The 288,358-nt window shown below is 40.6% G+C and overlaps 1 protein-coding gene across 4 annotated transcripts; it reads right to left on the bottom strand.

Annotated features, from left to right (window-relative positions):
- Positions 1 to 74,001: 74,001 nt before the first annotated feature.
- On the bottom strand, positions 74,002 to 204,270 carry LOC124795352. Of its 4 annotated transcripts, none has more exons than XM_047259342.1 (6): positions 204,151 to 204,244; positions 200,070 to 200,279; positions 190,685 to 190,874; positions 169,419 to 169,574; positions 123,144 to 123,310; positions 74,002 to 74,940 (listed from the first exon to the last, which is right to left on the bottom strand). In XM_047259342.1, exons 2-6 carry the CDS (start codon positions 200,078 to 200,080, stop codon positions 74,427 to 74,429), a joined length of 1,038 nt encoding a protein of 345 aa, XP_047115298.1. In that variant the 5' UTR covers positions 200,081 to 200,279; positions 204,151 to 204,244; the 3' UTR covers positions 74,002 to 74,426. The 4 variants fall into 4 exon arrangements, with proteins under 4 accessions (XP_047115298.1, XP_047115299.1, XP_047115296.1 ...); XM_047259343.1 differs by lacking the exon at positions 204,151 to 204,244 and adding an exon at positions 203,681 to 203,697; XM_047259340.1 differs by lacking the exons at positions 200,070 to 200,279; positions 204,151 to 204,244 and adding an exon at positions 203,681 to 203,786.
- Positions 204,271 to 288,358: the final 84,088 nt, after the last annotated feature.

Below are 288,358 nucleotides of genomic sequence, written 5' to 3'. Positions count from 1 at the left end.
AGTTCTGGGCTGCATTGAAAGTGAGCTACGTTGAAAGTTTCAAGGATCTAGCTTAACAAGAAGTTAGTTTAAAATCAATTACAAAAAATTTACCGAACAAAGAGATGAAAAACCGATCTAATAAAAAACATGTTAAAAAGTGATGTTTCATTTAAACATACATATATTTACTGTGCAGTACAGATATTAAATTTTAAGAACCAACCAAATGTTGATATTTAATGCCACAAGTTTGAAAATTCGTATTTAAGTAAGTGAATACACACATTTTGAAAATACTTCACTTTTAGAAGTATATTTTTTATTTACATCTCCTTGAAATAAAGTATTAGTCTCTTAAAAAAGGGTGTCAACCCTAGTCATGGTTCTTGTGTAACAGAAAATGCTGAAAAAGCCTGTAAATAAAATCATTCAAACCCGAGGCCAGAGTGGAAACATTCAAATAACGGCCGCAGTCGACAGTGACTTGGGTCAGTCGCTATGACTGAGAGAGACGCACTGGGAGAGACCACGTAAACCGGCTGAGTGAGTGAAAACATTCATACAGCTGACACGGCCGCACAGATTAGCTGCATTCGGTTGTTTCATTCGACTGAAAAAACCGGTTCAGCAAAAGAACAATGGACTAACCAATCGGATGTTCAAAACAGTCAGTTGTCCCATCTACATCTACACAGACACGTACTACGAAGGCCACTGTATGGTGCGTGGCGGAGGGTGTCCTGCACCATTTCCTTTCTCGTTCCACTCGCAAATACGGCGAGGGAAAACAACTTTCTAAATGTCCTCGTATGACTCCTAAATTCTTATATCTTATCTTCGTAGTCCTTAAGCGCAATGTACAGGGTGATCAAAAAGTCAGTATAAATTTTAAAACTGAATAAATCACGGAATAATGTAGATAGAGAGGTACAAATTGACACACATGCTTGGAATGACATGGGGTTTTATTAGAACCAAAAAAATACAAACGTTCAAAAAATGTCCGACAGATGGCGCTTCATCTGATCAGAATAGCAATAATTAGCATAACGAAGTATGACATAGCAAAGATGATGTTCTTCACAGGAAATGCTCAATATGTCCACCATCATTCCTCAACAATAGCTGTAGTCGAGGAATAATGTGATGTAGGTCGACCACTATACACTTGCGACTTCAGGTAACCCCAAAGCCAATAATCTCACGGACTGAGGTCTGGGGACCTGGGAGGCCAAGCATGACGAAAGTGGCGGCTGAGCACACGATCATCACCAAACGACGAGCGCAAGAGATCTTTCAGGCGTCAAGCGATATGGGGTGGAGCGCCATCCTGCATAAACATCGTACGTTCGAGCAGGTGTTTATTAGCCAGGCTGGGGATGATGCGATCCTGTAACATATCGGCGTACCCCTCACCCATCACGGTAGCAGTTTTGCTGTCCAGCTCCATCTGTCGGACATTTTGTGAACTTTGTTTTTTTTTTGTTCTAATAAAAACCCATGTCATTCCAAGCATGCGCGTCAATTTTTACCTCTCTATCTACATTACTCCGTGGTTTATTAAGTTTTCAAATTTATACTGACTTTTTGATCACCCTGTATGTTGGTGGTAGTAGAGTCGTTCGGCAGTCAGCTTCAAATGACGATACTCTAAATTTTCTGAATAGCGTTTCTCGAAAAGAATGTCACCTTCCCTCCAGGGATTTGCATTTGAGTTCCCAAAGCACCTCTGTAACACCTATATGTTGGTCGAACCTACCGGTAACGAATCTAGCAGCGTGCGTCTGAATTGCTTCAACGTCTTCCTTCAATCCGACCTGGTACGGATCCGAAACGTTGGTGCGATATTCAAGAATAGATCGCACCAGCGTCCCACATGGGGTCTCCTTTATAGGTGAACCACTCTTTCCAAAATTCTCCCAATAAACCGAAGTCGACCATTCGCCTTCCCTATCAAAGTTCTCGCATGCTTGTTCCACCTCATACCGCTTTCCAACAGATATTTAAACGACTTAACAGTGTCAAGCTGGACACTAGTAAACTGTATCCGAATATTACAGGTTTGATCTTCCTACTCATCCGCATTAACTTATAAGTTTCCACATTTAGAGCTAGCTGCCGACTAGAAATTTTCTCTAAGTCGTCTTGTATCTTCCTGCAGTCACTCAACTTCGACACCTTACCGTACACTACTTCATCATCAGCAAACAAATGTAGATTGCTGCCCACCCTACCAGCCAAATCATTTATGTATATAGAGAACAACAGTGGTCATATGACAATTCCTGGGGCGCTCCTAACGATACCCTTGTCTCTGATGAACACTCGCTGTCAAGGACAACATTCTGGGTTCTATATTTAAGAAGTCTTCAACCAACTCACATATCTGTGAACTTATTCCACATGCTCGTGCCTTCGTTAACAGCCTGCAGTGGGGCACCGCGTCAAATACTTTCCGGAAATCTAGAAATACGGAATCCGCCTGTTGTTCGTCATCCATAGTTGCCAGTATAACATGTGAGAAAAGGAAAAGCTGAGTTTTGCATGAGCGATGATTTCTAAAACCATGCTGATTCGTGGTCATAAGATTCTCAGTCTCGAGAAAGTTTATTAGATTCGAACTGAGAATATGTTCAAAAATTCTGCAGCAAACATAAGTTGTAATTTTGCGGGTCCGTTCTTTTGCCCTTCTTATACACTGGAGTCACCTGGGCCTTTTCCAGTCGCTAGGGACTTCGTGCTGGGCGACAGATTCACGATAATGTACGCTGGGTAAGGGCCTAATGCTGTATAGTATTCTTCGTAAAATCGAACTGGTCCGAGTCGCCAAATACAGCAGGCGGATTACATGATGTGTTGGGCAAATGTGTATTTTTACCTGGGCGCTACAGCAGTTGTTTGAAAATAACGAAGAGAACTCAATAGTTGCGACTAATCTGAGGAGGAATTGAAGGAAATGTTTGATGACAATCAACGCCAAGTTAGTTTAGCGTAGCAGTTGAAGTACATGGCCCAATGTCATCTGAAAATGACAATGGTACATTCAGAATGTTTTGGTCCTTCGTAACACTGTACGCCGGAATATGACAGAAGTCGACAAACCTGTTTTGGTTGGCAGGAGAGCCAACGCCGTGTTACTAGAGGAGGCCGAAAGGCACGCGTTTCAGCTCACGCAGGCTGGCGTGAGGTCTGGAACAGGACAAGGAAATTAGAATTTAGAAAAACGGACGTATCTGGTGGAATACTTTACTTTAATCCGTTAATGGTGAACGTCGGTCTTGACGGTACATGATTCAATTTCAATAGTAACTGATAATGGTGCCTTGCTAGGTCGTAGCAAATGACGTAGCTGAAGGCTATGCTAAACTATCGTCTCGACAAATGAGAGCGTATTTTGTCAGTGACCCATCGCTAACAAAGTCGGTTGTACAACTAGGACGAGTGCTAGGAACTCTCTCTAGACCTGCCGTGTGGCGGCGCTCGGTCTGCAATCACTGATGGTGGCGACACGCGGGTCCAACGTATACTAACGGACCGCGGCCGATTTAAAGGCTACCACCTAGCAAGTGTGGTGTCTGGCGGTGACACCACAAAACCCTCACGTAAGATTAATGCAGTCGTCGCATGTGGTCCCCATGTCAGGTTTGGATGACCATTACCTTACTTCTCTCGTACACCCAATGTTAAGAGAAGAGATACAGCAGTGTGTGGTAGCCAGAAACGTCGAACCAAGTGCACAAAAGATAGCAGCCATGAACGTCGACCCCCACACGTCAGTACACAGCACAGTATGTTGAAGAAGAGGTGTATATCGATCTCTTGTACTAGTTTCAATCACCAGTCGAGACCCCCATGAAGAATGAACTCGGTCTTACCACGCCGCCGTCAGACGACAATCAAACAGCTGACGAATGCAGGCACAACCAAGTCCTCCACCAATACAACACCTCGTAGCAGGACAGACACCTGGAAGAAAGAGGACAGCACACTGGTCTGTTTTCAATATGGACGCCTGGAGCATGTTGTGTGCTACTGCAGACAGAGAAGACGAGTGTTAACAACTATTACACCGCAAGACGTCAACCATCACAACAGTCCTATTCGCACCACTCAACTGCGACGATTATAGTCGACCTGTCAGAGGAAGCTCATCGCAATATCCTGGACGAGGGCCCTCCCAAACACTCCGTAACCGTTTCCCATCGACATACAGAGGTACCAGCCACTTGCCACGCCGACGAAATCAGGAAAACTAAGTGAGGCGAGCACTTGTGAAGATGAAGATGCCGTAGGTGAAAATCGTCTGCGGACGACAGACCAAGGTGACAGGAAATGTCATCGACGTCATCGTCCATGGCCAACCAATATGGGCGCTAGTCGACTCAGAGGATTCTTTTTCTATAGTCTCTGATGCTTATCGTCGCCAGCTAAAGAAGAATATGTTCCATGAAACGAAAGCGATTGTGCTGAAGATCGTAAATGGGAAATACATCCAGCCAACAGGAGCAAGCATTGCAGGAATAACTATAGATGGCAGAACACAGTCTTTCAAATTTTTCGTTTTTACAAAATGTTGTCACGATTTTATTATCAGATGGGACTTCTTGAAGACATGACAAGCAATCACACTGTGATTGACGGCGTTAATCCAACAAACACACATAACACAGATTTGTTCTGGACAGTTGTTTGCCGTTGAAGAAGTTTTTATTCGACCGTCACCAATTAGACGAGTTCTAGTCATTACTCGAGCATCAGAGTGAAACTGTGAAGCTTTTGTCGACAGCAAAAAGCAACTACAGCTCACAAAAGAAATCTACATGCCATTGATCGTTATAAACATTGTAGGTGGTCAAAGATAACTTTGCATCAATACCTGTCGTGAGTAGCCACAATTCGTCCCTAAAGGTATGTGCATGTAGTTATTGTTAGCAATACCTCGCAAGAATACAAAATGACTTTGCTCATGAAATCAAAATTAGATGAAAATACACCAAACTAATTATCTTTCAAGGTTAGTAACACAGATTTACGATAAACTAGGCATCATAGTTCCAATTACACTTCAAAATTTGCGTGAAAAAACCAGCACTCGTAGTGAATGGATCATAATGCAACACATGTACTGGGGAAAATCGTCGTCCCAAAAGACTGCAGAGGGGTGGTAGTTGAATGTGCATTCTTCTCGACAGGCGCTCCCATGCTGCCGAAAATCGAGGCCCTCTTATCCCCCCCATTCCTCCCCTCCGCCTCCATCCATCCATTCACCAACAGGGAGAACACAGGCTTTTTCAAATGTCCACCTGCTATGCCTGAGCGCCTCACAACCACTGCCCGCACCAGGCCTTCCCCCATAAACTTGTGGACACTGCCCACCTTGACGTCCTGGTCCTTCGCCAACACACTATCAGGTATAGCTAACTAAACGATAAAAGATAAAGGGACATCCGTCCCAAGTACAGCATCTTCATCTTAAGTATAGCGACACAGCCCCACCCACACATGCCGTACCTAATGGTCAGGGGGCGCGCCCGCGGTGGCGACCTGACACAGAATAGGCTAGCCTCGAATGCCTCCAAAAGGCCTGTCATAATGTGATGGAAAACACTTTTATTTACCATCAACACAACTCTTTTTTGCAATCTGTTATACATATTTCTCAGAAAGACTGGACCCCTCTGGAACAATAACAGAAATCTGGAGAACAGTCCAGATGGTCCACAGTGTCTTCAGTACAATGCGTCACCCGAGCAAGTGGCTTGGCTCTCAGTGTTATCGATGCCGATGGAAACTTCTCATAGAATAATGCACAACGAATGCATCTCTCAAAACAAAACCGTTATAAATAAGGGCTATCCTGACCACGGATTGTTTGTCTAAGGGGACAGCCGTGACCTCTTACAGAACTTGGCCACCAAGCCAATCTGACCACTGGACTGTAATATTTGTATTTAACATCAACGCACCTCCTATAATCAAACATGCATTAAAAATAAAAGAAACACAATTGCGACGATAATAAACGTCCTCTTTCCAGCAGAATAGGCGCAATTCATTTGCTTTTAGTTTTATGACCAAATCGGTGTAATTTTTACGTTCAACTGCAGGATACAATTCGCATCTCATTATTTTGCGACATCCAGCGAAGTGCACCGCCGCCGATTGCAGATGATCAGTTCACCCTGCGTAAAATCAGGAAAAAAACTTCACTATTTTGATGCAAAAACTACCAATCACCGCAGAGTGTCCTCGTTATTTCAAAACTGTCACTGGAGCAAAGAAAAGGTGACAATTTAAACTCCGAAGAAAAAACACCTATGTGAAGCAATTTCTTTCAGTTGGATTGACAAATTACACTACTGGCCATTAAAATTGCTACACCACGAAGATGATGTGCTACAGACGCGAAATTTAACCGATAGGAAGAAGATGCTGTGATACGCAAATGATTAGCTTTTCAGAGCATTCACACAAGGCTGGCGCCGGTGGAGACACCTACAACATGCTGACACGAGGAAAGTTTCCAACAGATTTCTCATACACAAGCAGCAGTTGACCGGCGTTGCCTGGTGAAACGTTGTTGTGGTGCTTCGTGTAAGGAGGAGAAATGCGTAACATCACGTTTCAGACTTCGATAAAGGTTTGATTGTAGCCTATCGCGATTGCGGTTTATCGCATCGCGACATTGCTGCTCGCGTTGGTCAAGATCAAATGACTGTTAGCAGAATATGGAATCGGTGGGTTCAGGAGGGTAATGCAGAACGCCGTGCTGGATCCCAATGGCCTCATATCACTAGCAGTCGAGATGACAGGTATCTTATCCGCATGGCTGTAACGTACCGTGCAGCCACGTCTCGATCCCTGAGTTAACAGTTGGGGACGTTTGCTAGACAACAACCATCTGCACGAACAGTTCGACGACGTTTGCAGCAGCATGGACTATCAGCTCGGAGACCATGGCTGCGGTTACCCTTGACGCTGCATCACAGACAGGAGCGCCTGTCATGGTGTACTCAACGACGAACCTGGGTGCACGAATGGCAAATCGTCATTTTTCCGGATGAATCCAGGTTCTGTTTACAGCATCATGATGATCGCATCCGTGTTTGGCGACATCGCGGTGAACGCACATTGGAAGCCTGTATTCGTCGTCGCCATACTGGTGTATCACCCGGCGTGTCAGTTGTCCCATCTACATCTACACAGACACGTACTACGAAGGGGTGCCATTGGTTACATGTCTCGGTCATCTCCTGTTCGCATTGACGGCACTTTGAACAGTGGACGTTACATTTCAGATGTGTTACGACCCGTGGCTCTACCCTTCATTCGATCCCTGCGAAACCCTACATTTCAGCAGGATAATGCACGACCGCATGTTGCAGGTAGTGTACGGGCCTTTCTGGATACAGAAAATGTTGGACTGCTGCTCTAGCCAGCACATTCTCCAGATCTCTCACCAATTGATAATGTCTGGTCAATGGAGGCCGAACAACTGGCTCGTCACAATACGCCAGTCACTACTCTTGATGAACTGTGGTATCGTGTTGAAGCTGCGTGGGCAGCTGTACCTGTACATGCTATCCAAGCTCTGTTTAACTCAGTGCCCAGGCGTATCAAGGCCGTTATTACGGCCAGAGGTGGTTGTTCTGTGTACTGATTTCTCAGGATCTATGCACCCAAATTGCGTGAAAATATAATCACATGTCAGTTCTAGTAAAATATATTTGTCCAGTGAATACCCGTTTATCATCTACATTTCTTCTTGGTGTAGCAATTTTAATGGCCATTCGTGTACATGACCTGGCAGCGTCTCTCGCGTTCAAGTCAGTGTCTGTAAATATACTGTCATGCACACGGATATTACAAATATTTCAGGCACTTGAAATAACATCAGAGAACAGGACCTTTCACGCCATTGGATCACATGTCGGAAAAAACACAATCATTTTACGTTCGACAATAACATGCTATAATTCAAGAGGATGTAGCAGCTTTGTAGACTATGGCAGGTCTCGTTTTACCAATGTGATGCTATCTCATACTGTCGTTTACGAAACAAATCGTGAGAGTCTCTCTTGTAACAGATGCTCCTATAAACTATTATACCACGCATCTCTCTCCTCCGTTACATCGAAACCAATTACCATCTGCGTGTTTACATTTGACATCTTTGATGCATAACTCACCTCTTCCGACGCGTCTGCAACGTTTCCGTCATACAGCAGCAGATTCTCGCGTTCTAGTTTTGTAAGCAATTTGATCATCAAAATGTGTTTCAAGCAATCTAATCACATGTGAGGAAAAAGAACACCATAATTTCAAGATTCCACAACGAGCTATAATTCAAGTGGTGTCTACTTTATAATTAGAGGTTATGAAGTATGAAATAAGGCAGGACGTGCAGTAGCACCTGTTTTTTAAGCACGCAATTGTGACGATAATAAGAAAAAAGGCATGATTTCATGAGAAGAGATACAGACGATTCCTATTAGTTTTATGAGCAAAATCGGAGTAGTTTTTAGAGAATTGTCTGCCTCCAAACTTCAATCTGTTATAGCACTCCTTGTAACAGATTTTACCACGTCTCTCTCTTCTGATGTATCGAAAAACAATTACCATCTGCATGTTGTCATTGAGCATATTACATATACACGTATCACTCCGTTAGAGGTGGAGGCCAGTGCTCGAAGTCGTTTGCCCAGATCTGCACAAAGTTTCGTCTGTACTGGAGGAAGACCATATCCAGCAGACTATCAATCACATGAGACGGCTCCTGTATTGTTCCTTCATTAGAACTGTATAAATCTTTTAAAGGGGATACGGAATCGGATTTTGGGTTAAAAAATCGAATTTTTTTTTATTGGCGTATTATATTCTGCCATCTTTCCTCTTTAAAATGACGTATCATACATAGCTCTACTACAATTATAACTATTTTATTTTTATATATTTGTGAGATCGGGTATTGCGCTTTAGTTATACACGTCTCTCGTGGCTGACCATGAACTTTTTGGCAGTACCTTTAAAGTGACATGAATTCAAATATCCCGGTTTCCAGCGACTATTTATACACTAGTTGCCCGAAAATGTTTCTCTCTGGTTTCCTCAAGTTACTCTTTGACTTTGTGGCGGGACTGTTTTGTAAACAGTGTGATATAAGAAAGTAGTTGTTGTTGAGTTATTTCGTATTTAGTGCTTCATTTTTCGCAGTGAAAATGCCTAGAGCTAAAGCAAAAGTATTTAAAAAGCGTGTGAACTGGCAAAAGAAAAGAAATCATGATTCATTAGCAAAGCAAAGCAGTTCATCATCATCACTGTTGGAAAATGTGAATCCACTTATTACTGATTTGCCGAACGAACTTACACCAAATGAAAACAGTGCTTCTCATAAAAAACTAAGAGATTTGGAAGAGAAATATAATTTACTTGATAGAGGGAATGAAGTTTTTGAACTCATTCATACGAATATATTGTGTGAAGCTCTTGAAAACAGTTTGTGCTGCAAAAAATGTCATGGAAACGTTTCTCTGAAAGTAGAATCCCATGTTGGCCTGGCTGCCCAGTTTAATTTAATATGCAGTGTTTGTAAATACAGCTGTAAGTTTCCAAGTTCGGTTTCAGTAACTGTAAATAATGGATACAAGAAAACTGAACTTTATAGTGTAAATATTAGGTTAGTTTATGGATTGCGAGCAATTGGTAAGGGCAAAGCAGCTGGTGATATGCTATGTGGTGTTCTAAATCTTCCAAGTGCACCTTCAAAGTTTGAAGCTTACAATTATGTACTAGGATCTGCAGTTGAAGATGTAGCACAGAAGTCAATGCAGGTTGCTGTGGAAGCAGCAGTGGAAGAAAATGACGGCAGTCGTGACCTCACAGTGGCGTTTGATGGCACGTGGCAGAAAAGGGGCCACACCTCCAACAATGGTGTTGTAACAGCAACTAGTGTTGATACTGGCAAGGTTATTGATGTTGCAATAATGTCTAAATACTGTAGGTGCACAGGCAGGCTGAAAAATGAACACAGTGATGACTGTATTGCTAATTATTATGGTAGTAGTGGTGGCATGGAGGTTGCTTGGGTGAAGAAAATTTTTCATCGCTCTTCACAGTGGTATAATGTTCGCTATGTCAAATATCTGGGAGATGGTGACTCTAAAGCATTCAAAGAAGTTTTGGAAAGCAAACCATATGGGAACAGTGTAAATATAAGCAAACTTGAATGTATAGGACATGTGCAGAAGAGAATGGGTGCCAGGTTGAGAAGGTTAAAATCAGTTATGAAAGGGAAAAAACTAGATGATGGGAAAACCTTGGATGGCAGAGGAAGATTGACTGATTCCATAATAGACCACATTCAGAACTGCTATGGCCTTGCAATCAGGCAAAATACAGGCAATCTTGAAGAAATGAGGAGAGCTATATGGGCTTTATATTTCCACACCACATCCACGGATGAGCATCCACAACATGGTTTGTGCCCCAAAGGTGAAAACAGCTGGTGTAAATACAATAGGGGACTAACAACAGGAGAGAAATACATTCACCACCACAGTCTACCATCAGCCATCATGGCAGAAATAAAGCCCATTTTCAGAGATCTGGCTGACAGAAGTCTTCTGATGAAATGTCTTCACGGAAAAACGCAGAACCCCAACGAGTGCTTGAATAGTGTGATATGGCATCGTCTCCCAAAAACAGTGTTTGTCGGAATTAATACACTACATTTTGGTGTGTATGATGCTGTGGCAACCTTCAATCTTGGAAATATAACTAAATGCCAGGTCCTTCAAAAGTTGGGTATGTGTGTTGGTTCCCGTACGGTACGTGCTATGTTCTTTTTAGATCAGCACAGACTAAGGCATGCTGATAATATAATCAAGACATTAGTGAAAAAAGCAAGACAGGTGCAGAGGGGTGCCAAAAGAAGACTTGAAGATGATTATGAAGACTGTGAAGGGGGTATTAGCTACGGATCAGGAATGTTTTAATCTTCTTTCTCCGTTTCCCGTAAGTTTACTTTTTACTTCATCTAGGAACATTATCTCAGGTACTGGTCAACCTAGAAGTCTGAAATTTTTATGACGTAGTGACATAGGTCCCTATTACATACTGAAACAACGATTTTTTAATTACTTGATTTACAAAAGACTTAGGGGTGATAGTCTAGTAAAAAGCGATGGAAAAAATTTACTTAAAAATAAATGTACAATATCTCTGTAAGAAAATACTTTGACAATAAACTGTTGTTTCAGTATTGTTGTAACATATGAATGCACATACAGTAAAATTTTTACCTCTCTGTCTCCAGTAGTTTGTGAGAAAATGTTCCCTATAGTAGGCATATATTAACATTGCGGGGATAGGTGATTCCGTATCCCCTTAAAAAAAGTCTTTCATTCCTCTTACGGCTGTCGCAGTTTTCCATGTCAAATCCATACCCTAAGCTTACTACAGGACATAGGCATTTTCTTTGCACATGTCGGAACACACACACGCACACACTTTATAAGACTGCTGCTCAAGGTGAATCTATCACGCATCCCCTACTACTATGTATAATACTTCTCCAATAACTGAATGCTGGCAATACAAAACAATACTGAGCGAAAATCAGCGATGGGTGGACATGTCTCGTAAGTTTTTTCCCTTGCGAGTGGTACCACTGTGTCATAGAAAGAGAGGGGTAATCGTCCTACAAGCCAGCAGGTGTTAAAAACACGATCGGAATGGCCTTGTTATTGTCACAAGTGGTCGTGGTTCTACAGGTGTTCACAAGTATCAGTAACTATATCCCTGTTAAAAACTATACTAGCCTTATAAATGGAATGAGGTGGTTTTTCCACACAAATTCCGCAACACTGAATATAGAGTGTGTATTAACAGACCAACAGTGCGGTTACACGTCCCCGATGGTGTAAGCTCGTTATAAAATCACCGAATTTAGAAAGTGATTTGGCTAAGGAATGTGGTATGAAGCCGATATTTGCAACTCCCTCATGCCATCGCTAGATATTTCTCCAGTATTTGTAACGCATTCTGTCTCAGTGCCACGTCAGAGATTCTCCAATATATCTACTGGTTTATAGGTGATAGTTGATTGTGAATCATCACATACAGTAGATGGTGTGCTGATTGAGGTTGCAAGAATTGTTCACTGGCTTTTCAGATCTCTAGTGTTACGCTTACCGGTAGAAATGCTGTCTGTGATTCGGAACCAAGTCTTTCAATTCAGCCAGATACTGGTGTTGGGTCCTAAGAAGTCTTTCAATGATTGCAGCCACTAGCGAATCATATTCGTGGCACTCTCATATCTCGAAATGAGCCACCTTTTTCTAACATATCTGTTGCAGTAAAATTCCAACGTGGTTCTAGGTAGTCCCTATGCATCTTGTAACTGCTCCTCAGACTCTGCCCCGCCATCCCTGCAGCTTTGCGCATGTGGTCATTCCAATTTAAGTCGGGACTGAGCAGAAGTCGGAGAAAGCTATAGCTACCACATTCTGCAACCTCTGTAGAAGCAGAGCGAGCTGGGCTAATGCGACAGGGCCAAGTTTTGACTACTCGGTGGAAATAGGAACATGTTGTCGAAGCTCTGCCAAGTGTGTACAATGTGTAAGGTCAGCGCCAAACAAAGCCTGCTCCTGCAATACGACGTAGTATAAAAGAAACTATGAACAGTTACAGTGGTGTTTCTTATCAGGGACATTGGGACGACTCAACATCATACAGGTATTGCAGTCTGAAGCAGATCTGTCACGCAAACATTTCATCATTACTATTCTCTATCATCCAACAGAGAAAAATTACGAACTGTAAAAGCTCTGCTAACTTCATCTGGTAGAGAACTCGATACGATTATTAACGCATCTCTCTCTCTTCAGATATATCAAAAACAAATACCATCTGGTTGCCGGCATCGAGTATATGCGACGATCCTATTAAATGTACAGGTATTGATCCACTGGAGCAGGCAGCCAGTGATCGGAAGTCGCTTGCACAGACCCATGTAAAGCTGCATTGCCTGTATTGCATGAGGACCATATCCCACAGGCTGCCAGTGGCAAGAGAGGGTCCCTGTTTTGTTGTTTGACACACTGCTTTTTCTGTTGTAACACACTCTGTACACTGCCATACACGTTGTTTTTTCCTCCCAAGACTTCGAGGTCTGTGTCTGGTTCTAAACTGACGTAGACACGTTTTGATCCATTGTCTCTCACAGAAAACTAGACATCGCACGGTGTAAATCATGTTGTTGCTGCTGCTCCCACAACAGACACACTGGGTGCTTAAAATAAAAGACAGTCATGACTTAACGAAACTGGAAGAGTTTTGAGGCACTGTGGAGCATTTCCAAACTGCTGTCCAATGTTGACTGATGACCTCTACATTTAAACTCATCATTCACAGTAATGGGATAGCTAATGGAGCTGTGTTCCATTTTGACTGATTCCTCATATAGCATACATGACGTATGCGATCACTGTTTTGGCGTTAGCCTTCCCCGGAAGGTGTTGCCCCTCCACCAAGACTCTTTCTCAGTCTCAAACAAGCGATGTCAGTCGATCATTGTTTGGTAATCAACAGCGTACCATCGGACGGATGGGATGGAAAAGACACCGTCGATGTACTGTAATAATAAGCATCACAATTGATAGTGCAATCAATTTTAGCAATTTTACTGTAATTTCTACACCGACCAAGGACGCGGCAGCATGCTTCCCGACTTCTGTATCGCCGCTAAACAGCCCCTCACTATTTTGCGAGTACCATTGCAAATGTAGATAGATGACTGTGCAGTACGTTCATTCATTGTTAATTCTCAAACACAAACACCAAAGTATACCAGACAGCGATCTACATATCTCTAGGACTTCTATCATAGCGCATAATTTACGATCTTTCTCTGTGTGGCTGGGAGTCACAGGGCATTCTTAGAATAAAATCAGAGACTGAAAGATCTCTTCGCATTGTCTTTGACCATCCCACCCTGCAGAACTGGCTCCGATTTAATCTGCAGCTGACCAGAAGTAGACCACTGCGGCCGGCCGCGATGGGCGAGCGGTTCTAGGCGCTTTAGTCCGGAACTGCGCGACTGCTACGGTTGCAGGTTCGAATCCTGCCTCGGGCATGGATGTGTATGATGTCCTTAGGTTAGCTAGGTTTAAGTAGTTCTAAGTTCTAGGGGACTGATGACCTCAGATGTTAAGTCCCATAGTGCTCAGAGCCATATGAACCACTGCATTCCACCTTTCGTAAATGAACAGTGTGAACCTAGTCCGTAACTGCTGTCCCGTGCACATCCAAGAGCACAAAATTTCTCCAGATGAGCGAATTTCGAGGAGGTGAGCATCCCTTATCCGTGTATACTAGATATGAAACCGTTATGATGATATAGCAGACAGTTAAGAACAAGAAACGGGTGGTTTTTATGCATGATGGAGCTTCAGGTGGACAGAGTTTGAAGCATTTCACGTAAATCAACTGCACTATCAGTTCTAAGGTATTGTTCTAGTGTCAGGGGTCAGTATCAATAGGGTATTGGTAAGAGAGATAATAAACACATGCACTCCTAGGGCTACACGGGTTCTGTACTTAAAACACGCTATAATGTTGCCGACCTATTAGTCGTGTGGAATGCAATGGTGTTATTAACCCAATGTAAGAAACAGATCTTCAGCGCATGACATACATTCTCCTACAAACTATGGTGACCAACTGTAAAATGAAAAACTACTTCCTTAAAACATCGATTCCTAGTGATACATGTACAATAAAGCTTTCCAGAGGTGTATAGCGCCCACTGATCACATCTGATCACGGCTCAGAAATTATACTACGCTCGCATAGTCCTATATAAAATGATCGATAGTAACGGAGAATGCCCCATAAAAAGAAAGAGACAAATGCATAGCAGCGGTGTTTGACATGTGAAATTACACGTCATTCCACCATTAATGCTGTAAACAGGACATCTGTGAAACAGATGTATACACAGGGGTTGCAGAACCTCACAAACAACTGTCCCTAACTTAGAATAACCATAATTATGAAACGGAAGACTCGATTTTAGGCCCAAGATGCGTCAGGGCAATGGAGTACGTCGCACAAATCTTCGTACATCTAGAGGAATGTGTCGAAACAGGATGGTCATGTTTCATCACACATGAGATGGAAGTCCTCTGATGACTGAGAGGTTTGCTGTTAACTATCGTTAAGGAGACAGTGCTCGGAGTCACACACAGAACACGCAGCCGCGTGGGATTAGCCGAGCGGTCTAGGGCGCTGCAGCCATGGACTGTACGGCTGGTCCCGGCGGAGGTTCGAGTCCCCCCTCGGGCATGGGTGTGTGTGTTTGTCCTTAGGATAATTTAGGTTAAGTAGTGTGTAAGCTTAGGGACTGATGACCTTAGCAGTTAAGTCCCATAAGATTTCACACACATCTGAACATTTTTGAACAGAACACGCAATTGTATCCGAGTCGAAAGCAGGTTATGTCACACAACTGATGCATCCCGACAGAACAACAGCAAAAATGGTCAAATGACCCTGCAGCGACATGTCCTTCTCTCTGTAGAATGCATCGTCAGTCTACCATTAAACCCTACCTCGTTACAACTTCATCTCAACCGATCACTCGATCCACTCTCTGTCATTCTTTAACGCATATGGAAGGAAGCTTAGAGGCATATGGTTCTCTTTTATCCAGGAAAGCATCAAAGACAGCAGTCAACTCGCGTGTATCACTATTACCTCAATGCACATACGGTGAATGTTGCCTCAATGAACAAATTTTAAAAAAAAAAGACTGTTTCCACGGTTCACGGTGTTTCCATGTCAATGTTTTCTCGTATTCCTCTTGCTGTCGTATACGCATTCCCATGTACAAGAATTGTTCTGCACCAGCCATAAGACATGCAAGTACTCCCTCAATTTCCCCACATTTCGGCGTATTTTCCTTCAGTTTATACGTATTTTCCGCCATTTTCCGTAACTTTATCGATTTTATGTCACTTCAACACATGCGATCATGACATCACTTCTCGTTCTGTATTCTAAAATTGCTTTTAAACATAGTACACTGCCAACACGTAGCGCAAATGCACTATTTTTCTGGTAGGGCGGCATAGTACAGTACTGTGCTCGAATGCATCCAGTCACCTCCAGCCACATATTCAATAGTTGCAGCACGTTTGCTCTGTTTTCTGTATGTCTGTCTCTTGCATGTGTGGCGAATGGGAACCATCAGCGCATATTAAGACTATTGTAGCCCATTTTTTGTCACTGCAGTACCACTTTCGGCATAACTGTATAGGCGTGAAGTGCTCGCTGTACAGAGACGACGCGTTGGTGAAATAATGCTGACTAAAAACATAGTTTGCGATGACCCTAGAAGCCTTACCCTGTGTGCACTGCATCCGTTAAAACTAAACTGGCACCTCTGACCGGATATTACGTGCATATTTTACTTGCATAAATACGGTAACTTTGAACCATTGGATCTCTGTAATGGATAATGATATCAGGGAAAGTTTTGACGTTCCCTGAAATTATCACCTTAAGAACATCTGGTAAAAATTTTGACATCCCACTTTGAACAGAAATTATACAAGTTTCCATCCCCACAACTGATATTTTTCGTATACAAAAACCGAGGTTTTTCGGGGTTTTCTCAAGAACCGCCCATGAACAAACGGTGCTTTTGTAAGTTGCCTAAGGCCCACCGTAGACCGCACCTAACGCAAAAGAACCACTCAGTTTGCTTAATCTGTCTGGGCTGGAGAAAATGTGTAACGTTTAAAATTTTACCCTGTACTGCAGAACAGCTACAGTACTCGCGTTCTTCCGATATGTATACAAACGGTCGCTAGGCCAAGGACTATACAAAACACTTGACACCTGTCTCTGTGATCAACAGAACCCGAGATATGAACTGAAAAATCTCGTTTCTGCACGCAGCTTCTCGGAAAGTATTGGTACAGTGCACGACCGACTATCCCATGGAGGGGAGATGGCACTATGGCCGTCTGCTGTACGTCAGTTTGAAGGCGGTGAGCCGGCCGCGGTGGTCTAGCGGTTCTAGGCGCGCAGTCCGGAACCGCGCGACTGCTACGGTCGCAGGTTCGAGTCCTGCCTCGGGCATGGATGTGTGTGATGTCCTCAGGTTTAAGTAGTTCTAAGTTCTAGGGGACTGATGACAACAGATGTTAAGTCCCATAGTGCTCAGAGCCATTTGAACCATTTGAAGACGGTGGGCGTGGTCGGCCCCCGTGTTTGATTGGTCAAAACAGTGACAGGGCTCTTGATAGAATTGTGTGTTCTTCATATTTAACGTTATGTCTGCGAAATAATTTCAGATGATGTTGAGTGTTACAATGTTTACATGCATAACACGACGTCAGAATAGCTTTTTCAGGGGTTTTCGTTATGTTTTTAAAGCGTTTTTGCCCCAGCAATACAACTGATTTGGTCTCGTTAACTTAAGTGTTTCTTTTGGATACGAACTTCGAATGATGAAAAATAATAGTGTACAAAGCTCTTTTCAAACTCAAATCACCTTTTACTGTATTTGTGTCGATGTAAACTGAAAGCAGAACCCGAAAGCTATGCTTGTTTACATACCGGATGATATTTCTTACTCGTTTACACACTTATACAAAATTTCATTTGTAGATACAAACATCGTTTGTGATTTGTCAAGAAAAATAAGCTTATGATAGTGCTTTTGTGAATTTCAACACAGCAAACTTGTACAAGTACACACAATGGGATTTTCAGTACCATTGTAGTTTAAACATCTGAACACTATGAAATCACAACTGTTGCTCTGTGTGTGATTATTAATAGCACAATAGGCCTACATGTCAGATGATAATTAGGAAACCTTCCTTTAGTGTACAAGTCAATACATGTCATTAAATAGCGGTTTTGATACTAATCATGAACTGTTAAACAAATCTCAATTACACAAATTTGTGTAAAGGACAACACTGCTATTAAAATCACCAATAGTTAAATTAGGATGCCCTGCAAACATGCATGCTCAAATTTCAACCTGCAAGTCAAGCTAAACACTTGCTGATGATAGGTACTTATGTGCAATGGTCTGAAATTTCACTGCAATGTATAAAACATAATGGAAAAGAGCGAGGCACCTTGACTGTTTTAACCTACCTCTTTCTGTCATTTGCTTCAATGTTGGATAAAGCAATATATTTTAAACCCATGCTACACTTGGAACCATTTCTTGCACATAGCATTTAAACTAGCATTACGTTTACACAATTTTGTTTTATCACTCACCTTTTACAATTACTGTAACATACTGATAAAGTTGCAAAAGTAAAGGATAAAATAGGAGAGAAACAATAAATGGCATACTATGAAGTTTTGTACATTTCAACTCACTAAGACACATTTTAAAGTACAAATTATCAAGCTGTGTTCTTGCATTATCAAATCATCAGTGTTTCAATCTCATTATAGCTTATCCACTAACATTCCGTATAATCTTATATGTGAAGTGTGGGACTAACAAAATTTTTGGGAAAGTTATAAATAATGTAGTTTTGAGAAACATTTTAATCTTTTGCGATACAGTACAATATTAATACTGACATTTGGGTTACAACAAAGCACTTACATATGTTCAATGTCCTCAGGTTACACAATATGTTTTGTGACAATAACATGCCAACAAGACAATTATATCTGGACAGTGTTATAACAAATGTAAAAATAAGTAAGTATGAAATGGGCTTTTTAATATTATGTATCTATCAGAACGTGAAGTAGTATGGCTAGAATTGGTGATGAATAATCCCACAGAACAATGTGAAAAAAAAAACACTTTCAGATCACAGCTGTGTATCATAGGAGTGGTCCAATTTCCTGGATCAATTTACAAATGAGCCCTCGAAAGCCATAGTGGTGTAAGTCAAGAAAAACAATTTTCCTTCTGAAACCACTAAACTCTCATTATAATGAACTCCGTTACTAAATGCAGTACTCTTTAAACTACATGGAGCTACAAATTAAGGTAATCATTTCATCATCACAATACACGTCACAAATAAAAATTGACCAGCCCTTTACAAAATTTACAATGGCTATATATACCCTGGAGAAGAAACTGTTTAATTCACTGCCACCAGAAGCACACACTACCTCAATAAAATACTTCAAAAATGTTCTCCAAAAGGGGGTAAAGCTTTCATACGAACCCTCAAACACAGCTTTAAAAGAGTAAATAACATAGAGGAAAGAAGTGTGGAAAGCAAAGTTCACAAATTCATTGACCTTTAAAAAGAACTAATTTGGTGTATGCTATTCTCAACTTTTTTTTCATGGTGTGAATCTGTTACACATTTTGCAGCATGTTTCTGACATGTTAGCAGGTACCTTTTCGCAATAGCTTTGATCAGCAGTACCAAGTGATTATCTAATGGGTGCTGATCCTTCATGTCCTCTCCCAATTCCTCAAACACAGGCTCGAACAGAAAAGTGCCAAGTACCTCTGACACACATTTAGTATTAAGATGTTTCACAGGAACCCTCCTATTTCCAGCACTGTATTTTCTAAATACTTTTTCAGAACACATACAAATGTCCACAACATCATCAGATGGTGAAATCAAACCACCTCTACTCTTTCTGTGTATAAGAGAATAGGCAGTATGGCTCCCTTCCTCTCGCAACACTGACAAGCATGTTTCACACTGTAAACTTCTCTCTAAGTCGCGAACCACAATTCGTGAAATATAAACAACAATATAGGTTGCCACTTCAGAGAGAATCATTTCAGCTTTAACATAATCATGATCATGCCTCACCAAATGGGTTTCCATATCTAATAATTGCCTACATTCAGTGGTGAAATTGATTTGTTTTACTATAGTCTGACCACTGTATGTCAAAATAGGGATCTCTTTCAGGCCTATACAGTTGCCTATGTCTGATTCACGAATTTCATTGTGAATCAGGAGTCTCTTATAGGCGGATATGAACTGTCGAGCTGTTGGATTGTTATTCCACCCACCACGATTACGGATTGCATTAAAAAACATCTCTAAATGATCTTGGGAGCACTTATAAATGGGGAGGAACTTCAACAAAGGTGCAGAGGATTGTGGTCCAAGCTCTGCATAGAAGTGCAAGACACTAGAAATACACACTAGGAAGCCAATGAAACCTGTTTTCCTGTTACTGTCCACAACTCTTTGTCCCTGACACACAGTAAGAGTTTTGATGTATGTCTGAGCTTCCATTAAAAATTCTGTAACAACCTTGAAATTATGAACATTCAAAGGCTGCTTCCACTTATTCTGCAGAAGGCTTCTGGAATTTAATATATCAAACAGGCAGTTGAATATCCTTATAAATTTTATTGTAGCCGAAGCATCTTCAAACCCTGGTATCTTCATATCGCAGCAGTACTGCACAGCGTCTGCCACGGAAGTGCAGAGCAGCTTGGCTGCTAACCTAACTTTCATTTTGTTATTCACAAAATTGATGTGGCTACTCGTAATGCTGTTGCCTAAGTGGAGACCTTCTTTCACCTGTAACTTATGCAGTAGTTCAAATAGGTACAATGAAATTACATTACCTTGCCCATCCCAAAAATGTTTTCTCTCCCCTAATGCATTAGTTACAAGTTTTAGCATATGGGGTGGATCTAACAGAAATGCAACTTCAAAATTGTTACCCTGAACAAAAAAGGTGGTCTTTAATCCATCAGCGTCAGTATTGCACCCCAAGCATTTGGCCATGGACATATTGGAGGCACAACCGTCACACGAGAGAGACACTACTTGAATGCCACTGGCACTGGCAAGGCTAATGCATTGTTTAATCAAATGAGCTTTCTGCTCCCCAGTCAATCCACATGTCAAAAAATACCCTAATGGTAGCTTCCATGACCCATTAATTGCAACTAACATTAATACAAAGGCCTCTTTAGCTACAGGTAAACTATCCGTAGCAACAGACGACCCCATATCTCTGTGTACATAATACTGTGTTCCATCAAATTCTGTGTGTTGCCTGATTGCAATTTCATCCATTAACAAACTGCATAGAATTTTATTAGTCTGGCCCTGATAAGAAGCGTTTGCTTTAATAATGGCAAATGCCTCCATGGTAAAGCCAGGAACACCATCCACACCCTGGTACCACCTTGCTAATGTTCTTGGATGTGGTAAACACGTGTCGTAGCAGCGTCTAACATATTTATACGCTTGTGGGGAATAAAAGTTTAATGTAAGAGAAAACGAACGTAGCTCAGGGCTGTGAGTTTTAGGTACACTCTTACAGTTTACCTTTGATGCCTGTCGTTGCAACAGCTGCTTGTGCATTCCAGGTATGCTTGCAATAACGCTTAGACTGTCTTCATCCACAAAATGTTTTTTTCTCAGTTCTTCCATCACTGTACTCAAACATGCCACTTTTTCTATTAAACGGCACTTGGATTGCTGGAGAACTTTGACTTTCTTCCTATAATTTTCATTTTTTGTCAGCAGAACAGACACAGCCCTCTTAAGGTTCCTCACTATTGGTGTTTCTTCAGGATTTACATTCAATGGTGTGGTGGGATTAGCAGGATGAGAAGCTTCCGCCTGAAAGCCACTCATAATGGCTTCTTCTTGAGTTCTGCATGTAGCAGTTAAATTAACTGTACATTTTGATATCTGCTGCCTTTGTGTAGGTGGTCGTCTCTTCTTCTGTTCCTATACAAAACAAAGATTGAAAACAAATAAAAACTGTTCAATTACACCTTACAGCCTACTTATAATTATTTGCATTCCATAACGCATTTACAATATTTATAGATTCTGATTGGACTTGTTCCTATTTATTTGCACTACAATGACAGTACAGGGGGTAAGAAACCTGCCTTTATGAAAAGCTGCATTTGGGGGGGGGGGGGGGAGTTCGATGTACTCTCAGTGCAGTAAGAAATTGCCAATTTGGTGGTTTTGGATCTACTGCATGTTTTGAAATAGTAGCAATATACACTTGAACATATGATACATTAGACAAACTATCTTACACAATTAAGCACTTTTTTTCCAATATGATAATTTGTCACTGCCAATAACAAGAATAAATGCAATGCTGTTACTGGGGCATTTAACTAGTGTTCTTTCACAACAGACACCAATGCTTACGGATGTGAAACTATTATCAAAGAATACTGATTCAACTTGTTGAATTTTCCAAATTGGATGATTAAGTAATTAACGACCGAAAGAAGTAAAATTAAACATGACAAAGAGGAAGAGCAGATTATGACAGTTATAACTTGACTTACACAGAAATAAAATTACACAAAACACACAAACTCTCATGAAACAATAGAAATTTACGCCCAAAAATGTGATGAAATTATGAAAATATTGTTACATGGATTAACTCCACTGTAATCCGCACATGTTATTGGTTATAGATAAAAACACAACTGAAATTAGAGGACTAATTGAAACATTCATACTTTCTGGCATTGTACGTTTATTTCCTAGTTTTACAGGAATTCAGAATCAATATGCTGATTTCACGTAGACTACCTTTTGTAAGTGAGGTGGAAAGGCAGGAAAAATTGATGGTACAGCATTTTTCCTGATCCGAACACTCGAAACTGAAGTTCGGTCAATATATTCTTCTCTAAAATGCTGAGAGCATATTTTGCTCCATTTGTTAGGTATCCAGTCTTTCCTTCTTACCATATGAACCCACAGAGCTCTACGAGCTTCATTGATCGGAAATCTGAAATAAAATAAGAAGAAAACAGTTTCATGAAACGTAAACAAGGCCGCACATCTCACGAATATAAACGACAGTATTTTACGAACGGGGCCACTTATGCATGGAACGTGATTCCTTTCAACTTGGTAGCACTATTCCAACGGTTAGTACACCCGTAAACAACGCAAACCAGCATTATAAAATGAAAAAATCTTCCGCAGCTCTACACAGTAGCACAATCGGAAACGAGTCTTCTGACCAAACTGCAATGGCGGAGCTCGGTTTCTGTCGGCTTCAAGTTTGTGACGTCATGGCATCTCCCCTCCTTAGACCTCCATGGACTATCTCGACACCCAGACTCATTTCTAGGTGACCTTTCTAATAGCTTACAGGGGCAACAAAAAGTTGATTTGCAATATTTCGCCTAATTATCGTCCCAATTCAAAATTCTGTAATAACCTATTCATTAGAAAGTATAATCTTATGTACAAGTTTAACACATTAATACAAACATGACAGCGTGAAACAGTGTGTTTGTCTAGAGGTAACATCCCGACTTTATTCAACCAGTATTTGAGAATGAGAGCACTTAGTGACTTCCAACAGACACATAATTACGGAACTTTTTGTTGCTGATATCCCCCACAAAATGATGAATGGGAAAAAGTTTAACCGTTACTACATTTCTGCTGTTCATGCAGTAAAACAACGGCATCAGGCATGACGTTTTAATTTTTCCCTTGTTTACTACTAACTCTCCTCGCAACACAGTTTGGAAACAGGACTCACACATAGGACTGGACATATCTGCAAAATTATATCACTGTACGACACATTGTTTAGGAGACCTCTTAAACATCGGCAACGGCCTTGCCGCAGTGGATACACCGGTTCCCGTGAGATCACCGAAGTTAAGCGCTGTCGTGCGTGGCCGGCACTTGGATGGGTGACCATCCAGCTGCCATGCGCTGTTGCAATTTTTCGGGGTGCACTCAGTCTCGTGATGCCAGTTGAGGAACTACTCGACCGAATAGTAGCAGCTCCGGTCAAAGAAAACCATCATAACGACCGGGAGAGTGGTGCGCTGACCACACACCCCTCCTATCTGCATCCTCAACTGAAGATGACACGGCGGTCGGATGGTCCCGATGGGCCACTTGTGGCCTGAAGATGGAGTGCTTAAACATTGAGAGGCATGATAAACTATCTTTTGGTTAAAATGCAGCGCAGATTACCCAGTTTATGGTCATCCACTGTTTCAATCAGAGTACTTAGGGACTTCTAAAAAATATTAAGAAAAATTTCTGAACTGTCCTGAATTTTTTGTCGCTTACATGGATAAGCAAATATTTAACCAATTAACTCATTTGCAGTCAGATTGTTTTATACACCAGGTCCCGATTCTTTAAGCAATCAGCGTCTTACTTGTACTTGGATACAGACAGATCAGTTTAATTCAGCTGTGCTGCCAACAAGACATTACTAGCTGTCAAAAACTGGTAAACAAAAAGTTCTGTTCATGCCTTAGTAAGTGTCCATCTACTCGATTACCGAGTTCTTGACAGTACTATTACCCCCATATATGGGTAGATCGGACTCCAACATCAAAAATTCCGCACATTTTATTAGAAAAAGTAAATGGAATAGTGGTCCTGCCAGAGGATATATTAGTTGGTTTTCATGTTTTTTTACCATTGTTCGGATTAATGAGGTGTTCGAACAGCTGAACTGGATTTTTCCTGCCAACATTGCAGAACTGCCTCACACCTACATACTTCAAATAGGATGATGAGCTCCACGAACAGATGGGTGGCATGGCTATGGGGTGCCCCTTAAGTCTGGTGATCGCAATTTTTTTCTGTGGGAAAAGAACACACATTAGAAACTGTCAACAAAAAATCGAATATTTGGTTCTATTACATTAGATGATAGGTTTGTGATGCGGAGACACATCAGAGAGGAACTAGGTCGTTTCATTGCGCTCCTCGATGACACTAATCCGAACATTCTTCTCACTATGGAAGACAGGGCAGACGGGAGACTGCATTTTATGGATGTGCTAGTCTTCACGAAAGAAGATGGCAGCTTGGGCCTCGTGGCATAGGGAAAGCCGTGCACACAGACTGTAACCTACACTGGGATTCGATTGATTGATTGATTTGGGGGCGAGGACCCAACAACAAAGTCATCATTCCCATCGGATTAGGGAAGGATGGGGCAGAAAGTTGGACGTGCCCTTTCAAAGGAACCATCCTGGCATTTGCCTGCAGCGATTTATGGAAATTACAGGAAACCTAAATCAGGATGGCTGGACACAGGTTTAAACCATCGTCCTCCCAAATGCGAGTCCAGTGTGCTAATCACTGCGCCATCTCGCTCGGTTCACTGGGATTCGAATCACCGCCCACGAAAAAAGCAAGGTGTTATAAATATTTAGCCAGTACAGCGAGGAACATCTGAGAATTGATGCTCATATATGCAGAACTGAAATATGTCACCTTTGGTCAAGAACGGATATTCGTCTGCTCAAATAAAATGGGCGTTAAGACAGCAACAAAAAGATCATAGCGATGCACAGGGGTTTGTGATATTGAAAGCTTTCCTGCCATTCGGTAAAGATTTCACTGACCGCATAGGAAAACCTTATGAAAACCGAATATATTGCTGTTACATTACATTTATAGTTTTCCATGGATCCCTTGGAGAGGAGTTTCTGGGAAGTGAGGAAGAGTCAAAAGTTTCTTTTAGATAGTTTTTTTTACTCAGATACATGGTTATTGTACAATTATAATGCAGACAGAGTTATGAGCTATAATACTTGTGAAGATATTCATCGATGGAGTAGAAGGAGTTGGCCAACAGGAAGTTCTTTAATTCACTCTGAAACCGATCTTTATCACTTAACAAGATCTTTGATATGCTCTGGTACGTTATAGAATGTATGAGTACCCATGTATTTGACTCCTTTTTGTACTAATGTTAAGCTTTTATAGTCCTTATACAGACTGTTTTTGGTTCTGGTAATATAATTATGTTTTTCACAATTTTGTGTAAAAAGAAACATGTTGGGAAAGACAATGACTGTCGATGAGTGTATGTGCTGAGAAGTAGTAGTTAGAATACCAAGTTTCTTAAAGAGGTCTCTGCATGGTGATCTAGGACTGACACCAGATATGATTCTAATGACTCGTTTCTGAATTTTGAAAATGTTCTCTTTGTGAGAGGAGTTTCCCCAAAAGATAATTCCATATCTCATTAGTGAATGAAAGCAAGCTGAACAAACTAACTTCAACATTTTTAAATCACCTATTTATGCTAACATGCGTACTACAAATGTAACTGAACTAAGGCGTTTCATTAAGTGTAGAGTGTGAGTTTTCCAATTTAGGTTGTAGTCAATTTGTAGTCCTAAGAATTTGACATTGTATACATCTTTGATTTCACTGTTTGAATACATTATACTTATGGAGTTAGGTATTCTTTGTGAGGTACTAAACTGCATGTACTGAGTTTTTCAGAATTCAGTGAAAATCCATTTGCTGTGAACCACCCATTGATAATATTTCATTAGCTGATTGCTCAGTGAGATCACGGGTACCGTTTTTTGTACCAGTACTTGTATCATCTGCAGATAAGACAAAATTTTGTATTTTGTGACACTGCATATGGAAAGTCATTAATAAACAGGGTAAAGCGAAATTCGAGCACTCGGGCTTCAGAGTGCGACTCCTCACACACCAGCGACAAAAGAAAGTCTGTCACAAAATTTCGTCTGGTGAGTACATCCGACAGAAAATGGACGTTAAAGAGCGGCAGTCTGGCAACACTGTAACCACATGTATGGTAACTGCCTCTGTCAATACATATTAGTCGTTCTATACAGTTGGTGCAGTGCATAGAGTTTTGGGTAGCATGCAGGAGGTCATTGGTTCGATCCTGGGTTGAGACATATGTTTTATTTCGTAAATGTAGTCCAGAAGGTACGGCACCAGGCATCTTAATCGTCTAGAGCGATTGCAGTGGGCCCTGTAGAAAATATTTGCACTTACATACTACAATCGTAGAAATGGAAGATTGGTCAGCTTTGAAAGAAGTCCTTTCCATATCATGGGTGTGAATTTATTTGCACCACTTCATCTATTGTCTTGATGGCGGTGAAAAAAGGTTCACGAAAATCGAGTTCCGCGAAAAACGTAAAAAAGAATGAGTCTTTATGTATTCAGTGCAAAAAAAGTATCGTTGTTCGACCTGGAAAATGTTACTGCTGTGAAGTTAAAGCAAAAAACGCAAACGAAATCATTACAAGATCAAAATCTAGTGAAAAAACCGTAGCAAATGCAAATTCAGTGACATCGACATGTAAACATTGCGATGATTTTCGTCTCGTTTTAACTGCAAAAAACAGTGAAATCAGTGAACTTAAAAGGACTGTAGCCTTATTGGAGAAACAGCTGCAACATCTTGGCTGTAAAACTCAACAAACAGAGCATGGTCTGAACCTGGAAGAAATATCAGCTACGAGTGATGTAATCAAAGGAAGAACTACTGTGGAAACCAGTACAAAACTTGGAAATAATAAAGTAAGTGCATCAAATAGTTATAATGACAAACGTGATTCCACAAACAATGTCAATCAGGAACATATGAGTCCAGATAATAATTACAAACAACAACAGCCGTCCACTGTAAATTTTTCGCGCATGTCGCATCCTAAACAAAGAAATATGATTAAAAAATCAGTCGACTGGCCTCAAGTGTGCAAAAAAGAACAAAAAGTGTTGATTTTTGCCGATGATCATGGACGTCAGATAGCAGAAAAGGTAGCAGATACACAAACTAACACAAGTGTCCAAGCCTTTGTCATACCAGGAGCAGGCATTGCAGAAGTGACAAAAACAGTGGTAAAATCGTGTGAAAACCTTAACCCAAAAGACTGTGTCGTAATTTTTGCAGGTGCGAATGATGTTGCCAGAGATAAAGGTAGTGAACTCATGACTGTTCTTGAATGTGTGCTACCCAAATTAGGCAACACAAATGTAGCTGTTGTAAATCAACCACACAGATACGACCTTCCTCCTTGGTCATGTGTAAATAAGTTAATAGAAAGAGTAAACAAAGAGATAGATACTGTATGCAAAAAGTTTCTGTACGTGAACTTAATAAATGTAAGCACGTTAGACAGGTCCATGCACACCAGCCATGGCCTTCATTTAAATCACATTGGGAAACAATTTTTGGTTGAAGAAATCTGTCATCTAGCAAATTGGAATCACAATAGGCCTAATATAGAAGCAGTCCAAAGTACTTTGGACAAATGGGTCATAAAGAAAGATGCAATGTCTTATAAAAAGGGTGAAAGGCATTTTTTAGGGAAGTAGACTGTATCACAAATAAATGTGATGCAGAATTAAATTGCAAATATAGACTGAAGATTGTACACCAGAATGTACAGTCATTAACAAACAAAGTTGATGAAATAAATATACTCCTCAATAGTGAATGGAAAGATGTTTCAGTGTTATGTTTTTGCGAGCATTGGTTACAAAATGAGTATTTTCAGTACTTAAAAATATTACATTTTAACCTTGCAAACTGCTTTTGTAGAATGGAATCAAAACATGGGGGAACTTGTATATATGTAAAAGAAAATGTAGATTATAAGAGTATAACATCTGTTTGCAAACTTGGTTGTGAAAGAGACTTTGAAATCTCAGCTGTAGAGTTAATGTCTGAAAACACTATTATTTTATGTGTGTATAGATCTCCTGTTAGCAACATAAGTGTTTTTTTCAAAAAATTGGACCTTGCTTTAGGCAAACTTAAGACAACTGGGAAAACAGTGGTACTATGTGGTGATTTTAATATTGACTTTCTGAGCCATAGCCCTCACAGGGAAACGCTTTTAAATATTATAAAAGCCTACAATCTTTGTCTTACTGTTAGCTCTCCAACACATGTAACTAAAACTAGTGTCACTCTCCTTGATCAGGTATGTGTAAACATGGACAAGTGTACATCAGAAAACTTTGATACCGGCTATAGTGACCACCTTTCACAATTACTGACCATACCTGTAAATCACACTTCGACCAGTATAGAAAATGTTATCCATAAAAGGATTTATAGTGGGAAAAATATTGAATGCTTCCAGTACCTAATCAGTGAACAATCTTGGAGAGAAGTATATGATACCTCTAATACTAACGAAAAGATGGAACATTTTTTGAACATATTCAAGCATAACTTTGACATAGCTTTTCCACAAAGGAAAGTTATTTCCAAGAGCACAGATAGATTCAGAAACTGGATTACATCAGGCATCAGAGTATCTTGTAAAAGGAAGCGGGAACTTTTTCTGCAGTCAAAAACTAACAGCAGTCCAGAATTTATTAATTATTTCAAAAAATACAAGCTAGTTTTGAAACGCATCATAAAGGAGGCAAAAATTAAGGAAAACGACAAATATATTATGAAGTCATCCAATAAAACTAAGTCCATGTGGAAAGCTGTGCAGGATCTTACTGGGAAGAAGACAACTCACAAAAATATTGTGATATCACATGATGGCAATAATGTCACTGACCCTAGGGAAGTTGCAAATAGTTTCAATTCTTACTATGCAACTGTTGCTGGGAAATTAGTGAAGGAAAAATTTGGAAATCCACCTAATACAACATGGAAAGAACTTTCATCTATTGAAATAAATAATTATCCATGTTCCTCAGTCCAGTAAGCCCAACAGAGCTCCTAAATACCATTAATTCACTGAAGAGTAAGTACTCAACTGGTATTGATGATATTCCAGATTATATTATAAAAATAACAGCAAGACAAATACTTTCACCTTTATTGGACATATGCAATTCATCCTTATCATGTGGTGTCTTCCCTCAGCAACTGAAAATGTCAAAAGTAATACCCCTATATAAAAAAGGTGATCATCAATGTATGGGTAACTATAGGCCTGTGTCTCTATTGTCAGGGTTTTCGAAAATTATTGAAAAAGTGTTCCTTTCAAAACTTATTACATTCTTCGACAAGAATAATATTATTTCTGGGTGTCAACATGGCTTCAGACCACAGAGATCAATTGAAACTGCCACTTTCAATCTGATAAACCATGTCGTAAATGCAGTGGACAACCACAGAAATATCTCAGGTTTATTCTTGGACCTAACAAAAGCTTTTGATGTGATTGATCATTCTATACTCCTGAGGAAGCTCGAATGGTATGGTGTAAGAGGTGTGCCAAATCAGTGGATCAAATCATATTTGGAATATCGTTCTCAGGTAACTGAAATTAAGTACACAGAAGGAAATGAACTCCAGGTACACGTTTCAGAACCATGTGGACTAACTCATGGTGTTCCACAGGGCTCCATTTTAGGTCCCTTTCTTTTTTTGGTCTACATTAATGATTTCCCATCACACGTTAGGGATTCTGAACCAGTACTGTTTGCAGATGACACCAGTCTATTGATTGAAGGGAATAATGAAGAAAATCTTACTGCATCTGCAAAAGATATTACAAAAGGAGTGTCTGAATGGTTTACCAGAAACAGGCTAATAGTTAATCCCCAAAAAACTGTACTAATGAATTTCCACACTGATCAAAATAAAAATCCGGCACAACCTGTAATATGTATGGATAACCAAAACATTAGTTCTGTCAATGAAACTAAATTTCTCGGGATTCATATCCAGGAAAATCTTAAATGGAACACTCATATCACAGCCCTAAATTCAAAACTAGCAAAAATGAGCTATGTGGTAAGAATTCTCTGCAACAGTACTAGTGCAGAAACAGTTAGGACTGTATACTTTGCTCGTGTACATTCAATACTGAAGTACGGTATCATTTTCTGGGGAAATGTACATCAGGCCATAACAGTTTTCAGGAAACAAAAGGCAATTATAAGAATAATGAAACAAGTGAGCAGCAGAAAATCATGCAAACCTTTCTTTAAAGATCTAAAGATCCTACCCCTTCCCTGCATTTATATACTGGAAATAGTCACGCATGTCAAAAAAAGCATACTGAGAAAAGAAAACCTTTTTCCTCCAAACAAAAGTGTCCATGATTACAGTACCAGGTCAGACAGTGACATACACGTCAATCATTGTAACACCACATTATGCCAAAAAGGTGTATATCATGCAGGAACAAAACTTTACAACAGATTACCAAGACATATAAAATCTCTTACTGAACTACAAAGCTTTAAAAAGTCTGTGACATCCTACCTTCTGAAAAACTGCTACTATTCAGTCTCACAGTATCTTATGCAAGAAAAAATGTAATTTGTATCTTTAATTGTAGAAATAAGTTATAAATATACAGTATTTAAAAAAATTGTAATTATTAACTGTATAGATCCAATTTGTCATAAAAATTTATAAAATTTATGTTTGATATTTGAAAATCCAATAGCCAAAAAATGTTTTCTGTCCAATATCCTGTGTACAATATATATACTTAAAAAGAGATTTATATGGACAAATAAATAAATAAATAAATAAATAAATAAATAAATACTAGATGCGAGACCTGTTTTTTTTACCCTCCTCCAATGGGCCCATAGATTAGTACCAACCAATATTCTTGCCTCGTTCAGGTACATTACATTTCGTTAGGGCCTTACATTAATACTAGGACTAGCAAAGTACTTTGCAAATAATGTCCAAACTCGGTTACTATTCGTATGTGTTATGACCATGGTCTCACTAATTATGCCTTTCAACACTGAGTCTGGTAATTATTATTATTATTATTATTATTATTATTATTATTATTATTATTCTTTCTTTCTTTTCTCAGACGTTATGTCTGGTCAAAAATGGAAAGTGACGCGGACCTTGTTCAAGCGTGACTTCCTTTTAACTGTATGATATATGTTATATTGCATTTAGGAACTTTCCGGCAATTGAACATGTATCAATAATCACGGATTTCTGTAGTTTTATATTTAAGTTTGGATGTAGCTGTATTGCATTGATGTACTGGCGGATATTGTGTGGTATGACTCCTGTAGTTGATAGTATAATTGGTATAATGTCAACTTTTTCTTGATGCCACATGTCCTTGACTTCCTCAGCCAGTTGGATGTATTTTTCAATTTTTTCTCCTGTTTTCTTTTGTATATTTGTTGTATTGGGTATGGATATTTCAATTAGTTGTGTTAATTTCTTCTTTTTATTGGTAAGTATGATGTCAGGTTTGTTATGTGGTGTTGTTTTATCTGTTATAATGGTTCTGTTCCAGTATAATTTGTATTCATCATTCTCCAGTACATTTTGTGGTGCATATTTGTATATGGGAACGTATTGTTTTATAAGTTTATGCTGGAAGGCAAGCTGTTGATGTATTATTTTTGCTACATTGTCATGTCTTCTGGGGTATTCTGTATTTGCTAGTATTGTACACCCGCTTGTGATGTGATCTACTGTTTCTATTTGTTGTTTGCAAAGTCGGCATTTATCTGTTGTGGTATTGGGATCTTTAATAATATGCTTGCTGTAATATCTGGCGTTTATTGTTTGATCCTGTATTGCAATCATGAATCCTTCTGTCTCACTGTATATATTGCCTTTTCTTAGCCATGTGTTGGATGCGTCTTGATTGATGTGTGGCTGTGTTAGATGATACGGGTGCTTGCCACGTAGTGTTTCCTTTTTGCAATTTACTTTCTTCGTATCTGTTGATGTTATGTGATCTAAAGGGTTGTAGAAGTGGTTATGAAATTGCAGTGGTGTAGCCGATGTATTTATATGAGTGATTGCCTTGTGTATTTTGCTAGTTTCTGCTCGTTCTAGAAAGAATTTTCTTAAATTGTCTACCTGTCCATAATGTAGGTTTTTTATGTCGATAAATTCCCTTCCTCCTTCCTTTCTGCTTAATGTGAATCTTTCAGTTGCAGAATGTATGTGATGTATTCTATATTTGTGGCATTGTGATCGTGTAAGTGTATTGAGTGCTTCTAGGTCTGTGTTACTCCATTTCACTACTCCAAATGAGTAGGTCAATATTGGTATAGCATAAGTATTTATAGCTTTTGTCTTGTTTCTTGCTGTCAATTCTGTTTTCAGTAGTTTTGTTAGTCTTTGTCTATATTTTTCTTTTAGTTCTTCTTTAATATTTGTATTATCTATTCCTATTTTTTGTCTGTATCCTAGATATTTATAGGCATCTGTTTTTTCCATCGCTTCTATGCAGTCGCTGTGGTTATCCAATATGTAATCTTCCTGTTTAGTGTGTTTTCCGTTGACTATGCTATTTTTCTTACATTTGTCTGTTCCAAAAGCCATATTTATATCATTGCTGAATACTTCTGTTATCTTTGCTAATTGGTTGAGTTGCTGATTTGTTGCTGCCAGTAGGTTTAGATCATCCATGTATAGCAAATGTGTGATTTTGTGTGGGTATGTTCCAGTAATATTGTATCCATAATTTGTATTATTTATCATGTTGGATAGTGGGTTCAGAGCAAGGCAGAACCAGAAAGGACTTAATGAATCTCCTTGGTATATTCCACGCTTAATCGGTATTGGCTGTGATGTGATATTATTTGTATTTGTTTGGATATTAAGTGTGGTTTTCCAATTTTTCATTACTATGCTTAGGAACTGTATCAATTTAGGATCTACTTTGTATATTTCCAATATTTGTAGTAACCATGAGTGGTGTACACTATCAAAAGCTTTTTGGTAATCAATGTATGCGTAGTGTAGTGACCTTTGGTTAAATTTAGCTTGATATGTCACCTCTGCATCTATTATCAGTTGCTCTTTACATCCCCGTGCTCCTTTGCAACAGCCTTTTTGTTCTTCATTTATAATTTTGTTCTGTGTTGTATGTGTCATTAATTTCTGTGTAATGACTGAAGTTAATAATTTGTATATTGTTGGTATGCATGTTATGGGGCGATATTTAGCTAGGTTTGCTGTGTCTGCTTGATCTTTAGGTTTCAGATAAGTTATTACATGTGTAAGTGTATCAGGGAATGTGTATGGGTCTGCAGTGTAACTGTTAAATAATTTAGTTAGCTGTGAATGTGTTGAGGTGAACTTCTTTAGCCAGAAATTTGCTATTTTATCTTTTCCAGGGGCTTTCCAATTGTGAGTAGAAATAATAATTGCTTGGGCGACTTCATGTTGCAAAATCATCACTTCAGGCATTTGTGGTATCATCTTGTATGTGTCTGTTTCTGCTTGTATCCACCGTGCATGCCTGATATGTTGTACCGGGTTTGACCATATGTTGCTCCAGAAGTGTTCCATGTCTGTTATGTTTGGTGGACTGTCTATTTTAATGTGTGTGTTATTTATTGTCTGGTAAAATTTCTTTTGCTTTGTGTTGAATGTTTGGTTTTGTTTCCTTCTATTTTCACTTTTTTTGTATCTTCTAAGTCGTTTGGCCAATGCTTGTAATTTCTGCTTCTTTTCATCTAATTGCTCTATCGCTTCTTGTGAGATTTTACCTAACCTTTCTCGTTTTTTTTTTTTTTTTGACATTTCATTTCTTATAAATTGCGTTAGCTGTCTGATGTCTTTTCTCAGTTTTTCTATTCTGATCTGTAGCCTGTGTTGCCATGCTGGTTTTGTGGGTTTCTTCTGTGTGTTGGTTGGTTCTGATCTCTGCCTAGTGTGTATATTTAGTGTAGTGAGTGCTCCTATATAAATCAGTAGTTGTAACTCTTCCATAGTTGTGTTTTCATTTATTTTTTTGCAATGATTGTGTTGGTCTAATGTCTGTATTTGTGTCTTTGTATTCTATATATGTCAGCAGAAATTTTTCTTCTATATCTAACATGTGTGATACTTCGAGTTCTATTTGTGCTTGTTCTGGTGGCTGTCTTAAGATTTCGATTTCCTCTGATTGTTTAATCGATGCGTGTTGTTCTTTGTTTGTTTGCTCTGGGATGTTTGAATCCATTACTGTATTTTCTTCTTCTTCTGATTGCACATTATTTTGTTCCAGTATTTGTTGTACTTATTGCTTGATGTTTTCTAATTCTGCCTGGGGTATCCTGTTATTTTTTATTATTACACAGATCTGATCAGCTAGTCGTTGTTCTGTTAAAAATTTTAATTCTGGGTATCTGGTAATAAATGTTGTGTATACTTGTGATCTGTATCCAATTCTGTTGGTACCTAGGTTTGTTGCTTGGTAATAACAGAACATGAGGTGTTGATTAACTTCATCTGACCATCTCATCCTCTGTCTTTGTTTTCCTTCTAGGGTGGTTGCAGGAAGCATATCCTGCAAAACACCTCTATTTGGATTTAAATCATTTTCCAGTTGGCTAGCAGTGTCGTTACCATTGTGGGCGGGCATAGGGTTCAAACGTCATCCCCAACCATGACGGCGCTTGTCCGAGGCTTCTTTAGATCCGTCCTGAACCAACTAATCACACTAAAAGGGGGGTTAGCCCTATTAGTGGTTTGTTCTTTTCGTCGCCTTTTACGACTGGCAGAACATACCGGAGGCCTATTCTTTTCCCGGGCCTCCACAGGGTTTATTATTATTATTATTATTATTATTCTCTCGATGGGATTGTGGAAACATCACGTCTATTGCCGTGTAATTCGAAATCGAACATTCACAATTAGCGGTGTTGGGATGAATCATACAGAACAACATCTGTCAGAGGGATAATGAGCATTAGGTGGAACAGTGAGCTGGACTGACGCCATGTGTATACTGTATGTGCTGTCCACCAGACAGGGACTAGTTGCGGGCGGAGTGATGCACCCGTGACAGGCTCCAACGTACATGCTTATACGTATCAAATTTTCTCATTGTAAACCTCCAAATCAATGTGGCAGACATATGGCATACACAAATGATGAACATGTGGATATGCTTCTGGTCCTTGGTGAATCTGATAATCGGGCTGGTGGTGCTGCTCATGAATGTGCTGTTAGATATCCTCATCGATGCCATCCAGGTAAAAATGTGTTTCGTCGGCTGAAGCTGCGCCTTTGGGAGTCAGGTTCTCTCCTTCCACCATCGCAAGACAGAGGTCGTTCATGAACTTGCCATACTCCAGCTACTGACGAAGCTATCCTGGAGGTCATACACCAAGAACTTCAGCGAAGTACACATAGCGTAGCAAGGCAGCTGTGTGTCTCACAACGCACAGTTGTGCTGCCGAGCATGGGCTGCACCCCAATCATAATGTTTTCACGCAACACCTGCAGCCTGCAGATCGCCATCAGTGGATGCAATTCTGTGAATGGTTCCAACAACAACAGGAGGCCAATGATGACTTCGTGAACACCGTAATGTGGTCAAATGAAGCAGCATTCACTCATGAGGGTGTCTTCAATATGCACGACACCCACCATTGATGTGAGGTTAACCCAGACGTCATGTGTGACTGTGGCTATCAAGTTCGTTTTGGTATCAAAGTCTGGGCTGGAATATTGGGCAACAGGTGTTTGGGCCTTATATGTTGCCTGACCACCTAACTGCATGAAGATATCATGCATTCCTCTCAAACTATCTGCCTGATGTGCTGGAAGATGTTCCACTTATGTTCGGCAAAGCATATGGTTCCAACATGATGGTGCACCTCTACACTCTAGAATTAATGTGTGACAGTATTTGCACAGAACACTTCCAGGGAAATGGCTTGGATGTGGAGGTCCATTTGTATGGCCACCACATTCACATGATCTAAATCCCCTGGATTTCTTCCTGTGGGACACTTGAAGGAGCACATGTATTCTACTCCGCCAACGAATGTGGAAGAACTGGTAGTGCGTGTCCATGCTGCTCTTGTTACTGTGGATACAGCTTTGCTGCGAAGGATCCAGAGCTGCATGATCCAGCAGGTTGTGCAATGTTTGGACGTGCAGGGAGGTCGCTTTGAGCCTCTGTTGTTCTGAGGACAACATGTTCTGTTGTGAAAGTCATGCAGTCATTAATATGGACATTATTATTGTCACTGGTTGCTAATGTGCGACATCTGAGCGCTCAGATTACATGTAGTATAAATGACAAGTAATTGTGTTATTGTACTGTGTTATCATCTTTAGCATTTCGAAATTGATATTGTTTTTGTAGTTATTCTGTCCTATGACAGGTCATTTGTTTCAGCTGTCTATTTCTTATTTGTCATTCAGCGTTACAAAATGTTGTAATTTTAGGATACATGTCACCTAAGAAACGGTGTATATTACAGTATGAAATGTCAGAATGAAATTAGCGAATAAAAAAAAATGCACTCCAATCCAGGATTGAACCTTCCACCTCCTGCATGCTAACCCAAAATTCTGTCCTACTGCACTAACTGTACAGCACAACAAATACGTGCTGACGAAGGTAGTTACCATACATGTGGTTACAGTGTTGCCAGGTTGCCACTCTTTAATGTCCTTTATCTGCCAGATTAACTCGGCAGACGAAATTTTGAGAGAGACTTTATTTTATCGCTGGCATGTGAGAAGTCGCACTGTGAAACCCGAGTGAGCAATTTTCGTTTCATCCTGTATAATAGGAACAACAAGGGACCTAAAATAGAGCCGTGGGGCACCCAATGTCTGATGGTTTCATATTTTAAATGACTACTGTTATGTGGTAAGCCTGATACAGACACACACTGTTTTCTATTTTTTTAAAAATAGGATGAGAACCATGAGCCTGCTACTCCTGTTACCCCATAATATTTTAACTTTTGTATAAGAATATCATGCTTAACACAATCAAAAGTTTTAGACAGATCACAGAATATTCCAAGTGGTAATAACTTTTGATTTATTGATTCTAATATATCATCTGTAAAAGTGAATATCACTTGATCAGTTGACAATCCTTTCCAAAATCCAAACTGACTGTGAATGAGAATATTTTTCTGTACTAAGTGTTTATGAAGTCTAGTGTACATAACACTTTTGAAAATATCGCCAATAATTAAATGGGATGGAAGTTTTCCACTGATGATTTGTCTCCTTTTTTGTGTAATGGTTTGACAATAGCATATTTAAGACTATCTGGGAAAGTACCACTGTGGAGGGATTCATCCCATAAGTAACTCAATATGCCACAAAGTTCTGTGGAGCATCATTTAATTATGGTAGTGCTTATTTCATCATAACCACTGGAACATTTGTTTTAAAGAGAGCTAATAGAATTAAAAAGCTATTTTGGTGAGGTAATTTTGTCAAACTTCTGTGGAAATGCATTTTTTAAAATATTTTAGGCTGTCTTCTGAGGAACTAAGCAAACCTAAGTTGTCTGCTACTGAAAGGAAAAAGTTGTTGAAAGTGTCTGCAATTTTGGAGGAATCTCTAATCAACTCATTATTTACATTTAACATAATTTCCTAATTTGCCTGATTGGTTTTTTCCTGTTTCACTTTCTACTATGTTCAATATAGTTTTTATCTTGTTATTAGAGGCATTTATTTTTTCTTGAAAATATATTTTGAGGTTCTGATTACTTTGCTTAGAATTTTACAATATAATTTGTAATGTGATTTAGCTCTGTAGTCATAATTTTCCCTTGACATCAAGTACAGTGTTTTTGTTTTTTGTTTTGCAAGATACTTTCATTCCATTTGTAATCCAAGTTTTTGAAACATTTAATTTATTTGCTTTGATTACTTTCTTATGGCAGCAGTTTTCAGTGTGACCATATTAGACAAAAAGTTATATTTTTGATTTATCCCAGGTGAATTATATACATCTTTCCAGTCTGTATTCCTCAAACAGTTTTTTATACCTTCAATTCCTGTTTCATTTATTATTCATAGTTTCCCACTTCCTGTTATTAGTTGAATCAGACCCCAATATATTAAATGTAAGCAACTGGGTATCATGATCTGAAAAGCCACTAAATACTGGATTTATACTAAGATTTGCTAGTGTGGTAGTATCTATGAAAATGGTATCAATAGCAGTGCTGCTGGTACCCATAACCCTGGTTGGAAACTGTACAAAGGGAATGAGATTATAAGAAGTGGTTAGTGACTCTAGTATGGATCTTGAGAGACTACCCACAAGAATATTTAAATTAAAATCTCCATTTAGTATGAGTTCATTATTTTTAGAAGTTAAGAAATTTAATACTGCATCAAGCTGTGTAGTGAATAGCTGGAAATTACCAGTTGGAGCCCTGTATATTGTGACTATATTATTTTTCTTTTGTGTGTTTCTACTTGTGTGGCACATGCTTCAAAATGCTCATCATTGCAGTATTCAACAACATCAATGTTTTTATGATTGTGACCCTTTGTAATGTAAGTGGTCACTCCTCCTTTCTCCATCTCTTTTCTACAATACCTTGAAGCTAAGGTACACCCTTCCATATTAAGCATTTCAGTTTCACTACCTAAATGATGTTAAAAAAAAAACTCCTCCCAAACAGGCCATGAAGGCCCAACAGTATTGACCGGCCGCTGTGTCATCCTTGGCCCATAGGTGTCGCTGGATGTGGATTGGGGGGGGGGGGGGACATGGGGTCAGCACACTGCTCTCCCGGCCGTATGTCAGTTTCCGAGACCGGAGCCACCACTTCTCAATCAAATAGCTTCTCAGTTTCCCTCACAAGGTCTGAGTGCACCCCGCTCGCCAACAGCGCCCGGCAGACCGGATGGTCACCCATCCAAGTGCTAGCTCAGCCCAACAGCACGTAGCTTTGGTGATCTGATGGGAACCAGTGTTACCACTGTGGCAAGGCTGTTGGCCTAAATGATGTTCAGAAATACAAATAAAATCAACAGGATTTATAGACTGTAGCTCATCTAAACAGATCTGAAATTCATTAATTGTGTTTTTTAAACCTCTGATATTTTGATGCAGAATTTTTTTTTTGTCTTCACAAGTACGAGGGTCAGTCAAAAAGTAATGCCTCCTATTTTTTTTTCTACGTTTAATTGTCAGGAAATTTAAATGCAATTACATAGGTTGAAAACCACAACATTGAGGATCATTTTGTCATTTTTCAATGTAATCTCCGCCCATCTCTACAGTTTTGGTCCGTCTTTGAACAAGGGCATGTATCCCAGCACGGTAAAAATCACAGCTCTGCTTCCTAAGCCATTGACGCACGGATGTTTTGACGGCCTCCTCATCTTCAAAATGAATCCCACGATGAGCTTCTTTTAGTGGCCCGAACAGATGGAAGTCTGATGGTGCCAGGTCAGGGCTGTATGGGGGATGAGGCAAAACTTCCCATCCAATTTTGACAATCTCGTCAGAGGTGTGACGACTGGTGTGTGGTCTTGCATTGTCATGCAAAAGAAGAACATCTGCCATTGATTTTGTTGGGCGAACTCGCTGAAGACGTGCATTAAGTTTGTTGAGGGTTGTGACGTATTGAACAGAATTTATTGTGCATCCCTGCTCCAAAAAATCAACCAGAATCACACCCTCTGTATCCCAGAAAACTGTTGCCATAACTTTCCCTGCCGATTGCACAGTTTTGAATTTTTTCTTCCTCGGCGAGCTTGTGTGACGCCACTCCATTGACTGCCTCTTTGATTCGGGCTCAAAAAAATGCACCCATGTTTCGTCCCCGGTCACAATTTTTTTCAGAAACTCATCTCCCTCCAAACGGAAGCGCTGCAAGTGTTGGGAGGCTATTGTTTTCCTTGCCTCTTTATTCTGATCGGTTAACATTCTTGGAACCCACCGTGCACAAACTTTTGAGTACCCCAATTGTTTAATAATCGTGATCACACTGCCTTTACTAAGAGAAATAATGCGACACACTTCATCTGCAGTCACCCGACGGTCACCACGAATGATGTCATCAACTTGCTGAATGTTGTGTGGAGTCACTGCACTCACCGGCCTGCCGCTCCGCTTTTCGTCAGTCAACGGTGTTTGCCCTTCAGCTTCCTTACAACGACGAACCCATCGTCTAACAGTGCTGACATCCACTGTCACAACACCATACACCTTCTTCAGTCTTTCATGAATGCGTATGGGCGTTTCACCTTCTGCATTCAAGAATTCAATCACACAACGCTGTCTCAAACGAACATCGATGTCGGCCATCTTACAAACTTCTGCTGTGCTGCCACCTGTTGACACAGAAAGTTACTACTGCAGTGGATTGCAGAAGAAGGTTTGAGGAATGGCGCCAAATTCAAATTTTTCACTTAACTTAATTTCTTTAAGTAGAAAAAAAATGGGAGGCATTACTTTTTGACCGACCCTCGTATTATGCTTAACATTTACAGGTACATCTTGCTTCGATGTTTAATGTGTAGATCATGAGCTTAACCTAAAAAAGTTCTACCATGAGTTGCAGTGTCCCCCCTTAAAGAATTTGTTATCAACCAAGCCAGTATATCCTATTCTATTGAGATGCAGGCCATGATAAGTAAAGCCCCACCTACCAATAGGAGCAACAGCAACCAAACCAAGCCCTGACCCAGCACCAACCCGAAGCAGTCGATCCAACTCCATATTGACCCTCTTAACAGAGCTGTTTAACAAGGGTCGGTCTTGAAAACAGACACAAACTCAACATTAGTGTGGTTCATTGCTGTTGCTATTTTTACCAGGTCACTCTCAATACTGTAGCCTGGTCCCTATCGATACTGTTCCATGATCCACCCACTATTGCAACATGATCCTCCTTGGTGAAACTTTTACACAAAGATCCTATGCAGTCTATCACTTAGCTTGAAAATGTTTGTGACCTGGTAGCTGTCACCTAACTTTCCCTACAGAAGTTGGCCCACACCTCTTCCATGACTGCTACCTAACAGCAGGATTTTCTTCCCACTTTTTTTGAAGCAACAGGCTTCCTAATTTAATTCTGCTGTGCATCAGCTACACCTACATCTACATGAGGCTCTTCATTACTTAACTGTGGCAGCAGGGCAAATCTATTTTTTGTGCCAAGAATGAAGCTGTCACATACTGTCCTCTTACTGTGGCCCCTGTTCCCTGCTACCACTTCCCACTTCTCTTCATCCTTCTCACCCCTTAACCTAATTAGTTCCTCCCTAGCTTTATCTAATTCAGCCTGAAGGGCTCTAATCTTCCCCTCTTGTTTTGCTATTTTCATATCCTGTGAACACACTCCACAGTACCTAGCAAGAGGCTCATTTTGTTTCCCAATTTCCATCCCGCTACATTCCCCCAGTGAGACGATCTGTCACAACAGCCGCATAGCAACCCAGAACTAACTTTCCTATGGCAGCTAAAACACTTCACACTCATGATTGTTTACAATAGAGGCCTACTTTTTAAGCTATCGCTAAAGAAAGATAATTTCCTATTTACTTTTCTCTATAGTACTCTAATATAAATATAATATGTATGTACTTACTTAATTACACTTAGAATCACTTAACTTTCGCGCACAAAATTTAGGCCTAAAAACGGCTGCTAAGCGGTAACGGTTTTACGGTATTTTCTTAAAAATGCGGCACAGAACTTAATATCTTCACTTCCCTGAACAGATATTATAATGCTGAAAAAAATGAAACCTGACAAAATCTAGAGAGTGCGCTTAATACTTACTAAAACTTCAAAAGTAAGCACACACGGAGTAGGCCTAAAAACGGTTACTAAGCTGTAACAGTTATACGCTATTGTCTTTAAAATGCGGCACAGAACTTAAAATGTTCACTTCCCCAAACAGTTATTACACTACTGAACGCAATAAATCCTAATAAAATCTAGACACTGCACTTAATACTAACTAAAAATTCAAAAATAAGCGCATACGAAATATCAACATAACCGTTCGATCCAAAGAGCTTAAGGCTGTAAGATACAAACGCTCCTGGAACATACAGAGAGACCTAAAGGTTGCTCGAAAATAGCTGGAAAGAGCAGGAGTTTACAGAATTCCGTATAATTGAGGGGATGTTGTGAGGCATCGGCCTTGTCTTGTCTTTTCATTAGATTTTTTTAATCAGCATACAACCGCATCACGTGTAAGAACTTCAACCTTGCATTCCGGTTTTAATGAGGACATGAAACATAAGTGGTTGGGAGATCTGAAGGACACTGCAGTTATTTTTTATCTTGATTACTTTCTTTCTGTCTAACTTTTCTGCATTTGGGAATAGTTTTTGGAGCTACATCTGGGGGCCTCTGAACTTGCACATCCCACGGGTTCTGGCACAGGTGGACCTCAATTACACCTGTTCAACAGGTGATCTCCGGGCTAGAAACGAGGACTAGCGCTAACAAGACCACGACTAAGCCGCTTACAGCGAAAACAAAAGTTTCGCCAAAACATGATTCGCACAATAGTGTGCCCAAGCAGGAAGGCAGGATGAGACGGGCCATCCCAGTTAGCCATAGCGAAAGTGGAATGGGTGACACTTGACCACAAGGACAAAAAAACATTCTGGTGGGAGGCAGTGGGTCACCACTCACTAGTCAAAGTAATATCGTCTCGGTAATACTCAGTGGAGCACAGACTCAGAGTCTTCTGGTGGAACGTAGCCCCTTAAAATTTTCCGTTAACAAGTCCTACAAGCAGGGTGAACGACCGCCACACCGCGGGAATCACGCCAGCTACACTCTGGTTCGTACAGCACGCGATGATTGGTTGATTCACAGTTAACACTTGGGTGGAAGACAAAAGCTGATGATGACTGCAACAATCAGAAGGGCGTTTCAGGGCTGCCCTCCCATTGGTTGCGAGGCAGAGACGTCTTTGCTGCTCCAAATTTAGATAGTTAGCCAGGATGGCAAGTGTCTTGGCCTTCAGTGTTTTGAGTCTTGAGATTGTTATTTTGGAACGGAATCTGCTAGGACTGTTGATATTTTTAAAAATACCAGGTATCCGATATATCAATAGTTAAAAATATAACTACAGGAACTCGATATGTCGATCAAAGTAGCGATATATCAATGCATCGACAGAAAAAGTCAACATATTGCGCTAGAAAAATATCGGTTCCACATTGTAAATGTACTGCCTGTTTTAGAGCTGTATATTTAAGTAATTGATTAATTATTAGATATTCTGTACATCAACGAGCTACCAGCCTGCTTATTCCCCTTAGAGCAAAAACTGAAAGGACAATGATGCACATTCATGCTTGGTGATACCCACTTTGCTAACAATGGTAGCTGCATGCAAGTACCACAATAAAGGTGTCCAATGGGTCTGTCGTTCGATTTCGTCACATATCGGATTTGTCCAGAACGCTTCATACCAACTTATCTGTTTTAACATTTCTACAAACGCCAGCGACCTAGCAGTTGTAGTGTCAAAACTGTGTGGTGCAGTTAAACCAGGGCTTCCCAACCTTTTCAGCTGGCGGACCCCTTCTTCAGTCGAAAATCCATGGCGGACCCCTAGTCAGTCAACAGCACAGTAACTTTAAATTTCAGAGCGAAACCCATGGGAACTGAAAGCTTCTTAATGAAAGTTCCATGTTCCCAATGACCCCCCCCCCCCCTCCCCAAACCATCAATAGTCTTTGGTTTAGAGATGAATGAAAACAATGGATGAAATTAACGATCCAATTTGAATTCCCACTGTATACAGACACTTACTAGTGGATTTACTCCCTTTGTTCAACACACTATAGCCTTATTAAAATTACTTGGTAATTGACATTTCACACGTTGGAGCTGCCTTCCTCCAAGAGCAATCAATGTCACGTCCAAACTGTTCGCTGTTGACAAGTTGCTGCTTGTGGTCTTCACTTCCACTGTTTGGCTACTGTTGTGTAAGGAGCATGCATATTTCTTAACAGTCGTGTGTGTGTGTGTGGTTTTTCGTGAAATCCGAAGAAAAATGTTCAAATGTATGTAAAGTCTATGGGACTTAACTGCTGAAGTCATCAGTCCCCAGTCTTACACACTATTAACCTAAGTTTAACTTCCGCTAAGGACAAGACACACACACACACACACACACACACACACACACTCACGCACACACACATGCCCGAGGGAGGACTCGAACCTCCGGCGGGACCGGCTGCGCAATCCACGACAAGGCGCCTGAGACTGCTCGGCCATTCCGCGCCGCTGTGTAGAAAAGGGGCAGACCCATGATTCGGGATACAAACACATCACGAAAGAAAAGAGGCCAAGGAAGTGCCTTTAAAGGACTATTGTGACATCTGTTGTGCAATGTGTGGGAATACGTTCCCCCAGTTTATATGCTTTTCCAAAACCGGATTTCGTAAGCCGATGTCCCATCCCAGTTCCGCTTTTGGTTGGTCAGGTAAACGCTTCAAAATCGATTCTGGAAATCTGCTTTTATAAAGCCGTTTTCCAGTTCCAAAATCGATTTTCGTGCCCATGTAAACAGCTTTCGGAAAGTCTATTTATTTTTACGTCTTTGCGTATCTACTGAACGGCAGCTGTCAGTCCATAGCCGGCAGCTAGCAGGCGGTGCTGTAACAGTGTACTGTCAGTTGGTAGCTGGCAACTGGCAGGCGGCGTGGCAACAGTTTAGCCACAGCTGACAACTTCAACTACTACTTGGACACTATATCGTGGCAGTCAACCTCAACTGTAAACAAATAAGGAAAACAAACAAACAGACTCTCATATTTCTATATAAGAAGACAAAGCATTTCACAGAACGTAAGACTTTTTTTCTCAAAGGAAACAATTCTGGCTGAGGAGGTTTACCTTTTACAAGGTAGCACGTGAAAAGTCCTCATTTGTTTACGCTCGCAGCCAGTTGCCACAATATAGTGTCAGAGTAATAGCAAGTAATCGTAATTGAAGTACAGGCAGGCCATATTTTAACTGAGAGGAGGGAATATATTATAAAGAAAAGAAATTAGTTTTAGAGATCATTTTAATTTTCGTAACAAAAATATCAATGGCAACAGAATTCAATTAATAATTATTTTGTAATTGATACAAACAAAATTCCTACAGAGTTATAGTTCAGGTACGTTCACTGAGCATCTACGAAGAAAAATGCTTTCTTCTTTACTATAGTTGAGTCTGTAGGAACAATAATGGAATCCTAATGTGATGGTTGAGGGCGCTTCTGCTGACAATTTTGAAAAGTTGGGTTCAATTCTTGACAACTGGAGACGGATGTCTGGTTCTGCATCTAGACAGCTTCGGTACTTAGTTTTGTGGGCAGCACAGATCGAGAATCCAGATTCACACATATATTTTGTGGCAAACGGAAGAAGTACACGTTTTGCCTTTTCAATAAGGAGGTAGTATTTCTTGTTATCCAAGCGGATCCAAAAGTGTGAGTAACCGTCAATGTCAAAACTTGATTTCAAGGTAAGGCCTGTGGCAATTTCTATCAACAACTCATATTCATTTTATGATAGAATGTTTTTGGGTACAGTGAATGGATTGACCACCCATTCATATTTCTGCAGCTTCTCATCTTCAGCTGTTGGGAAATAATGCTCCAACAATGACATCAAGCTTCGGAGATGTTCCAGGATTTGATTAAACAAATTCTTCCCAAGTGCCAATGTTCTGTTTTTTAAAACTCGTTGAGAAGAGGAAAATACTCGACCTCCCCCTCCTCGACACTCTCTGTCCAAAAATTGATTTTCCTCTTGAAAGCTCGAACTTTGTTGATAGCAGTGACCTTTGTTTCACTTTGCCCATGGAGTGAAATATTCATTTCATTCATTTTGGAGAAAATAACTGACAAACAGGCAAGTATACACTGCCAATTTTCGTCATGAATAAGGTCTGCTAATTTGGTGTTATGCTCCAAAAGGAGAGATAAGACTTCCAGTCTTAATTCGTACAACCGAGAGAGTGCATCCCCACGTGAGAGCCACCTCACTTCTGTATGGAGAAGCAGTGAACGATGAAGGCTTCTCATATCTTCACACAGTATTGTGAAAAGTCTTGATTTTATGTAGTTAATGATTTGCATGGATTAGTCTAAAACTTTCTTGAACGAAACAGGCATTTGTTTCGTAGCTGAAGTGTATCTGTGGACAACACAATGACTACTGCTGCAACTCTTGGCGTTTTCTTTTACTTTCGTTATTGCTCCGACTGTAGGGCCCGTCATAGCCTTTGCACCATCTGTGGACACATCTATGCAATTAGACCATGAAACGTCGTTAGTCATTAAAAAATCATCCAACAGACGGAATATTTCAGCACCTGTTGTGTTGGCAGGTAATGGTCTGCACAATAAGAGGTCCTCCTCAAAACATCCAGAATATTCATAACGGACAAAAGCCAATAAAATCGCTAATCCTGCAACACCAGTGGATTCATCTATCTGCAGAGAGAATAAATTGCGTTGGATGCGAGAAACAAGTGTCTTTCACATCATTTGACATGTCAACAATGCGTCTCTTGACAGTATTGTCTGATAATGGGACCGAAGATACAAGCTTTACTGCCTTTTCGTCTAGCATGCAAGAAACAATATCATTAACACACGTTTTTATGAGATTTTCTGCAATGGTATGAGTTTTTCGTGTTTTTGCCACTTGATACCTAACCAAGAAAGAAGCTTTTAATGACTTTTCATTAATTGTTTTTGCATGAGTTTTCATGCACTGCTGAGAAGCAGCTAGTTCAGCACTCTTCCATTTGAAAAAATCGATGTCATTAGCCTGGAAATCCGGGTGAGTACCTTCAAAATGACGGCGCAATTTAACTGGAACGATTGAACTGTTCGGAAGGACTCGCACACAAATTACACACTGAACTTTACCCTCCTTTGTCTCCATAAAGCCCATTTCTAAATAGCTTTCGTTGTACTTGCGCTTCTTGATTATTCCACTTCCACAGGAAGCGTTTTCACATAATAAATCCGGCTGTGGAGCTTCTTGTGATTGTTCTTCCTTTGATCACACTCCCTCCTCATTCATTTCAACTGGAAGCATCCCTTGTTGTGAAGGCGACGGAGAAACTGCACCCCTCTTCATTTATCCTGATTTGAGCCACCGATCCATGTTAGAAGTAATAAACTGGTCAAAAATCCACTTATGAAATAGGTAGTGCACTTACAAAGCAAGTTTAACATTTAATGATGCCTGGTACCGCAAACGTGCCAGCGAGCGCTGTGATTGCTCGACAAAGCTCGCTCCGAGCATGCGTAAAAAGTTTCAGCGCATCTAGCGCCGTGAGCCGGCGCACAAACGACCCCCGTATCGTTGCGAAACAGTCGATTAGAGAAGCCGCATTCTCCGGCACTAACTGTGTATGCGTTCTCACTTAGGAACCGCAAAGGCTGCTTGGGAATACGACCTGAAGTAATAGTACACATTTTTTTCACACGAAAAAAATAGTGATGAATTTGATTTCCACATTTTTATTCAATAATTTTACTCATTTTACACGATTTGGTGAAAGGTGGCCGCGGACCCCCTAGAAAGAGCCGGCGGACCCCTAAGGGGTCCGAGGACCACACGTTGGGAAGCCCTACCATGCTGTTTCTGTTGGTAGCGCTGAACGCCGATTACGTCAGCATTTCCTCTCACACGCCACCGACCACCGCAAAGACCCATCTCGTCATTCAAATGTTTGTTTTCATCATTTTCAGCAACAGTAGTTGAAGAATGCCGACGATAAGAAACAGCGCACTCCTTGCGTGCTGTTTTTAACGCAACTGGTGTGCTATTTCTTCACATCGGAAATCTTGTTGTTCCATACACATCGGCACTCTCCAGTACAGTCAGACTTGTCTATTGTATCATCTGTACTGCTTCATGCAGTGAAAGAGAAAGACTGGACGTGATGTAAGGTCAAGAACTAGTAAGACTCCTTCACACAGTGAAAGTAAAATTATGTTCTAGTACAATTTCGAAAGAACAGGTTCAGATATTTACCGAAAATTGGGAAAAAATATAATATAAAATAAAAATATCGGCCCTCGATATTGGCATTTCGGTATCGACATATCGGGGACAAGTAGGTGGCCGATATATATCGGCACTATCTTTAAAAGCCGGCCGGGGTAGCCGAGCGGTTCTAGGCGCTCCAGTCTGAAACCGCGCGACTGCTACGGTCGCAGGTTCGAATCCTGCCTCGGGCACGGATGTGTGTGATGTCCTTAGGTTAGTTAGGTTTAAGTAGTTCTAAGTTCTAGGGGACTGATGACCTCAGATGTTAAGTCCCATAGTGCTCAGAGCCATTTGAACCATACCAGACGTTTCCTACATGTGGACCATTGATTCACCAAGATGACTGCTAGTTTCATGTGGGGTCCCTGCAGTGCTTGATATGGTGTGCCATGGATAAGAACAAATTACCTTGCCAGCCAAGGAAGCACTCACAGAACCTATGGTTACTTCGGAAAACAACAGCTTCATGCAATGTGTGCATGGGACTGCAATAAGAACGGTCAAAAAACGACTACAAGAAGACAAAGCCAACTGCAGAAGGGAAGAAAGAGACATATGGGCTGATGCAAAACGTGCTTTGCAATCAAGAGGCCACCGGCTTCAGTTTGATAAAACTCGTGTACCGGCAGCCACAAGCAGATATCATGAAAGGCTATTTTGAGAGGCCACAGAAACTGCTAATCACACAAATAATTTTAATCAGAAGGAGGGGGGGTGTAAAAGTCAACGATATCTGGATTCCGTTGCTGAAGGAGATGTGTACCAGTCATCCATCATTGGGTGATGACAACCAACGAAGGCTAACTGCATATTCCCAATTCAAAACAAGTGATGCCATGCCTCTGCCTGGGAGCACGTGATAATGGAATTTCAGTGTAGTCAGTGACGAGCCAGGGTGTATAAAGGGCCGTCAAAAAAGCTACCACTATCTGTGAAGATGTCGTCTGCAAGAACTGGCGAAGCGCACGAAGCTTATTAAGAGAAGGCATATACGAAAAAATACCTTCACTTAGAAAAGAAGTTCAGAATAACTGACTTTGCCAACAGGTGTGATGAGCTTTGTGGTCTCCATCAGCCCTCAGGCACTGAATGGTTAGTGAGTACGCTATCCCCTCCGTTATCACGGGGTCGCTGTCCAGTTAACGTCCCTGTGAGTCAAAGTAATGTCTAGAATCTAGGACAAGTTTCTAGAGACAGGATCAGTTGCCAGTTGTCACAGTAAAGGCTGTGGAAGAATAACAACAGTGGTGGAGGACTAATGTCTGCATATTACAGCAAGTAGACACACTCAACAAATGCGACACGTCTATAGTGGCACCTCCAAACAATTACAAGAGGTTTTTTTTTTTTTTTTTTTGTTTTGCTTCAGGGCGCAAAAACCAACTGGGGTCATACGCGCCCAAGTCAAAACTAGAGAACATGAAGACAGAGAGGAGTTAAAAAAAAAACGACTATACATCAGTCCCAATGGACATAATAGGCGACAACTAAAAACAGGCACGTGGGAAAAGGGCTAAAAAAGACATCATACAGCAACGGAAGTCCAAAACTAAATATTATGTGGCCTTCACTATATTGCTTTGGCGGATAAAAAGTAAAACGCACTCGACAGCCCACACGTCATTTGCTAAAACGGCCGATAACTCAGATGGCAAACCCAAGCGGGAACGTAAATGGTTAAAAAATGGGCATTCCATCAGGAAGTGGCAGAGAATTAAAACCTGGGCGCAATGTGTACAAAGTGGTGGGGTAACGCCACTTATCAAATGATGATAGCTAAAAAGGCAGTGCCCAAATGACCTCCTCCCGGCAGGATGGCTGGGAGGTGGTCGTCCAAGCCACTGGAAGAGGCTTAATAAGCCGGAGCTTATTCCCGTAAAGCGACGACCATTGGCGATGCCAAAGGGACATCACCTCCAGACAGACTGCAACACAGAGATCATCAGAGGGAATATAGGTACTCGCGAGCTGAGGTATGACGACTGCAGCCTTGGCAGCAGAGTCAGCAGGGTCGTTCCCTGGCAGACCGACATGACCAGGAACACAGAAACACCACACTGACTCCACCACGAGATAGCAAGTGACAGTTTTCCTGGACTCGCTGCACAGAGGGATGGGCGGCGTACAGCGCACAAAGACTTTGATGGGCGCTGAGTGAGTCTGAGCAGACGACACAATCGAAAAGGCTGTGTCGCCGGATGTTCTATATGGCCTGACACAGGGCAAAAAGCTCGACTGGAAATGCTGAGCAGTGTGCTGGAAGCCGATATCGAAAGACATGGGTGCCCATGACGAAGGCACACCAGACCCCACAGTCAGTCTGAGACACAGGTACTATCGCGAAGTTCAATGTGAAGGTCGTGAAACTGAAGGCAATAGACTGAGGCTGGAGTAGTGTCCTTAGGAAATGAATGAAGGCCAAAGTGGTGAAGGGTTCATATCAACTGAGAAAGATGCAGGTAGTGTGAAGTTAAGAGGCCCTAGCAAGTGCCAAAAGCGGAATCCAGGAGGTAACAGAGAAGAGGGACGTGCCCCATACTGGCGATCAAAGCAATCATCAAAGGACACATAAGATGGCTGGCCACGCATGGCAGACAAATGGCTTGCATACCTGCTGAGAAGAAAGTCATGGTGGTAGGACAGTGGTAGCTCAGCAGCTTCAGCATACAGACTCTCAACTGGGATATTATATAAGGCACCCATGGGCAAATGGATGCCATGATGGTGGATACTGTAGATACAGCATAAGATGGATGGACGTGCAGATGCATAAACAAAGCACCCATAGTCGACTTTCGCACGGACAAGGGACCGGTACAAACAGAGGAGGGTGGTTAGATCAGCACCCCAGGAAGTACCACTGAGGACGTGTAGGACATTGAGGAACCGTGTACAGTGGGCTGCCAGGTAAGACCAATGGGAGGACCAAGAGTGTTTCCTATTGAGCATGAGCACCAGGAATTTCTTAGTTTCAATGAATAGAAGAGCAACAGGGAGAAATTCATATAGACGGTTTTGTCAGTGGAAAAGTATAATAGTCCAGTCAAATAGCAGATATACCTTGCAAAAGGTGGGGTAGAAGAGTTTATTTTTCAACTCGTTCATATGGTTGGAAAGATTAGAAAACCGAGTTTTGCCAACAAAATTTCACTTGGGAAAACTTTCTGCAGTCAAAAAACTTGGAAAATTTCGGCCTTTTTTTCAGCTTTTCAAAATATCTCAGTTTTTTTGTTCCTATCGCTTTAACGTCTATTTTCTTTTTTAAAGAGCACAAAATTCTCTACAAATTTGATTCTTGCCATTTTTTTCTACTCCCAATATCTAAGGCGCTACAGCGCCTCAAAAAATACCAATTTTTCAAATTTTGAGTATAGTGGCAAGATACCTTATTTTTGAACACTGTTTTTTCAGTTTCTGTTTGTGTAGTATAAATACATTATACATCATGTTATATGTTGGAATTTACCACCTCACTTTCAGGTGTTCAATTTCTCTGTATGAAACATGAGGATTGCTGGGCGTCCAACTATTGTGATTCTTACATCACTACCTGAAGTTCACTATGGGCCACCTCAGCCCTGGTATTTGTAAAACTATAAATATAAAAATACATCATTAAGACACACACACACACACACACACACACACACACACACATAAAATAAATTGTCTCAGGAAACTGAACTATTATTAGCTGCAATAGGCACCCTAATTAGGTAGGTAATTATTCTTGTGTGTTAAAGCCACACCAGTTGACATTAAAAATAAGTAGCTTTAGTACAATTAAAATGCATTGTCGGTTACTAAAAAATGTTGACAGTTCTGGGTGTGTAATACTTGTAATATCGCACTTCAGCGCACTTGAGACAGATATGAGCATCACTTCCAACGTTTTGATGGGCCAAGTTCCTCAGTGTCACCAGAAATACCTTGAGTTACGGATTCAGGGTCTGTACATAGAGTTGATCCCAGATTGACCTCTTCTTGAAACAGCGAGTCAGCCTCAGCAAGTTCGTTGATTTCGTCAGCGGTTTCCTCAACATCCTCCATAACATCTTCTTCACTGCCTTCATATAAAAATTTTGGCACGTTTTCGCAGTTGACCCCAATACATTTCTTGCAAATTGAAGAACATTTCAAACCCGCTTTTCTGCAGGAGCACGCTCCGCCACAATTCAGCTTGCATGAGCATGAAACAATGTGAAGAAGTGCTTCAGGTGCTGGATCTTGGCTCGTTATAACGGGTATTGGACTGTGGTCACTGTGATTCCAGCCCCGTTTCTCAGGAGGTTTCCAGTTTCCCATCCAACTTTGGACTTGTTGGTAAGTCCGCAACGAATGATGTTGTGCAGCATCTTGTGGCAACCGTGCAAGATTCAGTCTGCTTTTTGTGGCAGACTTGGCGAATAGCTGGTACCGCAAATGGTCTAGTGTGTGGGAACTGCTGACACCTCCACTATACAATGCGATAGTAACCTGTTCTCCTGCTGTTACTATTTCTTCACGGGTAGAATGTGGTTTATTGAACGTGCAAAGCGCAGAGGTTAGGTGTTCATTTTTCGCAACAATATTGCAGCACTTAATTTTTCCTTGACCAAAAAAGGCGGATGTTGCATCACATCCGCTAAAGGCGTGAGTGAACAGAATATATTCACTGTCAAACTTATAAGATGCAGTGGAAAACCACTTGTCTTCTGCATTTCCTCTTCCTGGCTTAAAGAAAAATAAGTTTTCAATGCCTTGCCCAAACCGGTCATGAGCACAAGCAGGTCAACATCTTCTCCTACAATGACAACACTTCCCAAATCTTTGGTTCTTGAAATGGCAGATGTTACAATCATAACGTCAGCATCTTTTTCTGCCTGGTGCACTTCAATGCTACATTCCAGAAACTCCTTTTTAAGAAGTGTGATCAAACGCATCTTGTTTCGTGCTTTGTACAAGAACTTGTCCTGAGGGACTTGGTTCACCATATCTGATTCAACCACAACGTCAACCGAAGAATGTTTTTTGGGCCTACGAATCATATCAGCACTCTTTGTGCTGCATTTGTCTCCCTCACATGGATACCCATCAAATACAATAGCAAACTGAGATCCAAAATGACGTTGCAGGTAAGAAACATAGCTTTGGGCTACTGACTTGAAGCAAACATTTCGAGTCCAAGTCACTTTGTGGATAAGGTACCCTCCATCAATGACAAAAAATTTACTCGGTCCACCTGACTTCACATCTGCCACTGGAACGAAGGCATTGTAGAATGAAGATTTTGTTCCTTTTCGCATGCCTTTTTCTGAGAATAGGGACATTGGGTAAGGAGCAAGTTCATATTTCAGAAAGGCTTTTAACTCTTCTTCACTTTGTTTCATTAAACAAATCCTTTGGAAAAGAGTTAAAGGATCAACAGGAGTAATTTTAGTGCTCCCAGCTTTTACAGAATTGAACGCAGAAAGGAGAGTCACAACTTTATCTTTTCTACGGAACTTTACATCGTGGAAATTGTCACCAACTATTCTTTTCATGCCTTTTTTCCCCCCTCTTCGGACACATATAACAATTAACATCCTCCGTTCCGACACCACCACTGATGATAAACATTATAAAATCACTTTCAGGGAAGGGAGGGTGCACTGAAAACCAATCACGCAGCTTACGCAAGTCTATGCCATCTCGTTCGATGCGACAACTTCTTGCATCCATATGCTGTTCTGATGTTACTGCGCTCACTTCGCAATACGACTCAATTTCTTCACAAATGTTCTGCATGTGAATCATACCCAATGTCCATCTGGTTAATACACTATCCGTAATTCCTAGGCCAGAAGTAAATCCTCCAGAACGCTTCATGGTTCTCATCAATGTTTGTTCTATAGTCATGTCAGAAGGAACCCCTGACCAATACTTCTCTGATCGCCGGGTTGTAAAATGTCCTTTCGTTGTGAACTTCTCATAGTCTGATAAATCTATTTTTTCCTCGAGTCTCAACATATCCTGTAAGTAGAGGTGGCCACTTTTAGCGTACATAAAATGTCCAGCTGAATGGAAGTAGGGAAGCATTTTTCGCACGCTTTCAAGATGATGTTTCCAATTGCCTGATCAATCCGCTTCAATAAATTGTTTCATGAGAGTGACCATCTTGTAGTACTGAACCCATAATTTTGCTGTGGGTCCCTTACTTTCAATCGTTTTCAGGGCAGTTACAAATTTTTTTAATGACTTGTTCCCTGAGAACACTGGTATCCTAGCCAACTGACAGTTCAGACTCACCACAAGGGGAAGACAAGTCATTCAATGTCCCACATTCATCTTCTGTTAGTTCAATGTGATCCCACACTGGACAGGCCAAAGCAAGGTGACACAATAAATGCACAGCCCTGGAATATGCATGTCCTGACAAGATCTTTTCAACGCTGTTTTCAGCGAATATTACACCAAATAAGTCCTTTAATCCACTTCCACCCATGATCATACCGATACATCCCATGAACGCCATAAGGAAATAATGAAATGGAAACTGCCAAGTCGGACCCCCACATTATGAAATTCAGGAAGATCTATCTCTACAATATCCATTGCCTTCCAATACAGAGGCTGATCAAATGTGACAAAGCATGTAGTCTGATTATGTATTTTACATGCATCTCTAGCTATCATCAGAGCAGTATATATGGTGTCATAATGGGTTGGTGATGAATTAAGAAATGGAAGACACTTTATTTCAGAACGTTCATATTCTTTGCCTGCCGTCAAGCGTTCCATGTAACCATTCCATCCTGAAACAACTGCATTCTGAGACCATTTACAACATAACCACGTAATTTCCGCTGTTGAGATGACGATCTCACCTTTTGCAGGAGCAATTATGTCCAAATCTTCAATTTTTATAGCCTTCAGCCCTCCAACTTGTGTTCTGTCGAATGTGTGTATGTCATTTTTTTCGGCTTCACTAACAAGTTGAGCTGAGGGACGATGATTCAACTTTTTAATATTTTTCTGAGGAAGCAATACATCATGAGGAGTAACACACATTATACCTCCCATTGTATGAAAAGTACCAGTTTCATCTAGGATGTTTACATTGAAATCTGCATTATCAAACACAATTTGGCAAAATGCGTCACTTCGTTGTCTTTCGTTGTCAAGCTGAAGGACTGAAGACACTTCCAATAGGGCAGCTTCCGTATAAGATGCTGCAAAGCCATGGGAAGACAAAACCTGGATGAGATGTTTTGAGCCAAACTTCCGGTACAAGTATGCACTAATTGCAGTCAAAAGTGATGAAATAAATGAACGTGGCCTCGCAGCACTTACGAGTGCATGAGCAAGAGAAACACATACTTTCCCCCATTTTCTGGGAGACCGCTTGTGTTTCAAAATTATAGTTTCAAAGAGCAATCTTACAGATTCTGGTATGACAGACTGTAGATCACATAAAACATTATCAGACGGAGGGTACTGTTTTACATCGTACATTACTGATCTTATATCGTCTAATATGATATTTGCAGCTGCTCTGACGATTCGTAGTCTTTCTTGCTGAGGATCTGAATTTCTTTTGGTGTACCAATTTTCACTGAGTAGTTGGTGCCCAACATTCTTGAAACATACGACTGCTGGCTTTGAAGCTGTTTCAGCTATCACCACATCGTCACCATATATCTGGAAAAGGCGGGCCTTGACAGTTCGAATATCAGGACGAGGTGATGTGGGTATTTGCTCTAACAGATCGTCCATAGAAAAGTGACATTCTTCCGTATTGGTTTCCAGGTAGGCAAATATAGCCTCAATGCCTTCACCTACTTGTGTTGCAGGTCGGTAACCTCGTTTCTGTCCATTAGCTGAAACATGGTGAAAGAACTTTCTGTAGCAAAATCTGTGGTACCACCCATCTTCAGCAACCAAATCATTTACATTTTGAATCCGCTCTATCACTTGTTGACCAAATTCATCACCACGTCGTTTAGCCTGTTCTAATACTGTCGATTGCACTTCGAATTTCATTACTTTGTAAACAAAATTTCGTTTGGCATATGGGAATCTTAACTGCTTGGTTAAAAAGTCATCAGAATTCCCTTTTGCATATAAGAAGCATTTCTCTTTGAAATTTAACTGACCTTTTTCCTGCGACCGACGTAGCACACCTGTTGGTTCCTGAGGATGTCGAAGGCTAGCTGCTATCATTCTCTTATTAATGTAACTCTTGTAGCATGCTTCATGCACCATCACTTCACTGAGCGTTTTCAAAACACGGGTGTGAGCAGACTCCCTGCGTTTAGCACTACAATCGATAAGTGTGCTCAGTTCTTTCTTTTTCACATTTCGTCCGCCACTCACCACAGTTTTTTCGCAAAATAAACACAAATTCATGTCAGACATACTCATTTTCAGCACCACAACATATACTGAATGGAAGCGACTCCAAACTGTAGAACCCCTATTGTTGAGTGCTAATAGCTGTCAGCGCGCTGTGAACAATCACCAGAGATAATCGTGTTCCGCCCGCCAAAGAATAAATATGCTTTTGTCTGCTAAAGAACAATTCCTACATACTTTTTCTTATAACTAATCACTAACATCAATCAACTGTAGAAAATGTACGGCACCTGCATGCAGTCGTATTACCTATTGTAACACAAATAAACTTTACGCAATCCGACGTGAATGTGTTTGTAGTTATTGAATATGATGCTGTTTGTCCTGGCCCTGCAGCAGAGTGAGATGGTAAATTCCAATTAATAACATGATGAGTAATATGTTTATACTACACAAATAGAAACTGAAATAACAGTGTTCAAAAATTAGGTAATTTGCCACTTTGCTCGAAACTTGAAAAATTGGTATTTTTTGACACGCTGTAGCGCCTTAGATACTGGGAGTAGAAAAAAATGGTAAGCATCAAATTTGTAGAGAATTTTGTGCTCTTTAAAAAAGAAAATAGACGTCAAAGTGATAGGAGCAAATGAAAGTGAGATATTTTAAAAAACTGAAAAAAGTCCGAAATTTTCGAAGTTTTTTGACTGCAGAAAGCTTTCCCAAGAGAAATTTTGTTGGCAAAACTTGGTTTTCTAACCTTTCCAACTATATGAACGAGTTAAAAAAAATAAAATCTTCTATCCCACCTTTTGCAAGGTACAGGCTTTTTTTCTGACGGTTTCACTGGATTATAAGCAATTGTCAATGCTCCAGGAGTAAAGATGCTCAAGACATCACTGAAGACGCCGCTCAGTGAGACAGGTCTGTGAATAGTTGCAATAGAAGGCAAAATCGCCGGAGATTCCTGGCGGGAGACAGGCCATTATAGAGTTAATGGCAATAGCAAAGAGGACGAGGCTCAGGACAGAACCCTGAGGCACGCCGTTCTCCTGGATAAAGGTGTCCAACAAGTCAGGCAGCAGTAGCCGACCGAGACAGACGCAGCAACAGGGAAGTAACGGCTTTTGTGACATTTACGAGTTCCTAACCAAGAGCGAATTTTATTATATCATCTGTGTGCTTTAATAGTTTAGTTTCTTGAGTTTCTGCGTATAAATTTAATATCTAATAGCCACAGTTCTCGCGTTTTCGTTTGTGTCGGAAACTAAACCGATTTTGTGACATATTACAAGTTTCTAATCAGGGGCGAATTATTTAGTATCGCGCGAGTGCTTCGGTAGTTAGGTTTTTGAATATCTGCACATTACTAGATAGAGTTCGTGCGTTTTCGTCACAGTCTACAGTAGAGTTGCGCAGCACGTGCTGACAGTCCGTTTATCTGCGTAGTTTAGTTTTCCACGGTCTTTACCATCAACAGGGACTCCGATTGTTGTGCGCAGATGCGAGCCGAGTTGGTGACACTTCACTCGCAGCTTCAGGCTGTGATGGCTTCAGTTACACAGCTTGAGGCTGCAGTGGATGGGCACCAGCCGTGGGGACCCAACGGACGTCCAGCACGTCAGAGTCCTCCAATTGGTCCATACCGGTGGCCAACCCAGTTACTGCTCGCACTGAGTCTGACCCCTCAGCTGTGGTCACGTAGAAGGTCGCCCTGGTGCGAAGCAGGCGGCGAAAGACTTCGCAGGTGGCCGCAAGTAAGGTCTCCCCAGTTTGTCTGACAAACAAGTTCCAGGTACTGTCTGTGGCTGACACTGTCGCTGAGCCAGATGCTGTCACCTGTCCTGTTTCAGAGGAAACCACTCAGCCTGCTAGATCCGGCCAATTGCAGAGGGTGGGATTATTGGTAGTTGGGAGCTCCAATGTTAGGCGCGTTATGGGGCCTCTTAGGGACTTGGCTGACAAGGAGGGTAAAAAAACCAATGTGCACTCCGTGTGCGTACCGGGTGGAGTCATTCCAGATGTGGAAAGGCTCCTCCCAGATGTCATGAAGAGCAAACGGTGTACCCAACTGCATGTGGTTGCTCACATCGATACCAATGATGTGTGTCACTTTGGATCAGAAGACATTCTCTCTGGTTTCGAGCAGCTAACAAAAATGGTAAAGGCTGCCAGTCTTGCTTGCAAGATGAAAGCAGAGCTGACCATGTGCAGCATAGTCAACATGACTGATTGCAGATCTCTGGTACAGAGCCGAGTGGACAGTCTGAATCAGAAGCTCAGATGGTTCTGCGACTGTGTAGACTGCAGATTCCTCGACTTGTGCCAAAGGGTGGTTGGGTTTCGGGTTCCGCTGAATAGGTCAGGGGTCCCAGGGGTCCACTATACGCAAGAGGCAGTTACACGGCTAGCAGGGGCTGTGTGACGTGGACTGGGAGGTCTTTTAGCTTAGACGGTCTCGGGAAAACACAAGAAGCTTCAGTCAAAAAGAGTGCAGGCTGAACACAGGAAGAAAGTAGATACAGGAACGATTGGTATAACAGTTGTACATTGTCGTAGCTGTGATGGGTAAGTACCTGAGCCGGCCGTTGTGGCCGTACAGTTCTAGGCGCTTCAGTCTGGAACCGCGCGAATGCTACGGTCGCAGGTTCGAATCCTGCCTCGGGCATGGATGTGTGTGTGTTTTTTTATTTCAGTTTTTGTTTAAGTACCAGAGCTCCAAGCGCTAATAGCAAGCACAGATGCTCAGATCGTTATAGGCACTGAAAGCTGGCTAAAGCCAGATATAAGCTCAGCCGAAATTTTTGCGAAGAACCTAACGGTGTTCCGAAAGGATAGGCTACATGCGGTTGGCGGTGGCATGTTTGTTGCTGCCAGAAGTAGTTTTTTGTCGCGAAATTGAAGTAGATACTTCCTGTGAGTTAGTAGGGGCAGAGGTCATTGTTGGCAACCGGAATACGAGGTGCATTCAAGTTCTAAGGCCTCCGATTTTTTTCCTCCGGACTGGAAAGAGATAGAAACATGCACATTGTTTTAAAATGAGGCAGCGTTCATTGTCAATACGTCCCAGAGATGGCAGCACCATACGGCAGATGGAATTTTACCACTAGCGGCGAGAATGAGAACTGTTTTGAATACTTAAAATGGCGACGTTTTCCTTACTTGAGCAGCGTGCAATCATTCGTTTTCTGAATTTGAGTGGTGTGAAACCAATTGAAATTCATCGACAGTTGAAGGAAACATGTGGTGATGGAGTTACGGATGTGTCGAAAGTGAGTGCGTGGGTGCAATAGTTTAATGTAGGCAGAACATCGTGTGACAACAAACCCAAACAACCTCGGGCTCGCACAAGCTGGTCTGATGACATGATCGAGAAAGTGGAGAGAATTGTTTTGGGGGATCGCAGAATGACTGTTGAACAGATCGCCTCCAAAGTTGGCATTTCTGTGGGTTCTGTGCACACAATCCTGCATGACGACCTGAAAATGCGAAAAGTGTCATCTAGGTGGGTGCCACGAATGCCGACGGACGACCACATGGCTGCTCGTGTGGCATGTTGCCAAACAATGTTGATGCGCAATGACAGCATGAATGGAACTTTCTTTTCATCAGTTGTGACAATGGATGAGACGTGGACGCCATTTTTGAATCCAGAAACAAAGCGCCAGTCAGCTCAATGGAAGCACACAGATTCACCGCCACCAAAAAAATTTCGGGTAACCGCTAGTGCTGAAAAAATGATGGTGTCCATGTTCTGGAACAGCGAGGGCGTAATCCTTACCCACTGCGTTCCAAAGGGCACTAGGGTAACAGGTGCATCCTACGAAAATGTTTTGAAGAACAAATTCCTTCCTGCACTGCAACAAAAACGTCCGGGAAGCTCTGCGCGTGTGCTGCTTCACCAAGACAACGCACCCACACATCACGTTAACGTTACGCAACAGTTACTTCGTGATAACAACTTTGAAGTGATTCCTCATGCTCCCTACTCACCTGACCTGGCTCCTAGTGACTTTTGGCTTTTTCCAACAATGAAATACACTCTCCGTCGCCGCATATTCACCAGCCGTGCTGCTATTGCCTCACCGATTTTCCAGTGGTCAAAACAGACTCCTAAAGAAGCCTTCGCCGCTGCCTTGAAATCATGGCGTCAGCGTTGTGAAAAATGTGTACGTCTGCAGGGCGATTACGTCGAGAAGTAACGCCAGTTTCATCGATTTCGGGTGAGTAGTTAATTAGAAAAAAAAATCGGAGGCCTTAGAACTTGAATGCACCTCGTAAAATAATAATTGGATCTATTTCCGACCTCCCAATTCAAATGATACATTTGCTGAAAGGTTCAAAGAAAACTTGAGTTTAATTTCAAACACGTACCCGACTCATACAATAATAGTTGGTGGTGACTCTAATTTGCCCTCGATATGTTGGCGAAAATACATGTTTAATTCCAGAGGTACGCATAAAATATCATCCGAAATTGTGCTAAACGCATTCTCTGAAAATTATTTCGAGCAGTTAGTTAATGAATCCACGCGAATAGTAAACGGTTGTGAACACACTTGACCTCTTAGCAACATATAATCCTGAGTTAATAATGCGCATCAAAACCGATTCAGGAATTAGTGAACATAGGATTGTCATAGCGAGATTGAATATTGTAATCCCCAAATCCACGAAAAATAAGCGAAAAATATACCTATTCAAAAAAGCACTTAAAAATTCACTTGACTCCTTCCTGAGAGGCAATCTCCACTCATTCCAAATTAATAATTTAAGTGTAGACCAGATGTGGCTTAAATCCAACGAAATAGTACCGGGAGCAATTGAGAGATTTATACCAAATAAATTAACAAACGACGGAGCTGATCCTCCTTGGTACACAAAACGGGTTAGAACACTGTTGCAGAAACAACGAAACAAACATGCCAAATTTAAACAGAAGCAAAATCCCCAAGATTGGTTACCTTTTACAGAAGCTCGAAATTTAGTTCGGACTTCAATGCGAGACGCCAATAACAGTTTCCACAACGAAACTTTGTCTCGAAACCTGGCAGAAAATCCAGAGAGATTCTGGTCGTATGTGAAGTATGGTAGCGGCAAGAAATGCCTTCGGCGCGATAGCAATGGAGGTACTATCGAAGACAGTGCTGCTACAGCAGAGTTACTAAACACAGACTTCCGAAATGCCTTCACAAAAGAAGAAGAAGTAGATATTCTAGAATATGAATCGAGAAGAGCTGCCAACATGAGTGCCGTAGAAGTAAATATCCTCAGAGTAGTGAAGCAACTTGAATCACTTAATAAAAGCAAGACTTCTGGTCCAGACTGTATACCAATTAGGTTCCTTTCGAAGTGTGCTGATGCATCAGCTCCATACTTAACAATCATATACAACCGTTGGTTCGACGAAAGATCCGTACCGGTACCCAAAGACTGGACAGTTGCACAGGTCACACCAATATTCAAGTGAGGTAGTAGGAGTAATCCACTAAATTATAGGCCCATATCGTTAACGTCGATATGCAGCAGGATTTAAGAACATATATTGTGTTCGAACATTATGAATTACTCTAAGAAAACGGAATATTGACACACAGTCAACATGGGTTTAGAAAACATCGTTCCTGTGAAACACAACTCGCTCTTTATTCACATGAAGTGTTGAGCGCTACTGACAACGGATTTCAGATCGATTCCGTATTTCTGGATTTCCGGAAGGTTTTTGACACTGTACCACACAAGCAGCTTGTATTGAAAATGCGTGCTTATGGAATATCGTCTCAGTTATGTGACGATTTGTGATTTCCTGTCAGAGAGGTCACAGTTCGCAGTAATTGACGGAAAGTCATCGAGTAAAACAGATGTGAGGAGGAGGAGATTAGTGTTTAACGTCCCGTCGACAACGAGGTCATTAGCTCGGGTGAGGGAAGGATGGGGAAGGAAATCGGCTGTGCCCTTTCAAATGAACCATCCCGGCATTTGTCTGAAGCGATTTAGGGAAATCACGGAAAACCTAAATCAGGATGGCCGGAGATAGGATTGAACCCTCGTCCTCCCGAATGCGAGTCCAGTGTGCTAACCACTGCGCCACCTCGCTCGGTTAACAGAAGTGATTTCTGGCGTTCCCCAAAGTAGTGTTATAGGCCCTTTGCTGTTCCTTATCTATATAAACGATTTGGGAGACAATCTGAGCAGTCGTCTTCGGTTGTTTGCAGATGACGCTGTCGTTTATTGACTAACAAAGTCATCAGAAGATCAAAACAAACTGCAAAACGATTTAGAAAAAATATCTGAATAGTGCGAAAAGTGGCACTTGGTCCTAAATAACGAAAAGTGTGAGGTCATCCGCGTGAGTTCTGAAAGGAACTCGTTAAACTTCGGTTACACGATAAATTAGTCTAATCTACAAGCCATAAATTCAACTAAATACCTAGGTATTACAATTACGAACAACTTGAATTGGAAGGAACACATAAAAAATATTGTGGGGAAGGCTAAACAAAGACTGCGTTGTATTGGCAGGACACTTAGAAAATGTAACAGACCTACTAAGGAGACTGCTTACACAACGCTTGTTCATCCTCTTTTAGAATACTGCTGCGCGGTGTGGGATCCTTACCAGATAAGACTGACGGAGCACATCGAAAAAGTTCAAAGAAAGGCAGCACGTTTTGTATTATCGCGAAATATGGGAGAGAGAGTCACAGAAATGATACAGGATTTGGGCTGGAAATCATTAAAAGAAAGGCGTTTTTCGTTGAGACGAAATTCCAATCACTAACTTTCTCCTCCGAACGCGAAAATATTTTGTTGACACCTACCTACGTAGGGAGGAACGATCACCACGATAAAATAAGGGAAATCAGAGCTCGTACGGAAAGATATAGGTGTTCATTCTTTCCGCGGGCTATACGAGATTGTAATAATAGAGAATTGTGAAGGTGGTTCGATGAACCGTCCGCCAGGCACTTAAATGTGATTTGCAGGGTAGCTATGTAGATGTAGATGACAAGGCAAAACCCAGACGCACCTTAAAAAGTCGGTCTTTTAAAAATGCTTGAAGGAAACAGGGCAGAGACCCACGTGTAAAGAGTATGGAGGATATCAGTTCTCCAGTAGGTGTACGCCTTCTCCAAATCGAGAAACATGGGCACAATCTGGGATTTCCGCAGAAACCCATTCATGACATGTGTGGACAAAGTATCGAGATGGTCAACTGCAGAATGCCGCGTTCGAAATCCACACTGTGCATTCGTCAGTAAATTGCGAGAGTCGAGCCACCATACCAGCCGGGCATGAATCATACTTTCCATCACCTTGCAAACGCAGCTGGTAAGAGAGATATGGCGGTAGCTAGAGGGAAGGTTTTTGTCCTTATGGGGCTTAGGTATGGGTATGACGATGGCTTCACGCTAGCGTCCAGGAAATGTGCTCTCTGCTCAGATGAGGTTGCACGTGTTAAGCAGAAAGTGCTTGCCCGCAAGAGAAAGTGGCTACAACATCTGAAAGTGGATGGCGTCTGGCCCTGGGAAGGAGTATCGTGATGAACTGAGAGCACGATCTAGCTCCTTTATGGTAAAGGTGGCATTGTAGCACTCACACTTCAGGAAGAGAATGGTATCGCCCGAGCCTCCTCTGCTCGTTTCAGATGGAGGAGGGCAGTGTGATAGTGGGAAGAGCTCAAAACTTCCGAAACATGGCGGCACAAGGTGTTGGAGATAGCAACAGGGTCGACGATGACATCATCAGCTACTGTCGGGCCGGAAATTGGGGAATGGATCTTGGTCCAGAGAGCTGTCAGAGGTTGGCCCACACGACAGAGGAAGGGGTGGAACTTAAAATAACTAGTGAATGAAATCGAGCTAGCTCTTTTGCTACCGGTATCTCAAAAACGCTTCGACCCTTTGCACACATCTGTTTATAATGAATCCAGTTTGCCATCATAGGATGGCGATTAAAAACGTGGAAAGCACGTCTCCATGCGTGAATTGCATTGCAGCATGCCTCAGTCCACCAAGGGAATGGGACACGATGTGGTAAAGAGGAAGTGCAGGAAATGGAACGTTCTGCAGCAGTAAGGATAACACTTGTGAGATAGTCCACCTGGTCATCACAACTGGGGAAGTCTTGTTCTTTGAAGGCCGCCAGGGAGGAGTAAAGCTGCCAGTCAGCCTTAGGAAGCTGGCATTTGGGCGTGCACAGAAATGGGGCAGCAGTCAGCAAGTAGATAGCACACAGGAAATGGTTGCTCGAGTAGGTGTCAGAACGGACCACTCAAGGCGAGGGGCAAGCTGGGCAGTGCACAAGGATAGGTCCAAATGGGAATAGGTGTGTGAGGAGTCGGAAAGGAAAGTGGGTGCTCCGGTGTTAAGGCTGAAGAGGTTAAGTTGGTTAAGAAGGTCAGCCAAGAGGGCACCTCTCTGACAGGTCCTGGGACAACCTCAAAGGGAATGATGCACATTAAAGTCACCGAGTAGCAAAAATGGGGCAGGTAGCTGCCCAATAACCTGAAGGAAGTCTGCCCTGGTGACAGTGAATGATGGAGGGGCATAAATGGTACAGATGGAAAAAGTCAGGTGGGGAAGAAAAAGGCGAAATGCAACAGCTCGAAGACTAGTAGTCAAGGAGATGGGTTGACTATGAATGTCATTCAGTATGAGCAGCATGATGCCCCCATGAGATGGAATGCCAACCTCAGACGGAAGGTCAAAACAAATCAGTAAGAAACGTGAAAGCTCAAAGCAGTCATGAGGGCGCAGATTCGTTTCCTGAAGGCAGAGTACAAGGGGTCACTGTGATGCTAAAAGCAGCCGTAAATCCTCTTTGTGGGACTGAAGGCTGCAAACATTCCATTGGAGGAGAGTCATGATGAAGAGAAGTAGGGGTATCACCTCAGCGGCTGCCGAGTGACAGCCGGGAAAGAGCTGCTGCTACAGGGCACAGAAGCAGAAGGATCCTGCTCCATGGGGTGCACAGGAGCATCAGCTTGCTTGTGCGGTCGGTCTGTGGAGTCCAACACTGAAAAACGGTTGTTGGTGTGAACCGGCGATACAGAGGCTGGCCAGGCTGAGGCTTCATGTGGTGACACCATTGAAGAGGATCTTTGAGTTGGTGAAGGAGAAGACCATTTGCCTCTGGTGGACTCCTTCGAGCCTTTCTGCTTAAAGGAAGAGTCGGGTGTGATTTGGCTGGAGGGACAGAGGAAGTCTTCGCGGGAGTACTCCTTCCGTCCTTTTTGGCCTACCTGTTACGTAGATGGTGCCTTTGCCCCTTGAGGCGAGAGGTTGATGGCTTGTTGCATAGCTGGATGGGGGAATGGTGATGCTACCTTAACACTGGGTGATTTCACAACTTGAGAGATGAATTGGAGGTTGCATGTCTGCGTGGTCATGTCCTTCATGGAGCGAGAGGTGATAAGAACAGAACTATAAGTACCAGACGGGAGAACACAGGGTTTGCAACTAGCTAGTAACTTGCAAGCGACTGGGTAAGGCACTTTTTCCTTTATCTGGATCCCTTGAACAGCCTGCTCATCAAGATACATGGGGCAATCACGAGAGGAGGTGACATGGCCACCATTGCAGCTGATACAGTGGGGAGAAGGAGATGGCAACCGTCTTTGTGAGCATCCCTACCACAGGTGACATGTGGCTGGGTGTCAACAAGACATTCTAGAGTGGTTGAAATGATGACACTAGTAGCAGTGCATCGGGTTCAGAATGCATGGCCAGACTGCGATGATTTCATGGCCCGTTTTGATCTTGGATGGAAGCACCACTCTATCAAAAGAGAGAGAGTGCGGGTGGGCACTAAGGAGAAATCTACCTTTTCAATAACACTATGGATGGCAACGACACCCTGATCAGAGAGGTAAGACTGGATTTTGGCCTTGGTTAGATCGTCAAGCAGCCTGGTGTAAATTACACCATGCGAAGGATTCAAAGTTCTATGGGCCTCGACATGAACAGGGTAACCGTGGAGAAGCGAGGCAGCAAGCAGTTGTTGTGCTTGAGAATCAGAAGGGGTCTCCAAAAGCAAAGTGCCATTCCATAAACGAGAGCAGGATTTCACAGGGCTGGCAATTACATCAACACCTTTCTGGATAATAAACAGATTTAGTGTGGTGAAGGACTGACTGTCTTCAATACATGAGATGACAAGGAACTGTGGTGCAGTGGGAAGGGTCATTGAATCATTAGCCCCGTTATGTTTACATTTTGTAGACACTGAGTGGGAAGATGATTGACTCATCATGAGCAAATCCCCCATGATTTCCAGCATCTCCGATGGCGTGCTCCTTCCCACTGGGGCCCCTTCACAAGGGTGTGCACCCATCTTAGGTGACTGATCACACCTCAGGTCACACCTCCCGGACATCTGACAGAGGGATCAATCAGCAATTTGGGAAGGTTGCAGCTAAGGCAATCACCCCTCCCTGAGCCTGGCTTGTACCAGGGGGTACGTACGAACCCTACCTGTCGACCCGGGGCTGGGAATTACGCATTACACAGTCACCTGTAATGCATCAAACATGTGGGCCGGCATTCAGCAGCACACAGGGAGGAAGAAGAAAAAGAGGAAACTTAAACACTGAAGCAGAGGAACAAGAGGAAAAGGGAAACAAAGAAAAGAAAAGAAAAGGAAATGATAAACAAAGGTGGACTGTTCTGACATCAGTGACAGAATGCAGAACATTCCCAATAACACCCCAGACATGTTCCTCAAGGAAGGGGAAAAAGAATAGCAAGAGGGTAGACATGCATCACTGAATGAAAAGAATGCTGCAAAGGGTGGGGCCCCATGGTAGCCAAGCACGAACCCGTCAAAGAGTGGCAAGCTGCCTGGGGGGGAGTGACAAGATGCAAGTGTCAACAAAGATTATATAAAATGGGCTCCACAAGCAGGAATTAAGTGCCAGAAGACCACTCAAGGCTCCTCCTTTAAACTGGGTTCGGAGAGGAGCTCATGTCACATGGGCAAAAAACTAGTCTTTGTGGCTATGCAGTACCAGGTCACAATGCTCTTTTGTGATGAGACCTGTGTCATTCTCCACTCTGACAATACTGATATTCATGTGTTGAAGAAATGAGGATAACATTTACATCCCAGCTGCATTGTAGACCACCACTTTTATCATTGTACTTAACTTTTTTTGGGGGTGGAGCATACAAAAAGTTGGAAGGAATGGCCCCATATTCTCCAGATCTCAACTGCACTGAAAATGCATCATTCATGCTAACATGAGAGGTTAGGCATTGTCCTGTCCCATCAGAGACCACATGGAGGCTGCTGTTGAGGAAGGGAGCAATATCCCACAGGCTTATCTGGACAACCAACTGCAATCAAAAGTGACTCCTGTTACAAGGAGGGCCAACTGATTCATACACAATGCATTACGCAAGATGACAGCGAAAAGATACAGCAGTGTTGCAGTGCAATCTTTTGTAAGGCTTCATTTTTTGTGCTTATCAAGTGGAAATTTGTTTATCTTCCTTATTTTCATTTTCTTATGACTGTACCTGACAGAATAAAACCAGTTCTGTTTCCTATTACGTCCAGTACTGACAATAAATCAATATGCAACATTTATTGTGACCACACTAGGTAATGGCTACTTCACTGAGGTGGGGCCTACATTGTATTATTACTATTATTATTATCATTATTAATGGTAGTGATCATATGCAAAGCATTTGCCACCTGTAGTCTTCCAATTTCTGCCAGTTCGAAGTAATGAATCCAGCAACCAAGTGATTTTTCAAACAGTACGTATAGTGCACACATTTTAATTTGGTTGATTTCAAATAGCGTTGCAGGGAGTGAAAAAAGTCTCTAGAGAGAGGACTGCTGTAGAAGAACTATGTTTTATAACAAGTTTCTACATTCAATGTGCTTTCTTTTCTGCGGAGGAGTTGTAGGTAACACTTGTGTTGTTTAATCCATACACATTACAAAAATGAATTTATGTATGTTCCACATCTCCTTCTAAACTACTGGAGCGATTTCAAACAAACATGGCACACATATTTCTTACTGTCAGACAACAATCACTGTTAAGGTAAGAAACACCTACCTAACACCATTCAGAAGTTATGACACCATAAACAGTGAGATGCATGAAGAACTGCACCATCAAGCATGAAGTTATAATACATTTATTCTTTACTTCAAAGACACTCCTACAATTGAGTCAACTTAAGGGTACCTCTGATACCTGGTAGCATTTTTAACAGCTTTTAACTGTGAAGAGCAAACTGCTGTAGACAAAGACAATAACCATATATAGAGCTACAAACAGGCATTGCCAGAGGGATGTTTGCAAAATCGCACTGTAGACAGGTAAAGCAGTTTTGTTCAATGTACAGAAACTGTCCAGGATCATCCGACACCGAGTCTACCAAGCGAGTACATATAAGGTTTTGTTTCTAATGGAAAATTGACAAAATGACTACCTGGGCAGTGTCGAGATTGTCAGCTAGTCGGTCTGTAAAAGAAAAGATTGTTAGAAATAAGCAGTATCAATTGTCTCATTGACTTATTAGTCTGTTGTTTAATAAATGCCTACCGCCACTATGTCCTTGCCTTCATTTGTTTACTACGTTAAACAAGCCGTTTGATTGTGTCATATGGGACAAGTTGTGGCATGTGAACAATGAGTTTGAGATTCCAAAACACATAGTGGTTTGCAGGATGGTGGAATTTCAATTCATGACTGAAAAATCAACAACCTATGCTGTGCAGATGACACTATTCTTAGTGCAAGAAGTGATAAAACCTTAGTGATCTAGTCTCCAGAGTAAAGACTGCAATTTTAAGTTTCTGTCAAGAGATAAACATGAACAAAAACACAACTAATGATTATTAATTGCCAAGGTTTATTTGAAATTCAACTTGCAGGATACTTAAAGGATCTGGAGACAGTATATGATGGTGTTTGTCCAGGGTATCTGGTCAATGACACAGAAAAGTATGATAAAGAAAAACCACGACAAATCATCCTGGGTAGAGCCATGATGGTTAAACTCACTATGGCCTGGCAGAAGCATGCAGCATCCAAAATGTCAAACACTTCATGGAATCACTGGTGTTCTTGTATGGCTGCAAGATCTGGACTGTAAAACCCAGTGAGAAGAGCCGAATTGATGCCTTCGAGATGTGGTGTTGGTGGAAGATGTTATGCATGCTGTGGTCAGAAAGAAGAACCAATGCTTTCATTATCGATGATTTTAGCATCACAAGAAGTTTATCTTTGTGTGTCAGCAAAAGATATACTTCGAGACCCTTGGGCACATTTTGAGAAGAGAAAGGAATCATTTAGAAAAGACCATCTTGCAAGGTGAAATCAAAGGCAGAAGCCCATGAGGAAGAGCAGTACATAGATGGTTAGATCAAATGAAGAAGATTACTGGTCTGCATCTTCAAATTATATTAAGAAAGCTGAAGATCACTGTGAATGGAAATCCCCAGCTGAAGATTTAATTACGTAAGAAATGAATGAAGATACAAGGTTATGACACTCAGCAATCAGTAACCTGAATTTTGATGATGAAATCAAGAGCAGAAGAGCACCTATAACGCTTTCTTGGATAACCCCAGACATAACTTCAGTTTCACGATTTCCTATCCATTAGGAATGCAGTCGCACAGCTGAGACAGTACTTCGCATGCACATAATTGTGTCAGAAATCACTTGTGAAGAACAGTGTCAAATTCCTTCAGTAAATCTAGAAATATGGACTCTACCTGAGGTCCCCTGTCAATAGCATTTCTTTCTTCATGTGCATAGAGAGCCAGTTGTGTTTCACAAACACATATTTTCTGAATGCCTGCTGATTATGTGATAATAGATTTTCTTTCCAAGTGTTACATGATGCTGCAACACAGTACACATTCTAAAACCTTGCTGCAAGTCAATGTCAATAATATGAATCTATTAAGTCAGTACATTACTTCTATTTCCTTCCTTGTATATTGTTGTGACCTGTGCAACTTTCCAGTCTTTAGTTACAGACATTTTGTCAAGTGAACAGTTGTATATGACTGCTAAAAATGGAGCTATTTCATCGGAATACTCTGAAAGGAACCTAATTTATATGCAATCTGAATAGTAAGACTTGTTTTCCTTGAGTGACTTCATAAGTAGCTCCTGTTGGTAACTGTTCTTGATTAGGATTCTGGAATATTTATTCTTTGTTGAAGGAATTTTGGAAAACTGTCTTTAGTAACTCTGCTTTAGTGGAGTGCAGTGAAAGCATTGATTGTCTTTAGCTGCACATATACTTTACATACAACCAGAATCTCTTTGGAGTTCTGCCAGATTTTGAGACATAGTTTGTGGAAACTGTTACAAGTGTCTTGCATTACAGTTTGCTCTAAGTTTTGAGCTTCTGTAAAGCATTGACAGTCATGGAGATTTTGCTTTGTTTTTAGAACTGTGGAGATTTTGCGTCTTTTAAAACTGGCTTGTTTTTCACTGTTTCCACAACAGCATCCTATCAGTTTCCGTCAAATGTATTTCTTTGAATAGATGTCACATCTGGTCTACATTTACAAAATGGATTTAGAAGTAATGGAGGCTGTCTCTTAGGAAAGCATCCAGTAATTCTTATTTGCCTTTTTAAATAAATTTTTTATTTAGTTTATTAGTTTTGGTGGGTTTTGGTGTTATGGTATTTGGTCTCTCATGGTCACTAATCCCTGTATCATCAGAATGTTCTCTATTTGCTTAGGATTGATTGTCACTAAGAGGTCTAGTACAATGTCACAAGCATTTACACTTCATGTTAGCTCCTGAACTCTGCTCAAAATACCAAAAGGAATCATTTATTAATTTATTTCAAATGTTGAGTATAACTTCAACCCGTGCTTCAATTTCACTACAAGATAAACTACTTCTTACAGCAACAAACATGCCACTTACAACGGAATTTAGCCTATCTTTTCTGAACATATTAGGTCCTCACTAAAAACTTCGATGAAACTTGTCTCTATCTTTAGTCAGCTTTCAATATTTATACAATTTTTGCTTCAGCTGTCAATGGGCACTTGAAGTTGTGGTTATATCCCAACACAGCTACGAGAATTTGTAACTATAAGACTGATGTTTTCTACTTCTAGCCTCAATCTGTGTCTGACCTCCATCCCTGGAGACTGAATCCCCAGTTATACTTATCTGAGACCCTGTAACCTAAAAGAACCATTCCACACAGCCCCTGCTACCAATGCACCTGTCTCCTTTGTGTAACAGCCCCCTATCTATATTACACTGATCCTAACATCTTTCCACCCCATGGTGCAACTCAGGGAATATGCAGTCTACAAAGTGAAAATATTGTCTGCACCTCTGATTCAGACCTTCCAGTTGTGCCTGTAACACAGGTCCACAATCGGTACTGTCAATGGTGGAATGAATGGTGAGCTCCTCCTCCACTTTGCGGGCAAAACAGACTGTCTTTATTTCTTCAGACAGCCATCAGCAACCAAAGAGACACCCTTGTGATCCCAAGCAACATCAGCCACCATCTGCAGCTGACTATACCCTGTGCTCTTCATGGCACCCAGAAGGACCTGTTCATCATGCAAGATGACTACTCCTGATATGTGAAGAAAGTACATACTGGATTTCTTGCCCTTCTTGGCAGCTGTTTCCTTAGTGGGCTCCATCATGTGCTTAATGTTGGAGCCCCCAGCTACCAATACTCTCATGCTCTGTAAATGCTTGGACCTCGCAAGGTGAGAGGCATTTCCCAGTGCAGGGCTAACAACTGGAGATGGTTCAGGGTCATTATCACTATCAGCCACAGATGGCACTAGAAACCTATTAGATGTCTGACAACTCTTTAAATCACATTATACTACAAACCAATGTTGCCCAGGCAAACAAGTAATATACATTCACTTGATAGTAAAAAAACTTTTGAATAACAATTTATAATATTTACAAGTTTAATTCTGATTTTATACCAACATTTCAGATAACAGCAACATCCAGAAACAATAATCCCATTGAACCAAGACCACAGAATGTGTAGAACATGAATGAAGAAATAAATGAATTAAACTGCAAAGAGCTTGTGTACACACAAGCCCAGTAGCACCCTCTCTTGTCACACGAGAAAAGTCACTGTTATGTCACACTTAAGCCACGAAGAAACATGAAAGCAACTGCCAATATGCCTCAGTGATATCACAGACCAAGTAAGTCAGTTGAAAAAGGACAGGAAGGTCACTGTGTGAAGCTGGTTTGTCGTAGTGTGATATTTCAGCCTGTACAGGCAATGTTGCTACAACTGTGATTCATGTATGAAACAACTGGGTTGTACACAAAGATGTGTAGGTACTGGACCACAGCTCAGGATGTCTATCTTCATGGCCATAATAGACTGTACTGCTCTGTCCATGCAATGGTTACATAGAACAGTATGTGACAACTGTTTGGTGTTTGTGATTGCCATGGCCATATGAACACTCCTTTGAGATGCAAAATGTAGTTTCAGATGAGCCCTACTACAGCTTGTTGTAGGCCAATGGCCCTATAAATGTTAATTCCTGCCATTGTGATGACAGTGAACAAATGCCAAGACTGGTGTTTGAATACAGTATGCAATCCCATCTCCTTCATGCAGCTTCACATAGTTTGTGTGAGAGTCTACAAAGCATCAGTGGCTGCTAGATGACTTTGGCTAAAAAGTTACTGATTAATTGTTTCCAGTTCTATTCAGTTTCAGCAAGACAAGATCTGGACACATTTGGTGAAGAATCTCCATATGTTTGGATAATATGCTGCCCATGAAAGTGTCTGACATATAACTGGTTGATTGTTTGCTAATCACCACCATCAAGAAACCATTATTGATTGTTTGTGGTGGACCCCTACCCTCTTTGGTTCTGTGTCATGACATTATTGGGGTCTGAGCCAATTTGTGAAGGTTTCCCGCTGAACTGAACATTACCACATACCTTGTCTGTGACATTAAATTTAATGTCAGTATTGTGTGCAATTCTTCATTTTGCAATTTTTAGTTCATATGACTGCAATTGAATATGAAAATATAATGCTTTAAAAGCATTGTTATTTTACAAACTTCAATTCTCCCCATGAGAGAGTGAGCACTTAAGCATCAAGAAACTTAGGTAACTAGTCAAACTGTAACTTTCTGCTTATGGTCATAAGCTCACATGGACTAGGCATACAGCCTGAGGAAAAACTGTGACTGTCTTATGAAATGTTTTATTACATATTTCGGTTGAGAACATTCAAGTGATATCATTGCCAGTTTCAACTTATAAACATGTTATCATTAGGTGATTTCAACACAGTGCATGTATACAGTTATTAAAACTTAACTATTAAATGTCTTCCTCTCTTAAACACTCAATTATGTTACTACAGATTCAGAAATTAATCTATAAAGTTGTCAGACAGGTATGATTTAATTTTGTGTTTGAAAATTTTACAATCTGTTGAATTCTTTACAAACATCTTCATTGCTGCATAGCTCGCTCTTTTCTGTTCCACCCTAAGTCTGAGCAATGGATGGTGTAAATCATTTCTCCTGTGGTGGTGATGCGTTGTCTCTCTTGGGGGAGCATAACATTTAACTTCAGCCACTAAAATGTACAAAATGAACAGTCTTCATTGATATGAATTACTCTTCAGCAGTAATCATGGTCAAGAAGTGCTGTGGCAGCACTTTCATGAGACTTCATATGTTTCATAAAGTGCTGTGCTGTATGGAGGAAAGATCGATCACACACCATACAGTGAAATACTTGCACATATGAGTCTTCTGGCAGACCATCACTGTACCACTTTCGTGAGCTCATCTGGGATGAACGATGGCACATTTGAAAATGAACATCTAGATTTCTCCAAACAGAAAACTTTTCATTGCAGTGACCACAGACAAACTCAGAGCCTTCATTCACCTTTTTACTGTCCCACATATTATCTGCTGACAACGGAGATGAATTCTCATTTTCAGAGTCACTTGTGCAGTCTGGAGGTTCTTGTTTAACCTCTTCAGCTCGAGGGAGAGCAAATTTACTGACTGGCCTGTCTACGTGTGGATGAATGTATGTTGTCCTCGTGGAGTATGTGCCTTCTTCTTCATTTAACTTCAAGAAATGTGAATTGTCCACTACCAGTGGTGAAGTTCCAGAGATCATCCTGGAAAATGCAGTAATACTTATGTGTTGCTAAACTTTGTGAGACAGACAAATGAGTGCAACAATGTAATGCTCTCAGCAACATTACTTTGATGGCCTCAGCTATGTATCTAAACATGACAGAAGCAAGAATATAAGTCTTTCAAATTCCTTTACTTCAGTGCTTTATATTGTTACTGTGTTAAGTAAATAAATTAAACCCACAGTTAACTGTTTAGTACCTTACAATAATGGGTTTACTAAAAAATTTATGTTAACTATTCATAGAAAAAATTCGTAGCTGTTAGTTATGATCAATGATGAAACATTTTCCCTCTTGCAAGGAAACGGCTTTCCTTTAGGTAAATAAGAAAGGCTTTATTTAAAAATTCAAGTATAACATTTCAGCTATTTTTTATTACAACACATGACTAATAGAATTAAAAGGTTACTGACCCAACGCACCAAATTGATATATACACAGCCATTAACCTCTGAGTGTCCAATTATATTCATTACCTGCATCAGCTTCAATATGGTTAGTGTTGTACAATGATTCAATCAGATCTATATCTTCCTTTTGGGTGCTTGAGGATATTCTCTTACAATGCAAATGAAATTACACCAAATAAAACATATCTCTATAGCTTTCTTTCATTTATAGTTTCATATTGAATACATGCTACAGCATCATTAAAGCTGTTTTGTACAATATGTTGCACAGCTATGAACTTTTGGAACCAGATGTGTTGTTGATGTTATTCTTGCTGTTGATGTTGTTACTGCTGGTTTTCAGTGTGAAGATCGGTTTGCTGCAGCTTCAAATGTTTGTCCATCCATCCTCCATAACTACTGCAGTTTAAATCCATTTGAACTTGCTTACTGTACTGAAGCCTTGATCTCCCTCTACAAGTTTTACCCTTCACCACCCCTTCTTCTATCCATTACCAAATTGATTATTCCTTGATATCTCAGAAACTTAGGTCACTAAATCCGGACTAACGTACTAATCCTGTGAAGACACAGGACAAGGCTAGGAGAAAGGAGTCGTATTTTGCAAGCTTTTGGAATTGGATTCAATCATTCTTCTTGATGTCTGAGGGCAATTGTCTGTTTAATATATCTTGTATAACATGTGGAATAATTTTTATGTGTGGCTCTCCCAAAAATCTCAATAATTCAGGGGGAATGTCATCTACTCTGGGGGCCTTGTTTTGACTTGTGTGTTTCGGTGCTCTCTGAAATCCTTCTAAAAATATCATCTTCATCTACTTACTCTTCCATTTCTGCAACATTATCTTCAAGATAATTTCCCTTGTATAGCCCCTTTAAACGTATTCCCTCCACCTTTCAGTTTACACTTCTGACTTAATACTACACGTCTTCACTGTGGGAATATTTGTGGTTTTCCCTGTTACATCTGCATACAGAGTTCAGGCAGAATAGCTTCATAAATGCTGATTGTGTGTGTGTGTGTGATTTAATTAGTCTAATTTTGTCTTTACTGGCCCTGTGAGAGTGACTCACTAGGAGGATAGTATATTCCTAGATTTCTCACAAGTACCCTTTTGCGGGATAGTCTGCAAATGTGCGACATTTTTGTCATGCTCATCTGTGAGTCAAATACTTGTGCTGTCCTTCTCTGTGTGCACTCAGTATGTTCCAAATCAGTTGTATTTGTTCTTGTTCTTCTTCTGCACTATAAGACTTAGGCACTTACGCCTATTCCATCTTCACTTTTCACTGCCAGCTCATTTTGGGTCTTCCTATGCCCCTTCTTCCTCTTGGCTGGTACAGCATGGGCAAATGTGGGATTATCTATGTGCTCATTCTTTGTAGGTAATATTTCCATAATGTTTTACTTTCTTCACTCTTTCCATTAATGTTATAAATAATTAGTTCATTCCTAATATCTTCATTTCTTATATAACCTTCCCTGGTAACACCTCTCACAGTCATAAGAAATCTCATTTCTGCTACTTGCAGTTTACTTTTATTGCTTTTTTTTTTTTTTTGCTTTTTTGATCCATGACTCACTATCATATAACAAAACAGGTATATCCCTTATTTATTTCATAAAATTTTAATTTTGTTTCCTTTTGTACTTTGTTCTGGAATATTTTGTTTATCATTCCACATACTGACTGATATTTGCTAATTTATTTTCTATGCCCTTGCCCATTGTATAGCTTATGCTACATCCTCAAAAACTGAAGTTGGAGGCCTGCTATTCTGTTTTACCTAACTGACATAATTAATTCACTGCTTTTTTGCATACATTTCTATTAATTTGTATACCTGGATTTACTTCCTTTCTGCAGTGTTGTGTTTGTTATGGATCCCAAATATATGAGCTATATTCTAGGATGGGACACACAAGCAATTTGTAAGCAATCACAAAGATGGTGTCACCCTGACACATGCACTTCATTAGAAACAAACTCACAGATTTATTTTATATGCAAATAGTCCCGGATGAAGAATGTCCTCAGAACTTTGGTCCCCACAGAGCACATAAAATTGCTGATGAGAACAGACTGCAGGATGAACTTCTATACTTAACATTAGTTTTCGAAATAAATTGGTGTTCTCCACAACAAGCACATAAGGTACTACAAATAAAACCTGAGGTGGACATAACAAACAAGAAAAAAGATGTACAGAGATTTAAATCCATGGCTTTCCTGCCATAAAAATGGAGCAGCATGGCGCAGTGGTTAGCACACTGGACTAGCATTTGGGAGAAAGATGGTTAAAACCTGTCTTTGGTCATCCTGATTTAGGTTTTCACAGATTTTGCTAAATTGCATCAGGCAAATGCCAGGATGATTCCTTTGAATGGGCACAGCCGATTCCTTCCTCATCATTCCCTAATCTGAGTTTGTACTCCATCTCTAATGACCTAGTTGTCAATGGAATGTTAGACACTAATCTCTTCCTTCTTGTGCCATATATGGGAAAATAGGCCAGATCCTCAGCAAACACAAATTGATTTTTCACCTTCCACTGAAGACAACAGCACTTCTGGATTCTGTTAAAAATAACTTGATGCTCTGTAAGGTTGGGGTTTACAAGATTTCCTGTCCATGTGGCCTTTTGCACGTCACACAGATGACTCAGAGTTCATGAAAGACACACAGAATATTGTAGATACACCCACAGTCCATGTTAGATGGACAGAATATTGTAGGTACACCTGTACCTCATAGCCCAATAAATTGACTGTGGGAGAGCAGTGCATTTATATGGTCACCTTATGAAGTATTAAAATGTCAAAGTCGTAGTGTTGGATTAATTTTTTTGGGACTCAGTGGTGAAAACAGCAGCTGAAACTTGTTTAGCAAAGAATTTAAATAAGAGGTATAGCAGTTACAGCCTGCACAAATCATGAAATCCAGCACTTCCTTTAATACACTTCCAAATACATCACTACAGTACAGCTCACTGATATCTCATCATGGGCTGACCATGTCACTATAGGCTCAACTGATCTTTGCTGCCAATCAATGTCTCTCTATCTGTGGTTGCTGCACAGTGGCATGGTCTGTGGGTTTAAAAGGATGGAGCAAGTGCTGTAGCTTCAATACAGGGTGGACTAGAACTCCACGAAGAAACTTTAAAGAGGTGATAGTATGGACCAAAACAAGAAAAAACGGTTCAGTAAGCATGTGCTCTACAGTGCATACCTTAAGAACTATGAGCACTTGTTCATCTTTGCTACTGTGAAACACATCTGTTCCACAAGTGCTCATAGCTCCGTAAGCATGCATTACAGAGCCCATATTTACTGGAATTTTTTCCTATTTTTGTCCATACTACCTCCTCCAAAAACATAGAAAGCAAAGGACTCACAGCACAAGAGATGTGTTTCATAAGTTCAAAGCTAAACAAGTGCTCATACCTCTTAAGATATGCATTTTGGACCTCATGATTACTAGACATTCTTTCCTCATTTTGAACCATTTGAAACATTGTTGGTGGAGTTCTGATTCACCCTGTGGAAGGAGAAATAGGGTTTATGCTGCTGCACTCCTGAAATTTAATGGACGAGACACAAAAATTTGAAGATGAACATTCATTTTTATAACCCCACAAATAATTACACCCAAATATTGGTATAGGTTGGTTTGTTTCAACAGTGACTAAGTGATATTTTAGTTACAGAATATGGACCATGCTTTTTTGTTTTATGAAGTAAACAATTTCACATTTATGAACATTCACTGCAAGTTGCCAGTCTTTGCACCACAATGAAATTTTATCAAGACATGAATGGTAGTTTATGCTGCTTTGTCACATAGCACTTTTTTTTATAGGAAACTGCGTCATAAACAAAATGTCCAACGTTACTGAATTGATAGTGTCTGCCAGGTCATCAATATAAAACATGAACAGCAAGGGTTCCAACACACTTCCCTGGGTCATACTTGAATATACTTCTATCTCTCTATAACTGACTCTCCATCCAAAATTAGACAGGGTAGTCCACTGATCATGACCTGGCCAAATATCTCAAGAAATAAGCATCAAATGAAAAAAACTACAAAGAACGAAACTAGTCTAGCTTGAAGGGGGAAACCAGATGGCACTATGGTTGGCCCGCTAGATAGCGCTGTCATAGGTCAAACGGATATCAACTGCGTTTTTTTAAAAATAGGTTTTTTAAATTAAAATACAGAACATAGGTTCGTTTGAACATATTATTTTGGTAGTTCCAATGTGATACAAGTACCTCTGTGAACTTATCATATCTGAGAATGCATGCTGTTACAGCGTGATTACCTATAAATACCACATTAATGCAATAAATGCTCAAAATTATGTCCGTCAACCTCAATGCATTTGGCAATACGTGTAATGACATTCCTCTCAACAGCGAGTAGTTCACCTTCCGTAATGTTCGCACATGCACTGAAAATGCACTGATGCATGTTGTCAGGCATTGTCAGTGGATCATGATAGCAGATATCCTTCAACTTTCCCCACTGAAAGAAATCCGGGGATGTCAGATCCGGTGAACGTGTGGGCCATGGTACGGTGCTTCGACGACCAATCCACCTGTCATGAAATGTGCTATTCAATACCGCTTCAACCGCACGCGAGCTATGTGCTGGACATCCATCATGTTGGAAGTACAACGCCATTCTGTCATGCAGTGAAATATCATGCAGTAACATCAGTAGAACATTACGTAGGAAATCAGCACACATTGCACCATTTAGATTGCCATCGATAAAATGGGGGCCAATTATCCTTCCTCCCATAATGCCGCACCATACATTAACCCGCCAAGGTCGCTGATGTTCCACTTGTCACAGCCATCGTGGGTTTTCTGTTGCTCAATAGTGCATATTATGCCAGTTTACGTTACTGCTGTTGGTGAATGATGCTTCATCGCTAAATAGAACACGTGCAAAAAATCTGTCATTGTCCTGTAATTTCTCTTGTGCCCAGTGGAAAAACTGTACACGACGTTCAAAGTCGTTCCCATGCAATTCCTGGTGCACAGAAATATGGTACGGGTGCAATCGATGTTGATGTAGCATTCTCAACACTGACATTTTTGAGATTCCCGATTCTCGCGCAATTTGTCTGCTACTGATGTGCGGATTAGCCACGACAGCAGCTAAAACACCTACTTGGGCATCATCATTTGTTGCAGGTCATGGTTGACATTTCACATCTGGGTGAACACGTCCTGTTTCCTTAAATAATGTAACTATTCAGCAAACAGTCCGGACACTTGGATGATGTTGTCCAGGATACTGAGCAGCATACATAGCACATGCCCATTGGGCATTTTGATCACAATAGCCATACATCAACATGATATCGACCTTTTCTGCAATTGGTAAATGGTCCATTTTAACACGGGTAATGTATCACGAAGCAAATACCGTCTGCACTGGTGGAATGTTATGTGATACCAGGTACTTATACGTTTGTGACTATTACAGCACAATTTATCACAAAGCGAAAAAAGTGGTCCAACTAAAACATTCATATTTCTTTACATACTACACAAATATTTAATAAAAAATGGGGGTTCCTATTTAAAAAAAAAAAACACAGTTGATATCTGTTTGACCTATGGCAGCGCCGTCTAGCGGGCCAACCATAGCGCCATCTGGTTTCCCCCTTCAAGCTAGACGAGTTTTGTTCTTTGTAGTTTTTTCGTTTGATGCTTATTTCATGAGATATTTGGCCCAGTCACTATCAATGGACCACCCTGTATACAGGGTCCTCTCTATCAAATAATCCTCAAGTTAGTCACAAATTTTTTATGGTACTCATTTAATCATACTTTCATTACTATCCTTTGGTGTGACACTAAGTCCAGTACTTTTTGGAAGTGAAGAAATACTGCATCCACCAGGTTGTTTTTAACTGTGGCTTCCAGGTTGTCAGTTGAGTAATGTGACAGTTGGTTTTCAAATGACCAGTGTTGTTGGAGTTTTTTTGTGGTTGGCATGGAGGTGGTCATTCTGTTTGAGGTAATCCATAAAAAAAATGTCTGAGCTGAGAATATGTTCTAAGATTTTACAACAAATAGGTGTGAATGATACTGGATGATAGTTTCATAGAACACCTCTGCTACCCTTCAAATAGATGGGTGTGACCTTTGCTATCTTCCAACTACCGATGTTGAACTGTCTGCCTGTACAACAAACCATAGACCATGACAAACTTCACCACTGTGTAACACATAAAGGGTGACAATTATTGAACTACATGAAATAAAATCATCATAACTTCTGAACGGTTTGCATTAGGATGTTCAAACTGCACACTTGGCTATGGGCCATGAAGGGAATTCTGGCTCTGGGGTACCCAGGGGCCACTGGTAGAGGCCTTGATTGGCCACCATATTCTCTGGATCTGAACATATACAACTCCTTTTAGTGGGGCTATATTAAAGATGAGATGTACAGCAATAACCCCAAAACCATTTCTGAGCTGAAAACAGCCATTCATGAGGTCATCGACAGGTTCGATGTTCTGACACTTTAATGGATCATGCAGAATTTTGATATTCATCTGTGCCACATCATCACCAATGATGGCAGGCATATCGAACACGTCATAACCTAAATCCGAATATCTGCAGAGATGTTTATATGCTGAATAAAGTGTGTGCATGCTGTAGTTTGCAACTAATTTACATTTTTTTTCATATAGTTCAATCCTTGTAAAAGGGCATCAATATTAACAAATGGTTCACAACCCACTCCCCAATTGTTTTCCATCTTGAACATACTTCTTTAATTACAAAATTTGGTCCTACAACCTTCCACACAATCCATGGTCTACTTCCACTGTTCTACTGCCACACTGCCTCCCTCCTTCTGCTGTATGAAGCCTCCTTTCGCAACTAGGTTCATAATTATCCCTGCCCATTACCTGAATTGTGTTTTATTGACAGTATACAGCCCTGACCATAATGAAGACTACTCCACATTACTTTACCTTGCCCCTCCCACCCTGGTGTGTTAAACCTTGATTGTGTCACTTGTCAGACATGTCTCTAATTATATATTCCAACTTCCTATGCCCTTTCCACTCCATAACTGTCTCTTCTTCAGTGTTTACAATATACACCCTCATCCATGCAACGATGCAGCCATTACAACATATATCTCATGCATTTGTTGTGCCTTGAGCAGAATAGTTACCTTTTTTAATTATCAGGTCTCTTTGGACTACTTTTACTCAGGTTTCCAAATATATAAGCATATTTTTGCCCTTGTGTCCATTCTTTTAACGTCCAAGGTTGTCAGTTGACACACTCGACTTCTTTTCCATGTGCCCTCCAATCATTCGTTGTCAGTTTAAATGTGCTGACTTTCTCAGTTTTAAATCTTCAATCAAAACTTGCCATTCGGCTCCCAAATTTGAATCAATATCAGTTCTATCAGCATGCTGTCATTTTCACTGTCATTGTCACTTTCTCTCTTCAACATTTATCTCATAAGATTATTAATCTATGTTGATACAGAACCTCTGGTCTCACTACGCTCTGTGTTTGTCATATTTAGATCCTCATCATAGTCTTTTATTACTGCAGATCATGAGAGTTTTCAAGTGGGGTGAACATAAATTTCAGGTCAGTGGCCTTCAACCGCATATTGTTTTTCAACATTCCTGTTGTACTGCTTTTCACTATCCTGAAATGTTAACAATTTTGCTGAATTCAAAAGTAAATGCTAAAAATGTTGTAGTATGCTTTTCTGTTTCCTGTGCGAGCACAGAATTAGAAATCATTTTCTATCTTGTCACATTCCTCTCTTTCATCCACTCATACATACACTCCATACCTACAGGTATCACGAAGAGAAGCCCTCAGGGATGTGGAATGAGTTGAATTGTACATTAATTTGTGGAAGCAGCCACTGCAGGCCACTTCTGTACAGCATATTAACAACCAGTTACAAATAGAGTAAATCTACTCTCATTGACAATTGTGAGCATTACTTTTACATCTTATTGCTGTATGTCCTGGTAGAAAAGAAGCTACTTCTCTTGCTGTTGCAGTGTTTGGCTGCTGCATTTATCTAATGCTTCAAATTAAGCTTACAACTAACTTTCTCACAGCACACTATCAGCTGTCTATGTACTGAAAATTTGCAAATCTGTATAATATGAGCATTAGTGTGTGAACCAGAATGAGTTCATGGGTCACAATATTCTATAAATGATACAAGAAGTGGCTAATAAGGTGTTCTTTTACCTGAGTTAGAAAATTTGGGATTTATATTTTCTGCCTGAAGTCACCCATCAATATTGTCATGTCAAAACCACAGTTGAGTCCAAATCTGAAGGCAGGGTCATCATCAATGAAATACAACACTTGGAACTGAAAGCATGTTTATTACTGATGCCTACATATAGCCAAGAACAGAACTGACCTCCTGCATGGAGAGTGCAGATAGTTACACAAACACTGAATATTCCAGAATACAAACATCAAATATTCCAGATATACAAACATCACAAATGTAAGAAATTTGAAGAAGCTTCCAGAAATGATAAATCAAAATTAATAAATAACTGCTTGTGGTCAGATTTTAACCGTCAACCCGCAGCATGTTAGCTATTGATGCTAACCATTACATCGTACTGCATGCACAACAGCTTGGGCATTGCTCTCTTTCGAATAGAAAAAGTGAGCTACTGTTTCCGAGTTTTTCATTGGAGCTGACTATAGTACTTTGTATTTAGATCTTGTCAATGGTACTCTGATATTGGTGCTGGTGGTTCATCACATTCTGTTCACATTATTACAACCTATCTACTGTGATGAGCAGCAAAGATAGCCCCTCTAGCTGAAGCTTTGTGACTGTTGAGTGAGTCTTCAGTTTCGTTGAACCTCCCACTGTCAACCAGTAAATCTGGAGTGTAATATGGCTTCACACAGGAGACATGCACAATCTCTCTGCACTTTTGTTTTCTTGATGAAGGGTCATAATTCTTGAGTTCATATGTGACATCTGACAAGCAACCCAAAGTACCACTTCACAAAATTTTCGGATAGTCCCACTTTCCACACAGATGAAAAATTCATACCACATCTCCTGGCCTGTATCTCACTGGCCTGTGTTTAACACTGTAATGCTCTCAGCCTTTCTTATTTTTTATTTATTTTACACGTCTAGTTCCATAGGACCAGATTGAGGAGCCAATCTCCAAGGCCATGCAATATGTCAGTACATGAAATTACAACATAAGAGTAACAATGGATAAAATAAAATGTTTATGAACCCAAAAAAGGACAAGCCATAAGTTTATGTAAGCACAGTCAACAATATAGCACAGGAACTAGCTTAATTTTTCAAGGAGCTGCTTGACAGAATAGAAGGAGTGACACATGAGGGGAAACTTTTCAGTTTCAATTTGAAAGTGTGTGGATTACTGCTAACATCTTTGAATTCTTGTGGTAGCTTATTGAAAATAGATGCAACAATATACTGCACACCTTTCTGTACAAGAGTCAAGGAAATGCAATCCAAATGCAGATTGGATTTCTGCCTAGTATTAACGGAGTGAAACCTGCCACTTCTTGGGGTAAGGCAACAAGAAAAGACAGTAAAGTATATACATATATTGAGAGGCCAATGTCAGAAGGCCCAAACTAATGAACAGGGGTGAAAATAGCTTCGCAAACTTACACCATGTATTGCCCAAACCGCTCGTTTCTGAGCCAAAACTATCCTTTGAGAACGAGAAGAGTTGCTCCAAAATGTAATACCATACATGAAATAATGAAAATAAGCAAAGTACACTACATTTGCTGTAAAATTATCACATACTTCAAATACCGTTCAAATAGTAAAAATGGCAGCATTAAGTCTTTGAACAAGATCCTGAATACGGGCTTTCCATGACAGTTTTCTATCTATCTGAACACCTAGAAAGTTGAACTGTTCAGTTTCACTAATCATATGCCCATTCTGTGAAATCAAAATGCTGGGTTTTGTTGAATTGTGTGTCACAAATTGTAAAAACTGAGTCTTACTATGATTTAGTATTAGTTTATTTTCTACAAGCCATGAACTTATGTCCTGAACTGCACTATTTGAAACAGTGCCAGTGTTGCATACAACATCCTTTATAGTAATAGTGTATGCTAATTCGTCTCCAATTTAGCGTCCAATTGATGTTGTCATGGCGCCAGAGCGGTTACATGTACGTGAGTCGAGCTCCCGATTTTCAAGAGTTCTGATCGATGTAAAGTGCAGAAAATGTTCTAGAGTAGTGAAAAATGGAATAATGTGTGATTATTGTGACGAATGGTATCACTTCCTGAAATGCTTCAATGTAAGTGAACATGATATTCCAGAAGAAACTTGGAAGTGTTGTTGTTGTTGTGCTGAGCCACATGTGCCTACAAGCAATGACTATGATTACTTCAAGAAAGAAACAGACTTTACAGACGAAATAATAAGACTGCTAAAAGAGGACATAACTGAGCTGACAGAAGAGAATAAGAAACTGAGGGAACAACAAGAAGTAGGAGAAGAAATATCTTAGGCAAGTGTTGTGAAAGGTGCTAGTAAGCGAAATACTAGGCTTAAAGTAGCAGTGAGAGACGTAACAGCGGAAATTTCGCTCTCAAATTCCTTCAGAGTTCTTCAGGAAAATGCAGAAACTACAGACGACTACACACCGATGCAACAGAAGGCAGTTAGTGAAAAAAGGAGAAAGAAGATCAAGCTAGGGAAGGCACTTATTTATGCAGACAGTCATGGACGAGGGGTAGCGGCAGAGATTCACAGCAGGAACTCGGAAATAGAAGTTTCATTGATGGTCAAGCCAGGTGCCCATATAGCTGAAGTTACAAAGGACTTGAAACGTGAGTGTGCACAACTATCATCAAACAATTTTGTGGTTATTATCAGTGGTGCAAATGACGTTTACAGAAACAAAGGGGAAAAAGTGAAAAACTCATAGAAAGATTCATTGTCTTCACTCACTCACCCTAATGTAATTGTCATAAATATACCACATCGCCACGACTTGATGGAAAATTCTTGCGTAAATTCAGCAGTGAAAACAACAAACTTTAACATATTAAAGGTCAGTAAGCACTTCAAAAATGTTCAGGTTGTAGATATTTCTAATCTTGAAAGGGGAATGCACACCAGACATGAACTTCATTTAAACCAGCCAGGAAAAAGGTTATTGAGTGATGAAATTTGTAAAATTGTACTATCTAAGCATAAGGATATTAGTAATATGTTGCCATTAGAATATGATTCAAGCTCAGTCAGTCAGGAAAGTAATACTTTTTTAGATTAGAAATATGTACCCATAACAACTGCACTGAAAATGCCTCACAAAGTAATTGTAAAGCAAGGCCCCTAGCACATAATACTCAGGAATACAAGCAGAAATTATGGAACTTTTCTACTGAGAAGGATATTTTAAGCATTTTTCATATCAATGTACAGTGTCTGAGAAACAAAATACATGAGCTAGAGAATTTTCTGGAAGATTTTCCATGTGATATTCTATGTATTAATGAGCACTGGCTCTCAGAGGTTGAAGGAACTCTCTATGTTCCATCTGGGTTTGAATTAAAAACAGGTTTTTACAGACAGAGACTTGGTCATGGAGGTGCCTCAATTTTTCTAAGAAGTAATAATCATCTAGACCATCAGTTATTGAATCTAGGAACTTTCTGCTTAGAACAGTCATTTGAAGGAGCAGGTGTCCTTTTCTCAGGAATTAAGCTGATTCTGATCTCACTCTACCAAACCCCAGATGCAGACATAAATGTATTTATAACACACTGGGAACAACTGACACAGCATCTACAGAAATACAAGAATTTCAAAATAATTTATCTAGGGGACATTAATATTGATGTCTTAAACCCAGTCAAATGCTAAGACCCAATTATGTAATATTTTAAGATCATACAACTTCCATCTGATTAATGACCAACCAACAAGTCTTGCCTAGCTAATATTTTCACCAACATGGATAGAAATTCATTTTCATATGGAGTTGAAGATCCACTCATCTCTGACCACAGTGGGATCTGGACTAAATTTCCAATGACAAGAACCGAGCATTATAAAAGGGAACAGAAAACGTTCAGAATGTTCGGGGAAAGGAACATAGAAAAATTGAGATTAATTTTAGGGGAGATGGACTGGGAGAATAACGTTTTAAACTGTAAGAATGTAAATGAGGCCTTTACAAACTTTTTGTCAACACTTAGCTTTAATATTAATAAATACTGTCCAAAGATAACAAAGGTACTAAATAACCAAAATAACTTGAAAAGGAAACAGAGCTGCAAACGTTTCACTCCAGAACTTGCAGCCCTTAGGAAGGTTACAATCATCCTTCATAAAAAAGCCAAACAGGGAAACCAGGCAGATAAAGATAGGTATACCAGCGCAAAACAAGTCTATAGAAGGGAAATAAAAGCAGCCAAGATAAGAGCCAATGAAAATTTTATCAATAATTCTAAAAATAAGTGTAAAGCTGCCTGGGCAGTTATAAATAAAGAATTAGGAAGAAAAGTAAGAAAGGAATCAGTACCTATTGCACCCAACATACTTAATGAGTTCTTTGTAAATAGTGTTAAAAATATTGCTCCCACTGACAATCTCGAGTTAACATATAAACATAGAGTGAGCAACTATACCACAGATAGAACTAGGGGATTAAATTATAGCAGTTCCAATCCACAAGAAAGGGGACAGAGACTGTCCAAATAACTACAGACCAGTTTTGATTGTCCCTATTTTATCAAAAGTCATTGAATATTGCATGAAAACACAACTATTGAAGTACTTTGAAACAAACAATTTATTTAACAATGCTCAGTTTGGATTTCAGACAGGTAAATCAACCATTAAAGCCGTAGACAATATTATCAATGAGATTGTTACCTATTTCGAGCTACATTTAATTACTTGTATTATACTCTTAGACCTCAGAAAGGCTTTCGACACTATTTCCCATGAGATCTTATTTTCTAAGTTAAAACTATATGGAATAAAGGGCTCACAGTTATATAACAGACAACAAATGGTCATAATTGAGAGCCAACTATCAGACATACTCAAAATTGAAACCGGAGTTATTCAAGGATCAGTAATTGGCCCATTTCTCTTTCTAGGGTATGTCAATGACCTCCCACGTAACTTGCCAGACAAATCAATTCTATATGCTGACGACATCACCTTACTAACATCAGATGGAAATCTGGAAACTTTACAGTACAAAACTACAGACATGGTAGAGAACTCCACCACATGTTTGCAAAGCAATAAATTGGTCTTAAATGGCAATAAAACAGAGACTATATATTTTCATCTGAGTAAATTTAAACCAGAAGGGACAGTAAACACATCTGTCAAACTGCTAGGAATTTATTTAGACCTGAATTTGAACTGGGGTGAACATACGCAACAACTATGCAAGAAACTGTCCAGAGTAATTTTTTTACTGCGCTAACTTCGGACTTGTGTCAGTAAGAGCCAAATGTTGGAGGCATACTATGCCTTTTTCCACTCGCACCTGGTCTATGGCATAATACTTTGGGGGAACTCTTCAGGGGCTCAGGAAGTTTTTAAGTGGCAGAAGAGGGCAGTTAGGGGCATAAAGGGCTTACCCGACAATGAATCATGCAGACCAGTATTCAGGGAGCTGAAAATAATGACTCTCTCTGCAGTATTCATATACCACTGTCTGATAGACATCAAAGAAAACCAGAGTAACTTCACAGTAAGGGGGGAGGTACATTCACAAGAAATAAACATTACATTGACACGCTCCAGGTAAGGCTAAAGAAAACCCAAAACTGCCATAACTACATGAGGATTAAGCTATTCAACAAACTGCCTATAACACTGAGGGAAATGCCAGTAGAGCAACTAGGGAAGAAACTAAAAAATTGGCTGATTCTGAATACAACCTACAACATTCTGGAATTCGAAGAAAACTTGAGTCACCTCCAGAATGAATGATGATTATAGCATGTAGTGAAAATATAGGCGGTATCATATTCTGTGACAAATTTGATCCAAGGAGATGTATAACTGTAAATACTTTTCTTTTCTGTATATTTTTTAAAAACTAATTGGTACCTTTAAAAAAAAACCTGTATGTACATATTATATTGTGTTTTGGTACCTCTTCTTGTATTTTTTGATGCTGTCTATTACAACACTAAGTTGTTTAATGACAATAAAATTTAATTTGATTTGATTTGATTTGATATCACCAAGCTAGTGTCATCAGCAAACAGAAATATTTTAGAATCACCTGTAATACTGGAGGGCATATTATTTATATAAATAAGGAATAGGAGTGGCCTCAGCACCGACCCCTAGGGCACCCCCCACTTGACCATGACCCACTCAGACCCCACATCACAGCCATTCTCAACATTAATGACCTTTTGCTGTCTGTTGCTAAAGTAAGAGGTGAACCGACTGGGAGCGACTCCCAGTATACCATATTGTCCAGCTTCTGGAGCAATATTTTGTGAGCAACACAGTTAAACATCTTAGTTAAATCAAAAAATATGCCTAGCTTTTGAACCCTTTTGTTTAATCCATACAATACCTCACAAAGAAAAGAGAGTTGTTAAACCACTTCTAAAACCAAACTGTACATTTGACAGCAAATTATGTGAAATAAAATGATCAATTATCCTTACATACATAGCCTTTTCAATAACATAAGCAAAAACACTGATGGCACAGAAACAGTTAAAAAATTGTCTACATTATCCCTTTCTTCCCTTTTATAAAGTGGCTTTACTACTGAGTACTTTAATCGTTCAGGAAACTGATCATTTTTAAAGGAAAAATTACAGATATGGATAAGTACAGGGCTAACATATGCAGCACAGTACTTTAATATTCTGTTAAGTACTCCACCGAGAGTGCTTAGTCTTCAGTGATTTAATTATTGACTCAATCTCCCCCTTGTCAGTATCACAGAGGAGTATTTCAAACTTGTCTTGGAAAGGAATTTTCCAAGAGAGTTATATGGTTCCCTGTAGAAACTAAGTTTTTATTTAATTCACCAGCAATGCTCAGAAAGTGATAGTTAAATACTGTATATATATATCTGACTTATCAGTAACAGAAATATTTTTACTATGAACTGACTTTATATCAATGACCTTCTGCTGCTAACCAAACACTTCCTTTATGACTGACAATACAGTTTTAATTTTATTCTGTGAATTAGCTATTATATTTGTGTACCACATACTCTTTGCCCTCTTAATAACATTTTAAGCACCTTACAATACTGTTTGTAATGACTACTATAGCTTGATTGTCACTACTACTAATATCTTGATATAATTCCCACTTTTTTCTACATTATATCCTCATCCCACTAGTGAGCCACCCTGGTAGTATCCTGTTTAGAACATTCTAATGGAAAGCAACTTCCAAAGAGCATGAGAAATGTATCAAGGAAAGCATTATATTAGTTGTTGTGTCTAGACAAGACAGCCTAGACACAATGAGAGGAAGCGAAAGGCACGCGCTAAGCCAAAGCAGGGTGCGTGAGGTCTGAAACAGGATACGTAATGAATGCTATAAAGAAAAGTACGTAGCTTCTGGAATACTTAACTTTAATCCATCCTTTTGGTACATCTGGAGATTGTGGCGATACAAGTGAGACTCTTTAGATACATGCAATGTTACTAATGGCGCCTTGCTAGGTCGTAGCCATGGACTTAGCTGAAGGCTATTCTAACTATCTGCTCTGCAAATGAGCGAGGCTTCGTCAGTGTAGTCGCTAGCTACGTCATCCGTACAACTGGGGCGAGTGCTAGTCCGTATCTCGAGACCTGCCTTGTGGTGGCGCTCGGTCTGCGATCACACAGTGGCGACACGCGGGTCCGACATGTACTAATGGACCGCGGCCGATTTAAAGCTACCACCTAGCAAGTGTGGTGTCTGGCGGTGACACCACATTAGTCATCCATGTTATCGGCACTATAAACATCCTGGCTCTTGTTCCTTAAAGAGGTTTTAAAGACTCTCTATTGCCACTAAATTAGCTTTTCTACATAGTCTGTTATTATATATAAGCTTTTAGTGTTAATATTTGTGCATCATGGTCTGAAAGGCCATTCATCCTTTCACTAACAGTACGCCCATCTAGTAATGAAGAATGAATAAGAATATTGCCTATTGGTGAGTAAACATTACTCTTAAATATATTTTATTCCATGCCAAACTATTTTATTCCACACCAAACTCTTCTGGTTGCCCAGTTCCATACTCAAGCCAGTGGCCCAGCGACTGTGGAGCACAGAGAATGGTGTGAAGCCTGTAGTGCCTGGTCTGTTGTGGTGTATGCAAATGTTATGACAGGCTCTATTGTATCTGAGTCTCTCTCTTTTACATCAAGAGAATATCTGCTAAAATCTTATTAAAGTGTTCTGTAAGGTCATTTGTCTGTGGATGGTAGGCAATTGTCTTGTTGTTGGTAATGTTGCAATATGAAACTATTTCTGGTACTAGTCACAAATCGAAAACTTTTCCATGATCAGAGATAATCATACAGGGTGCTTCAAAATGATGTCTTCTACAAGAAACTCTGCAGTTTCCAGATCTTTGGCAGGCAGCACAGCCTTGGTACAGCAAAGGAGGTGAGATAGTCATTGCAGACTGTCATCCGTCAATTTCTGTTTGTCAGTTTTGGGAACCTCCACAGTTCGGTGGAACAGGCTGCAGGCAGGAGACAATTGCAGCATGTCGTTCTGTCATTGACGTTGCTTACAATGGCTCACATAGCGACTGAACCATTATGAGAAGTCACAACTCCATGACAATTTAAATGCCACACCAATGCAATGTACACACAGTGGCAAAGTACGCTGCTTATCTTTGTCATGTGGTGGGGTCGACAGAGCTTGTCTGGGAGTTTGCTCTGGGAAACAGGACTTTTTGGATGTGCTGCGAGCTCTGATGTAGATCATCAGCTGCAACCATGCAAGGATGATGGTTCAGAGGACACAACATGATGTCGATGGACTGTAAGGAACTAATCTCTTGGGCCTTGAGATGACTGTGCTGTATGGATTCTGTACACTGTCAGTAATTTCCTTAAATTGCTGAGTAGCTGATGGTTAATCAAAAGACTTTTATATGCAATAACTGGAGTCGATTATCGTTTCAGTCAGGCCAATTTGTAAGTGTGGCACTGTCTTAGTTTGCGTATTCAATGGTGTGTAAAAACTGTGGCTGGTGCAGCCTTATACAACTGAGTAACAACTTCTTGTGACTACACAGTTTTCCAATTTTTAATTAAACTTAACTCTTTTAAGTCCAAGTTGTGTTGTCAGTGATGTATGGAATTAATGCAGATTTTTTCTACCTTACAAATTGTTGGTCAGATGATAACTGTTAAGATTAAACGTGTTTTACTTAAGCTGTTATGGATGTGCACCTAAATCAATTAATCTTCAAACGATTTTTGGCATGTGAAGCTTCAGCACTCAACCATAAAATCATTGGTGTTCCTTTTTGGTGCACGAAATTATTGGCATGGAATAAAATATATTTAAGAGTAATGTTTACTCACGACTCGACTTAGCTTAACCACTTTACAAGTTTCCTGTTCCATTACATTTTGGTAGAAGAGCATGGTTATTACGTGGTCAGCTGTGTGAATGATAAAACAATAACGTTAATTTTTTAGGATATTAATCAACTAAAAATTTTAGGATAACACAATTTTTTCTTGACAAATATCACTCTGTTGTGACTTCCATTTCAGTATAACCTGAAGGGAGGTGACTAGCTAATGGACCTAAGGAAAGATTACTTACACTATAAATTAGAAATCTGTAACACTGATTTCAGGGAAAGTACATCTGGGCTGGCACAGTGATTGCACGAGGAAGTCGACTGCACCACGGTACTACCACACCTGCCACTGACAGAAGTAAATGTCGCTATCTCCAACATGTAGTTGGCCTTAACAGAGTTGGACTCTGTAACCGCTGTGTTAGAAATCAGTGAACGATGACATTCACAGATCAGTACAGTCCTTCACTACATGAACAGACGAGGTAATTTGTGCAGCATCAAGAGTGTCCAGTAAATGCAAAAGGGTAGGGATACACTAATGGTCGGCAGTTCAAACGTATGGTGAATGACAGTACACCTTATGGAAATGGTAGGAAGGGACAGGAAAGGACACTAGGTGCACTCAGTGCATATGCCTGGGGCCTCATTCAACATGCCGAAGAGACTATTCCAGCAGCCATCGAGGGAACAGGGTGCAACCGACTGCAGATTGTGGTGCATGATGGAACAAATGATGCTTGTCGTCTGGGTTCCAAGGCCCTACTTGAATCATTCCAGTGACTGGCAGAGAAAACTGAGAAGACCAGCCTTTTGCATGGAGTTTCAATCAAGCTCACAGTTTGCAGCATTGTCCCAGAATTGATCATGCCCCTTTGGTTCTGAGTTGAGTGGAGGTACTGAACCAGAGACTTTGAAGGTTCTGTGATAAGCTAGGCTGCAACTTCCTGGATTTGCACCATAGGGTTTAGAACTGCAGGGTCCTCCTAATAGTGTCAGGTGTTCATTACATGTGAGAGGCTGCTACTCAGGTGTGTAGGGTGCACACAAGGTTCTTTAGATTAGGCAACTCTCCATCTACTCCAGATAATGATAACTGTAGGAAAGCCAGAAGCATCAAGGCAAATCAAATGAAATGCCTCATACAGGTGAGAGTATCAAAATCCTAATGGTCAATAGCCAAAGCATTTACAACAAAGGGCCAGAGTTTGAAGTGCTCATGAAAAGCACTGAAGCCCACATAATACTAGGCACAGAAAGCTGGTTTAGAGCTGGAGCGGATAGCAGTGACATTTTGGGGGGAAATTGCAGTATATATCGAATGGAAATGGGAAACAGAGGTGGTGTATTTGTTCCAGTAGACAAGAAACTCAAACCCACTGTGATAGAAGTTGAAGTTGCATGTGACATTGTTTGGGAAAGACTCAGTAACAGATGTGAGCATAAAATGATAATTACATACTTCTATCACCGATCAGATTAATCTCCTGATGTAACCAAAAACTTTACACAAAATCTCAGTTCACATGTACATAAGTTCCCCAGTCAGACTGTAATTATCAGTGGAGACTTGGGGAAATTAAAGTTTTGTTAATGGTGGGCATGATAAGACATCCTGTGAAATATTATTAAATGACTTCTCTGAAAACTACCTAGAATAAGTAGTTAGGAACCCCACTCATGATGGAAATGCATTGGATCTAATGGCAACAAACAGACCTGACCTCTTTGAGGATGTCTGTATATCAGTGACCATGACATGACTGTGGCAATAATGATTACCAAAGTACAAAGGACAACTAAAATGAGCAGAAAGATATATATATTCAGTAACAAAGATTAAAAAAAAATCAGTAATGTCCTACCTCAAAAAGGAGCATGAAACACTCTGCACAGGGCAGGAGCATATAGAGGAACTATGGTTCAAGCTTAAAAGAATAGTTTAAAAGATAGAACAGTTCATAGTGGGAGGGAACCTCCATGGTGTATAGTCACCTCAAAGAAACTTCCAAAGAAACAGAGGGTACTGCATAACAGGTGTGAAACAAAGTGTAGGCTATAGATACAGATACACTGAATGAAACCCATTTGGCTGTCAAGAGAGCAATTCGTATTTCCTTCAATGACTATTGTAGCAGAATATTGTCAAAGGAACTTTCACAAAACCCAAAGAAATTTCGGTCATATGTAAGGCTGTCAGTGCCACCAAAGTCAGTGACCAGTCCCTAGTGAATGAGACAGAAACAGAAATTGAGGGTCTCAATGATACACTGAAAGCTTTGGATTGAGGCAGGAAGGTAAATGCAGATTTCTTGACTTCCAAAAAAGCATTTGACTCAGTACCACTCCCATGCTTATTGTCAAAGGTATGATCGTATGGGTTATCAAGTAAAATTTGTGGATTTTTTGGTAGGGAGGATGCAGCATGTTATGGAAAGTCATTGTCAGATGTAGAAGTAACTTCAAGTGTACCCAGAGAAGTGTGCTGGGACTCTTGCTGTTCACATCGTATTTTAATGAGCTTACAAACAATACTCATAGAAACCTCAACTGTTTGCAAATGATGTAGATATATATAATGATGTACTGTCTGAAAGAAGCTGCAAGTGTTCAATCAGATCTTTGATAAGATTTCAAAGTGGTGGAAAGATTGGTTTAAATGTTCATAAATATAAAATTGTGCACTTCACAAAATGAAAAAAAATGTTGTATCCTATGACTAAAATATCAATCAGCCACTATCGGAATTGGCCAACTCTTACAAACACCTGGGAGTAACGCCTTGTAGGATTATGAAATGGAATGTCTCATTAGGCTCCATGATGGGTAAAGCAGGCAGCAGACTTGGGAAGTGCAATGAGTCCACAAAGGAGATTGCTTACAAATCACTGAGGCAACTGACAACTGGTTCTAGTATATTGCTAATGGTGTGGGACCCATACCAAACAGGACTAACAAGGGATATTGAAGAAAATAAGATTACAATAATTACTACATTGCACAGAGGCATTCTGCCCATGGTCCATACTTGAATCAAACCAGAAGAAAACCTAATAACTGGTACAGTGGGATTACTCTCTGCCATGCACTTCATCATGGTTTCCAGAGTGTGGATAGAGATGTTTAGAGGTTAGAGGAATTTTTGGAAAGCCATAACCTTATTACACGATCAACAGAAGCATTTATTGGACCTTAACCAGATACTTTTGAATAGGATAACAGAACATATTATGGACAACAAAAATTCTCTCAGCATTGAGCTAGAATATAGTGAAACAATGGTTTCTGGTTTCCTTGAGAATGAGTATGAAATATTCACTGAGTTGCCTACCCTATCAGTAGGCTTTTTACACGAACACAAAGTGTCTTGTCAGTTAGGAGTAGCAGAGACATTGAACATACACTACATTTGCTTCTCAAGTTACAAGATGAGGGAAAGATGTGTGCATTAAGTAATTTCCACAGTTATCAATTGTAAGTCTCAGCTGCTTTTGGCTGTTTAGTGGAGATGCTACAAGACACAATGAAGAAAAGACTGCTCTTTGCTCAAATTCTTGAGATAATTTGTGACAAACCTCTGTCTAATAATAGTGCTCAATATGAATTTGAAGAAAAATTATACTTCAGGATGCAACTTTAATAGAATTAAAAATGGTGCTGGTTGCTTGTCCTTTTCTTTCACACAAGAAGAAATTGTCAAGAGCCTATTGGAAAGAATGTACAAGACTGATAGGACATAATAATGTTTAATACTCGCCCAGGGAATTTTGTGCAACTAGAGCAGTTGATTTTGCAAGCTGAAGTTGTATGAGAATCTGACAGGAAATGAAAAGAAAGAAGTGGCTTGGCATTAGTGCAGGGGGAAAGATCGAGACCTCCAGATAGGGAACACAACTGTTACCATTACAGACATTTAGGCAGGGATTGTAGAGATGACACAGTATAACGGTGGAGAAAACAAATGCCATGGCACTATAAGATCTTTGAGGCACCCAATTCTCTCATTCATTTCATATGTACTCAATCTGGGCTGTTCTGTTATCTTAATTTGTCAGGTTTTTTGTATGTTGCATAAGGATATTTGCAAATTTATGGCATTATTTGGGGGAGGTGATGACCATTTCTAGTTAATGCATTTGCTGGGTGATCTAGTTGTTAAGTTGTGAAAATAAAGTTCACATGGCCATTTAAGGTCAAGGTTGTACATGGGCTGTCAGTTCCCCTAATCTTGGGGGCAAATTTTCTCAGTCATGTAGGATTAGTCCTGGATTGGTGCAAGGAAGGTCACTTGGATGTGCATTTGGCAGTTACAGACAGTGGTACTCAGTTGTCATCTTCTTATGGCTTGAGTCATTTGAACCATGTTCTTACTAACCATCTAGCACTTGTAAGGTGTGGGGAATATAAAACTGGACTAACAGGCATAATTCCAATGAGGCACTCAACTTATCATCTGTCTACCCGACAAATTAAGCAATGGAAGGTCAAAGTTAATGAGATACTGCAAAAAGTTATAACACCCTCCAAGTCTCCATTTTCAGTCCCAAAACCATAGGGTAGAGTGCAACCTGTTGGGATTACTGTGTCCTCAATAAGAAGATTATTCTACAATCTATTCCACTGCCTGAATTACAAGCAGCCGGCCGGCGTGGCCGAGTGGTTCTAGATGCTTCAGTCTGGAACCGCACGACCGCTATGGTCGCAGGTTCGAATCCTGCCTCGGGCATGGATGTGTGTGATGTCCTTAGGTTAGTTAGGTTTAAGTAGTTCTACGTTCTAGGGGACTGATGACCTCAGGTGTTAAGTCCCGTAGTGCTCAGAGCCATTTGAACCTTTTTTTTTTAATTACAAGCATGTTTTTAAGTTTTCTGAAAGAAAAGAAGTTGGGGCTTAATCAGGCTTATTTCCAATTGCCTTTGGATAAATAGTCAAAGCCAGTAACCACTCTTGCAACTGATTGGAATTTTTTCTGTCAGTCAATCAGAGTGACCTTCACATCAATTGTCTTTACAAATTTTTGTTTTGAAATGGGTATAGCTCCTGCCACCATGATTCCATATTACGCATGCTCCTCATGTGCTGAGTGAATGAACAGCAACTTATTTGCAGTGCTCATTGTGTTTCACCATGTGGGATAACTTATTTTCTTAGCTGAGCTATGCATTCAGTGCAGCTATTCATGAGGCACCAAATAATACAGCATGTCCATAATTAAAGTTCCAGTTTCAAAACACTTTGGAAAGAGAATCACTACTGAAGCAGGGGGAAACATCATTAAAAACATTACCAATAGATGGCACTGTAATTGCCTTAAAGTACACTGGCTTGGCTACAAATGACAGATGAGTCACAATACGACAGCTATGGTTTGAACTACACATTACATCATCCGTACTGCTCAATGTGCATGGCTGCACAGGTTTGGCAGTCAACAGTTGTGACACTGTTAGTTAGGTAAGCCCAACCACCATGGCAAGGCCATACCACATCGGATGAAAAAAATCAGTTTTAATTTTCCTGAGGCCAAAAACAGCATAAAAAGCAAAATGACATTAGTTTTTAATTGTCTTGGGACCAAAAACTGCATAATGAGCAAAATGACATTGATTTCTAATTGTTGTGAGACTGGCAGAAGACATGTGCAATATGCTAGCCACCATTCTATGTCAAAATTTGAAACTGAGAATCATATTCAGAATGTGCTGAGCATTGCGTGTCTTCAATTCTGCTGCATTAATAATTGGAGGACTGGACACAACATCTTTCAGATAACCCCATAGCCAGAAGTCACATGGCTAAAGATTAGGTGATATGCATGCCCAGGCAGTAGGGAAATGAGGGCTGGTAATTATAACATTTCCAAAATGCATCTGCAGCAGCTTTTTCACAGTGTACAGTGTGTGGAGGAGCACCATCTTGCATAAAAAGATTCTATCCACTCATCCATGGTGTTGAAGGGTTGAAAGTCTCTCAGAGTGTTTACGAGTGACGATACAGGTAACAGGATCCACAGGACTCATCTGATCGGCAAACAATGCTGGCAACCTGCACTGCACAGACACCTTTACAGAATGGAGTGGTACCGGTTGATGTTTGTGCATTTTCTACTGTACATATTCTGCAAATCTGTTTATTGTTGTGTTCTTGGAGTTGGAAGTAGGCCTCGTTTGTTCACAGAAAGTTCCATGGCCACTCACTGTCACCTTCCATGCAAGCAAGAAAATCCAGAGTGAACATTTGTCTTGCTGGTAGATCAGCAGGAAGCAACTCCTGAACATGAGTGTTTTTGCAACGATTGCAATGCAGGTTTTTTCAGAAGGTTTTGTGCACAAGCTCACATGCATGTCCAATACTCAGGCAATTCCCCATGTGCTGCCTATTTATACAATACTTGTGATGCAACTGTGTGGCCACATCTTCAACCGATGTCACATCAACCACTTTCCTCCCTCTGCCACATTGCACTTGAAAAGAACCTGTCTTTCCAAATTGTGTAAACGTTTTCTCTAGACCGCTAGCAGACATCAGACTTTTTTCATATCCCTGAGTGTCTGTAACTTCTGCAGCACTACTGGCCCACTGTCACCATTTTTGTAAAAGAGCTTTACCAACAGTGCATAATCCTTCATGGAGACAGTCATGTTGGGCATCTCGTAGCAAACTGAAGAATAGCCATGTACAGCATGTCTGTTGGTGTGCATATTCTGATGCTTACAGAGCCAACTGTTTGTCAGATTTTAGTTAATTTTTTTTCCCATGATGTTTCTCCCAGTGTCAATAATATGCTGTTCATATTTGACATAATTCTGAGCAGTGGTTCTCTTTCTACAGCATTCTGAAACTGAAATTTTAATTATTTAATTATGGGCACCCTGTACTCCTCCTCTCTATCCTATGGTCCCTGAACAATTTGTTACCAGAAAACACTGACACTGTAAAAATCTGTAACATATGGACGCAAGCAAACAGAAATTTGAAAATAGTCTATTTCTGGCTACCATATATTGCTGTATCTCTTCTCTTACTACCTGGAATGTAAGTGTCAAGCTCACGATAGTCTCCCACTGCTGCCATAGAGACTACATTTGCCAGAAGCTCATACCTTTTTCTTCCAACTATTTTCTGTTGCATTTCTTCAACTCACTGACACTAACTAATGAATTCCTCTATTTATTTATTTGTGTCAAAGCATCAAACTTCAGCATACAAGGTACATACATAATAACATTTATACAAACTAATTGCCAATTTTAAAAACTGAAGACAGTGCCGCATCTTATAGATCATAGCCTACATTGTTATGTATTAAAAGAATGCAAAACAAAAGAAATAAAGATGAAGCTGACAATATAAGCAACTTTAGCCCAGTATTTGGCAATCACAATGGCTTCAGAGCTTGTGGACATAAGGTCATCAATATCTTGCAAGATATATTCTTTACTGGTATAGGAGTTTTGTAGTTTGTTGAACTCCACAGTCACAAAGGGTTGATGTTTTGGGGTTGCCCCATTTCTGCAAACTGTCTTCTGATCTTGTGAACCCAGTTCTGAGCCTGTTCAGAGTTTTCCACAGGGGCCATTCTCCAGTGAAACAAGTAGCTACATTTTTCAGTGGTGTCATTCAGTGGTGTTCAGACCTCATCTTCCACATAGATAATCTTATGATGCAATTTAAAAGTTTTGGAATGATGTTTTATGACTATAAGGTCATATGTCATTCTGATTCCAAAACTGATTTTGGTTTTCTTGTATCACATCAGATTTTTCCACATATCATATCTGAAGTTTTAGCTCAAATCACATTTTTTTCCTAACAGGTAATCTTTTAAAACTGCATTAAAAATCAATTATTTATTTTGTAACCTAGTGTAGAATCATTGTATAATTCATTAGAGTAGACAAGCACGTATGTTCACTTAAAAATGCTAATAACTATTACAAAAAAACGCAACACATGTATGACAATTTAATTTTCCCCTGTTGATTTCACTGCATCAAGTTCTTTCTTACATGAGGCGAAGCTTCTCTTCTTTGATTGTCTCCCTTCACCAGTGCCATCTCTCTTTACCATACAACAGAGGTCAGCCCCAATATATGCATTCCACCTTCCCTAGTATCTCTTTCCCCTTTCCTTCTTGTCCTGATAGAACCGTTCTCCTTGTTCTTCACTGATGTGGACAAGGTTTGCAGGAAAAAAAAATCAAGATATGAACATAGAAAATGAAGCTCCACACTCCACTTATGTTCTAATTTCATGACATTCTGCAACATTGTTTCAACCACAGTTTTATAATTTGGAAGCTTGTTGTTGCCCAGAAGGTTGGCCACCACTTCTTTAAGTGAAGCTTAAGCGCTTTATTCGACACCATTCATTGCACTTGTCGTCAAACTGTCTCCCATTAAATTTCTGATTGAGGCCCCAGTAAGATCCCTTCTTTAATTTTCTCATAAGATACTTTTGGAAATCTTTTTACCAAATACAGGAAGTAGTCACAATCTTTTGGAAGTGCTTTAGTGAACTTTTTCATTAATTTGAGTGTGATGTGAAGATGAAGTAATAATATCTTGCTTGATTGAAAACTGGTTCCTTAAATATATTCTGTGGATCAGGTTGGGGGATTTTTCTTCCGGGCCATTTAGTTACCTTCAAGTGCTTATCTGGCTCCACTGTCCCAATCACAAATGAAACACAGCATTTTTGTGTAGCTGGAGTATTGACCAAGTAAAACGCAAACTACATTCAAATCCCCTTGTATTGTCCAGGAATTTTTCTCATGGTTCACAGTTTGTAACAAAGCTTTGAGGTTTTTATATGTCTCCTTATGGTATACTGCATGTATGGCATACCTTGTGTAGTGCCCAGGATTATTCTTGATTGCTAAGCCTTACACCAAAGTATAAACATGATTCAAGAAACTATTAATGTCCTGTTTTTGCTTGGCAATTACATAGCTGTCACAAATATACCAGAATTCAAACACTACTAGGAACTCATTTATAAGAAACTGCAAAACTACTTTTAACAGCACAAATATAACCCTACAACACTATAGCACCTCAAATATGAACTATAAAGTTTCCCACCTAAAAGTAAAGTGGTGTGACAAGTGCGGACAACTACTCCATCTTAGTAAAACAAAATTTCCATTAGGCAAAATCAGACAATGGAAAAGTCCAGGTCAGAATATCAACAATATTGTGAAAGCTATAGGAGAGACTGCTGCTCACCTTAAAATGACATCTTGAATTGTAGACAGGCACAACGAATAGACTGCTAGAAACTGAGCTTTTGGCCAAAGCCTTCTTCCCAGTCCTTCTGGCAAGACCGGAACTACCACACTGAACAAGAGCAGAAATCCGGAGTGGGGCAGGGAATGGATAGGGTAGCAGGATACTGGTGGGGAGAGAGAAGAGCACTATCTGGGAGAGCATGCAGGGACTAGATGGTGACAAGACAAGTCTGCCAGGGACAGTGTCGGGAGGCTGTGGGGGGAGGGAGAGGTGGGGATGGGAAGAGCAGAGGATCAGAGAAGGGGAAGAGACTGGTGGGTGCATTGGCAGAGAGCAGTGCACAATGAGGGTGAAGTGATAGGATAGAGGAGGGGAAAACTGTTGAATGCAGGGTGTGGGGACAGTGGGTTCCACAGGTTGAGCCCAGGATAAATTTCGAAAGTGGAGAATGTGTTGTAAGGATGACTCCCATCTGTTCTGTTCAGAAAAGCTGGTAGTGGAGGAGAGGACCCAGGTGCCCAGGGTTTAGAAGTAGCCATTGAAAACAAGCATGTTATTTTCAGCTGCTTGTTGTGCAACATAGGGTGGTCCATCTTGCGTTTGGCCACAGTCCAGCAGTGGTCATTCATCCTGGTGAATATCTGGTTGGTATTCATGCAAATATAAGCACAAGAACAGAAGGAAATCCAGTAGTCTGCACGCCAACTCGCTGCTCTATCTAATGCAGCTATATGCGCCTAAGGGTGCACACAGAAAATGCTGGTTAGCCTGTCAGTCAAGGTGCACCTGTCCCATTACAAGCAGAATGTCACATGTACTATGTGAGCTCTGTTTTCTTTTTCACACAATTTTGCAGCAACAAAAAAAAAATTATTTTTATATTATGTATAGCTTCATATGAAGGTCATACTTATTGTGATATTCGCATTTAAGTAAGATACTGCACAAAATTTGAGATGTCGGTAGTGAAAAATAGGGGTTGTTATGAATTTGTGTTTGGTGTATATTACACCGTCTGTTGCTGCATAGGAAATTTCGCTAACATATTGAACTTTTCTTTAAACTTGGGAGGAGGTCTCATCTGTTTCCAATCACAAGAAAATGGATTTCATGCACAGTGTTCACTTACAATTGAAGGTGCATGAGAATGAAATATTCACAACACACCTCCTATCTCCTAAAACCATTTGAAATATTAAAATAAGATTTTGGCAAATGATAGCATCCAAAGTGAAGAGTATTTTACCATGTGGTTAACATTTGGAAATTTCTTATCTACATTGACATAGCCAAAGCTACATTTTTATTTATTTATTTTTTCAATCCAGAACCATAATTTTTAAAAAGTCTGATAGCAAGCACAAAGAGAATTTGTTAGTATGAAAATGAACACAAAATTTCTTCTATTATGTTACTGTAAACCCACATAATGATATTTTGCATAAGATACTGACCTCTCTGTTTGCCTATTGCTTGTTTAATAAGACGCACTGTTTCAAGATTCTGTAACAATAGCTACTACAAGGTGAGTTTGTGGAAATTATACTGTGTTTTGGCAAAAGGAGAAAAATTTCACATGGCACCTAGATAAATGTACCACATTAACAATGGAAAATCCAGGATGAAATAATGACACTATTGTGAAAAGGGTAGAGTGCTATTTACCATATAGCGGAGATGTAGAGTGACAGACAAGCACAACAAAAGACTACTAAACAGGTAAGCTTTCGGCAGGAAGGCCTTCTTCTGAAATACACAACATACACACACATATTCATGCTAATGCAGCTCACACACACATGACCACTGTCTCTGGCTGCCAGGGCCAGAATGCGAGCAACTGTGCATGATGGGAAAGCACTCTAGGTGGTAGGTGTAATGAGGCTGTGGCAGGAGGGGGATGGAGAGCAGGGTATGGGTGGGGGACAGTTAAGTGCTGTTTGTAGGAGCACACAGGAATGAGGTGGAGAGAGGATGTGGCAGCTAGGTGGAGTTGGGAGGTTACATGGCTTGGAGGGGGGGGGGGGGGGGGCAGAAGAGGGGGGAAGTAAAAAGACTGTGGGTGTGCTTGTGGAATAGAAGGCTGGGCTGTGGAGGGGGAACAGGGAAGAGGGCAGGTGGTTAAAGGACAATGAGTAACGAAGGTTGAGGTCAGGAGCATTATGGGAACATAGGATGTATTGCAGACAGAGTTTCTACCTGTGAAATTAAGAAAAAATTGGTGTTGGTGGGAAGGATCTGAACAGCACAGGCTGTGAAGCAGTCATTATAATTGTTTCTTGGTGGGCAGACAGCTTGTCGGTTGTCACGCCCATGTAGAATAAAGCACAGTGACTGCAGTTTAGCTGCAAGCCATCTAACCTCCTGACTGCACCTAACTGCCCTACCCTCTCTCCATCTCATCCCAGTACGCTCGCACAAACAGCACTTTACTGTGCACCATCCATACCCTGCTCTTGCTCCCCCTCCCCACCCTAACCTCCACCTTATCCCCACCACCCAGACTGCTTCACCTATCATGTGCAGTTGGTCGCAGTCTGGCTATGTTAGCCAGAGACAGTGGTGATACGTGTTTGAGCTGCCTTTGCATGAATGTATGTGTGTATGTTGTCTATTTCTGAAGAAGGCCTCCTGCCAAAAACTTACATGTTCAGTAGCCTTTTTGTTGTGCCTGTTTGTGACTCAACATCTCCGCTATATTTTAAGTAGTTATCTATCCTTTTCATAATACTGTCAATTGTCATACACAGACACAACAAAAAGACTGTCAAACTTGTAAGCTTTTGGCCAAAAAGACCTTCATGAATATTAGACAACACACACACACACACACACACACACACACACACACACACACACACACACACACACACACACACACCTCACGCAAACGCAACTCATACACACGACCATAGTCTCTGGCTGCCAAGGCCAGACTGTGAGCAACTACACATTATGGGAGAAGCAACTTGGGTTATGGGGGTAAGGACGAGGCTGGGGTTGGAAGAGGGAGGGATAGCAGGGTAGGAGTGGTGGACGGTAAAGTGATGCTTGTGGGAACATACAGGGATGAGGTGGAGAGAGGGCAGGGCAGCTATGTGCTGTCGCCAGGTTAGACAGTGGAAGGGGGTGTGGAGAGGGATGGAAGTGGAAAAGAAGAAAAGTAAAGACTGTGGGTGCGGTGGTGGAATAGAGGGCTGCATAGTGCTGGAGCAGGAACAGGGAAGTGGGAAGGTGGGAGTAGGGCAATGACTAACAAAGGCTGAGGCCAGGAGGGGCACGGGAACGTAGGATACATTGCAGGGGAGTTCCCACCTGCAGTTCAGAAAAGTTGGTGTTGGTAAGATGGATCCAAATGGCACAGGCTACGAAGCAGTCATTAAAATGAAGAATGTTGTGCTGGCCAGTGTGCTCAGCAACTGGGTGGTCCAGCTGTTTCTTGTCCACGGAGTGTCAGTGGCCATTCGTGCAGACAGACAGCTTGTTGGTTGACATGCCCATGTAGAATGCAGCACTATGGTTACACCTTAGGTTGCTGATCACATGACCAGTTTCACAGGTAGTCCTGCCTCTGATAGGATAGATAATGCTTGTGACCAGACTGGAGTATGTGGTGGTGGTAGGATGTATGGGACACATCTTGCATTTAGGTCTACTGCAGGTATATGAGCTATGAGGTATGGTGCTGGGAGCAGGGGTGGAGTATGGATGTACACTATGTGATCAAAAGTATTTGGACACCTGGCTGAAAATGACTTACAAGTTCATGGCACCCTCCATCGCTAATGCTGAGATTCAGTATTGTGTTGGCCAACCATTAGCATGGTGACAGCTTCCACTCTCACAGGCATACGTTCAATCAGGTGCTGGAAGGTTTCTTGGGGAGTGACAGCCCATTCTTCACAGAGTGCTGCACTGAGGAGAGGTGTTGATGTCGATCGGTGAGGCCTGGCACAAAGTCGGCATTCCAAAACATCGCAAAGGTGTTCTACAGGATTCAGGGGCAAGCCAGTCCATTACAGGGATGTTATAGTTGGGTAACCACTCTGCCACAGGCCATGCATTATGAGCAGGTACTCAATCGTGTTGAAAGATGCAATCGCCTTCCTCACATTGCTCTTCAACAGTGGGAAGCAAGAAGATTCTTAAAACATCAATGTAGGTCTGTGCTGCGATAGTGCCATGCAAAACAACAAGGGGTGCAAGTCCCCACCATGAAAACATGACCATACCATAACACCATCGTCTCCAAATTTTACTGTTGGCACTACACACTCTGGCAGATGATGTACACCTGGCATTCACCATACCCACACTCTGCTGTCAGATCACCACATTGTGTACCATGATTCGTCACTCCACACAAAGTTTTTCCACTGTTCAATCATCCAATGTTTACACTCCTGACACCAAGCAAGGCATCGTTTGGAATTTACCGGCACGATGTGTGGCTTATGAGCAGCTGCTTAACCATGACATCCCAGTTTTATCAGCTCCCACCTAACTGTCATAGTACTTGCAGTGGATCCTGATGCAGTTTGGAATTCCTGTGTGATGGTCTGGATAGATGTCTGCCTATTACACATTACAACCCTCTTCAACTGTTGGAGACCTCTGTCAGTCAACAGACAAGGTTGGCCTGTACGCTTTTGTGCTGTATGTGACCCATCATGTTTCCACTTCACTATCACATCGGAAACAGTGGACTTAGTGATGTTTAGGAGTGTGGAAAGCTCATGATCAGATGTATGACACAATCACCTGACCATGTTCAAAGTCCGTGAGTTCTGCGGAGTGCCCCATTCTGCTCTCTCATGATGTCTAATGACTACTGAGGTCACTAATATGGAGTTCCTGGCAGTAGGTGGCACCACAATGCACCTAATATGAAAAATGTATGTTTTTGGGGGTTTCTAGATACTTTCAAGCACATAGTGCATGAGGATATTGTGTATGTTCAGTGGGTAGTGGAATACCACTGTGGGAGGTATGAAAATGTAATGGGTAGGACATTCCTCATTTCATGGCTGTACTGCGTGCATTACTCAAAACTTGTCTCTGGAAAACAGTTTAACAAGCAACATGAAAATAAAATGCCAGTTCTGATCTAATTCCAGGGGAATCCTGTAACCCAGTGTATCTTCAACAATGAGCAGCTGGGACTGAAACTTATCAAAGGATTTTATTCCTGTACTTCTGTTACCTTTGGCATATGAAAAATTACAGCAGATACTGTACTGTCTTTCCATTCCTGTCCCGCTACTGAGTGAGTGCATGAAACTTCTTACTACAAATATCTTTTAATTGATAAGTGTTATTGATTCTGGCAAATAGTTGTCATGATTATGCAAGTTGTCAGTGTGTTCATGCCTCAAAATAATGAATGACTTTTATTGGGTCAGTTCCATTCTGGAACAAAAGTGCAGCATTGTTCAATTATCTGTGGATAATAAGGTTATGAAACATGGTAGTCATTACTTTGTGAACTGCTTGAGACTACTCATTAAAGTTAAAACAGATTATAAATATGTATAATCTCTTTAACACATCAGAAGTGTTATAACGTCAAGTTTAACACATATATTTCAGAACGACATAGCACATATAAGTCACAGAGTAAGTTGACAAGCAAGACATGTGTACATGTTAGCATTCGAATGAGCACTGAGTCCCAGTCTAGTGGCCGCTGCTCGGCTGGCCGCTTAGGTGGCGCAGCTGCTGCATGGCTGGTAGACAGCGGCCGCACGTAGAGGACGCGCATAATTGCGCGGCGGCACTTTGAATGATCGGCGAGTCACAACAAAAAGATAATTAAGGTGGAGAAGTTCACCACTTCACTCAGAATGGGGGTAAGAACACAATATGGTACACTATCTGCTGCAAATTATTTTCATATTTCTTAGACGAAGAACAGGGAGAAAATCTTTTAGTAAGTTTCCATTCCAGTTGGTCTTTGTTACAGATATGATGGGTTACAGGATTCTGCCAAAATTTCAAAATAATTGGATATTTATTTTTGTCTGAATTGTTAACCTTTTCTCATTGAAAGAAGCCTCATCAATTAGACCATGCCAGTTGACACTGCTACTTGACTGCCACTATGTGCTGCATCATTAGATAACGAGTGCACATTTTCTGGGCTCAGTGAAACCGCCTTGTGCTGGGGCCCATGCACAGATAACCTACTTTCTTTGTGTGTGCATTCTAAAAAGCTGTAGAATGATTGTAGCAGAGGAGCTGTATGACATGGTTGCTTTCACAAGTGGCACGTCCTCAGAAAGGGTAGGGTAGGACTGGGTAGGGTAAGATTGTGACAAGAGTGGAATATGAAGTCTGGTTTGGTGGACTGGGCAGCTATCCACCAGCTACCCATGAGGGTGAATGACCAGCACTGACCTGTAGCCAAGAGCAAAGTGGACCACCCTGTGGCACAACACAGCTGAGCATAATGTGCTTGATTTCAATGGCTGCTTCCCAACCCTGGCTATCTGGATCCTTCCATCTGACACCAGCCTTTCTGAACAACACAGATGGGAGCTATCTTCAACACATTCTCTTTTCTGAAATTATCCTGGCCTCAACCTGTGGTAACCTACTGTCCATTCACCCTCCACTGAACAGTTCCATTCCCTCTGTTCTATCACCTCCTACTGAACACTCCCGATTCATGTCCCCTTACCCTCATTGTGTGCCATTCTCTGTCAATGCAACCACCAATCATTTCCCTTTCTCCACTCCTCTCCTTTTCTGCTCCGTGTTCCTCCCCCCCCCCCCCCCCCTTTATCTCCCCCGAGCCCACTGACATGGCAACTGACAACTTTGTCCTGCTGCCATCTAGTCCCTGCATGCTCTACAGACAGAGCTCTTTTTTCCCCTCACCTACACCCTACTATCCACATCCCACTCTGGACTGATGCTTTTGTTCAGTGCGGCAGTTGCGATCAGGCGAGAGTGGCCAGAGATAGCAGTCATGTGTGTGTGAAGTGTGCCTGCTTGTGTGTTTTATGTCCTTGTGTGAAGAAGGCTTTGGCTGAAAGCTGAATGTGTAAGAGTGTTTTCATTGTAACTGCATGCAACTCAGTGTTTGATCTTCACAGTGAGTAGCAATCCATCCTTTCCATAATACTGTTGGTATTGCAACATTGTTTGATTTTGCCTTACAGTGCATGTCCATCCTGAAACCTGTGATGTTTTCCCTCATCACTATTCTCTAAAGCATTACTCTACTCATTGTCTGTTCCTTCTCTTGTTTCCTGTGTTTTTTCATCACCTTCCAAACTGCACATGCTCTAACATCTGAGTCACACAGCGTCAGTGGCCACATCCACACAGAACACATGGCTATGTGACAGTCCGGATTGTTGATGTAGCTTCTCATACCCCAAATTCTTCCTGCCGATAATTATAACTGTTCCTATTGCTCAGATTTCCACCCTTATCCTCACATTTCATTTGCCACACCTATATGTGCCACAGGAACCTGGGAACCATGACCCAACAAATCTTTCCTCCCCCACTCGCTTTTATCTTATTACAACATGCCCATATTCTCATACTTCATCCATGCCATCCTTTATTACCAAGTTTTAGTATGTTTTTTACATATTTTTTGCATGAATTTTTTAAGTATTTTCACGTATTAGTGCACATTTTTACACTCTTTTCATATCTGTATGTATGTTTACATGTTTTTTTTCTGTTAACAAGCTGCCCTCACAACCCCCTAACACCTTTATTTACCCATTTCCTACACCATTTCCTATTTCTCTAATGATACCCCTGACATAATGGACCCTGCTCCATCTTTCTACAGCAGTTCAGAAAAGTATAGATTACACTGGCTAAAAGCAACTCCCACATCCTGTTCCTTATGCTGCATAAACCATGGAATCCCTCCCAATTGGCTAGCAATAAAAACCCTTTTCTCTGGACACCACCCCTCCTTTCATAATGACCTACACCTTTTCAGATTCTGCCAGCCCCTGTCCCTCACAAATAAGTAACTGCAAAATTGTCTCCCTGGCACAGGCATCCCAGAATGATCTCTGTTCCCTCTGCAATCCTTACTACATTACTGTGCAATCCTTACTATATACATCACAACTCTAGAACTGAATCCCTTTCTCTCCAGTACCCATAGAGTACTCGAGACACCACCTCCATAAGTTATCCAAACTGTTGACATCCTACTGACACCTTGGGGCACCATTATCCAACCCCTATGCCACTCATAGTGTTCCTCCCTGTCAACCCCTCACAACACACAAAGCTCCATACCAACACCAATCTAGAGCAGTAACAATCCCAGAACACTGTTGTTAAACCTCTTAACTAAGTCCTCAGCCCCACACAAGTTTCTGTCCTACACCCAAATGTAACCCTGTTGGACATACAAATCCTTCCAACCAAAACCAACCTAATCCTAACACTGAATCCAGCCTCTCCCAGTTCATATCACAATTCAATCGTGATACTCCCCCCTCTCACCTAACCACTCCCTAGTCACCTTCCAGGAATTCCTTACTTCCAACTTGGCTTCACCGTCCTACCTCAGTTACTTTCCTAAGAACACCAACCTTTGAGCAGATGGAAGGACAGCCATACAAAACAGACCATGACCTAATCATCCTAGCTGGAGACAAATGTCCACCACTGTCATTATGAATCACAGGCCTCTGCCAAGAGCCTGATTCTTCCACCGATAAACTTTGCCAGACTGATCCCATCCAAGAAGTCCATCATACCCTCCGATCCCTGTTTAAAGCCTTGGACCCTTCTCAGAACCTCTCCCCCAAACCCTTTCCCTCCTCAGTCTTATAGCATACCACATAAGCACCTTCTACATTCACCCCAAAATCCAACAATCCTGCATGCCTGACTGTAGCTTGTTAATGTTCCCACACTGTAAAATTTCGGCCCTCATTGACCAACACCTCATACCATTTGTCCAATTCTACCCACCCGCATAAAAAATACCAACCACTTTCTTCACTGACTCTCCACCATCCCCATCCCTTTACCTGCTGCATACCTACTCGTTGCTATTGACACCACTTCCCTATACAACACCATCTCTCATGCCCATGGTATTGCTGCTACTGAACACCACCTCTCCCAACATCCTTCAGACTCCAAACCCACTACTTCATTCCTCATATAACTTACTAACTGTATCCTAACACACAACTACATCAATTTTGAAGGGAAGGTATACAAATAAACCCATAGCACAGCCATGGGCACCTACATGGCACCATCGTATGCCAACCTGTTTGTGGGCCATCTAGAAGTAACCCCCTTGGCCTCGCAAAATGCCAAACCCTGGTGTGGTTCAAGTTCACTGATGAAGTCTCTATGACCTGGTCTCAAGACCAAGACACCCTACCCTCATTCTTTCACAGCTTCAAACTCTCTCATTCACTTCACATTGTCCTCCTCAACTCAGCAAGCCACCTTCCTAGATGTTGAACTCCTCTTCTCTGATGAGTCCATCCACATCTCTGTCTACATTAAACCCAACAGCCACCAACAGCACCTGCTTTTTGATAACTGCCATCCCTTCCACACTGAAGATTCCCTCCCACACAGCCTGGCCACCTGGGGATAGCTTTCTGTAGTGGCAAAAAACCCCTGGCTCAGTATGCTGAAAGAGTCTTAAATGTCTTCACATACAGGCACTACCCCCAGATCTAGTCCACAAACAGATTTCCTGTGTCAAATGCCCCCACTCTCCCAATCCTACCACCACTACCAAGAACTAGCTACAAAGGAGTAGCCCCTTTGTTATCCAATACACCCCATACTGAAACTACTGAACCACATCCTTCATTGGGGCCTTAATTACCCATCATCATGCCCTGAAATGAAGGACCTCCTACCCAAGATCCTTCTCATCCCTCTTACAGTGGTGTTCTGTGGCCCATCCAACTTCCACAACATACTAGTCCACACCTATGTCACTCCCAGTCTTAACCCTTTGCCACTGGGATTATGCCCCTGTGGAAGACCCAGGTGCACAACTTGCCCAAACCACCCACCCAGAACTTCCTATTCCAGTTCTGCCACAGGGTTATACTACTCCACCAGGGGCCAGGCCACCTGTGAAAGCAGCCATGTCATACTCCATCTCTGCTGCAATCATTGCATAGATTTTTATATTGGTATAAGTGCCAACCAGTTGTCCACCAGGTGAATGGCCACTGCCACTCTGTGGCCAGGAGCAAAGCAGACCACCCTGTGGCACAACATGCAGTTAAACATTACATGCTTGATTTCAATGGCTGCTTCATAACCTGTGCCATCTGGATCCTCCCCTCCAGCACCAGCTTTTCTGAACTGTGAAGATAGAAGTTATCTTTACAACACATTCTCTGCTCCCAGAATTATTCCAGCTTGAAACTGTCATAACCCACTGTCCACACACCATCACCCAACAGTTTCTGCCCCCTTTTCTACCATCTCCTCCCAGTTAATGTCACTTCACCTTCATTGTGTGCCATTCTCTGCCAATGCACCCACCCATCACTTCCCTTCTCCGCTCTTCATCCTCACTGTGTGCCACTCTTTGCCAATGCACCCACCGATCACTTCCCCTTCTCTGCTCTTCTGTTTTTCTACTTTCTGTTTGCCCCATACCTCCTTTTCGCACAGTCTCCCAACTCTGCACCTGCTGCCATCTGGTCCATACACACTCCACCAGACAGCACTCCTCTCCCCACACTCACGCCCACACAAACTCTATTATTCCTGCACTACTCTAGATTTCTGCTTTCATTGAATGCAGCATTTGCAGTCTCGCCAGAGCTGCTGGAAGCAGCAGTCATGTGTGTGAGGCATATCTGCTAGTGTGAATGTGTGAGTGTTTTCCCTTTTTATTCTGAAGAAGTATTTGGCCAAAAGCTCAGCGTGTAACACACTTTTTGTTGTGCCTGTCTGCAACTCAATGTGTCACATTTATGGTGAGTAGCACTCTAGTCATTTCACTATATTGTTAAAATTTCTGTTACTTGCAATAAAATTTCTCTCTGTGGATGTTAGGTTTAAAAGTTTACTTGTTTTGTGAGAAAAACTGTACCCAATAGCAAACAGCAGTAACAGTACTGCAATCAGCACAGAAAAGTACTTCAGGACCATGAAAATTACAAAAATATAAAAATTCATATTGCATAGCATAAATGGCAACAGGTCTGTGGGACAGTATTATCTGTTGTCCTCATGAAACTTTTCCTGGATGTCAGTCAAGAAGGAAGACAGTGGTGATCATATATTGGCTGTTTGTGGGAGGTAGATTACCCGATGCCTTCCTCTGCATGCAGCTGTCTTATGCCTGATGTCTGGAGAGGCAATTCCAGCTAAGTGGTGGAGTTTATCTGGTGGTTTAAGTTTCAGACATCCAAAAATTAGTCTACATGACTCATTAAAAGCAATAGCCATTAGTTAAGCAGGGGCAGAATTATAGAGGACTAGTGTATTCACCTGCAGTGTAACACAACGATAACACTGCAGTTTTAACTGTTTTTGTGCAGCCCAGGATGTTCTCATAATTTTGTGGAATATGTTGTTTCTTGCAGATACTTTTTGATTTACATTTAGGCAGTGATGCTTAAAAGTCCTTGAATGGTCAAGAGTAATTTTAAGATATTTGAGCTGGAAACTGTGTTCCAGCTGCACTTCTCTCCAGAGCATTTGAATTTTCCTGAGATCCCATCTCTTCGTCATATGTAATGCTTACACTTGTATTTTGCTGAGATTTGTTTTTAACTGGTTCTTACAGCAGTATTTATCTAATTTCTCCAGAGCAGCACTAAGATTTAGTTTCATGTGTTTAAAGGTCTCACTCTGGAAACAGAGAGTGAGATCATTGGCATAAATGACGCTTTATGTTATTAGTCAGGGGTTGATAATTGGTACAAGCATTAAATAACAGAAGTGCCAAAATGCTGCTCTATTTCAACCCCTTCTTTTGGTATTCTATTGTTATTGTGTCATCCTTTACCAGAAGAGCTAGGTGACTCTTTTCAACAAGTGTGAGATTTTGTAAGCTTGTGTCATGTTAGGATTCATGGTGTGGCATAGGGTCAAACATTTTGTATGTATGACTGCTTCATTTCTCCATGATGTTAGGCCTTCTTCTTTCACTTGCTGATAACTGTCATCAAATGTTTTCTTCAGTTCAGCCTAAAATTTGCCCCAATTATAGAGCTACTCTTCATTGTTATCGATCCACTGCTGGGCTGTGCCATCCAAGCAAAAGTACACACTTGCCAAACATATAATGTAATCGCACCTGTCAAATCCTTTCAGCCATTTTGCTGGGTCCTGACCAGCATATCCAGAAAACACTGATGGAAGCCTAATGTGCAGCTGACTTTGTGTTGTTTTGCAGTCCATCTGTCTCTTGGCTCTACTGATTTTAGGAATGATGTACTGCCTGTATTCTGGTTTCTGTCCATGTAGGTGATAGCTCTTACATTACTTACATGGAGCCACAGTGATGTAGCTGTTTGAAGTATGTAGTGTCTCCATCAACTATGTCATGTCAAAACCACAATCAAGTTTAAATCTGAACACAGGATTGTCAATAAAGTACAGCACTTAGAACCAAAAACTCACTAATTACTTACGTCAGTGTAAAGCCACACCAGAACTGGCCTCCTGGGTGGAGAGTGCAGTTATTTATACAAACATCAAATATTCCACAATGCTAGTATTCAAACAGTGGGAAATCCAGGGTGGAACAATGATAATAGATTGCTACTCACTGTATAGAAGAGATATTCAGCTGCATACTGGCACAACAAGTAGACAGCAACAGATTTGAGTTTTTGGCCACAAGCCCTTCTTCTAAACTAGAAAGCACACACACATTCATAAAAGCACAACTAACACAGGACTGTGTACAGACAACTTTGCCTGATGGCAGAAAGAATCTATAGATGGTGAGGGTAAGGAGGAGACTGGGGCAGGGAGGAGAGGGATAGCAGGGTAGGCATAGGGCTGCTTATGGGAGCATGCAGGGATGTGGTGTAGACAGGGTAGGGCTGCTAGGTGCTGTGGGAGGGGAGGGGGAGGGAGCAGAAAAGGAAAGAAGTAGAGGAGGGCAAAATACTGGTATGGGTGTATGTGTGGAATAGAAGGCTGTGTGGTGCTGGAGTGGGAATAGGGATGGGAATAGCTGGGTAAAGGACAGGGACTAGTTAAGTCTGAGGCAGCGGAGTGGGGGCAGGTGGGGAGGGGGGAGCAGGGCATTATGGGAACATAGGATATATTGCAGGGAGAGCACCCATTTGCACAATTCAGAAAAACTGGTGTTGCTAGGAAGGATCCAGTCACAGATGGAAGCAGCAAGGATTATTCCACAAATTTCTCAACATTGAAACTGACCTTAGCTCTGCAGAAAGAACCACAATGACCCTGACCTTATAATCCCACCTGCCAACAAAGGCTCAACCACTGTAGTTTTGAACTTTAGAGGTTACCTGATGGTGGGACTCCACCAGCTGTAAGATTTGTCCACCTTGCCACAGAGACTTCCTTCCAGAAATTGAACAGGATCTCCAGTCTCTCTTCAAATCCTTAGGCCCATCCCATAACTTCTCCCCTACACCTGTCTCCCTGTCTCTCTCCTCACCCCTACCACCCTCACACTACTACCTTTTATATGCTTCCTAAAGTCCATAAACCCAACTACCCAGGATGCCCTATTGGGGCCAGTTATTATGACCCTGCTTAGAGAATCTCTGCTCTCGTGACCAACCTATAATCTGCCCTACTACCTAAAAAACACCAACCTTTTCCTCCACTGACTCTCCACAGTTACTGTTCCTTTACCACACGATACCCTGCTCATAACCACTGATGCCACCACTCTCTACACTAACATCTCTAGTGCCCATAGCCTTGCCACTATTGAACTGTACCTTTCCCAATGCCCAAACGACTGTACATCTAGAACTTCTTTCCTGATCATCATGACCAACTATTTTCACCCACAATTGTGCAGCAATGGGCAGCTACATGGTACCATCCTGTGCCAACCTATTCATGGCCATCTAGAGGAACCATTCCTAACCACCAAGAATCACAAACCTCTTACCTGGTTCAGATTCAATGATGACACCTTTGTAATCTGGACTAATAATGAAATTCTATCCATATTTCACCAGAACTTCAGCACCTTCTCCCCCATTTGTTTCACCTGATCCTCCTCAACCAAACAAGCCACCTTCCTTTGTGTTGACCTGCACCTCAAGATTGCTACATTCGTACCTCCACCCATATCAAATGTTCCAACCACTAGCAACACCTCTGCTTCAACAGCTGCCACTCACACTCCATTCCAAGAAGTCCCTTCCATACAGCGTAGCCACCACAGCCATCACATCTGTGGTGATGAGCAATCCCTCTCCAAATATACCAAAGGTCTCACTGAGGTCCTCGCAGATCAAAATTACCCTCCCACCCTTGTACAGAAACAGATCTCCTGTGCCTTGTTTCTCCAGGCACCTCTCACATTCTCACCAGTTGGGCACAAACGAGTACTCGTCTCGTGACTCAGCACCACTTAGGATTGGAGCTACTGAACCTCATTCTCTGCCAGGGTTTCAATTATCTCTCTTTGAGCCATGAAATGAGGAATATCCTACACACTACCCTTCTCACACCTCCCACACCAGTTTTCTGCCACCCACTGAACCTATGCAGTATCCTTGTCCATCCCTCTCCACCCCTGGTCCCAGCCCATTGCCTCATGGTTCAAATGGCTCTAAGCACTATCGGACTTAACATCTGAGGTCATCAGTTCCCTAGACTTAGAAGTACTTAAACCTAACTAACCTAAGGACATCACACACATGCATGCCTGAGGCAGGATTCGAACCTGAGACCGTAGCAGCAGCGCGGTTCTGGACTGAAGTGCCTAGAACTGCTCGGCCACAGCGGCTGGCATTACCTCATGTGTCATATCCCTGTAATAGACCCAAATACAAGACATGTCTCATACATCCTCGCACCACCAACTATTCCAATCCCATCAAATCCAGGGTTACATGTGAAAGCAGTCATTTGATATACAAACTAAGCTGGAAGCACTATGCTGCTTTCTATGTGGGCACGACAATCAACAAGATGACTGTCCACATGAATGGCTATTGACAATCTGTTGCCAAGAGACAGCTTGATCACCCAGTTGCTGAACATGGTGGCCAAGACAATGTGCTTTGCTTTATGACTGCTTCACAACCTGTGCCATACGGACAGTTTTTCAGAGTTGTGCAGGTGGGAACTCTCCAGTGAATTTGCTGCCCCCCCCCCTCGCTCTGTCCACAACCTTCACTAGACCCTGCCCTTCACCCACCTATCCAGTAGCACTACACAGCCATCTGATCCACCAATGCACTCACTAGTCTCTTTCCCCTTCTCTCATATTCCACCCCCCCCCCCTCCTGCATCTAGCAGCCCTACCCCAATCCTATGTGCTCTCACAAGCAGCAGTATACCTTTCCTCACCTATAACCTGCTATACCTACCCCTCTCCATCCAAGCCTCCTCCTTAGCCTCACCACCCACACACTGCTTCTCCTGTGAGGCACAATTGCTGTATGTGATCTGGCCTCAGCAGCCAGAGACAGTGGCCATATGTGTGAGAGTTGTACTCATGTGGCCGAAAGCTCAAATGTGTAGCTGTCTTTTCATTGTGCCTGTCTGCAACTAAGCATCTCCTCTATTTAGTGAGCAGCAGTCTATCCTTTTCACAGGTTTATAGAATTTATACAACCATCAAATACTCCAGATATATAAACATAAGATTTTTCAAGAACGTTCTTAAAATGATGCAGATATCGCAGCATGGCAGCCAGTGATGCTAACCACAGCACTAAACTGTTTGCACCAGAGCTTGTGATAATATAATACTGCACCTCTATCTGAATTCTACCGAGCGTGGTGGCGCAGTGGTTAGCACACTGGACTCGCATTCGGGAGGACGACGGTTCAATCCCGTCTCCGGCCATCCTGATTTAGGTTTTCCGTGATTTCCCTAAATCGCTTCAGGCAAATGCTGGGATGCTTCCTTTGAAAGGGCACGGCCGATTTCCTTCCCCATCCTTCCCTAACCCGAGCTTGCGCTCCGTCTCTAATGACCTCGTTGTCGACGGGACGTTAAACACTAAGCTCCTCCTCCTCCTCTGAATTCTAGACAGGGATTTTTAACTTTGGTTTTGTAGCTGTTAATTCTACTACTACACTCTTGCTATTAACAAACAGTTGGGAATTCACTTTTGTTATTAATGAACAGCAGACTAAATGCATTGACACACAAGTGTAAGAATCCCTACATGCAAAAAGAGCCTGCTGCACAATATTTTTTTCATTCATTTGTTCATCCATCCATCCATCCATCCATCCACCCATAAATCAATCAATCCATCATGTTCTGTAGATCATATCAAAAAAGAGAATCTCCAGGGATTTGGAATGAGTCAAGGTATATAATAACAAAAGACTAGAAAATCATAGAAACTTCAGTTGAATACTGTATTAAGAATAAACTAACACTCTTACACTGGTTTTGATCGGAGGCACATTTGATTGTTGAAAGAAAACTAACACTAAATTGCTTCATTATGTACATGATTAGACAAGTTAAATTTAATTGAGTACATTACAAAGAAAGATGCTACTTTGGGGGTGAGGGAAATCCTTTAACTTGTAAGTTACACTAAGTAACTGCTGTTTTCTCTTGGTAGCTTAATGTTTACTTGACTAGCATGGTATTTTTCAAAGTAAATATGTACTTACATCTGTAAATACTGAGTCCTTTTTACAATACATTACACCTGTTCATGCAGCTCTACACAAAACTCTGCTACTTACCATGCAGCTAACATAAGTTTTCTATACTTAGAACTAGGTATTCAAATAATTTGTAGAAACAGTGGCTAGTTTCTAAAGTTTATCATTTTCTTTGGACTGCTAGGGAGTCTCAGTTTCTTGTACTTTTTCATTTTTTATTTTTTTATGTTAGATGAGAGTATATAATTGTGCTCTGAACACTAGTCAAGGAGGGTAAGTTTTCAGGCAAATTATTTTTGTATCTTGTATTGTGATTATGTACCTCACACTTTAACTGGAACTGACTCTTTTTCTCACTGACAAGAACCATTACAGTGTACATGCATGGGAAATTGAATGTAATAATTCCAAGAACCTTACTAATGCTTCTGTAAGATGTGTGGTCATACACTTTGCACAAAATACTTACTACTCACATCTGCTTAGTAAACATTATCCCAAAAGAAACTTCCATAAGACAACAAAAGAGAAAATACCTAAAACAATCTGAGAATCTCAGCTTCAGTTCAACACAATGAGAGATGCTTCTAAGAGTAAAACATATTGTAGTGCTTCAAGAATTTCTGCGTAAATTCTAGAATCCCTCAGCCTTCCACCGTCTTGAACACGCAATATTTTAGTTGTGAGTGGGAGAAAGGAATACTATTTACTGTGCATCACCTGTCTGTGTGTGTAGGTTTGAAGTTTATCATGAGACGACTGTAGATGCGGTGATTGAATGGCTCTGACCAGTGTCTGCTGGTTGCGCCATGGAAGCCGTAGTGAAAGAACAAGGAGTGTTTATGTATTCTGTGCTGTTTTATAACTTTGACTATTGTAGTGGAAAAAAAAAGAACAGTTAAAATATTGTTAATTGATGCTCATCTTGGACTTGGAGAGGATAAGACATGTATTCAGATTCAGGATGAGAATGGACTTGGTTTTTAAGCCAACTTTCTCTTATGTGTAAATGAACTTTGTTTCTAGCCTTTGGATATGCGAGGAGACTTACTTGACAGTCTTTGTTTATGTGGAGAACGAGATTTGTAAAAGATATGTCATTCAGTGAAGGGAAAGAAACTGCATACGTCTGCTTATTTTTGTTTAATTAGAAAGAGTCTTGAGAAATTCCTGCTCCTAGCAAATATATTTTGGAGAAGAAGAGAAAAGGAGACTGCAGCAGCAAACTAACCAGCAAGGAAAGTCAGTTGACAATCTCAGGTAAGTTGTATCATTAAAGTTGTCCAAACTGTTAGAACTTGGTGACTGTGACAGGACAGAAGAGGAGAGGAATTTTGAGATGAAAACAAGATAAGAAGATATTATGTGTTGCCACAGCAACCGAGTATAAGACGAAAGGACCATTACGAGAAACTGGACTAAGCCTAATAATCAAATGGAGAAAATGCAACAAAAGGGAAGGTGTACGAAAGTCATAATGTTAAAAGAAAAGATCTTGACGTGTTAGACTAAGAAGAGAGATGCCGATAACAATTTGACTAAGGAGACCCAGTGTGGGGGTAGACAGCTCTCACACCCATCACGATGATGCAGACGCGGAAAACAAAGTGATACACGCAAAATTGGTCCTTCTTCCATAAGGAAACACGAATATTCAGGACAGGTAATAAATGCACAGCATATTCACACTCGATGACACATCTGCCGGTGCCAAGTAACATAAGGAGCTCCAGGCTGTCATGGGGAAGCTCACATATTACATTAAGTTTATTGCAAATGCTGCACAAATTACTGCTTGGCTGACTGGCTGTTTCAGAAATTTATTCCCTTTGTGTGGTCCCAAGAATGGCACGATGCATTTTATTTGTTGTGGATACATTGTTAAATCATCATCATTTGATTCATTTTGATCCAGCTAATCCCGCTGTGTTGGCTGTGGATGAATCTCCTTATGGGGTTAGAGTTATGCATCCCCATAGAATTGATTCATCTATTTGGCCTACTGCTTTTGTGCAGTGCATTTATAGTTAACTTGAAAAAGAGGTGCTTCCCATTATATATGGTATCCCACCATTATATTTACAGTCTAAAGTTCTATTTGATTGCAGGTCATCAGCCTTTAGCAGCTTTGTTCAATCATTACATGCCTGTAGCAGCATGGACAGTGCAAAAATTGCTATGTTTGGCTCTATTATTAACTAATTATCAACATGAGTTGTTGTACAGGCCCACTTCACAACATCTGAAGGCTAACTTCTTGCCTCGGTTACTGGTCAATACCAACACAGTTTCTGAGGAATCATGTTATCAATTCAATACTCAGGATTTTGAAATTCTTCAAAATTTTCCTCTTGAGTCCTGGTGCATTGCTGGAGTAACTGCTTCTGACCCAGCTCTTCAGGTAGTTTTGCAACATGTGTGCCACAGGTAGTTTGAAAGAAATTCCCCATGAAGTGGCGCATTACTACTTTTCACACCATCATGCACTTACTGCACAGTCAGGTGTTCTGTAGCATACAACATGGGTTGTGATTCCTCATTTCCTCCAATGGGAAGTTTTGCCTTTGTTGCACCAAGGTCACTGTGGCATAGTAACCTGCCTAACTGTCAGGACATGGACACCCAGATTCAGCAAATGATCACTCGTTTCAATGTTTGTGCAGAGCATCATCCAATCCCCTACAATGCTTTTCTGAGTGGCCATATCCGTTCAGACCTCAGCAATGAATACACACAGATTTTGTGGGTCTATTCTGGAAAACAACGATGCTTGTTGGTGGTTGATGCATACAGTATATTACCTTCTGAATTCCCCGTGACATCCACCACTACTACTAGTACTGTATCACCTTTGACTTCAAATTTTTGTCTCTTTGGTTTTCCTGAGGTCCTTATCTTGGACAAAGGACAACAATTCACGTCAGCCATTTTCAACAGTCGTGTGCTTTAAATGGCATACACCAAGAAACTACTGCTCCTTTCCACCATCAGCCTAACAGTGATGCTGAATGGTTCATTTGAATGTTCAAAAGTCACATGGAGAAACTCTGTTCCCACTGTACACAGGATCAAGCCTTAAGGATTTTCATTTCTTCCTAATGCTCCTTGCCACATGATGGGAAGTCACCAGTAGAATTATTATGAGGTTGTTGTCACCGAACCCCATCGCATCTTCTGAAGCTGCCACAGATACAATTTGTTCTGCCAGGTCCAACAAAGTTTCGGCCAGGATGCAGCATTCTTTAAAGTTTTTGACAAGAAACAATGTTGAGAGCACAATGCCATCACAGTGCCCTTCTTACATTGTAGAAGGATCCTCTGGGCTACACCTGCATCACCAGAACCAGCTGCGGTGCTCTTATGACAGCGATCCTGACACAGAATCTTTGCCCAAAGATTCAGCATGCCACTGGAGTGCACAACAGCAGTCATCTATGCCTCTACACCTGTCACAGTCAGTGCCATCAAGAGTGGTACCAGAGACTGACCTTGCACTGCCACCGTCACTGCCATAGCTGACATCACTGCCCGTCCACCTGTTGCCAGAGTTGATATCCATGAATGTGCTACTCCTGGTATGCCAGAATGATGTCCCTGGAGTTCCACTTACAGACAGCCCAACAACAGTGTCTGCATCATGGTATTTGAGTGTACACTCTGTAACCAGTTCTTTGGCCAGCGTTCCCAGTAACTAGCAAGGTGGATACCAGGATGCAGACAAGGAGCTGTCATCAGCCAAAGTTATACTCTCTGTCTCATTATGATGTGTGCTAATAGAACATTTATTCAGAAGTTTATATCAAGTATAGACAATTGTACTCTGAAGTGAAGCTATCATTCTGCAATGAACAAAGTGCTAAATAGTACAAGTGTCAGTGACTGTATCACATACATGTCAACTGTGAGGACAGCAATTGCTTCCAAAGTTAAGCATTTACCAAGCTCAAGTTCTAGTAAATTACCAATAATTTGTGTGTGTGTTGTAGTATCTGTTGGACCTCCTCATAAAGTAATCTAGATTTGCTACAGTACACCATAACATGAATATTATTTTGTTGATAAATGTTGGTGTAGTACCAAATCAAATGATTTTTGGAAGTCAGTAGCATTGATGTATCATTACTTACGCTGTAATCTCAGGGCCTTCTAATCTGCTGGCATCTGGCTTCACTGAACCTTCAGAACCATGAAGCAGCTCATCAGAAGTATTACTTCCATCATCACAGAGTGGATCACATTCCAATCTGGTGCTTAGATTATGCTCCTCCATGGAAAATACACCATCACATTGACTCTGAAAGGTAGTCATTATAACAGAACTAAGGCTTTTAGACACTAACAATTTTTCTTGAATATCAAAGAGTAATTAAGATGACCACTGTAGGTTTGAAAACCAATTATTTTTTAATAATAAATTTTTTTTCTATTTTTTATATATTGTTATGTCCAAACAAGGAAACATGCTATCCACATTTCCATCCATATTCTACAAGTCACTGCAAAGGATTTTGGTAGGGAAAGCAAACGGTAGAATTCGTTTTATTGGGAGAATTTTAGGAAAGTGTGGTTCACTTGTAAAGGAGACTGCATATAGGATGCCAGTGTGATGCATTCACAAGTACTGCTGCATAGTTTTGGATTTGCATCATGTAGGCTTAAAGGAAGACACAGAAGCAATTCAGAGGTGGGCTGCTTGGACTGTTACCGGTAGGCTAAATCAACACGCAAGTGTTAATGGAGACACTTTGAGAGCTCAGATGGGAATCCTCAGCGGGGAGATGACATTCATTGCAAGGAAAAACTACTGAAAAAATTTTGAGAACCAGCATTTGAAGCTGACAGCAGAAGCCTAGATGAAGATAAGATACGAGAAATTAGGTCTCATAGAGAGGCATATAGACAGTAATTTTTCTCGCTCTCCTTGCAAGTGGAACAGGAAAGGAAATGATTAGCAGTGGTACAGGGCACCCTCTGTCACACACCCTATGGGGGCTTGCAGAGTACATATGTAGGTGCAGACATAAAAATGCACAGCAGAGCATGTTATACTGCGTACCAGGATTTCTTCCCATTTTGCTCCTATGAACCATGGACCTTGCCGCTGGTGGGGATGCTTGTATGCCTCAACGATACAGATACATTATGTGCAACCACAATGGAGGGTATCTGTTGAGAGGCCAGACAAATGTGTGGTTATTGAAGAGGAGCAGCAGCTTTTTCAGTAGTTGCAGGGGCAACAGTCTGGATGATTGACTGATCTGGCCTTGAAACACTAAGCAGTATGGCATTGCTGTACTGCTACTGCAAACGGCTGAAAGCAAGGGCTAACTACAGCCATAATATTTCCCGAGGACATGCAGCTTCACTGTACGGTTAAATGATAATGGTGTCCTCTTGGGTAAAACATTCTGGAGGTAAAATAGTCCCCTATTTGGATCTCTGGGCAGGGACTAAGGAGGATGTCATTATCGGGAGAAAGAAAACTGGCGTTCTATGGATCGGAGCATGGAATGTTAGATCCCTTAATCGGGCAGGTAGGTTACAAAATGTAAAAAGACAAATGGATAGGTTAAAGTTAGATATAGTGGGAATTAGTGAAGTTCGGTGGCTGGAGGAATAACACTTCTCGTCAGGTGAATACAGGGTTACAAATACAAAATCAAATTGGGGTAATGCACGAGTTGGTTTAATAATGAATAAAAAAAATAAGAGTGCGGGTAAGCTATGATGAACAGCATAGTGAACGCATTTTTGTAGTCAAGACGCCCACCACAGTAGTACAAGTTCATATGCCAGCTAGCTCCGCAGATGACAAAGAGATTTAAGTAATGTATGATGAGATAAAAGAAATTATTCAGATAGTGAAGGAAGGTGAAAATTTAATAGTCATGGGGGAATAGAATTCAACAGTAGGAAAAGGAAGAGAGGGAAAAGTAGTAGGTGAATATGGAATGGGGATAAGGAATTAAAGAGGAAGCCGCCTGGTAGAATTTTGCACAGAGTATAACTTAATCATAGCTAGAACTTGGTTTAAGAATCATGAAAGGAAGTTTTATATGTCGAAGAGGCCTGGAGACACTGGAAAGTTTCAGATAGATTATATAATGATAAGACAGAGATTTAGGAACCAGGTTTTAAATTGTAAGACATTTACAGGGGTAGATGTGGATTCTGACCACAATCTGTTGATTATGAACTGTCGATTAAAACTGAATAAACTGCAAAAAGGGGGGAAATTAAGGAGAGGGGACCTGGATAAACTGATAGAACCAGAGAAAACAGGGGAAAGCAATACAGTAGAAGAAGAATGGGTAGATTTGAGAGATGAAATAGTGAAGGCAGCCGAGGGCCAAGTAGGTAAAAAGATGAGAGCTAGTAGAAATCCTTGGGTAACAGAAGAGATATTGAATTTAATTGATGATAGGAGAAAATATAAAAATGCAGTAATTGAAGCAGGCACCCTCTGGCTACACCAGGGGTGTATAAAATTCCTTGTAGTTGTGGACAGGCTTATATCGGTACCACAAAGAGAAGTGTGACACCCATCTCGCTGAACATAAGAGAAATTGCCACTTGGGTCACATGGATAAATCGGCCATAGCAGAAAATGTTTACCAGGAAGGTGATCACAAAATAAAATTCAACAAGACAAGTGTCATATCTAAAACCTCACATTATTATGCATGCATGTATAGAGAGGCTATAGAGATTGATAAACACAATAATAATTTTAACAGGAAAGACAAAGGTGTTAAACTGGATAAAATTTGGATGTCAGCATTGCACCGTAAGCATGACAATCAATTACTTTCAATCGAGTATGTTGGCATTACCAGAGACAGTCTCATAGCCAATGCCACCTGATGGAAAGTAGTGTCCTCTGTATTGCCTTTATAATCAGCACTTCATCGAGTTCTCTTTGCAGTTCATCACTTTACCTCGGAGAGTGTCTCCTGCAGTCAGACAGGCTTATGATGTCAGGGGAGAGTTTTATAAATTGACCACAGCCTATCAGCCCAGAAGTTTTAAATGAAGGAGTGGTTCTCAATCCCTTCTAGGTAGGCATTTGTGGGATAGCTGGCATCTATCTTTCCAGTGTCTGCCAGCTGAGGCTTTTTTAGCAACTTGTGATCCTCTCCTACATGTCTAACACATTTTTGGACATCAGTGCTGTCTTTTATGTATACATTCCCTCAGCAGTCCAATTCGGTATGACCCCTACACACTCGAGCAATTATCTCATGGGTCGCGCGACTGTTCTGTAAGTAATTTCCTTTGTAGACTGAACACATTTTCCCAGTATCCTCATCTGCACATGCTTCACCCACAAGTGTGTCTACTTGATCGTTACACCCAGCTTTTTGCATGAGTTGCCAGATACCAGTTGCAACTCAGTGATGTACTCATTGGATACCATGTTTCTGTGTTTTGTGACGTGGACAATTTTATGCTGATGCTATTTTAGAAGAGAAGGCTACATGCCAGCACCGGGTTTTCTGCCCTCCCTCCTCTCATAATTGTACACACAGACATGACAGCACACCGTATACATACCCATTACAGTCACCTGCACTCAATGGACACACTTACTTGGGGCATGACAGGAGTTACTGCATTGTGTTGTTGACTCTCCATCTAAGGTAACATGCTGCTCCCACTGAACCAAAACATCTTCAATCCAGTACAAATACCTTATACAATTGTACTTTCATTAATAAGCATTGTCCATGCAATTCCTTGATCTGTAGCATTTAAGATGTCACATGAGAAAAGCAAAAGTTCTTAGTCCGACAGCAAATTTCCAATTCCCAATAAGTGTCTTGAATGCAGACATATCCTGTACTATGTTACCTGTAATGCCAGTTTGCCTCAAGATCTCTTTCAGTTTCGAGAAGGTAGTTCTTCAGTTAAATTAAGATTACAGCTCTTTTGGATAGTCTGTCATCATTCACACAGAGAATCTGACCATAAAATTTTAATCACCTTTTCCAGAAGGTGTCAGAAATTTTTCAGAACACAGATATAATTCCTGTGGTTTCCTCTTCATCCAAATCCCACCTGTGCAGAACAGACAAAACATTTTCTTTGGATTTTTTCCATGTCTTGAATTCATGATCTGCCTCCAATTATGATGCCTGATTATTATGTAGTAATGCCTCTATTTCTATTACATCTATTTCTCATGATTCTGCATGCTCTATCTCTCTCTCTGTTTGATTAATAATTTAATCCTGAAAGTAGGACTATTTCCCCTAGGCACCTGTATTTAGATACTTGAGATATTTTCCCACACTGAGTTAATTTAGATGCTCCAGCTAGATACTAAATATTTCTTTCCATGTATGCAGTTGTAACACACTGTTGCAGAAAATTTGTCAGTTGTGTATGAAAACCAAAAACTGCAAATGATTTTTATTTTCACATAGTCTGACAATAGTTATTACTTTAAACTTTTTCTACCATCTCCCAATTACTTTTTCGAATACAAGATTTGACAATGGGGAATTCAACTCAATAGCACACTAACATTTATTAATGAAAGTACAATCATATGGGGTATTAAATAAAATTTAACTGGATTGAAGATTTTTTGGAAGGACAATGCAGTTTGTTTTCTAGGAAGGAATCACTGACACGTGCAGAAATAACTTCAGTTACGCCCTAGGAAAGTAATTACGTACCAGACAAAATTAATGTAGTGTACTCAGACTTTTTACAGATGATGCAGTTTTCTGTAACAAAGTAAAAAGTTGCACAAATGTTCAAGCAGATCTTGATCAAGTTTCAAAGTGGTGCATAGATTCATAACTTGCTTTAAATGTTCATAAATGTAAAACTGTGAGGATACAAAATGGAATGATCATACAGAATCAGTTGTAGGTGAAGCAGGTGGTACGACTTCACTTCACTGGTAGGATACTAGGAAAATTCAAACAATCTACAAAGGACATTACTTACAAAACAACCATGTGATCAATCTATAACATTGTTCAAGTGTATGCACGAACAGTGGATACTGATTGTACACAGAGGATGTCATTACAAATGATCGCAGGTTCGTTTGACTTTCAGGAAACTTGACAGAAATGCAAAAAACTGAAATGGCAAGCACATCAAGTCTCCTACAAAATTTTCAAGAACTGATATTAAATAAATCTGGGAATGTTACAGGATGTACTGAAAAGTAATACTTCCAAATTTTTATATGAAAACTCTTAAAGCTTTTAAAATAAAACAAAAGGCTATTAACAGTCTACATCTTTATTCTTCATGTCTACATATTTTCAGTCCTCTGCCACAAGAGGGCTCTGAATTGTAGCACGTAACATGGCAGTGTGTAATGTAACTGAATCGTCATGTGAGAAACAGTGTGCTGAAATTGATTTTTAAACTCAAAGAGTTCACCCACACGTGAAACACCCTCTCCTTTAGCGTGTCAATGGCATAATTTAGCCTCCTATGTATTACTTCTCCAGGGACTGTGGGGACAAGAGTGTACACACACACACACACACACACACACACACACACACACACTGCACTGCACTGCACTGCACTGCAACATCTGCAACAATCTAATGCCTCATGTTCATTGTAATCTATCATCCCCCATAAAGTCCTGACTTGGCCTCATCTAATTTCATCCATTTCCAAAACTTAAAAAACACCTTTGAAGACTTCACACTGATAATGCTGAGTGGTGCAAGCAGAGGTGAGTATGTGGCTCCATTCACAAAGTCAAACATTCTACAATCATGGCATCAAGAAACTGATCTCTCACTGGAAGAAATGTGTTCATCACTAGGGAGACTAAGTTGAGAAATAAATATGCAAAGAATGTTAATAACTTTTTTTTTAAGAAAACTTTAATGGTCTTCACATAAAAAGTTCAGAGGCATTACTTTTCAGCACACCCTCATAATTTAGCCTCCTATGTATTACTTCTCCAGGGACTGTGGGGACAAGAGTGTACACACACACACACACACACACACACACACACACACACACACACACACACACACATTTTTTTGATCTTTTTTCTGCACTCCACACAGAAGAAAATTTTCATTTTCTATTATTAATAAACACAGCACAAAATAGGAAATGTGATAAATGATTTTCTATGTTCGTGTTGTGGTCATCAGTCTGAAAAATGGCTTGATGCAATTCTTCATGTTACTATGTCTTCTGCAAGCCTTCTCATCTCTGAATAACTACTGCAACCAAATTTCTTTTGAATCTGCTTACTGTATTCATCTCTAAGCATCTCTCCACAATTTCTAACCCCAAATTAGTTACTCCTTGGTATTTCACAAACTATCCTATGGAATGATCCCATCTTTTAGTCAAGCTGCCCCAAATTTATTTTCTTTCATTCATTATCTCCTCATTAGTTACACGACCTGTCCATCTACCATGTGATAAATGAATAATGGTTACTTGTTTATGTTGTGTTGTGGTCTTCAGTCTGAAAAATGGTTTGATGCAATTCTTCACACTACTCTGTCTTCTGCAAGCCTTTTCCTCTCCGAATAACTACTGCAAGCAAATTTCATTTGAATCTGCTTACTGTATTCGTCTCTAGGCCTCTCATTTATTTTCTTTCATTCATTATCTCCTCATTAATTACATGATCTGTCCATCTAATCTTCCACATTCTTCTGTAGCACAACGATTCAAAAGCTCCTATTCTCTTCTTGTATGCACTGATTATCATTCATGTTTCTCTTCAGTACAAGGCTACACTCCAGGCAAATACATTCAGAAAAGATTTTCTAATACTTAAATCTATATTCAGTGTCAACAGTGTTTTCCCTTCTTCAGAAATGCTACTTGTCTAATGCCAAGTGTATTCCATTGTTGCCTCTCAAACAGCAACAACGCATTGTGGTAGTGTTACTCTGTAACGACTAATTGGTAGGGTGTCTTGACACATCACTGTGAGCAATGAAACTTCCATTAACAATTTCAGAGGAGTCAACTGAGTGACTAGCTGTGCTGTCCCATGACATTGCAAAATTATAGGATATGACTCCAGGTAGTGAATATAAGTTATAAAGACAATATTATGCTGTGTTTTTCAATAAAAGAGATCAAGTCTAAGAAAGAAAAAGCAGAGGCCACTTATCTCTCCTATTCTGACGGGGGTGGGGGGGGGGTGGGGGGGTGGGGGGGGGGGGGGGGAAATCAGCAGATTCCTGTGGGAATGTATCTTCCAAGGTATTTAATTTTCATAAACAAATACTAAAAAAAAAGACTGCTTTTTAGTGTTAAAACACAATGTAATGCTCTGAAAACTGAGTGTATATCACATTCTTTGCCAAGTGCAGTGTGTCTTGTTGGAGCAGACAATAGATGACTTAACATGATGTGCAAATAATGTCAGAAACCTATTAGAATACAGCAACAAAGTATCATGTCACAGAGTACTGCCTGGAGTATAATCATATACTCATGAAATACCAGTAACATGCAAGGCCAAGTTTCTACAGCAGTGTGACTACAGGTCCTATAAAAATAAGGATTTCAGAAAACCCAGTAAACAGGAACAGATGTCATAATTTAAGCAAGGCTTTGGATCTGGCACTTAATTTATTGAGATGTCATCAATCTGCTTGCCTGCCTGAGCAAAAAAAAGTGAGACTGGAGTGTATAGTGCAATTGAACACTGAAAAACATATTTTACATTGCCTCATATGTGGCTAGGTACAGTGAAAAAGCATTTCCCACAGCAGACAACGACTACCATAGTTGCAGAGAGGACAATGTACTCTTATATAATTGTATTTGACACAAAACATATAAAAATAGATTCAGAGGTTATACACAAACTATGACTAATCAGACAAACAAATCTCTTCTCCAGTCATCAATCGTACACAAGCTGAACCAGTGCAAGAATGTGTTAGAAAAGCCCATAGGTGCAAGTGTGGTCATCAGTGATTGCTTTTCAAGTGCAGTCATGGGTAATATGCTCTTTGCTGTAATCTACAACAATAAAAGAACTTTTACTGTTATGGTCACCAAATATTAATACAATTGATACCACTGGATCCTTGAGTCAAAACAAATTAAAGTTCGCTCAAAAAAATGGATTAAAAGGAACTGACACTTGGAAGTTCCATATTTTCAGCACCTATCACAGAATGTAGTGAGACTTAATAACAATGTGAGCAGGTTCACAGCATTCCACATGACATAAGCCAGGGTAGCACAGATATCCTGTAGAAATGTTACAGAGCCTACAATCTGTAGTCAAGCACTGCTGACGGAGTCAAAGTCCCGCAGCTGTGCAGCAGGGTGAAACATTGAGTTCAGCAGGGTTCAGTGGAATGGACTGATGTTGTACTTTGAGTCCAGTGGCAGTGAAAAGATAGCGGCTCAGTGTAGCCGGCAATGATCTGCTAGAGGTGGTTTCCTGAAGAGAACTAAATTCTGCCTGCTCTGTGACCAGCTACATTGCTATCTTTGTAGTTTCTCAGAGAGCCGATTTGTGTAGACAGTGGTCACCTGTTGTAATTACTGTCCACTTCTGGCACATCCTAGTGTGTCCAAAGTCTCGTGCCATTGTTGCATGTTCACCAATTGATGACGAAGGTATAAGATCCATCTGCCCAAATTTGTGAGGTATGATCAGAACACTCTTTGTTCTCTCACAGGTGTTTGATGTGGCCTCGGGTCTGGAGAGGTGGCTGTTGGTAATTGCTGCATACTAGCAGTTTTCACTATTGCAGTGTTATTGTGGATTCTTCTTCCACTGGAATAGTGTTGTACCTGTGATTGCTCCTGCCATCTCCACGCCCAGGCATTTAAAAATTTCAATTGTGCTGGAGATGATGGGTCGGCTTCCAGGTCTGGTTATGATCATGGTGGTGAGTGCTGTGCTGTTGCTGCCAATGATGATGATTCGTCATGAGGTACAGAAAGCCTTTGATGGTACACCTGGTCAATGTGTCACTGAATTATTCTTGCTCATTGTACAGTGGTTCTGGAAATTGATGATGGTGACTGGGAGCCAACAAGGCTGATGGCCATACCTATGAACAAAGACTTGATCATCTTTTCTGAAGGTACACTGGGCTCATGGTGATGGATGGTGTTTCTCAGTTTGTAAGAGGCAAAGTGCTGTCCATACTTGTTTACCATGCAGCAGTTCTGCTGAGCTCTTCTCACTGATGGTACAGTGCATTACATGCATAAACTGGTGGTCTATGCTTTCCACCAATTCTTATCTTGCACAATCTGGGCCATGTGTGTCTTGAATGTCCACACCAGACATTCATCTGCATCATTTCATGGGGGATGGAATGGGGCATATGAAAAATAGGTTTGGGACCACTGTTGGGATCCATTGCATTGCCTGAGGTGATGTCTTCAGGGAAGCCTTCTATTATAAATATACGGCATAAAAGCCACGGCTTCTGCTGAGGTGGATGACATAAGGAAAGTATGAACAAGCGTCTGTTACCACCATCCACATACACTGTAGGAGTGACCCCCCAATGTCTATGTGGTGGTGGCCCTAGGGTCCCTGTGGTGGTGACCAGGAATGGAGTTGCTGCTGATGTGCTGGCTGGGATGTAGTGCATACCTGGCAGTGCACAAACATCTTGGTGATATCTTCACTTGTACTATGCTTATACTATGCCAGTATAAGTACAAGCATGCACGTTGTTTAGCCCTGAGTATGCACCATTGCCGTAAATGGAGGAGCAATAACACATCTGACTTTAGACTTGGCACACTCTTTAAGTTGTTGGTGGTGTGAGAACGAGGTTTTAGCCATCTGCTGTCTCCATCAGAAGCTCAGTGGCCATATATTCTGTGTGATCCTAAATAGACCAGAAAAAGGTAGTCTTTAATCACTGCCTCTGGTAATTGTGTGACTGTCAACAGAAGATCTCTAAAGAGTTGCTGATGGTTGGTTGTCCAATTGCCAACAGACCTGTGGGGCACCGAACACCTTGTATGGACCCACTGGTAACAGTGATAAAGCAACTACATTGACTTGGAGAGCTCTGAATCTAGGTGAGCTTACATTGATAATTATTACAAAATCGGGACCAGCATTGTAGACATATACAAATATGGTTAGTGACCAACTCAAATACTCTTCCGAACACATACGAGTCTCTTCAAGATGGTTTGGTTCAGGCAGTTTCTGTATGGCTTGTAGGTGTGATTCTGTTGCTCTCAGTCAGTCTTTTCCCATAATATGTCTCTATGGACAATGTTGCTGTAGCACCAATATCCAATATATTGTCCTAAGTATTCTACTTCTGGCTGGAAAAAAAGAAAAAAAAAGTGAGCATTTTTGCAGGTTGCAACAGAGGCCTGTTTGCTTCAGCAGTGTGAAAATTTGTCAGAGGTTGGGTAAATGGTCTTCTTCATTTGTTCTGGTTACTATGAAGTTATTTAAATAATTTGATCAATGGGAAATGTTCTGCATTAATTGCTCCAGGAACCTCTGCAATATTGCTAGGACACTTGCTATGATAATCAGTAGCATATGGCGTTGGTATAATTCAAATGGTGTAATCACAACCATGAAAGGAAAGCTGGAAGTATGACAGAGAGAGGTCATTATTTGAGTGGTAATGTCCATCTGTATGGCTGGACTGTAGACTTGAAATCACTACAGATGTGAAGAGACCTGACTGGTTTATGGACCATTGTGATGGGAGACAATGAGACACTTGATAGAATTCACTGCAGAATGCCATGGACTATGAGGCAATCAAGTTCACTTCCAATAGACTCATTGGCACAGAAGTAGGATGAGCAAGTGCAAACTGGAATAGTGAGCACAAGGAGTGATATGAGATGAAAACACTTTTGTGCTTCATAAAACTTTTCGAAACAGAAAGGCAGTCTTGTTACAAATTCTGATTTCATGGAGGGGAATGACTTCTAAGGCCACATGAATGGAGTGTATAATTGTGAAAATGAATAAATTAAAAGAGCTCTCGCCAAATATGTATGGGACATCCAGGTGAACAACTGTTACAAGCTGAAGATGGCAGGTAACCAATCTGTATGTGACCAAGGCATACTATACATGTAAAACTGGAATCGATGCTTCGTCAGACCCAAGCATTAACTTGATATATGGCAGGAGAGGGGACAGAAACTTAATTTTCTGTGCATCTCTATGGATACCATTGCTGTAATGCCAGTATTCAACTGAAATGGCATCTGTTGACCAGTGACATGGAAGTTTGCCCATAGCCATTTGCAGCATACATTGTTCTGTCACATGATTTAAAAGAGGATTCATTTTATTAGGTCTCACTGAAGCCACTAAATAAAACAACATGTTGGCTAAAATGTCTGTACTATATTCTCACTTAAGTAATACACAAGCTGCTATCAAGTCCAGCTTAACACACTATCCCTGATGTAATAGCATATACTTGCACATAGTCTACCCTCTCTCTAGTACATAACTTGTGAACTGCTCTACAAAGAGCCACAACTTTTGTGGTGTCACCGAGTCTTGACACTCACAGCAAGAGGCCGACCAACCCAAAGGCAGTGCAGCATCCAAGGGGGGACAATCTGAATGGGCTTTGGGCCACACCACTTGGTGTTCCCATGTGCTATCACTGCATGGCCTTTTCACAAGAATGGCTGCAGCAGATGAGCAGTTCATGTCCACTGGGAGGTGCCTCTCTACAGTGCGTTATTGTCAGGAAGTCAGTTCAGAGTACTGTTGTCAGGCTGATGAGTGAAATAGTTCTCATTGTGCACTGACATATAATTCTTAGTAGTGTTCACTTTACTACTTTACATTACAGTACTATCTTCAAAGTTTACAAATTCTGCGCAGTGTACCTTCTTATCCATAACAGTGGGGTGGACAAGATGGAACACTAAGACCTCAAAGCACAGTTCTTATTTGGCTGCTAGTACATGAAACAATTTGGCCACAACCATGAGTTATTGCATCCCATTCATACAATTATAGTTCGGTCCTGAGTTCAATCTGGCCTCGATATGTTGGGAAAAACATGATCTAAAACTGACAGTAGGCATAAAATGTCATATCATACTGTTCTGAACGCTTTCTCAGATAATTATTTTCAATAATTAGTTGAGATGCCTACTTAAAATGTACAGGATTGCAAAAACATACTTCACCTCTCGGCAACAAATAATCCTGAGCAAATAGGGAGCATCGCGATGGATACAGGGATTAGCGACCACAACATTGCTGTAGTGAGCCTGAATACCATAACGTCCAAACCCACCAAAAATAAGTGCACCTAGTTAAAAAAGCAGATAAGAATTTGCTTTAAGCATTTCTAAGAGACAGTCTCCACACCTTCCAATGTGATTATGTATGCGTAGACTACATGTGATTTGAATTCGAAGAAATAGTGTCAAGCTCGAAATTTAGCACAAACTTCAATACCAGATGCTTTTAACACTTTCTGCTGTGAAAATCTGTCTTGAAATCTGACAGAAAACACAAAGAGACTCTGGTCATATGTAAAGTACACAAGTGACAACATGCTGTCATATCTTCACTGTGTGATAACAATGATGATGTTACTGACGACAATACCACTAAAGCAGAGTTCCTAAACACAGTCTTCTGAAACTCCTGCACCAAAGAAGATGGAGTAAATATTCCAGAATTAAAGTTTAGAACAACTGCCAACATGAGTAACTTAGAAGTAGATATCCTTGGTGTAGCAAATCAGCTTAAATCACTTAATAAAGGCAAGGCCTTTAGTACACATTATATACCTGTCAAGTTCCTTTCAGAGTACCGCCTAGTACAATAGCTCCATAGTTAGCAATCGTATGCAAGTGCTTGCTCATCAAAAGACCATACGTAAAAACTGGAAGGTTGTACTAGACACACCAATACCCAGTAAAGGAAATAGGAGTAATTCACTGCGTTACACGCCCATATCACAAATGTCAATTTGCAGTAGAATTTTGGTCCTTCAAGAAAAGAGTCTATTGACAAACAGACAGCATGGCTTTAGGTAAAGAATATTGTTCTTGTGAAAAACAGCTAGCTCTTTACTCTCAAAAAATAACAAGCACTTTTGACAGGGGATGTCAAATTGATCCAATATTTTTAGATTTGCAAACGCTTTTGACACAATTCCTCACTAGCTACTTCTAATCAAATTGAGTGCTTAAGAAGTACCGCCTCAATTGTATGACTAGATTCATTAGTTCCCATCAGAAAGGTCACAGTTCAAAGTACCTGATGGAGAGTCATCAAGTAAAACAGAAGTAATAGCTTGCATTCTTCGAGGAAGTGTTATAGGACCTCTGCTATTCCTGATGTACATAAATTACATAGGAGTCAACCTGAGTAGCTCTCTTAGATTGTTTGCAGGTGATGCTGTCATTTACCATCTTGTTAAGTTACCTGAATGGTGAAAAATGTGCAAATTGGCTCTAAATAATGAAAAGTGTGAAGTCATTCACATGAGTACTAAAAGAAATCTGCTAAATTTTGGTTACATGATCAATATCACACTTCTAATGGCTGTAAATTCAAGTAAATACTTAGGGATTACAATTATGAATAACTTAAATTTGGATGATCACACAGATAATGTTGTGGGAAAGCACACCAAAGACTGAGATTTATTGGCAGGAGGTTTAACCAGACAGTGTCAGTTTAACTGTTCATGCGGACTGAGCTGTGACATAATGCTTAGATATGCCATAACCCAAAATGTGTCAGATGGATGCATTAATGCTGCTATTCTTAAGTTGCCAAATCCACAATTACTAAGTGTGTTGTCTATTATGGAATCTCAGAATATAGTTGATGTTACTGAACATGCTATGCAAGGCTCCGGCCATTTCAGTTGTGAAGAGTACACAACCATAAGCAATCAGCTCACCCCCTCCCCCACAACCCCTGCCCTCTCCATGCACAGGTCACGTGTAGCCCATGGTCTGTTTGGTGTTACTTAGTCATGCCATTATTGCATGCCATAGAAAAAAAAAAACACAAGAAAATCTTGCCTAAGGAGTTTCTGAGTGCAGGATCAGAAACAATGTCTGTGTAGATAAGCAAAAGCGCTTTTCTTGCGGGAGGGTAATATTCAAAGTGAGTGTTTTGGAAAGCCCTGTTCCAAGCCATTTTCAGATTCAAACTATGTTTCCATAGAAGTGAATGCTGTTACTGCTGCATCTGTGCACATTGACCAGTGTCACTCTTTTGTCAGGCCATGGAGTCTCGAGTGATCAAATGACAAGCCAGTAAGTTATTTGTACATTCACATGTGGTGAATGTAAAACTACAGTTAAATACTGGTGCAACTCTTATGTTGCTTAACCATGCAATGCACGAATGAGTACGTAGTCCTTGGTTACAAAACCCTCTTGCCACAATGCCAGCTTTTAATGGACAGGATATCCCTGTATTGGGCGTGTGTAACCTGCCTGCTAATTTTTGAGACACAATAAAAACAGTACTTTTCCATGTGTTATGTTCACAGGACAGCCCCATCATGGTATGGAAAGTATTGCTTTGTCTGGTTTATCTATACACGACAAAGTATTACAAGTGAGTGTAGCTATGTCTCAGGCTAGCATCGATGCACTGTATTCAAAGTATAGTATGTTGTTTGATGACAGTTTAGGCAAGGTGGGATACTTCGAGGCCCATGTCACTGTGAAAGTACATGAGCAGCCAAACTCTTTTTGTGCGCAGCCTGTCTCCCACGCTCTTCTGCACCAGGTTGCTAAGGAGTTACAATGATGGCAAGATTGTGCTGTGATAAAACCTATATCACCTAGCCAGTAGGTGTCCCCCTTGATCACTATTATATAGCTGTGGGTGGGTTAAGAGAGTGTGCAGGCTTTAAGGCCACTATGAATCCACAAACTGTCATTGATTGATTTCTGTTGCCTCCACCAGTACAAAACTAGTGGTCAAACTGGTAAGGGTCATCTTCTTTCCAAAATTGGCAGGCAACAAACATATTTGCAACTGTCAAGGGGCAAGTCATCCAAGATATTTCTTTTCAATAATACACACTAAGGTCTATTCCAGTTTCAAAAACCACCTTTTGGTTGTGCTTCAGCACCCACAATCTTTCAGAGGTTTCTAGGGCATCTTATATCGAAAATTACTTCCTGCGCCAGTTAGTTGGATGTTATAATAGTGCCTGGTTGGGTACCAGCTGAACACTTGCAGAATTTAGAATCATAGTTCGAAATGTTGTCAGAAGCTGGCTTAAAGTGCAATAGCTCAGAGCGTTCCTCTTTTAATACTGAAATAAATTATCTCAGACATGTCATTTATGTGCAAGTTATTCATTCTTGGGATTGATTGACCTCACAGATGTCAAACAACTGCAAGCAGTGATGGTCAAATTATCTTACTACATTCATTTTATTCCTCACACTACGTAGATTGTGGCTTCTCTGAATTGCTTGCATTGAAAAGGGGTTTCTTTTGTATGGTCTATGGACTGTCAGAATGCTTTTCAGCAACTGAAGGATGCCCTAGTGAATGATTGTTGTCTCACCTGCTTTGACCCCAATAAAACAGCTGTTCTTGTTGTGGATGGTTCATAATAGATGTGTTGTCACACAGAATAGGTTACACACGACAGACTAACTTAGGTTAGTGTTTTTTAACGTCCCGTCGACAACGAGGTCATTAGAGACGGAGCACAAGCTCGGGTTAGGGAAGGATGGGGAAGGAAATCGGCCGTGCCCTTTCAAAGGAACCATCCCGGCATTTGCCTGAAACGATTTAGGGAAATCACGGAAAACCTAAATCGGAATGGCTGGAGACGGGATTGAACCGTCGTCCTCCCGAATGTGAGTCCAGTGTGCTAACCACTGCGCCAACAGACTAACTGCTTTCACATCCAAAACTCTCAATAAGGCACAATGCAATCATATAATGGAAAATCCAGGATGGATGTAACGATATTATGAGAAGGAAAGTTGCCACTCACCATATAGTGGAGATGCTGAGTCGCAGATAGGCACAACAAAAAGACTCTCACAATTATAGCTTTCAGATATTAAGGCGTTCGGCAACAATAGACACACACACCACACACACACACACACACACACACACACACACACACACACACGATTGCAGTCTCAGGCAACTGAAACCACACTGTGAGCTGCAGCACCAGTGCATGATGGGAGTGGCGACTGGATGGGGGTAAGGAGGAGGCTGGAGTGGGGAGGAGGAGGAATAGTATGGTGGGGGTGGCGGACAGTGAAGTACTGCAGGGTAGACTGAGGGCAGGGGAGAGGTGGGGAGGAGGGGGGGGGTGAAGTAGCGGAAAAGGAGAGAAATAAAAAGACTGGTTGTGGTCGTGGAATGATGGCTGTGTAGTGCTGGAATGGGAATAGGGAAGGGTCTGGATGGGCGACAACAGTGACTAACGAAGGCTGATGCCAGGAGGGTTACGGGAAAGTACAATGTATTGCAGGGAAAGTTACCTGCACAATGCAGAAAAGCTGGTGTTCATGGGAAGGATCCATATGGCACAGGCTGTCATGCAGTCGTTGAAATGAAGGATGTCATGTTTGGCAGCGTGTTCAGCAACAGGGTGGTCCACTTGTTTCTTGGCCACAGTTTGTCAATGGCATTTCATGCAGACAGACAGCTTGTTGGTTGTCATGCCTACATAGAATGCTGCATGCCTCACTACAGTGTTCCTTGATGTGTTACCATTGTCGAGTCAGCTCAGAGTACTGTATCAGGCTGATAAGTGGAACAATTCTTGTTATGCACCGACATACCATTCTTAGCAGTGTTTAACATGCTACTGTACATTAAAATACTGTCTTCAAAGTTCACAAATTCCAAACAGTGTACCTACTATCTGCAGCATGGCTTTGTCAGACCATTGTTACCTCACAGCACAGTTGTTATTTATCTGCTGTGTACTTGAAACAATTTGGCCACAACCACACACTATTGTAAACTGTCACAGCTGGGGCAATCAATTACAGTTAAGTTGTTCCTTATTTGATAAAGTGTTTGTGATTCACTTGATTTAATTGTGTATTGATCTCTCTCCCTAGTTTATACAAAACACTTTTACCAGTCAATAAACAGCTGAATGCTTCACATGATGGTTATCAGTTTAGTATGCTCATGCAATACAACATAGTTCAGCAGTATTCAGTAATCTGAAGTCAGACCGCATAGCATGCCATGCAGCTTTAGCCAATTGGAAGAAAATCACAATTTTCTCTAAAAAAAAAAAAAAAAAAAAAAAAAAAAAAAAAAAAAAAAAGAAGAAAGAAAGAAAGAAAGAAAATCCAAAACCTCTGATGCTGTCAAATACAGCAGATTTCATCAGTTTCTGGACCCCTAATTATCTAATTATCTGATCAAATGCGAGTTACAACTTTTTTACAAAATTACTAGAACACCGAAAAACAGGTCGTCACTTTACTAATGCTAAATCACAACTCCTCGAGAAGAGCAAGCAAGAATCTCCCCTACTTCCAGAATAAACGATTGTCCTCTTCACTGGTTAGCTGGACTATAATTTAGTCAGTTAGATCCGTAGCTTTTCGCATACAGCACAGTAATCTTCCCCTGTGATCAATCCCCAAATCCAAATTTAATTCAAGTATTACCAATGTTTTGTACTTTTTGAAAAGCAGATAAACTCAAAATGACCTCATCTTTACTTGTTTCAAGGGCAGAAGTAAAAATTTTGTTTTAGAGTCCTTGAAATACAAGCATTTCATGCCATGTACGTGACTCACTACACAATTACACAATGCTCATTCCATTACTAAGAAATTTTAAGATTCATACATCAAATACATGCTATATTCATCCCCTCATTCATTCTGGTAGCAGCAAAAATTAGAAAAATATGTCAGACAAGTGAAAATAATAATTACATGAACACATAACTGTAACTGTTGTCATTCTGAAAGGTTACATAGAACTGCAGAGCAACTGATAAGTGGGTATGACTATTAATTCTCAGGTTGGTATGTGGTTTAAAAGAATCTGGTAGCAGCATAAATTACAAAAATATGTCAGACAAGTGAAAATAATAATTACTGCTTGAAAACTGGAAATATTATGTAACTTATACTATTATGAATATAACAGAGGGAAACATTCCACGTGGGAAAAATATATCTAAAAACAAAGATGATGTGACTTACCAAACGAAAGCGCTGGCATGTCGATAGACACACAAACAAACACAAACATAGACACAAAATTCAAGCTTTCGCAACCAAATGGTTGCTTCGTCAGGAAAGAGGGAAGGAGAGGGAAAGACGAAAGGATGTGGGTTTTAAGGGAGAGGGTAAGGAGTCATTCCAATCCCGGGAGCGGAAAGACTTACCTTAGGGAAGTCTCCTTTCCACTCCTGGGACTGGAGTGACTCCTTATCCTCTCCCTTAAAACCCCACATCCTTTCATCTTTCCCTCTCCTTCCCTCTTTCCTGATGAAGCAACCATTGGTTGCGAAAGCTTGAATTTTGTGTGTATGTTTGTGTTTGTTTGTGCGTCTATCGACATTCCAGCACTTTCGTTTGGTAAGTCAGATCATCTTTGTTTTTAGATAAATTATACTATTATGAACTAAATAATATTTAATTAACTATTTAGTGACAAAGTTTATAGTTTATTTCATTCTCTGCTGTACTTACAAAATCATATTAATGTGTTAATTTTAATGGGAAGTTACAAAATTTATGTCTTAGGAAATTTTGAATACCTCTGAAATTATTTCAGGTACAGAACTTGAACACATAACTGTAACTGTTGTTGTAGTGTCGGTAGCTGGACCGACACCGTGATGTGGATTGCTGAAAAGGAATGCTAAACTAACGCTGTGGCCGATGGTGCACGAACGGCAATAAGCATACGGGCGTGAAGTCTGGAACATAAAAACTTATGAATGAATAAGAAGAAAAGTATGTAGATACTTTTTACTTATCTTTTATTGATTCCTTGGAATACATCTCTCTTGAATACTCGTAAGCTATAGGCACTGATACAAATGGCTCCCTGCTATTTCGTAGCCATTAACTTAGCTGATGGCTATTATGTCTCTCGGCTAATGAGAGAGAAAGGCTTCGTACAACTGGGCGATAGCTAGGTTCGCGTACAAATGGGCGATAGCTAGGTTCGCATACAACTGGGCGATAGCTAGGTTCGCGTACAACTGGGCGGTAGCTTGGTTCTCGTACAACTGGGGTCGAGTCCACTCTCGTATCACGAGACCTGCCTTGGTGGTGGCGCTAGGTCTGCGATCACAGTGGCGACACGCGGGTCCGACATGTACTACATGGACCGCGGCCGATTTAAGCTACCACCTAGCAAGTGTGGTGTCTGGCGGTGACACCACATTCCTCCCCCGCAAATCGGCGAACGGTCGTGTAATAAGGCTTCCGCCCGCCGTGGGGAGGACCACATGTTGACGTATGCGATGAGGTGGGGAGCCTAACAACAGGCGAGGCTGTGCCACCCGCACCCGGCCATCCCATCCTCGTCGCCAATAATTGTAGTGTCGGTACCTGGACCGACACCGTGATGTGGAGTGCTGAAAAGGAATGCTAAACTAACGCTGTGGCCGATAGTGCACGCACGGCAATAAGCATACGGGCGTGAAGTCTGGAACATAAAAACTTATGAATGAATAAGAAGAAAAGTATGTAGATACTTTTTACTTATCTTTTATTGATTCCTTGGAATACATCTCTCTTGAATACTCGTAAGCTATAGGCACTGATACAAATGGCTCCCTGCTATTTCGTAGCCATTAACTTAGCTGATGGCTATTATGTCTCTCGGCTAATGAGAGAGAAAGGCTTCGTACAACTGGGCGATAGCTAGGTTCGCGTACAAATGGGCGATAGCTAGGTTCGCATACAACTGGGCGATAGCTAGGTTCGCGTACAACTGGGCGGTAGCTTGGTTCTCGTACAACTGGGGTCGAGTCCACTCTCGTATCACGAGACCTGCCTTGGTGGTGGCGCTAGGTCTGCGATCACAGTGGCGACACGCGGGTCCGACATGTACTACATGGACCGCGGCCGATTTAAGCTACCACCTAGCAAGTGTGGTGTCTGGCGGTGACACCACAGTTGTCATTCTGAAAGGTTACGTAGAACTGCAGAGCAACTGATATGTGGGTATGACTATTAATTCTCAGGTTGGTATGTGGTTTAAAAGAATCTGTATAGGAAACGTGTGTGACCAGGCCTGTGAATGTGTGAACAGAGAGATGACAGATGGCAACTTTGTACTGTGAAAACAGGTCCTGTAGGTCACTGAGCCACTGCATAAGACAAATCTTACAGTTTCCTAACCATCAGCGCATATAGCTTCCAGTGTTTCCATTAGTATTTATGTATGTCTAAAATAAGTTTATGCTGACTAAGAATATTGATATCATCTAACTCCAAACTGCCACTTCTTGATCAAATGTTCAGATAAAACCATGTACATAAAATAAGTTGGACTACTTCTCCATTGCAGTTGTTGTTGTGTTGGAATATGGAAACTCTGATAATGTTGCAATTTTCTACCAAATAATGGCAAGTAGATCTTCAGATAATATCTGTATTCTGTCTTCTGTTACAATGTGTGAATATATAGGGACATTGCACATACAATTGTAGTTTATACGTTTGCCTTGACATTGCACGAATTCTGTCTGTCAGCAACAAACAACACGTCAATCCAATCTAGCAAATAACGAGATTCTTTCTTGGTTTTTTGCAGTGTCCACTTCATTACCGTGGCATGCTCTTCATTCAATGGCATATCTCACTTCTTCAAGTGGGACACCACAGCATGCAATGATTGCCAAGCGAGCAGGTACCACAATGCATAGTAAACTGCGACTATTGTCTCATCTTGAAGATGTGTGACATCCATCCATACCAGTTTACTGGCACAAACAATAACAAAAATTTCAAAACCATTTATAATTCTAAACAAATAAAACATATTTTCAAGTGGCACAGTCATCATTTGTCAATACAGTAGTTGCTGCGTACCACGTCTTTTCACCAAAGTGGTATGTTACATCACAAGCTATGGCACACAGAGTACTGTCAATGGTTGATGTGTGTCCCAGTTCATCATGTTAACAGTGAGCAGTGTGGAAGAAAAAATGCACTTTCTCTAAATGTGTGTTGGATTTCCACAAATGCTCTAACATCTACTTTTGGATATGAGTAACATGATTAATGCAATAAGTTCAATGTTCTGACTGGGATAATAATCAAGCAGACAAGAGAAAAATGGTTCTCTCTTACCAAGAGAAACCTTTGTTTCCAAAAATAGTGGCTTCTGGGGTACCCCTCTTTGCAGTACTTTGAAAACAACCAAGGAGAGTTTAGCTGGACACTACTCGGAAAGGTCGACATCAACACTTGGATCTTTTAGTAACATCGCCAAACACCAACCAGGAGAAAATTCTAAAAGATTTTTTCGATAATTTAAATGATGTATCATCTGAAATGTATCGAATCTACTGATAGTTTCTGAATGCAGCAGAAGGAAAGGAAAAAAAAAATCTGTTTTGCATCAACTGAACAGCAAAAAAGGTACATCAAGATGCAAAACATAGGAAATGCTTCTGTCAATTATGAAAACTGTCATCCTGTGTGGACAGCAGGAACTGACTCTGAAAACACAACTCTGGAAAATATAATGTCACATGATGATGAATAAAATGATGGGAATTTTTATTTTCACTTGAGATTCTGAGCTGGAGCTGGCAGTTTAATTTTGCTAAAGCATTTTCAAAATGGTCCTAAGGCCAGTACATCAGCACTGTTATTCAAAACCAGATAATGGAAATAAGTGGTGATATCTTAAGAGGGCAAACTATCCACAGACTCAACAGTTCTAAGTTGTTCCTCATTCTTGCTGGAGAAATGACAGACACTGCAAGAACTGACTAACTACCTCTGTGTGCTCTGTACGTAAATTTAGAATTAAAATATGGTTCATGAAGACTTCCTGTTACAGACAACTATTTTTCCACAGATGGAAATGAGCAGAACACAGGAAGATACCAGCTGGACTACATCATGAGACAGGGATTCCAAAATCAGATACTTGATTTTAAAATTATTTAATTGGACAGATAAAAAAAATCTACTCACCAAGCAGAACACACACATAAAAGACTGTTGTGACTGTCAAGCTTATGGAGCCAGTGGCTCCTTCTTCAGGCAGAAGGGCTGAAGGGGAAGGAAAGGACTGGAGAGGGCTAGGAAAAGAGGTAGATTTCGGAAAGTCACCCAGAACCACGGGTCAGGGGACACTTACCGTATGGGATGAGACTTACCGTATGGTAAGTCTCCCCTGACCCGTGGCTCTGGGTGACTTTTCCGAAATCTACCCCTTTTCCTAGCTTTCTCCAGTCCTTTTCCTTTCCCCTTCTTCCTTCCCCTTCAACCCTTCTGCCTGAAGAAGGAGCCACTGGCTCCAAAAGCTTGCCAATCAGCACAGTCTTTTATGTAAGTGTTCTGCCGTCGCTTGGTGAGTAGATTTTTTATCTATCCAATTAAATAATTTATTAAAAAACAAAGATGCTGTGACTTACCAATGTGGGAATGACCAGCAACAAACTGTCCATTCGCATGAACGGACACAGGCAGACAGTGTTTGTTGGTAATGAAGATCACCCTCTGGCTAAATATGCCTTGGTGCACGGCCAGCACATCTTGGCACAGTGTTACACCGTCTGGGTTATCTGGATACTTCCCACTGACACCAACCTATCAGAACTCCGGAGATGGGAACTCACCCTTCAATATAGCCTCTCTTTCCGTTACCCAACAGCCCTCAACCTCCGCTAATTTCAAGTTGCCGCCCCTCGTAAATCACTTGTTGCTCAACAACATCTTCGCCTCTGTACTTCCGCGTTGACTGACATCTCTTCCAAAACTCTTTGCCTTTACATATGTCTGCTTGTGTCTGTGTGGATGGAATTGTGTGTGTGTGTGTGTGTGTGTGTGTGTGTGTGTGTGTGTGTGTGTGTGTGTGTGTGTGTGTGTGTGAGCGCGAGTGTATACCTGTCCCTTTTTCCCCCTAAGGTAAGTCTTTCTGCTCGCAGGATTGGAATGACTCCTTACCCTCTCCCTTAAAACCCACATTCTTTCGTCTTTCCCTCTCCTTCCCTCTTTCCTGATGAAGCAACCGTGGGTTGCGAAAGCTTGAAATTTGTGCGTGTGTTTGTGTGCTTTTTATTGCGTCTATCTACCAGCACTTTCTCGTTTGGTAAGTCACAGCATCTTTGTTTTTTAATATATTTTTCCCGTGTGGAATGTTCCTTCTATTATATTCAATTAAATAATTTTATCAACAATTGATTGTTTTCATTGTAATATATACTCAATTTTAAGACACAGTCAAGAGAAGATTTGGATCACAATGTAGTAATGTCAAAGAGTAGACTTAAGTTTAAGAGACTCACCTGCAAGAACGAATGTGCAGAGAAGTTGAGCCTGAAGTAGTGAGAAATGATGAGATGCATTTGAATTAGCTGAAGTTATACATACTATTATAATAAGACAATCACTAAGTTGGACAGGCAAACAGAGATACAAGAAAGGTAACTGCGAAGAAACCTTGGGTCACAAAATAAATACTTTAATTGACTGACAAATGAAGGAAATACAAAAATGTTCAGGGAAATTCATGAATACAGAAATATGTCACTTAGGAATGAAATAAACATAAAGTGCAGGGAAACCACAGCAAAATGGCTGCTGGAAAAATCTGATGGAATCAAAAATGAAATGGTCATTGGAGGGCTGTTTCTCCATACAAAAATGTCAAAATTACCTTTGATGAAATTAAAAGCAAGGGCATCAACATTAAGAGAGCAATGGGAATTCCACTGTTAAGTGCAAAGCAGAGACAGGCTACATGGAAAGAGTACACAGAAGGCCTCTATGAGGGGGAAGACCTGTCTGATGAGATGATTGAAGAAGAAATTAGTATGATATGAAAGATATGGGGGAAACAGTATTAGTCAGTGTTTAATAGTTTTGGAAGACCTGCAATGAAATAAGGCAGAAGAGACAGATAATATTCCTAAGGAATTTCTGAAATCATTGGGGAAAGTGTCAACCAAATGACTACTCATACTGGTTTGCAGAAACTAAGTCTAAATATCATCCACACAATCCTGAAGGTACTAAAGGTATGTAAGTGCAAAAACTATTGCATGATCAGATTAATGGCTCATGGATCCAAGTTGCTTACAAGTTACAAGAATAACACACAAAAGAAAGAGGGGGGCGGGGGGGGGGGGGGGGGGATTGAGCATGTGTTACACCATGATCAGTTTCATTTTCAGAAAGGTAAGAGAACCAGAAAGGCAGTTCCGATGTTGCGATTGGTCCTACTGTTCAGAAGTAGTACTGTTGAAGAAGCAATGACAAAAATCAAAGGTAAGATAGGATAAAAACTGTGAGGAAAGACAGGGATCGGAATACATAAAGCAATTAATTAAAGATACAGGGTGCAAGTGTTACTCAGAGGTTCGCACAAGAAGGGAATCCACAGTAGGCCACATAAAACCAGTAGGAGGACTGATGATTAAAAACAACAGAGTGAAACTTAACAGGGCATGGGCTTTCAAACTTAATATTGTCCATTTTGAAACTAATCTATGTTAATTTGCTAATTGCAAATTTCTGGTGTGCCAAAGGTATGATGAGTGGTCATTTATGCAGAGCACACATTTTCATTAGAAAATGATGTCCAATGGTGCTTTATACACGTCCCAGTGCCCACTCTACAAACATAGCCTTCGCTGATTCATGTTCTCTGCAGACTATCAGGAGTAGTTTAGGGACAGTTTAATCAGTCAGGAGTTCCACTAAAGATAATGACTTTTTAAAACAAGTGTCAATATTTATTAGCAACACCCATACACCCAACACTTTTGCAATGAGCAAAACTTGGTAGATTTACAAACAAAGGGAATTCTGTACTTTCAGAAATATTTTAAAAATTTTGTTTCTGTGTGCATCCACAACTTCTAAATACTTAATAAAAGAAAGCATGGTTCATAGTAGGCATTAATGTAAACACTCTTTATTTAAATTGTGCAATTATCTACTTGGAGTGGATGTAAATTACAAATATTACAACCTCACCTGATGACATGAGTATATTGTATATTAATGACCTCTCAGACAATATTAACGGTAACTTCATACTTTTTGCAGTTAACAGTACTGAGTACTGTCTGAAAGAAGCTGCATAAACATTCAGTCACATCTTCATAATACTTCAAAGTGGTGCAAAGACTGACAAGTTGCTTTAAATGTTCAGAAATATAAAATTGTGCACTTCACAAAATGAAAAAACACAGTATCCTATGACAATAGTATCCACCTATGGTTGGAATCTTTTAACTCATACACATACCTGGGAGTAGCACTTTGAATGGATATGAAATGAAATGGTCCACAGGCTCAGTCATGGATAAAGCAGGTGGTAGACTTTACTTTATTGGTAGAATATGGGGAAAATGGATTTCAGTCTACAAAGGAGGTTGTTTACAAATCACTTGTGCGATCCATCCGAGAATATTACTCAAGTGGTGGGACTGAACATATATAGAGGTCAGCAAGAATGGTCACAGGTTTAGAGTGAGTGTGAGTGTCACAGAGGTGCTGAAGAAACTGAACTGGGAGATTCTTGAAGACAGACATACATAAACTATTCCAAGCTAGCATACTTCCAAAGTTTCAAGAACTGTCTTTAAATGATGACTCTAGGAACATTCTACAACCCCCAAAGTCTTGCTCCTGTAGTGATCACAAGGACAAGATTGGATTAATAATACTATGCACGGAAGCATTTAAACAATCATTCTTACACTGCTCCATATGCGAATGGGATGGAAAAAAAACACTAATAACTGATACAATGGGACATACCCTCTGCCATGCACTCCACAGTGGTTTCCAGAGTGTGGATGTAGATGCAGATGTAGAGACAGTGGCTGTTCCATAAGTTTCTGTGGCATTTAGTACTGCTGATGTAACTGCTGCTGCAATTATTCCTGCTGCTTCTCATACAGTTTTCTTGTTACTCAGTGAGCTTAAGAAATGCTGCCTCTATCTCTGACACACTGCCTTGTCCTTATGAACTAGCTAGATTGAGATAACGCTCTGTACACATAATGTTTATGGTCATTAATACAGTTGCTGTCTTGCACAATTGAGCTTAATGCCATGTTGCAACTTTTCTGTAACCAACAGCAGTAAGGAAACACTTTTATAATTACAGTATTTACTGAACTAAATCATTGGAGCAGAAACAACTGACAACTGGAGCAGAAATTGATGTTTCAGAATTTCAGTGGCTGTTGTAGGATGTAACCAGTGACACTCAAGTAGGTTCAGAGTACTCCACACAAGCCATGATATTACATACATCCACAGGAAGTTTTCCAGTTCCTTCACTTGCAGTCAACAACTGTCAACACTGCCAAAGTCCTGCAGCTATACAACAGGGTGAAATGACAACTTGAGCAGAGTGGAGTGATGTCGTAATCACAGTCCAGTGGCAGTGGCATCAAGAGGACAGTGGCTTAACATAACTGGCAACGATCTGCTTGAGGTAGGTGAATGAAGTCGCTTCCTTCTACCTGATCTTCTGCTGGTTACATTGACATCTTTATAGCTCTCTAGGAGCCACACTGCATAGCCTTTGGTCAATGGTTTACTTACTGCCACTTGTGCTGGAGCCACTAAGACTTTGATAAAGGTTAATTTTGTGAAACATATTAAAATTATATTCCAAATTGAAACCATCTCCTTACAAATGAGGGTTCACATTTTGCCAACTTCTTCTTGTTTTAACTGCTAACTATGATACTCAAAGGATTAATGAAAAGTTAGAGACAACGATTTGGGAGAAGGTGAATTTAAATTTAAGAGTAAGGAATTGGAGGAGTAATTGAAGAAGTGGATTTCTATCTCACATGAACATATAGAATTCTGTGCTACCGTGAGTGGATGAGGGAATGCAGGCAACCTTTGACGATTATGAGGAGGGTACGGCCAGCAAGCCATTTCCTTCAGCTGCTTGTACACCACTGAATGAGGTCCATGACGTAAAAAGCAAAATGAGCAGTCAAGGTGCATTATTTGAGAGAAATGTGGAGTTTTTGGTGGGACAGACTGATGAAAAATGGGAATTACCACTGCTACCCCCATGCATAAGTAATGTTTTTCTCACAGTTGCTTTTAAACCCTCATTTATGAGAAAACCTGATGAAAGTGTGCATTTCTTTCTGCAGAATATTCATGATACAGATCACATTTGTGCATGGCCTGACGAATTTTTGTTTAGTGCTACCCCACTGAAATCAGTGGTAGATGCTCGCCTTTTTGTGGAATCGGATGATATGCTCTGAAAGCTGATTTGGAAAGCTAGAAAAGGAATTGGCACAGAGATTATCAGATAAATGTGGGACCAGTTACTACCATTATAAGTTGTACACTTTGAGACAAAAACCAGCAGAAGAGCTAGAAGCATTTGTGGATTGCATTTGCATGAAGTTTTACATGAGGAAGTTGATTCAAGGACTATAAATGTGTTTACATGTGGAACTGGTCCACAAGTGGGTGTTCATGTTAAGGTGGCCGCCCACACTTCCCAGCAGGAGCAGTAGCAGTGTGAGTGGCCTTTCTGTGGGAAGAGACGTACAGGTTCGTTTCCACCTTCACGCACAATAACGAACTGAAGTGCTGCATATTTACATGAGTGGCAGAGTGTCACTGATGTGGTCAATCAGGCCACATTGCCAACCACTGTTAGACACCTTACTGCCTAGAGTTGCCACCAGATAGGATATTTAAAAATGTATCTCCCACGGTCACAAAACTGAGTCATGGCCACAGCACTCCATCTAGTAATGGAGGAAACTGAGGGCCAAGTGCAGTCACCCCCACAAGGGCTCCAGAGAAACTGCACCAGGGTGTGGATGCTTTCTGTAAAAAGTGGAAGTGGAATAACTGTAAATCTACTGTCCAGCAAAAGCAGACACGCAATACGAGATATGTTCAAAAAATTCCTGAACTTTGTCCACAAATTTTTTCTACACTTACCTTTTACTTATTGTGCATGGTCTCCTTTGAATACTCTCCTCCACAACTGCTACACCACTCCCAATTCCATTTCCACTTCCAGAAGCAGTTCCGGTATGCCTCTCTCTGGATCATGTGAAGTGCCATCTGTGAATTTTCTTTTATCTCATCTATTGTTGCAAATCATTGTCCTTTCAATGGGGTTTTCAACTTTGGAAATAAAAAGAAGTCCACAGGGGCCAGGTCTGGAGAGTATGGAGGGCAATTTCAATTTTTGCACAATAGTCATGCACCGGCAGAGATGGCTGTGCAGGTGTGTTATCGTGATGCAAGACCCATGAATTGTCTCACCACATTTCAAGCCATTTCCTTCTCACATTTTCTCGCAGGCATTGCAACATGTCCTGATAGTACCATTGATTGATAGTTTGTCCATATGGTACAAATTCCAAAATCAACGAAAACTATCAGCAAGGCTTTGGCATTTGACCTGACCTGACCTGACAAGCTTCTGTTTGGTCTTGGAGAACCTTTCCCAACCCATTGTGAAGATTGAACCTTGATCTTAACATCATAACCGTAGACCTACATCTTGTCACCAGTTATGATTCTCTCAAGAAGCATCTCGTTCTCATTTGCGCTATCCAAAAGCTCTTCACAGATTGTGAGGTGAAGGTCTTCCTGGTCTTGATTTATGAACCATGGGTTCAGTTTGATGGCAACACAATGCATTCCAAGATGATTGTAAGGATTTCATGACAGGATCCAACTGAAATGTTACATTCTTCTACAATCTCTCTAACAGTCAGTCTTTGATTGGCATGAAAAATTTGGTTGATGTTACCGGCATGAGCGTAACTGGTAGATGCTGAAGGGTGTCCGGAATGAGAGCCTTCTTTAACTTCTGTCCAGCTATTTTTAAACCATGTGAACCATTCATAACACCAAGTACTTAAGCACTTATCACCTCAGGCTCCCAGCACCATTTGCTGTGCCTGTGTCACAGTTCTCTTCAGTTTCACACAAAATTTACTGCAGACGCATTAACTCTGTCATCTCAAAATTTGCAAACTGTGAAACACAACATTCTACTCTATACAGCACTGAACAATAACTAACAGACGTAACAATGAAACTTCCGGCAGTCTCATATCAAACAAAGGTGTGTGCAGAGATGCCAACTGCATATCACTCCATCACACTATTGTTGTGAAATTATGAGTGTTACAGAATTTTTTGAACAGACCTCGTAAAACTGTGACACTGCCTCTCACACGCCAACTGATAATTTAAAAGTTGTAAGAAAAATACTGTACCACCACTGTCCATTGTGCCAGCTGAGCTGCTAAACAGTCACTTCAACTTCATTCAGGATGCAGCCAATCCACCCTGCAGCCACCCACCGTGCAAACAGAAAATGCAGTTTTATGAGGGAGATGAGATCATTGGCATCAACGAGGAAATGTGAGAAAGCAGAGTTCCACAAGAGGACAAAATAATGCAAACTATAGAGTCCAACGATGACTTTACAAAATACAAAGTACAGACCATAGCCATCAGGCTACATGAAGAAGAACCTCTGGATGTAGACGGGATGACAGAGTGGCAATCCCAAAAAAGATGCAACTGCTGTCGTCAGCAGGAACCTGAACAGTGTCCCCCATCTGCTGCAGTTATGTGTGCCTGAATTAGTAGTGGAAGGATGCAAATTGCCATTGTGTGTAGACCTTTTCCACACATGACTCTTTATGCGGCTGGCCAAAGAAAAGATGCTCATAGCTCATATCTATAATGCTTGTTCTACCTGAAAAATCCATTGTCAACTGTCGTAGAATCACCCTTTTTTTTCTTTCAGTCCTTACTTTGCCATTTCATGTGTTAATATTGGCCATGCAGTGCTGCATGAGCCCCGTCATGAGAGGGCGTGCGTGCATGCCATGCGACTATACAGAGCTAGCAGCAGCATGCATCAATCATCCAACACTGCCAGTTGCATTGCAAATAGTGACATGGAGGTGTCAAAAGAAGAGCAAAGAGGTGTTGTTTGTTTTCTGACAGCGGAAGGAGTAGGAGGAATGGACATTTATCAACAAATGTCACAAGTGTACGGTGAACACCGCATGTCCCTTGCAAGGGTCAAGGTGTGGCACAAGCGCTTCAGGGAAGGACGGGTGTCATTAGCTGATGATGCACGGTCTGGAGCACCACACTGCATTACTGATGACATTGTCCAGCTGGTGGATGCACTCATTACAGGACCACCGAGTGACAGTGAAAGCCACAGCCGCTGCGGTCGGATTGAGTGTCATAAAGGAACGACTGCACATCTACATCTACATCTACATCTACATCTACACTCCGCTAGCCACCAAGCGGTGTGTGGTGGAGGGCACAATTCGCGCCAAAGTCGTATTCCTCCCCCCCCCCCCGCCCCCCCCACCCCCCACCCCCCTCCCCATCTGTTCCACTCGCAGATCGTGCGAGGGAAAAGCGACTTTCTGAACGCCTCAGTACGAGCTCTAATTTCCCTTATCTTTGAATGGTGATCATTAGGTGATTGATAGTTGGTGGTAATAATATACGCTCTACATCCTCGTCGAAGATCGGATTTCGGAATTTAGTGAGCAGCCCCTTCCGTTTAGCACGTCGTCTATCTCCAAGTGTGTCCCACTTCAAACTTACAATGAGATTTGTAACACTCTCGCAATGGCTAAATGTACCATTCATGGATCTTGACACTCTTCTTTTGACCTTCTCAACCTCTTGAATCAGACCCAACTGGTAAGGGTACCATACAGACGAGCAATACTGTAAGACTGGTTTAACCAATGTATTGTAAGCAATTTCCTTTGTTGAAGGACTGCATCGCTTCAGGATTCCACCAATAAACTGCAATCTAGAGTTCGCCTTGCCCGTTACTTGTGTAAACTGATCATTCCATTTGAGATCATTTCGAATAAGCACACCCATATACTTAATGGATGTACTGCTTCCAAAGGCTGGGCATCTATTTTGTGCTCATACATTAATGAGGATTTTTGCCTTGTTATACGCAGTAGGTTACACTTACTAATATTGAGAGATAACTGCCAGTCATTATACCACGCACTTATTTTCTGCAAATACTCATTGATTTGTTCACAACTTTTGTGTGATACTACTTTCCTGTAGATTACAGCATCATCGGCAAACAGTCTAATGCCGCTGTCAACACCATCAACCAGATCATGTAAGTAAATCGTAAAAAGCAACAGACCTATTACGCTGCCCTGGGGCACACCTGAAGTTACGCTTGTTTAAGTTGAAGTCACCCCATTCAGGGCAACATACTGCTCTCTGTCTGTTAGAAAACTTTCTATCCAACCACATAAATCATCGGATACAATGTAAGCATGCACTTTTTGAAGCAAGTGACAGTGCGGAACTGAGTCGAATTCCTTTCGAAAGTCGAGAAATATGTAATCAACCTGGGACCCGGTATCTAGAGCCTGTTGTATATCATGCACTGAGATGGACACCTGTGTCTCGCATGACCGCTGTTTCCTAAAACCGTGCTGGTTTCTGCAGATGAGCTTCTTAGAGTCTAGAACGGTCATTATATCTGAACAGAAAATATGTTCCATGATTCTACAACAAATCGACGTCAGTGAAATTGGCCGGAAATTATGTGCAAAGTGTGTGCCCAATGGGTGCCCCACAGTCTTCAACCACAACAGTAAGCATGTCCAATGGCCCACTGTCTTGTTCATCTGCAGTGCTATGCTCTGGAAGAGAATGTTCCTGGCACGAGTGGTGGCTGGAGGTGAGTCATAGTGTCATCACTTCGAACCACAATCAAAATGACAAAGTCTCCAGTGGAAGCATCCAGGGTCACCGCCACCGAAAAAAAGCCAAGGGCATCTACACAGTGCAGGAAAGGTTATGCTGATGTTCTTCTTTGACCAAGATGGGCCCCTTCTGATTCACTTCCTGCAGCACGGGACAACAGTGAATGCCCAGCATTATTTGTAAACCTTTCTCCACGAAAATGCAAAGCCTGATACAGCCAACACGGTAACGACACTCCTGCAGAAATTCAAATGGGAATACAAACCATTGCGAGAAGCATCTTTGGATGTTGCATGAAAATGCTGACATCACACAAATTCCTTGGTTATTGTATTTGAATCCTGTCCATTTTTACACTTTGGACTGACCCTGATATGGTACCTGCAGTAAAATGTCATTCTGTAATTTTCATTTGATTTGTTGATTTAAAGAGAAATTTGTCACACCAGAGTAAGATAAGTTATCTGTCCATCTTTCTCAAGTTAAACATTCAGGACTTTGATAGAAATATTTCCAATAGGTGAACAATATGAATTTACATGATCCAGTTCAGATATCAGCCTAGTGAGCACTGAACATCCAGAGTGAAATATCTGTATGCCTCACCATGATGCCACTGTTGCTATTAATCTTAAGTGTATGAAATATTAATTTGATATTTTTATGCACAGTTGTACTCCAGAATTTGGTAACCAATTACCACATGTTACCATGAGCCAGTACAGCTCATAATAACTGAGGTCAAATGTAGTATTCTCCGACATTTACATAATCACAAAAATTTTCCCCGTGGTCGAACAGTACAGTGCCAGTGGGACTGCAGCTAAGGTCTATTTGCATGGGTGTGTTGTGAGTACACAGCTGAGCTCAGCTGTGACTGGTGGCACATTCCTCCATCCTGATAAGGCTAACACTATGCTTAGCTCAGTACTGTGTACTACCATTCTGTTACAACCCTTGTGCACAACATATGAGCCCACTGCCATTGTATCGCTCTTATGCATTGATTCTGCTAATCCCACAGTCTTATAGAAGCAACTTATGAATCCATATCTGATTAATCGTTCAACAATAAAGATGCTTAAAGCCATTACGAAAAGCATTGCATAATTTTCTATTCCAGTTCTGCATTATTGTGCGCAGCATGAAAATTTAAGAACAACAGAGTACTAGGGGTTTCTATCAAATACTTTTGAGATCAGAGACTGACAAGTATACAATTTCATTGCACAATCAAACAGACACTATATGCAGCAATTCGTACTTCAGTCTAAAACACTACATGGTTAAATCTCACGACAGGCACATGTTTTTGTCACAACCGGTGCAACTCGAGTTGCTGTCACTGGAAGCGTACTTTGCTCAACTGACTTAGCAGAACCTAGAGAAATGGCATTGCCTGTTACCTACACAACCTACGAAGAGGCATAACTAAGTCTGACCTGAGCCACATGAGGAAGATTTCAACTTAACTATTTGGTCACTGAAAACAACTGCAAGTCCTACGACAAATTACAACTACCGTTCTCTACCAAATGATAAAATAGGAAATGATCTAAAAACCATTCTCTCTCTGAGTATTTGTTTAAAATTACTCAAAATATTATATACGGAATACTAAGCAATGCAATCCTTTCTTCCAGTAGTGCTAGTCCTGCAAGTTTCACAGGAGAACTTCAGTGAAGTATGGAAGGTAGGAGACGAGGTACTGGCGGAAGTAAAATTGTGAGGACAGGCCATGAGTCATGCTTGGGTAGCTCAGTCGGTAGAGCACTTGCCCACAAAAGGCAAAGGTCCCAAGTTCGAGTCTCGGTCCAGCACACAGTTTTAATCTGCCAGGAAGTTTCAAAACCAGCACATACTCTGCTGTAGAGTGAAAATTTCATTCTCTAAGCAATGCAGATAAGTTCAGCATCAGAAGATTGCTGCTGCACATGAAGATGGTGACCTGGCACTATGAAAAATGGGAGACTCGAGGTAGGTCAGAAGAATATAAGTGGAAAACTCATGAAAGTACACAGCTAAGGATTGAGATACAATATGTGAACTACTTGCAGAAGATATAAGCTATACGCTAGTTCAGTAGCATCAATGACTTTATCAATTATTAAGAGGAGGCATTTCAGAGTCACTGAAGACATGTAAATAGTTTAAACCAGTTTCTTAGTAGCAATGTATGAGAGGTAATCTCAAATTTTGCCCCATTTTATATGTGCATCAGTCATCTCTCAAATATGAGTAAATGCTCACAGCACCTTCACTCTCATATGAAAAACAGGAAACAGTGATGAAGGCTGACCACTCACACTGCTGTTCTGGTTACTGACAATGCATATTATGTTTAGAGTAGGATTTCTGATGTACTGTATTTTATGTATATTGACTCTGAGAGTATGACAGCCCCTCTCCCCTGAGCCTAGCCATAAGTGCAAGTTATAGTATACTTTTATACCACGTAATGAATATCACTGTGAGTGAAGTATTATGTTGAAGCTGGGATATTATTAAATGTGAGGAAGCACATTTGATGACATTAGGTAGAGTGCATCATTCCTTCTTTGTTTATGTGAAGTCTACTTCTGAGGGGATCACTTCCCTCCCAACTGAGGTTTTTCTTCTTCTTCTGTGAATAAATAATTGATTGCTGTTCCACGCCCCCCCCCCCCCCCCCCCCTCCATGATATTTCTATTTTGAGTATTTCAAGTGCTCTAATCCTGGGAATATGACAGTTCCTCTCCCCTCTCCCTTGAGACACGTCAAAACTATTAGATTGTAAATGATACATTACCTGAAAGTTCAATGTTTACAAAGGTTATCAGAGATATTGTGAGGAAATTAATGATTTGAGTGTGAGTTATGTGAGATAATGTGCATTATTTCTTATATGTTATCTGACCAAATTGGGGATTTTATGCTTGGAATAGAGACTTTATTTCTTTTCTGTGAATAGTTAAGTGACTGTGGTTTCCTACCCCGTGGGAAACTACTTATTTGCGCATCACAGCGGTCCATGTTACCATGACATTGCACTTGAGTACCATGGATTAGGTTGCATGGGCCCTGGCCGAGTAATATTGTACTACTTTCTTAGCAGTAGTCACATTCCGGCTGCACCCACAACCACTCAGAAGTATAGGTGTGAGTAAAGCAGTATTCCCACAAGATCTAGCAGAACCTACCTGTAATATTAAGATTCCATGTTTGCCTGGCTATTCTGTCAGAGTGATGTAGTATAGGTCAGCCCAGACTAGCCTCTCTTTAACAGAAGCAGAATAACAGAATAGATTCAATGGCATGGTGGTAGAGTAAAGAATAACACAGGAAGACACAAAAATTAACTGCAATGTCATGCAACTGGGCACCCATCAGGGTCTAACCAGCAGTACTGGTGGCCATACCTTGTGCCTTAGAAACTCTCTCTGTGGCTCCTCGCTTACCCTTGCTTACCAGGGATATGAACTAACATCTGTTTACTGACTAGATAGCGGGCAACCATACAAACAAGGAGAGATCGACATAATTTTACATTGATTATTATCAGGGATGTATGATGGTCTAATGGTGGAATAGTACATTCCATTACCTTCTCGGGTCTCCATCCATAGCTTTGCGGTAGTATTTTAATGCTGACTTTAAAGGAGATGTTAGTTCATATCTCTGGTAAGCGAGGAGCCACAAGGACAATTTCTCAATGACACAGTTTCTTATACGAGATATGGCCACAAGTACTGCTGTTTAGACCTGATGGGTGTCCATAGACACATGTCATTGCAGTTAATTTTTGAGTCCTCTCCTGTTATTCCTTACTCTACCACCATGTCACTGAATCTATTCTGTTATTGTTGTTCCGTTAAAGATGACCTAGACTGTGTCACTCTGACAAAACAGGTTCTGTCCTTTTATTCCAGCCATTACTACCAAAGTATTGTTCCTCCCTTGTTGCAGTGTCCATTTTATCTATCTTTCAAGGATCTATCACAAGGTATGAATTATGTCCAAAGTGGACAGTTAGGTAAAAGCATTGATAATGGGAAACAGTGCCCCCAATGCATGCTTACACTCAAGTAAATTCCTAAGCATGTAGTTACACCTTGCCTCATGTGGTTCTGTCACCTTTACCTTTTGATTCCTGATTGGATCATTGCCTACGTGTACTTCTGCAGACAACAACTGCACACTCACTTTCATTTGTATCATCGTAGACCTCTCACATTTAACACCTACAAAACTATTTGTGTTCTTTATTTGTCCTACACTGCTCTCTCCTCAATGTTCTATGAAGTGAAGCACCCAGAATATTCTGTCTGTGTTTCAGATGGTCAATATCGTCTTGAGATTATCCGCTTCCTGTGATTGTGCCTACCTCTTTCTCAGGTTAGTACTGTTGGATCCTGTCAGCTGGTATTTCATCTGACTTAATTAGTGCTGGTGTTGAAGAACTAGATCCTTAAGTCGTTGTGAGACTAGATTCCTTTAAAAAAAGTGTGAACACCTGCTCCCAGTTCATTGCATAGTGAGCTACCTGGTGTAAACGTGCAATATACCGATTTACTGGAAGGGGACCAAACAGAGAGGTCATCGGTCCTATCGGATTAGGGAAGGTTGGGGAAGGAAGTCAGCTGTGCCCTTTCAAAGGAACCATCCCTGCATTTGCATGAAGCGATTTAGGGAAATCACAGAAAACCTAAATCAGTATAGCAGGACATGGGTTTGAAACATCGTCCTCCCGAATGTGGATCCAGTGTGCTAACCGCTGCGCTACCCCACTCAGTGTCACTTCGCCAGAACTGCTATGAGCTTGGACAGTTGGTCACAAATGCTGTCCTAGCTTACCTTTTGTATTTATTGCATCCTTCTACATATTCGAGTTCAGACTTACTAGCCCTGCCAACATCACAAAACTCTGATAACTGATCGCTACAGCCATAAGCTAACTGAAACTCTGTGTCCCATTCTATTTGCCTTTGTGTAACTGCTGACTGTCGTGAATTGCAAACAAAATCACAATACCTCTGTCTTGTCCATTACATTATGCTAGCTTCATCCCCTTTCATTACATTATGGACATTGTTCAACCTGTGAATATCCAGCCGACTGTTTCAGTGTGAAGCTACATCAATACCCCTGTCACAGCTTATATTACTAAATTGCTATAGCACCCCACATATGACAACCGTCTTATTATCTAGTGCTGGAATCCAAGGATGGATCATAATATATAATACTGTTTGAACCCCGTCTTAAAGAGTAGCAGACTTTTTAAGTTTCAGTTTTGCACTTATTTTACATACATGGGTTGGAGAGTCTGTGCAAAGTCCGCGAGATGACACCACTGGCGTGTATCAAGGTCATGTTTAGTTAGTAGCATCTTTGAAAAAACGCACACCAAGTTTCAGCCATATTAGTCTATTTCTTTGTGTTTGGCATTCGTGACAATCAAGGAAGTCGAGTGATTGTCAAAAAATGCACGGAGAAGAATTTTGTGTGGTGATTAAACATTACTTTACGAAAGGCAAAATGCCTCAGGAGACTATAGAGAAGCTTGATAAACATTATGGTGACTCTGCACCTTTAATTAGAACAGTTTATAAGCAGTTTCAAAATTTTCAGAGTGGTCATATGGGCACAAGTGATGCTGAATGTTCTGGATGTTCTGGCGAGGTTACGACTCCACAAATCATTGATAAAATCCATGATATAGTGATGGATGACAGAAGAGTTAAGGTGCTTGAGATTGCTAGTGCTGTGGGCATCTCAAATGAATGGGTACATAATATTTTGCACAAACATTTGGACATGAGAAAGCTATCCGCAAGATGGGTTCCTCAATTGCTTACGCTTGACCACAAACAGAATCGTGTGAAGTGTTGCAAGGATTGGTTGCAGCTATTCAGGAAGAATCCGGAGGACTTTAAGCATCATTTCGTCACCGTGGATGAAACATGGATACATTACTATACTCCTTAGACCAAACAACAATCTAAATAACGGGTTACCAATGGAGAACCTGCACCAAAAAAGCAAAGACTAGTCCTTCGGCCAGAAAGGTTATGGCAACTGTCTTTTGGGATTCGCAAGGGATAATCCTCATCGACTATCTGGAAAAGGGTAAAACTATTACAGGTGCATATTATTCATCATTAATGGACCTTTTGAAAACCGAGCTGCAAGAAAACTCTGGCGATTGGACCACAAAAAATTCCTTTTCTATCACGACAATTCACCAGCACACACCTCAGCAGTTGTGGTTGCAAAATTAATTAATTTTTTTTATATAAATTTTATTTCTCTCCTTGGATTTCTGTCATACCCAACTTCATTTTACAGTTGAGCTACAGCTGAACCTGGGCTGGTGCAATAACGGTGTTTCCTTATACCGCATCTATGCATGCTCAGTCCATGAGAACAGCGTTTCCACATGGGTACCGCTGGCAGTGATTGCAACTGCTACTGACAGAGGGATGCACCCAAAGTACCCTCCGCCAGCCAGTCAGGGGGCAGGAAACAGATAAGCAAGTGATATGGAAAGAGCTGGTGAGAGCACACCTGTACTGCAGGATCACTTCATCTGTGAGCTCTCATGGCAACTGGACATGTTCTCTTGCTTCTCTTTCTGGGCAATATACCCCCCACCCACCCCTGCAACCATCCACCCCAGAGTCTGGCTGTGGCAGCCTCCTGCCATACTACAGTTTGTCTTTTACTGTATCCATTAACAGAAGGAGATGGAGCAATAAAACTCAGACAGTGAACCAAACACTTTTGGGTTTGATTTTCAGTAAATTTCCTGGTACCCCCAGATACCCATATCCCATTTAGGACCTAATCTTGGTCCACCTGTGCACAAAACATTCACAGTGTCACACTCAACAACTGAGTGGCCCAGTGGAAGGATGGCCCATCCCAAGCAAAAACAGAAAATGAGTTTTGCAAACAGCACTTATCCTGACTCCACACAAGATCTGTTTGTAGAATATCATGCTTACATGTTTATCTTCAAGTAGAACTTGTTTTGTAGTGTGCAGCTCCAATGTTTCCATATGCAAGTGGAAGAATGACCCAATCCAACCTGGAGCACATGTCTGCACTGTTGTGGCAGCAAAACGAAGTTTCTGTTATTTTGGTAAAGCCTCCAGTATAGCTAATTTATCACATGTTAAAGCTAATATAAATAGTAACGTTGATAGCAGTAACAACTTCAAATTTTGCATGACAGCAGGAATATATTTCTGCTCTGCAAAGATGACTCCTGCTTGGAAATTGTTAGCCAAAAACAAAGCCCTTGTTCCTAGATGGGCTAAAAAATGAAAATTATTGTTTTACAAACTTTAATGTGCTGGCCACTATTTGCTGAATTTTTAAGGAAAACAAAAATGTAAGTTTCTTGTGCCAGTGTGTACTTCCTTCCATGTAACACAAACATTGGTACAAAAGAGAAGAGAATACATATAGTAGATTCACTTGGAAAAGGAGTTGTATCTGTAAAAAGCCATCAAAATGAGGACTGAGATTTTACCATTGTAAATAAAATGTTGTTATAAGAAGAGACTGTATTACATAGGCAGCATAGTTACAATTTTACAGACATGAAATTACAGTGTATGCTAAACTTTCTTTCAGTGACAAATATATTGATGACAGAAATAGTCTGCAAAAAAATGAAAGGATAATATCCAGTGCCCAGTGTAGTGCAGCAATCAATGAGGTACTCGTGTCCATTGTCTGTTGCAATAGCCCATTAATGCCAGATTTCACCACAATGTCCTTCCAGATACATTCACTGTGGGTCTCACATTAATTTCTGTAGTTATTTCATATAGTGTTACTTATCTGTTAGCACTGACAACTCTATGCAAATCTGCTGCTCTCAGTCATTAAGTGAAGGCTGTCAGCCGCACACTGCCTGTGGTGAGAGGTAATGCCTGAAATTTGGTATTCTCAGCATGCATTGACACTGTGGATCTCAGAATATTAAATTCCCTAATGAATTCCAATATGGAATGTCCCATGCATCTAGCTCCAACTACCATTCCATGTTCAAAGTCTATTAATGCCTGTTGTGCATCCATAATCATGTCAAAAACTTTTTCACATGAATCACATGAATACAAATAACAGCTCCATCAATACACTGCTCTTTTATACCTTGTGTACGTGATATTACTGCCATCTTATATGTGCATGTTGCTATCCCGTGACTTTTTTCACCTCAGTGTATTTCTCCTAAATATAAAAGGTTCGACAAAAATTTAAAAGCAGAGATTGAAGGTACTACAAAATTTTTTTCTTAATCCATCATCAAGGTCACAATCTGGTTTGTCAATATGACCTCCCAAAAACAAACAATGCAAGTCCAGGATGGAATAATGATAGTGGCAGGTGGACCTCAGCACCCAAGGGCAGTGGCCATGTGTGTGTGTGACTTCCTGTTTTCTGAATGTGTGAGAGTTTTCTTGTTCTAAACAAGGACTTTGTGTGGTAGCTGAACTATTTCTATCATTCTGTTTCATTGTGTCTGTCTGCGACTAAACACCTTCTCTATGTATGTTCTCAAAAACAATAAGTTACACTGTTATCCTTAAGATAATCTTACGATCACAATTAACGGATCAACCTAAAACATAAATTAATGATTTAATAATCAAAACTTTATTTGCTGTTTTATGTTAATTTTGAAATGGACTTAGAAACTGCTGTTAATGAAATATAGAAATTTTCTGGTTTTCATTCTACTACTGGCTTTATTTCATGTATGTTTGCTGTGTAATTATATTATAGGATGGGAGTCCTAAGAAACAAGTTTCATCTAGCAAATCCTCACATGATATGACATTTGTCCATTTTAATGAGATATATTTGAAAGTTAACATAAACAATGAATACTTTGATTCTGAAAACTATTCACATAGTCTCTTGAACATTTCCAGGTAAAAATGATTGTTCAGTTTTGCAATAGTATACCAGAGGATATTTCATGAAACTTACGTATCTGCGAAAAATTGGAATTTAATTTAATTAAAATAAACTCTGATTGGGATGGGCTCTCATTTCCCTGAGCCACTCATACGCCAACTGAATATATGTAAGCTTGTTAATATCGAAAAGTTCTCAACAGGTGGTGACTTTACATAAAATTGATGTTATACGGAAACTTTTACAGTACCAAATCTGTTAAACACTGACCAAATAGATTTCAAATGAATAGACGTCAGAAGTATTTTGACTTAATTAAACACAATGTCAATGAGCATTTTTGACATTTCATACAGAAGATGAAATATGGATTTGCCATTGTGGCGGTGTATCTACGTGTCTGCCACCACTAACACAGAGTTCATATTCAGTGCTACTGGTGAGAGACACAAATGAAAGTGCATTCTTTTCTTCCTGCCAATTCCACCACAGGTGATGTGGAGACAGCCACACATCGACAGCACAGCCTGCTCTCTCTTGCACCAATCGTGCTGATTGAAGGTTCTACTTGTCGACTAGTACTGTCCTGTGATTTTTGCTATAAGAAACTTAGTCTGCTTATTGGACCCGGCCTGGACTGCTTCTCCTCTCCTAATGTTCTCAAGTGCATGTGTCACTATCGTGTTCAGTCACTGCCACTGTATTTCTTGTGTATTTGGTTCTTGTAACAAAACTGTACATACTACAGTTTTTGGCTATGAGGTTGCTTTTGTATTCACACATGTTCTGTCAGCACAATGGATCCAACATTGGTTCCATTGAGACAACAGCAGCAGTAGCTTGAAATGCAATAACAGCAGCTAGACTTGCTCTGTTAGTTGCAGCTTGTCACGATCCTTCTGCAACTGCCCTAGGTACACCTGCGTGCATCCCCAACTTTTCCACCATTCCAAGAGGTGAAGGAAGGCTGGGACTATTATGTATGGCATTTGCAGCAGCATTTTACATCATTTTGGACAGAGGACCCATTTTTGCAAAAATCCTTTTTCTTGTCTTGGATCAAGACCAAAACATTTAACTTGCTTTGGAAAGTTGCTCCATTAAGGTACCCAGTGGTGTTGTCATTTTCTGAAATGTATGAGTCACTCAGTGCTTATTATCTAAAGCAAACCCATGTTGTGGCTTTTGGTATGGAGTTTCACCAGCATCAAAAGAAACTGGGCCAGTCCTACCTAGCACAGGCACTGAACCTCCTGGGTTTATGTCGGAAGTACACATTAATTTATGATCACTGTAAACAGTCCTATGCCCATTTTCTGGTGTTCAATGCTGTCATCTATTCTGTTCCAGACAGAGAGTTGCATCTGCGCATTCGCAGATGATACAGTTTGAGGATGTAATGGACATAGTGACAGAGTGTCTGGTTCCACAGCACAGGCATCATTCACTGACATCTTGTTCAAGCTGTTCACAATTAGACTGGGGCTTTTCCCAAGGCAGGTTCTCCTTGTGTCTCAATTGTTTTGAGCACAGGTCTGTAGTCACTGCCCACACCAGAGGGGACAGGAAGCAGCTTATCATAAACACAACCACATGGTAGCTGTCTGTCATGGTTGCCTGTGATCAGTTCTTGGACGCACATGTGGCTTTATGGAGGTAATTGGCATTAGGCGTTTGGTCAGTTATGGTGATCAAACAATTCCTGTTCGAGGCCAGTTCACAACTGACACCGAGTATCAGCATATTATACAGCCAGTCATGTGTTTTGCTGTAAACAGGGCAATGACCCAAACATTTTTGTTCTCAATTCATTTACAGTATTTGGGTTTCCAAATTCAGGACCTATACATCTCTGGCTCCATCCCATTCCAGGCATCTGTCACATATTCAGGTCTCTGCTTTTGCCAGGACTGGGTGCTGCAAAAAACTTTGAGACTGACATCACACTTAAACCAACAGCTGTTCCCAAGTTTTGCCCTGCTCAGCCTATTCTGATTGTTCTGCTGTTGGTTCTCATAGAAGAATTGGACATGTTGCAGGAATGGACATCGTTGAATCTGTTCCCTCTGGCCAATGGGCTATGTCTCTGGTTGTTATCGGAAATCCCATGGAGCACTTCATTTGTGTGAAATTGTGTGTAACAAAAGCTAAAAGGAAATCAGAGAAAGTAAAAATTGTTTAATCTGCACACAAAGTCATGGTGTGATGGTCACATACTACATTCATAAGGGCAAAACAATCACCAGGGAGTACTGTGCTTTCCTATTGCACAAATTGAAAGAAATTATTAACATTGAAAATCTATCTCTTTCAAACAATGACATTCTCCTCCATCATCATAACACACTTTGAAAAATGACCTGCAATTCAAATTACTTCCAAATTTGGATCTGGCTCTGGGCAATTAAGTTTTTTCTTTTTTCCAAAACTGCACAAATAGCTGTGTGGATGAACATCTGATTCCACTGATGAAGTTGTAGCCAAAATGGATAATTGTTTTACACAGTTTCACAAATCTTATTTTATGAAGGAATTAAAAAGTTGGAAAGTCAATGCAATAAATGTAGAGATTTACATGGTTACATCTCCAAAGTTATTTGGTCATATCTATTCAACTGCTGTCAGCAGTGAGCTAATTTTGGAAACTTCCCATTTATTCTGTCTCAGGGAGATCCCGAACACATCCTGGTCTTCTTAGTACTGTATGTACCACTTTCCTATCCTTACCTTGCCAAAAATAATCAGACAGCAAACAGCTCTGAAGTGGAACTGGCAAGTCTCAGTTATTTTACAGAGTCAGTAGTTTGCAATCCCATCGGGACCCTTCCCTAAGTCTACATGGTAATAGTTATACTCACTGATGGTATGTCCAAGCACAAAAACAGATGTAAACTTCTTGATATAAAAACTACACATCTGACTGAGGTCTTGCCTTCTATAGATAGCACCCTTAATGTTAAGGGTGTTGCCCATAAAAGGCAAAGGCCTGGGGTACGAGCCCCAGTATTAGCCTGATTTGGAAGTTTCACACCAGTGTGCATTCCATTGTAGATTCAAAGATTCATTCTTTTAAAATGAAAATACATGTCCGTTACAGGTGAACAGTGATTTCAACAGCTATGGCACAGGATGTTAACTCATTCTGTTTATATAAAGACATTATACTCCCAGCAAAAACACTAAATGAGTTATAGACTTTGTAAAATACACTTAAAGTTGTACTCCACATACACAGATGATTGTTGCAACCCCTGCCATAAAGATAGCAATGTCTCTGTGAAAATTGCTTATCAAAGATCAATCTGTAGTAATGCACTGCTGAAGCTCTGCTTGATGTGTTAGTCTGCATCACGTCAACTTCTTCCTGTGTGAGCTTGAAGAGAAATAATATTTAAATGTATAATGGATTTGGATTTAATACAAAGATGAAACAGTTAACATTTTGTGTGGACTGAATCACAAAGCTGTAAATCATTGTTATATTTGGACTTTAATATGCCTTGCCTATCTTTGTTCTATTATATGAGTACAGTTCTAAAATAAAGTTGAAACCATTTGAACATACCATGTGTGCTTCTTTGCATTTACATAGTTCGATTTATTTCAGTATTTATAAAGAACAGTGACAAGTAGTTTAGCATTCAAAATACCAATGTGACTTTCTAAACAAGGGTAAAACACAAAAATTCTTGCAAAAGTGTGGAACTTGGCCCAGGTCCTCCCAATGCCCAAAAAAATAGGGAGGGATGAAATCTTTTTAAGGTTTCTCTGCCAACTTGCACCCTCAGCTTAAATGAGGGTGGACTGGGACTAACAGACTTGCATGCAAAATGTGCACCACTCCTCATCAACAGAACTAAGTGTATAATACAAAAGGGACCACACACACGAACTGCTGTATTGTTTTACAAATATCACCCGACATCAGAGCTAGCAACGATTTATATTGTCAGTATCACACACTCATTACAATTTGTCTAAAATTATTAGCTCAATAAAAGCTACATATCAACAGATGTGGCCATACTTCTCAAAAGAATACTAATTCCTAATACATGGGAACTGTGACTACCGCAGCTCAGCTGGAAAATCATGTGGGAAAATAATACCAGAAAGTGCCAGCCAGATCGACTTGGTGCAAAATGATAAACTGGACAATACAGACCAACTCCAAGCTTTACTCCATCCAGTTAAAACTTTCAGCCGCATGTGGAAATTGTAATTCGGAGGAAGGAGTTGTACAATGTTTTAAGTGCCCGAAATTTGCCGACGTATGGCACACAGCAAGGGACACGATTCGGCGGATCAATAGAATGGACATACGTAACATACAGGTGTCTACTGTCATGATACCCCAATGTAAACCGCTTGCCAAAGCAAAGTGACACGCAACAACGTGAATCATGGCGCACACATTTCATATAATTTTTGGACTTAAATTAATGGATAACATACAGCACCTGGCATACTTATGGGATAAATATGAGAAAGTAACTCATCATTCTAAATACAGGCTTCCGTACATGAATTTTCTCAAGAACTCAATAGACAATTTCTTGCAGATTTCTGTTCAAAAGACTGAAATGTGAAACTATTGCAATGTACATAACTATGTTTCAAATGAGTTTGTTTCCTGTTATTACATGAGGGAAAAAAACACTTATATTTTAGCTGACTTGGTTACAATTGTGTCACTAATGCTGTCGAGTTTTATGTATGCTGTTTACACAGTACCCAAAATATATTTTCAAGATCTCTCACCAAAGTGCCTGATCTTTAAGTGTGTACACACCTGTTCTAGAACATCACACACATTTAATTCCAAATAAAACACAATGAATAACCATGAAGCCTATCTTGGCACTTCATTTTGTGCACATGCTGAATCTTGTATGGATACCAGTGTAATACATTGCATAAAATATTTTGAGCTGGTGATCAGGGAGAGACAATTCCCAGGACACAGCTTGAGAAATGGCTGCAGAATTTGGGACATGTGCTTCTTATATGAATGGGACAGGAAGAAACCCTAATACCTGGTACAATGGAACATACCATCTGCCATGCACTGCATGGTGGTTTGAAGAGTATGGATGTAGATGTAGATTGATAAAAATGCAAAATAAAAATTACAGTTCAATTTTTGTTTGTGTATGAAGTAGATGAGTTTCATTGATTGTCACCATTCTGCAGGTTTTATTTTTCAGTAGCAGGTGAAGAACCCTAGATTTTGAAATCTACCCTGAAAGACTTTCTCATGACACACTACTTTTATTCTGTACAGAAGATCCTTGCAGTAGTTTACAAAACTGCATTGTAACATGTTATTTATTATATCTACTATTGTCAATTTTTGTTTTATTTCTTTATTTTTCACAGTCTTCTTTTCTGGTTTTAAATTTTGGTTTCAGCTTTTTGTGAATCATACAGTGGCTCATTTCCTGATCAAATAGTTTTGGCTTGCAGACTCACAGAGAAGCAGAAAAATAAAAATAAACATTCCACCTGACATTTTCAGTTTTTTGTATTCCTGTCCGTACATAACCTGCCTGTACACAAAAAAGGGAATTGATGAAGCACTCACCTCTTTAGTTGACATTCGGTATGCCATTGCAATAACAGCAAGGCTCTTTAACTTCTTTTGAGCTTCCATGCATTTTGTGTATAAACTATGCCAGGATAACAAAACGGCAGCACAGTTGTAACACACAGAATGTGGCATGTCAGTATCTTCAAAGAGCTGAAACCAATGCGAGAAATAAATACCTGGCAGCTCAGATAAATCTCATTAACTTTCACTGCTTGTTTTCAGTACACTTTACATAGTATGTACTTACCTAGGACATTGCAACCACTGTTAACTGAAGGACATTGTGGCTATTGGAACCAGGTGGTTTCTTCATTTACAAACTGATGAAGGATGTGAAACTGATGTAAGATGTGAGACTATTCAAGAATTACCATTGACAAACAATAAATAAATATAAATATCTTGGTATTTGTCTACCTAAAGTAAAATTAATAAAATCAGTTTTACAGAAGATAACATACGTTTTTACCTATGTTTCAAACTATTTAATTTACACAACATGGGTTTCAGACTGAGATGTCATTTTAGTAAGTTTACTAAACAATTGGCTTTCAGTTGGAAAATTAGGTTATGTGAAATATAAGCAACAAAGTTTAATTTCTTGTGTAAAAATTACAACCTTCCACCATGATCCCATAGCCAAGTCTATTCACACGATGATAAAATTATTATGGGTTTCCTCTCAAGTTGCTTTGCCATTTTTATCTTAATTGTGTTTTCAACTGATTTTACTGTGTACTCATAGAAATGCAACGTTTCTTGGTTTCCAAAAAGAATTTGACACAGCAGTGGTTATTATCAAAACCTTTAACTATATTGGATTTCTCGATCAGGTGGACTCTGCACATTATGGTGGATGGAGAACCATTGATAGATGTAAGAGCAATTCAGGAAAGTGTGTTGTGACCAGTGATATTAATGTTGTATATTAATAAAAGATTACAAAATGATTCAAATATTGTCAATGTTCGTTAAATGTTCAGAATGTAAAACAGCACAGTTGAAAAAATTAAGAAATGTGATACAGTCTAAGTGAATAACATTGGACTCAGTCAAGAAACAAAATACTCAGGTGTAACCAGTTTGCTGGGATATGGAATAGAATGATGACATAGTCTATGTCATATTTAAAGCAGGTTGCAGACTTTGGTTCACTGGTACGATACTGGCTGAGGTCAGCCTACAAAGGAATATGCTTACAAAATACTTGTGTGGCCTATCCTACAATAATGCTCAAGTGCACCAAATGGACTAGCAGGGACACTGACTGTACATAAAGAAGGGCTGCACAAATTGTGATAGGTTTGTGTGACCCACAAGAGAGTGCTATGAAAACAATGAAAAACACGAGTTGGCAGATAGCAGATGCTCGAAGACAGGTGCCGGTTATCCTGTGAAAACACATTTATGAAATTTTGGGCACCAGTACTAAGAGAGGAATCTAGGAATAATCTACAGCCTCCTGCATTTCACTCCCATTGGGCCTACAAAGATGGTATCACACTAATTATTGTGCCCACGGATGCATTCTGTACACAAATGGCATGAGAAGAAGCAGAAGTATGCAGTACAACAGAAGTACCTGCTGTTGTGTTCTTCACAGTGGTTTGCAGAATACAGATTTAGATGCATATGTAGAACCCACCTGAAACTTTTGTAAAATGAAAGAACTACTGGTTCCGAAATCTAGTGTTTGGTCTGGTATTGTACATATCTGACAGTCTGCTACCATTTCACAGGTAGTACTTTTTTCTATCCTTGTTTGGCTGTATATTCACTTTAGAAATCCTTTTATTTACAGATTTGGAATCAAGCAAAATACAAGTGACATGAAGAATGAGTTACAGAAGTACTGTAGATCATACAACATGAGTGACAGGATATAAGCACTGCAAAAATCCTGTTAGGGGTAATGCACCAACTGTAACTTTAGTATTTATTCAGCAGAAATGGACAGTAAGAATATTGTGTAAAGAAGATAACCACACATCTTGCAAAGGCCTCTTTAAGGGTCTCAGAATTCTTATACCCACTTCCCAATACATTTATCATTTGATCACATATTCATGGTGTTGTCCAAAGAGTGTGGTGACCAAGCAAGGTCAATGCCTCATGTTGCAACCACAAGAAAAGGTAGTCACTTTGAGCTGCATCGATGAATGATTGACACCTGCATAGCCATGCCCAGAAATGTTCACCATGACACTACAATGGATCTTCTACTTATGGCGGAGCACAATACTGCGCTGCCCTTTCTGCAATTATCGAGTAAGACAACAACATGTGTGATCAGTGCATTAAGCAGAACACTGTGTGAAAGTTATTGTCAAACGTACTCTGAGTGACACACTCGCATCTTGTCCATGTCAAGTGATACATTAATGTTCCGAGACAGTTGTAAATATTGGTGACATTCCTGCGGAAACTAATTGTACAAACTTATATAATTCTTCTTATCTATGTTGTAATAATGCAAACAAATATTTTATGTGTTATAGTATCCTCTCATCTCCTCCTGGAGCAAAGTAAGGAACCCACCATTGTGGGTATGAATTTACAACACTACTCCCTCTTATGCCCACCCCCTCACCCTTGCCTCCCCTCATCCTGACTATAGATGGGCCCTCTCACCCTGGGGTCTGACTGACCTGCACTTTATTTTAACCTTTTCCTCTCTCCTCCCCAATGAAGGAACTATTAGTTCTGAAAGCCAGGCAGGTTGTTCCTATGGCTTGTGGTGGCACTATGCGCTTTCTCTCCCGACTGCAACTACTACCTAGTAACTCCATTTCTGTCCTCTCAACTGAATTTTCTTTTGATGTAATTAACTGCTGTTCTGTAAATACTGAGTCACATTTACGGACATTACTGCTCGTCGTGTAACTTTGTGACACACACTCCTATTTGCCAAGTGGCTAAAGAGAACTTTTCAATCCCTGACACTAAATATTCAGATAATTTGTAGAATGAGTGGCTAAAGATGTACTGTTTTAATTTTCTTTCAAAGGACAAGGGGATTCCCAATCTGTCGCTTTACATCAGATGAGAGCTTGTTGAATGCCTTCCTGCTGGAATACGTAATGATTCCCTGAACCTTGGACGAGGGGGCAAAGTCTACAAGAAAATTATCTTTATGTCATGTATTGAGACTGTGTAAATTACAGTTCAGCAGAAACTGACTCTTCACTGATGGCAACAAAAACCATTAAGCAATACAGCTACAGGGAAGTGGCTGTAGGAAGTCCAACATGCTTTAATAATAATAATAATAATAATAATAATAATAAAGACGCTTCTACGAGAGGTATGGCCACTTACTTCACTTAGTATTCCTATTGCTCACTTTTTCTGAAGAATCACTTTATTTATTTTAGGTGCACTGCCTGTGAAGGTAACTCCATAAGGCAACAGGGACTGAGAATATGCAAAACAAGCCAATACTTTAGGTCAACAAGATACGAGATCCTTATAAGGGCATAACACACTCAACTGTGCTTCTCGCTTAGTTTATCTGTGTGTTGAGTCCACTTTAAATTGTCATCCAGTGGTACCCAACGAATTTCACGCTTTGTGCTCCATTCAGAACATTGCAGTTAATGTCTGATTCTGGTGCTAACAAGTTGCTTTGTTTGAAGTTGTGTAACACAAGCCTTTGTGCTATTAAAACTCAAGCTGTTAGCTGCGAACCAGTCGTAGGCCTGTTTGGCTATAATCTGAGCTGTGCCTGTTGGTGTTGAGTTTGGGCCCTTGATTAGTATGTCTGTCATCAGCAAACATTACAGTTCTTGAACTGCCCTTTAAAGGAATTGGAAGATCACATATGTAGGTTAGAAATGAGAGTGGACTCTGTACCAATACCTGTGGCATTCCACACATTATGTTCCCCCATGCTGGTGTTATTACTTAAGCTTAAAGCTTGTATTTTTGAAACTGATGTCTGTACGGTGTGTACACAAGTAAATTTAACACATCTGTATTTGATTGCTTATTACTGGGTCCAGTTTTTTCAGCTACTGTGAGGAAGTAATCACTGAATTTGGTAGCTAATTATTTGAAAGTGTCACCATTCCTGCCTAGGGTATCAATTTCAATGGGATGACGGGGTTTCCTTGTTTCATTATTTAACAATGTTCCTAATATTTCTTTTTCTTTTTCTGTGATTGTTTGTTCATTTATTTATCTATTTTTTGCATTAGTACACAAGGGTTTTTTTTAAATTTTTATTTATTTTATTATTATTATTATTATTATTATTATTATTATTATTATTTCCTTCACTTTCTGAGACGTTAAGTCCGGTTAAAAATGGAGTGATGCGAACCTTGATCAAGCGTCACTTCCTTTTAACTGTATGGTATGTGTTATATTGCATTTAGGAACTTTTGGGTAATTGAACATGTATCAATAATCACGGATTTCTGTAGTTGTACATATATGTTTGGATGTATCTGTATTGCATTGATGTACTGGTGGATATTTTGTGGTATGACTCCTGTAGTTGATAGTATAATTGGTATGATGTCAACTTTATCCTGATGCCACATGTCTTTGACTTCCTCAGTCAGTTGGATGTATTTTTCAATTTTTTCTCCTGTTTTCTTTTGTATATTTGTTGTATTGGGTATGGATATTTCGATTAGTTGTGTTAATTTCTTCTTTTTATTGGTGAGTATGATGTCAGGTTTGTTATGTGGCATTGTTTTATCTGTTATAATGGTTCTGTTCCAGTATAATTTGTTTTTTTCTCCAGTACATTTTGTGGTGTATACTTGTATGTAGGAACGTGTTGTTTTAAAAGTTTATGTTGTAAGGCAAGCTGTTGATGTATTATTTTTGCGACATTGTCATGTCTTCTGGGGTATTCTGTATTTGCTAGTATTGTACATCCGCTTGTGATGTGATCTACTATTTCTATTTGTTGTTTACAAAGTCTGCATTTATCCGTTGTGGTATTGGGATCTTTAATAATATGCTTGCTGTAATACCTGGTGTTTATTGTTTGATCCTGTATTGCAATCATGAATCCTTCTGTCTCACTGTATATATTGCCTTTTCTTAGCCATGTGTTGGATGCGTCTTGATCGATGTGTGGCTGTGTTAGATGATACGAGTGCTTGCCATGAAGTGTTTTCTTTTTCCAATTTACTTTCTTCGTATCTGTTGATGTTATGTGATCTAAAGGGTTGTAGAAGTGGTTATGAAATTGCAGTGGTGTAGCCGATGTATTTATATGAGTGATTGCCTTGTGTATTTTGCTAGTTTCTGCTCGTTCTAGAAAGAATTTTCTTAAATTGTCTACCTGTCCAAATGTAGGTTTTTTATGTCGATAAATCCCCTTCCTCCTTCCTTTCTGCTTAATGTGAATCTTTCTGTTGCTGAATGTATGTGATGTATTCTGTATTTGTGGCATTGTGATCGTGTAAGTGTATTGAGTGCTTCTAGGTCTGTGTTACTCCATTTCACTACTCCAAATGAGTAGGTCAATATTGGTATGGCATAAGTATTTATAGCTTTTGTCTTGTTTCTTGCTGTCAACTCTGTTTTCAGTATTTTTGTTAGTCTTTGTTTATATTTTCCTTTTAGTTCTTCTTTAATATTTGTATTATCTATTCCTATTTTTTGTCTGTATCATAGATATTTATAGGCATCCGTTTTTTCCATCGCTTCTATGCAGTCGCTGTGGTTATCCAATATGTAATCTTCTTGTTTAGTGTGTTTTCCCTTGACTATGCTATTTTTCTTACATTTGTCTGTTCCAAAAGCCATACTTATATCATTGCTGAATCCTTCTGTTATCTTTAGTAATTGGTTGAGTTGTTGATTTGTTGCTGCCAGTAGTTTTAGATCATCCATGTATAGCAAATGTGTGATTTTGTGTGGGTATGTTCCAGTAATATTGTATCCATAATTTGTATTATTTAGCATGTTGGATAGTGGGTTCAGAGCAAGGCAGAACCAGAAAGGACTTAATGAGTCTCCTTGGTATATTCCACGCTTAATCTGTATTGGCTGTGATGTGATATTATTTGAATTTGTTTGGATATTAAGTGTGGTTTTCCAATTTTTCATTACTATGTTTAGGAACTGTATCAATTTAGGATCTACTTTGTATATTTCCAATATTTGTAGTAACCATGAGTGGGGTACACTATCAAAAGCTTTTTGGTAATCAATGTATGCGTAGTGTAGTGACCTTTGTTTAGTTTTAGCTTGATATGTCACCTCTGCATCTATTATCAGTTGCTCTTTACATCCTCGTGCTCCTTTGCAACAGCCTTTTTGTTCTTCATTTATAATTTTGTTCTGTGTTGTATGTGTCATTAATTTCTGTTTAATGACTGAAGTTAATATTTTGTATATTGTTGGTAGGCATGTTATGGGGCGATATTTAGCTGGGTTCGCTGTGTCTGCTTGATCTTTAGGTTTCAGATATGTTATTCCGTGTGTAAGTGTATCAGGGAATGTGTATGGGTCTGCAATGTAACTGTTAAATAATTTAGTTAGATGTGTTGAGGTGAACTTCTTTAACCAGAAATTTGCTACTTTATCATTTCCAGGGGCTTTCCAATTGTGAGTAGAATTAATTGCTTGGGTGACTTCATGTTGCAAAATTATCACTTCAGGCATTTGTGGTATCATCTTGTATGTGTCTGTTTCTGCTTGTATCCACCGTGCATGCCTGTTATGTTGTACCGGGTTTGACCATATGTTGCTCCAGAAGTGTTCCATGTCTGTTATGTTTGGTGGATTGTTTATTTTAATGTGTGTGTTATCTATTGTCTGGTAAAATTTCTTTTGGTTTGTGTTGAATGTTTGGTTTTGTTTCCTTCTATTTTCACTTTTTTTGTATCTTCTGAGTCGTTTGGCTAATGCTTGTAATTTCTGCTTCTTTTCGTCTAATTGCTCTGTCGCTTCTAGTTGTGAGATTTTACCTAACCTTTTTCGTTTTTTTTCCGAGATTTCATTTCTTATAAATTGTGTTAGCTGTCCGATGTCTTTTCTCAGTTTTTCTATTTTGATCTGTAGCCTGTGTTGCCATGCTGGTTTTGTGGGTTTCTTCTGTGTGTTGGTTGGTTCTGATCTCTGCCTAGTGTGTATATTTAGTGTAGTGAGTGCTCCTATATAAACCAGTAGTTGTAACTCTTCCATAGTTGTGTTTTCATTTATTTTGTTGTGTATGATTGTGTTGATAGTTTTTATTGTTGTTTCGACTTGTGGGTTATTTGGTGGTCTATGCAAGAATGGTCTAATGTCTGTATTTGTGTCTTTGTATTCTATATACGTTAGCTGAAATTTTTCTTCTATATCTAACATCTGTGTCACTTCGTGTTCTATTTGGGCTTGTTCTGGTGGCTGTCTTAAGATTTCGTTTTCCTCTGATTGTTTAATTGGTGCGTGTTGTTCTTTGTTTGTTTGCTCTGGGATGTTTGAGTCCATTACTGTATTTTCTTCTTCTTCTGATTGCACATTATTTTGTTCCAGTATTTGTTGTACTTGTTGTTTGATGTTTTCTAATTCTGACTGGGGTATCCTGTTATTTTTTATTATTACACGGATCTGATCAGCTAGTCGTTGTTCTGTTAAAAATTTTAATTCTGGGTATCTGGTAATAAATGTTGTGTATACTTGTGATCTGTATCCAGTTGTGTTGGTTCCTAGGTTTGTTGCTTGGTAATAACAGAACATGAGGTGTCGATTAACTTCATCTGACCATCTCATCCTCTGTCTTTGTTTTCCTTCTAGGGTGGTTGCAGGAAGCATATCCTGCAAAACACCTCTATTTGGATTTAAATCATTTTCCAGTTGGCTAGCAGTGTCGTTACCATTGTGAGCGGGCATAGGGTTCAAGCGTCGTCCCCGACCATGACGGCGCTTGTCCGAGCCTTCTTTAGTTCTGTCCTGAACCAACTAATCACACTAAAAGGGGGGTTAGCCCTATTAGTGGTTTGTTCTTTTCGTCGCCTTTTACGACTGGCAGAACATACCGGAGGCCTATTCTTCTTCTTATTATTATTTAAGTTATGGCAGAGTGGAGAATTCAGTAATACTGGTGGTAATGGAGTTTCAAATCTCAACTATTGGTACTACTTGCTCTCTGAATTACGTAGAATTTCCTCTTCTTAGCGCAAGATACTTTAATCCCCCAGAATTATCCACACAATTTTCTTGCTTTAGGTTAACTTTACCTCTATTTGTTTAAGTGGAAAGCATACCCCAAAGTGCTGTAGGAATACATTTAAGAAAAAGTTAAACGTTCCATCAGCAATGTCTGCTTTATAAATTCCTCCGCAACAGTCTTCACACAGTTTCTCTCTAAACACTGTGATCGAGTCATCATTTATGATTCTGTAATATGACACTTTTTTCTGTGGTCTGTATCTAACTGGAAAGTACATTTTATTGTTAACATTTGACCATCATGGTCACATAACTCACTGACTATTGGTTTTGTGGCTAAATCACAGCAGGTTGTTGAGTCTAAAAATACTGTCAAGAGGTGTTGCATCATGCCTTCCAGCCCTAACAGGGAATTGTACTGTAGAACATAATCCAAAGATGGGCATCAACAACTCCAGAAATCAACACTGAAGACTCCACAAAATATGATTCTACAATTTAAGTCTGCGTCATTTGTTCAAATTGTTGCCAGCTGCTTTATGAAGCTTAAGATACTTATTGGTGGTTGCCTGTAAACTACTATTACTACAACTGTGTGTGTTTCCTGGTCCATTAATGTGGTGCAACATTTGAAAAGCGGTTCAACTCAACATTTGTTAAGCTAGAGAGCCTGGGACTTAACTTCATCTTTTGCAAATATGCCCACTCCCTCTTTCTTTTTATTGGTTGTAGAATAGTGTGATATCAACTTGTATCTGTTAAGATGAATCTGTTCAGTTTCAGTGACATCCATATAATGTTCTGGCATGCACAAGTCTCTTGAAATCCCACCTACCCTTCCATATTCCTGTATGGATGTGAGAAGATCATCCATATTATTTATGAGGCTTCTGATGTTTTGATGAAAGACACTAAATGAACTTTCTTTAACACCCTTGGCTTTGTCCAAGCTCCACTCTTTTGTTGTACTGTTTATCTGTTTCAACTGTAGTTATATTTATTCTGCAGCTCAATCTTTCAGATAAGTTTGCCCTATACAACGCATGGAGAACACAATGATAACCACCAGGAAAGGGTGGATACTGCTTCAACAGAGTGGATTAGACATGGTAGCAGCCTCTTGCTAGAAAAATTCAAATGCAAACCATGGTGTGTATTGAGTATTACACCACCGAGTGAAAGTCGATACAACAATCCCATCCATATGTGAATGTCCCTCACATCTCAGCCAAGTTCCAAGCTATACATTAACATGTTCCACAAAAATCTTCATCCAGAGCACAAAGAATGACATGCTCTTCACACTGGTGTGAAGAGAGGTACTGTATACGCAAACGCTGGGCACCTCCGGAATGCTCAGGTGGCATGAGTTTCCTGTGATAATGAATGCTATTTAGAGTATCTACTATTTGGACAGTTATGTATGTTACTGATAACCCATGACGTGCTATAGCACATTATGTACTGTTTGTACAATAAAAAACTCCAAATCTTGTGCTGTAAAATGACTCACAACTGTCAATGCTTTAGGCTGCAAGTACAGATAATTAACACAAATCGATAAAAGAAATTTGACACATTACAAATTGCAATGACTTTTTTATATGAAATAAGTGGAAATTCAGCATACATTACAGTTGTCACAGTGGATAAGTTGTAACTTGATGGTACAGTGAGCTCGTTTTAATCAAAGCTGTTTTAAATAGTTAATGTTTTGAGAAACTGAGGATGGAAAAATCAAATAGATTTCTGGTATGCATTCCCTGATTCATATTTCAGTATCATAATGCTTTCGTGGCTTTCAATTGCTTTTCTCAAAGAATAACATAGCATTGTCTTCTTCTCTGACTTGTTAGTTGGCACAGGTTCTCAGATTCTGCAAATTCCCCAACTTTTGTCTGTGTTTCTGCCTTTTCTTATAGATAATTTCTCAGAGTGGCAACAAGCAGCCTGTGATCACTATTCAAACTCCCCCCCCCCCCCCCCTCCCCTCCCCCTGCAGGAAAGCCTTTCAAACCCATAATATGAGTCTAGGCTTCTTTACCAGAGATGCTATGATCAATCAGAAACTCATGCACTTTGCTCAGACTTCAAAAGCACTTGCAGATTTTTAAGGCAAAACAATTTGGAACATTATTAACTTACAAACAAACAAAATTAGCAAACCAAATGAAACTGAACCCCCACAAAATATATCTAGCAGTAATGGTGAAACTTTTGAGTCATTGTCTAGCAGATTCAATTATTACTGCCTCTCACAATGGCAGAATGCACTGTACCCGCTAATGAAGAACCACATGCAGATGCATTGTGTCTAGTTGCAAAGACACTGTGACCACACATACGCCAGCTGCTGTGGCCGAGCAGTTCTAGGTGCTTCAGTCTGGAACCGTGCGCCTGCTACGGTCGCAGGTTCGAATCCTGCCTCCGGCATGGATGTGTGTGATGTCCTTAGGATAGTTAGGTTTAAGCAGTTTCTAAGTCTAGGGGACTGATGACCTCGGATGTTAAGTCCCATGGTGCTTAGAGCCATTTGAGCAACCACACATACAGGGAGATTTAGTTAATTACAAGTTTTGTTTTCTTGCATTTGCAGCTGCAGAAATACATTTACAGTGATTGTCAGTTAATGATAACAGTCAAGAGTTCCGAGCAAAACACAGCTATGTACTTATAGTATGTAAATAATAGTCAGTATTTTCTAAAGTACTATTTATATAGAGCACTGTGAACTTTTCATCATGTTAGAGGACAAAAATAATAAACTGCTTTGGCATATTTTGGAAGTTTGTCCACTTTGTACTTGTTTGCTGAATACAACTTAATCTCATCTTAGTCTGTTGTAATAGCACTTGAATCGCATATAAGAAACATCATCTTGTGGAAGATATTTACTAATCAATATTAAGCTAATTCAATCTCTTATATTCCATATACGAGCTTCTTCCATAACTTGTGTCCCAGTATCGTAAATCAGTCTTCCTTTTGTTTAATGAAACTACATGAAATCATGTAATCTTAAGCAGCTAGCACAAAAATTCTTTACAGAAATTAATAAATAAATAAAAATCATCACAATGGACAAGAGTGCAAACTGCTGCACAGTCATGAGAAGTGGTCAACGGTGTGGAGACTGACTACTCTGTTTTCATGTTGGGTACTGTGAGGCAACCTGCTTGTGTGGAGAAATGGCTAACCTTTGGCACTGTGGTACTCGTGCCCATCACTCCACGATTATGGAGAAAGAGCAGCTGATCATAACACTCAGGTCTGGTGGTAGCACACCTGAGAGCAGCAACTGGCTGCAGTAAAATTAGGAACTGTGTACATGATTGGACTTTAGTCTAACCTGGCAGAAGTTCAACAGATGCTACAAGTCTACTAGCTTCAGTCTAGTGTCTCCAACAGCTTCACTGCTCTGGGGACTGTAGACAAAAATGTGCAGAAAACCCAAGGAGTTGAGGGTCACTCTGACAAGACTGGGAAAAAAGTGCAAGCTAAGGTTAGTAGTTGTCAGATGGCTAAAAGGACCAAGAAGGTCCTTTGGCTGTGGAGTACTCATTGGAGAGGCATGTCTGAACTTTTACAGAACTCCCTATGCAGTAAATGGCACGTAACTAGCATTTTTAAGCCAAGTACAGGGGTCAGTGGTGTCATCTGTGATTTAGGCTCTCTGGGGAACGGTGCAGGTAACAGTTTGGAGCATAACCTCTACTGTGCACTTGAGGATATCAAGAGGCAGCTTTGCAGGGAATGCTTCTCACACAGATGTGAAGATTTTGTCACTCTTTGTGTGATGAGACAAACCCTCAATGGAGTGTTCCACTGAATGTGTAAATGAAGAGCTTCATGATTCACTGAACAGGTTGGAGCCATTACACACAGGTGTGACTCATGCGTAGCCCCTCACACAGTCACACCACACATTGCATGGTCTACATCTGAATGTTTTCAGTAACAGCCTACTTCCACAACTTACTTCCACAAGCATTCAGTGCAGTCACAATACTCTCAGTCCATTCCCTGCGATTTGCAATATTTTCACTGGATTTAAGGTTAATGTATTCGAAAAACAGAGCAGCCAGATAACTATAGACATAAATGTAACAAGAAGTAGAAAACAGTAGAAAGGATAACAATCATAATACATTTGGACTTTTCCATCAAAACAGCAGGAGCTCATCCGTGAGAAAAATGAGCTTTTCATGTCAGGAGACTGAAAAAGCTAAAAGTAATCAATAAGTGTGCTATGCATAACAGATCATCATCCAAAAGTCACAGAGATTGAATGATACGTTTCACAGATCCCAAATGAAATTCCCCTCATGGATATGGAATAAGTAAAAACTCTTCAACATATTTTTGTTGAAAAGGTAATAACAAACTTGTCACATAATGTGTAAATGTCAGTACACTGAGGTGCAAATGATAATTCTTTGGCTATTGTAGCCACATGTCATCAGAAAGAAAAGTCAGTTAGTTGGTAATTTGTATGTTCCGTGGATTATAATTTACAACACTTACTTGCACTGACTACATTACTGCACTGAAGAAGTACAGATGATTTTACATATCATATCACTATCATTATTTGGTATTATTAATAATGTATACACATCGGTTGATTATACAAACAAATTTATCTATGGAGTAGAAGGAATTGGGCAGCAATAAATTATTTATATCCCTTTTAGACTGAACTACATTAGTGGTTAGACTTTTTATGGATGTTGGCAAGATACTGAAAATATGTGTTCTTTTATAATGGACACCTTTTTGACCCAAGTAAGTGACAAAATCTTTATGAATATTATTCTAATGTCTAGTGTTGAGCCCATAAACTGAGCAGTTAGCTTGAAAAAGAGATATATCATTCATGACAAATTCGACTAAGGAATAAACGTATTAGGAAGCAGACACATTAGTATCCCCAATTCCTCGAACAGACCTCTGCAGGGCATCCTTCAGTTCACACCACAAACAATTCATATTTAGAGTCAGAAAAATTAAGCTCAGCTTATGTTTTGGTACTTCAGCAGTTCCATGATATACTGTTCCCAGCAGAATTTATTATTTATTATTATTATTATTATTATTATTATTATTATTATTTATGTCCAGAATTTATTATTTAAGTCCAACAACTAAACACTGTCAACCTCTTCAACTGTTTGTTGTCATATTTTAGGCATAGGTTTGCTATAATTATTAGACTCAAAATGAATTAAATACTGATGTAATGTTGTTCTGTACATTGCGCTCAGTCAGGAATATCTGCACTTATTTGTAGTAGGTGCACCCAGACTTTGCCAGTACACAGATAGCTTGAGATTGGTCTGTGCAGAGTTATATATATGCTTTGAAATACTGCATAAAACCGGCTTCTGAGTAGCACAGGAGGAGTTAGCAGTGGCTTTTTTTCAAAGAAGCTGTTCTTCTCCTAATCTACAAGTAATTACCATAATTATCAGTCTGAACGATTAGCACTCGTCATGCCTGGATGTCAGTATGCTTTACAGACGTAGCCAGCAGGGGTCACTTCTCACTGTTAAGACTCTGGCTTGACTCAGTCCACATCCATGAAGACTCTCCTTCACGATGGAATTGAGGGTATGTGATGTGTGAGTGAACATACTATATCCAGAGTGACCTTAAGTGGAATGACCACATACAACAAACAGTAGGAAAAGCAGATGCCAGACTGAGATTAATAGGAAGAATCTTATGGAAATGTAACATATCCATGACTGTAGTAGCTTAGAAGGTGCTTGTTTGAAAAGTTCTTGACTGTTGTTCAGCAATAAAGGATACCTGCCTAGTAGGACTGATAGAAGAGATACAGAGGACTGACTCAGAGCAGTGCATTTAGTCACAGAATCAATTACTCGATGTGAGAGTGTTACCGAGAAGCTCAACAGACTCCATCAGCAGATGTTACGAGAGAAGTATTGTGCATTGGGAGAGTTTTACTACTGAAATTTCAAGAGAGTACTTTTCGCGTGGAATCAGACAACACATTACATGCTTCCACATACATCTCGCATAATGAACAGATGAGAAAATTTGAGAAATTAGAGCCAACACAGAAGCTTAGCAACAACAATTCTTCCCATGCATCATTTGCACGTGGAACAGGTACCAGAAGTACCCTCAGACACACACCATGAGGTGGCTTGTGGAGTGTGACGTAGAAGTAGATAAGATTACCCTTAAGTTGTCTTCATAATTAATCAATTACTATGGGTACATATCCTGACACACACAAATAAGCTGTAACAACATTCATCCAAAAAGTTGGAGAAAAGCAAACCTCCTCTAATTACAGATCTAAGGCACTCCTTCCAGTCTTTCCAGAGGTTGTAAGAAAGTGACCTATAAGAGAATACTGATCATTTAACTGGGTAGAGCCAGTGAACAGGCTCTCAGTCTGGGGATCATAAAGGATTATTCACAGAGAAAGAAATACAAAACCTCACAAATAAAATGCCAGAAGAGCTAAATGAGAAGAATTACCTTGTGAGAGAACCTACCGTGTGGGGTGCTGAGTGCCACGAGGTTCAATATTAAGGTCTGTTTTGCAGTTAACTTCTATAAATGATCTTCTAGTGACTTTCTACATCTACACTCTGCAAACTACTGTGAGGTGAATGGCAGAGGGTACATCCCATTGTACCAGTTATGAGGGTTTCTTCCTGTTCCATTCACATAAGAGTGATTGTTGGAATGTCACTGTGCATGCTGTAATTATTCTAATCTTATTCTCATGATTCCTAAGAGAGCAATATGTAGGGGTTTGTAGTATATTCCTAGAGCCATCAGTTAAAGCTGGTTCTTGAAACTCTGTTAATAGACTTCCTCGGAATAGTTTACATCTGTATTCAAGAACCTGCCAGTTAAGTTCCTTCAGTATCTCTGTGACACTCTCCCACAGATCAAACAAACCTGTGACCATTTGTGGTGCCCTTCTCTGTATACATTCAATATATCCTGTTAGTCCTATCTGGTATGGATCCCTTGAGCAATATTCTAGAACCGGTTGCACAAGTAATTTGTAAGCAATCTCCCTAGTAGACTGATAGCACTTCCCCAATATTCTATCAACAAACCAAAGTCTACCACCTGCTTTACCCACGACTGAGCCTATGTAATCATTCCATTTCATACCCCAACAAAGTGTTGCATTCAGGTATTTGTATGAGTTGGTCAGTTCCAGCTATGACTCATTGATATTACAGTTACAGGATACTATGTTTTATCATTTTGTGAAGTGCAGAATTTCACATTTCTGAGCATTTAAAGCAAGTTGCCAACCTCTGCACCACTTTGGAATCTGATAAAGATCTGAGTTGATATTTTTGCAGCTTCTTTCAGATTGCACTTCATTATAGATAAGTGCAAAAGCCAGATTTTACTATTAATATTGACTGTAATATCATTAATATACAACATGAACAGCAATGGTCATAACACACTTCCCTGGGGCACACCTGTAGTTACTTCTACATCTGACGATGACTCTCCATCCAAGATAACATGCTGCATCCTCCCTACCAAAAAGTCCTCAATCCAGTCACAAATTTCACTTGATACCCCATACGATCGTACTTTTGACATTAAGCATAGGTGTGGTACTGAGTCAAATGCTTTTTGGAAATCAAGAAATACAGCATCTATCTGACTACCTTGATCCAAAGCTTTCAGTGTGTCTGTAAGAGAAATGCGAGTTGGGTTTTACATGATCAACGTTTTCGAAATCCATGCTGGCTGGCATTGAGGAGATCATTCTGTTTAAGATACCTCATTATGTTTGAGTTCAGAATATGTTCTAAGATTCTACAACAAATAGATCTCAAGGATATTGGACGACAATTTTATGGATCACTTCTACTATCATTCTTGTATGAGGGTGCTTACAAGGTGATTCAGAATTTTTAAAGTTCACTGATGATGCAAGCATACTAACTGAGGATCCAGACTCAACCTTAGCATACACACTTGTAAAGCGAAAACTGGAAAACATTGATACAACAAAGTTTTTCGGCATCCAAAAATTTGGTAGAAGCAATTTTCATTTATCGAAATGTCACACGAAAATTCTCTCTCATGCTGAGAAACTGCTGGATGTTGTTGCCGGAAATACAGTGTGGCCAGTTGATGTGGTGAGCTTAATGGAAAAGTAAAGTTCTTTTCCTTAATCTGGTATGGAAATTTGGAAATTGACCAGTTGCTGCTAACTGCTGTGTCCTGTTCTAGAGCTAATGGAATGAGGAATTAGATAATTTACAAATTGAAATCTACAGTAAATAAAGTTACATTGAAACATCAGTACTTTAATTATAAAACCTTGCAGTGTGATATTATTTTGCAACATTTTAGTAAAATTGAAACATTAGCTCAGTCTCTTGCAGACCGTGAACCAGTGTGAAATACTGACAAAATTGTCAAATTTTCAAGTGGACTTTCAGTGAAATATGGTACACTAGTTACAGCTTGGGGTTCTATAATGAAAACAGGAAGACTTACAATAATTTAACAGCAAAGTTACTGAAAGAAGAGCAATGTCTGTCACAGATTGATGAGTTGTCTATGCTCAAGGTATTGAATCAGTCAAGTTAAACATGCTAGAAAGTGGTGTACCCCACAAAGTGGAGGATAGATCACATGTTACTGGTTTGAGAAACAAAGCTTTTTTCAGTGGGAACAGCAGCCAGTAAAGATTTAAGGAATCACATTTAACAACAATAATATTGAAATCCCCCCACCATGAACCATGGACCATGAACCTTGCCGCTGGTGGGGAGGTTTGCATGCCTCAGTGATACAGATTGGCGTACCATAGTTGCAACCACAACAGGGGGGTTTCTGTTGAGGGGCCAGACAAACGAGTTGTTCCCGAAGAGGGGTAGTGGCCTTTTCAGTAGTAGAGGCATCAAGGGTACTTGAGCGAAGCATGGAAGGTAAAAATCTTGGAAGGATACCAAGAGATGAATACACTAAGCAGATACAGAAGAACATAGGTTGCAGCATTACTTGCAGATGAAGAAGCTTGCACAGGATAGAGTAGCATGGAGAGCTGCATCAAACCTGTCTCTGGACTGAAGACAACAACAACAACAACAAGGTTGCCCAAACTCTTACGGGAATCACCAAAGCGTGCGCGAGTAATGAGTGGATGGGCAAATGTCTATAAGGTACATTACATATATAGAATTGTGGACAGTTGGGAATGTGAGTCTCATGGGAAGCGTGCAAGGGATAAGTCCCTGCAGTCACGCTATTCATCTGTGGCCTCAGTGGCTCAGATGGATAGATCATCTGCCATGTAAGCAGGAGATCCCAGGTTCGAGTCCCAGTCGGGGCACACATTTTCAGCTGTCCACATCGAGGTATATCAACACCACCTGTCGGCAGCTGAGGGTTTCAGTTAGTCATCATTTAAACAACAACAAGATTGAGATATTTAGTAAGAGACCAGTGGCAACTGATATAAAAGTTGAGAATCTGTGTTACAGAATGTCGTCTTGCATAGAAAATATTGGACAAGCAAACTGTGCACCATTTGATTTAGCTCTGTTCTGACATAGGAAGTTGGGCGATGTAAACTTTGAGAACTTGAAGATAATGGATGACTCTGATTTGAGTCCACATTAAAATTAAACACTTTACAGAAATTCCTTTGTGAATCATGTCAGGATGATAAACTATACAGGAAAGTACTTAGATCAAATTTGCAAACTCATGTCTGTGTTCCAGGAGAATTTGTTCACGCTGATGTATGCAGAAAGATGCCACATACTGCTTGTCCAAGATAACTCGACAATTTTATTGGTGCTGCCAGAAGAGAAGAAAATCAGTACTAGTTGAAAGATATTCCTTTTGTCTCCAGTGTACTGCTAACATTATGTTCTCCTACATGCAGAGTATTACTGCACACATTGTTAAGGATAATGGTGCCAAGATTGCAGCAAGCAGCCTTTGCTGCCTTCTCCTCACTGCTTCTGTCCTCTCAGCAGTCCTAATGTTGGAGCAAGGCACACCTCCTACAGTTTTCCAACTGCCACCATGCGAATTGTCAACAATGGACAAACAGTATGTCTTTAATTGGATCCAACCATTTTTTCATTTGTTATCCATCTTGAGCTGACTGCAGTCTAGCAGTAGCTTGCAGACCAACTTTATAAAGAAAACACTGACATCAAAAAATGTACAAATGTATGTATCCAATTTACAGAATAACCATGGAAGATGCTTTGTAAATAAAAGCAAAACTAATTTAAATAATAATAATAATAATAATAATAATAATCTGCAGTCAGCTCAAGACGGATAACGTATAGTAACCGGTAACAGATGTTAACAGCTGCCGCGGAAGATGGCCATGCAAACAAACATATTGAAGCAACAGCCCTTCAGATGGTTAAGAAGAAACTCCAATGTTGGTTTTGGTACACAGATGATACTTTCGTTACAAGGCCTCATGGAGAAGAAGACCTCTCATAATTCCTAAATTATCTGAATGATATTAATTCTAATATGAAGTTCACTAAGGAAAAAGAGAATGAAGATTAAATTTCATTTTTGGGTGTACAGATATTTCGAGAACCAGATGGAATTTTAGGGCAAGGAGCCTACAGAAAGCCCACTCACATGGATAGGTACCTTCACTAAAATTCCAGTCACTTTCCCCAATGGAAAAGAGGAGTTATCAACACATTGGTGGACCATGCTAAAGAATCTGTGAGTCTCATGTACTTGGAGGATGAGGATGAGCTCAACCATTCAAGAACTGCCATAAGAAGATATGGCTACTCTAACAAAGAGATATTTAGAGTACTACACCCAATATGATCTGATACATTCTGAAGAAAAAGAATCAACTAAAGGGAAAGTTTCCCTCCAATTCATAAAATAGATTACAGATTGCATCTGAAGAGCACTGAGAGGACACACTTTTGACATCATGTTTGCACCAACAAGAAAGATGCATGAACATGTGAAAACCAAAGGGCCTCGCCCTGCCTCTTGCCATAACTGGTGTATATAAAATCCCTTTCACATGTTGTCAAGTGTACATACTACATAAAAAAATAGCATTAACACCCATCATAAGGAACACAACGGCAATTGTCATATAGGCAACAAGGGTAAATCAGCGACAGGAGAATGTGGGACTGTGGAACCACCAAATTCATTTCTCTCGTAGCACAGATTTATAAGGATCGAATCATTACCTTGCTAAGATGTACAGACAGGTCACAGAAATACAGAAATTCTGAAACAACTTTAACGGAAAAGAAGACAGATTGAAATTAGACACTTTGTGGGCCTCAATACTAAATAAAGCGTCACAAAACATGTTGGTATGACTCTACAAATTCAGACAGCAGTCTGATGACATAATGAACTGACTGTTAGCTGGATACATAAACAACTCGGCTAGCTGAGCTTGTTCGAGTCTGTAACTGCTTTCTGAGTCATTAAAACCTCTGATAATGTCTCCAGAACTGGAAGACGAAATGTTAGGCAGACAAATGTGGCTTGTACCATGGCCTGATACATGTAAAACAAATGTCGCCAAAAACACATGCTTCATGGTTCATATCCCTGAAGGTTCTACTTCTTGACAGAATCTATGGAACATGATGGATTGATTAACAAATGAATGAATGAAGGAGCTCCTCAGACCAGCTTATTGTCAGCTTCTGTGCTGCAGCTGGTGAGCCTATGTTTGCTATCAGGCAGTGCCTCCTCGTGATGTAACAAGCATATAGCATCCTGTTGCCTTCTGAATTGTGAACCTCCTATGTCACTATCAACCCCCAATGGAGCATGTTTTTGAGAGTCATCTGTGAATGATGATGTGAGCCACTTGTTAGCTGTTTCATTAATTGCATAATGAATGCATAATTGACATACTTAGTTAATAAAGCTTCAGAAATACAAAAGAGAGTATAAAATAATAGACAAGTACAGCTAACAAATATAAAGCATATGCCCCCAGAATGAGATTTTCACTCTGCAGCGGAGTGTGGGCTGATATGAAACTTCCTGGCAGATTAAAACTGTGTGCCGGACCGAGACTCAAACTCGGGACCTTTGCCTTTCGCGGGCAAGTGCTCTACCAACTGAGCTACCCAAGCACGGCTCACGCCCCGTCCTCACAGCTTTACTTCAGACAGTATCTCATCTCCTACCTTCCAAACTTTACAGAAGCTCTCCTGCGAATCCTGGAGAACTCCTTTCTTTCAGGAGTGCTAGTTCTGCAGGGTTCGCAGGAGAGCTTCTGTAAAGTTTGGAAGGTAGGAGACGAGATACTGGCAGAAGTAAAGCTGTGAGGATGGGGCGTGAGTCGTGCTTTGGTAGCTCAGTTGGTAGAGCACTTGCCCGCGAAAGGCAAAGGTCCCAAGTTTAAGTCTCGGTCCGGCACACAGTTTTAATCTGCCAGGAAGTTTCATAAAGCATATGTTACAAAATTTTGGCAAAATATGACTTCATCAAATAAATATACAGAGCAAAGTTCAAGGAACATATGCTGACAAGAAGATATGTTTCTGACAGCCCATGGTCAGAAAAAATTTTGTTTCTATTTTTAATGTTACACTGACTGATCCAGTTGTCTTCAGCAGATGCTGTCAGTGATAGTCTAAGATGTGTTTGCTATCCGGACTCCAAATGGACATGTGTATAAAAATGGAAGAATGAATCCAGATGAAAATTTGAGAATATAATTGCTATTGTTTACACTAACAAAAATTCAGACATTACTTATCTCTGACAACCAACTAAGTTGAACAGACTAGATAAATTATGTGGTACTGTAAGTCCGTAAGACTTTGTGACCTACAAGACAGATAAATGTGACTGTACTGACTGAATTCACTGCAGACAGATTTCACATCATAGCACATATCAATCATCTCTGGCGAAAAATACACAATGCAGATTCTCACTAACAATGATTTTGTAAATATATGCTGACAGGTGTATATATAATATTTGAAATTTGTCGCATAAGTTAATTTTTTCAAGTCTCTCAATGATTTTAATGAATTTACAATAAACTTGTGAGATTTCTTTGGAAGTTAATTTTACAGGCTCCATTTTTAAAAGTCAAATGAGGTAAGAAAAATAGATCAATTTACCTTTATTGGTAAGCCTAGGTACTTTTTGATCTTCACTTCAAGACCATACTGCTTTCCTTCAAATCCAAAGAGTGGAATAAGACAGGTATCACGGATTGCACATAAACGGCACAAATTATGGATATCCATGATGTCCTCCTCACTTCCACTTTCAGTACTGGAAGAATGGTCATCCATCTCAAGGTCAGTTCTGGAACAAGCCGCAATATTTCTTTATAGAATAAATTCAGAGAGTGTTGCCTTGTTTCATATTATCTTAAGTTTTATGTAGCAGCTATAAATTCTAGTGACATATCATCAGCCGTTTGAACCAAACTGATTGTCTGCAGTTAGTCATGTAGCACACAAACTATTGTGTTTTACAGAATGCTCAGATGCTAAAAATACTGTTTATATGTGTTACAGCTAGAAGATGAGTTAGTTCCACTGTGAGTTTGACATTTACAAAATGAACCAAAATTTGGTATCTTAGCCTGGCTGGGCTTGATCTTTTAGCTGTCTCCTAAATCAATATGAATGCTGAATTTTCCAAATTACTTGAATATTTCTCTCCAAAGTACAAAATACTTTAACGCCAATTTCATCAATTCCTTGGCCATGCTTCTGCTTAGTTTTATTCTTATTTGTTTCAGGGAAATCAGTCTTCAAAATGTGGAGGAAATTTGTTTATACCGTTCACTTTGTACGTCTATTCCTAATATTCTCCCTGTAAGTTCTCTCACAACACCCTGATTGAGCCATTGAGTTTCTGTTATACATTATTTTCCTTTTATGACTTGGATGTAAATGCTTCATGTTTTTTATTTTCAAGATTTGACTACCAATTTACAACTGCTTTTACAATACATTGCTGTGGTCTTCAGTCCAGACACAAGTGTGCAGCAGCTTTCCATTCTAATCCATCCTGTGCACATCTCTTCATCTCTGCATAATTACTGCAGCCAGCATCCACATCAAACTGGTTACTGTAGTCAAGTCTTGGCCTCTCTCTACAATTTTTATTCCCATACACTTCCCGTAGTTGCCAAATTAACTGTTTCATACTGTTTCAGGATGTGATCAATAATCAGCTTACTCCCTCTTTCTCTTCTGTGTACCTTAAGATTCTTTTTCCCACACTTCAGTTTAGTACCACTTCACTAGCTATTCAGTCTATCTTATCTCCACCATTCTCTTGTAGCATCACATTTCAAAAGCTACCATTCTCTTATTGTCTGTATTGGTTATTGTCCACATTTGACTTCCATATACGACAAGGCCAAAAAAATTCATTCAGAAACGACTTCCTTAGAAAGAAACTCATACTCAGTGTTATCATATTTGTCTTTCTCTGGATAATTTTATCCTGTTATGGTCAGTCTACCTGCTGTTGTCAGTTATTTTGCTGTGAAAATAACAAAACTTGTCTACTACTTCAAGTCTTTAATTTTTTAATCTGATTTCCATAGCAACACTGGATTTAATTGGGCTACATGTCATTGTCCTTGTTTTCCCTTTTCTTGACATCTATCTTAAAACCTCTTTTCAAGGCACTATACAATCCATTCAACTAATCTTTCAAACCTTTTGCCATCTCTAACAGAATTACATCATTGGCAAATCTTTTAAGTTTTATTTCATCTACCTGAACTACCACTCCCTTTCAAAATGCTTAGCATAATGTACTTTGTAGTCTCTATGTGTTTGTTATCTTTTACTAGATGTACGTGACAGGAGCAAGGAAACACTGAAAAATATTTAAAAATAAAATTACTTTGTGGCACATTTTAAGAACAAAGAAAACATGCGGCACCTACTTAGATTTTTACATAGCATCCCCCCCCCCCCCCCTCTCTCTCTCTCTCTCTCTCTCTCTCTCTCTCTCTCTCTCTCTCTGTGTGTGTGTGTGTGTGTGTGTGTGTGTGTGTGTGTGTGTGTGTGTGTGTGTGTGTGTCTGTGTGTGTGTGCGCATTCGAGCGCGCATGCGCGTGTGCATGCATGCACGTTCATGCTTTCAACATTCATAAAAGCCTTCTTTGAATCTATAAACACTATTAACGTATGACTGCCTTGCTTCAGTCTGTCTTGTAAGATAAGCCATAGAATCAATACCATCTCGTGTATTCCTACATTTCTCCAGGACCCTAACAGGTCTTCTCCGAGATTGGCTTCTACCAGTACTTTCTGTAGATAATCTTCTTCTTCTTCCTTAACATTTGTTCCACACGCTGACAGTGTCTGTTGTCAAGCCATTGCTGCCTAGATCATCCTACTGGCTGTTTACCATTTACTGTAAGGTGAAAACCAGTTTTTGCAACTGGTGTGTTTGCTCTAAGAACATGCGCTTACTATCACAGATGTCTTTCACCCTGTCTACCATTGGCGCTGCTCGGTACAACTTACGAACTTCACGATTTGTGGCATGGCTGTGCAATGTTAATCCAGATGTCCATCACAGCATCCTTGTTTTCATGTCAGCAAGTTATTGTTCCACTTCGTTTGTTGAAAGCCAGCATTCAACATATACAGCACACCTGAACAGAATGCAGATCGGTATACATTCAACATGAGCCTGCCTAGAAACTTCCGGTCACAGAGTACATAAGACACAGAGCACCATTTGAACCAAGTCCTGCTCAATTGGATACAGATTTCTGCACTGAGATTTCCATGGTAGCAAAGGTTGAGCCTTGGTACTTCAAAGTCCTTGTTGTTAGGAGGTCAACAGCATTTATTCTGATGGTGTCTGAATCATTTACATCTGTGGTGAGGTACTGCATTTTCTTTATGTTGTCACAGACATATTTCTGCGAGGCAGTCTTTCCAGGCTCTGACTTGCCACTGTAGGTTAGTTTCATCTTCAGAGGCCAATAGTACATCATCACCCTGTAACATGTATCTTCTGTAGGTAATGTGTATCAGTATTTTGCAAATATGACTTATTAAACTAATGTTTCAGTAGTATTCTTAACTGTCAGCATTTGCCGTTTTTGGAATTGGAATTATTACATTATTCTTGAATCTGAGGGTACTTCACCTGTATCATATGAAGTGGTCCACTCTCAAGGGGCCTCAGTCATAATTTTAGAAGGCCTAAGTTCATTGTCTTTATTTAATCATCTGTGGTAGGCTAATATCTGGATATCAACTACATCTACACATACACTCTAAAACCACTATATGGGTGCATGGTAGAGGTTAACTTGTACCACTATTCATTTCCTTTCCTTTTACACTTGCAAGTGGAGTGGCAGAAAAATAACTGTCTAGATGCCTCTGTACAAGCCCCAATTTCTCTTATCTTGTCATTGCAGTTCATAAGTGATATGTACACTGACAGCAATAGAATCGTTCTGCAGTCACCTGCAAATGCCGTTTCTCTAAATTTTCTCAATAGCGTTTCACAAAAAGAATGTTGTCTTTCCTTCAGTGATTCCCATTTGACTTCACGAAGCATCTCCATAACACATGTTGACTGAACCCACTATTAACAAATTTAGCAGTTCACCTTTGGCCTGCTTTAATGTCGTCCTTTAATCTGACCTGTTAAGACATCCAAAATATTTGAGCAGTACTCAAGAATGGATTGCACTACTGTTCTATACATAGTCTCCTTCGTAGATGAGCTACACTTTCCTAAAATTTCCTAATAAACCTAAGTCGATCATTCGTCTTCCCTACTACCTTCCTTGTGTGACTGCTCCATTTCATACTGCATTGCAACATTATGCCTAAATATTTAATTGATGTGACTGTGCCAGGCAGCACATTACTAATACTGTATTTGAACATTACAGGATAGTTTTTCCCACTCATCTGCATTAGCTTACTTTTCCTTTCTTTCTTTTTTTACATGGGAAGCAAGCTACTATCATTCATCACACCAAATAGAAATCCTGTCTAAGTCATCCTGTGTCCTTCCACATTAACTCAACAATCATACTTATTGTACACTATAGTGTCCTCAGCAACCAGCCACAGTCTGCTACTCACTCTGTCCACTGGATCATTTATGTACGGTATATAAAGAACAAGAGTGGCCCTATCACACTTCTCTAGGGGACTTCTAACAATACCCTTGTTTCCGACGAACACTGTCTTCAAGTCACTCATGTACCTGGAAACCTACTCTGTGTGCTCGAACCTTAATTGTCAGCAGTGGAGCATCATGTCAAGCACTTTCTAGAAATCCAGGATATGGAATTTGCCTGTTGCCCTTCATCCGAGGTTCACAGCACATCATGCGCAAAAAGGGCAACCTGAGTTTCACATGAGTGACACATTCTACATCCATGCTGATTTGTGGACTGGAGTTTCTCTGTCTCAGGGAGTTTTATTATATTCTAAGTTAGAAGAAGGGATATTTAATGTATACACAGAAGGGTAGCACCAATAGTCACAGGTTTCTTTGACCTGCAGGTGAGTGTCACTGAAATGTTGAAAGAACTGAACTGGTTGCCTCTTGAAGATAGGCGTAAACTATCCTGAGAAAGTCTACTACCAAAGTTTCAAGAACTGGCTTTAATTGGTGACTCTACCAATTTACTACAATCTCCTGCAAATCACCCACAAATTGAAATAATTAGTGCATGCACAGAGACATTCAAACAATCACTCTTCCCACCTCTGTACATGAATGGAACAGAAAGAAACCCCAATAACTGGTACAATGAGCATACCCTCCACCATGCACCTCATGGTGGTTTGCAGAGTATGGATGTAGATGTGGAAAATACTCAAAAATTCTGCAGCAAACCAATGTAATGGATACTGGTTTGTAATTTTGTGGGTCCATTCTTTTACATTTCATATGCAAATGAATCACTTGTGCTTTTTCCAGTCGCTTAGTGGGAGATTCACAATAACGTGCCAATACTGTAGATTACCTCTGAAAAATTGAACTGGGATTCCATCTGGACCAGATTACTTATTTGTTTTCAATTCTTTCAGTTACTTTTCTATGACAGTGATGCCTATTATTATGATAGTATTTCTGTATGATCATCCACCGTGAATGCTAAATTTAAAACTTCAGCACATAAGGTCAGTTGACAAGTGGCGGGATAGAAGCCTTTGACCCATTTAATGACTTTATATAAAAATTTTCTCAGACAGATCTTTCACTAGAGTATGGTGGTGGGAGTTGTTTGTTGTACGGTTTGCACATTGATCTTCTTTATAGATGCACACATTTTTACTAACTTCTAGCTGTCAACATTTCCATGTTCTTTTTTGTAGCAATATTGCAATAGTTGCTGCCTCCTCAGTATTCTCCAAATTTTATCATTAAAGCATGCTGAGTCTTTTCTGTTCTCAGTCCACTTGCCCCATACTTCTCCAGAGTGTGATTTACAACTAGTTTAAATTTTGCCAATAATTCCTCTACTAACACTATGAAACAATATTAAACATAGTGATCGTTATAATACTGGATATTTTTTTAAAGAAATTATACTTCTTCATTTTATTCAAAAGTCAGTCAGCTGGACTGAGGCCCCTTCAATATCCCCAATTCTATCCTGCATACCAGGAGGAAAACTTGTGTTATTGTTGGTTCTCCCAAGGATCTTAATATTTCTGAAGGAACCTCTACTCCTAATACCTTGCTTCGACTTTGGCCTTCCAGAGCTCTGTCTAATTCTTCTCACAGTTTGACATATCCACTTCTTCCTCAACTGTTTCTTCCATATTTTCGTGAAGTTTATTTCCTTAATATAGCTGTTCTATACCTGCCCAGATGGCTGAGTGTGTTAAAGTGCCCACTTAATGGACATGGTGATGTACACCAGTGTGCCAACCAGCCTAGATGTGGTTTTTAGGGAGTTTTCCACATACACCCATTTAAATACTGAGCTAGTTCCCTGTCCCAACTCAGATACACAACACTTCGAAAATGACATCACAGTTGACCATGTGATTACACTGGACACAGAGAGAAGTGGTATACAGATTCATCCCCATGGAAGGAGAGAGCTGGCAATAGCTTTAAAATGCCTTTGGGACTGGCAACCCCACCATAACATTAGCCTATATACAGACAAGGTTGGTTCTCTGTGAAACTGGAGAAATGCCATACAAGTCCTGCTCCAGCATTGGCTGAATAAAGGGCACCTGATAGGAAGGAAGGAAGCTCCTCTTTATATTCTTTCCACCTTTCAGCATTCTTTTCTTTGTTTATTAATGGCTTTCCATCTGAGATCTTTATGGTCATACAGATCCTTTTTTAGTTTTCCTATAAATTGCATCTATCTTCCCTTGTATCTAAATCTCTGCATTTGCTCTCTAACCATTCCTGCTTACCCATTTTTCACTTTATTTCTATCTCTTATTTTAGATGCCTGTATTCTCCTACGCCACCTGCATTTTTATAACTTATTCCATCAACTAAATTTAACTTATCCTGTGTTAACCCAGGATTTCGACTCCATGTTGCCTTATTCGTTCAGTTGTTCTTCTCTTGCCTCTATGCACTACTTCTCTGAAAGTTATCCATTTATCTTCTACTATATTTCATTCACCTATTTCAGTCATTCATTGTTTAATGCTCCTTTTGAAACTCTCGGTGACGTTCAGTTGTTTAAACTTATCCGGGTCCTATCTCCTAAATTTCCAAGTTTTTAGAGTGTTCTAAATTGCCGAAGCTATTTTTTTTAAAGTTGTCAATGGCTGCTGCACTATTAAATTCAATCCTCACTGGGAAATTCACTGTGGAAAATAATTCAAAAGTGAACATAAGCTACTGTTTCTGTTCTTGATTAGCACTATCAGGCAGAAAACTAATATTCTACTTGCCGCATATAATAACTGCAAATAACTCTGCCTAAATTTATAGTCAGTCTCTTAAACTGCTTGAAGAAACTATGTACAGGAAGCTGACTAAAATCTTGTTTGTCATCAGTGAGACTTTGGGGTGAATCTAAATGAGTGTTGCAAGGATAGGGGGATGGGAAATGGAGGTAGCCTAATATATTTTTTGCGTTAAACATGAAACTCAAATTAACCAGGACTTAAATTTAAGCTGGATGCAGGATTGTATGGGAGACACACACTATCAAGGGTGGGCATGAACTTGTATTTGAATCTTTCTATCAAGTACCATCCACATGTAGCCAAAAACTGTAGAGGAATCTCATTTCATTAGTGCAAATGTTCCCCAATCATAATGTCATCATTGGAAGAGACTTTAATCATCCGATATTCAGCTGGGATAGTTATAGCTTCGTAAGTGGTGTGAGTCACAAAATATCCTGTAAAACATTATTAAGTAAAAAATGAGAGGGATGATTACAGTTTAATGTCTGTCAACAACATGGTCATTAGAAATAGAGCACGTGCTCAGGTTAGAGCAGGATGGGTATTCTATGGGCAGTAATCTAGATAAAGATATAATTATGTCACATCTCAAACAGGAACACCAAACATTTACCTCTAGAGAGAAACATTTAAAAGAGCCGTGGTTCAAGTTTAAAAGAATGCACACGATAGATGTTTACTTCACAGAACACTTCTTGATGGGAGGGATCTCCCAGGTATACAGAACTGTAAAGAAACTTCTAGAGAACAGCAACTACTGCTAAAAGGTGTAAAACATAATGTAAGGGTATAGATGGAGAGATGCTGAATGGAACACATTTGGCTGTCAAGAGGGCAGGGCATGAAGCCCTCAATGACTACTGTAGCAGAATCTTATTGAAAGACCTCTCACAAAATTCAGATACGACATGGTTACCTTTGACTTTAAAACTATTTTTTCATATACCCCTATTGCAGTTTTGGCAGTGTGGCCACTGTCAAGTGGAGTTATATAGAAATTGTGCTTTGGAATACGTCAAAACTTGTAAAATATCTGAAACACAATTCTTCATTCATTAACTAGATAATGGCCATTGAAAATGCAACAACAGTTTGTATGAATAAACAGCTTTAGGTCAAAGTTGACCATGACAGTAAAAAAAAACGTTACTGTGAACCCACCCATAAGACGCTAATTGAAGAAATTCTTGTTATATGTCAACAATATCAGTGGCTCCAGTGTCCAGACACTTATGGATGACAAGAATTTAGGTTGAAGGTAACAAAGCAAATGCAGAAATCCTGAACACTATTTTCAAATGTTACTTTCCAAAGGAAGAAACAGATGATATACGCCATGGGCTTCTTGTACCACAGATGTGTTGAGAAACAACCAAAGTCACTAGAACTAAAGAGGGCATGATGGAATCACTGACTGATTCCATACAGAATTTGAAGCTCAGTTACCTGCCATTGTAACCATAATACACCATAGATTCTGTAGAACAAAAAACTGTGCCCAAAGATTGAAAGAAAGCACAGGTCATACCCATCTACAAGACGGGTAGCAAATGTGAACAACAAAACTATTGTTGTAGAATTCCAAAACATTTTCTGAGCTCTAACATAATGAAGTATATCATGCCAAATGATCTATTCCATGCCAACCAGAATGGATTCTGAAAACATCAATCATGCGAAACACAACTTGTACTTTTGTCACATGACGTCTTGAAAGTCATGGATCTGGCAATCAAGAGGCTGCAGTATTTTTTTGGTTTCCGAAAATCATTTTACTCATTTACACCAGTGTTTATTGACAGATGTACAATTATGTAGGTTATCAAACAAAATTTGTGACTGGTTTGAGGATTTCTTGGTAGGGAGTATGCAGCACGTTATTGTGCATGGACAGTCATAAACAGAAGTAGACGTAACTTCAGGCTTGTCCCAGGGAAGGGGGTTCTTTGTGCTTATGTTCTATATTAATAACTCACAGATATTGTCAACAGAACTCTCATACTTTTTGCATTTGATGGAGTTATTTATAATGAAGTACTATGTGAACAAAGTTGCACAAATATCCAGTCAGATCTTAATAACATTTGAAAGTGGTGCAAATATTGGCAATTTCTTTGAAATGTTCAGAAATTGTAAAATTGTGCACTTCAAAAAATGCAAAAACAAAGTAGACTATCTATTACTATCAGATTTTTAGACGTATATAAAATGAACTTGCAATAACTGCATTTACTTGTTAAAACAACCACAGCAATAGGATATGCACAGTCAAGTTAAAAAAAATAGCCTGGTTGAATAAATGGTCCATAGTGCTTTTCTATAATTTATGCACATATTGCATATGTCTGTACTTTCTTTGTTATAAATTCAGTGAAATTGTATGGAAGCCCCCAGGAGAATTCTTTAAGGCAACATATTTAGTTACAAGGAAAGACATGGCAATGTACTTTCAGAATTTACAGGTTGTCTACAATATTAATTTGAATACATAAATATATTAGTTCTTATCTAGCAAGTTATTCTCAAAGAGTATTCAAAATTATTAGTGTCTGTGACATTAAGAAACAGCTGAAAATGTTAAAATTGAACCCACCTCTTAGGCATGATGAAATCCCTATCAGGTTACTGAATTTGTGGCTTTTTACTATACTCAGCTGTAGATCTCTCAGACAAAAAACTGTGCCCATTAGTTGTAAGGAAGCACAGGTCACACCCATCTACAAGAAGGGTAGCAGAACTGATTCACAAAACTGCTATCCATTATCCTTGCCATTTGTTATAGAATCTTAGAACATATTTGGATCTGAAACATATTGAGATATCTCACACAGAAAAACCCTATTCATGCCAACCAAAATGGATCATGAAAGCAATGGTACTGTGAAGCTCAACTTGCATTTTTCTCACATGACATACTGAAAGCGATGGATCAAGGCAGTCAGATAGATGCAGTATTTCTCACTGTCCAAAGACACGTCTATGCTTATTCTGAAAAGTATGATCAAATAGGATTTCATGCGAAATATGTGATTGGTTTGAGGGTCTTTTGGTAGGAAGGACACAGCAAGTTATCTCAGATGGAGAATCATCGACAGATGTAGAAGCAACTTCTGGTCTGCCCGAAGGAAGTGTGTTGGGACCCTTGCTGTTCATGTTGTACACTAATGACCTAGGGGACAGTATTAATAGTGATCTCAGACTTTACACAGGTGATGCAGTACCTTATAATGAAATACTGTCTAAAAATCCTCTCGAATGTGCGGGAACCACACCAAACAGAATTAATAGCGGATATTGAACATACACAGAGAAGGGCAACGGTCACAAATTTGTTCAACCCACTGAAGATTGTGTCAAATATGCTGAAAGAACTGACCTGGCAGATGAAGAAAGACACAAAACATCCCATGAAAATCTTCTTACAACATTTCTAGCACCAACTTTAAGTGATGAATCTACGAATATATTACAACCACCTACACATTACTCTCATAGGGATCAAGAAGAAGATTAGACTAATTACATCATGCACAGAGGCATTTTCACAGTCATTCTTCTCATGCTCCATACAACCTGGAGGTATTGGTAAGAGAGAAATTTCACAGAAAAATTTTCAGTATATAAGTTTTACAATCAATGGCACACTTGTCCTCAACCTGAAGCTTTGTTTTGAATATCGAATAAAACTATCTGACATACTCCTGTTGGAGGAGGTATGCTTCTTGCCCGTTTCTGACCTTTGAATAGGCTTGCCCAGCCAGTTATATGAGGAGCTAGGAGAAAATGTGAAATAAAGTGCATATATTTGTATGACAAGTCTCAAAGGAGTCAAATTTACTGGAAAGTGTATAACTATCAAAAACAAACTACAGCTGCTATGTTTCTACTTAAATATTAATTATTACATTTTATAAAATAATGACACTATAAAAGCAGTATGACTTATGTGATAAGGGATGTTATTAAAGGCACTGTTATAAATTTCAAATTGATACATTCATAATAATAAAAAAATCACTTACAAACTTTTGTTAAAACATTAAGACATGTATTTTAACAAGAGCATGCAAGTTGTCTGATGATCAATTCGTATAAATCAATTCAAAAGTGCTAATGGTGCTTTTTACTAATGTAATCAAAAAGTAATTTGTGGCTGGTTACTGCTGTGTCCCATCAATATTCTGTTGAATTATTTTGCCTACACAAGTCTAAGAGGTACATAACATGTTGTAGATTTAAAGTTTTCATTTGTAATATGAACTCATACCAACAAGAAAATCTACACACTGAAAAACCAGGCATCAAACACATCAGAAACATAAGAGGTATAGAGATGAATAAGAGAGCAAAATAGTGGAGAGGTGCCAAGGAGGAAGAAGAAGTAGTTAGTGAGAAATATGGGTCAATGGGAAAAGCTCTCTGAATGTGAAACAACTTAGGCTTCAGCGTATCGAGAATAACAAATAAAATCTGAAAAATTATCCAAATAATGAATGCTATCATGGCACTTGTGCCTACAAGATTTATGTAACATGATATTGTTAGATTACAATGTTTTTGTGATCTGAGGAAGTACAACAAAACAAAATGTCAATCTCTGAAGGGTCTCCAAGTTCTAATGAACAATTTAAGACTTTGGCTCAAAACTGCATACATATCCTGCCATCTGTTACTTGGTGAATGGGGAATTCTCATATATTGTCACCTGTTACTTGATGAATGTGGAATTCTTAACAAACGCATCGGAAACGGTCAGCCATATACATAAGCTTCCTTCACAGTGTGTTATTTGATGATGAGGGTGCTGATATAATCCTAGAGCAATGCTCATATTACACCTAAAATGCCACACAGGAATTATATAAAATAATGAATCCCTAAATGGTGGTGAAGTTAACGAATAACCAGTGATACCCACTGAAATACTTAAAATGTCAAATTAAAAGAGTGCACACTTCTCACTATAAATATCAGTACATAAGCAATAACTTTATCTATCTTGTCTCTCTGGCAGAGCAACATCCGTTGTTGAGAATAAATGTGCAAATAACTCAACAGCATGGTTGGCACTACAGAGACCATGTCATATAGGGTGCATAAATAAGTTGCAGCTTTTTTTCCTTTATGCTCACCATAACAGACTTTTTTTCCCTAGTTATGAATCATAATCTCATAAGAATGGTGACCTGAGCTTAAACTGAAACCTAAAAGTATAAAATTAGAATTCATTCATTCATCATACATCATGTTCCATAAATCCCTTTATGAAAGTAAACCTCCTGGGCTGTGGAAAAGAGAAATTATATCAACATGCAAAAGCAGCCACTGCTACTTTGGAAAAAAAGGGAGCGGGGTGGGGGGGGGGGTGGGGGGGGGGGGGGGAGGGACCACTCTCTTCCTCTTTGGCTGTACAGCTATTGTTTATGTCTAATACTTCAAACAAAGCACTTGAATAATTTTACATACAGCATTATAGATGTACTCTAAATTAAACAGACGAAAATAACTGACCCAAAGTTGGTGATAGCCTAATACAATGATAAACATAAATGTAAGAGGTACAATGCTCCCACAGAAATCAATAGGTTAAATTTGTTGGCTTTCTGTTATTTCATTCACTTGGATTATATGAAACTAATGGAATATGTGATGTAGATGTGCACGTAAATTTTCACAAATGGAAATACAATAGGCGAACCATGAGTGGATGAAAGTGTGGGGCATGTCTTATCGTGTTTTGCATACAAAAGTGAAGAGGAAAATGTTCCAACATATTAAATCAGTGTCCTATTGGTGACACGTCATGATGCACAGTTTTTTACATCTGTATAACGTTTTGGATTATATTAGAAATAAAAAAAAAAATTGCAATTGGCAAAAACCGGTAACGAGTTTGAACGAAATATTAAAATTTGAATGCTTTGGTAGCACATTTGCTTGTTTTACACGAGACAGTTTGCGACTATTACAGTATCCACTGAGTGGAGAAAACTGCAGTCATAAAAATGTTAGCCATCTAAAAAACAACCTACGCACTCATTTACGAAAATGACCTGAGTCCCTCAGAAAAAGTACACTGACAGGGGAATAATCCAACAAAAAGATGAACTCGAATACAACCGCGGCATTAATCTCACAAATGTGAGTTTAGCAGAAAACACGGTGCGTTTCATCATCCTCTGTGTAATATTGTACATAATTTACGTTTGGGAAATGCTGCTTGTCATGCTTCAATTGGCGCGTTCTATAAAATCAGTGTTACTGTCGTAATTTACACAACTCACATTGTGTGATTGTGTATATTTCTATAAATAAAATGTCTTAATGGGGCGGCACTGTGGAATTTTTGAATAGCTGAAGTTCATCTCATAAAAAAGAAAGAATTTGGTCTATTGTACAGAATAGCTGTCAAACATGCTAGTACGTGTACGCGCAACACGTCAAAGATGTCTCGCCATCATCAATGCCGCAGGTCAGTATTTCACACAGTTATAATTTATCGCAATGGATTCAATCACCAGTTTTGTTAATCCTTGGCATAAAATGCTTTATTTATGTATTACAGCAAATATATGCATACGATTGAAATTTTTACATAGTTTAAGGGAAATTCGTCATCTACATTCAAAAAAATATAGTCAATAAACTGTAATAAAAGAATAATCTCTGTACACCTTCGAATTCCTGCCTTTCGCGTCTGCGTAGGAAATAAGGTATATATACTTCGTCGACTGAATAACAAAACACAGACGATACACAAGTGACAGTCTAATCACGAATCAAAATGGCGCCTTCTGTTTACCAAATGACACTCGTTGTAAGGATCGATTCACATTGGACGGAACGGAACGTCGAAACATACCACACTGCATTTAAAATAACGGCATTCACATAGACCGTCAACGGAACGGCACATCAACAATGTCAAGATTTCTCTGGAAGAAGGTTTGGCGTTGACTTTCGTGGGAGAAACGGTGTCGTCATCTGCAAACATCTGACATTGACCTATTTTCGCCCTGCTCAGTCATATTACAGTAGTGGATATTGTGATTTTGCGTACTATTAGTCTTTATTTTATTACTTTTTTTGCATTGCACTTGTTTTTTGTCGACTTGAATATTTCTCTTCCATTTAGTACCAGTTGTACGATCGCGAGATAAAGCCAATGATAGTTATTCCAGGAATGGACTAACTACAGTATAACTGCTGCTTATTGTATGAAGACATATTATTTTCCCGTAAGTTATCCCTGGGACAGCGTTCTCATTAAGTTGAGTACACAAAGCAAATAGAATATTTTTGTGCCATAAAGTTGCGATATTCAGTTCATCTTGCTGTCGTTTCTGGAAACTTCTACTGCAAATATGACTGAGAAGTGTTTAACTTGGCAGAACAACTGCCTTGAGGATATCGTCATGGGCTATAAGAACTTTGTGGAAAACAAGAGAGTTGATATCGTCGCAACTTACCGAAATATTAGTGAGAAACATTTCACCAAGTAGAATGCCAAAAGACAATTCACACTGGCTGTTAGGGCACTGTCATGTCAGGCCATATTTACACTGTCTGTCATGTAACATCATGTCACAGCCGTTAGTTTAGCCCAGTGGCGGATGCATATGGGGGACGCGAAAGTTAGTATCGTCTTTTGCATTTTCTGGCAAGGAAACACCTATTTTTCAATTTTAATTCTCTTAAGGTGTTATGTGTGTGCAAATTGTACATATTGCGCTATACTCGGCAGTATCACCACGTTGTATTTTCATGTAACAGAATTGTTGTCATTTGTTATAATTCAGAACTAGGTCATTTAACTGACAAATGTCCTATGTTCCATTTGCATGTCTCATTCTGTTTGTGGTTATGTGAAAGGTTAGTCCTTGTGTGGGTATTATTGGGGTCTGGTTGCAGACTATTGCAGTTATTTTAAGACAGGTAAATGGGATGTCTCATTCAATAACACTAACATTATTTCTTACTGCCAATTATAAAAGTGACTGACTCAGAAAACTTTGTCAGAAGGGCTATGCATGAGGAAAGTAGTGCAAAAAAGGCCATCATGGCATTCGAAATTATGTCACTTCTGTACCCCAATAGGAATATTCACATAACGTGATCACGGACCATTAACGCGACTTTAACATAAAATAGTCTATGAACGTATTCCCACCCAAAACTGTGGCTTTATTTCTTATGCTTATTTGCCAAATGCGGTGTTTATATCTGTGTAAAAGTGATAGGATAAAATGATTACACAAACTTTCAATGTTGTAGATGTCTCCCCCGTTGCTTGGCGAGTGAAGGAGGTAATGAAGGCAAGAAATTCAAAGATGAAACTAGGATTACCGTTAAGCGAGTGCATCTCCTCATCACCCAAGGAAGAGCTTCGTATGTCTCATTCAAAGCACTACACTCATTTCTTACTTCCAATTATAAGAGTGACTTAGTTAAAAAACTTGGCCAGAAGGCAAATGATTGAGGAAAGTAGTGCAACAAGGACATCATGACATACGAAAGGTGGTGTCTCTTCTGTAGCCCAAAAGGGATCATCACATAACATGTTCTCCAACCATAACAGCTACCCTAATCTAAAATAGTCTTTGAACATATTCCCATCCAACCCTGTGCCTTTATTTCTGATGCTTTTATGCTGTATTCGGCAGTTATATCTAATAGTAATAGGATCCAGGTACGGCACAAACTTTCAGTGCCGTTGCTTGGCGACTAAAGGAAGTGATGAAGACAAGAAATATGAAGATGAAAAAAGGATCCCCGTAAATCACGAGCATCTCCTCACTAGCCTATGAAGGGTTTCATATGTCTCATTCAATAACGCTAACATCATTTCTTACTGCCACTTACGTGAGTGATTGAGTAAGAAATCTTGGTCAGAAGGCATGTATGAGGAAAGTATGTGTAGGGAAGCAGCCTACTAACGCCGTAATAAATTCACATCAGTCTTTCCATTGTGTGCCAGCCAGCCTGCTGTAACTAGCTCTGACGTCATAAAAGTTGCGCAATACTTTAAGGAAGCAAGATAGATTAAGTAGGCTAATAAATAAGGCTAGGATGTTTATATTTAAGTAGGTCGGAGATCCGCTATAACTATGAAGATGTGAGAAGTTTCATTTGAATACCTATAAAACTATAGCGATAGCGTATCTCCAAAGGGCCAGTTCAGAGCTCGTCTACTGCGTGCAGTGTAATTAAATTAATTCTCTCGCCCAAAATATTTAACTTAGCCACGTCAAAATTTTATTATCAATACTTACCTGTGTGCTGAATGCACATTTAAATTAAGAGCTTCATCGGCCAACAGCAAGAGAAGCTATGATTTATTAGGTAACTTAAAGTGGTGCATTACTAGCCCAGCGGATAGTCGGGAGAGCCGATTTGATCAGGCGTTCCCTTAGCCGTCCGCACCACGGCTTTATATATAAGAACGCTGCGCGAGGAAGCAAGGCCCCAGTTCTCTCCAGACGCTGACTAGCACGCCATCTGTGTCGGGAATCGCGTCGCGTCGGTATCATTGCTACAAACAGCCTCGGATGCCGTATTAAGTTACTCGAGATACGCGTAACCATGAAATCATTTTCAAGTGAAGTGTTAATTCTGGGATGATTTTCATTATCTAGCTTCAGTTTGCGTATTGTCGTATTTTCACGTGCCGCCGCGGGACAACATTCTACCATTATTCCGCGTAGCGTTTGATGAAACTAATCATCAAATTATGGCGAGCATTCATTTAAATATTCAATTTGGACAATTATAGTTGCATCAGTGCATTAGACTCTGAACTGCTCTGTTAGTTAGGTTGTGTGGATTCTTTTGTTTTTCATCTGTGACTTTCAGAATATACTCAACTGTTTTAGAAAATCGTTTTTGATTATAGATCTCGGACAATCTCCTAATTCCTCAGAGCTATAAGCTTTAACTATAAGTGTATTCTCAGATGAAGTGGGCACTAGGAATTCTAATTACAGGCTTCACGTTTTGCTAATCACTTTCTGGTAGCCAATATTGTATTTAGAGAGCCAGTGTTGAGAACGGCAAACAACAGCAAAAATAATAGGAACATTTTTAAGAACAATAATTTCACCCGCCGCCGCACATATGGTCTATCGGCCGGGAAGTGTTTCTACATTCAAACAAACATTTATGCAACAGTTAAACAATTAATTCTATCCGCCGCCCCACATATGGTGCATCGGCCAGGAAATGTTTCTATATTCTACAAACATTTATACAACAGTAAAATTATTCCACCCGCCGCCCCACATATGGTGCATCGGCCGGGAAGTGCAGTGTTTCTCCATTCAAACAAACATTTTATATAACAGCAACATTATTTTCCCCACCCGCCGCCCCACATATGGTGCATCGGCCGGGAAATAAACTGAGTAAAAGTGAAAGTGATTTTTAACTATTCGGATTCGCGAGTGAAATGCGACACGTAACTGAGCATAGAACAGTGAATGTGTTACGTGCGTATGTGGACGACGCAATTGGATTAACAACGCCTCTGGATTGACGGATCTGGCACTGAGTCTAGCGGCGCTGCCGGCATCGAGAGAAGCCAGTTTCGCCTCACCGCAGTTACCCGCCGCAGCAGCCGGAGCCGCGCCTGCAGTTGCGGGCCACGCAAACACACAACAGCCGTCGGAGTGCCGTCTGCGGTTCAACGCGCCATGTCGCATCAGTAATCCTGGTACGCCGCGCCGGCAACGCCATACGTCGTGCAGAAGGAACTAAGTTAAGTGAAAAGCTGTTAAAAAATTTACTAACCTGCACTAAAAGACTGTCGGCGATGGAACCGCCAAAAGAAACTGAAGTTAAACTTCAATCAGAACCTATATCTGTTGAGGGAACTGTAAATCCAGACAACGGTTCAAGTGTACACATGCATGAAAGTAGTAATGTTAAAGTGAAATATGAAGTATTGTCTCCTGACAGTAGTGTAAAAAGGGGCAATGATTCAATAATAGAGACCCCTGTAGTAAAGCAGAAATTAGAAATTGTAAATTTATTGGATGATAGTTTATCTGATGAGTTAAAAACGAAACAGTCATCAGAGATGGTAGAGTTTAAACAGGAGAAGTTAGATAGGACTGATCAATTAGAAGTTTCATTTAGTTTTGATGATTCTGGTGTTGGAGCTAGTTTTTCGTCACCTGAGTGTGAAAAGAAACCAGCTAGTGAGCAACCCAAAGATACTGGGGCTGTTGATTTAAATGTTATATTACAAGCAATAGCTGCCAGTAATGCAAAAATGACAGCTGTATTAAAGTCTGAAATAAGTGAACAGGTCAAAAGCAGTAATGCTGAATTAAAGTCTGAAATAACTGAGGTCAAAAGCAGTCATGCAAAAATGTCAGCCAGTAATGCTAGAATGAATGCTGAATTAAAGTATGAGATTGTGGCCAGCCAAACTAATTTTAATAAACGATTGGAGGAAATGGACAATACCTTCAAGGCTGGTTGCAGTAAGTTGAAAGAGGATTTGAACAGTTTGAATTATAAAATTGATTACAATCATGAGGATATTAAGAAAAAGGTTGCTCAACAATTTTCTGAAATGTATAAAACAGTAAAATCCGAAGTTGCTGAGGTTCGCTAAGACTTCCAAATAGAAGATGCGAAGCTGGAGCACAAGTTAACAGAAAAGATCGAGGCGGAATCTGAACTGTGCTCAGATAGGTTTAAAGATGTTAATATAAAAGTAAACATATGTCAAGCAGAAGTAGATGCAATCAAAACTGATACTACTCATATTGTGCATAGAGTAGATAATGTGGAAATGAAAGTAGAAAATATTAGTACTAACATTGCTAACATTGAGAGTAAAGTAGCTTCAATAACTTCTGGTAATGGTAGTATACAACAAGTTGTAGCTGTAAACGCCGCTTTTATCGGGTGTCGGCAGTTCTTGCGGTTCGATCCAGATAAAAATATCGACCCGCTAGATTTCTGGAACGATTTTGAAGATGTGATTCCACCAACTTGGTCTGAACGAGAGAAAATCTCATTTATTAGAAGCCGTTTAGCAGGTGACGCCATGCGTTGGTCAGCTGATTTTATGTTGAAGTGTAAAACATTAGCGGGGTTTAAAACAGCTTTCATTAATGAGTATTGGTCTAGTAATAAGCAAAATGAAGTGTTGAGAGAATTTTGGAGTGGAAGACGCTTCAATGCAGGCAAGGAATCTATTAAAGAGTTTGCTAGGTCATGGATCTCACGTTTGTCACATTTGGGCGAAAAGCTAAAACCGGAAATGATTATACTAGGTCTTGAAGCCAAACTGCCATGGTATTGGCAAACTAGAATTATATCTGCCTCTAGAGACAATGTGGATCGTTTCATTGAATATCTGGAACGTGTAGAACGTGTTGCTGCCAATGAAGAGCAAGCACGTAACAACAGAAATCTAAATAACTCTAGTAGTAATTTTAGGAACGAGCAGAATGGCAATGTAAACATCAAACAGTAGGTGTTCGCCATCCTAAGAGAGGTAGGAATTGGAGAAATAATTATCAGAACCAACAATGGCATCCAAATGATAATAATTTTGTTCCAAACAAAATTATGCATGTAAACAACAGTACGGAAAGCAATGCTGTGCCAGTTAACTATAATGAAAATAAAGGAAACAATAGTAGGCCGAGGCAGGAAAACTAGTTCCCGTCTATGAGGACACTGACGCTCACCAGGCGGTTACTTTTCCTAAGCCAGTAGTTACGGGAATTGGTAAGACAGATCAGAATACTCAAACTGAACATGTGGATGACGTGTCGGTAGCATCTAAGGATACAACAGAAATATTAGATCACTCACAGTATTTGATAGATACCGTGTTAAAGACGCTTTCTAAGTGGGAAGAGAAAGAGAAGGCGCAGCGGTGTAACGATAGGGAGGAGCTACAAAATACTGAATTGTCAGGTGAAGAAGCAGAAGAAATTCATGCTTATATTTACGATGAGGATGATGTGCTCTTATCTAAAGTGCCTGTGCAGGATGTTGATAATGTACTAATAGATTTAGGACAGGAGGTAAGTGAGAATGTAGAGGGTAGCCTGTTGGGGGTCGATGAACCCAGTAGCTGTGACCAGTTGTCACTTGAGAAGGAAACCGACGATAATGGTGAAAGTGGTTTAGCTGTAACTAGTGTTATGCCCGGTCTGGAGGCGCAGAATCGCTCAGACTACAGTAATTTGGGTTATGTTCAGCAAACTAAATGTAATGAAGTCGTGCGGTGTTTCGATTTAAAATTAATAGACCGACTGGAAAAGGCAGCTGAAAATGTAATTCAGGAAACCCCTACACACTTTGACCTAAATGTAATGAAGACAGATGTCGATCACTTTAGTTGGAGACAAATCCAAAAGGAGCTATTGGATGAGTTTGAGGAACCACCTGTACAACCTAGAATAAGCCACCCTATAATAATAGTGAATATGTTGGGTATCAATGTACTTTGTCTCTTAGACAGTGGAAGTGAAGTGAGTGCGATATCTCAGTCCTTCTTTGATGCATTACCTGGTAAAGACAAGCTTACAGTAATGAGGGTATCAGGACTAAGAATAATTGGTGCTACTGGCAAGGTGTCAAAAACGGTAAAGCAAGAAGCTTTGCTGCCCTTTAACTTTAATGGTAATTTAATTGATCATCCATGTTTAATTGTAAACAATCTCAGTATTGAAGTTTTAATTGGCATCAATTTCTTGTCGAAATATCAGAGTGTTGTTGACTTTGAAAGAAGCCAGTTAAAAATGGTCTTGCCGATAACCGGAGTAATTACAGTACCTTTTAGTGATAAACATGTAGTAACTAATGATGAAACTTGGGAGCTGCCTATACGAGTTCTGAAAAATAGGAGATATTGGTACGAAGGTGTTAATCTTAGTACAAGTAAGCTAAACACAGAAGAAGAAGCAATTATTTTGGACAAAATAGAAGCTAAATTGCAGGAAATCGATAAAATTTCAGCTAATCAGAAGGAAGAACTGAGACAGGTTTTAAAAAGGCATCATAAGGTATTTTCAGATCGACCTGGCGTGGTCAAAGGTTATGAATGTCAATTAAAGGTGAAACCTGGCCAAGTGTTTTTCAGGAAGCCATGTAGCTAGGAAGGAGGCAGTTCGAAAGGAGATACAGAGAATGCTAGAATGGGGTGTGATTGAAAAAGCGATCAGTGAGTACAATAATCCTCTTGTTGTTGTACCAAAAAGAGACAGGAGTGTCAGATTGGTCTTGGACGCTCGTTGGTTGAATGAAATAGTGGTTAGGGAAAGTGATAGACCGCAGAACATGGACGAGTTATTGCAAAAGTTCCGGGGAGTAAAATTCTAAACTTCTATGGACATCACGTGTGGATATTGGAATTTGCCACTGACGGAAAGTTCAAGGAAGTACACAGCTTTCTTGTACGAAGGAGTTTGTTACCAATACCGTGTGGTACCTTTCGGACTTAATATCTCTGTTTGTGCCTTCGTACGTGTGATGTGCCATGTTTTAGAACCAGCTTTAAGTAATAAAATAACAGTCTACATAGATGATCTGTTAATAGCAACTCCTACCTGGGAAGAACACATAGCTTTATTAGAGGAAGTGTTAGAGGCTATTGAGAGAGGTGGCATGAAACTAAAGATTGAAAAGACAGGGTGCGTTAAAGAGGAAATAGGTTTCGTGGGATATAGGATAAGTGGAAAAGGTATTCTGCCTGACCCAGGCAAGCTAGCAATTTTTGAAAAATTTGAGGCTCCCAGAAACAAGAAGCATTTGAGATCGATGTTCGGTCTTTTCGGCTTCTATAGGCGTTTTGTTAGTGATCAGGCTTTTAATGCGCCCTGTCTTCACCTCCTGCTGAAAAAGAATACCCCTTGGGTTTGGACAGCAGAATGTCAACAGGCGTTTGAGGTGCTTAAACAATCTTTAATTAATAGTCCTATTTTACATCATCCTGATTTTGAAAAACCATTCTGCATGTCTGTTGATGCTAGTGGCTATGGTATAGCTGTGGAGATATACCAAGTAGAAATAGAGAACGAACAAGAAGTGCACAAGACTATAGCTTTCGCAAGTCGATCTTTACAGGCAGCAGAGAGAAATTATGGCATTTCAGAACTGGAAGCATTGGGAATTGTATTTGGGGTACAAAAGTTTGAGCAGTATCTATTAGGTCACAAGATAATTGTTTACAGTGACCATAAGGCGTTGACCTTTTCAAAGACCTGTAAGCTGAGGAATGCTCGTTTGGTAAGATGGTCATTGTATCTCCAGCAATTTGACCTTGAGGTTAGATATATTCAAGGGAAAGACAATCTGGTAGCTGATGGGTTATCTAAAAATGCGGAGCTCTGTGATGACGCGGGAATTACAGCAACAGACCTAAATGAAGTTCGAATGTTTGCATTGCACGAAGTAAAGGAAGAAAGTGCATTAAAGAAAGTGATTAAGAACTTGAGACGTGAGCAGAATGCAGATGACCAACTGAAATTAGTGAAGAGCTATTTAGGAAATGCGAACTATCCTAAGGTTTCGCAATACTATTGTCTGCATAAAGGTATTCTGTTTAGGAGGAAAAAGGTAGGTGTTTCTGAGTGGAACCTGTGCTTTCCATCACAACATGTAGACTTACTAATCGACTATGTACACCTGAGGTATGGGCACTACGGTGCAAAGAAGTGAATTGCAAAATTAAAAGAGAAGGTTGTGTTTGACAACATGTACCGCCGTGTGGCCAAGCGTCTAGCATCTTGTGTAGTGTGCCAGAAAGTCGTGCTGCTAACACCAGAATACAAGGGGATATGCATTCAGTAGAGCCAACTGAAACCCTAGAATTACTGGCTTGTGATTTGTTTGGCCCTCTTCCTGTTTCGAGAGGCGGTTGCACCCATGTTTTTGTTATTGTGGATGGATTCAGTAAATATGTTAAGCTATACCCAATTAAAAGAGCAAATGCAAAAACATTGGTTGAGAAGTTGGAAACAGATTTCTTCGTGAACGTTGGGGTTCCGAAGAATTTGCTGTCAGACAATGGGCCTCAATTTACTTCTGATAGATTTAAGGAATGTCTAGATAAGGCCGGCGTGAAACATCTGAAAATATCTGCGTATTTCCCCCAAGGAAATATGAGTGAACGTATTATGAGAGAATTGAATAGGCTTTGCAGAACTTATTGTGCTCGGAAACACTCGAGTTGGGCAGAGCACATTAAGTATTTTGAGAATGTAATTAACAACTTAAAACATGATGCAACTGGTTTTGCACCTTGCGAATTGATGTTTGGCCAAGAACCGCACAATGTGATTGCAGATATGGTAGAATTCCCTATTCTAACGCAAATATCCACTGACGAGAAGAAGTTAAAGGCTAGGGCAAATACAAGAAAAAGAGCGTTGGAAAGGAAGAAGCGTCATGACGCAAAAACTGTACCTACTAGTTTTGAAATAGGTCAGTTAATCCTTGTAAAAACCAAGGAAAAATCAAAGAAAGCAAATGCAGAAACAAAGAAATTCATGTTCGTATACCAAGGACCTTTCAGGATCATAGGAAAACCACATACCAATGCATATAGGCTAGAGTACCCTAAAAGTAAAAAGCTATTGGGTCCCAGGAACGTGATCGACCTAAAGAAATTCATAGGTAGTGAATGAATGCTGTAGGGAGGAGGTTGTTCTGTAACCTCTACACAGTGTGGAAGCTGTGCAGTCCCAGCTGTGTGAGATCTTCTTTCCCATTTCAGATCTCACTCACTCTTCATCTTTCCTATTCACAAAAATTTTGACCCCTTCTTTCCAAATACGAAAAATTTCTGAAACCAATGAATGCTGTAGGGAGGAGGTTGTTCTGTAACCTCTACACAGTGTGGCAGCTGTGCAGTCCCAGCTGTGTGAGATCTTCTTTCCATTTCAGATCTCACTCATTCTTCATCTTCCCTATCCACCTAAAATTGCGACCCCTTCTTTCCAACACAAAAATTTTCCGTTATGGTTATCAAGCCACGAGTTCTGTAACCATTCTATCCACCGATTAGTGAAGAAACATACCTAATGTGACAAACCTAATAGTGACATAAACAACAGAAAAGTATGACGTAATTAAGATACAAATGTATTTGAGTAACAATTATGTATAGAACCCTGGTAATATTGTAAGTACAAAGTGTTGTTTTATTGGAAATGGTCCACCGACAGTAATTTAAAAAGATATACAAATTCGTGTACAAGCAGGATCTGAAGTGGCAGTGAAACCTATTGTATGCTGTAGAGCTAACTAATTAATAGTTAAAGAGAGTGCTTAGTGTTATGAAAAATATGCAGACAAGTTGTAAGAATAAACTCACCTTGTGTGGCAAGGAATGGCAGTGTAATAGAATTGAGCAGTGTTTGTGGTTGAGACGTGAAGGACACGTTCCTGAAGTATTTATAAGGTTGGAGCTGGCCATTATTTTGGTGTAGTGTGTGACAGGACACACCTACACGTATTGAGGTTATGAGTTGGAGGGGTAAATGCGACCATAGGTACACTTATGTTAGATGAGACAGAGCAGCTCATGGTGTCCTATAGGTTTAAGGAGTTTAGCATTACGCTCGTCCATAATTACTTGATGCACTTTAGTGGTAGGTCGAGAGAGACTACCTGTGGTTTCAGCGTCCGATCGAGTGGAAATGGATTGCCACATGAGCAAACTGATCAGCTGCAATACACTATGAATATGAAATAAATGTGCTATCCTATGCTTTAAATATTAATAGAGTGAGTGTTAAATAAGTACATACACTAGCAACATAAATGAATAACATAATGACAGACGTGAAACATTAATTTTAGCTCAGCATAAATACACTTCGATGAAGTAAGTACACAATTGCAGATGTGGAACTGACACAGCAGCAGAGGACCAATAAGTGGATTTTGTAGTCAACTAAACGTAGTGTGTTTTGAACACTCAGAACTGTACTATTACCAAAAGTTACTGATATGTACAAAGAAGCTGAGAAAACTACTAATCAAATATACTCGTACTATCTCTAAGAATAAGGTAACCGAAGATGAGTCAGCTAAGTGAGTAAAATACAGATTTGTCAGGAATGTACCGAGCATTGGTTCAGTGTTCCGGCCCAGAAATAATAAATTGATGTTAAATAGGATTCATGATTGTATGCCTTGAGCATTAATTTTCTCTAGTACGTGACTAACGGCGTTTTGAGCCATTTGTTTACCGATATTATGACAGTTAAGTAACCGTAAGAGTAAAATTGAAAAAGTGCTGTTAACTTTGTTCCAGCAACATATTGAAGGATAAAATGTATATATCCCCATTTCATTGTGACCCACCCTTAGATGTTAAGTGAGCAGAGTCTGACGCATTCTTTTTGTTTGTTCTACAGGACAAACCAGATAATGGCAGCCTGGTAGCTGCGTGAAAGCGTGGAGTGACTTGGACACAACTCACAGTGACCCCTCCCCTTTCCCCATGTAATTTAGAGTGAACGTGAAGGACGCACACCATAGCAACTTCCCCTCCTCTACCCTTGTGAATGGAAGTGTAGAACGCCAGCCAAAGCGGCTACAACCACATGTGTAAAAATTATTTGTGAAATTTCCCTTTCAGGTTTAGAAAAGACTGCTAAGATATAATCATCTGTTTATGTAACTTGAATAACTTTTAGTTTTTTTGAGTTTGTGTATGTAAAAATGTATTTAATGGATTTGAGATTTCCATAATTTTACATATCTTTATGTGTTTGCTTGTCTAAGGCAATATGTATGCCAAAGTGTTTCATTGACTTTGCTTAAATTTTGGATAATAATGTTGCTTAAGAGGCAGTGAACATGCCCGCAATTTAAATAATTAATGTAGGTAATCAGTTTTCTTTTAATGTTTCTAAATGTTTACATTTCAAGTTTAAATTTTCATAGGAAGTTAAACTGTACTCTTGCTTCCCTTTTTGTAATTAAATTTTTTTTCGTTCATTAACATTCATAAACAAAAAAAATTTAAGTAGAGGGTGATGTAGGGAAGCAGCCTGCTAACGCCGTAGTAAATTCACATCAGTCTTTCCATTGTGTGCCAGCCAGGCTGCTGTAACTAGCTCTGACGTCATAAATGTTGCGCAATACTTTAAAAATCAAGCAAATAACTTAAAACATTTCTAGCAAGTCAAGAGTAATACTAAAACAACATGTGTTGAATATCAGTTCGATACTTTAACCATTTTCGAAATTTGGACGTTTCTCTGTAAAAAGCATTGGCGCAACATAAAAGAGCTAGAGAATTAAAAATTTATAATTTAATTCATTTTTCATAATTATTTAATAAAAACAGTACTTTGGGTTTCACAAATTAAAATTTTAGTGGAAATTCATGATTTTCTGGTTTTTGTCTTAAAACTTAAGGAAGCAAGATAGATTAAGTAGGCTAATAAATAAGGCTAGGATGTTTATATTTAAGTAGGTCGGAGATCCGCTATAACTATGAAGATGTGAGAAGTTTCATTTGAATACCTATAAAACTATAGCGATAGCGTATCTCCAAAGGGCCAGTTCAGAGCTCGTCTACTGCGTGCAGTGTAATTAAATTAATTCTCTCGCCCAAAATATTTAACTTAGCCACGTCAAAATTTTATTATCAATACTTACCTGTGTGCTGAATGCACATTTAAATTAAGAGCTTCATCGGCCAACAGCAAGAGAAGCTATGATTTATTAGGTAACTTAAAGTGGTGCATTACTAGCCCAGCGGCTAGTCGGGAGGGCCGATTTGATCAGGCGTTCCCTTAGCCGTCCGCACCGTGGCTTTATATATAAGAACGCTGCGCGAGGAAGCAAGGCCCCAGTTCTCTCCAGACGCTGAATAGGACGCCATCTGTGTCGGGAATCGCGTCGCGTCGGTTTCATTGCTACAAACAGCCTCGGATGCCGTATTAAGTTACTCGAGATACGCGTAACCATGAAATCATTTTCAAGTGAAGTGTTAATTCTGGGATGATTTTCATTATCTAGCTTCAGTTTGCGTATTGTCGTATTTTCAAGTGCCGCCGCGGGACAAACATTCTACCATTATTTAGTGTGGCGTTTGGTGAAACTAATCATCAAATTATGGCGAGCATTCATTTCAATTTGGACAATTATAGTTGCATCAGCGCATTAGACTCTGAACTGCTCTGTTAGTTAGGTTGTGTGGATTCCTTTGTTTTTCATCTGTGACTTTCAGAATATACTCAACTGTTTTAGAAAATCGTTTTTGATTATAAATCTCGGACAACCTCCTAATTCCTCAGAGCTATAAGCTGTAACTATAAGTGTATTCTCAGATGAAGTGGGCACTAGGAATTCTAATTACAGGCTTCACGTTTTGCTAATCACTTTCTGGTAGCCAATATTGTATTTAGAGAGCCAGTGTTGAGAACGGCAAACAACAGCAAAAGTAATAGGAACATTTTTAAGAACAATAATTTCACCCACCGCCGCACATATGGCTAATCGGCCGGGAAGTGTTTCTACATTCAAACAAACATTTATGCAACAGTTAAACAATTAATTCTATCCGCCGCCCCACATATGGAACCGATGCCATGATGACATACGAAAGTATGTGTGACTTTGGTACCCGATAGGGATCCTCACATAACGTGATCACCGACCATAACAGTGACCCTGATATAAAATAAATTCTGATCGTATTCTCACCAACTGCAGCGTGTTTAGTTCTAATGTCTATTTGCGGAATTCGATGTTTATATCAGTCTAAGGAAGATAGGGGTCATATACGACAAAAATTTTCTGTATCAAACATTTCTCCCTTTGTTTGGCGAGTGAAGGAGGTAATGAATAGCAAAAAGGACGTAGATGAAAAAAGGATACCCATAAATACAGTGCATCCCTCAGTACTCTAGTTACAGCTTCATATGTTTCATTCAATAACAATAAACTTATTTCTTACTGCCAATTATGGGAGTGACTAAGTCCGAAGACGTGGTTCAAATGGCCAATGCGTAAGGGGAGTAGTGCAACAAGGCCATCATGACATACAGAATTATGGTTCACTTCTGTAACCCAATAGAGATCCTCATACAATGTGTTCGACCATAACATCGACCCTAATCTAAAATAGTTTTTGAACATATTCCCCCCAAACCTGTGTCTTTATTTCTAATGATAATTTGCAAATTAGGCGTTTATATCTGCCTAAGGTTAATGGGATCCAGATACGAAACAAACTTTCAATGTTATAGAGGTCTCCCCTGTTGCTTGACGAGTAAAGAAGGTAAAGAAGGCAAGAAATACAGAGATGAAAACAGGATCCCCGAAAATCGAGTGCATCTCCTTACAACCCTAGGAGGGGGTTCATATGACTCATTCAGTAACACAAAATTCAATTCTTACTGCCAATTATAATACTGACCAAGTCAGAAAAATTGGAGAGAAGTACATTGTGTGAGGAAAGTAGTGCAAGGGGGCCATCATGACATATGAAGTGATGTGCCACTTCTGTACCCCAATAGGGATCCTCACATAACGTGATCACCGACCATAACAGAAACGGCAATCTAAAATAGTCCTTGAACCGGTTCAAACCCAACCATATGCCTTTATTTCTTATATTTTTTTGCCGAATTCGGTATTTATATTTGTCTAATGGTGAGAGGATCAATCTACGACACGATCTTTCAATGTCGTAGACGTCTCCCCTGTTGCTTGACATGTAAAAGCGGCAATTAAAGCAAGTAATACAGAGATGAAAACAGGATCCCCAAACATCAACTACATCTCTCCTCTACCCTAGGAATGGCTCAATATGTTATATTCAATGACACAAAATTCATTTCTTACTGCCAATTATTAGAGGGACTGAGACAGAAATCATGGTCAGAAGGCTAATTCATAAGGGTTGTAGTGCAACGAGGCCACCATGACATACGAAAGTATGTGTCACTTCTGTACTCCAATAGTGACACCCAGATAACGTGATTACCGAACATAACAGTGACCCTAACCTGAAAGAGTCTGTCAACATATTCCCAACAAACCATGTGATATGTCTGTGTAAGGAGAAGAAACTAACGATCAAAGTCCGAAAACAATTTATTGGACTGTTCAATTAACCAAAACCAATTCTCCAAGTATAACACGTACACAAAACAGTGATATGTCTTCGAATCACAACCACATACAAGAATAATATAGAAAACAACTGAAATAATTTCCTACTAGTCTCCACCAGAGACTTCACCTATATACCAAGCCCAATCCAGAGATGAGCGAGAAGATCCAAGCCGGGCTGCCGGGGCAGCAGCTATCAACGTCTGCTGGCGGTCGATGAACTGCCGATGTGCGGCCGAGCGCCGGCCTTTATAGCGCTGCGGCGGATGAGTACCTCGGAACTATTTTCCATCAAGTGGTTTGATGTGTGAAAATAGTTCCAGGATCTGCAGCGACCTCTTCCTTATGTTTATTTGGGTCGATAGAGGCTCCGGGTGGCCACTGTTGATTTGCTGTGTTGTTGGTGTTGTTGTTGTTGTTGTGGCCATTCATCAATATTGCCTGTCAGTTGTGTAATGCTTCGGTGTGGCTGCAATGTGGGCAACCCGCGTCTGCAGGCTGTCAGTTTGGTTGCTGATACTTTAGGCTCTGTGATGTTTGGTGGAGAAGGCCACAGTATCCTGTGCCTTTATTTCTGATGCTTCTTTGCCGAATTCAAAAGTGTTTAACGGTGATAGGATCCAGGTACGACACGAACTTTCAGTGTCATAGATGTCTTCCCTGTTTCTTGACGAATAAAGGTGATAATGAAATCAAGAAATACAGAGATGAAAGCAGGATCCCCGATCAGCGACTACATCTCTTCTCTAACCAAGGAAGGGCTCAATATGAAACATTCATTAACACAAAATTCATTTCTTACTCCTAATTTCGAGAGGGACCAATTCAGGAATTTTGGTCATAAGGCTAATGTGGTAGGAGAGTAGTGCAAGAAGGCCATTGGAGAATATTCAGTATTGTTGAACACTCAGTATATTGTCGTTTATTGATACTGAACTACACTTCTCAGACAATCACTATATACACACAAAAACAAATAACTTGTAGAAGACCATTCATCACGGTGAGGTCAATCGGAGCTGGTCCTAGCCCGGCGAGGGCCAGCTGTACTGCTGCTGCGTTGGCCTTATAAATCTGGCGGAGACCGGTGGAGTACTCCAACTTCCCTGCATCTGTTAGGCGACCTCTGCAGAAAATGGTTCGCATTAGAATCTAGCAAGTTCTATTTGTTTTGACGAATTGTTTTCCTCTTGGTTTTTCACGTTTTTTAATATCTCGCATATACGAAAAGAGCCGCGAAATATCTGTTAATAATCCTGTGCTTTGCTTTTCTTTATCATCATTACCCTTTAGCGGAATAAAATGTATATATGGAAGTCTTATTGTTCTGTATCTGGCCTACAATTTAAGGAACGATTTTTCGTAACTGCAACTCATGCTAAGAATCAATATATCTTCCCTACTTCATAGTGATTAAAAATTGAAATTACTTTGTTATGAGCACTGATGTTACAGTCCGTGTGATCGTTCAAAAACACAAGTTCGCAGTGGATTTTATTTCTCGTTAAAATGCTATTTCATACCACGACTAGCCCAAGAACATGAGACTCTCATTAAAAAATACGTTGTCACTATAAAGTTTGCCAGATCAGAACGGAGCACAGCAAGATTCCTATCAGATTCTGAAGGTACATTAAATTATTTGCACTGTAAATTATATCCTATCAGCAGCCCGCGTCAATCTGCAACACATCATAAAATCTGCTGACCTTCACTGCCCGTCTGGGAGCTAAAAGAAATAATATTATTTTACTATTATTTTACCGCTTCCTTGCGGTATGCTCGACTATATTGTAAGTCGTTTAAATACGCCGCGGCAGCGGCTCTTCGTTCTCCACGCAGCTCAGCACCACGGATAATATTTATATAACTGAAAAATGTCTCAACAGGATGGGATAATATGCAAGCAAGCTTAACAATAAATAATACAAGTTTTCATTTAAACAACTCTATTAAAACCTATAAATATCTCAGTGATTACAGACCTTTGTGAATTCACACGTAATGGCGTACATTGCTTAGTCTCGACAAAAGAATGCTACACTAGCGTTCGCTACTACGACACAGGATATCTTACTCGTTCGACTCCCAGATGAAGAAGACAAAGAAATCGCTATTCGTCACGTATTATATACTAGTTACTTATTTTAATCTTTGTTCGACATTTATCGTCTGTGGCGGTTTCATTACTCGCCGACGCAGATATTCTCAAAAATAAATAATAAAAAAAATACATAATTTTATTCAATAACACGATATGATACATATAATTTTCTCGTTACTACATAATATGTTGTTTTTGTTTCAACTAGACGTTACAGGTTGCACCTGCAAGTGCTTGCGTATGTTATATGGTACACAGGGGTGTCTTGAGTGTAGTCTGCATAGCAGGGGCTGTCTGTGGCAGACATAACAGCCATCATGGCGTACAAAAGAATGTGTCATTTCTGGACCTCAGTAGTGTTCCCCACATAACATGATCGCCTAACATAACAGCGACCTTAACCTAAAAGACTCCGTCAACGTATTCCCACCAAACAATGTGTGTTTATATCATATGCTTATTTGCCTAATTCGGCGTTTATACCTGTCTAACGGTGATAGGATCCAGTTTGACACAAAATTTCAATGTCATAGGTGTCTCCCCTGTTGCTTGACGAGTAAATGGGTGTTATGAAGGCAAGACATACAGAGATGAAAGCAGGAACTCCGATCATCGTTTACATCTCTTTTCTACCCTAGCAACGGCTTCATATGACTAATCAGTAACACAAAATCCACTTCTTACTGCCAATTATGAGAGGGACTGAGTCAGAGTTATTGGTCAGAAGGCTAATGCGGTAGGAATGTAGTGCAACGAGACCAACATAACATACGAAAGTATGTGTCACATCTGTACTCCAATATTGATACCCAGATTACGTGATAAGCGTCCATAACAGTGACTCTAATCTAAGAGAGTTTTCCAACATATTCCCACACAACCCTGTGCCTTTTTTCTTATGCTTATTTCCCGAATTCGTTGTTTATACCTGTCTAACGGTGATAGGATCCAGCTACGAATCAAATATTCAATGTCCTAGATCTTTTCTCGTGTTGCTTGATGAGTAACGGTGGTAACTAAATCAAGAAATACAGAGATGAAAACAGGATCCCCGATCAGCGACTACATCTCTTCTCTACCCTAGGAAGGCCTTCATATGTCTCATTCAGTAACACAAAACTAATTTATTACTGCCAATTATGAAAGGGACTGAGTTAGAAATCTTAGTCAGAAGGCTAATGCGGTATTAAAGTAGTGCAATGAGGCCATAATGACATAGGAAATATGTGTCACTTCTGTACCCCTATAGGGATCTCCACATAGCGTGATCACCGAACATAACAGTGATCCTAATCTAAATGAGTCTGTCAACATATTCCCACCCAACTCTGTGACTTAATTTCTGATGCTTATTTGTCGAATTCGACGTTTATATGTGTCTATCGGTGAAAGGCTTCAGTTATAACACATTCTTTCTATGTCATAGATGTCTCCCCTGTTGGTTGACGAGTAAAGGAGGTAATGAAGGCAAGAAACACAGAGATGAAAACAGGACCCCGATGATCGACTACTTCCCTTCTCTATCCTAGGAAGGGCTTCATATGACTCATTCAACAACATAAAGTTCATTTCTTACTGAAAATTATGAGAGGGGTTGAGTCAGAAATCTTGGCCAGAAGGCTAATGCAGTAGGAAAGTAGTGCAACGAGTCCATCATGTCATTGCTTGGTTGGCAACACTGCGCGGACGCGGACACTTCGAGTATTTGCTGCAATAAATAATTATAGAAAGCGTTGTTATTAAGTTTTTCTAACGTTTACAGTTGTTATAAATATAATCTAAGTGTTGTTAAATTAGTGGAAGTGTTAGTGACGTCTAAAATAAGATTAAAAGGGTAAGAAGCATATTTTTCTTTTCGCGTCTGTAGCACGAATCCTAGGCCTAATTTCATGCGCGCTATTCGTAATTAAGCAGTGAATTAAACTTATAGCTAAACGTTTCCAGTTTGTATAAATATAATATAAGCGTTATTTCATTAGTGTAAGTGTTAGTGAAGTGTTAAAGGAGATTAAAAGAGGTAAGAAGTTTATTTTCCTTCTCACGCCTATAGCACAGATTTTAGGCTTAATTTCACGCGCGCGTGTTATACGTAAACAGTGACTTAAACTTATATGTAATCACCAGTTTTTTTATTCTGTACTCTTTCAATTTATTTATATCTGCCTGAATAGTTTCTAGTGTCTTTTGTTTACGTTGTAGTCAGTACTTAAATCAGTTTATACGATTTCTGTTTTTACCATGAGTGAGAAGCGTGTGACATGCCGTAGGATCGTTAGTTCCGGGTGTGGTGTGATGGGTGCCGTAGTTTCTTTCATTGGGGCGAATGTAATGGCGTGGGAAATGGGGACATAAATGAGGCTCACCAGTGGAAATGTAGGATGTACAGTAGAGATAGGAAAATACTGGAACAGGAAGGTAAAATTGCAGCTCTTCAAGCTGACTTAGACAAGGCAAGGGAGGATCTGGACAGGTTAAAGAGGGAGAAGGGTGAACAGAGGGGGAAGGTGGCAACAGGTAATAGGGGGAACAGGCAAAGGAGAGCATCAGACAGCTTTGTCATAAATCCTGAAAATAGATTTGACCTGTTGCCTCAGTCAGAATCGGATGAGCCTCATGTAGCTGAAGCTGTAGAAAGGGCACAACAAGCTTTCAAGGACTCGAAAAAGGTAGGGAAATTTGTAAAGAGAAAGTTCTGTTGTTAGGTAGTTCCCATGGTAGAGGTGTTGGCCAACTACTGCAGGAAAATCTAGGTCCAGAGTACCAGGTCACAAACTTTTTCAAGCCTAGTGCAGATCTTGGTCAGATAACAGAGGATGGAGTTTCTTTATGCAAGGATTTCACAAAGGAGGATGCCGTGGTTATAGTGGGTGGTCCGGGAAATAGCATTGACAGAGACTGAATATTCCATAGAGAGTGACCTGGTGAAGATAGCATCAGCAACAAAGCATACGAGTGTGGGATTTGTGTCTGTGTTGAGACCCCATGATCAGCCTCATTTGAACTCTTCCGTCGGGAGGGTGAACTTGGAGTTGGAATGGCTGCTTAGGATGGATATGGGGTCCCATATTGGTTTGATTCCTGTGGATGCTACTGATAGGTGTGACTACACTAGGCATGGCTTTCACCTCAATAGGAAAGGTAAGGGGAGTTGATTGCAGAAAACTTAACGGGGGACACTGCCACAAGTGGTAAAATACCAGTGGTCACAGGTGTCAGAGGGATGCCTTTTTTAGGACAGGGGAGAGAGATTGGCAGACACACTCAGTTTGAGAAAACAGATGAACAGGAGTCAGATTTTAGCATACAGCCTCCATTTAAACATGTTTAACAGAAAGTAATCAGAAATTGCCAGTTCATCTTCGCCAAAGCAGCTATAATCCCATTAGTATGCAGTATCATTTATCTTTATTACACCAGAACATTCCAGGACTCAGAAATAAAGTTGATGAACTACTCATTTGTATTGATGAAATGTATTCTTCTAACCAAATTGACATAATCTGCCTCTCTGAATATCAGGTGACCACTGGTATAGATATGTTAGACATTTCAGAATTTAAGCTAGCTTCCTACTTCTGCAGAGTAGATATGGATAGAGGAGGAGTTGCCACATTCATTAAAAACTGCCATAAATTCAAGAGCATTGACATTAATAAATTCTGTTTAGAGCAGCATCTAGAAGCATGTGCAACAGAAGTAGAGTTCCATAACAGATCCTATATAATAGTAACTATCTACCGAGTACCTGCAGGAAATTATAATCTATTCATAAATCATCTAGAAGTTGTTTTGGGTTATTTAACAGGAAGAAACAAAGAAATTTTGATTGCTGGTGACTTTAATACAGATTTTCTAATGGAATCTTCCAGTAAACATTTACTGCAGTTAGTAATGTTGTCTTTTAATCTAACTCACACTGTAAACTTTCCAACTAGGATCACTAAATCCTCAAGGACAGCCATTGATAACATTTTATAGACAAATCAAAGGAACAAAATCATACCATGAATGGACTATCAGATCATGACATGCAGCTCCTTGTTTTAGATGTAAATTCTAAGCAGATTATTAAGACTGCTAAATCTGAGTACAGGAGAGTAGTCAATCAACCAAAAACTGAGTGTTTTAGAAATCTGCTCAAAGATATGAACAGGAAAGATGTTTATAGTGCTCATGACATGAATAAAAACTATAACACATTCATGAACAATGTCAGTACCATGTTTGAAAACTGTTTTCCTCTAAAAGTTACTCAAATTAAACAGAACCATGGATTACACAAGGAAAAAAGATTTCCTGTAAGACAAGAAGGGAAATGTATCTGTCGACCTAGAATAGCTCCAATGCTGACGATTTATCTAAATACAAGGAATACTGTAAAATACCAAAAAAAGTAGTTCAGACATCTACACAAATGTACTACGAGAAAAAGATAGCAATGTCAGGGAACAAGACAAAAACAATATGGGATATAGTGAAAGAGGAGACTGGTAGAACCAGAAAGGAACAGGAGCAAATAGCATTAAGGGTAGATGATACATTAGTAACCAATGGGCACAGCATGGCAAATCTATTTACCAAGTACTTTCTATCGGTTTCTGATAGAATGGGATTGTCAGGATCAGTAAATAATGCCCTTGAATATCTGAAACTAGCCTTTACAAATAGCTTCAGGTACATGAATATGTCACTCACTTCACCAAAAGAAATAACTTCCATAATAAAATCTTTAAAACAAAGCATTCTAGTGGCTACAATGAAATATCAACAAAGTTAATTAAGGCATGTTCTTGTGAGTTTAGTACATTTCTAAATTACTTGTGTAACCAATCAATTATAACTGGGACATTTCCTGACTGGCTAAAATATGCAGATGTTAAGCCTCTATTCAAGAAAGAGGATTAAGAGATACCATCAAACTACAGACCGATTTCACTTTTGCCAACATTCACAAAAATTTTAGAAAAAGTAATGTACAGGCAGCTTCTCAACCATCTGACCACAAATAACATATTATCAAGAAAACAGTTTGGATTTCTGAAGGGTTCTGATATCGAGAAGGCTATTTACACCTACAATGAAAATGTACTTAATTTATTAAATAACAAATTACAAGCAGCAAGTATTTTCTGTGATTTGTCAAAGGCATTTGATTGTATGAACCACAAATCCTTTTAAATAAATTAGAATTCTATGGTGTCATGGGCAGTGCTGCAAAATGGTTCAAGTCATAACTCACTAACAAGAAACAAAGGGTGTCAGTGCAAGGGACTAGTGAATTAAGTCATCAGTCATCATCAGAATAGGAAGAAATTACATGTGGTGTCCCACAAGGATCCATTTTAGGACAACTGCTTTTTCTTGTGTACATCAATGATCTCTCATCAGTTACACTGGCAGAAGCAGAGTTCGTTTTGTTTGCAGATGACACAAGTATTGCAATAAATAGTATGTCGAGTGTAGTTCTAGAAAGAACTGCTAATGATATTTTCATGGATATTAATAAATGGTTTAAAGCCAACTCACTGACATTAAACTTTGAAAGGACTCACTATCTGCAATTCAGAACCTTTAAGAGGTTTCCACCCAGCATATGCATAAAGTATGAAGAGGAGCAGATAGAAGAGGTTGAGAGTCTTAAATTCCTGGGATTAAAAGTTGATAATAAATTCAGTTGGGAGGAGCACACCGCAGAACTGCAGAAACGCCTTAACAAATCTGTATTTGCAATTCGAGCGTTAGCAGACATAGGAGACATAAAAATGAAAAAGCTTGCTTACTTTACCTACTTTGATTTCATAATGTCATATGGTATAATATTTTGGGGCAACTCTTCAAGGCAAACAAAAGTTTTCAGAGTCCAAAAGCTTGTAATACGTATAATTTGTGGAGTATTAAATTCACCGACGTCCTGTAGAAACCTCTTCAAACAACTGGGAATACAAACTTCTGCCTCTCAGTATATTTACTCCTTAATGAAATCTGTCCTAAATAATATATCTCTTTTTCCAACAAACAGCCCAGTACATACATACAACACCAGGAACAAAAATGATCTGCACAAGGACTAACACCACTTACTTTAGTTCAAAAAGGGGTCCACTACTCAGAAGCACTCATCTTTAATAATTTTCCAGCAAAAATAAAATTTTTTGCTACAAATAAAGATCAGTTTAAAGGGGCCTGAAAGACTTACTAGTGGCCAACTGCGCGTATTACATTGACGAATTTTTTAATAGAAACAAATGATGTATTGTACATACTCATACTATTAGTATTGTTATTTGAGCTTAAAAATGATGTGGTGTATATACTCATACAATTAGTATTGTTATTTCAGCTTAAAAAAAAGTGACACGTTCCTCATCCACGAGGATCTCCTTAACACGGATCTATAGAACTAAAAACAAATCTAATCTAATCTAATCTATGTGTCACTTCTGTACTCCAATAGGAATCCCCACATAACGTGATCACCGACAATAATAGCGACCCTAATCTAAAAGAGTCTATCAACGTCTTCCCACCCAACCTGTGTCTGTTTCTTATGCTTTTTTGCCGAATTCGGCGTTTATACCTGTCCAACGGTGATAGGATCCAGGTATGACACAATCATTCAAGGTCATAGATGTCTAGGATAACCGATCATCGACAACATCTCTTCTCTACCTTAGGAAGGCCTTCGTATGACTCATTCAGCAACACAAAATTCATTTCTTCCTGCCAATTATGACAGGGACTGAGACAGAAATGTAGGTCAGAAGGCAAATTTGTGATGAACGTAGTGCAACGAGGCCATCAGGACATACGAAACTATGTGTCACTTCTGTACTCAATTAAGGGTCCCCACATAACGTGATCAAAGACCATAACAGCGATTCTTATCCATAAGAGTCTGTCAACGTATTCCCACCCAAACCTATGTTATTATTTCTGATGGTTATTTGCCCAATGTGGCATTTATACATGTTCAACGGTGATAGGATTCAGGTACGACACAGACTTTCAATGTCATAGATGTCCCCTCTGTTGCATGACGAGTAAAGCGGGTAATGAAGGCTCGAAATGCAGAGATGAAGACAGGATAATCGATTATCAACAACATCTCTTCTCCATATTAAGGAAGGCCTTCATATGATTCATTCCTAACACCATATTAATTTCATCTTGCCAATTATGACTGAGACTGAGTTAGAAATGTTAACCAGAAAGCTAATGCGGTAGTAAAGATTTGCAACGTGTCCGTCACGACATAGGATAATGTGTGTCACTTCTGTACCCCAATAGGGATGTCCACGTAACGTGATCACCGACCATAACAGCCTCCCTAATCTAAAAGATTCTGTCTACGTATTCCCACCCAATCCTTTGTTACTATTTGTGATTGTTATTTGCTCAATTCGGCATTTATTCCCATCTAACTGTAATAGGAAGATGGGACTACACAAACCTTCAATGTCATTGATGTCTCCATTGTTGTTTGACGAGTAAAGTGGGTAACGAAGGCAAGAAATACAGAGATGATGACACGATAACTGATCATCAGCAACATCTCTTGTCTACCCCAGGAAGGCCTTCATATGTCTCATTCTGTAACACAAAATTCATTTCTTCCTACCATTTATGAGAGGGACTGAGTAAGAAAAGTTGGTCAGAAGGCTATTGCTGTAAGAAAGAAAGCCATCATGACATACGAAAATATGTGTCACATCTGTACCCCAATACAGATCCCCACAAAACGTGATCACCGACCATAACTGCGACCCTAATCTAAAAGTGTCTGTCAACGTATTCACACACAACCCTGTGTTAATATTTCTGGTGCTAATCTTCTGAATTCGGTATTTGTACCTATGTAATGGTGATAGGCTCCAGGTATGACACACAATTTAAATGCCATATACGTTTCCCCTGTTGCGTGTAATGAAGACAAGACATACAGAGATGAACACAGGATAACCGATCATTTGCAACGTATCATCTCTACCCAAGGAAGGCCTTCATATGACTCATTCAATAACATACAATTCTTTTTTTACTGCCAGTTATGAGAGGGACTGAGTCAGAAATGTTGGTCAGAAGGCTAATGCAGAAGGAAAGAAGTGCAACGAGGCCATCATGACATAGGAAACAGATGTTCACTCCTGCACTCCAATAGGGATCCTCACATAACGTGATTACCGAGCATAACAGCGACCCTAATCTAAAAGTGTCTGTCAGCGTGTTCCCACCCAAAACTGTCTTATTATTTCTGACGCTTATTTGCCGAATTCGGCATTTATACCTGTCTAACGGTGATAGGATCCAGGTACGACACGAACTTTCAATGTCATAATGCATCCAATGTTGCTTGAAGGGTAAAGCTGTGTAATGAAGGCGGGAAAAAAAGACATGAATTCAGGGCTCCCAATCATCGACTACATCTCTTCTCTTCCCTAGGAACGACTTCATACGACTCATTCAATAACACAATATTCAATTTGTACTGCCAATAATGAGGGGGGGGCTGAGGCGGAAATGTTAGTCAGAAGGTTAAAGCGATAGGAAAATAGTGCAACGGGGCCATCATGACATACGAAAGTATGTGTCACTTCTGTACCCCAATAGGGTTCCCCACATAACGTGATCACCGACCATAACAGCAACCCTAATCTAAAAGACTGTGTCAACTTATTCCCACCCAACCCTGTGTCTTTACTTGTCATGCTTATTTGCCAAATTCGGCGTTTATACCTGTCTAACGGTGATAGGATCCAGGTACGACACAAGCTTTCAATGTCGTAGATGCATCCAATTTTGCTTGAAGGGAAAAGCTGAGTAATGAAGGCAGGAAAAAAAGACATAAAATCTGGGCTCCCAATCATCGACTATATTTCTTCTCTTCCCTAGCAACGGCTTCATACGACTCATTCAATAACACAATATTCAATTATTAATGCAAATAATGAGGTGCGCTGAGGCGGAAATGTTAACCAGAAGGTTAAAGCGATAGGAGAGTAATGCAACGATGCCTCCATGACATACGAAAGAATGTGTCACTTCTGTACCCCAATTGGGATTCCTACATAACGTGATCACCGACCATAAAAGCGGCCCTAATCTAAAAGGCTGTGTTAACTTATTCCCACCCAACCCTGTGTCTTTACTTGTCACGCTTATTTGCCAAATTCGGCGTTTATACCTGTCTAACGGTGATAGGATCCAGGTACGACACAAGCTTTCAATGTCGTAGATGTATCCAATGTTGCTTGAAGGGAAAAGCTGTGTAATGAAGGCAGGAAAAAAAGACATGAAATCAGGGCTCCCAATCATCGACTACATCTCTTCTCTTCCCTAGGAACTTCTTCATACGACTCATTCAATAACACAATAGTCAATTTTTACTGCCAATAATGTGGGGGGCTGAGACGGAAATGTTAGTCAGAAGCTTTAAGCGATAGCAAAGTAGTGCAACGGGGCCATCATGACATACGAAAGTATGTGTAACTTTTGTACCCCAATTGCGATCCCCACATAACGGGATCACCGATCATAACAGCGACCCTAATCTAAAAGACTGTGTCAACGTATTCCCACCCAACCCTGTGTCGTTACTTGTCATGCTTATTTGTCGAATTCGTCGTTTATACCTGTCTAACGGTGATAGGATCCACGTACGACACAAGCTTTCAATGTCGTAGATGTATCCAATGTGGCTTGAAGGGAAAAGCTGTGTAATGACGTCATGGAAAAAAGACATGAAATCAGGGCTCTCATTCATCGACCATAAATCCTCTCTTCCCTAGGATCGGCTACATACGTCTCATTCAAAAACACAATATTCAATTTTTACTGCCAATAATGTTGGGGGCTGAGGCGGAAATGTTAGTCAGAAGCTTAAAGCGATAGGAAACTAGTGCAACGGGGCCATCATGACATACGAAAATATGTGTCCCTTCTGTACCCCAATTGGGATCCCCACATAGTGTGATCACCGACCATAACAGCGACCCTAATATAAAAGGCTGTGTCAACTTATTCCCACCCAACTTTGCGTCTTTACTTGTCATGCTTGTTTGCCGAATTCGGCATTTATACCTGTCTAACGGTGATAGGAACCAGGTACGACACAAGCTTTATAGTATAATAAAATAATGGAATAGATGATAATAAAATGCGTGGCTTTTTAAAATGTATTGAATTAATGAGATTAATTTTTCGGCGTGAATGACAAGCACAATAAGCTGAGCTATGCCTGGAAATAAGTCCGTATTAGTTCATATTATTTTGCAGGGCGGAGTAGTTTCTTTCTCCGCTGAAGATTTGTGCTTACCATTCTTTATAATACTACGTTTGGTCGCCGCGTTCACCTTTGAAGTCTTGACCGTGTTCCTATTAAGCTTATCGGATCTTCGTAATTTCCCAAAGTACACAGGTGGGCTTCAGTTATTGTAATTATTGTACTATTTGAATTAACAACTCACACGACCTTTCTGTTAATAAAACAATTCTGTATTTTTCTAAACGGTGCACATATGAAATCCACACTCCTCACTTATTCATAGCGACCCCAAAATGGCGGTCTACAATTACTCGCTAAAAAATTGACGTGCTTCTCACTCTTTCACTAGCTAAGCGCGAATCCCTCCTTCCTCCTACCGGTACCAGAACAAATCCTCTGTTTATTAACAACTGAAAGTCAAAAAATACATGACGGTAGGCATAGGCTCTATGATGGGCTACCGCTTCATCTTGTCTCTTTGGCTTTAAGGAAGACGAAAACATAAAGGAAATGCAAAAGGTTTATCACAAATGCCCCCCTACTGTATACTGTCGGAAATAAGTCTCTTTATTTAGGGAGACAGTATACAGTAGTCTTACTAACCTTGGGGCTCATAGTTCAGTCACTTGGTGCACGTCAATGGAGTTTTAATACCCTTATGTTACCACAAATATATCTAAAAAGCTCATTTTCTTGGCCATTACAAATTCATACATATAAATACATTCACATATACTTATATCACGTAATTACATTCACATATATTCATATTACATATCACACGTCCATGGCGTGCTAACGTCGTAGTCTCTTATTTCTCCTTACATTTATTAAGCAGTATTATCAGGAGGAAAATGTTACATTTCTTACATTGTCCTTTCACCATATTTTAATAATTGTTTTTCTCCTTGGTGTTTGGTTCATTAGCCATTCTGATAAGCTGTCCTTTCGACACACGTTATCTCATTGTTCGCTGCACTTACGGCCAGCAGCAGCTCATTGTTTAACGCGCCCTACTCAGTGACGCAAACGCCACGTGAGCAGCAGCACTGCCCGCGCCCACACTGTAATGTCGCTCCAGGCTCGTGAAGTCGGTGTTGTATTTGCCCTCCAGTCCGGAGACTGGATACGACGGATTCAGCTCCAACGCTCAACCGAAGAACACCAATACCTCATCTCGCGCCTGGGCGAGGATTTCGGCCAGTGACATTGAAGGTAAGAGCCGCACTGCAGGATGCGGCATCATCTTCCGTCGTGCATTATAGTTAGCGGTTCTCACACCTCAACTCGTGGTCATACTGATTTCCTCTTATATCTCCGTCGCACACGCATCGCACTCTCTGTATTCACTTTGCTAGACTGCAGCGTTTACTCATATTACGGCTGAGCCGTTATTTTCAATATTATTACGCCTTAATATTTTTGTATCACTTCACACGTGCGAGTATTTTACTCGTCCGTCGCGTTGCACTTCACATACATACATAAGTTGTTCTTCTTCAAGTATAAAATCTCACATAAAATTGATAAAGTACATACATAGACATAAACATTGACAATAATAGAGTTGACACATAAATTTACAATTCACATCCACATTTCATATACGGACTCCATGACATGCACCCTCTTACACACTAATACGTAAATCAGGAAGTATCTTTCATTTATTCTGAACATTCGCATTTTCTATTCTTGTCTTGCAGGACCGACCTCCTGCGCGTTTTTGCGTCCACAAATACACATAGAAAAGAGTACATACATACATTTTATATGGACATCGACATTAACAATTATATAGTTGGCAAATAAATGTCCAATTCACATTCACATTTCGTATATGGACTCTATGTTAAGCAGCATCTGACACAGCAATAAGTATATTAGAAGGAATCTTGCATTTGTTCTGAATGTTTGCTCTTTCTTGTTATTGTCTTGCAGGACCGACCTCCTGCGCGTTTTTACATCCACAACTACAATAGAAAATACTACATACATATTTTCATAGACATCGACATTGGCAATAGTAAAGTTGACACATAAATGTACAAGTCACATTCATATTTCCTATATGGGTTCCATGTTAGGCATCATCCATCTTACACACTAATAAGTAAATTAGAAGGAATCTCTCATTTGTTCTGAATTTTTTTCTCTTGACTTGCAGGTCCAACCTCCTGCGTCTTTTTAGCATCAAAAATACACATAGAAAATACGTTCCAGCACTACTCACTACATGGAAAACGGGATTTGCTAAGGTCTGCTTCAGAGATCAAGCTGCTTCTAGGATTGCTATTTGTAGTGCGTCGTTAGTGTACTTATTCTATCCTTGGCATTTGATAAATCTTCATACTATGTATAATATTTACAAATGCTCGTTTGTGAGCGAGTGTGGGGAATGTTTTATCCCTTGACACACTTGACTTCATCACTGCTTGTTAATCGTCGTAATATTCCACATTCGTGAATATATATATTTCAAGCCATATTTCTGCCTTATTGATTCGACGACATGTACATGTTTACCTTTGTGACGTGTGACCGATAATTTTACCGTATTTTTGTCATGTGTTGCTCCACTCATAATTCACTACCGATAGATAAGAACGCGCAAGTGCTAAAATGATGCTTTCGCTTCTGCGTGCAAGAACTCAGTGTAGAAAATATTGTTTCACTGCATTTTGTGTTCATTCCTCATACGAATCGTGTATCATATTTTCATTTATATTAACCTTATAGTTTCTCGAGCTGTAACAGTTAGTCGCTAAGGAAATATTTTTCATACTAGGTTGTTTTACATTCTGATGTCTGTGTAGCAAATCACTGTGCTGTGGTGTGTTTTAAATGTTTATCATGTACCATTGTTACTATCGACTTCACTGTTTCTCCTATACTACTCACTGCTTCTTCGTGATGTTCGTTTTCATAATTACTTACCGTACATGCATCATCATACTTTGCTTTCCCCACTCATACAACCATTCATTCTAAGACTTAAAACTATATAGTGTATTCTTTCTTACGTCAGCTTCGTGGCCCTTTCCTAGGTACCCTTGTAACATTAATCTTCATATTCATCGCCGTATACCCATATAATTATTCATTAAAAATATTCCACATAAATCGCCATTTATACTCATGTACTACCTACCGGGTTCTCACACTAGAACCACCGCACTATTTATTTCTTCCCACAAATATAAATAAACTCGTATTACTCTAATACACTTTCATTCTCTTCCTAGATTCACTCCATGCACGGTAAGTCACCACAAACGTAGATTAACTAATTAATACCTTCAATCGAATCTAATAAAACCTTTCACTCTCTCTACTACAAAATATTATCCAGCAGTGAAATTTCATTTATTTCTCCATATCGCTTTTGTAAACATACAGTACTTACCTCAGTTCTTTTGTTTTAAGTTCACGCAATTACGTTGTGTGCGTATTGGTTGGTGTTTGTATTTACTTAGCTTATCTCCCGCGTGTTGTTCAATTCATGTTTACAGCTTTATTTTGCTGCTTATACTATAAGGAATCGTGTAATTAATAGCAACTAACATAGGTGAGCTCTGTAATAACAAATTTGTGGATATGTATTCTCCCTGTACATTAAGCTCACTACTTCTAATGTTGTCTGTAAAGAAGTGTAGCTCTACGATATGTTATTTTATAGTTTATGTCTCAGTCACACGCACGTCTCAGTCACACGCATTTTTCTATGTTTATGTCTCATTCTACCTTTCACATCGTCGCTCGCGTATGTGTTGTATGTAAGTCGCTTAGTTCTTAAGTTATTTGCTAATCGCGTTCTTTCAAGTGTACATGTTGTTACTTCCTTTTTCAACTTGTCTTAGTCCTGTTGTATATAGTCGGATAGGTCATTTCCTGTATATATTCTCTTCTACTTCGAATACTTATACTTATTCCTACGTACATTCAATAGAATATGTTGAGTTCACAAATTTAGCGTATTCTACTCTCCTTATAGCTTACTTGCGTCCATGTGCTCATTTTCTTAAAGCTGCATATGGTTAAACTAATGATTTACTCTTAACATTAATGCTCTTTACAGTATAGTCACCGACTTAGGAATAAATGTCTCTGTTCGTTTAGTTTGTGTTGCTCATCTACGTCAGAGTAACTAGCTGATAGGTACTCTATTTCCTATTGCTCCTATTTTGTCCAGCTGGTTAGGCGGTGTGGATGCCGATTCGCTTAAATTCTAGAATGGTTTCCGTCGCGGTGCGCAGTGTGTCTTTGCGCATCGTACAGGGGACACTGAACTCAACCTTGCTTTTTGCCTACTTGGCCCCTACGATCAGCTGTTAAGCCGCTCCGTATATAATTGTTGAAGTACGCTCTGCTTTAAGCGCGGCAGCACGGCTCAGTATACCCCATCGCTCTTGCCTCTCGCTTAAAGCTCGCGCGCCGTGAATTAAGTCTTAAGAAAGTACAATATCAAAATACAAGAAAAGTTTATTTTCACTAGGCTGAATCTCACTCCCTGCATGTTAGATAGTAAAAGAAGATTGAACATTCCTTATTGATTAAGCAGGATAGTAGAAGAGGGAGAGGGCACCGTAAATATAAATATTGTATCCCCTAGCTGGAGAGGAACCGAGCGCCAGTCGGTTTATTCGTCAAAGAGCGACAAACCTCCTACCTTCTTGCGTTTTACTGATGCAACAGATAAGGACAGAATGAGATTTGAATTTTCATTTAATAAATTTCCGCAAATCTTTATGTGGATACATTCCTTTTATTTTACCATTTTTTATATTTCCTATCAAGTAGCACCCCGGATGTGGCTTGTCAACAATGATATACGGACCAACATATAACAATTGCCATTTTCTATTCAATGCCTTTAATTTCGATGATTTCGGATGTGTTCTTAGTAGTACCTCCTGTCCAATCTGGAATTCTGTTACGTTTTTCAATTTCCTGTCGTAAATTCCTTTCCTTATCTGAGCTTGCTCTTCCAATGTTATTAGCGCTCGCCGTACTTTCTCTTCTAAGATTACGTCTTTGTGCCTTAATTTAGGTATCGGTTTTGCCCATTCATCTAGCTCCATCTTTTCAAACATTAGTTCGGCCGGTGTGTGCCCTGTGGATGTGTGTGGTAGGTGATTTACTATGTGCTGAAACGGACCCAGGTATTCTATCCATTTCCTTTGGTTCTGTGGTATATATGTGCGAATAAACCTATTAAATTCACGGAAGCACCGTTCGACGGGACTTGCTTCCGGGTGGAACTTGGATACTAAAATATGACGTATGTTTTGTGATTTTAAAAATGATTTCCATTGGTCACATGTAAAATTTGAGGCGTTATCAGTTAGGACTGCCTGTGGTTTCCCGATGCGTGGTATGTAGTCTTCCAGAATTCGCCTTATAATTGGCCCTGACCTAACTGTTTTGACTGCGTACAGCTGGAGATACTTACTAAAAACATCATACAGGGCTACGATGTATTTAACTCCGCCGCGGGCTTGGGGATAAGGACCTGCGGCGTCAATAGATACAAGATCTCTTGGTTGCTTTGCTATTATTGGGTTTAGTGCGTTAAGACAGGTCCTATTCTGATGTTTGACCTTTTGACACACCGCACAGCGTCTGATTACTTGCTCTATACGTCGCCTCATATTAGGGAAATAACAATACGTAGAAATTTTGGCGGCACACTTCAGCACTCCATAGTGCCCCCATGTGCGGTGCGTGTGTTGAATTAAGTTTTCCACGTATTCCTGAGGTATGCACACACACCACTTATCCATTCGTCGATCTCTTCTGTGAAAGAGGACGCCATTATGTATAATGTAATACTGCTCTAAACGTTCGTGTGTTCTAGCTTGCAATTTTTTCCTTACCTTGCTCCATCTCGGGTCTTCTTCCTGTAAACGTTGCATGTTTTTGCACATTTTAATATAATATGGTTTAAAAGTTCCATCCTCTATTAAAAGGACCTTGAAGTCTGATGTTTGTTCCTCTAACTCGTGGAAATCGGTAAGACCTTGAGGTAACCGTGATAGTGCATCTGCCAAAACATTCTGTTCCCCTTTTATGTACACTATCTCAAAATCAAACTCTTGGACATACAGGCACCACCTCGCTATTCTCTTATGTAACAACTTGCACGTCAGAAGAAAAGACAAGGCTTGATGATCACAGTAAACTTTGGTATGTTTTCCCCAAAGGTAATATTGAAATTTACGAAACGCCCAAACTACTGCTAATGCTTCTAGCTCAGTTACGGAATAAGATCTTTCACATTCTGTGAGGGTTCTACTGGCAAAACTGATTACATTGACTTCTTCCTTACCATCCTTTGTTATTATTTGAAACAGGCACGCACCGAGCCCCTGATAACTAGCATCGGTGCTTAAACAAAAATCCAATTCCATATTTGGGTGTTTCAGGATAGGCGCGTTAATCAGCGCCTGCTTAATCTGCTGAAAATCATTTTCACATTCTTTAGTCCACAACCAACTGTGGTTTTTACGCAGTAAGTTTAATAGTGAACTACTGTTCAACAATTGTTGTGGCAGGAACTTCCTGAAAAACGAAGCCATACCTAGAAAACCTTTTAATTGTTTCTTAGTATAGGGTGTTGGGAAATTCCGTATCGCATCTAGTTTACTGGGGTCAGGTAGAATTCCTACTGGTGAAATAATATGCCCTAAGAATTTTCCTTTTTCCTTTCCGAATTCAGACTTTTTAAAGTTAACTGTGACATTGTATTCATCAAATTTTTGCAAAATCCTTTCCAAAATACTTACATGTTCATCCCATGTTTGAGTTGCAATTAATAAATCATCAACGTAGAGTGTAACCTGGCTAAGCAGTTCCGGTCCAAGAACCCTGTCTAATGCTTCAATAAATACACCAGCGCTCACATTTAATCCGAAATGCAGCACCCTAAATTGGTAGCTCCTCCCGGCATTTATGAAAGCTGTATACTTTCTACTCTCTTCATGTAATAAAATTTGCCAGTACGAAGCTTTCAAATCAAGGGATGTTAAATACTTAACGCCATGGAACTTTAATAACTGCTCTTCTAGATTCTCTGGCCTTGTTCTTAGAGGAACGATGATTTTGTTTATTTCCCTCGCGTCTAACACCAACCGCACCGTTCCGTCAGTTTTACCAACTGCGAGAATCGGACTGCAGTAAGGTGAGTGCGATGTTTCAATAACCCTCCAACTAATCATACGCTCTATTTCCTTTCTTACTGCCTCTTTCTTTGCCCAAGGGGTGCCATAAGACGTTCTACAATAAGTTTCATGCGGGTATACTTCCATTTTATATTCATATCCCTTAAAAACACTAGGTTGTTTACGAAAAATGTTATGATATTTGAAGAGTGATTTTGTCAGTTCACTTCGCTGTTCATTGTTAAGACAAGTGGATTTATTTATTTTACTGTCTACTATTTGCTCATCGAGGATCTCCCTACCAGAGTCATCAAGTTCCATCTCCTTTACCATTATGGGTTGAGGGTAGACAAATTTAACATTAATGTCTGGTATCGGCCTAACCTGATTTGTCATTGTAGTTCTTATTAAGTCCATAGTCAGCGTGCGCTCCCCTACATGAAACTGGCATTCCCCGCTGCCAATATCTATTTTTATCCCATATCTTCTGAACACCTCCATACCAAGCATACAGTTCACTATAAGTTTGTCTACCAACAAGAAAGTACACTGCAAAATTACGCCACATATGCTAATGGGTATGCTGGCCTGTAATTTTATAACTTTAGATTTACTTCCCGTCGCCGTTACGATCTTACAGTTCTCTACAGGTAGTGTGAGAACATTTACTTCCCTCGCTATCTCTTTGAACAAGCTAGTAGACATCAGGCTTGTCGACGCGCCAGTATCCAAAACAACTAGTACATCTATGTTTCCCACCTTTACCTTTATTATTGCTTGAATAATTTCACTTACCTTGCGTGTTGTTTCTTTCTCTTCGATAAACAAGTCTTCTTTCATTTCTGCGCCCTTATCATACCTTAAAAATAGATTCCGGATATGCTGTATGTGTAGGTTTGTTTCAGTGTCTGCTTCCTCCTTTCCGTTCCTGTTCCCTTTAGTGTTTAAGTCGCTCATATTAGTACTGTGGCACACTGACAGTTCATTACCTTCTTCCTCTAGTCACGCTCGATTATTATTTCCTGGGGCCGGTAAAGGTATTGTTTCATTTTCTGCCGTCACTTCTACTATGTTTACTGTATGTTCGCGTGCTCGCCAGTTCGTGTCCCGGTTGTTTCGATTTGACTGTACGGGCTGCCTGTTATCTCTCGGATCCCTGTGTTGCATATTCCGTTCCTGGTAATTTGCATTTCCTTGTCGCCCATTGTCGAAGTTTTCCCTCGAGTTTCTATTGTCTCTGCCATTACCGTACCTATAGGGCTGATATTTAGTTTCGTACGACCCTCGGCCACTCTGTGGCTGGTAGGTAGACCGATTGTACGGATTTCCGTTGTGGCGCGGCGGTACATACGGATGCCATTCATTCATACGCACACGACCGTTATAATTTCCAAAGCCGTTGCCGTTACCGTAGTTCTTCCCGTTTGGGTTGTGCCCATTACCGTTACGATAACTAGGTGTGGCTTGCCCATCCTCATGAATCAGATCTATTGAGTCGAGCACTGAAAGAAAATACTCGAGATCATATTCGGGAACAGTTATTAATTTTTCCCTAACATTTGCAGGTAACTTGTTCTTTAAGATTTTCAGTACATCGACATGAGATATCGGATTATTCCAGTAACGGGTCTTGTTTAGGTATTTTTCAAAATAGCTTCTTAGCCCCCCGAATTTTGAATGATATGGTACTGGGTTAAATACCTCTCGTCTTAACCTCTCCTGGATAGCTGTTGACCAGTATTTATCAAAAAATGCATTCTCAAACTGCTCATATGTCTCGCAAAGTTCTGACATCTCCGTAGCCCACAAAAGGGCATCACCCTCGGTGTGTCCTACTACATATTTAATTTTTTGAGCTTCTGTCCAAGTCCTGGGCAGTACGTTTCTAAAGGCTCGGACAAACACTACTGGGTGCGTTCGCTTTTTCTCATTTGAGAATACGGGAAACTGTCGATGTTTTATTAAGCTCTCATCCATTAACAACGCTGTCCAGCACGGCGGAACAGCATTTCCCTGCGGTGATGGTATATTTGTTTCAGCAAAGTTTTGCCCGCTGCTCGCGTCGCGCGTCGACATGCGGTCGCGCGGCGTGGGTTGGGCATTGTGGTCTGCGCACTGATTCCTCCCACTGGCGGATGGCTGTTTATCGCTCCGCTTACCGCCCCAGGCGATGATATTACCGTACTTTGTTAACTATTTCGTCTCTTAACCGTTGTTCTAACTGCCTGATATCATGTTCTACGCGTTTTAAGATTTCTTCTTCCTTGTTCCCCATTACTTCCTTTACCGCTTCCACATAGGTACGCTGTTCACGTACGCATTTTTCTGCGAACGTTGTATTGTCGTCCTTTGCATTGCTCTTTACCGATTCATAAAGGTGCACAATGTCTGAGTTGATCCTCTTGTGTTCTAACTTGAGTAATCCTACCTCCAATGTGATTTTTTCTACATTATCTGGCAAGTCGTTACAGAAAGAATGTAGTTTCGCTACATCTGATTGTACATTGTCTAAGTTGACCTGCGTATTCTTTTGCATTGCCTGTAAATTCTCTTGGGTTTCTCTAATTCCGGATAGCTCCTGTCGATACGTGTGTGTTAGTGTTTCAAATTTTTCGCCCACTATGCCTTTTAATTTCTCACCCATATCGTGAACCGAAATTTGTACTTGTTCATTAATTTTACTATCCACCTCCGTGGAGATTTGTGAAATCTGCTGTGTGAACTTCGTGTCCAGACTATTGAGTTCTGTGCGCAAATTTTTTACGTCGTCTGAAATGTGTGTCATGTTTGTATTAACCTTCTCGATCTCGGACTTTACTGTGGTCATGTCTGCTTGTATCGTTTGTAAACTTGATATTTTAGTCTCTAAGCCCGACATTTTTGAATTTATGTCTGCTTTCATTGCATTCATGCTTGTTTGTATGGATTCTGTTAAGGCTCGAAATAAGGCTTGCATATCTTCCGTATTCACTTCCGGCCTACGCCTGTCAGTATCTGTGTCCGTACTACGCGTACTGCTCTCATTTAAAATATTCTCTGGCCTCGAGGTGCCATTAGTTACGTCTACTGTAATTAACGTATTGCTTGTAATTAAATGTTCTGTATTCACGGGCGTCGAATGCAACAATGGCATGTCGCGCCCAGCATCCAAATAATCACCGCTAAACGGTTCCAAACCACTCATTGTTGCATTTTGCAAATGAACATCCACTACATTCGCATTATGATTTTCGAATGACATTTCCTTATTGTTTTGACCCTCCATTATAGAAATCCTTATACCACTGCAGTTATCAAAATAAAAATTTTCTTTTTTAAGATTTTACTTCCGCGCTACTTCTCACGCGAAAAAAATGCATATACAGTTGTATGTAATTATAGTCTCAGCTATTCGTTAGTCAATATACTTTCTATACTAATAAAGAAATGTCATTATCTCCACTTGACTACAATAGCGTTAATATCTGAAGCTTTAGGTTCTGGAATTTAGGAAATAGGTGGATGGATTTTCTAATAGGTCTATTGGGAACGCATTCTCTATATGCATTGCGCAGTCCTACCTGATTGTTGTCTTGTAAATCGTACTTCCTCTATTGTGCTTTGTTGTGTGCTCTTGGTATTGTCGCCTTTTTTCCTTCTAATTTATTTATTATTTCCTTTTTATAGCATTTCTTCAGTACCACATCATCGTTTCCGTCACATCATCAGCGTACATGGAACATAAAGAAATCGTTAACATACATGTATATTCATTTTCCTAACAATACTAGTACTCACAGTTTTGCCCACTGCGTATCGTCCTGTCACGGTCGCCACTTTATAGTATAATAAAATAATGGAATAGATGATAATAAAATGCGTGGCTTTTTAAAATGTATTGAATTAATGAGATTAATTTTTCGGCGTGAATGACAAGCACAATAAGCTGAGCTATGCCTGGAAATAAGTCCGTATTAGTTCATATTATTTTGCAGGGCGGAGTAGTTTCTTTCTCCGCTGTAGATTTGTGCTTACCATTCTTTATAATACTACGTTTGGTCGCCGCGTTCACCTTTGAAGTCTTGACCGTGTTCCTATTAAGCTTATCGGATCTTCGTAATTTTCCAAAGTACACAGGTGGGCTTCAGTTATTGTAATTATTGTACTATTTGAAATAACAACTCACACGACCTTTCTGTTAATAAAACAATACTGTATTTTTCTAAACGGTGCACATATGAAATCCACACTCCTCACTTATTCATAGCGACCCCAAAATGACGGTCTACAATTACTCGCTAAAAAATTGACGTGCTTCTCACTCTTTCACTAGCTAAGCGCGAATCCCTCCTTCCTCCTACCGGTACCAGAAAAAATCCTCTGTTTATTAACAACTGAAAGTCAAAAAATACATGACGGTAGGCATAGGCTCTATGATGGGCTACCGCTTCATCTTGTCTCTTTGCCTTTAAGGAAGACGAAAACATAAAGGAAATGCAAAAGGTTTATCACATCACCGACCATAACACAGCGACCCTAATCTAAAAGGCCGTGTCAACTTATACCCACCCAACCCTGTCTCTTTACTTGTCATGCTTATTTGCCGAATTCGGCGGTTATACCTGTCTAACGGTGATAGGATCCAGGTACGACACAAGCTTTCAATGTCGTAGATGTATCCAATGTTGCTTGAAGGGAAAAGCTGTGTATTGACGGCAGGAAAAAAAGGAAAGATATCAGGACTTCCAATCATCGACTATATCTCTTCTCTTTCCTAGGATCGTCTACATACGATTCATTCAATAAAACAATATTCAATTTTTACTGCCCATAATGTGGTGGGGCTGAGACGGAAATGTTACTCAGAAGGTTGAAGCGATAGGAAAGTAGTGCAACGGGGCCATCATGACATCCGAAAATATGTGTCACTTCTGTACCCCAATTGTGATCCCCACATAACGTGATCACCGACCATAACAGCGACCCTAATCTAAAAGGCTGTGCCAACTTATTCCCACCCAACCCTGTATCTTTACTTGTCATGCTTATTGGCCGAATTCGGCGTTTATACATGTCTAACGGTGATAGGATCCAGGTACGACACAAGCTTTCAATGTCGTTGATGTATCCAATGTTGCTTGAAGGGAAAAGCTGTGTAATGACGGCAGGAAAAAAAGACATGAAATGAGGACTCCCAATCACCGACTATGTCTCTTCTCTTCCCTAGGAACGGCTTCATACGACTCATTCAGTAACACAATATTAAATTTTTACTGCCAATAATGTGGGGGGCTGAGGCGGAAATGTTAGTCAGAAGCTTAAAGCGATAAAAAAGTAGTGCATCGGAACCATCATGACATACGAATGTATGTGCCACTTCTGTACCCCAATTTGGATCCCCACTTAACGTGATCACCGACCATAACAGCGACCCTAATCCGAAAGGCTGTGTCAACTTACTCTCACCCAACCCTGTGTCTTTACTTATCATGCTTATTTGCCGAATTCGGCGTTTATACCTGCCTAACGGTGATGGGATCCAGCTACGACACAAGCCTTCAATGTTGTCGATGTATGCAATGTTGCTTGAAGGGAATAGCTGTGTAAAGACGTCATGAAAAAAAGACATGAAATCAGGGCTCCCAATCATCGACTATATCTCTTCTCGTCCCTACGAACGGCTTCATACGACTCATTCAATAGCCGGCCGAAGTGGCCGTGCGGTTAAAGGCGCTGCAGTCTGAAACCGCAAGACCGCTACGGTCGCAGGTTCGAATCCTGCCTCGGGCATGGATGTTTGTGATGTCCTTAGGTTAGTTAGGTTTAATTAGTTCTAAGTTCTAGGGGACTAATGACCTCAGCAGGTGAGTCCCATAGTGCTCAGAGCCATTTGAACCATTTTTGACTCATTCAATAACACTATATTCAATTTTTACTGCCAATAATGTGGGGGGCTGAGGCGGAAATGTTAGTCAGAAGCTTAAAGCGATAGGAAACTAGTGCAACGGGGCCATCACGACATACGAAAACATGTGTCACTTCTGCACCCCAATTGGGATCCCCACATAAAATGATCACCGACCATAACAGCGACCCTAATATAAAAGCCTGTGTCAACTTATTCCCACCCAACCCTGTCTCCTTACTTGTCATGCTTATTTGCCGAATTCGGCGTTTATACCTTTCTAATGGTGATAGGATCCAGGTACGACACAAGCTTTCAATGTCGTACATGTATCCAATGTTGCTTGAATGCAAAAGCTGTGTAATGAGGGCAGGAAAAAAAGACATGTAATGAGGGCTCCCAATCATCGACTATATCTCTTCTCTTCCCTAGGAACGGCTTCATACGACTCAATCAGTAACACAATATTCAATTTTTACTGCCAATAGTGTAGGGCGCTGAGGCGGAAATGTTACTCAGAAGCTTAAAGCGATAGGAAAGTAGTGCAACGGGGCCATCACGACATACGAAAATATGTGTCACTTCTGCACCCCAATTGGGATCCCCACATAAAATGATCACCGACCGTAACAGCGACCCTAATCTGAAAGGCTGTGTCAACTTATTCCCACCCAACCCTGTGTCTTTACTTCTCATGCTTATTTGCCGAATTCGGCGTTCATACCTGTCCAATTGTGATAGGATCCAGGTACGACACAAGCTTTCAATGTCGTGGGTGTATCCAATGTTGCTTGATGGGAAAAGCAGTGTAATGACGGCAGGAAAGAAGACATGAAATCAGGGCTCCCAATAATCGACTATATATCTTCTCTTCCCTAGGAACGGCTTCATACGACTCATTCAGTAACACAATATTCAATTTTTACTGCCAATAATGTGGGGGGCTGAGGCCGAAATGTAGGTCAGAAGCTTAAAGCGATAGGAAAGTAGTGCAACGGGGCCATCACGACATACGAAAATATGTGTCACTTCAGCACCCCAATTGGGATCCCCACATAAAATGATCACCGACCATAACAGCGACCCTAATCCGAAAGGCAGTTCCAACTTATTCCAACCCAACCCTGTGTCTTTACTTGTCATGCTTATTTGCCGAATTCGGCGTTTATTCCTGTCTAACGGTGATAGGATGCAGGTACGACACAAGCTTTCAATGTCGTTGATGTATCCAATGTTGCTTGAAGGGAAAAGCTGTGTAATGACGGCAGGAAACAAAGACATGAATTCAGGGCTCCCAATCATCGACTACATCTCTTCTCTTCCCTAGGAACGGCTTCATACGACTCATTCAATAACACAATATCCAATTTTTACTGCCAATAATTTGGGGGGGGGGGCTAAGGCGGAAATGTTAGTCAGAAGACTAACGCGATAGGAAAGTAGTGCAACGGGGCCATCATGACATACGAAAGTATGTGTCACTTCTGTACCCGAATAAAGATCCCCACATAACGTGATCACCGACCATAACAGCGACCCTAATCTAAAAGACTGTGTCAACTTATACCAACCCAACCCTGTGTCTTTACTTGTCATGCTTATTTGCCGAATTCGGCGTTTATACCTGTCTGACGGTGATAGGATCCAGGTACGACACAAACTTTCAATGTCATAGATGCATCCAATGTTGCTTGAAGGGAAAGGCTGTGTAATGAAGGCAGGAAACAAAGACATGAATTCAGGGCTCCCAGTCATCGACTACATGTCTTCTCATCCCTAGGAACGATATCATACGACTCATTCAATAACACAATATTCAATTTTTACTGCCAATAATGAGGGGGCTGAGGCGGAAATGTTAGTCACAAGGCAAAAGCGATAGGAAAGTAGTGCAACGGGGCCATGATGACATACGAAGGTATGTGTCACTTCTGTACCCGAATAGGGATCCCCCACATAACGTGATCAGCGACCATAACAGCGACCCTAATCTAAAAGACTGTGTCAACTTATTCCCACCCAACCTGTGTCTTTACTTGTCGTGCTTATTTGCCGAATTCGGCGTTTATACCTGTCGGACGGTGATAGGATCCAGGTACGACACAAACTTTCAATGTCATAGATGCATCCAATGTTGCTTGAAGGGTAAAGCTGTGTAATGAAGGCAGGAAACAAAGACATGTATTCAGGGCTCCCAATCATCGACTACATGTCTTCTCATCCCTACGAACGGCTTCATACCACTCATTCAATAACACAATATTAAATTTTTACTCCCAATAATGAGGGGGCTGAGGCGGAAATGTTAGTCAGAGGGCTAAAGCGATAGAAAAGTAGTGCAACGGGGCCATCATGACATACGAAAGTCTGTGTGACTTCTGTACCCGAATAGGGATCCCCACATAACGTGATCATCGACAATAACAGCGACCGTAATCTAGAATACTGTGTCAACTTATTGGCACCCAACCCTGTGTCTTTACTTGTCATGCTTATTTGCCGAATTCGGCGTTTATACCTGTCTGACGATGATAGGATACAGGTACGACACAAACTTTCAATGTCATAGATGCATCCAATGTTGCTTGAAGGGTAAAGCTGTGTAATGGAGGCAGGAAACAAAGACATGAATTCAGGGCTCCCAATCATCTACTACATCTCTTCTCTTCCATAGGAACGGCTTCATACGACTCATTCAATAACACAATATTCAATTTTTACTGCCAATAATGAGGGGGGCTGAGGCGGAAATGTTAGTCAGAAGGCAAAAGCGTTAGGAAAGTAGTGCAACGGGGCCGTCATAACATACGAAAGTATGTGTCACTTCTGTACCCGAATAGGGATCCCCACATAACGTGATCACCGACAATAACAGCGACCCTTAATCTAAAAGAATGTGTCAACTTGTTCCCACCCAACCCTGTGTCTTTACTTGTCATGCTTATTTTTCGAATTCGGCGTTTATACCTGTCTGACGGTGATAGGATCCAGGTACGACACAAACATTCAATGTCATAGACGCATCCAATGTTGCTTGAAGGGTAAAGCTGTGTAATGAAGGCAGGAAACAAAGACATGAACTCAGGGCTCCCAATCATCTACTACATCTCTTCTCTTCCCTAGGAACGGCTTCATACGACTCATTCAATAACACAATATTCAATTTTTACTGCCAATAATGAGGGGGGCTGAGGCGGAAATGGTAGTCAGAAGGCAAAAGCGTTAGGAAAGTATTGCAACGGGGCCATCATGACATACGAAAGTATGTGTCACTTCTGTACCCGAATAGGGATCCCCACATAATGTGATCACCGACCATAACAGCGACCATAATTTAAAAGACTGTGTCAACTTATTCCCACCCAACCCTGTGTCGTTACTTGTCATGCTTATTTGCCGAATTCGGCGTTTATACCTGTATGACGGTGATAGGATCCAGGTACGACACAAACTTTCAATGTCATAGATGCATCCAATGTTGCTTGAAGAGTAAAGCTGTGTAATGGAGGCAGGAAACAAAGACATGAATTCAGGGCTCCCAATCATCGACTACATCTCTTCTCTTCCCTAGGAACGGCTTCATACGACTTATTCAATAACACAATATTAAATTTTTACAGCCAATAATGAGGGGGGCTGAGGCGGAAATGGTAGTCAGAAGGCAAAAGCGTTAGGAAAGTAGTGCAACGGGGCCATCATGACATACGAAAGTGTGTGTGACTTCTGTACGCGAATAGGGATCCCCACATAACGTGATCATCGAAAATAACAGCGACCGTAATCTAGAATACTGTGTCAACTTATTGGCACCCAACCCTGTGTCTTTACTTGTCATGCTTATTTGCCGAATTCGGCGTTTATACCTGTCTGACGATGATAGGATACAGGTACGACACAAACTTTCAATGTCATAGATGCATCCAATGTTGCTTGAAGGGTAAAGCTGTGTAATAAAGGCAGGAAACAAAGACATGAATTCAGGGCTCCCAATCATCGACTACATCTCTTCTCTTCCCTAGGAACGGCTTCATACGACTCATTCAGTAACACAATATTCGATTTTTACTGCCAATACCGAGGGTTAGCTGAGGCGGAAATTTTAGTCAGACGGCTAAAGCGGTAAGAAAGTAGTGCAACGGGGCCTTCATAACATACGAAAGTATGTGTCACTTCTGTACCCGAATAGGGATCCCTACATAACGTGATCACCGACCATAACAGCGACCCTAATCTAAAAAACTGTGTCAAGTTATTCCCACCCAACCCTGTGTCTTTACTTGTCATGCTTATTTGCCGAATTCGGCGTGTATACCTGTCTGACGGTGATAGAATCCAGGCACGACACAAACAATCAATGTCATAGATGCATCCAATGTTGCTTGAAGGGTAAAGCTGTGTAATGAGGGCAGGAAACAAAGACATGAATTCAGGGCTCCCAATCATGGACTACATCTCTTCTCTTCCCTAGGAACGGCTTCATACGACTCATTCAATAACACACTATTCAATTTTTACTGCCAATAATGAGGGGGGCTGAGGCGGAAATGGTAGTCAGAAGGCAAAAGCGTTAGGAAAGTATTGCAACGGGGCCATCATGACATACGAAAGTATGTGTCACTTCTGTACCCGAATACGGATCCCCACATAACGTGATCACCGACCATAACAGCGACCCTAATCTAAAAGACTGTGTCAACTTATTCCCACCCAACCCTATGTTTTTACTTGTCATTCTTCTTTGCCGAATTCGGCGTTTATACCTGTCTGACGGTGATAGGACACAGGTACGACACAAACTTTCAATGTCATAGATGCATCCAATGTTGCTTGGAGAGTAAAGCTGTGTAATGGAGGCAGGAAACAAAGACATGAATTCAGGGCTCCCAATCATCGACTACATCTCTTCTCCTCCCTAGGATCGGCTTCATACGATTCATTCAATAACACAATATTCAATTTTTACTGCCAATAATGAGGGGGGCTGAGGCGGAAATGTTAGTCAGAAGGCAAAAGCGTTAGGAAAGTAGTGCAACGGGGCCATCATGACATACGAAAGTATGTGTCACTTCTGTACCCAAATAGGGATCCCCACATAACGTGATCACCGACCATAGCAGCGACCCTAATCTAAAAGAATGTGTCAACTTGTTCCCACCCAACCCTGTGTCTTAACTTGTCATGCTAATTTGCCGAATTTGGCGTTTATACCTGTCTGACGGTGATAGGATCCAGGTACGACACAAACTTTCAATGTCATATGCATCGAATGTTGCTTGAAGTGTAAAGCTGTGTAATAAAGGCAGGAAACAAAGACATGAATTCTGGACTTCCAATCATCGACTACATCTCTTCTCTTCTTTAGGAATGGCTTCATACGACTCATTCAATAACACAATATACAATTTTTACTGCCAATAATGAGGGGGGCTGAGGCGGAAACATTAGTCAGAAGGCAAAAGCGTTAGGAAAGTAGTGCAACGGGGCCATCATGACATACGAAATTCTGTGTGACTTCTGTACGCGAATAGGGATCCCCACATAACGTGATCATCGACCATAACAGCGACCGTAATCTAGAATACTGTGTCAACTTATTGGCACCCAACCCTGTGTCTTTACTTGTCATGCTTATTTGCCGAATTCGGCGTTTATACCTGTCTGACGATGATAGGATACAGGTACGACACAAACTTTCAATGTCATAGATGCATCCAATGTTGCTTGAAGGGTAAAGCTGTGTAATAAAGGCAGGAAACAGAGACATGAATTCAGGGCTCCCAATCATCGACTACAATTCTTCTCTTTCCTAGGAACGGCTTGATACGACTCATTCAGTAACACAATATTCGATTTTTACTGCCAATACCGAGGGTTAGCTGAGGCGGAAATTTTAGTCAGACGGCTAAAGCGATAAGAAAGTAGTGCAACGGGGCCTTCATAACATATGAAAGTATGTGTCACTTCTGTACCCGAATAGGGATCCCTACATAACGTGATCACCGACCATAACAGCGACCCTAATCTAAAAAACTGTGTCAAGCTATTCCCACCCAACCCTGTGTCTTTATTTGTCATGCTCATTTGCCGAATTCGGCGTTTATACCTGTCTGACGGTGATAGAATCCAGGCACGACACAAACAATCAATGTCATAGATGCATCCAATGTTGCTTGAAGGGTAAAGCTGTGTAATGAGGGCAGGAAACAAAGACATGAATTCAGGGCTCCCAATCATGGACTACATCTCTTCTCTTCCCTAGGAACGACTTCATACGACTCATTCAATAACACAATATTCAATTTTTACTGCCAATAATGAGGGGGGCTGAGGCGGAAATGTTAGTCAGAAGGCAAAAGCGTTAGGAAAGTATTGCAACGGAGCCATCATGACATACGAAAGTATGTGTCACTTCTGTACCCAAATAGGGATCCCCACATAACGTGATCACCGACCATAACAGCGACCCTAATCTAAAAGAATGTGTCAACTTGCTCCCACCCAACCCTGTGTCTTAACTTGTCATGCTTATTTGCCGAATTTGACGTTTATACCTGTCTGACGGTGATAGGATCCAGGTATGACACAAACTTACAATGTCATACATGCATCCAATGTTGCTTGAAGGGTAAAGCTGTGTAATAAAGGCAGGAAACAAAGACATGAATTCAGGGCTCCCAATCATCGACTACATCTCTTCTCTTCCCTAGGAACGGCTTCATACGACTCATTCAGTAACACAATATTCGATTTTTACTGCCAATACCGAGGGTTAGCTGAGGCGGTAATTTTAGTCAGACGGCTAAAGGGATAAGAAAGTAGTGCAACGGGGCCTTCATAACATACGAAAGTATGTGTCACTTCTGTACTCGAATAGGGATCCCTACATAACGTGATCACCGACCATAACAGCGACCCTAATCTAAAAAACTGTGTCAAGTTATTCCCACCCAACCCTGTGTCTTTACTTGTCATGCTTATTTGCCGAATTCGGCGTTTATACCTGTCTGACGGTGATAGAATCCAGGCACGACACAATCAATCAATGTCATAGATGCATCCAATGTTGCTTGAAGGGTAAATCTGTGTAATGAGGGCAGGAAACAAAGACATGAATTCAGGGCTCCCAATCATCGACTACATCTCTTCTCTTCCCTAGGAACGGCTTCATACGACTCATTCAATAACACAATATTCAATTTTTACTGCCAATAATGAGGGGGGCTGAGGCGGAAATGTTAGTCAGAAGGCAAAAGCGCTAGGAAAGTATTGCAAGGGGCCATCATGACATACGAAAGTATGTGTCACTTCTGTACCCGAATAGGGATCCCCACATAACGTGATCACCGACCATAACAGCGACCCTAATCTAAAAGAATGTGTCAACTTGTTCCCACCCAACCCTGTGTCTTAACTTGTCATGCTTATTTGCCGAATTTGGCGTTTATACCTGTCTGACGGTGATAGGATCCAGGTATGACACAAACTTACAATGTCATACATGCATCCAATGTTGCTTGAAGGGTAAAGCTGTGTAATGAAGGCAGGAAACAAAGACTTGAATTCAGGGTTCCCAATCATCGACTACATCTATTCTCTTCCCCAGAAATGGCTTCATACGACTCACTCAATAACACAATGTTCAATTTTTACTGCCATTAATGAGGGGGGCTGAGGCGGAAATGTTATTCAGAAGGCTAAAGCGATAGGAAAGTAGTGCAACGGGGCCATCATGACATACGAAAGCATGTGTCACTTCTGTAGCCGAATACGGATCCCCACATAACGTGATCACCGACCATAACAGCGACCCTAATCTAAAAAACTGTGTCAACTTATTCCCACATAACCCTGTGTTTTTACTTGTCATGCTTATTTGCCGATTCGGCGTTTATACCTGTCTGACGGTGATAGGACCCAGGTACGACACAAACTTTCGATGTCATAGATGCATCCTATGATGCTTGAAGAGTAAAGCTTTGTAATGGAGGCAGGAAACAAAGACATGAATTCAGGGCTCCCAATCATCGACTACATCTCTTCTCTTCCATAGGAACGGCTTCATACGACTCATTCAATAACACAATATTCAATTTTTACAGCCAATAATGAGGGGGGGCTGAGGCGGATATTTCAGTCAGAAGGCTAAAGCGTTAGGAAAGTAGTGCAACGGGGCCATCATGACATACGAAAGTATGTGCCACTTCTGTACCCGAATAGGGATCCCCACATAACGTGATCATCGACCATAACAGCGACCCTAATCTAAAAGAATGTGTCACCTTTTTCCCACCCAACCCCGTGTCTTTACTTGTCATGTTTATTTGCCGAATTCGGCGTTTATACCTGTCTGACGGTGATAGGATCCAGGTACGACACAAACTTTCAATGTCATAGATGCATCCAATGTTGCTTGAAGGGTAAAGCTGTGTAATAAAGGCAGGAAACAAAGACATGAACTCAGGGCTCCCAATCATCGACTACATCTCTTCTCTTCCCTAGGAACGGCTTCATACGACTCATTCAGTAACACAATATTCAATTTTTACTGCCAATACCGAGGGTTAGCTGAGGCGGAAATGTTAGTCAGACGGCTAAAGCGATAGAAAAGTAGTGCAACGGGGCCTTCATGACATACGAAAGTATGTGTCACTTCTGTACCCGAATAGGGATCCCCACATAACGTGATCACCGACCATAACGGCGACCCTAATCTAAAAAACTGTGTCAAGTTATTCCCACCCAACCCTGTGTCTTTACTTGTCATGCTTATTTGCCGAATTCGGCGTTTATACCTGTCTGACGGTGATAGGATCCAGGTACGACACAAACTTTGAATGTCATAGATGCATCCAATGTTGCTTGAAGGGTAAAGCTGTGTAATGAAGGCAGGAAACAAAGACATGAATTCAGGACGCCCAATCATCGACTACATCTCTTCTCTTCCCTAGGATCGGCTACATACGACTCATTCAATAACACAATATTCTAATTTTACTGCCAATAGTGAGGGGGGCTGAGGTGGAAATGTTATTCAGAAGGCTAAAGCGATAGGAAAGCAGTGCAACGGGGCCATCATGAGATACGAAAGTATGTGTCACTTCCGTACCCGAATAGGGATCCCCACATAACGTGATCACCGACCATAAGAGCGACCCTAACCTAAAAACTGTGTCAAGTTATTCCCACCCAACCCTGTGTCTTTACTTGTCATGCTTATTTGCCGAATTCGGCGTTTATACCTGTCTGACGGTGATAGGATCCAGGTACGACACAAACATTCAATGTCATAGACGCATCCAATGTTGCTTGAAGGGTAAAGCTGTGTAATGAAGGCAGGAAACAAAGACATGAATTCAGTGCTCCCAATCATCGACTACATCTCTTCTCTTCCCCAAGAACGGCTTCACACCACTTATTCAATAACACAATATTCAATTTTTACTGCCAATAATGAGAGGGGCTGAGGCGGAAATGTTAGTCAGAAGGCTAAAGCGTTAGGAAAGTATTGCAACGGGGCCATCATGACATACGAAAGTATGTGTCACTTCTGTACCCGAATAGGGATCCCCACATAACGTGATCACCGACCATAACAGCGACCCTAATCTAAAAGAATGTGTCAACGTATTCCCACCAAACCCCGTGTCTTTACTTGTCATGTTTATTTGCCGAATTCGACGTTTATACCTGTCTGACGGTGATAGGATCCAGGTACGACACAAACTTTCAATGTCATAGGTGCATCCAATGTTGCTTGAAGGGTAAAGCTGTGTAATAAAGGCAGGGAACAAAGACATGAACTCAGGGCTCCCAATCATCGACTACATCTCTTCTCTTCCCTAGGAACGGCTTCATACGACTCATTCAGTAACACAATATTCAATTTTTACTTCCAATACCGAGGGTTAGCTGAGGCGGAAATGTTAGTCAGACGGCTAAAGCGATAGAAAAGTAGTGCAACGGGGCCTTCATGACATACGAAAGTATGTGTCACTTCTGTACCCGAATAGGGATCCCCACATAACGTGATCACCGACCATAACAGCGACCCTAATCTAAAAAACTGTGTCAAGTTATTCCCACCCAACCCTGTGTCTTTACTTGTCATGCTTATTTGCCGAATTCGGCGTTTATACCTGTCTGACGGTGATAGGATCCAGGTACGACACAAACTTTGAATGTCATAGATGCATCCAATGTTGCTTGAAGGGTAAAGCTGTGTAATGAAGGCAGGAAACAAAGACATGAATTCAGGACGCCCAATCATCGACTACATCTCTTCTCTTCCCTAGGAACGGCTACATACGACTCATTCAATAACACAATATTCTATTTTTACTGCCAATAGTGAGGGGGGCTGAGGTGGAAATGTTATTCAGAAGGCTAAAGCGATAGGAAAGCAGTGCAACGGGGCCATCATGACATACGAAAGTATGTGTCACTTCCGTACCCGAATAGGGATCCCCACATAACGTGATCACCGACCATAAGAGCGACCCTAACCTAAAAACTGTGTCAAGTTATTCCCACCCAACCCTGTGTCTTTACTTGTCATGCTTATTTGCCGAATTCGGCATTTATACGTGTCTGACGGTGATAGGATCCAGGTACGACACAAACATTCAATGTCATAGACGCATACAATGTTGCTTGAAGGGTAAAGCTGTGTAATGAAGGCAGGAAACAAAGACATGAATTCAGTGCTCCCAATCATCGACTACATCTCTTCTCTTCCCCAAGAACGGCTTCACACCACTCATTCAATAACACAATATTCAATTTTTACTGCCAATAATGAGAGGGGCTGAGGCGGAAATGTTAGTCAGAAGGCTAAAGCGTTAGGAAAGTATTGCAACGGGGTCATCATGACATACGAAAGTATGTGTCACTTCTGTACCCGAATAGGGATCCCCACATAACGTGATCACCGACCACAACAGCGACTCTAATCTAAAAGTCTGTGTCAACTTATTCCCTCCCAACCCTGTGTTTTTACTTGTCATGCTTATTTGCCGAATTCGGCGTTTATACCTGTCTGGCGGTGATAGGACCCAGGTACGACACAAACTTTCAATGTCATAGATGCATCCAATGTTGCTTGAAGGGTAAAGCTGTGTAATAAAGGCAGGAAACAAAGACATGAACTCAGGGCTCCCAATCATCGACTACATCTCTTCTCTTCCCTAGGAACGGCTTCATACGACTCATTCAATAACACAATATTCAATTTTTACTGCCAATAATGAGGGGGGGGGGGGCTGAGGCGGAAATGTTTGTCAGAAGGCAAAAGCGTTAGGAAAGTAGTGCAACGGGGCCATCATGACATACGAAAGTGTGTGTCACTTCTGTACCCGAATAGAGATCCCCACATAACATGATCACCGACCATAACAGCGACACTAATCTAAAAGACTGGGTCAACTTATTCCCACCCAACTCTGTGTCGTTACTTGTGAAGCTTATTTGCCGAATTCGGCGTTTATACCTGTCTGACGGTGATAGGATCCAGGTACGACACAAACTTTCAATGTCATAGATGCATCCAATGTTGCTTGAAGGGTAAAGCTGTGTAATAAAGGCAGGAAACAAAGACATGAATTCAGGGCTCCCAATCATCGACTACATCTCCTCTCTTCCCTAGGAACGGCTTCATACGACTCATTCAGTAACACAATTATCAATTTTTACTGTTAATTCCGAGGGTAAGCTGAGGCGGAAATGTTAGTCAGACGGCTGAAGCGTTAGGAAACTAGTGCATACGAAAATATGTGTCATATCTGTAACCGAATAGGGATCCCAACGTAACGTGTTCACCGACCATAACAGCGACCGTAATCTAAAATACTGTGTCAACTTATTCCCACCCAGCCCTGTGTCTTTACTTGTCATGCTTATTTGCCGAATTCGGCGTTTATACTTGTCTGACGGTGATAGGATCCAGGTACGACACAAACTTTCAATGTCATAGATGCATCCAATGTTGCTTGAAGGGTATAGCTGTGTAATAAAGGCAGGAAACAAAGCCATGAATTCAGGGCTCCCAATCATCGACTACATCTCTTCTCTTCCCTAGGAACGGCTTCATACGACTCATTCAGTAACACAATATTCAATTTTTACTGCCAATACCGAGGGTTAGCTGAGGCGGAAATGTTAGTCAGACGGCTAAAGCGATAGAAAAGTAGTGCAACGGGGACTTCATGACATACGAAAGTATGTGTCACTTCTGTACCCGAATAGGGATCCCCACATAACGTGATCACCGACCATAACGGCGACCCTAATCTAATAAACTGTGTCAAGTTATTCCCACCCAACCCTGTGTCTTTACTTGTCATGCTTATTTGCCGAATTCGGCGTTTATACCTGTCTGACGGTGATAGGATCCAGGTACGACACAAACTTTCAATGTCATAGATGCATCCAATGTTGCTTGAAGGGTAAAGCTGTGTAATGAAGGCAGGAAACAAAGACATGAATTCAGGACGCCCAATCATCGACTACATCTCTTCTCTTTCCTAGGAACGGCTACATACGACTCATTCAATAACACAATATTCTATTTTTACTGCCAATAGTGAGGGGGGCTGAGGTGGAAATGTTATTCAGAAGGCTAAAGCGATAGGAAAGCAGTGCAACGGGGCCATCATGACATACGAAAGTATGTGTCACTTCTGTACCCGAATAGGGATCCCCACATAACGTGATCACCGACCATAACAGCGACCCTAATCTAAAAGAATGTGTCAACGTATTCCCACCAAACCCCGTGTCTTTACTTGTCATGTTTATTTGCCGAATTCGGCGTTTATACCTGTCTGACGGTGATAGGATCCAGGTACGACACAAACTTTCAATGTCATAGACGCATCCAATGTTGCTTGAAGGGTAAAGCTGTGTAATGAAGGCAGGAAACAAAGACATGAATTCAGTGCTCCCAATCATCGACTACATCTCTTCTCTTCCCCAAGAACGGCTTCACACCACTTATTCAATAACACAATATTCTATTTTTACTGCCAATAATGAGAGGGGCTGAGGCGGAAATGTTAGTCAGAAGGCTAAAGCGTTAGGAAAGTATTGCAACGGGGCCATCATGACATACGAAAGTATGTGTCACTTCTGTACCCGAATAGGGATCCCCACATAACGTGATCACCGACCATAACAGCGACCCTAATCTAAAAGAATGTGTCAACGTATTCCCACCAAACCCCGTGTCTTTACTTGTCATGTTTATTTGCCGAATTCGGCGTTTATACCTGTCTGACGGTGATAGGATCCAGGTACGACACAAACTTTCAATGTCATAGGTGCATCCAATGTTGCTTGAAGGGTAAAGCTGTGTAATAAAGGCAGGGAACAAAGACATGAACTCAGGGCTCCCAATCATCGACTACATCTCTTCTCTTCCCTAGGAACGGCTTCATACGACTCATTCAGTAACACAATATTCAATTTTTACTTCCAATACCGAGGGTTAGCTGAGGCGGAAATGTTAGTCAGACGGCTAAAGCGATAGAAAAGTAGTGCAACGGGGCCTTCATGACATACGAAAGTATGTGTCACTTCCGTACCCGAATAGGGATCCCCACATAACGTGATCACCGACCATAAGAGCGACCCTAACCTAAAAACTGTGTCAAGTTATTCCCACCCAACCCTGTGTCTTTACTTGTCATGCTTATTTGCCGAATTCGGCGTTTATACCTGTCTGACGGTGATAGGATCCAGGTACGACACAAACATTCAATGTCATAGACGCATCCAATGTTGCTTGAAGGGTAAAGCTGTGTAATGAAGGCAGGAAACAAAGACATGAATTCAGTGCTCCCAATCATCGACTACATCTCTTCTCTTCCCCAAGAACGGCTTCACACCACTTATTCAATAACACAATATTCAATTTTTACTGCCAATAATGAGAGGGGCTGAGGCGGAAATGTTAGTCAGAAGGCTAAAGCGTTAGGAAAGTATTGCAACGGGGCCATCATGACATACGAAAGTATGTGTCACTTCTGTACCCGAATAGGGATCCCCACATAACGTGATCACCGACCATAACAGCGACCCTAATCTAAAAGAATGTGTCAACGTATTCCCACCAAACCCCGTGTCTTTACTTGTCATGTTTATTTGCCGAATTCGGCGTTTATACCTGTCTGACGGTGATAGGATCCAGGTACGACACAAACTTTCAATGTCATAGGTGCATCCAATGTTGCTTGAAGGGTAAAGCTGTGTAATAAAGGCAGGGAACAAAGACATGAACTCAGGGCTCCCAATCATCGACTACATCTCTTCTCTTCCCTAGGAACGGCTTCATACGACTCATTCAGTAACACAATATTCAATTTTTACTTCCAATACCGAGGGTTAGCTGAGGCGGAAATGTTAGTCAGACGGCTAAAGCGATAGAAAAGTAGTGCAACGGGGCCTTCATGACATACGAAAGAATGTGTCACTTCTGTACCCGAATAGGGATCCCCACATAACGTGATCACCGACCATAACAGCGACCCTAATCTAAAAAACTGTGTCAAGTTATTCCCACCCAACCCTGTGTCTTTACTTGTCATGCTTATTTGCCGAATTCGGCGTTTATACCTGTCTGACGGTGATAGGATCCAGGTACGACACAAACTTTGAATGTCATAGATGCATCCAATGTTGCTTGAAGGGTAAAGCTGTGTAATGAAGGCAGGAAACAAAGACATGAATTCAGGACGCCCAATCATCGACTACATCTCTTCTCTTCCCTAGGAACGGCTACATACGACTCATTCAATAACACAATATTCTATTTTTACTGCCAATAGTGAGGGGGGCTGAGGTGGAAATGTTATTCAGAAGGCTAAAGCGATAGGAAAGCAGTGCAACGGGGCCATCATGACATACGAAAGTATGTGTCACTTCCGTACCCGAATAGGGATCCCCACATAACGTGGTCACCGACCATAAGAGCGACCCTAACCTAAAAACTGTGTCAAGTTATTCCCACCCAACCCTGTGTCTTTACTTGTCATGCTTATTTGCCGAATTCGGCATTTATACCTGTCTGACGGTGATAGGATCCAGGTACGACACAAACATTCAATGTCATAGACGCATACAATGTTGCTTGAAGGGTAAAGCTGTGTAATGAAGGCAGGAAACAAAGACATGAATTCAGTGCTCCCAATCATCGACTACATCTCTTCTCTTCCCCAAGAACGGCTTCACACCACTCATTCAATAACACAATATTCAATTTTTACTGCCAATAATGAGAGGGGCTGAGGCGGAAATGTTAGTCAGAAGGCTAAAGCGTTAGGAAAGTATTGCAACGGGGCCATCATGACATACGAAAGTATGTGTCACTTCTGTACCCGAATAGGGATCCCCACATAACGTGATCACCGACCACAACAGCGACTCTAATCTAAAAGTCTGTGTCAACTTATTCCCTCCCAACCCTGTGTTTTTACTTGTCATGCTTATTTGCCGAATTCGGCGTTTATACCTGTCTGGCGGTGATAGGACCTAGGTACGACACAAACTTTCAATGTCATAGATGCATCCAATGTTGCTTGAAGGGTAAAGCTGTGTAATAAAGGCAGGAAACAAAGACATGAACTCAGGGCTCCCAATCATCGACTACATCTCTTCTCTTCCCTAGGAACGCCTTCATACGACTCATTCAATAACACAATATTCAATTTTTACTGCCAATAATGATGGGGGGGCTGAGGCGGAAATGTTTGTCAGAAGGCAAAAGCGTTAGGAAAGTAGTGCAACGGGGCCATCATGACATACGAAAGTGTGTGTCACTTCTGTACCCGAATAGAGATCCCCACATAACATGATCACCGACCATAACAGCGACCCTAATCTAAAAGACTGGGTCAACTTATTCCCACCCAACTCTGTGTCGTTACTTGTGAAGCTTATTTGCCGAATTCGGCGTTTATACCTGTCTGACGGTGATAGGATCCAGGTACGACACAAACTTTCAATGTCATAGATGCATCCAATGTTGCTTGAAGGGTAAAGCTGTGTAATAAAGGCAGGAAACAAAGACATGAATTCAGGGCTCCCAATCATCGACTACATCTCCTCTCTTCCCTAGGAACGGCTTCATACGACTCATTCAGTAACACAATTATCAATTTTTACTGCTAATTCCGAGGGTAAGCTGAGGCGGAAATGTTAGTCAGACGGCTGAAGCGTTAGGAAACTAGTGCATACGAAAATATGTGTCATATCTGTAACCGAATAGGGATCCCAACGTAACGTGTTCACCGACCATAACAGCGACCGTAATCTAAAATACTGTGTCAACTTATTCCCACCCAGCCCTGTGTCTTTACTTGTCATGCTTATTTGCCGAATTCGGCGTTTATACTTGTCTGACGGTGATAGGATCCAGGTACGACACAAACTTTCAATGTCATAGATGCATCCAATGTTGCTTGAAGGGTATAGCTGTGTAATAAAGGCAGGAAACAAAGCCATGAATTCAGGGCTCCCAATCATCGACTACATCTCTTCTCTTCCCTAGGAACGGCTACATACGACTCATTCAGTAACACAATATTCAATTTTTACTGCCAATACCGAGGGTTAGCTGAGGCGGAAATGTTAGTCAGACGGCTAAAGTGATAGAAAAGTAGTGCAACGGGGCCTTCATGACATACGAAAGTATGAGTCACTTCTGTACCCGAATAGGGATCCCCACATAACGTGATCACCGACCATAAGAGCGACCCTAATCTAAAAAACTGTGTCAAGTTATTCCCACCCAACCCTGTGTCGTTACTTGTCATGCTTATTTGCCGAATTCGACGTTTATACCTGTCTGACGGTGATAGGATCCAGGTACGACACAAACTTTCAATGTCATAGATGCATCCAATGTTGCTTGAAGGGTAAAGCTGTGTAATGAAGGCAGGAAACAAAGACATGAATTCAGGACGCCCAATCATCGACTACATCTCTTCTCTTTCCTAGGAACGGCTACATACGACTCATTCAATAACACAATATTCTATTTTTACTGCCAATAGTGAGGGGGGCTGAGGTGGAAATGTTATTCAGAAGGCTAAAGCGATAGGAAAGCAGTGCAACGGGGCCATCATGACATACGAAAGTATGTGTCACTTCCGTACCCGAATAGGGATCCCCACATAACGTGATCACCGACCATAAGAGCGACCCTAACCTAAAAACTGTGTCAAGTTATTCCCTCCCAACCCTGTGTCTTTACTTGTCATGCTTATTTGCCGAATTCGGCGTTTATACCTGTCTGACGGTGATAGGATCCAGGTACGACACAAACATTCAATGTCATAGACGCATCCAATGTTGCTTGAAGGGTAAAGCTGTGTAATGAAGGCAGGAAACAAAGACATGAATTCAGTGCTCCCAATCATCGACTACATCTCTTCTCTTCCCCAAGAACGGCTTCACACCACTTATTCAATAACACAATATTCAATTTTTACTGCCAATAATGAGAGGGGCTGAGGCGGAAATGTTAGTCAGAAGGCTAAAGCGTTTGGAAAGTATTGCAACGGGGCCATCATGACATACGAAAGTATGTGTCACTTCTGTACCCGAATAGGGATCCCCACATAACGTGATCACCGACCATAACAGCGACCCTAATCTAAAAGAATGTGTCAACGTATTCCCACCCAACCCCGTGTCTTTACTTGTCATGTTTATTTGCCGAATTCGGCGTTTATACCTGTCTGACGGTGATAGGATCCAGGTACGACACAAACTTTCAATGTCATAGGTGCATCCAATGTTGCTTGAAGGGTAAAGCTGTGTAATAAAGGCAGGGAACAAAGACATGAACTCAGGGCTCCCAATCATCGACTACATCTCTTCTCTTCCCTAGGAACGGCTTCATACGACTCATTCAGTAACACAATATTCAATTTTTACTTCCAATACCGAGGGTTAGCTGAGGCGGAAATGTTAGTCAGACGGCTAAAGCGATAGAAAAGTAGTGCAACGGGGCCTTCATGACATACGAAAGTATGTGTCACTTCTGTACCCGAATAGGGATCCCCACATAACGTGATCACCGACCATAACAGCGACCCTAATCTAAAAAACTGTGTCAAGTTATTCCCACCCAACCCTGTGTCTTTACTTGTCATGCTTATTTGCCGAATTCGGCGTTTATACCTGTCTGACGGTGATAGGATCCAGGTACGACACAAACTTTGAATGTCATAGATGCATCCAATGTTGCTTGAAGGGTAAAGCTGTGTAATGAAGGCAGGAAACAAAGACATGAATTCAGGACGCCCAATCATCGACTACATCTCTTCTCTTCCCTAGGAACGGCTACATACGACTCATTCAATAACACAATATTCTAATTTTACTGCCAATAGTGAGGGGGGCTGAGGTGGAAATGTTATTCAGAAGGCTAAAGCGATAGGAAAGCAGTGCAACGGGGCCATCATGACATACGAAAGTATGTGTCACTTCCGTACCCGAATAGGGATCCCCACATAACGTGATCACCGACCATAAGAGCGACCCTAACCTAAAAACTGTGTCAAGTTATTCCCACCCAACCCTGTGTCTTTACTTGTCATGTTTATTTGCCGAATTCGGCGTTTATACCTGTCTGACGGTGATAGGATCCAGGTACGACACAAACATTCAATGTCATAGACGCATACAATGTTGCTTGAAGGGTAAAGCTGTGTAATGAAGGCAGGAAACAAAGACATGAATTCAGTGCTCCCAATCATCGACTACATCTCTTCTCTTCCCCAAGAACGGCTTCACACCACTCATTCAATAACACAATATTCAATTTTTACTGCCAATAATGAGAGGGGCTGAGGCGGAAATGTTAGTCAGAAGGCTAAAGCGTTAGGAAAGTATTGCAACGGGGCCATCAGGACATACGAAAGTATGTGTCATTTCTGTACCCGAATAGGGATCCCCACATAACGTGATCACCGACCACAACAGCGACTCTAATCTAAAAGTCTGTGTCAACTTATTCCCTCCCAACCCTGTGTTATTACTTGTCATGCTTATTTGCCGAATTCGGCGTTTATACCTGTCTGGCGGTGATAGGACCCAGGTACGACACAAACTTTCAATGTCATAGATGCATCCAATGTTGCTTGAAGGGTAAAGCTGTGTAATAAAGGCAGGAAACAAAGACATGAACTCAGGGCTCCCAATCATCGACTACATCTCTTCTCTTCCCTAGGAACAGCTTCATACGACTCATTCAATAACACAATATTCAATTTTTACTGCCAATAATGAGGGGGGGGGGGCTGAGGCGGAAATGTTTGTCAGAAGGCAAAAGCGTTAGGAAAGTAGTGCAACGGGGCCATCATGACATACGAAAGTGTGTGTCACTTCTGTACCCGAATAGAGATCCCCACATAACGTGATCACCGACCATAACAGCGACCCTAATCTAAAAGACTGGGTCAACTTATTCCCACCCAACTCTGTGTCGTTACTTGTGAAGCTTATTTGCCGAATTCGGCGTTTATACCTGTCTGACGGTGATAGGATCCAGGTACGACACAAACTTTCAATGTCATAGATGCATCCAATGTTGCTTGAAGGGTAAAGCTGTGTAATAAAGGCAGGAAACAAAGACATGAATTCAGGGCTCCCAATCATCGACTACATCTCCTCTCTTCCCTAGGAACGGCTTCATACGACTCATTCAGTAACACAATTATCAATTTTTACTGCTAATTCCGAGGGTAAGCTGAGGCGGAAATGTTAGTCAGACGGCTGAAGCGTTAGGAAACTAGTGCATACGAAAATATGTGTCATATCTGTAACCGAATAGGGATCCCAACGTAACGTGTTCACCGACCATAACAGCGACCGTAATCTAAAATACTGTGTCAACTTATTCCCACCCAGCCCTGTGTCTTTACTTGTCATGCTTATTTGCCGAATTCGGCGTTTATACTTGTCTGACGGTGATAGGATCCAGGTACGACACAAACTTTCAATGTCATAGATGCATCCAATGTTGCTTGAAGGGTATAGCTGTGTAATAAAGGCAGGAAGCAAAGCCATGAATTCAGGGCTCCCAATCATCGACTACATCTCTTCTCTTCCCTAGGAACGGCTACATACGACTCATTCAGTAACACAATATTCAATTTTTACTGCCAATACCGAGGGTTAGCTGAGGCGGAAATGTTAGTCAGACGGCTAAAGCGATAGAAAAGTAATGCAACGGGGCCTTCATGACATACGAAAGTATGAGTCACTTCTGTACCCGAATAGGGATCCCCACATAACGTGATCACCGACCATAAGAGCGACCCTAATCTAAAAAACTGTGTCAAGTTATTCCCACCCAACCCTGTGTCGTTACTTGTCATGCTTATTTGCCGAATTCGGCGTTTATACCTGTCTAACGGTGATAGGATCCAGGTACGACACAAACATTCAATGTCATAGATGCATCCAATGTTGCTTGAAGGGTAAAGCTTTGTAATAAAGGCAGGAAACAAAGACATGAATTCAGGGCTCCCAATCATCGACTACATTTCTTCTCTTCCCTAGGAACGGCTTCATACGACTCATTCAATAACACAATATTCAATTTTTACTGCCAATAATGAGGGGGGCTGAGGCGGAAATGTTAGTCAGAAGGCAAAAGCGCTAGGAAAGTATTGCAAGGGGCCATCATGACATACGAAAGTATGTGTCACTTCTGTACCCGAATACGGATCCCCACATAACGTGATCACCGACCAAAACAGCGACCCTAATCTAAAGGACTGTGTCAACTTATTCCCACCCAACCCTGTGTCGTTACTTGTCATGCCTATTTGCCGAATTCGGCGTTTATACCTGTCTGACGGTGATAGGATCCAGGTACGACACAAACTTTTGATGTCATAGATGCATCCAATGTTGCTTGAAGGGTGAAGCTGTGTAATAAAGGCAGGAAACAAAGCCATGAATTCAGGGCTGCCAATCATCGACTACATCTCTTCCCTAGGAACGGCTTCATACGACTCATTCAGTAACACAATATTCAATTTTTACTGCCAGTAGCGAGGGTTAGCTGGTTCGGAAATGTTAGTCAACGGCTAAAGAGATAGAAAAGTAGTGCAACGGGGCCTTCATGACATACGAAAGTATGTGTCACTTCTGTACCCGAATAGGGATCCCCACACAACGTGATCACCGACCATAAGAGCGACCCTAATCTAAAAAACTGCGTCAAGTTATTCCCACCCAACCCTGTGTCTTTACTTGTCATGCTTATTTGCCGAATTCGGCGTTTATACCTGTCTGACGGTGATAGGATCCAGGTACGACACATACTTTCAATGTCATAGATGCATCCAATGTTGCTTGAAGGGTAAAGCTGTGTAATAAAGGCAGGAAACAAAGACATGAATTCAGGGCTCCCAATCATTGACTACATCTCTTCTCTTCCCTAGGAACGGCTTCATACGACTCATTCAATAACACAATATTCAATTTTTACAGCCAATCATGAGGGGGGCTGAGGCGGATATTTCAGTCAGAAGGCTAAAGCGTTAGGAAAGTAGTGCAACGGGGCCATCATGACATACGAAAGTATGTGTCACTTCTGTACCCGAATACGGATCCCCACATAACGTGATCATCGACCATAACAGCGACCCTAATCTAAAAGAATGTGTCACCTTTTTCCCACCCAACCCCGTGTCTTTACTTGTCATGTTTATTTGCCGAATTCGGCGTTTATACCTGTCTGACGGTGATAGGATCCAGGTACGACACAAACTTGCAATGTCATAGATGCATCCAATGTTGCTTGAAGGGTAAAGCTGTGTAATAAAGGCAGGAAACAAAGACATGAACTCAGGGTTCCCAATCATCGACTACATCTCTTCTCTTCCCTAGGAACGGCTTCATACGACTCATTCAGTAACACAATATTCAATTTTTACTGCCAATACCGAGGGTTAGCTAAGGCGGAAATGTTAGTCAGACGGCTAAAGCGATAGAAAAGTAGTGCAACGGGGCCTTCATGACATACGAAAGTATGTGTCACTTTTGTACCCGAATAGGGATCCCCACATAACGTGATCACCGACCATAACGGCGACCCTAATCTAAAAAACTGTGTCAAGTTATTCCCACCCAACCCTGTGTCTTTACTTGTCATGCTTATTTGCCGAATTCGGCGTTTATACCTGTCTGACGGTGATAGGATCCAGGTACGACACAAACTTTCAATGTCATAGATGCATCCAATGTTGCTTGAAGGGTAAAGCTGTGTAATGAAGGCAGGAAACAAAGACATGAATTCAGGACGCCCAATCATCGACTACATCTCTTCTCTTTCCTAGGAACGGCTACATACGACTCATTCAATAACACAATATTCTATTTTTACTGCCAATAGTGACGGGGGCTGAGGTGGAAATGTTATTCAGAAGGCTAAAGCGATAGGAAAGCAGTGCAACGGGGCCATCATGACATACGAAAGTATGTGTCCCTTCCGTACCCGAATAGGGATCCCCACATAACGTGATCACCGACCATAAGAGCGACCCTAACCTAAAAACTGTGTCAAGTTATTCCCACCCAACCCTGTGTCTTTACTTGTCATGCTTATTTGCCGAATTCGGCGTTTATACCTTTCTGACGGTGATAGGATCCAGGTACGACACAAACATTCAATGTCATAGACGCATCCAATGTTGCTTGAAGGGTAAAGCTGTGTAATGAAGGCAGGAAACAAAGACATGAATTCAGTGCTCCCAATCATCGACTACATCTCTTCTCTTCCCCAAGAACGGCTTCACACCACTTATTCAATAACACAATATTCAATTTTTACTGCCAATAATGAGAGGGGCTGAGGCGGAAATGTTAGTCAGAAGGCTAAAGCGCTAGGAAAGTATTGCAACGGGGCCATCATGACATACGAAAGTATGTGTCACTTCTGTACCCGAATAGGGATCCCCACATAACGTGATCACCGACCATAACAGCGACCCTAATCTAAAAGAATGTGTCAACGTATTCCCACCCAACCCCGTGTCTTTACTTGTCATGTTTATTTGCCGAATTCGGCGTTTATACCTGTCTGACGGTGATAGGATCCAGGTACGACACAAACTTTCAATGTCATAGATGCATCCAATGTTGCTTGAAGGGTAAAGCTGTGTAATAAAGGCAGGAAACAAAGACATGAACTCAGGGCTCCCAATCATCGACTACATCTCTTCTCTTCCCTAGGAACGGCTTCATACGACTCATTCAGTAACACAATATTCAATTTTTACTTCCAATACCGAGGGTAAGCTGAGGCGGAAATGTTAGTCAGACGGCTAAAGCGATAGAAAAGTAGTGCAACGGGGCCTTCATGACATACGAAAGTATGTGTCACTTCTGTACCCGAATAGGGATCCCCACATAACTTGATCACCGACCATAACAGCGACCCTAATCTAAAAAACTGTGTCAAGTTATTCCCACCCAACCCTGTGTCTTTACTTGTCATGCTTATTTGCCGAATTCGGCGTTTATACCTGTCTGACGGTGATAGGATCCAGGTACGACACAAACTTTGAATGTCATAGATGCATCCAATGTTGCTTGAAGGGTAAAGCTGTGTAATGAAGGCAGGAAACAAAGACATGAATTCAGGACGCCCAATCATCGACTACATCTCTTCTCTTCCCCTAGGAACGGCTACATACGACTCATTCAATAACACAATATTCTATTTTTACTGCCAATAGTGAGGGGGGCTGAGGTGGAAATGTTATTCAGAAGGCTAAAGCGATAGGAAAGCAGTGCAATGGGGCCATCATGACATACGAAAGTATGTGTCACTTCTGTACCTGTATAGGGATCCCCACATAACGTGATCAGCGACCAAAACAGCGACCCTAATCTAAAGGACTGTGTAACTTATTCCCACCCAACCCTGTGTCGTTACTTGTCATGCCTATTTGCCGAATTCGGCGTTTATACCTGTCTGACGGTGATAGGATCCAGGTTCGACACAAACTTTTAATGTCATAGATGCATCCAATGTTGCTTGAAGGGTGAAGCTGTGTAATAAAGGCAGGAAACAAAGCCATGAATTCAGGGCTGCCAATCATCGACTACATCTCTTCCCTAGGAACGGCTTCATACGACTCATTCAGTAACACAATATTCAATTTTTACTGCCAGTAGCGAGGGTTAGCTGAGGCGGAAATGTTAGTCAACGGCTAAAGCGATAGAAAAGTAGTGCAACGGGGCCTTCATGACATACGAAAGTATGTGTCACTTCTGTACCCGAGTAGGGATCCCCACATAACGTGATCACCGACCATAAGAGCGACCCTAATCTAAAAAACTGTGTCAAGTTATTCCCACCCAACCCTGTGTCTTTACTTGTCATGCTTATTTGCCGAATTCGGCGTTTATACCTGTCTGACGGTGATAGGATCCAGGTACGACACATACTTTCAATGTCATAGATGCATCCAATGTTGCTTGAAGGGTAAAGCTGTGTAATAAAGGCAGGAAACAAAGACATGAATTCAGGGCTCCCAATCATTGACTACATCTCTTCTCTTCCCTAGGAACGGCTTCATACGACTCATTCAATAACACAATATTCAATTTTTACAGCCAATAATGAGCGGGGCTGAGGCGGATATTTCAGTCAGAAGGCTAAAGCGTTAGGAAAGTAGTGCAACGGGGCCATCATGACATACGAAAGTATGTGTCACTTCTGTACCCGAACAGGGATCCCCACATAACGTGATCACCGACCATAACAGCGACCCTAATGTAAAAGACTGGGTCAACTTATTCCCACCCAACTCTGTGTCGTTACTTGTGAAGCTTATTTGCCGAATTCGGCGTTTATACCTGTCTGACGGTGATAGGATCCAGGTACGACACAAACTTTCAATGTCATAGATGCATCCAATGTTGCTTGAAGGGTAAAGCTGTGTAATAAAGGCAGGAAACAAAGACATGAATTCAGGGCTCCCAATCATCGACTACATCTCCTCTCTTCCCTAGGAACGGCTTCATACGACTCTTTCAGTAACACAATTATCAATTTTTACTGCTAATTCCGAGGGTAAGCTGAGGCGGAAATGTTAGTCAGACGGCTGAAGCGTTAGGAAACTAGTGCATACGAAAACATGTGTCATATCTGTAACCGAATAGGGATCCCAACGTAACGTGTTCACCGACCATAACAGCGACCGTAATCTAAAATACTGTGTTAACTTATTCCCACCCAGCCCTGTGTCTTTACTTGTCATGCTTATTTGCCGAATTCGGCGTTTATACTTGTCTGACGGTGATAGGATCCAGGTACGACACAAACTTTCAATGTCATAGATGCATCCAATGTTGCTTGAAGGGTATAGCTGTGTAATAAAGGCAGGAAACAAAGCCATGAATTCAGGGCTCCCAATCATCGACTACATCTCTTCTCTTCCCTAGGAACGGCTACATACGACTCATTCAGTAACACAATATTCAATTTTTACTGCCAATACCGAGGGTTAGCTGAGGCGGAAATGTTAGTCAGACGGCTAAAGCGATAGAAAAGTAGTGCAACGGGGCCTTCATGACATACGAAAGTATGAGTCACTTCTGTACCCGAATAGGGATCCCCACATAACGTGATCACCGACCATAAGAGCGACCCTAATCTAAAAAACTGTGTCAAGTTATTCCCACCCAACCCTGTGTCGTTACTTGTCATGCTTATTTGCCGAATTCGGCGTTTATACCTGTCTGACGGTGATAGGATCCAGGTACGACACAAACATTCAATGTCATAGATGCATCCAATGTTGCTTGAAGGGTAAAGCTTTGTAATAAAGGCAGGAAACAAAGACATGAATTCAGGGCTCCCAATCATTGACTACATCTCTTCTCTTCCCTAGGAACGGCTTCATACGACTCATTCAATAACACAATATTCAATTTTTACTGCCAATAATGAGGGGGGCTGAGGCGGAAATGTTAGTCAGAAGGCAAAAGCGCTAGGAAAGTATTGCAAGGGGCCTTCATGACTTACGAAAGTATGTGTCACTTCAGTACCCGAATACGGATCCCCACATAACGTGATCACCGACCATAACAGCGACCCTAATCTAAAAAACTGTGTCAACTTATTCCCACATAACCCTGTGTTTTTACTTGTCATGCTTATTTGCCGATTCGGCGGTTATACCTGTCTGACGGTGATAGGACCAAGGTACGACACAAACTTTCGATGTCATAGATGCATCCTATGTTGCTTGAAGAGTAAAGCTTTGTAATGGAGGCAGGAAACAAAGACATGAATTCAGGGCTCCCAATCATCGACTACATCTCTTCTCTTCCATAGGAACGGCTTCATACGACTCATTCAATAACACAATATTCAATTTTTACTGCCAATAATGAGGGGGGCTGAGGCGGAAATGTTAGTCAGAAGGCAAAAGCGTTAGGAAAGTTGTGCAACGGGGCCATCATGACATACGAAAGTATGTGTCACTTCTGTACCTGTATAGGGATCCCCACATAACGTGATCACCGACCAAAACAGCGACCCTAATCTAAAGGAATGTGTCAACTTGTTCCCACCCAACCCTGTGTCTTAACTTGTCATGCTTATTTGCCGAATTTGGCGTTTATACCTGTCTGACGGTGATAGGATCCAGGTATGACACAAACTTACAATGTCATACATGCATCGAATGTTGCTTGAAGGGTAAAGCTGTGTAATGAAGGCAGGAAACAAAGACATGAATTCAGGGTTCCCAATCATCGACTACATCTATTCTCTTCCCCAGAAATGGCTTCATACGACTCACTCAATAACACAATGTTCAATTTTTACTGCCATTAATGAGGGGGGCTGAGGCGGAAATGTTATTCAGAAGGCTAAAGCGATAGGAAAGTAGTGCAACGGGGCCATCATGACATACGAAAGTATGTGTCACTTCTGTAGCCGAATACGGATCCCCCCATAACGTGATCACCGACCATAACAGCGACCCTAATCTAAAAAACTGTGTCAACTTATTCCCACATAACCCTGTGTTTTTACTTGTCATGCTTATTTGCCGATTCGGCGTTTATACCTGTCTGACGGTGATAGGACCCAGGTACGACACAAACTTTCGATGTCATAGATGCATCCTATGTTGCTTGAAGAGTAAAGCTTTGTAATGGAGGCAGGAAACAAAGACATGAATTCAGGGCTTCCAATCATCGACTACATCTCTTCTCTTCCCCAAGAACGGCTTCACACCACTTATTCAATAACACAATATTCAATTTTTACTGCCAATAATGAGAGGGGCTGAGGCGGAAATGTTAGTCAGAAGGCTAAAGCGTTAGGAAAGTATTGCAACGGGGCCATCATGACATACGAAAGTATGTGTCACTTCTGTACCCGAATAGGGATCCCCACATAACGTGATCACCGACCATAACAGCGACCCTAATCTAAAAGAATGTGTCAACGTATTCCCACCAAACCCCGTGTCTTTACTTGTCATGTTTATTTGCCGAATTCGGCGTTTATACCTGTCTGACGGTGATAGGATCCAGGTACGACACAAACTTTCAATGTCATAGGTGCATCCAATGTTGCTTGAAGGGTAAAGCTGTGTAATAAAGGCAGGGAACAAAGACATGAACTCAGGGCTCCCAATCATCGACTACATCTCTTCTCTTCCCTAGGAACGGCTTCATACGACTCATTCAGTAACACAATATTCAATTTTTACTTCCAATACCAAGGGTTAGCTGAGGCGGAAATGTTAGTCAGACGGCTAAAGCGATAGGAAAGTAGTGCAACGGGGCCTTCATGACATACGAAAGAATGTGTCACTTCTGTACCCGAATAGGGATCCCCACATAACGTGATCACCGACCATAACAGCGACCCTAATCTAAAAAACTGTGTCAAGTTATTCCCACCCAACCCTGTGTCTTTACTTGTCATGCTTATTTGCCGAATTCGGCGTTTATACCTGTCTGACGGTGATAGGATCCAGGTACGACACAAACTTTGAATGTCATAGATGCATCCAATGTTGCTTGAAGGGTAAAGCTGTGTAATGAAGGCAGGAAACAAAGACATGAATTCAGGACGCCCAATCATCGACTACATCTCTTCTCTTCCCTAGGAACGGCTACATACGACTCATTCAATAACACAATATTCTATTTTTACTGCCAATAGTGAGGGGGGCTGAGGTGGAAATGTTATTCAGAAGGCTAAAGCGATAGGAAAGCAGTGCAACGGGGCCATCATGACATACGAAAGTATGTGTCACTTCCGTACCCGAATAGGGATCCCCACATAACGTGGTCACCGACCATAAGAGCGACCCTAACCTAAAAACTGTGTCAAGTTATTCCCACCCAACCCTGTGTCTTTACTTGTCATGCTTATTTGCCGAATTCGGCATTTATACCTGTCTGACGGTGATAGGATCCAGGTACGACACAAACATTCAATGTCATAGACGCATACAATGTTGCTTGAAGGGTAAAGCTGTGTAATGAAGGCAGGAAACAAAGACATGAATTCAGTGCTCCCAATCATCGACTACATCTCTTCTCTTCCCCAAGAACGGCTTCACACCACTCATTCAATAACACAATATTCAATTTTTACTGCCAATAATGAGAGGGGCTGAGGCGGAAATGTTAGTCAGAAGGCTAAAGCGTTAGGAAAGTATTGCAACGGGGCCATCATGACATACGAAAGTATGTGTCACTTCTGTACCCGAATAGGGATCCCCACATAACGTGATCACCGACTACAACAGCGACTCTAATCTAAAAGTCTGTGTCAACTTATTCCCTCCCAACCCTGTGTTTTTACTTGTCATGCTTATTTGCCGAATTCGGCGTTTATACCTGTCTGGCGGTGATAGGACCTAGGTACGACACAAACTTTCAATGTCATAGATGCATCCAATGTTGCTTGAAGGGTAAAGCTGTGTAATAAAGGCAGGAAACAAAGACATGAACTCAGGGCTCCCAATCATCGACTACATCTCTTCTCTTCCTAGGAACGGCTACATACGACTCATTCAGTAACACAATATTCAATTTTTACTGCCAATACCGAGGGTTAGCTGAGGCGGAAATGTTAGTCAGACGGCTAAAGTGATAGAAAAGTAGTGCAACGGGGCCTTCATGACATACGAAAGTATGAGTCACTTCTGTACCCGAATAGGGATCCCCACATAACGTGATCACCGACCATAAGAGCGACCCTAATCTAAAAAACTGTGTCAAGTTATTCCCACCCAACCCTGTGTCGTTACTTGTCATGCTTATTTGCCGAATTCGGCGTTTATACCTGTCTGACGGTGATAGGATCCAGGTACGACACAAACTTTCAATGTCATAGATGCATCCAATGTTGCTTGAAGGGTAAAGCTGTGTAATGAAGGCAGGAAACAAAGACATGAATTCAGGACGCCCAATCATCGACTACATCTCTTCTCTTTCCTAGGAACGGCTACATACGACTCATTCAATAACACAATATTCTATTTTTACTGCCAATAGTGAGGGGGGCTGAGGTGGAAATGTTATTCAGAAGGCTAAAGCGATAGGAAAGCAGTGCAACGGGGCCATCATGACATACGAAAGTATGTGTCACTTCCGTACCCGAATAGGGATCCCCACATAACGTGATCACCGACCATAAGAGCGACCCTAACCTAAAAACTGTGTCAAGTTATTCCCTCCCAACCCTGTGTCTTTACTTGTCATGCTTATTTGCCGAATTCGGCGTTTATACCTGTCTGACGGTGATAGGATCCAGGTACGACACAAACATTCAATGTCATAGACGCATCCAATGTTGCTTGAAGGGTAAAGCTGTGTAATGAAGGCAGGAAACAAAGACATGAATTCAGTGCTCCCAATCATCGACTACATCTCTTCTCTTCCCCAAGAACGGCTTCACACCACTTATTCAATAACACAATATTCAATTTTTACTGCCAATAATGAGAGGGGCTGAGGCGGAAATGTTAGTCAGAAGGCTAAAGCGTTTGGAAAGTATTGCAACGGGGCCATCATGACATACGAAAGTATGTGTCACTTCTGTACCCGAATAGGGATCCCCACATAACGTGATCACCGACCATAACAGCGACCCTAATCTAAAAGAATGTGTCAACGTATTCCCACCCAACCCCGTGTCTTTACTTGTCATGTTTATTTGCCGAATTCGGCGTTTATACCTGTCTGACGGTGATAGGATCCAGGTACGACACAAACTTTCAATGTCATAGGTGCATCCAATGTTGCTTGAAGGGTAAAGCTGTGTAATAAAGGCAGGGAACAAAGACATGAACTCAGGGCTCCCAATCATCGACTACATCTCTTCTCTTCCCTAGGAACGGCTTCATACGACTCATTCAGTAACACAATATTCAATTTTTACTTCCAATACCGAGGGTTAGCTGAGGCGGAAATGTTAGTCAGACGGCTAAAGCGATAGAAAAGTAGTGCAACGGGGCCTTCATGACATACGAAAGTATGTGTCACTTCTGTACCCGAATAGGGATCCCCACATAACGTGATCACCGACCATAACAGCGACCCTAATCTAAAAAACTGTGTCAAGTTATTCCCACCCAACCCTGTGTCTTTACTTGTCATGCTTATTTGCCGAATTCGGCGTTTATACCTGTCTGACGGTGATAGGATCCAGGTACGACACAAACTTTGAATGTCATAGATGCATCCAATGTTGCTTGAAGGGTAAAGCTGTGTAATGAAGGCAGGAAACAAAGACATGAATTCAGGACGCCCAATCATCGACTACATCTCTTCTCTTCCCTAGGAACGGCTACATACGACTCATTCAATAACACAATATTCTAATTTTACTGCCAATAGTGAGGGGGGCTGAGGTGGAAATGTTATTCAGAAGGCTAAAGCGATAGGAAAGCAGTGCAACGGGGCCATCATGACATACGAAAGTATGTGTCACTTCCGTACCCGAATAGGGATCCCCACATAACGTGATCACCGACCATAAGAGCGACCCTAACCTAAAAACTGTGTCAAGTTATTCCCACCCAACCCTGTGTCTTTACTTGTCATGTTTATTTGCCGAATTCGGCGTTTATACCTGTCTGACGGTGATAGGATCCAGGTACGACACAAACATTCAATGTCATAGACGCATACAATGTTGCTTGAAGGGTAAAGCTGTGTAATGAAGGCAGGAAACAAAGACATGAATTCAGTGCTCCCAATCATCGACTACATCTGTTCTCTTCCCCAAGAACGGCTTCACACCACTCATTCAATAACACAATATTCAATTTTTACTGCCAATAATGAGAGGGGCTGAGGCGGAAATGTTAGTCAGAAGGCTAAAGCGTTAGGAAAGTATTGCAACGGGGCCATCATGACATACGAAAGTATGTGTCACTTCTGTACCCGAATAGGGATCCCCACATAACGTGATCACCGACCACAACAGCGACTCTAATCTAAAAGTCTGTGTCAACTTATTCCCTCCCAACCCTGTGTTTTTACTTGTCATGCTTATTTGCCGAATTCGGCGTTTATACCTGTCTGGCGGTGATAGGACCCAGGTACGACACAAACTTTCAATGTCATAGATGCATCCAATGTTGCTTGAAGGGTAAAGCTGTGTAATAAAGGCAGGAAACAAAGACATGAACTCAGGGCTCCCAATCATCGACTACATCTCTTCTCTTCCCTAGGAACAGCTTCATACGACTCATTCAATAACACAATATTCAATTTTTACTGCCAATAATGAGGGGGGGGGGCTGAGGCGGAAATGTTTGTCAGAAGGCAAAAGCGTTAGGAAAGTAGTGCAACGGGGCCATCATGACATACGAAAGTGTGTGTCACTTCTGTACCCGAATAGAGATCCCCACATAACGTGATCACCGACCATAACAGCGACCCTAATCTAAAAGACTGGGTCAACTTATTCCCACCCAACTCTGTGTCGTTACTTGTGAAGCTTATTTGCCGAATTCGGCGTTTATACCTGTCTGACGGTGATAGGATCCAGGTACGACACAAACTTTCAATGTCATAGATGCATCCAATGTTGCTTGAAGGGTAAAGCTGTGTAATAAAGGCAGGAAACAAAGACATGAATTCAGGGCTCCCAATCATCGACTACATCTCCTCTCTTCCCTAGGAACGGCTTCATACGACTCATTCAGTAACACAATTATCAATTTTTACTGCTAATTCCGAGGGTAAGCTGAGGCGGAAATGTTAGTCAGACGGCTGAAGCGTTAGGAAACTAGTGCATACGAAAATATGTGTCATATCTGTAACCGAATAGGGATCCCAACGTAACGTGTTCACCGACCATAACAGCGACCGTAATCTAAAATACTGTGTCAACTTATTCCCACCCAGCCCTGTGTCTTTACTTGTCATGCTTATTTGCCGAATTCGGCGTTTATACTTGTCTGACGGTGATAGGATCCAGGTACGACACAAACTTTCAATGTCATTGATGCATCCAATGTTGCTTGAAGGGTATAGCTGTGTAATAAAGGCAGGAAGCAAAGCCATGAATTCAGGGCTCCCAATCATCGACTACATCTCTTCTCTTCCCTAGGAACGGCTACATACGACTCATTCAGTAACACAATATTCAATTTTTACTGCCAATACCGAGGGTTAGCTGAGGCGGAAATGTTAGTCAGACGGCTAAAGCGATAGAAAAGTAATGCAACGGGGCCTTCATGACATACGAAAGTATGAGTCACTTCTGTACCCGAATAGGGATCCCCACATAACGTGATCACCGACCATAAGAGCGACCCTAATCTAAAAAACTGTGTCAAGTTATTCCCACCCAACCCTGTGTCGTTACTTGTCATGCTTATTTGCCGAATTCGGCGTTTATACCTGTCTAACGGTGATAGGATCCAGGTACGACACAAACATTCAATGTCATAGATGCATCCAATGTTGCTTGAAGGGTAAAGCTTTGTAATAAAGGCAGGAAACAAAGACATGAATTCAGGGCTCCCAATCATCGACTACATCTCTTCTCTTCCCTAGGAACGGCTTCATACGACTCATTCAATAACACAATATTCAATTTTTACTGCCAATAATGAGGGGGGCTGAGGCGGAAATGTTAGTCAGAAGGCAAAAGCGCTAGGAAAGTATTGCAAGGGGCCATCATGACATACGAAAGTATGTGTCACTTCTGTACCCGAATACGGATCCCCACATAACGTGATCACCGACCAAAACAGCGACCCTAATCTAAAGGACTGTGTCAACTTATTCCCACCCAACCCTGTGTCGTTACTTGTCATGCCTATTTGCCGAATTCGGCGTTTATACCTGTCTGACGGTGATAGGATCCAGGTACGACACAAACTTTTGATGTCATAGATGCATCCAATGTTGCTTGAAGGGTGAAGCTGTGTAATAAAGGCAGGAAACAAAGCCATGAATTCAGGGCTGCCAATCATCGACTACATCTCTTCCCTAGGAACGGCTTCATACGACTCATTCAGTAACACAATATTCAATTTTTACTGCCAGTAGCGAGGGTTAGCTGGTTCGGAAATGTTAGTCAACGGCTAAAGAGATAGAAAAGTAGTGCAACGGGGCCTTCATGACATACGAAAGTATGTGTCACTTCTGTACCCGAATAGGGATCCCCACACAACGTGATCACCGACCATAAGAGCGACCCTAATCTAAAAAACTGCGTCAAGTTATTCCCACCCAACCCTGTGTCTTTACTTGTCATGCTTATTTGCCGAATTCGGCGTTTATACCTGTCTGACGGTGATAGGATCCAGGTACGACACATACTTTCAATGTCATAGATGTATCCAATGTTGCTTGAAGGGTAAAGCTGTGTAATAAAGGCAGGAAACAAAGACATGAATTCAGGGCTCCCAAACATTGACTACATCTCTTCTCTTCCCTAGGAACGGCTTCATACGACTCATTCAATAACACAATATTCAATTTTTACAGCCAATCATGAGGGGGGCTGAGGCGGATATTTCAGTCAGAAGGCTAAAGCGTTAGGAAAGTAGTGCAACGGGGCCATCATGACATACGAAAGTATGTGTCACTTCTGTACCCGAATACGGATCCCCACATAACGTGATCATCGACCATAACAGCGACCCTAATCTAAAAGAATGTGTCACCTTTTTCCCACCCAACCCCGTGTCTTTACTTGTCATGTTTATTTGCCGAATTCGGCGTTTATACCTGTCTGACGGTGATAGGATCCAGGTACGACACAAACTTGCAATGTCATAGATGCATCCAATGTTGCTTGAAGGGTAAAGCTGTGTAATAAAGGCAGGAAACAAAGACATGAACTCAGGGTTCCCAATCATCGACTACATCTCTTCTCTTCCCTAGGAACGGCTTCATACGACTCATTCAGTAACACAATATTCAATTTTTACTGCCAATACCGAGGGTTAGCTAAGGCGGAAATGTTAGTCAGACGGCTAAAGCGATAGAAAAGTAGTGCAACGGGGCCTTCATGACATACGAAAGTATGTGTCACTTCTGTACCCGAATAGGGATCCCCACATAACGTGATCACCGACCATAAGAGCGACCCTAATCTAAAAAACTGTGTCAAGTTATTCCCACCCAACCCTGTGTCTTTACTTGTCATGCTTATTTGCCGAATTCGGCGTTTATACCTGTCTGACGGTGATAGGATCCAGGTACGACACATACTTTCAATGTCATAGATGCATCCAATGTTGCTTGAAGGGTAAAGCTGTGTAATAAAGGCAGGAAACAAAGACATGAATTCAGGGCTCCCAATCATTGACTACATCTCTTCTCTTCCCTAGGAACGGCTTCATACGACTCATTCAATAACACAATATTCAATTTTTACAGCCAATAATGAGGGGGGCTGAGGCGGATATTTCAGTCAGAAGGCTAAAGCGTTAGGAAAGTAGTGCAACGGGGCCATCATGACATACGAAAGTATGTGTCACTTCTGTACCCGAACAGGGATCCCCACATAACGTGATCACCGACCATAACAGCGACCCTAATGTAAAAGACTGGGTCAACTTATTCCCACCCAACTCTGTGTCGTTACTTGTGAAGCTTATTTGCCGAATTCGGCGTTTATACCTGTCTGACGGTGATAGGATCCAGGTACGACACAAACTTTCAATGTCATAGATGCATCCAATGTTGCTTGAAGGGTAAAGCTGTGTAATAAAGGCAGGAAACAAAGACATGAATTCAGGGCTCCCAATCATCGACTACATCTCCTCTCTTCCCTAGGAACGGCTTCATACGACTCTTTCAGTAACACAATTATCAATTTTTACTGCTAATTCCGAGGGTAAGCTGAGGCGGAAATGTTAGTCAGACGGCTGAAGCGTTAGGAAACTAGTGCATACGAAAACATGTGTCATATCTGTAACCGAATAGGGATCCCAACGTAACGTGTTCACCGACCATAACAGCGACCGTAATCTAAAATACTGTGTCAACTTATTCCCACCCAGCCCTGTGTCTTTACTTGTCATGCTTATTTGCCGAATTCGGCGTTTATACTTGTCTGACGGTGATAGGATCCAGGTACGACACAAACTTTCAATGTCATAGATGCATCCAATGTTGCTTGAAGGGTATAGCTGTGTAATAAAGGCAGGAAACAAAGCCATGAATTCAGGGCTCCCAATCATCGACTACATCTCTTCTCTTCCCTAGGAACGGCTACATACGACTCATTCAGTAACACAATATTCAATTTTTACTGCCAATACCGAGGGTTAGCTGAGGCGGAAATGTTAGTCAGACGGCTAAAGCGATAGAAAAGTAGTGCAACGGGGCCTTCATGACATACGAAAGTATGAGTCACTTCTGTACCCGAATAGGGATCCCCACATAACGTGATCACCGACCATAAGAGCGACCCTAATCTAAAAAACTGTGTCAAGTTATTCCCACCCAACCCTGTGTCGTTACTTGTCATGCTTATTTGCCGAATTCGGCGTTTATACCTGTCTGACGGTGATAGGATCCAGGTACGACACAAACATTCAATGTCATAGATGCATCCAATGTTGCTTGAAGGGTAAAGCTTTGTAATAAAGGCAGGAAACAAAGACATGAATTCAGGGCTCCCAATCATTGACTACATCTCTTCTCTTCCCTAGGAACGGCTTCATACGACTCATTCAATAACACAATATTCAATTTTTACTGCCAATAATGAGGGGGGCTGAGGCGGAAATGTTAGTCAGAAGGAAAAAGCGCTAGGAAAGTATTGCAAGGGGCCTTCATGACTTACGAAAGTATGTGTCACTTCAGTACCCGAATACGGATCCCCACATAACGTGATCACCGACCATAACAGCGACCCTAATCTAATGTCAACTTATTCCCACATAACCCTGTGTTTTTACTTGTCATGCTTATTTGCCGATTCGGCGTTTATACCTGTCTGACGGTGATAGGACCAAGGTACGACACAAACTTTCGATGTCATAGATGCATCCTATGTTGCTTGAAGAGTAAAGCTTTGTAATGGAGGCAGGAAACAAAGACATTGAATTCAGGGCTCCCAATCATCGACTACATCTCTTCTCTTCCATAGGAACGGCTTAATACGACTCATTCAACTAACACAATATTCAATTTTTACTGCCAATAATGAGGGGGGCTGAGGCGGAAATGTTAGTCAGAAGGCAAAAGCGTTAGGAAAGTTGTGCAACGGGGCCATCATGACATACGAAAGTATGTGTCACTTCTCTACCTGTATAGGGATCCCCACATAACGTGATCACCGACCAAAACAGCGACCCTAATCTAAAGGAATGTGTCAACTTGTTCCCACCCAACCCTGTGTCTTAACTTGTCATGCTTATTTGCCGAATTTGGCGTTTATACCTGTCTGACGGTGATAGGATCCAGGTATGACACAAACTTACAATGTCATACATGCATCGAATGTTGCTTGAAGGGTAAAGCTGTGTAATGAAAGGCAGGAAACAAAGACATGAATTCAGGGTTCCCAATCATCGACTACATCTATTCTCTTCCCCAGAAATGGCTTCATACGACTCACTCAATAACACAATGTTCAATTTTTACTGCCATTAATGAGGGGGGCTGAGGCGGAAATGTTATTCAGAAGGCTAAAGCGATAGGAAAGTAGTGCAACGGGGCCATCATGACATACGAAAGTATGTGTCACTTCTGTAAGCCGAATACGGATCCCCACATAACGTGATCACCGACCATAACAGCGACCCTAATCTAAAAAACTTGTGTCAACTTATTCCCACATAACCCTGTGTTTTTACTTGTCATGCTTATTTGCCGATTCGGCGTTTATACCTGTCTGACGGTGATAGGACCCAGGTACGACACAAACTTTCGATGTCATAGATGCATCCTATGTTGCTTGAAGAGTAAAGCTTTGTAATGGAGGCAGGAAACAAAGACATGAATTCAGGGCTTCACCAATCATCGACTACATCTTTTCTCTTCCATAGGAACGGCTTCATACGACTCATTCAATAACACAATATTCAATTTTTACTGGCAATAATGAGGGGGCTGAGGCCGGAAATGTTATTCAGAAGGCTAAAGCGATAGGAAAGTAGTGCAACGGGGCCTTCATGACATACGAAAGTATGTGTCACTTCTGTAGCCGAATACGGATCCCCACATAACGTGATCACCGACCATAACAGCGACCCTAATCTAAAAAACTGTGTCAACTTATTCCCACATAACCCTGTGTTTTTACTTGTCATGCTTATTTGCCGATTCGGCGTTTATACCTGTCTGACGGTGATAGGACCCAGGTACGACACAAACTTTCGATGTCATAGATGCATCCTATGTTGCTTGAAGAGTAAAGCTTTGTAATGGAGGCAGGAAACAAAGACATGAATTCAGGGCTCCCAATCATCGACTACATCTCTTCTCTTCCATAGGAACGGCTTCATACGACTCATTCAATAACACAATATTCAATTTTTACTGCCAATAATGAGGGGGGCTGAGGCGGAAATGTTAGTCAGAAGGCAAAAGCGTTAGGAAAGTAGTGCAACGGGGCCATCATGACATACGAAAGTATGTGTCACTTCTGTACCTATATAGGGATCCCCACATAACGTGATCACCGACCAAAACAGCGACCCTAATCGAAAGGACTGTGTCAACTTATTCCCACCCAACCCTGTGTCGTTACTTGTCATGCCTATTTGCCGAATTCGGCGTTTATACCTGTCTGACGGTGATAGGATCCAGGTACGACACAAACTTTTAATGTCATAGATGCATCCAATGTTGCTTGAAGGGTGAAGCTGTGTAATAAAGGCAGGAAACAAGGCCATGAATTCAGGGCTGCCAATCATCGACTACATCTCTTCCCTAGGAACGGCTTCATACGACTCATTCAGTAACACAATATTCAATTTTTACAGCCAGTAGCGAGGGTTAGCTGAGGCGGAAATGTTAGTCAACGGCTAAAGCGATAGAAAAGTAGTGCAACGGGGCCTTCATGACATACGAAAGTATGTGTCACTTCTGTACCCGAATAGGGATCCCCACATAACGTGATCACCGACCATAAGAACGACCCAAATCTAAAAAACTGTGTCAAGTTATTCCCACCCAACCCTGTGTCTTTACTTGTCATGCTTATTTGCCGAATTCGGCGTTTATACCTGTCTGACGGTGATAGGATCCAGGTACGACACATACTTTCAATGTCATAGATGCATCCAATGTTGCTTGAAGGGTAAAGCTGTGTAATAAAGGCAGGAAACAAAGACATGAATTCAGGGCTCCCAATCATTGACTACATCTCTTCTCTTCCCTAGGAACGGCTTCATACGACTCATTCAATAACACAATATTCAATTTTTACAGCCAATAATGAGGGGGGCTGAGGCGGATATTTCAGTCAGAAGGCTAAAGCGTTAGGAAAGTAGTGCAACGGGGCCATCATGACATACGAAAGTATGTGTCACTTCTGTACCCGAATAGGGATCCCCAGATAACGTGATCACCGACCATAACAGCGACCCTAATCTAAAACAATGTGTCAACTTATTCCCACCCAACCCCGTGTCTTTACTTGTCATGTTTATTTGCCGAATTCGGCGTTTATACCTGTCTGACGGTGATAGGATCCAGGTACGACACAAACTTTCAATGTCATAGATGCATCCAATGTTGCTTGAAGGGTGAAGCTGTGTAATAAAGGCAGGAAACAAAGACATGAACTCAGGGCTCCCAATCATCGACTACATCTCTTCTCTTCCCTAGGAACGGCTTCATACGACTCATTCAGTAACACAATATTCAATTTTTACTTCCAATACCGAGGGTTAGCTGAGGCGGAAATGTTAGTCAGACGGCTAAAGCGATAGAAAAGTAGTGCAACGGGGCCTTCATGACATACGAAAGTATGTGTCACTTCTGTACCCGAATAGGGATCCCCACATAACGTGATCACCGACCATAACAGCGACCCTAATCTAAAAAACTGTGTCAAGTTATCCCCACCCAACCCTGTGTCTTTACTTGTCATGCTTATTTGCCGAATTCGGCGTTTATACCTGTCTGACGGTGATAGGATCCAGGTACGACACAAACTTTGAATGTCATAGATGCATCCAATGTTGCTTGAAGGGTAAAGCTGTGTAATGAAGGCAGGAAACAAAGACATGAATTCAGGACGCCCAATCATCGACTACATCTCATCTCTTCCCTAGGAACGGCTACATACGAGTCATTCAATAACACAATATTCTATTTTTACTGCCAATAGTGAGGGGGGCTGAGGTGGAAATGTTATTCAGAAGGCTAAAGCGATAGGAAAGCAGTGCAACGGGGCCATCATGACATACGAAAGTATGTGTCACTTCCGTACCCGAATAGGGATCCCCACATAACGTGATCACCGACCATAAGAGCGACCCTAACCTAAAAACTGTGTCAAGTTATTCCCACCCAACCCTGTGTCTTTACTTGTCATGCATATTTGCCGAATTCGGCGTTTATACCTGTCTGACGGTGATAGGATCCAGGTACGACAAAAACATTCAATGTCATAGACGCATACAATGTTGCTTGAAGGGTAAAGCTGTGTAATGAAGGCAGGAAACAAAGACATGAATTCAGGACTCCCAATCATCGACTACATCTCTTCTCTTCCCTAGGAACGGCTTCATACGACTCATTCAATAACACAATATTAAATTTTTACAGCCAATAATGAGGGGGGCTGAGGCGGAAATGTTCGTCAGAAGGCTAAAGCTTTAGGAAAGTAGTGCAACGGGGCCATCATGACATACGTAAGTATTTGTCACTTCTGTACACGAATAGGGATCCCCACATAACGTGATCATCGACCATAACAGCGACCGTAATCTAAAATACTGTGTCAACTTATTCCCACCCAGCCCTGTGTCTTTACTTGTCATGCTTATTTGCCGAATTCGGCGTTTATACTTCTCTGACGGTGATACGATCCAGGTACGACACAAACTTTCAATGTCATAGATGCATCCAATGTTGCTTGAAGGGTATAGCTGTGTAATAAAGGCAGGAAACAAAGCCATGAATTCAGGGCTCCCAATCATCGACTACATCTCTTCTCTTCCCTAGGAACGGCTACATACGACTCATTCAGTAACACAATATTCAATTTTTACTGCCAATACCGAGGGTTAGCTGAGGCGGAAATGTTAGTCAGACGGCTATAGCGATAGAAAAGTAGTGCAACGGGGCCTTCATGACATACGAAAGTATGAGTCACTTCTGTACCCGAATAGGGATCACCACATAACGTGATCACCGACCATAAGAGCGACCCTAATCTAAAAATCTGTGTCAAGTTATTCCCACCCAACACTGTGTCTTTACTTGTCATGCTTATTTGCCGAATTCAGCGTTTATACCTGTCTGACGGTGATAGGATCCAGGTACGACACAAACATTCAATGTCATAGATGCATCCAATGTTGCTTGAAGGGTAAAGCTTTGTAATAAAGGCAGGAAACAAAGACATGAATTCAGGGCTCCCAATCATTGACTACATCTCTTCTCTTCCCTAGGAACGGCTTCATACGACTCATTCAATAACACAATATGCAGTTTTTACAACCTATAATGAGGGGGGCTAAGGCGGAAATTATAGTCATTCGGCAAAAGCGTTAGGAAAGTAGTGCAACGGGGCCATCATGACATACGAAAGTATGTGTCACTTCTGTACCCGAATAGGGATCCCCACATAACGTGATCACCGACCATAACAGCGACCCTAATCTAAAAGACTGTGTTAGCTTATTCCCGCCCAACCCTGTGTCTTTACTTGTCATGCTTATTTGCCGAATTCGGCGTTTATACCTGTCTGACGGTGATAGGATCCAGGTACGACACAAACTTTCAATGTCATAGATGCATCGAATGTTGCTTGAAGGGTATAGCTGTGTAATTTAGGCAGGAAACAAAGACATGAATTCAGGGCTCCCAATCATCGACTACATCTCTTCTCTTCCCTAGGAACGGCTACATACGACTCATTCAGTAACCCAATATTCAATTTTTACTGCCAATACCGAGGGTTAGCTGAGGCGGAAATGTTAGTCAGACGGCTAAAGCGATAGAAAAGTAGTGCAACGGGGCCTTCATGACATACGAAAGTATGAGTCACTTCTGTACCCGAATAGGGATCCCCACATAACGTGATCACCGACCATAAGAGCGACCCTAATCTAAAAAACTGTGTCAAGTTATTCCCACCCAACCCTGTGTCGTTACTTGTCATGCTTATTTGCCGAATTCGGCGTTTATACCTGTCTGACGGTGATAGGATCCAGGTACGACACAAACATTCAATGTCATAGATGCATCCAATGTTGCTTGAAGGGTAAAGCTTTGTAATAAAGGCAGGAAACAAAGACATGAATTCAGGGCTCCCAATCATTGACTACATCTCTTCTCTTCCCTAGGAACGGCTTCATACGACTCATTCAATAACACAATATTCAATTTTTACTGCCAATAATGAGGGGGGCTGAGGCGGAAATGTTAGTCAGAAGGCAAAAGCGCTAGGAAAGTATTGCAAGGGGCCTTCATGACTTACGAAAGTATGTGTCACTTCAGTACCCGAATACGGATCCCCACATAACGTGATCACCGACCATAACAGCGACCCTAATCTAAAAAACTGTGTCAACTTATTCCCACATAACCCTGTGTTTTTACTTGTCATGGTTATTTGCCGATTCGGCGTTTATACCTGTCTGACGGTGATAGGACCCAGGTACGACACAAACTTTCGATGTCATAGATGCATCCTATGTTGCTTGAAGAGTAAAGCTTTGTAATGGAGGCAGGAAACAAAGACATGAATTCAGGGCTCCCAATCATCGACTACATCTCTTCTCTTCCATAGGAACGGCTTCATACGACTCATTCAATAACACAATATTCAATTTTTACTGCCAATAATGAGGGGGGCTGAGGCGGAAATGTTAGTCAGAAGGCAAAAGCGTTAGGAAAGTTGTGCAACGGGGCCATCATGACATACGAAAGTATGTGTCACTTCTGTACCTGTATAGGGATCCCCACATAACGTGATCACCGACCAAAACAGCGACCCTAATCTAAAGGAATGTGTCAACTTGTTCCCACCCAACCCTGTGTCTTAACTTGTCATGCTTATTTGCCGAATTTGGCGTTTATACCTGTCTGACGGTGATAGGATCCAGGTATGACACAAACTTACAATGTCATACATGCATCGAATGTTGCTTGAAGGGTAAAGCTGTGTAATGAAGGCAGGAAACAAAGACATGAATTCAGGGTTCCCAATCATCGACTACATCTATTCTCTTCCCCAGAAATGGCTTCATACGCCTCACTCAATAACACAATGTTCAATTTTTACTGCCATTAATGAGGGGGGCTGAGGCGGAAATGTTATTCAGAAGGCTAAAGCGATAGGAAAGTAGTGCAACGGGGCCATCATGACATACGAAAGTATGTGTCACTTCTGTAGCCGAATACGGATCCCCACATAACGTGATCACCGACCATAACAGCGACCCTAATCTAAAAAACTGTGTCAACTTATTCCCACATAACCCTGTGTTTTTACTTGTCATGCTTATTTGCCGATTCGGCGTTTATACCTGTCTGACGGTGATAGGACCCAGGTACGACACAAACTTTCGATGTCATAGATGCATCCTATGTTGCTTGAAGAGTAAAGCTTTGTAATGGAGGCAGGAAACAAAGACATGAATTCAGGGCTTCCAATCATCGACTACATCTCTTCTCTTCCATAGGAACGGCTTCATACGACTCATTCAATAAC

This window comes from Schistocerca piceifrons, chromosome 4 (assembly GCF_021461385.2).
Source record: "Schistocerca piceifrons isolate TAMUIC-IGC-003096 chromosome 4, iqSchPice1.1, whole genome shotgun sequence".
In the NCBI taxonomy this organism is placed as follows: Eukaryota; Metazoa; Arthropoda; class Insecta; order Orthoptera; family Acrididae; genus Schistocerca; species Schistocerca piceifrons.
This window is presented reverse-complemented; position numbering and strand designations above follow the sequence as displayed.

What these genes read in the sequence shown, in the direction of transcription:
- LOC124795352 (XM_047259340.1), bottom strand. Translation starts at nt 203,703, where the DNA reads ATGACAAGCAGCATTTCCCAAAC. An exon ending in ACAAGCAGCATTTCCCAAAC is followed by an intron (nt 190,875 to 203,680) that starts GTAAATTATGTA and finishes GGCTTGTTCCAG; the next exon opens with AACTGACCTTGAGATGGATG. An exon ending in GAAGGCCCTGAGATTACAGC is followed by an intron (nt 74,941 to 123,143) that starts GTAAGTAATGAT and finishes TGCATTTTCCAG; the next exon opens with GATGATCTCTGGAACTTCAC.